The following is a 288,358-nucleotide window of genomic DNA, read 5'->3' as shown; positions in this document are numbered from 1 at the left end:
CAAAGACATGTCTAGCTAGAGTATTAGACAAGTTAACCTTACCTATGTCATAAGTATGTTGGAAAATCCATTTGTTGAATGCATTATTTTTCCAATGTAAAACATACTACAATGTTGGCAAATGGCGATATATACCAAACATTTTGTCATACAATTAATCCTTTGTGTAAGTTTTACATTTCCATACCCTTCAATGTGCACAACATTTGTTTCAAGAATATAACAACACTGGGGGCAGTATCCACATTTGCTCATATAACCACCCCCACTTTTTTGTGTATTCCTTTCCAAAATGTTTTTGATATTTGAACGTCTTTTATGGATTACCAATGGCCTATGTCCCATTTTCACTTTACTTTCTTTCATGTTAAATGGGGGGTGTGTTTTTATGAGCATGTGACTATCAATGAAGATATTTAAGTGTGTAATTTATTTAATTCAGTGTTTCTGATGAAGTCTGAAACTTAAGGCCGACGAAAGCGCTTAAATCAATAAAGCTTGCTGGTGAACTTCGTTTTGGATCCTGCTTCTGTTTTTGCAATTTATAAATCATACTTTAATTGAAGAAGGCATTTCAAAGACATGCATCTGGAGCATTTCTCCCCGGGCCTCCGCTGAAAACAGGCTCTGTGGAACCTAGTCGGACATTCCCGGTCAACAAATCTTAAATAAATAAATAAATAAAAATAAATTAGTCTCCATGACAGCATTTTTTTTTCAAAGCACTCTAATGTTAAGGCTATTATATCATTTGAGTCTGAACTCTGATGAATGGTACCTTGTTTAATTAGTTAATTAATTACTTAAATTATTATAAGTAAATTCAATGAAAAATGAACAAGATAAGTATTCACTGAGTTCAAGTAGGGGAACAGAAACGTATATGTTTGTATTATATGTTGCTTTGTTTGGCTTATATATAATGTAAATAGTAACCCATCTTCACCTACCTTTATTTGTGAATAATTAGTCTACTCTTTGAACATTCTGAATAAATCATTACTGTTTATCAGTTGTTTAAGAAACCCTCCTTTTTTAAAAATAAAAACAGATGACAAGTGATGTACTATATCAGTTGATACTTTGAGAGATGTAGTTGTAAGAGTTATTTATTTATTTATTTTTTTTTTGGGATAGCTATCTTGGAATCATTTTTTTTTTGTTTCTTCTTTCTAGCATCAGTCCAAGGATTTGTTTATTTTATTCTTTTAAGAGTAGGGGCCATCCATTCCAGGATAGACACTATGTTGTTGTTTTTGATGAATATAGTAGCTTCTTCTAAGTCATTAAATGTTCTCATCTAATTGGTAAAATGTATTTTTATCTTGGCAGGAAAGGCCAGCTGTGCTTTAATGTCATTTTGTTTCAACAGTTTTATTACTGGCCAGACGTTTTTCCTTTGTTCCAGTATTCTGGAAGAATAATCATTGTCAAACATTATCAGGCTTTGATTGTATTTTAAGGGTGATTTTCTTCAAGCAGATTTTAATATTAGCTCCTTGTCCAGAAATGAAAGAGATGTTATAACTATGGATCTAGGTGGAGTATTTGTTGAGTTAGAAGCAGGTTTCCTCAGAGCTCTATGCGCCCTTTCAATTCCAAATGAAAGTCCCTTTTTCAAGTCTAAAAATTCAGGAGTCCAGATTGTTAAGAATGAAATAATGTCTTCTCCTTCAGTGTTTTCGGGCAGACCAAAGATCCTTATGTTGTTTCTCCTTTCCCTGTTTTCTAAGTCATCTATTTTGTTAAGCAGCCATGTATTCTGTTTAAGCAGAAATTCTTTTGGGAATTCTTCCTCTTTGAGTCTCCCTTTAATGTCATTTAGATAAGTCTCTATATTTGTTATTTTTGTATGGTGTTGCTGTAATAGTTCATTAAGAGTGTTAGTCTGTTTTTGATAATTTAATTTGAGGTTTTCTAAGTTATTTTTAAAGCCATCCATCTTCAAAGATAGTTCCTGTAAGGTAGATGTCATCAATTGCAGTTCTTTTTTCAAAGCAGCATCTGGATGAGAATTCATTGAGTTGTTCATATTCAGTGACTCAACATATCTCCAAGTTACTTGACAGGAAATGTTTGTATATCTCCACCAAAATTGATATTTATGTAGTTTAGTAGTTTATCTATAGATTTCTGACATTTTAAACTTGAAAATAATACAATTTTCCTATATTATTATACTAGTTTATGGAGCTCCAAAATTCACTGCACTCAGTTGGCCATCTAGGCTCCACCCCCTGTTGAACATTTCTTGATGTTCTATGACTTTTTCTTGCAGACATGACTAAAAGAACCTCTATCTGCAACTCATGAATACCAGCAGTTCTTAACAGTGTCTATTTTCTTGAAACAATTTTGGCTGAGTTTCATCCTGAGCTGCAATATACACGGTCTTATAAAAATCTCTGCAATTCATCATACAGAGCTTTCCATCTCCCCATGAATAATACATCACCTTGGTTCAGCTGCTTGACAAACAGCATCATCTCCAGGCTGTAAACTTTCCCTTGACATTTGTATTCTTACTTCATTTCTAGCTTGCAAACCTGATAGACTTCTTTAATTTATGCCATAATAGTGTTTCTGTCTCAGCTGATTTTTTTTTATCCAGCAATTTGTTTTAATTGCATTCATATTATTAGTGATGTAGCTGAAACCATTAACCTGATTTTCAGCCTTCTTCCCCAAAAGAACTGTGTTAGTGAGACTGAAACCCTGAAATGGAGTTTTCCAATATTCTAAAACTGTGTGATGGCAGCCTTTGTAGTTATTGTTAAAGCTCTCTCTGTCATAAGGTTTTCATGGTTTAGATAGTTCTATCCATTTGACCATTAAATTAGATGTTATAGATTGATTTAATGTCTGAATATCCATTCACAACTCTTCTGAATTCTTTTTTTGCATTTTAAACCATTGACAGATGACAACATCATTCATACTCTACCACAATAATATAGCCTTTAATTCACTAATTACACCTACACTCTATCTATCCAGCTATCTATTTATCTATTATCTATTATCTATCTATCTATCTATCTATCTATCTATCTATCTATCTATCTATCTATCTATCTATCTATCTGTCTGTCTGTCTATCTATCTATCTATCTATCTATCTATCTATCTATCTATCTATCTATCTATCTATCTTTTTGTTAGCAGGGTTAGGCCCAGTAGGCAAGTGGCCTCTTTTCAGGGGAGGCCCAAAGTGGTACTTATACTTCTAGGGGAAATTTGGCCAGGGCATCAGGGAACTTCCCTTTCTCTTTTCACTGGGTGAAATGGTATCTTTTACATCTACCTAAGCAACCACCAACTCAAGCAGATTGACCATGATTTAACATCTCATCTGAAGGATGACACACTCAAAGGTATAGCAGGCCCATTATGCTGCAGTGTCAGCAGTCTACCTACCTTGTGTGGGAAGAGAACCCACAGGTTTCTGCACCAAAAATGAGCATGCTACCTATCGTACAACTGACACTGACATTTGTGGTATCTTAGCAGTTTGATCACTTCACAAACATGGAATAACACATATTTGCTAGTATCTCTTGAATTATGGCTTGGACTGCATACAGCACTAGTTTTCAGTACTTGTTTTATTTGAGTCAGTCATCCTCAGAATTCATGTATCCACACAAGCATTGATTTGATCATTTGATTTGAAAAAAGCATACTGTCATCTTCTAAACCTTAAACCTTGGACACAATTTATTTCTTCCCTGAAAAGAATGACTGGATTTCTTTCATTAGTGATTGCTCCTCCCAGACTAAACTCTTATTATAGCTTCTTTCAGTAACTGCATTTCTAAATCACTGTCAGTATAACTCTGAAACTCTAAAATTCAGCTCTTTTTCTTCTGTCATTGGTAACCAAAGTATTACCCAAAAAATCTTTAATAGTTTTCCCCTGCATCTTGTAACTATTCTCTGGTCAATACATCTGCTCTGTGCATTTCTGTGCTATTCTGCATTTCAACTTCATATGACTTTTCTGTAGGTTAAGTAACATCCTCTACAAAACCAGAGGTTCATTGTGCAATGAATTTTTGAAATATGCTTTGATATGCTTTGAAGTCTTTTTTTTTTTTAATTTGTTAAACAAGTAAGTGAACTGGTCCTGCAAGGACTCTATTTAGCCATGGCTTGAGCAGTAATAGCAGTAATGAATGCAGCACATATGCTAGCAACTTAATGTAGCCAATATTTTTATTTTTTTATTTATTTTATTTGCAATTTGTTAACTGGGAAAGTCCATTGGGCCAAAATGAGCCCTTATTCAATGGAGGGCCAGGGAGAAAAGCTACACAGTATATATGTACAAAAAAATCAGCAAGAATTGATACCAAGAGTTAATACAGTAACAGCTCCATTGTATGTACATACAAGATATCAACAAGAAGTAATACCAAGTGTTAATATAGTATGTTCCAAAAGCAAACAAACAGTAGTTAATACATAATGTTGTACAATAGAGCTGAGTTACACAAGTAGTATAGAACACTACAGAGAGAATAAACATTTTATCTTGTGTGGCAGGCAGATTGCCTACTTAAGCCGGGGTAAGGCAGTAGGAGTAGGGGTAGTAGGGAGGAAGTTAGGAGGGGTGGGAGCAGAAGCATTCCCAGGCAGTCGAGAGATATGAATGGAGCAAGGACTTAAAAGAGGAAAAATGTTGTGTAATACAGATGTGGGGAGGAAGTGAGTTCCATTTTCTTGCAAGGGAGAAAGATAGAAGAAGTTGTCAAGGGGTACGTGATGGCTTGTGTATCTGAAGGAGGTTTTGATTATTAGATCAGAGGGTTCGGTCAGGAAGTTGCACAGTAAGGATAGAGGAGAGGGAGGGGCATTGAGAAGGGTTGAAAATGAGTTTATGGGTAGTGGGGAGTTGAATATAGGAGATATAGTTTGGGAGTTCCAACCAGTTTGGGGAGTGTAGAGAGTCACGATGATGGGATGAGGATTTTGAACTGGCAGCAAATTTGGAAATTTTATTGTAACGAGATGCCAATTTAGCTTTGAGAGGTGCTTGTAGGTTGGTAAAGAAAGGGGCACCATATATGAGAGAGGGAAGGAGGTATTTCACAGAAAGGGTCAGCTTAGTTGAAGAAGTGAGGTAGCGATCGTGCCACTAAAGCATTCCTAGTTGATGGTGTTTTTTTTTTTTCATGTTGGTTTGGAAGTGAATGTCAGATTTTAATTCTTCTTCGATAATGACACCCATAAGCTTAGTTTGTGAGACTATTTCAATGGGAGTTGTATTTTGGCTTACTATATAGAAGGAGTTTGAGTCTATTTTGGTATTTTTAGAAGGGGTAAAGCTCATGAGTTTGATTTTGAATGCATTAAGAGCTAAGTGATTATTTTGCATCCAAATCTCAGTGCTGTTGAAGGCGGTTTGTGTTATTTGCATGAGTCTAGGAAGGGATTCCGCAGAACAAATAATGGTTGAGTCATCAGCATATTGGATGAGTTTGGCATTAGGGATGCATTGGTGGAAGCTTTTTATAAAGACATTAAATAGAAGTGGGCCCAGGACAGATTCTTTGTTGACACCAGTCAGAGTGTTAAGATAGGGGGAGGTGCAGTTATTCTATATGATGGCTTGCCATCTATCAGAGAGATAACTGGAAAACCAATTCAAGAAGGAGGGAGAAAGATTAAAATGGGAGAGCTTAGATAGAAGTAGGCTATGGGAAATTATATCAAAGGCCTTAAGATAAGTCTAAGAGAAGAGCAGATACAATATTTCCAGAATCATGGGGACAGTTAATGTTTTCAAGAAAGGATAGTAGGGCTGTGGTGGTACTATGTCCAAGTCTGACTCCATGTTGTGTTGGGGCAAGCAGGTGGTTGTCTAAAAGGTAGGGTAAAAGTTGAAAGTGAATACGTTTTTCAAGAATTTTTGAGATAGGGGAGAGGATAGCTATTAGGTGGAAGTTGGGGATGTCAGTGTTGTTGCCTCCTTTATGTAAGGGTAAGATAAAAGCTTTTTTCTAGAGGAGGGGTATGTAGGATTCTTGGATTGAACGGTTGATTAATATACATATGGGGAGTGCTATGCCATCTGCATTTAGCTTAAGGAAGTTAGTAGGAAGGTTGTCGGAGGTTGGAACATGGCTTTAGCTTTTGGAGGAGTTTTTTTATAGTAGAAACTGGGATAGGTTTGAAGGAGAAGAGAGAGTGGTGTGAAGCATGTGCGGTAAGGGGAGAGGAGTTATGTATATGAGGAGTGGAAGGAGAGATGGAGTTCTGAGGGAAAGTTTTGGTGAGCTTAGCAATAGAGCTTATGAAAAAGGAGCTAAATTTGGTGGCAATGATATGGTCTGGAGAGGTAGGGTCCGGGCAGGGATTGTCATTTCAGCCATGACTGAGGAGATACTATTCCAAAACTTTTTGAGATTGGATTTCTGGTTATTTTGTAGCTCAGAGTAGTAGGATTTGCAGTCAGAAGCAATTTGTTTTTTAACTCTATTACGAAGTTGTTTATATTCTGTAAGGGAGTTGGGTGTTTTGCATATTTGGTGCAGTTTCCATAATTTAACATGGGTATGCATGAGTGTTAATGTTTCTTTGGAAAGCCTTTGGGCAGTAATGGATTTTGTTCTTTTTGTTCTGGGAGGGGCAAAGTAGTTTAGTCGGTTAATAAAAGTGGTATTGAAGTAAGTAACAGCATTGTCAAGAGGAAGAGGTTTCAGAAGGTTCCAGTTCATCTGTTTTAAGCTATTTTGAGAAGGATCGTGGGTTGAAGTTTTTGGGGTTGTGGGTTAAGATATATTTGTGTTGTAAGTGTAGGGAGGAAGGAGTGCGATGAATGAAGGCAGGGAGGTGATCACTGAGGAAATTGGGCAAAGTGTCACTCTCAGAAATATTGCTTGGGTGGGAGACTTATATCCATTCAAGAATGCTGCCTGAAGAATTGTCTTTGTTAGGTCTAGTAGGAGAGTGGACTAATTGAGAGAAGTTGTATAGGTTGATGTTCTGGGAGGAGGTGGGTGAATGAATAAAAGTCCAGTTAATGTTAACATTTCCTAAGATGATTGTTTTGTTGGTAATATTAGCTCAGAACCAAGAAAGAATATCTCCCAGAAGGGGGATGTTATTTCCAGGTGGGATATACAGAGCAGCTATAGTTATGTTTTTGTGGTTGTTGATTTTTTAGGAGGGCTAGAGGTATTTCAGCTGCACCAAATTTAGGTATATGGTTGGTATAAGGATTTACTGTTAGAGAGGAGGAAAAAAGTAGAGCTACACCACCTCCTTTCTTTAGGGTTCTGATGTTTCTTATGATTCTGTAGTTGGGAGGGAGTGAATTTGGAGTCTTTCAGATGTGGTTTCAGCCATGTTTTGGTGACTGATACTATGTCACGGTGGTTATGGGTGATCCAGGCATGGAAGGTAGGTGGTTTATTACATTGGCTTTAGGCATTAATGGTAGTGGAAAGTAGAGATTTGTGGGGAGTAGGGATTGGAGGTTAATATGGATGCTGGTTTGCAGGGGGTCCTGCGTTGGGGTGGATGTCACCAGAAAGAAGGATAGAGATAAGTCTGAGGATGTGGCTCAGAAGTTTAGAGGCAAAAGTAGAGTTGGGGTTGAATGAAAGGATGCATAAGGCACAGGGATTGTGATGAATGGGGTAGATAGTTGGGTAGGTGAAAAGCTTTATGGTAAAGAGGATAGTGTCATTAGTTTGGTAGAGGTGAGGTGAAATGTAAGAAGTGTAGGAGGGTTCATTAGTAAAGTGTAGAGAGGTTGTGTGCAGGGGTGGGGTATAACGGAAGTTATGGAGACAGGTTAGGTGGAGTAGAAGGTAGAAGGAGAGGGGAAGGAGTATTTGGAGTAAAAAAGTTGCAGGTGTGATGTGCATGGTTATAATAATGTTGTGTGGAAGTGAGGAATGAGTAGTGATAGGTAAAGTAGGGTGAAGTATGGAAATGTAGGGATTCCTTAGGAGTAGAGTTAGCTTAGCAGTGGGTTAAGGAGAATAGATAAGTAGAGGGAGAGAAATTAGACAGTAAGAATTTAGATGATGTGGGGTATGATAGGCTGATTAAGTACGGGGAGTGGTTAGAAGGTGAGTAAGAAGGAATTAGTAAGTGAGGGGGAGGGGTGGTAGGTAATATGGGTGTGGATGGAGTATGCTATGATAGGCCCATCATTTACTTGGGAATGGTAGAATGAGCTATGGGGCAAACAAGTCCTTAACGGTCTGATGAAGCAATAGTGAAAGCGCTTACCATTTGTACACAAAATAAACATAGATTTTATTTTACGCCTATAGTTGCAACAAGTTGTTTACTTGGTGGATTTTATGGTGGAAACATTAAGATGCCTTGGTTATCTCTCAGCTTTTTTACTTGGAACTGCTGCTGCACTTTATTGGTATTGCTGATAAGTGTCTGAAATGTAACCACAATCATATCTGTTCATAACATGGGCTACCTCACCCATATACCTTTTGTTCCTGGAGTGGGAGAAAAAGACAGCATTATGTGACTGAATTTGTTTTGCATTCCAGAACTATTACAGTGGTATACTTGACTACAGTGACAGTAGAACACACATACATGGCATATGGCCATAATGCATGTATTAAATCAGATTTCTGTAGGAATTAACAATGCTGCTTAACACTCTATCGGTATTGTTAATAAATGTCTGTGAAGTCCACACAATATCTGCCCATAGACTGGGCTACCTCAGCCATATACTTTTATTACCTGAAGTAGGCAGAACAGAGAGCATTATGTGACTGATACTGGCCTGGAGACAGCCTTGGACCACATTTTGAGTTAAACAATACAGTTTGCAAGCCATCACTTTTGCATTCTACAGCTATTACAGTGTTACATTTGACTGTGGCAACCTTACCATAGACAAGCAAGGCATACATCTCTACTGCAATGGTTATGATAACATGATCCTGCTGTACACCATTTTGCTTACTGTTTTTGGTATTGTTTATTGTTTATTGCAATACAGTTGTTATTGTCCATTTATTGCGCTACAGCTCTAATTGCCCATTTATTGTACTACAGTTTTTCTTATATATACAATATTGCATTAAATGCTTTACTCTTTCTTGCTTATTGCAGCACAGTTAGCATAATAAATCCATACATACCACACTAATGGTGCAACCTGGCCAGGCGCCTGGCATGAGACTCGACATTTGGAGCTGTCTCAACTGCAGCTGTTGGGAGAGAAGTACACCATTATGCATACCAGTTTTGCAGACATTCAGCTTGCATACTGGAAAAACAGAGGAAAACTTACTTATATATTTCTGGGGCATTCCCAGCTCTAGCTTTTTGAACCCAGGTGTCCAAGGTTCCCCTCTTTCTCCTCTTCAGGTCATCATAATGGTGACAACACTACTCACCTGTGTGGGGATACCAGTAACATTGGTCAGTTCCCTAGCCAACCAGTCTCAGGCCTCCATCTTACACTCCAAGTTCTGGAAACCACCCTGCAGTAGCCTGCATTCATGACTTTTAACCAGAAGCACAACAAAGACCCTGGACTCCTGAACACCCCATCTCTGCCCCTAAAAGTTCGCACCTTCACCAGCACTGCGTGCTATATCCACAGTAGATTAGACTCCAAGGAATGATTTAGAATTGCCACCTATTGTGCTTAATATAGGCTGTTTTTCTGCCCTTACATGTCTTTGAGCAACATTCAGAAAAGTGGTGTTGCTTTATCAACAGACAAACCAGCTAAGTACAGCTAAGCAGTGCAAAAACTTGCGCAACAAGGGGCTTAGCTCAGCTTAGCACCGCACAAACAAAAATAGCCATTACCATGTTTAAGCAATGCTCAGCCCAGCAGAGCAGTGCCATATTTCACAAATTTGTCTTTAAAATTAAACATATATAATAAATTAATGTATAGACATCTTATCATTGGTATGGACTCAAACCCAGGATCTACTAAACATTAGGCTGTATGCCTACCCACTTAGCTACTTGGATATTATGAAAACTAGTATACCTTCACATATACTACTGGGCTACCTGCTAGCGTTGCTTACCATCGGTGGTGTGCCATGTAAATGCACTTATATAAACCCAGACATAAATAATTCCATCTGGTTACTATTTTAGATGTCTAGCAACTGTCAGCTATGCATGTATGAGCGCTGCTCAGCTCTGTGGCTCTCCATGATGTGCCATGGAAACAGCATTTATAAAAAAAAAAAAAAAGAGAAAGAGAAAAGATATTTTAAATTGCAAAAATACATAATTATGATAATTAATGACATTTGGTTTCTATTTTTAGATGCCTGGCAAGTGTCAGCTGTCTGTATGTGAGCATAGTTTGGCATTGCTGTCCTCCGTGCCATGCAAATGTAAAAACAGAAAAAAAATACAATTAAATATTATACATTTGATCCAATTCACAGTGTTTCAACAGTAGCAAGGAGCAGTACAGGCCATCCACAACCATGGGTAGCCTCTACACTTATCCCTACACCTATTCAATAACTCTGTTCCTATGATCTCCCTTGGAAGTGTGCCATTATTAACATGCATGGCACACTGGTGAGGGGCAACCGTGGCCATGTACATGGATATATTCTGTGTAGGCTCTGCACAGAGCCTACATGGATTTTATTAAATCCTGGAGACCATTTATAATGTGAAGTCACACAAAGTCATAGGATGTCATACATCATTCAATATATCATCGATATTAAAATTCAAACATAAAAATTGTAATTTTAGTGTTGTGTACTGATATAACTAATTAAATAATGTAAAATAAAATAAAGTAAAATAAAAACGTAATCACCTTAATAAATTATAATTTTGCTGCTTATAACTTGAATATTACTACTCGTCGCAATCTGCCCATTTAATCCCAAGGGTGTCAACATTTAGGCATAATTGTCATTGTAATTCCTTGACTTCAGTCTTTTCCTCATACCATCCACCCCTGGCAGTTCTTTCTCTCTTATCTAAAATTAAGAGTTTGTACTTGACAAAATTAATACAATTGACTGTAAGGCTACTTACCCTTTGCTCATATCTTTCTTACTAATGTCATAAAAATGTTCATATATGCACTACCTTAGACAGCTTTTCATTTTGTCCACATAATAAGAAGTTCATGGCTGGCATGCAGCAAGTTTACCTTATAAACACAAGGTGCAAGGTTTGATTCTCACTTGGGGAAAGTGAATCTTAGAAAACTGTATTTAGCACAGTAAACATTCTTTATTTGCTATCCATCCATAGACTTTATCAGAAATAAATAATAATGTTTATTTATTTCTGATGAAGTCTATGAACAAATATCAAATAAAGAACATTTACTGTACTAAATACAGTTTTCAAAGATTTTTTTCTCCTTCGCTTCCAGTGTTGTTTTTGTTTGTTTTAGTATTTAAACTGATTTGTTGGGATTTATTTATTTTTGTTTTGTGGTTCTTTCAAAACTTAATTCTTTCAATGAATCTGTTAAATGCCCCTTCTGAATAACCACACCAACTAAGTATTTTATCTCATTGTTAAAAATTAAAACTTGAAGGAAATGGTGTAACATTCTATATCTCACCTCTAAAAGAATTCTCTGGCATATAAGTGTATATATAATCACTCACATAAATATTGTGAACAGATTTCAATAATTTACCAACAAGTTCAATTTCTTGATGTGTGTTCCTCCATGATACTGGTTAGTGAGCACTTTCTTTTGCCATTCTTTTAAGATGTTTCTGTGCAGTAATATGCAATGTTACTGGCCCACTCCATACTGTATGCAACCAAACAGCTTTTTAATTGTTTACATCTCATTCTGTATGCATTTTTATGCAAGATGCTCTTTGGTTAATCAGCTCAGACAGCCACAATGAAGCTATTCTGAAAAATGTAGTACTCTGATTTATAAATATGATACACATGTATGACGATTTATTTGTTTTTTTTTTTTTTTTTTTTTTTTTTGCTTATGTATGATAGTATGTTTTGTCAGAGGGGTTGTCTAGATAAGTTGCGGCATATTCTCAGATGAGGCTTGAGGATGCTCCATATAGTAAAGCCACTTTTTATAGCTACAATATTAAATGTAGAAAAATACTCAACCAAACACAATTACAAAACTAAAATGCTGTAATGAGACACACTCAGCTCAACAGGCAAAGTGATTAATTCTTGACAATGCAATTTAAAAACAATCATTAAAAAGGATACTTTTTTTATAAACATGCAAAAGGAAGTTATTGCATATTAAATATTAAGTTTAATTTGTTGCAATAGAAGCCTAGCTGCCATAAACCATTAGTAATTTAAAATAATTCATCAAACTTGTATACAGAGCAATGCATGTAGTCTCTATCCAGGAGAGTCAGAGTTTAGCCTCAGATAACCAACACATATTATTTTAGCAACAACTGTAAGAGAATGTGACATGTCTGAAAAGAGTGATACATAGGTATTAGAGGAAGATAAAAGGACATCCTCGATTGGTTGTAACGCAAGAGGTAGAATACTCATTTGTGTGGGTATAAGGAAAAATAGAAACAATGCATAAACGAATGAATGCTCATTTGTAAGAATCTTAATATGGCAGAATTAAAGTTTTCTATAGTATTGGTACATAGAAGTATACAGGAAAATGAAAGTTTTGACTGAAAAGGTGGTAGTTGTAAAGATGTGCAAGTTTGTGTTATAGCAGTTAGTTTCTAAGTGTGAGTGTTAGTGTCACAGGTTAGGATTAGAGTAAGGGCTGTTTAGTGTGTGTGTGTGTGTGTCTGCACCCTGTGTCCTTTTCTTGTGTATTGATGCAGTTAGGGAATGGATTGTTGGTATGGCAATGTGTAGGATAGGGGCAGTGGTAAGGGACGAGTTAGGGATATTACAAATGAGTAAGGTGGTGTGGGTATGAAACTAAAATTAAAAGCCCTTTCCCTAATAGTAACACTATTCAAACAATCCAAGAACAAGCACAATGGGCTAGTCCTCTATCCTCCCAGCGCCAAAAAGCAACCAAAGAGCAGGACAGTCGCAAAACCACACTAGTTTATTAAAAACAACAAAAACAGGTTACAGGTTTCATTTACTCTATGTAAACTTCATCAGACAACTAAATAAAGCACACAGCACCAGCATGTTTAAATAATACTGAACTACTTTTAATTGGTCAACCTATTAAGACTAAGTTAATCCCTAGAGTGCCTTTCCTAAATGTGCTAAAATCATTATGCATAGAAACACAATAATAAACATTAATACATACCCCCCAAAAATTATAATAAATACACAAAAATATATTAACACATATTATATTAAAAGGAAGATCTGTAGAGAAAAATATAAAAATACACATGCATTTCTATTATTTCACTCTAAACTTTTCTTAATAATATAAAATCTAATTCAGAGCCCTTATCTAGAAAACAGAAGAACTCAATTATCTTCTATTATTTTCTTTCTTTTAAGGGCCTTCATTTCATTACAGGAATAATAGACATTCTATTGTTAATACTTGGCCACCTATTCTCTTGTAACAAAATTTGCCATTTTAATTCCTTGAATTCTAGCCAAGCCCCCCCCCCCATGGTGTCATTTCATTTATTTATACGTGTTCAATTATCATGAAATTAAATGTGTGGTTATTATTATAATGACTATCGTTGGCCAGGGCATTGTTCAAGTTTCCCTTTTTAATGGCATATTAATGTTCATACACTCTCTGACTGAATTTCCTTTCAGTTTTTCCTAAACAAAATGCTGAACATGAATCACAGATGACCAAGTACACTATTGCTTTCGAACTCCAATTGTAATTTGCTTTAATGTGAAACTTGATGTTTTTTCACTATAAAATTATTACCTGTTTTAATTTTGTGACACCAATGACATGCCCCACATTTAAACATCCCCTGATGGGCATATGGGAGCAAGGGAACTTGTTTATTTTTCAGTAAATCTTTTGAATTTCTAGCTTTCCTATATGTAATAGTAGGTCTGTCACCAAAATAGGTTCTAATGTTGGGGTCCTCCATCAAAATCTCCCAATTTTTATTAAACATCCACCTTAAACTGTGAAAGTCATGGTTAAACATAATGGTCAATAATTAATATACATTAATACCACAACTACCTTTTTGCGTTTTACTTAGGTGGTGAATTCTAATCACATGGATTATTTGAATATCCACCTTTTTAAAGATGAGATTCATGAGAGATATGCAACTACAATCTATAGGAAAGAAACTTATTCAAATTCGTTCTTGCACTACAGCAGATCACACCCAGAACATCAGAAGAGGTCAGTTGTCAAAAGGCAATTGGTGAGAGCTGCAGGAATGGTGTCTAGAAAAGATTTTTTTAGTTGAATGTGACATGTTGAGCTCTATGTTTGTAAAGGGAGCATATCCAGTAGATTTGATCAATGATTTAATAGAGGAATTAGTAAGAAAAAGGGAAAATGGCCATTTCAGTCCCATTATTACAAATGAGACTAAGGGACATAATTTATTATCCCCTTGTGACATGTTTATGAATCAAGGGCATAATACCCCAGGCAGTGTGCAGCCCAGCTATAACATCCAGGAGAAGGCGAGTATTGCTTTCTCAAACTCATTGACCATTATGTTTAACCATGACTTTCACAGTTTAAGGTAGATTTTTAATAAAAAATGGGATATTTTGATGGAGGACCCCAACATTAGAACCTGTTTTGATGACAAACCTGCTTTTACATATAGAAAAGGTAGAAATTCAAAAGAATTACTGAAAAATAGACAAGTTCCCTTGCTCCCATATGCCCGTCAGGGGATGTTTAAATATGGGGCATGTCATTGGTGTCACAAAATTAAAACAGGTAATAATTTTATAGTGAAAAACACCACGTTTTACATTAAAGCAAATTACAATTGCAGTTCAAAAGCAATAGTGTACCTGGCCATCTGTGATTCATGTTCAGCATTCTATATAGGAAAAACTGAAAGGAAATTCAGTCAGAGAGTGTATAAACATGAAGATGCCATTAAAAAGGGTAACTTGAAAAATGCCCTGGCCAACCATAGTCATTATAATAATAACCATACATTTAATTTCATGATAATTGACCATGTAGAAATAAATGAAAAGACACCATGGGGGGGCTTGGCTAGAATTCAAGGAATTAAAATGGCAAATTTTGTTACAAGCAGATAGGTGGCCAGGTATTAATAATAGAATATCCATTATTCCTGTATTGAAATTAAAAGCCCTTAAAAGAATGAAAATAATAGAAGATAATTGATTTCTTCTGTTTTCCAGTTAAGGGCTCTGAAATAAGTTTTATATTATTAAGAAAAGTTTAGAGCGAAATAATAGAAATGCACGTGTATTCTTAAATTTTTCTACACATCTTCCTTTTAATATAATATGTGTTAATATATTTTTGTGTATTAATTATTATTATTTTTGGGGTATGTATTAATGTTTATTATTGTGTTTCTATGCCTAGTGATTTTAACACATTTAGGAAAGGTACTCTAGGGGTTAACTTAGTCTTAATAGGTTGTCCAATGAAAAGCGGTTCAGTATTATTTAAACATGCTATGTGCTTTATTTAGTTGTTTGATGAAGTTTACATAGAGTAAATGAAACCAGTAATCTGTTTTTGTTGTTTTTAATAAACTAGTGTGGTTTTGTGACTGTCCTGCTGTTTGGTTGCTTTTTGGCGCTGGGAGGATAGAGGACTAGCCCATTGTGCTTGCTCTTGATTTGTCTCAGTCCTGTTTTGTTTCACTATTCAAACAATGCTTGATATGTGTTTTGTAGTCATGGCTTACTGTTTAGTAGGAGAGAAGTATTTAATGTTTTGCAATTTGTTCTTCGTAGTATTCTACGTTTTCTGCATTCTCTCTCTCTTTTCTATCACTTGAGGTTCTCTCTCTTTTGCGTTTTCTACTTTGCATGATAGAATCACTAGGTCATATACACACACTTTAAAGCCTATTACTATTTATTCATATTGACAGTATCTGAATATAGATAAGGGAGGTACTGGAAAAAAGTTGGATGAAGGAATATAAAGAGTGAGCTTGTAATTAAGTAAGGATATGTTAAAAAATAGAAAAGCACCACAACCTGTATAAATAACATGTATATACTATGTACCACACAAGTAAGAAGAAGGAATGGTAGTCTTCAAATGTGTCTAGCATTCAATAACAGCTCAAAGCTGAAATCTGTTAACTAAAAAACTAATGGTAGCTGGTCATTCCTGTGTGTGTGATACTGACTCATTTTTTATTTTGTTATATTTATTTGTCTAGTTTTATTTATATATTTAATTTTAATTTATCTACTTTATTTATTTATTTGTTTGGTGTTTGTATCTTAGTAAACTCTACAGACACAGTAGTTCTTTTTCAAGGATGACTTCTGGCTAAATGACTTATCCAGAGTACTATACTTGCAAATGTAAATTAAAGGAATCAAATCCAGGACTACAGGATAAAGGGCTGTCATAGCTCATAGCTATAACTCCCTGAGATAAAATATCATACAACCTACTTTTAGGCCTTGCAACAAGGCCACTAGGCAACTGATTCATTTTTGTTCACTGTTCATGATACAAAGTAATTTCTTAAAAGTAATAATAATATACCTTAGTCATTATTCTGAAATAAAGTCTTGCAATGACTTTAAAGAGGTTTGATTATTAGATTTCATCAGATTTTACTTTATAAGAAGAAAACAAGCTCTACTGAATTTTAATAAATGGGACAATTCATGAAATGCAGTATTTAGTCTTGAAACTCCACGCTGTAGATTTAAAAACTTTGTTCACTATCACAACAGTGTGTGTCCTTTAGTTTCTCTAAACACAGTTACTCATTATAGTATTTTTCTACACATAAAATTATCAGATTAGAATAAATGATACCAGTTAGCAAATAGCTGGGGGTGATTCTATCTTTTTTTTTTTTTTTTTTTTTTTTTTTTAGAAGAGGGGTTCAAGTTTTATGACTGTATGGGATCCATTTGATGAAATTATAAACAGTTCTGCATGAGCTAGTGTTACATCTGAACAGAGTAACACAAGAAGCTGTCCCTCTTTGGGCATTTGTAGCTTTTGGAATGCAGTTTGTCAGGTTTCAGGTTTGATTCATAGTACACATAGTCAGAAAGAAATTGTGTAACTAACACTGTTGTTTAGTGTCAAGGAGCAGTATGGCTTACAGGTTGTGCATTTTGTATGACTCACACAGTTATTCTTTGTTTTGCTGGTGCTAGGCGTTTCCTTCCTTTCATTAGTTTTATTAAATTTCGGTGGGTTAAATAAAAAAATTATGTATCAAGCTACAAGCGATAGCATGTCACTATAAGGGCATATAATTAGCTTTCAACCTGTTAGGCTTTTTTAAGGTCTCTGAGTTCAGTGTATCATTTGTTCTATAAGCTAACACTCTAACGTGCACCTGCAGCAAGGATTCACTGAGCTGCTTTTTGTTTGTTATACTGTGGAATAGTGCCAGATATGTGAGTGTTTCCTAGGGAATGGGTATAAAAATATATTTTCTTGGGATAATTCGGAGTATCACAGCCTTTACAGCACTATTTGAAAACAACAGATAATAGGAGAAATGTGTTGCTATTTTTGAAAATAAAATGTACAATATAACTTTTAAAAATATCACTGAAGGGATAAAACAATTCATTCTTTGTGACTTAGTTTTCAGGCACTGCATGGTTGCATGTTTTGATAATTATTTTACACAGTAGATGATGAAAACAAAAATATCCCTTTGTTTTTTTTTTTTTTTTTGCTGTTTTAATAGGCCATTCTTCATGTACTGCAAACTTTATCTACTTGCTTGCAAAAGGTAGTCACCGGTAATACATTAGTAACCTTTTAATTTTTATAATACGAACTCCAAACATTCTCTGAAATGTCTCTATACATGATCTGCATTTCTTTATTTTACTTATGATTTTGAGCAAGTATGTAAGTTGAATTTTATGGTTCCTTTTTCATACATGTACCTACCTGCAAACAGCCAAAGACAATAAAACATAAAGTAACTTAAATGAAGCATAAAACATATTCCCCCCACCCTATGATAATATAAGGATTAGGAATAAGTATAGTAGAGGGTCATCCCAGGTTGGACGGTTTGGAGAAAAGCCAAAGAGGTGAGATTGCATTGGTTTGGAGTTGTGCTGAGGAGGGATGCTGGGTATATTGGGAAAAGGATGCTAAGGATGGAACTGCCAGGTAAGAGGAAAAGAGGAAGGCCTAAGATAAGGTTTATGGATGTGGTGCAAGAGGACATGCAGGTGATTGGTGTGACAAAGCAAGATGCAGAGGACAGGTACAAATGGAAACAGATGATCCGCTGTGGTGACCCCTAATGGGAACAGCTGAAAGAAAAAGAAGATATATCTGAGATATTAATTCAAAATAGTTAAATGCAGCATCATTCCTAGCTATGCTAAATTAAGCAAAAACTAACAACTATAATGACATCAAATTATAAACAGTGAAAACAATAAGCTGTCATATTATTAACATAGTAAAGCAATTCTCTGGGAGATGTGAGGCCTAGACCTGGGGACCAACTTGGACCATATTCCAAAAGACCTGCATTGCAAGTCACTTACTACATTGTGAGGTCTATAAAGCAGGCTTACACTAGAGCAAGTTATTTACACTGAGACCACGTCTTTTAGAATCAGGCACCTGATCTACTGGAGCGTCAAACAACAAGGTAAACATTAAATATGTTGGTTAAAATGCTTACAGCTTCTAACTTAGTAAAAAGCAAATTGAAATTTGCATTCAATTTACTAAACAGCAGCATACTAAGATTCACTGGAAAAAACATAAAAATATTACTGCAGACAGGACAGTGTATGTGTGGGAGAGAAGGTGCACCTAGTTTGTGACTGCAAATGCTGTCTTTGAAATCTAACATTATTTTACTTTCTCCTGATTTGTAAGCCAACCTTTATGTCTATCTTATACCAACTGCAATGCCATCAATTTCTGAATCTGACATTCCTTCATGAAAGACTTTCCTGCAATAAAAACCTTCACCCCCCCTTTAGCCTGTATTGCCATGTTCCTAAAGAGTGAAGATGCTCACACTCTGAAGTTTGATTCCTTTATATTTTCACAAAGTCTTATGTTTCTATGAGTTTCAAAGTACACTTATCAAATTAAATTTCTGCCTTCTATTCTTACAGATCTTCCATCCCTACAGATTCAAGAACAAACTCTTACTCTTTTTGTATTACCCCAAAAGCAGAGTTACAGCCAGATCTATTGCTGTAAAATATGTTATTCAAACCTGCATGCCAAATATGAGATATATTATTTTCATTTTTTTTTTTGTGGGGAAGAAGTGACCATATTTATTGTGCATGACTTCTTTTACTAGTTTCTTGTATTGATTTTTTTATTTACTTGAAAATAAAGGCCACTTATTTGCTGAATGCATAAAAGTACCCACACAGCATCATCTCCATTTTATTTTTGATTGAACTTTATTAATACCTCTCAACCTCTGAGCATTAAAATTATAACATTGACCATTAATTTTATAGCAGAGGGTCAGAAAGAGGAGTGATTTCTTATTTCTCACAACAGAAAGTCATTATATACTACATCCAATAGCATTAGTGATCGAGAATCTTTGCATATGTTTAGTTTATTTATTTAATGAAGTATGTCCCCATAAAAAGGGCTGACTTTATGAGGAGCATCAGTAAATCTTGAAGGAACACAGCTAAACCTGAGAGCCAAAATCAGTGCTAGGCCTAAATCCTAGCAGTTAAGAGGAGTGATTTCATTCTAGTTCATAATTTAAGCTCCCAGTTTGCAACTGTGCACTCTTTTTCAGAGTTTAAAATTATATGGTGCTACTTTATATTTATTTGCATTAACCCTTAAATGAATAAAATTGAATAAAGCTGTTATACAAAATGCTTATCAAGAAATCTAAATATGTGGTGCGGAGCCTGAATGGCTAAGTGAAAGCAGCAGTATTTTAGAGTCCCATATAACTAGTTAAATAAGACAGGAAAAAATATTCTTTTTTTTCTTCAAAGTATAAAATCTTATAGATAAAGGACTAATTTAAATAGTTAGAAATTTTGGTGAAGTTTTACAAATAATTTTCTGTCAATAAGCTTGGAGATATATTCACTTGTTAAAATGAGCAACTCAAATAATTCTCACCAGGATGCTGCCTTAAAGAAGGAACTACAACAGATGGCATCTACCCTGCAGGAATTATCTTTGAAGATGGATGATTTTAAAGAGAACCTGGAACATCTTAAAACAAGCAGTAAAAAACAGGCTGACACCCTCAAGGAAATACTACAACACCAGACAAGGATAACAGGGATAGAGGTTTCTCTTAATGACTTAGAAAGCAGACTTAAGGAAGAGGAAACAAAGAAAGAACCACTTCTTTAACAAAACACTTGGTTGGTTAATAAAGTAGATGACTTGGAAAATAGGGAGAGGGGAAATAAGATCAGGATTAAATAACATCAGGATTTTCAGATTACCTGAAAACAGAGAAGGTGAGGATATTATTTCCTTTTATTAAGCTGGATCCCTGACTTTTTAAATTTAAATGAAGGATTTTCCTTTGGCATTGAAAGGGCACACAGAGCTCTTGGGAAACCTGCCATTAACTCAAACTCTCGTCCTAGGTCAGTAATTATCAAATTTCTTTGATCCTTGGACAAGGAACTGATTTTAAGATCTGCTTGTAGGAAGGCACCTCTAAAATATAAACATAGCCTGATACGATTTAATAATGACTATTCATCTAGAATAATAATAAAATCCTCCAAAGCTAGTTACGAAAACAAAATTGCCACTGACTCTAAAGACAACCACAAAGGTCAATACAGCTATGTCAAGAATCTCAATGGCAACACTCAGATCTGCTCTGAGTTACAGCACAATGGCACTAAATATACAGAACCAACTGATATTGCCAACATCCTGGCAGATAGGTTCAGTGCTATCTTTACCCCCCTCTCACCCCCTAGAGGGCGCATCTCTATACTGGAAGAATGCAAAGTTCCTGTAATCATGGCTGCACAGGTAAAAAACACACTATCCAAAGACGAGAACACAGCATCCATGGGACCTGACAATATCCCTGTCTGTGTTCTACACAAACTACAGAATGAACTGGCACCCCACCTAAGTACCATGTTCAGTCATAGCCTCACCTCAGGCTTTGTGCCCATTGAATGGCACACTGCGACGGTTATCCCACTCCACAAAGGGGGAGCCACCACGGACCCCAGGAACTACCGCCCCATTAGCCTGACGAGCTTGGTCTGCAAGGCCATGGAATGTATCATCATGGAACTCATAAACAAAGACATTGGAAATCTCCAAACTCTGGACATTACCCAGTTCAGGTTTGTAAAAGGCAGATCATGTCTCCTAAACCTGACTTGACTTCTTTGAAGCAGTCACCAAAGCCATAGATGAGGGTAAGGTGGTTCACACAGCTTATCTAGATCTTGCTAAGGCTTTTGACACCATCCCTCACTCTGGAATTATAGATACGCTCACTAAACTAAGTATAAATCCCTATGTCACAAGATGAGTTGCCAACTGGCTCATGGACAGAACCCACACTGTGAAAGTAGCAGACTCCAAATCCGACTTCAGACCAGTGACAATTGGAGTACCATAGGGTTCAGTCTTGGGTCCTCTACTGTTTGGTATCTACTTCTCTGAAGTACAGGCTAACACAGAAGGTCTTTGGCTAACAAAGGTTGCATATGACTGCAAACTAGGAGCCATAATCGAAACTCCTAATGATGTGGGCATACTACAAAAGGGCCTCACTGAGACAGATGCCTGTTGTCAAAGCCATGGCCTGAAGCTCAGTAACAAAAGGTGCATTGTCATCCCCTTTGGTAAAAACTCTGTACCCATGAACTACCACATAAGTGGTAGTCTACTTAATGCCGGAAGTGTGATAAGAGACCTTGGGACACAGGTGGACAGTAATCTCTCCTTTGATAATCACATCACCACAGTGGTCAAGAAATCCTTCTACGTGGCTCCCCTCATCACAAAAGGTTTCTCATCCAGAAAAAAAGAGGTTACTGTTCCCCTCTACTCATCACTCATTAGACCCATTATAGAGTACAACGCCCCTTTTGGTATGTACCTCACAAGACCTCTACAACAACTGAAAAGGCCACAGAAATACCTCACAAAGAGGATTACTGGCCTCAAACAGATGCCCTACACAGACCGTCTCAAAAAACTCCAGCTTTACTCCGTCACATATCGCCTACTCAGAGGCAATCTCTGCCTAACATACAAAGCTATGTCAAACCCAGAGCTGTTGGACATGCTCCACTTAAAGAAATCCCAGTCCCTCTGAGCTACATACTCTAGGGACCTAAACCTTGTCACCACAATAAACAGAACATGCTGGAGGGATAGATTCCTGTCCCAGATACTTCCCATACTCTGGAGCAGACTACCTATCTATGTCAAACAGAGCTCCTCATTAGCACTCTTCAAGAAAAATATTTATGATTGAATGGGAAATAGGAAATTCACCCCAGGGATCACTTCTGTGGCTCTGCTCGACAGGGGCACAGGAAAATAATTTTCTTTGGTGGCAAAAGCCAGGGTACCTTTTTGGCTAGGCTTATATAGGCCCTAGGGCTAAAAGCCTAGTACCTACCTATGAACCTATAATGGAACAAAGGAAAAAATTGTGGCCAATGATAAAGTTTCTGAAACAAAATAACATATAAAGAACGCAGGAATGGTTAAAAAACACCTAGATTTTTTTCCCAACAGTTATAAAGGAAATCTTATACTGAGAGGAGACTTTAATTGTACCTTAGAAGCTTCTGAAACCACCAAGAAGTATTTTCGCATAGCAACTATTTCAAAATCCTTAAAAAAATGGATTGATTCATTTCATTTAATTGACACTTTTAAAGTAAAAGATGATCGATCCTTATTATTTTCCCATAAAGGCCATAGAGTTGGAACACAAGCCAGAATAGACAAATTATTCATAGTTCAAGATTTACAAACAAAAATCCTCAACTTCTCAATAGTTCCATGCCCCTTCTCAGATCATGACTCTCTGATAATGAAGCTCCAAATAGAGTTTAAACCTTTAATCTTCTCAACTAGAATTCCTACATATATCATGAAAATTAAAGAATTCAGACCCTGGATGTTGTCAGAACTACAATTATTTCTTGAAATTAATAATACAGCAGAAATCAGTAGAGTCATGGCTTGGGACTCATTAAAAGCATATTTATTTGATAAGACCCTTAGCTGGTACAAAAACAAAGTTAGAGAGTGGGAATCTGAATCATTAGACTTGCAAACCAGACTCTTGACAGCAAAATCTAAAAAGAAAATCAGAATTGTCCATAGGTCACAAAAGAAATAGAGGAATTAAATAAAAAATATAATGATATGCTAACACACAAAACTTGTCTAGCCTTGGAAAAATTTAAAATAAACTCATTAGCCACCTCCCCCAGATATCTGCATAACTTATCTACAAGAATTAAAATACAATCTAAAGCAAATAACATTAGTAGTATATATCATGAAAAGAAAGTGAAAAAAGTAACAGATATAGGAGATATCCTTGAAGCATTTCGGTTCCATTATATGGAACACTTCAATAAAGAAGATTTAGATACCAACCAAATGAATTTAGATACAAACCTTATCAATATAAAAAAAATCCCGAAAACTTAAAACTAGACCTACAAAAACCTATATCCTACAAAGAAATTGTTGACAAGATACAAGAAAGTAAATCTAACAAAGCTCCAGGGATAGATGGCATAATTACAGAAATGTACAAACTCTTCCCTTCAACAGTAATCTCGCTTTTTCATAAAACTTTGCTAGAAGTCCAGTCAGAAGCAAAAAAAACACCCTCATTGAAATATTCTCCCATAACACCAATTCGAAAAGATAATAAACCATCAGACCTTTGCACCTCATACAGACCTATATCATTACTGAATAACAATTACAACATATTAATGTAAATACTAGCTAACAGAATGAAAATCTCACTTTCAAAAACAATTAATAATGATCAAACTGGATTTTTATATAACAGGCACACACATGATAATATTAAAAGGATACTTACTCTTATAGATAATGTGAATAAAGAAGACAGAGAAACACTTGTAATTGGATTAGACATAGGAAAACCTTTGATTCCCTCAACTGGGAATATCTATTTAAAACTTTAGCATTATTTGAATTTCCTCCTCCCTTCATCGTATTACTAAAAAACATATATATTAATAACTTAGCCTACATTAAATTAGGTCCTTTCACCTCAGAATCTATCCATATAACAAAAGGTTCTAAACAAGGATGCCCCCTTTCTCCTATTTTATTTGCTTTGGCTATAGAAAAACTTGCAGAAATAATATGCAATAATGCAAGAATAAAAGAAATAGAAGTCTATGACCATTACATATCTAAAATAATGCTTTTTGCTGATGATATTTTATTAACCCTATCAAACTCCAGAGAGTCATTAGCAGAGCTAGAAGAAGTAATAGAGACATTTTATAAGATTTCAGGTCTACACTTTAATAGATCAAAATCAAAATTTCTATTTTTAAATAAGAAAAAAAACCTACAAGTTACAGATAAATCCATCATAAGTAAACAAGAACTTACACAAAATTATTTAGGAACAGTGTTATGCAAAAATATAAACAAAACAATATTAATAAATTATAAAAAAAAAACATTATTAAAACAATAAAAAATATATAGAAAAGTAGAACAAAATTATATTAACTTTTGAAGACAGATTGCAATTAATAAAAATGGTCTTATTGCCAAAAATACTGTATGTAGCATTAACAATACAGTTAATTCCTGAAAGATGCATTCTTAAAGAAATAAACTCATGTTTAATAAAATTTTTATGGTATCCCAAAAAGAATAGAGTTGCTCTAACTCATCACATTAGACCCTGGAAACAAGGAGGATTGAACTTCCCAGAAAATAGAAACATATATAAAAGGCATCTGTGCTTAAAACTATAATAGACTGGATAAACCCAAATTATTTTGCCAACTGGAAAGAATTAACAACAGCTATATTAACAAATGAATTTAATCTGTTAAAAAAATGTTAATAGTAGACAAATCAAACAGACCCTGGTGCATACTATGCATAAGTATACAATATAATATAACAAAACCTTCTAAAACAACACTGATTAATCATTACATCAATTCCTTTAGGAAACTTATCAATGCAAAAATAGATCTAAAACTTTGGTTTGACCTTTTAACCCCATTTACCATCACTAAAAACTTTCCTCACAAAATATATAGGGAAACAATAACCTCCTGGGAACAAAATTGATTCTTATGCTGGTTTCAATGTGTAAATAAATTAAATGTTTTAGATATACATATGATAAAAACTGCTTACAATCTTCCAACACAGGACTGGTTAACCTTACAAAGCATTCTAATGTACACTCAAGATTTATGCAGATTAATTAATAATTCCTCATTTAAAGATATTCCAAATCTAATAAGTTTTCTGTATGAATTTATATATAAACAAAAACACATGAACTGTTTAAAAACAAAAAAGCGAGAGAAAGAGACGAAGCAGTAAGATACGAACTAACCATTTAATAAGCGCTTTCGGAGTGGACAATACCTCTCCTTCTTCAGACAATGTACACACCAATTAAACTTCATTTTATATAAAAAGTATATGAACAACCTAATTATTCAATTAAAACCATTCCAGAATGAATATATTTAAAAAACTATTACACAAAAATATTACACAAAAATAAAACCAAAAATCAAAAATATCAAATATTCAAAACAGTTCAAATAGAAATACAAATAACTTTTTTGAAGAAATTCCAAATAGAAATACAAGTGAACAGCTTTTTTTAAAAAAACTTTAAATCTTTAAACCCAGAGTGTAAAAATCTTGTCTAGTATTTATGCAATCGAGCCCAATATATAAAACCCTTCATTTAATTGTGTATTAAAGCAATAGTTATATTTATAAAGTTCCAAAAAAGGGGAGGGCAAAATTAAAATCCGTAGGGGAATAAACAACAAGAGTGTTAATATTGTGTAACCTAAGGTAATGTTTCAAACCTATGTGCTTAGACCACCTACACCAAGCATTAAGCAACAACTTCTAAAAGAACTAACTATTATATACCTAAAATGCTTTATTAGGTTAAATAAAGTAATACAATATACTGAAGGAATATATACCAATTTATATGTGTTGTAATAAAAGAAATTCACATACCAATAATGGAGAACATACCAATATTCATTGATGAGTAAGAGCTAAAAACCAGAACTTGTAAGTTAACATGCCAAGAACCTACCTCTTCAGGGCCAGGTATTTAAGTATGCATTTAACAGAGTCATACTCATTAAGCCCTGGAGGTGAAAAAGCTGCAGTTCTAATTTGCCAAAATAGTTCTTCCATTTCCAATTTAAGCTGCCAGGGACCACCCCTCTGGTCAACTAAAACCTGTTTTAAAATGGCAAATTTGAACTTACGTTCTGGAAACTCTATAGTATGCCTTGCAAGAGCATTTGTGGTGTCTTTCTTGCTAATGGCATACTGATGTTCGTAGATATGCTGCTTTATTTTTCTTTCTGTTTTTCCTATATAGAAAGCAGCGCATCCTTAACAACAAGCGGAGTAAACCACTCCTTTTGTTCCGCAGGTATACCTGCCATAAATTTTATAATTCCTATCTTTAATTTTTACCTGGCTTTTGGTACTTAAATGCCTACACTGTTGGCATGCCCCACATCTAAACATACCTTTAGTTCTACTTTGTGAAACCTTGTTTGGATATTCAAGAAGCACTTTAAGATTAGCACCTTGCCTGTAAGTTATTTTAGGTTTATCTCCAGGCACCTTTTTCAAATTACTATCTTCAATAATTAGGGCCCAGTTTTTATTTAGGATTTCCCTTATAAGAGAATGGTCAAGTCTATATGTGCACAAGAAGGTAATATGAAAACTTTGTGTTTGAGCCCTGATGGTGCTGTGACTTTGGCCGTCAACTCCATCATTACTGTCTAGAATGTTCCTACAAAGAAGGGGTTTAAAATGTCCTGTGTGATGCTTAGAAATAACTTCAGCAGAAATTCTTGCCACCAAAGATGAGGGGTAACCTCTATTAACGAACATAGATTCCAAATGTTTGCATTCATCCATGAAATCAGTCTCATCAGAGACCATCCTAGCTGCCCTCACCATCTGACCTTTAACTACAGCTCATTTTTGATGGTGAGGATGACAGCTAGTGAAATGCAGTAATGAATTGGAATAAGTAGGTTTCCTGTATATTGAACTTTTAAACCTAGAGTTGGACAGGTCTTTAGAGAGGTGGATGTCCAGAAAATTGGTGCTATTCTCTTGTAAGTTATAGGTGAATTCAAAAAAATCCGTCAAAGAAGAGATAGTAGTGATAAACTCCTGAACTAAATCACTGGGACCTTTCCAAACCAAGAACATGTCGTCTTGGTAGCGAGTGTACCAAGCAATATTGTTCTGGAACAAATTGTTATTAAATAGTAAGGTCTTCTCTCAGTGTGCCATGATACAATTGGCAAAGCTCCCTCCACAGGGTGACCCTATAGCCACCCTGGCTTTCTGGAGATATGTTTGCCCATAAAACAACATGTAGTTGTTGGTTAAAACTATCTCCAAAAGGGTTTCAACTACATAGATGGTGTTTTCACTTACTTGTCTCTGCACCATGAATTCCCTAATCCATTCCAAACCTAAACTTTGAGGTATGACCGTATAGAGGTCCCTAACATCTATTGTGAGAAACCAATATTCTTGATGGAAGGAAATTTAGCTTAAATCAGTTAGAAAACTCCAAGAGTCCTTGCAAATTTGGGGCTCTTGTTCTACTAAGGGTCTTAAAATATTGTCTACATATTTTGCACACCCATAAGTAATAGAGCCCCACCCGTCAACAATCGGTCAGAATGGGGGGTCTATGGTTTTCTTATGGATTTTGGGTGTGCCAAATAAAGCTGGTGTTCTAGGGGCTATCATAGTAAGGTAGTTATGTAAATCGATGTCAATAGAACCTTCCAAAAAGAGATTGTCAAGGGTGGACTTGATCTATATGCAATATTTACCTTGTTTGAACTAACTAGTTCGTAAGCTGTAGTGTTGAGGTGTTTCTTCATGTTTTCAACATAAATACTATGATCCATGAAGACCAGTCCACCCCCTTTATCAGGTTTCATAACTCATATTACATTCCCGTAATAACTTAATAAAGTCACATTGATTACTGTTAATGCTAATATTACCGTTCCTGTTGGTAACATTATTAGTGCCCATAGCTCTAAAGTCAATCTCACACACCTTTTCAAAAGAATGTAAATTGGAATGTAGTGGTGGATTGAACAAACTTGAGACCCTAAGTGTGTTAGTAAGAGTGGAACTTGCCCCCATTAAAGCATTCAAGTTAAGTTTCCGGACAAATAGTTTTAAATCTATTATGATTTTACAAGGTCCATGTTGGTGTCCGGAACAAACATCAAGCCCTTGGAGAAGAAATCAACCATTTCCTGGAGTATGTTCAAGACAGTATAATTATAAATATGAAAGTCCCCTCCTGAGCTTGAAATAATTTGCGGCTTCACTGAACTTGGTTGAGTTATCTCCTGGGCTGATTCCGTCTGTTCCACATACGACCCTGATTCCTGTTTGTCCTCGACTTCACTTGTTGGTTGTTCTGATTCATTGGAAAACCCTGTTGATAACTTGTGCCTTGCTGGTTATTATCATTACCCACTTGCTGATGATGGATATGAGAATTGCTATTGAAAATTTTGTTTTTATTAGAATTACTGTTAATTCTCTCGCTCTTACGGAGAATAGGTGCTTGCTCTATGCTTGTATTAGAGTTGCCATTTTTGGGAGTTGACATTAACTTTTTGAGTATTAGCAATAAGTTCTAAAGGGGATCCATTCTGATCAGCAGGCTGAGAAGTGAAGGATGGACGAAGGTATGCATTATTATTGGCATACTGATGTAAATCTGTTGCGATTTTTTTCTTCTTAATATTCAGCATTTTTGCCATAGTGGCTTCAATGCTGGTAAAGATCTGCATATAGTCATACTTATATCGAGGGAGGTCCACACTAGATTTAATTGCATGTTCAAGGACTTCTAACTCACTTTTAAGAGTCGCTATATCGGATTTATATTGATTTGTGAGTAAAATAATAAACTCGAACCCTTGTTTATCAAAAAGGTTCAAGAGTTCATGATGGAAATCAGACCCTTCCACCAAGCCAACTGGATACTGCCATTGGCGAAGCCCCTTTGAAATAAGTTTCTTCCCTAAACATTCTTCCAAGTACGCTATTTCTAGCTGTAGCTTCCTACAGCGAAATAATTTATGGTCAACATCATTAATGAGTACAGTGATGTTACTCACCATTGGTGCTTCATCATGAAGAGTACTATTAGGATAATTATCGTTGAAAAAGTTGTTGTTGCTTAAAAAGTTCCCGATAGAAGGAGGGGAGTTGTTTTCCACCTCTTGAATGTTGTTACCACTGTTGCAGTTATCATCCTGTTGGGCTCGTGGTTCCTGGTTAAATTGAATATCGCTGAGTGCTGTGCCTAAACCGGCTTGTGTATCCCTAGGTGCTTCGTTATTTGCTATGGCACCTATAAATCCTAGATAAGAATTTTACACTCTGGGTTTAAAGATTTAAAGTTTTTTTTAAAAAAAGCCGTTCACTTGTATTTCTATTTGGAATTTCTTCAAAAAAGTTATTTGTTTGTATTTCTATTTGAACTTTTTTGAATATTTGATATTTTTGATTTTTGGTTTTATTTTTGTGTAATATTTTTGTGTAATAGTTCTTTAAATATATTCATTCTGGAGTGGTTTTAATTAAATAATTAGGTTGTTTATCTACTTTTTATATAAAATGAAGTTTAATTGGTGTGTACTTTGTCTGAAGGAGGAGAGGTATTGTCCACACCGAAAGCGCTTATTAAACGGTTAGTTCGTATCTTACTGCTCCGTCTCTTTCTCTCGCTTTTTTGAATTTATATATAATAGTTGTGAAAAGAAAAAAATGATTTCAAATCTATATAAAGAATTAATAACATATAAAACAATTCCCAAACCATCATACTGGCAGTTTTTAACAAAAGGTCAGTCTTTGTAGTTAACAGAAGAAATTAAAACTAACATCTTACTGTCAGTTAATTACACCTCTAACACACAGTACTAGAAAATATTTAACTAAAAATACTTACATATTTTTAACACCAGATAGAATTAAAAAGATCAGTACTACTACTACAAATGTTTTTTGCTGGAGGTGTATAAAGTCAAATAAAGCAGACTAGATTCATATTTTTTATGAATGTAATAAAATTAAATCATATTGGAATGGAACCAATTATTTTTACAAGCTTTATTTAATGAATCCTTTACCTTAACTAAAGTATTGATAATTCTAAATGTAAATGAAGGTCCCTACCTGAATAAGACAAATATGTATTTGTTATGGACAATACTTGCTATATCTAGGAAGTACGTAACCAGAAAGTGGAATTCAAATACATCCTCAACCTTGGAATAATTCTACATTTTACTGAAGACAACTGCATTGATGGAAATAAAAATCAAAGAACTACGAATCTATCCCAGGCCATTGGTAAATAACCCTTGGAAGAAAGTTATATCTTTGTTGGACACTCTGCAATAATCAATATTGTATCTCTGATAACTGATCTGTTAATTTTATATTTAATAACGGGTCTACTTCATTTCACAGAAAACACATTTCACTGAAACTCATTTCATTGAAAACTCATTTCACTGAATATCAGTTGCCTGAACACAATTCACTGAAAGCTCATTTCACTGAAAACTCATTTGACTGAAACTCATTTTGTTGAAAGTTATATGCCCTGTTCCCCAGTGTAGTGTGATCCTGGAGTTAGTATATATAACAAGTGGGGTGTGGAAGACACAGCCCCCACATTTGGGGGTGTGGGGGACATTGCCCCCCCTCCACATAGTTTTGGTATATATTATCTTCTGGGAAAACTTATTCATTTAACTTGTAAGTATCCATGTCTACGGTTTCCGATGTTTAAAACAGGGGGTCTACACCCCCACACCCCCTAATATGGAGACCTGTGTCCCCACCCCCCCTTACTATATATACTAACTCCAGGATCGCACTACAGTGGGGAATAGGGCATATCCCTTTCAACAAAATGAGTTTCAGTCAAATGAGTTTTCAGTGAAGTGAGCTTTCAGTGAATTGTGCTCATGCAAATGATTTTCAGTGAAATGAGTTTTCAATGAGTTGAGTTTCAGTGAAGTGTGTTTCAAGTGAAACAAAGTAGACCCTTAATAACATGCAGTGTATATAATTAAAAGTCAGGCTACTGTAAATATTGGATATAGTTGTTTAAAATGATATTTAAAAATATTATGTAAATTTTATTTTAACTGAAAATAAAAAAAATATTTGAGGAAAAAAAAGAAATCTAAATACAAGACAATTCACGCAGTGCTGTCAAGTCATGCTTTATTCTTTTTCTGTGTTACCCTGCAATGCAGGCATTAGCTTTTTCTGTAAAGATATACATGTGTCTCAGAGTTTCCCAACTGCAGCTATGGTCCTAATAACAGCTGTGCATGTCCCTGATATAGTCCAGGTGAGGGGAAAGGCAGAGCAACTCTCAAACTAAAGGAAGGCTTTGATGGGAAATCATTAAAGTGAACAATGGCAATATGGTAGGGCCTGCACTCAAAGAGCAAGATGTACACATAATCTGTAATGTGTTAATCATTCTGACCACATTCATTACATGGTCTTACAGGCCACTTCAGATCTGAAGGTTTTCTTCAGCAAACAAAAACACATTTCAAGCTACTGACATGATCATTAAGCAGCAAACTATACTAGACTGTAATTTTGTGAATGGAATTTTTGTGCACAATTGGTTGTTTATGTGCTTCACTACCATTGATTCTAACCAGGGTCCACTCTGAAAATGGACCTTGTCCAAGAAGGCTAACCTTGTCAGCAAATTGTAAATAAATAAATAATGCATTTGAATAGAAAAGATCATAAAGCACAATGATGAGGACGTACAGAAACTTCAAAAACAAGTTTATAATTTGTAAGTGACACTCACATTTTAGAAAAAAGAGAAATGGATGAAGCAATTTACAAACACTAAGGATACCTCAAAGCGGGATGGTAGTTGACCTGTGGGGTTGTAAACAAAGCATTCCAGTTATTCTTCAGCACTACAAATTGAACTCTTTTATGATGAGTGCACAAAATGTTACTACAGGTTTAGTAAAATAACTTCCTAGGAAACACTGTTTATAGATTGCTCATTCATGACATTAAAGACGTATTTTTATAGAAAGTAAAGGCAGATCAAGAAACTATCTAGAATATAGGCCACTATATCAGAATTTCTCAAGACTATATTAACCCACCAGATTAAATAGATTTATTTATTTATGTATACAGTTTGTTAACTGGGCTAGGGCCCTAATCCCATTTCAGTCTCAGCCCAGAATGTGAACACACATCAAACAGAAAAAATAAAAATAATTAATACAATAGAAAACATGGCAAAAACAAAGAAATAGTTAATGTACAATAGAAAAAATAATTAGTCAGCAGAAACCCTTGTGTGCAATATTTACATCAGTTAGAGTAACAACGTTAGGAGTTAGAGAAAAAATGCTATAGTGAAAATGATAGGCAGTATGTGTAGGAAAACAGGGAGACTAGGTTATGTGACCTGAAGCAGAGCACTTACAAGCAGCATTTGCTGTGAGATGTTCTTCAAGTTTTCCCCCAAAGGAGGGGTAGTTAGAAAGGTCTATAAGATTTGGTGGAAAATCCCTCCAAAGCTTGGATCCAAGGGTAGAAATGGAGTGGTTAGAGCACCGACATCTGTTTTTAGGTGCATGCAAGAGAAGCCTTGAGTGGCTATGAGATCAAAGGTTACGTGACGTAGGCTCTCTAAGCAAGCTAGAGGAAGGAGAAAGGTAGACATTTTCTTTCAGGAGACAGAAAAGTTAGGAGCCAAACAGTAGATTGGTGGGGCTGTTTTTTCAGATTAAATTTCAGCAACATTTCTGGTAAAATTGTAGATGGGTCTCTGAACTATAATATTCCCCAAGAAGTGTAATGGCCCCACTCCACAAGTAAGAAATGTTTATATACTGTTAATAATAATGCAATTCAAGAACAAAAATGCTATAAACAGAAGTATGAGGAAAACAAAGATACTGTCCCTTTGAAATGGAGGGAACATTCCAGAAGAAATGAGGAACTCAACAAGGATGACAAGCCAAACAATAGCCAATTATAGAGGCCAGATAGGTGTAATCCGCTTTCTAGTTCCCTCTATCATTATTTAATGACTATTCCCCACAGAGAGAAACAGAAATGCCAAATGAACAGTCCTTGCATGCCTGTTTATTCAAGGATACTGAATAAATATAATATGTCCAGCAGTGTACTGATGTACTGAGAGCCCTCATAAAATCCTCCAAAGCTAGTTATGAAAATAAAATTGCCAAAGATTCCAAAGACAACCACAAGGCATTCTATAGCTATGTCAAGAATCTAAATGGCAATGTTCAGATCTGCTCTGAGCTACAACAGAATGGCATTAAATATACTGATCCCAAAGATATTGCCAATATCCTGGCAGATCAATTCATTGCAAACTTCACCCCCTCTCACCCCCTAAAGGGCCCATCTCAATACCTAAAGATTGCCAAATTCTGGTAATAACGGCCACACAGGTAAAAAACGCAGTCTCCAAAGCTAAGAATACAGCATCCATGGGATCAGACGACATCACAGGCTGTATACTACATGAACTACAAAATTAACTGGCACCTCACCTAAGTGTCATGTTCAATCATAGCCTCACCTCAGGCTTCGTGCCCACTGAGTGGCGCACAGCTACAGTTATTCCACTCCACAAGGGGGGATCCACCTTGGATCCTGGGAACTACCGCCCCGTCAGTTTGACGAGCCTGATCTGCAAGACCATGGAACGTATTAACATGGAACTTATAATCAAAGACATTAGCAACCTTCAAACACTGGACCCCACACAGTTTGGGTTTGTGAAGGGCCGATCGTGTCTCCTGAACCTGATTGACTTCTTCAAATCGGTCTCCAGAGCTGTGGACAAGGGTAAGGTTGTCCACACAGCCTATCTGGACCTCGCCAAGTCCTTTGACACCATCCCCCACTCTAGAATCATAGATAAGCTTACTAAAATTGGCATTAATCCCTACATCACTCGATGGGTTGCCAACTGGCTTACTGATAGAATCCACAATGTAAAAGTAGCCGACTCCAAATCCAGCTCCAGACAAGTGACAAGTGGAGTACATCAGGGTTCAGTCCTGGGACTGCTCTTGTTTGGCATCTACTTCTCTGAAGTGCAGGCCAATACTAAGGGATTCTGGCAAAAAAAAGTTCACCGATGACTGCAAACTGGGAGCCATTATTGAATCCCCAAATGATGTGGATATTCTACAAAAGGGCATTACAGAAACAGATGCTTGGTGCCAGAACCATGGGCTCAAGCTCAATACCAAGAAATGTATAGTCATCCCCTTTGGGAAAAAAACATGTACCCATGAATTACCACATAGGTGGCAGTACACTAAACACCGAAAGTGTGATAAGAGACTTAAGGACACAGGTGGACAGTGGTCTCACCTTCGATAACCACATCGGCACAACAGTCAGGAAAACCTTCTATGTGGCACACCTCATCACTAAGGGCTTTTCATCCAGAAAAAAGGAGGCCATTGCCCCACTGTACTCATCCTTAATTAGACCCATTATAGAATACAATGCCTCGTTTAGTATGTACCTCTCAAGACATCTGCAACAACTGGAAAGGCTGCAGAAATACCTCACTAAAAGAATCACAAGCCTAAAGCAGATGCCCTTTGCTGACCGTCTAAAAAAATCCAGCTATACTCTGTCGCATATCATCTACTCAGAGGCGAACTCTGCTTAACATTCAAAGCTATGTCAAACCCAGAGCTTTTGGACATGCTACATTTAAAGAAATCCCAATCCCTCAGAGACACATGCTCCAGGGATCTAAACCTTGTTATCACAATGAACAAAACATGCTGGAGGGATAGGTTCCTGACCCAGAGACTCCCCAGACTCTGGAATAGACTACCTATACATGTCAAGCAGAGTGCCTCTTTGGCCCACTTCAAAATGAACCTTGATGATTGGATGGGAGATAGGAAATTCACCCCAGGGATCACGTCAGTCACCCTGCTAGACTGGGGTCCAGGGAAGTAAATACTCTGGGAAGAAATAGCCAGGGAATTGTTATAGCTAGGCTTGTATAGGCCCTAGGGCCGATAGCATAGTACCAACCTATGAACCTATGTCATTAAGACAGATGATGGACCTTACAATAATCTTTAATAGAGCTGGCCATATAATTGATTACAACACTGTTCCACTATACAGTTTCTCCTGTGTCTGTACTTGGACATATGAATACCTTTTTCATATAGATTTTTTCCTGATATTTCCAGCTTGTTTACCCTCCCACCCCCAACAAAATCAATAAATAAATATATAAATAATAATAGTTAAAATATATTATCATACGGTTAATGGTCCTAGTTTCTGGAAGGGCTGCTAAAAGTCAGCTATCCGGTTTAGCAGTGCATACTGACATGATATTGAGTAATGATGGTGAATACAAACTGTCACAATGATTTGATAGCCAGATGTCACACCCTCGATATGATTTTTGGTGGAAGTACCTCTACTAGATGGTCTGCCTATTAATGTCTTCTGGTGTTTAAGACATTCTGTCTCTGTATGTGATTAGTTTACATGCTGTTGCATGCCTGCAAACATGTGAGAGATGGCATTGTTGGCAGACAGCATTCGCCATATTCTATCAGCAGCTTATAAAAGCAGGTGCTGTGCAGTGCTCTTGGTGGCTTATTTTGTTTTGTTCCTGCAGGTGTATCATTGATGAAAATAGCCCCCTCCCTAGAGAATAACTGTTTGTAGGTATGTTTCCAATGTAAGCCTGATTAATGACTTATTGTGAGTATTACCATAGGCCTTATTGTACTCCTTATCTTCAAGATCGCCATGGAGAACACAGTTTAGATGCTCTGAAATAAAAAAAGTTAGTGTTTAGCTCTCATCTTTACTGTTAATGGAAGTCAGACAGTAAAGCAACATTTTGGTTGTTGTTTTCTTTTGGCTTTTCCCGGTTAGGGGGGTCGTCACAGCGGAACTCCGGTCCGCTAATGATTGGCAGCTGATTTTTATGGTGCCGAGGTGCCAGCCCGACACCCAACCTTCAACAAAGGCACGCCCATTCACGCATGTCTTTCAAATGCTACTCGACCACAGGGAGGATGTGTAGACTCCACACAGAAGGCACTCCAGCCGAGAATCGAATGGGAGAACCTCTTGCTGTGAGGCGACAACGCTGCCGCTGCACCACCGCAGCTTCCTTGATGTTTAAAAATGGACACCTTTTTTTGGATACTAGCAAAAAAAATAAATAAATAAATAATTATCACAGAACTCCTATCCATCTCAGGTAGCTGATCCTTCTATTTAACGTTTCTTTCAATGTATGTTACCCTATGGAGTGTATATCTGAGTCTGTTACATTTTAGCCATCATCAACCACCTTTTCCTCATTTACTACATGGGGTCTGAGTGCCGTATCAACTATTGCCTTCTCTCTCTATTCATTGTCACTGTCCTTCTTCAACACTCATGCCTTATTGTCACAGGTCTTTTCTCACACAATCCCCCCACCTCTTTGATAGACACCCTCATTTCCTCTTCGTTTCTGTCCTACAGCTTCTTCACCCGAATGTCTCCTACTTTTCTGCACATATCCACAAACCACTGTAATCTGCTCTCTTTGACATTTTCTGCAATTGAAGCTAATTTGGCTTCTGCTCGTTTCTTTATTTTGACCACAGTGTGCATCCTACCACCCACCTCAGGCACTTTATCTCCATCACCTCTAGCTTTCTCAACTACTTGGTCTTTACTGCCCAGGTTTCTGTACCATACAGCAGTACTGATCACACCACTGTTTTGTACACCTTACTTTTCAGCTTCTTTGGCATTCTGTCATACACTACCTCTGACACTCTGTGCCAGTTACATGACATTATAACCAGAAGAAGAACAAAGCAAGTAAAACCACAAGGAAGCAGCCAGAAAACAAAGACAAAGTGTGTAAAATTCAAACTTCTTTAATAAATCCAAATTTCCAAGTTGAGCGCTTTCATCCCGACAATACTCTGGGACTTCTTCAGAACTAAAAAGCACAATGTAACCCCACATTAAAAAGTCTCACAACCAATAGAACAACAAACAAATAATCAAGCAATTAACACATAATTAAAAACAATTAAAAATAATTAAATGTCTTAACCCTCCATGTGTCTAAGCTTTAGCACACAGTTAATACTGGTATAATCATTCAAACCTGGATATATAAAAACATTAAGGTGTAACTGCCACTTTAGCTCACATAACTCTAAATGCTCAGGTAAAATCTTACACTGTACATCTGGTATAATCTGTTGTATAACAGAAAACCCAAAGCTATGATCTATACATTCTCTCACATGTTTGTACAAAGCATTTGTCAATTTTTCTTTTTAATATTTGACAAATGATCGCACATCCTTTTATACTTTTATATATCCAGGTTTGAATGATTATGCCAATATTAACTGTGTGTTAAAGCTTAGACACATAGAGGGTTAAAACATTTAATTATTTTAATTGTTTTAATTATGTGTTACTTACTTGATTATTTGCTTGTTATTCTATTGCTTGTGAGACTTTTTAATGTGGGGTTACATTGTGCCTTTTAGTTCTGAAGAAGTCCCAGAGTATTGTCGGGATGAAAGCATTCAACTTGGTAACTTGGATTTATTAAAGAAGTTTGAATTTTACAGAGTTTGTCTTCATTTCCTGGCTGCCTCCTTGTGGTTTTACTTACTCTGTGCCATTTAACTACAGTCCCTCTAATTCTAGCTTTTCTTTACTTCAAACACCTTTATTGAATTATCACTAGCTGGGTGGCCACGGTGGTGCAGTGGTTAGCATTGTCGCCTCACAGCAAGGGGTTCTCTGGTTCGATCCTCAGCTGGGGTGCCTTATGTGTGGAGTCTGCATGTCCTCCCTGTGGTCGCGTGGGTTTCCTCCGGGTGCTCCAGTTTCCTCCCAAAGACATGCTGCAGGTGGATTGGACACTCTAAATTGGCCCTAGGTGTTTGTGTGTGTGTGTGTGTGTGTGTGTGTGTGTGTGTGTGTGTGTGTGTGTGTGTGTATTTGCGTGCCTTCTGTGGAAGGTTGGGTACTGGGCTGGCAACTCGACACTGTCAAATTCCACTGCCAATCATGAGTGGACAGGTGATCCGCTGTGGTGACCCCTAACCAGGAAAAGCCGAAAGAAGATTGAATTATCACTAGCTATAGTCCCTCTGATTCTCGTTTTTTTTTCCTTTAAACACCTTCATTGAATTATCACTTGTGACACAGGCAAAGTTTCATTTATATAAAAATAAACCTTATTAATAGGTTCACATTTACAAACATTATACATCACATTTAGTGTTCTATACCATATAATCAAAGCAACATCACATAAATTATTCATTGGCTCCTTCTCTTAAACCTCATTCTTCCTCCAAAACATTTTTCTGCATGTTTTGTTCCCACAATTTCCATTTTTTCAATGTAATTTACTCCTACCCTTTTCAAAAGATCCTGCTTCCTGTTCTTTTATCTCTTTTACAGTATTCACTGCTTCAAGTATAGCTGATTTAGACTTTGATTTCTATTTTATAGTGATTGTTTTTTTTTTTTGCAACCACCAGAATTAAACTTAACAAGGCCTTACTATGTTTAGGCAAATCAAATCCTGTATCCCAGCTCAATAAAATTATTTCCTTATGCTCACTTGTTTGCCCAGTATTCCTGGAAGAGTACTCTATAGGGAATTTGTAAAGGCTGCCAACTCATTACACTCTGAAAACATATGCTTCCAGGGCATCTTTCTACCCTATTATACCACCATTTGCTATCTACATGATTAAAAATTATTTGGAGTCTGTTCAAGGTATAAAATTATCTGTGTAAAAACTTCCAGGCAAAAACTTTAAATTTTCTAGATTTTGTTGCATATTTGGGAGACATACATATGTCCCCCCATTGTTTTTTTTTTTTTTTTTTCATAAATTGTTTATCTAACCTCTTTTCCTAATCTTTTCTTACCTCCTCTGATCAATTCCTATAGTTATTGTACAATATTTTATATGCTCTACTAAGTATTCTTTTTTAACAGCAGCTTCTAGATTCAGTTAAAAACTCAGACAGTGCTGATCTTTCATTTAGGATTTCCACTATCCCTTTCTCTTTGTCTGTACTCTGAAAATAATCCCTGATATGGAAGGCAATCTGTAGCCTGCATTCCAAATGTCCTCTTGGCCTCTTACTATTCTTTTACCTTTGCCTCTTCAATTGTTTGTTCCCAATATCTCAGTTCCTTTGCCAGCTTCCTCCAGTAAATTCCAGCCTCCTCTTACCTATTCTCTTTACCCCTAATTGCAGTCATCCCTGTCAGCAGACTCTCCTTTCTCCATTCCTGTGTTGGCTTAGTTAAGCATAGTACACTTTCTGCTACTTTATGAATATAATAAGTATGACAACTGTTATTCTCCTTAAGGATCTGAGTCCAAAATGCCACTCTACCTTTATTTCTTGAATTACCCCATCAGCATCCCTTTTCGCTTTGAATTGTAGCTTTCTGCTTGTGACATGTCTAACAATCTTAACGGCATAGCTTTAAAATATCCCTTCAAATCAGGTAATCCTAAACTTCCTTGTTCAGTTGGGAGGATCAAATTATCCAACTTGACTCTTGATCTCTTCCCCTCTCAGATAAAATCCTTCAACTCTTTATCAATTACTATCCACAACTTATTTTCTGGTTGATCAAAATATGCCTGATCTGTGTATAAAACTAAAGGGACTAAAAACGCTTACTATTTGTATCTTGCTATCCATATCCATAGGCAAGAGCTTCCAGTTTCTCTGTTTTTGCATTATCTTTTGTTTAGTCTTTTCCCACATATCTGTAGCTGCCATAACATAATCCATTTTAATTCCTTCTCCTAAATACTTCATTTTATCATGTCCCCATAAACATGGATATTGAGGAACCAGTTCATGTGTGAGTACATTATTTACATCCATAGCCTGTTTTATCTTCATTAATTTTATATCCTGAAAAATCCTGCAACTGTATCAGAATATTCTACAGCACTAAGAAGTCCTTTTCTGGTTCCATCAGGTACCAACTAATATCATTTGCAAATAAAGCCAGGTTTTCTTGGAGACTATAGCAATAATATCCTTGAAATTCTGAGGCTCTTATTTTCTTTTCCAATGGTTCTAAATATAATGCAAATAACCAAGGGGAAAGAGGACACCCCAGCCTGGTTCCACTACTCAGACACAACTTTTCAGTGAAGAACCTTTCCACTTTGATTTTTGCCTCCAATATCTCATATATTGACCTCTTCATTCATACTTCCTTTCTCCTCAACCACTCCTCCCAGATACTTTAAGTTGTTAATCTGTTCCACTATTTTACTTCCATCTCAATTCTCAGCTTCTCCTGATTACCCCAGTTTGCTACCATTGCAACTGTTTTATCTATACTTAGTTTCATCCCATGAGCCTTTTGTTTTGCATTCCAATCTGATATCCTTTGCTGAAGTTCTTGCACAGTGTCTGCTTGTATTGCACATTCTCTGCATACAACTTTGTTACTGTGTCTCCTCCAACCTGTTTGATAATGTAGTCCATCACCAGTATGAACAGCAGTGGGCACAGGGCTGAACCATGATGCACACCCACTCCCACTGGGAACCCATCTGTGAGACCAAGTACTGTTTGTGCTTGAGTAATTGGGTCCTTGTACACAGCCTGCACTAATTCTACCAATGTTTCTGGGAATTTGACCCACCACAGTACTGTTCAAATCAGCTTTCTAGGGACCTTGTCATATACTTTCTCCAAGTCTAGGAATTCCCAGTTGGACTCTTTGCCCACCTCTAGCTTCTTTTCAACTATTCCACAGCAAACATTAGGTTAGTTGTGCTGCATCCTAATCTGAATTCAAACTGCTCATCTCGCATCTTACTTTCTACTACTCTGTCTATTTGCTAGTCAGTCACCCTCTCCAGAACTTGCATGCAGTTTGATTCGAGTTTGATACTTCGATACTGCACACAGTTGTGAAGGTCTCCTTTATTCTTGAACACTGGCACTAGTATGCCTATTCTCCATCATCATCATCATTATCATCAACTCCCTTTTTCCATTTTCTACATGGGGTCAAGGTGTTGTGTCAACTGTTGCCATCTGTCTCTAGTTAATGCCACTCTTCTGCCTTCTTCAACACTTGTGACTGAGTGTTGAAGGTCTTCTCTCACACAATCCATCCACCTCTTTGCTGGCTGCCCTGGTTTCCTCTTGCCTTCTTCATGTCTGTCCCAATTTTTCTTTACTAGATTGTCTTCTGCTTTTCTGTACATGTGCCCAACCACTACAATCTGTTCTCTTTGACCTTTTTTGCAATTGGAGCTACTTTAGCTTCTACTCTTATGTCATAATTTTTTTGGCTGTTCCACAATTTGCATCTTACCACCTATCTCAGGCACTTCATCTCCATCACCTCTAGCTTTCTCAACTGCTCTGCCTTTACTGCCCTGGTTTCTGTACTCTACAGTAGTACTGGTTGCAGCACTGTATTATACACCTTACTTTTCAGCTTCTTTGGCATTCTTCTGTCACATACTACACCTGACTCTCTGTATCAGTTGGCTGCAGCCAATGTGATTCTACCTCTGATCTTCTCATTCAGACTTCTGTTCTCCTCAAATAACCCTCCCAGATACTTGAAGCTTTTAACCTGGTTCACTGTTTCCTCTTTGGTCTCAATTCTCAGCTTCTTCTGAACTCCACCATTTGCTGCTATTACAACAGTCTTATCAGAACTCAGTTTCATCCCATGTGCCTTCAGATTTGCATTCTGTTCCCCTATCTTTGCTGAAGTTCTTGCTCAGATTCTGCTGGTAATGCCACATCCTCTGCATACAGCAAGTTTCTTGATCTGTCCCCTCTGACCTGTTTAATGTACTCCATCACCAGTATGAACAACAGTGGGCTCAGAGCTGAACCCTGGTGCAAACCCACTCCCACTGGGAACCCCTCTGTGAGACTGAACACTGTTTATTCTTGAGTCATTGAGTCCTTGTACATAGCCTACACTAATATGCCAGTGTTTCTGGGACTTTGAACTATGTCGACTGCCCAAATAAAATTTCTTGGGATCTCGTCATATGCTTTCTCAAAGTCTAGGAATGCCCAGTTGGACTGTTCCCTCATCACTAGCTTCTTCTCAACTATCTGTCTCACTGCAAAGATCAGGTCAGTTGTGCTGCATCCTGATCTGAATCTGATCTGCTCATTTCCCATTTTACTTTCTGCTACTCTACATATTCATTTATCAATCACCCTCTCCAGAACATTCATTCAGTGTGACACAAGTTTGATACCTCTGTACTGCCCACATTTGTGAATGTCCCCTTTCTTCTTGAACATTAACACTAGTATGCTTATTCTCCAGTCATCTGGGATATGTCTTTCTTTCCACACAGCAATGAGTACCCCCAGAAGCCATTTCTCCCTATGTCAGCCAGCATTGTTATCGCATCTGCTGTAACTTCATCTGAGCTTGCTGCTTAACCTGACTTCATTTTCCTTAATGCTGTTCTTACTTCTTCTATGCTGGGCTCCTCCTCTTTTCTCATCATAGGCTGTGATTGGGGCAGTACAGATTCTTTATTCTCAAGCTGCTCTTGCAAGTATTTCTTCCATCTTCCTTTGATGCACTGTGGACTGTTGAGCAGGTTGTTGCTGGCATCTCTTATGAAGGGCATCTATCTTCTTTATCTTTCTGCCTTTGTCTTGCAACCTGATATAGCTTTTTTCTGCCATTTACTGGCTTAATGTACAGAAGCAAGTAGAGTGCCTCTGAAGCCTTGTTCTTAGCAATTGCAACTGTTTTCTTAGCCTCTTTGTTTGCCAACCAGTATTAATTCCTAGCCTGCTCCATCCTTTCTTGCTCCCACTTTTTCCTGCACTCCTTCTTTCTTCTGATGACTTTCTAGACTTCTGCATTGCCTGAACAGCTTTCCATGTGTACCTTATTTCCATACCTAGCTCAGCCACATATCTGTTCTGTATTCCTCACACCTGTTTTGAGGTGCTGTCACCGTTCTTCATCTCCACCTATCTCCTCCTCTTCTTGAGGTGCTAGAGCCCTGAGTAATTCCTTGAACTATTGTGCAATTTCCAGGTCATCAGCCTGGTCTCTGTTGAAATAAGAGCCTTCTCTGACCACTGCTTGCAGCTGATTGTGATAACCAGTGGTTTATGCTGTAGGCCAACTGTTTCACTGGGGATGACTTTACAATCACTGATTTTATCCCAGTGCCCTTCCATTACTAGCAGGAAGTTAACTTGAGTTGCATACTGGCTATGTGATCTTGTGAATGTCTGTCTTTCTGAACCATGTGTTGGCTACTACCAAGCCATTTGCCAGACAGAAGTCTAAAATGGCCTCTCCTTCTTTATTCCTGTTGCCCCACCCATGTGGACCCAGGCAGTCCTCATATCCTATTCTGTCTGTCCCGATATGTGCATTCAAGTCATGCATTACTAACACCAGTTCATATTGTCCTGCTTTATCTAGTAGGTTCTGCAACTGCTGTGTGAATGCACTCTTTTCCTTGTTATCACAATCCTGCTGTATGGTATAGGCTACGATTATGAATATCGCCCTACCATTAAGCTGAAATCTGATAGCCAAGAATCTGTTATTAATTCTCGTGACATCCTTAACTGTCCTCTGAAGCCTCTCCTTCACCTCAGTCTCCACACCATTTTTAGCTTGTTCTCCTCCTCCTGAGTAGTAGACTCTGGATCCCAAGCCAAGTGGCTTTGCTGCACTTCCCTTTCATCTTGTCTCTTAAATACATAAGATGTCCAGGCTCCTCCTTATCATCATGTCATCCACGTCCAAGCTGGTTCTTATGCTGTTAGATTTTGGTGTCATTGCTGAATTACAAATCTATGCAGATTGCTGTAAGAATAAAACCCATAGCCCAACACTGACTTGCCTCTGTTACAGGAAAATGACTGGTGCCCTGACTGTACACAGTACCACTCAGCCACTGATCCAGTCCGTAGCACTAGTGACGGTTTATCTTAATGTGTGTGTGTGTGTGTGTGTGTGTGTGTGTGTGTGTGTGTGTGTATATATATATATATATATATATATATATATATATATATATATATATATATATATATATATACATATACACACATACATACACATCCTATCTTGAAGATGCTGTCCACCACAGTACATGCCTATTCTGCAGTCATCTGGGATATGCCTTTCTCTCCATACTGCTATGAGTACCCTCAGGATAAGGCTGAATGCCTGCAAAAGTACAATCACCCTGTTGGGTGAAGAAAGTAAATTTATTTTTTTTGTCTGTGAGTTACTTTTTTCTATTTTACATGCTCCATTTTGTCTTCTGTTTTAAGAAGTCTGCTTGGACTGGTGCTTCTTTTATATGTGACAGATAGACACTTAAATTACATAATCTGCACATTTCCCATGTTTTTTCATTGGTTAATTTGTTTCTTGAGTGATTCTTGATACACAGAGAATATCTGTTTCTTTGTCTTTTCTGATAAGACTCAAGACCTGCAAAAACTACAAGCACTGTTGGTGCCTCCCTGCTGGGTGAGCAAAGTAAAACTATTTAAACTTGTTGATTTTAAGCTGCCCACCCTTAGTGTAATTTGAACTTTATAAGCTCCTCCTTTTCTACAGTTCTGTTTGTATCTTGAATTATTTATTTGCCTTTCCTTGTGCTTACTTTGAAAAAAAAGTGTATTTTGCCTCCCATTGTCTGTTCTACTGATTTACTTGCTCTGAATTCATGATCTAGATAGCTGTTGGATAGCTAGTGTATTTTTATACTATAGCAAGCTCCTTTCTATGTTATCATATCAAGAGGACAGGGGATTTTTCCATCATGTGGCAGATGGCAGTTACTAGAATCACTCACCATCCAGCTCAATACCATACTTATGGGTGATTTTAACTACACATCCATTATTTGAGAGGCCTATATGACCATTAACATGCAGGCCCAAAGATTTTTTGACTTTGAAAATTCAAATGCCCTGGAGTACCTAATCTGCACTCCCACTAGGGGAACAAATATCCTAGATCTGGTACTCATAAATATTGGAGAGTGCTGCACCCCCCTAGTGTGATGTACTCACTATAAAATCAGATAATAAAGCGGTCTCCCTTGAAATAAAGGTAAAACTAGTCCACTCAACTCCACCTAAATTCAAACACTTTAAGAGCTTCTCTAAGGCAAATTGCTCCCTATTAAGGAATGGCATAGTTAGTTTCCAAGCTCCCCCAAATCCAGAAAATATAGAAACATATGCAGAGGTGTACACAAAAGTCCTGTATGACCATATAAATAATGGCATAGAAATGAGAGTACCAGACTGAAATAAACTCAGGTCAAACCACAAAAACAAGTCACCCTGGTAGACTCATGGTATTAATATGTTATACAATAAAAAAAGAAAATCTTGTCAAGAAGTAAGAGGAATGTGTACAACAGAGCAAAAAAAGTCCTTCATTAGTCTAAAAAAGCGAATCAGGGAACTTGCCAAGTCTCAGGAAGCAGACTTTCAAGTAAAAATAGCCTTCAAAGCTAAGGATAACCATATGGCATTTTTCAGTTATGTCCACAGTCTTAAGGGCAACACCCAACAATGTGCGCAATTAGTTGTAGATGCCACCACCTGTGCTCAGCTGGAAGATACAGCAAATCTGCTGGTCAGCAGATCAAGTTTTACCTCACCATCACCCCCCCCATTCTCCCTCAAGAAATACCATCCACCATTCCACTGCCAAATATCACCAAAGAACAAGTTGCCACTGCGCTCTCCAAAGCTAAAAACACAGCTTCAATAGGACCTGACGACATACCGGGTTGTCACTTAAACAGCTTAAATCAGGTCTTATAAGACCCATTAGGATGTATATTTAACCACAGCCTGAGGACTGGCTTTGTCCCAATAAAGTTGAGGACAGCAACAGTCATTCCTCTGCATAAACAGGGACCATCTGCTGATCTGGGGAATTACAAACCCATAAGTTTGAGTAGTCTTATATTTAAGGGCATGGAAAGTATAATCATGGACCTGATAAATAATGACATAGAAAAACTCCAATCACTGGACCTGACCCAGTTTGGCTTTGTCAAGGGTAGGTCATGCCTACTGAATCTGGTAGATTTCTTTGAGAAATTACTAAGGCCACGAATGAAGGTAGAACAGTACATACCCCCTACCTTGACCTGACCAAGGCATTTGACTCAATTCCCAAATCACGTATTATAAATAAACTCGCAAAATTGGGCATACATTCCTGTTACCAGATGGATAAGCAGTGGGCTCATGGACAGGACACATGGTTAAGTGGATGAATCCAGACCCAGCAAGTTGCTAATTACTAGTGGTGTGCCACAGGACTCAGTGCTGGGACCACTCCTGTTTGGAATATACCTCTCTGAAGTCAAGGCTAATGTAGAAGACTTCTGGATGGCAAAGTTTGCCAATGGCTGCAAGCTGGGGGCAATCACTGAATCCACCAATGATGTAGATGTCCTTCTGGAGAGTCTAAATCAGAAAAATGATTGGTACCAGAACTATGGCCTAAAAATAAAAGGTAAAAAATATATTTTATTTATTTTATTTTTATTTTACATTTGTTAACCGGGAAAGTCCGACTGGAACCAAGTCCATTTTCAGCGGAGGCCCGAGGAGATAAGCTCCAACAGAATACAAGAATAATAGCAGTTGAGTAAAAGAACATTGATTATACATTAAAGTTTTAGGTAATATTATAGTTAAGAAAAGGAAAACAGAAGTACATTCTGACAATCAGTGTTACAAATTTCCAATTTTTGAGGGTGGTATTAGATTACAAAAAGGAGAACACAAATTAGATAAGTAGAATTACATGCTTTATTTAAAGTTAGTCAGGTATGTCACAGTGCCATATCCATTTTTGTTCCAGGTGTTGTTTGACAGAGGCTTTGAATTGGTCTGGGGAGGAGAGCATGGTAATGGCGTCTGGAAGTTTGTTCCAGTTTCTACTTACAGAATTTGCAAATAGAGCTATGCCAGCCGCGTTGTTAATTTTAGTTGTTTGTATTTGTAGCTTATTGGATGAGCGGAGCAGTCTTGAATTATTATGGGGAAGATGTGGTGACTAAGGGCTGGAGTGTTATTTGGGTTCTTTAGGATTTTATTAGCCAATATTAGCAGGTTATACTTGACAAGATTGGGAAATTCCAACCATCCAAGTTGTTTGAGGTTAAAGCAGTGGTGGGTTCTGAAAGGAGAACCCGTAGCAAGCCTAGCAATGTGATTATAGCAGGCTGTAAGTTTGTAAGTTCAGATTTACTTACATTTTCTAGAAGTGGGGAAGCATATAGGAGGGTGGATAGTAGGTGCGAGTGTGCAATGGCTATTTTAGCTATGGGGGTGAGGAAGGTTTTTACTCTATAGAGTGAACCAAGTTATTTGTTAATGGTTTTGATTGTCTGGCTTACACGGAGGTCAAATTTTAAGTAATTATCTATGGTGACACCTAGCAATTTGGTATTGGGGTCAGGGGAGCTGACTGTCCCATCCTTAGCTTGAATGGTAAAGGAGAAGGGTATGGACCTTTGGGTTGGTGGAAATATGAGCATTTTGTTCATTTTTTAGGATTTAGTAGTAGGCGACGTTTGGATAGCCAGTTTTCTACCACATTAAAAGTAGCCTGGGTATCCCTTTTTAGATCATCTGGAGATGTAGCTGAGCAGATTAAAGTGGAATCATCAGCATATTGGATACAGCTGGTGTTTGGTATGATGGTAGGAAGATCATTAATAAAGATGAAAAACAATAGTGGTCCTAGTATGGAGCCTTGTGAACTCCGATAGTATTGGGTAAGAGATCTGAGAGCTTATTCTGCCAGATGACTGCTTGTTGCCTGTCACTGAGATATGATTTAAACCATAGAAGGGCACTGGGATGTAGTCTGAGATTCTGCAGGGTTGAAATCATAAGTTGATGGTCCACCATGTCAAAGGCCTTGGAAAGGTCTAGGAAGAGGGCAGACGAGGTGTGATTATTGTTGCGGTTATCATTAATAGTGTTTGTGAAGGATAATAGGGCTGAGGTAGTACTATGATGTGGTCGAAAGTCATGTTGGGACTCAGCCATCAGGTCATTCCGGATTAGATGTTGCATAAGTTGTTTGTATAAGCATTTCTCCATTATCTTAGCTAGTGTGGAGAGTATGGCTATGGGTCTGTAGTTGGAGTATTCAGTAGAGGGACCTCCTTTATGTAATGGAATAACATAATATGTTTTCCAGATATTGGGAATTTTGGCTTCGGAAATTGTTTGGTTGATTAGGATAGAGATTATCATTCCCTTTGGGAAATAAAATACCCTGCAAAGTACAACATCAACAGCACACCCCTAAGAGTAGACTCAGAGGTGAAAGAGCTAGGTACACAGATACATACATACATATGTACACACATACATAGATACATACCAATATTTCAAGCACGGGCATTAATGCTCTTCTAGCTTGCCAATATACCAAAACAATTGTTCCCATAATAAGTGTCCAGGCTGTTCTTAAAAATAAACAAAAAAACAAAAAGCAAAGACTACTTAAAAAGAAAAAATATGGCAAGAACCACAGGCGCACATTAAAACTGACTATAATTTAATATAGTTATCGCTTTCGTGAAGTACAATGAGTAAACTTCATCAGAAAAAAGTAAAGCACTGATGTAAGAACTTATATACACCCACAAAGCAGTCACATGATATTAATCAACTGATCATTAAACACTCAACATATAAAAAGTGATGACATAGCGACCTCTCCAACTTGAAAAAAGTATTAGTAGAAAATAGTAAAATAATAAAAATAAAATTTTTGATAAAAAATAGTAAAATTAGTGGAAAAAAATAAATAATACATAAATAAAACCCACCAGAGTAAGTTGACCATTTAAAGGGGTACCTCCTGAATATATGTTGTGAATAATTTCCTTACTAATGTTGTTGAATCAATATTATCCCAGTCTGTTTCAAGTAAATTTAAGTGCAGAGCATATATTATTCTTCCCTTATGTGTTTCATGCAAGAAATGTATGAATTCCTCTAGGTTATCTGCACTTGACTTTGGTGGTCTATACACTCCAGCAATTGTTATAAGTTCCAAGGTTGTCTTTATTGTCACAGTTACATAGTCTACAGTATTGGTGTTATCACTGAACATGTGATAATCATGTCTCATAACTATCTTTAATCCCTATCATAACACCTCCACCTGATTTTTTTTGTTAGAATGTCTGTTACAGTAAAAACATTTATACCCTAACAGAACTGGTTTCCAGTCATTGTTCTTTAACCATGTTTCACAAACAATAACAACATCAATCTTGTGGGAGCATAGCAAATTTTCCAATAAAGAAACATTATAATTAATGCTCCTAGCAGTTACAACCATCAGAGATGCGTCAAATGTTGCTGTCTGTGAACTGTTAAATTTTTGATCTGGCAAAAATCCTCCCTAGTGTTTGTCAAATATTGCAAAATATCTGCTGCAAAAATTCTCTTCCCTGATCTTGACAAATGCATGTCATCCTGTCTAAACATGTGTGCCCTAAACTAGGCTTGGATGCTCTACACATTTCCATTTTTTAAAACAGGACATTTTTTTCATGTAGGTATTTACCCGCAAAATATTTTCATTCACAGTAACCTGACTATCCTTTCTATAGGTGATTTTTGAAAAATATGTCCTAACACCATTATAAGCTACACTATCTAAGAAGGCTGTCAGTTCCCTACTAACAGTCAGAGAATCCTTGTGGATGACATCATTTGTACCAACAAAAATAAAACTGGATCAGTACTTCTTTAAATTAAGGCGTTCCGAGGTTTGTCTAACATCTTCTGTTTTTGCTCCTGGCAAGCATAACACTATTCAATGTTCATTATCTTCTCTGCAACTATAAGTTATCACTTCTTTTAATAATTGAATCTCCAGTTACAAAAACATCTTTGCTCACCAGTGTGATGCCTGCACACTGACCCAGTAAATCAAGGAGCCTCAATCCTCACCACTAGCACCAGTGAGGGGCATGCATATTGGGAAGGATAACAAGTACACACACAGTAAAGTACAATTTCCCTTAAGAGCACACAGACTTCACAGTTAGCCTGGGGCTAGTTTCTTCCTTTCTGTCTAGATCCCCAAAAAGACACACCACTGCCACAGCTGTAGAGTCCAGATCTCAGCCTAGTGGTCAAGCTAAAACCTGCAACACCCTCTCTGTCCAACCAGTGCTTTGTGCCCCTGCCCAAGTAGCTGACACACACACACACACACACACACACACACACACACACACACACACACACACACACACACACACACACACTTTAAGATCTGATTTATATACAAACACACAGACACTCCTGGGGAAGGCTGGCACTGGTTCTCCAGTTATGCCCCCTTTCTGCCCAGAGTATAAGGTAGTACCAACTTCCATCAATCACTAATATCAGCTACTATATGGCCCTTCCCAAAGGGTGATCAATTTCACTGTGTAATGTTACTGTTATCTAAATAGTAAGTGTGACTGAGCAGCAAGACTATTGGAGTGGCTTGAATAGTATCACCAAATACATGCAAGTACTCTCTAAGAGCTTAAATTATCTCTACACAAAACAGCCACAGTTGAAAGGTTTAAAATATTTAATAATAAATAATAAAAGCATAAGAGAAATCTCATCAGTTCAACACAGTGCTAATCAAAAGTTCAGAAATCACAGGAAATTTAAAATAATATTGTAGGATAGTCTGACATAAATATAGAAAACAGCTAGGCTAATCTGGCTATATTTCTATCTAACTCTAAGAGAAATACTAAGTTCTAAATAACTTTACTTACAAGGCAAAGTGCTGGTGAGTTCTCAGCTTCAGACAAAATCCAAAATGTTCAATCTTTCTCTCTGAGAAAGTCTGAAATTGATGATACCCAGTATTGCTGAGTCATTTCACATTACATCATTTTTATCACTTCTCCTTTAGTTCCCGGATTAACAGAAGCTCAACATTTACATTTCTTTGTAAACTGCACCTGGCCAGGAAGCCACGGCAGTACAAGACACTTTTATATGTAAAATCTAGCAATTATCTCTGTCTTAATAACAATAGGAATAATTTGCTAGCCCAGACAACCTGTCTCCAAGCTTGAGATCAAACACAGTTGTAATTGTTTACTTAGCTTTCTTCCAGCAGGGCGCACTGTGGTTACATTTTTGAAGTTCAACATATAAAACGTTTTCTTACATTAATTTTCTTTACATTTGTAAAACAATCCTGTGGATTATATTAGTATTTACAATCACATAGAATTATCTACAAAATTCTGTCTGGCTGGGCTGGAAGCCCCTCAGTTTTTCACAGCCAGCTCTGAAGAATCTTCAGCTTCTGATACAGTTATATCTGCTCTATCAATTGTTATGAAGGATAGATCTTCATCATCATTAGTCTTATTAATCCCATTGTTTTCAATGTGTATTAAATTCTCATCCAGCTGGTATTGTAAATTCACAGCTTGAGCCATATAGTCAATATCTGTCTTTCTCTTTTTCTTATAGTAATATTCTTCAATTCTTCTACATTCAATTTTCATTACTTACTTCTCACCTGTCCACTGCCTCTTTTTGCCTCACTGAGGTTAGAAAATTGACTTTTTCCACTGTTGTGCAATCTTGGAGTTGATATAGTTAATTTACAGGAGGTGTGGGGGGCAGAGCCCCCAACATGGGGGGGGGTGGTGCAGGGGGTCTTGCCCCCCTGAAGAAACGTGGTAAAAAGTGTGTTTGTTAGTTAGGTGTTGTTATAGGTGGAGAGGATGTTATTTACATATGCATTGTAGTTTTCAATGTTAAGAAGCACACTTTCAATGCTCTGAGTTTTCAGTGTCTTTGGGTTTTCAGTGTTTTGGGATTTTTGATGATTTGATCTCACTGTTATGAAATTCAGTGTTATGAAATTTCAATTGTATGAAATAAACCCCTTTTATCATGGGTATTCCAATGCTTCTTTCAATATCACATAAATCTCATTTTTAATGCCCAGTATGGTTACTAAACTAGCTGCCCTTGCAGGCCAATTTGCCTTCAGATATGATAATCAAACTGTGTACCTTGCATTTGTGAAGGAAACATCTTAACCATTATGCCAACCCACATTATTTACACCATGTAACTAAAAAATAAAATATACAATCTTATGCAGGAAAAAGGCATGAAAGTTGGAATTGTGTGGGGATACGAATGCAAACAGATGATGTGTGACAACCCCTTTAAGCAGGCTTTTTTATAGGATTGTAGGCTCATACTAAGCTAATAACCACCACAGTCTTTACAAGGTTAGCTGTGCAACCCAACCCAGTTTTGTCCCAGAGTTCCATGGACACCTATATATTGGGATATGTTAATAAAGATGTAGCTAAGGGTAATGTGGGGGGTATATTAGTTGGGGATTAATATACTTACGGTTGATTTCTGACCATCATGGGGGCCATACTGGGGGTGAAGTTGCAATTTTCCATACAATCATCAAGTTTTTTTTTTTTTTGAACATGGTCAGAGATGAACTCTTATTCCACTGAGTGGGGATCCTCTGAAACAAATGTTGGTCCCGCAAGCAGGTTCTATTTATGTCACAGGTAAAGTTCAGGTCCTTGGATCTGGTATTTCTGGTGCTGTGTTTCTTGTAGATGTCCAAAAGATCCATCAGTGTTGGATCCAAGAGCATCTTATATGCTAGGCATAGGTTGCCACTCAGTAACCTGCAAGTGACTAAGTATGGAGATAAGACTTTAAGGTGAACTGTATAGGACAGGGTATTCATACCCTGTATTCTCCTGGTGAGGAACCTTTGAGGGTGTTACTATTGCAAGTCCCTGGTTAGGTACATGCCAATGGAGGCATTGTGCTCATTGAAGGGTTTGATAAGGACTGAGTAGAGAGATACTATTACTTAATTGGACCTGAATGCCATACCCTTGCTTATATGTTGGACAATATAGGAAGATGTTTTTATAATTTTGGCTACATGTTGGTTGAAAGCCAGATTTCTGTCTTCATGTTTTCCCAAATCTCTAATTATCGGGTCAACTCTTAAGGGTGTTTTATCAATGAAATAATTAGTTTGGGTGGATGCTTTCCCGAAGGACACTATAATGCATTTCTTTGCATTGCATTGTAATCTGTGTCTTTCACACCAGTCATTTGCTTGTGTTAGACTCTTTTGTTGGATATTGGTGTCATGGGGGAAATCTATGATAGATCCCAGTATACAATTGTCTCTGAACTTGGTGAGCCAGAGGCCTTTTACATTATCCTTGACTTCCGAGAAGTAGATGTCAAAAAGAAGTGGGCCCAACATAGAGCTTGGGGTACTCCACTAGTGACTAGTCTCTTGGTGGAGGTGGTCTCACCGATCCTGACTTCTTTGGTCCTATCTGTCAGCCCAGTGGCAATCCAGCGAGCTATGAAGTGATTTGTGCCTAGTTCTAAGAACTTGTCAATAACACCTGAGTGAGATATTGTGTGAAATCCCTTGACCAGGTTAAGGTTTTAGCTCAATCTTGGTTTCCATCCACTGGATCCACACACACTGCAGCTGCATTACTACATTTAACCTGGTTAAAAAATCATGATTTCACCAGTTCATACCCCTATGTGAACAAGACAAAAAAGCATCTCATAGCTCACCTGCAGATTGTATATGACAATTTTGTATGTGTCATGCATTATTTTGGTCTTATTAAAGTCAAAGTCTATCCATAACTTTAGCTGTTTTTACCAGTTTTACCTGTTAGAATAGGTGATAAAAAAGAAGTTATGTACTCACCATAGTGTTCCATCTGTGTTGTCTATTTTCATTCTTCCTCAGCTGTTGGGTTCAGATCCAATCCTTGGATCCAACTCGGCAATTACTAAAGCTTGTGGTAACCAAGAAGCTCTCAAGGTTGTCCCTTACCCATAATGCGCCAACCCTAAGTTACCTCAGATCCTGTTTACTGATTTTTCCAGAAAGGGAAGGTTTAACATGCATAAGTCTAGAAGATGTAAAATCTCACATGTTCCATAAAGGAAAAACCTATATCTGGAGTTCAATAAAAGGGACAGTGATGACCCTCTAACAACTCATTCATCCAGAAGTTTGTGAACAGAAGTGCTGGGGACTAGTGGGCAGGATGTTGAGGAAGAATGAAATTGGACAACACAGATGGAATGTTATGGTGAATACATAACTTCTTTATCTGATGTTGTCAATTTTCATTCTATCCTCAACTATTGGGACAGAGTCCCCAGCTACCTACAATCCCAGGTAGGATATCTCTGAGCACACTTGAACCAAATGATGCTTTGCCCCTGAAGACCAGAACCAAATTGTAATGTGTAATAAAGATAATGGGGAGTAGCCCAAGTTGCTGCTGCACATATGCCATCTATGGAAGCTCTGGACAGAATGACTGAAGAATTTGCCATGGATCTCGTTGAATGAGCTTGTACTGCTTTTGGCAAGGTAATACCCAATTGTTTTATAGATAAATAAAATACAATCAGTTAGCCATCTGGTTAAAGTTACTTTCGCAACAGGTTTACCCAATTTCAGTTCTGCAAAGGAAACAAAAAATTGTTGTATTTTTCTGATCTCTTTTGTTCAATGCAGATAAAAAATGCAATTGCCTGTGAACATCCAATAAATGTAACGTGCATTTGCCCTTGTTTGCAAAATAAGAACAGAATACTGGTAAATTAACGGATTGATTGATATTAGATTCTGACACCACCTTGGGAAGGAAGGAGGCATTTGTTTGTAGCAATCACTCTATTCTTGTGAAAGATCAAGTATGAAGGTTTTGAAGACAAAGCTTCAATCTCTGAAATTCATCTAGCAGAAGTATTAGCTACTAGAGGAACAGTTTTCCGGGTAAGGTACTTAAGCTCACATTTGGCTGCTGGTTCAAAGAAGGAATGCATCAATGCCTGCAGTACCAGACTGAGATCCCATGGGGGAGTAAGGTCTTTAAACATAGGTCTCAACAGAAGAGTGCCTCTCAAGAAAGGTCTGCACAATTTATAAGAGGCTACTGAAGAACCTTCAAATCCAATGTGAACATTTGATATTGCTGCTAATGGAGCCTTAACTGTTGAGGAATTAGCCCCTTCTTTAAAAAGTAAAGCTAAAAAGTCAAGTATGCTATGTATCAGAGCTGCGAAGGGATCAACATATGTTTTCTATTTACTTGTATAGAGTTTTTGTGTCAAAGGTTTATGAGAAGGTAAAAGTATATGTCAGACAGGGGAAGAGAGCAGCTGTTGTCTGTCTGTTAATGGAAATGGAGAAACCAGGCCATCACCCTAAGGTTTGAAATGTCTGGATGGATCATGCCCATTGGGTGAGACAGGAGGTCTGGAATTGCATCCAGAATCCAAGGTAGGTGAAGTAAGTGAGGCCAAAGGAAGGGAAACCAAACCTGCTAAGGCTAGTAAGGAGCAATAAGAATGACTTTGCTCTTCGACTTAGCAGCTTTCTGCAAAAATTTCAGAATTAATGGGATTGGTGGGTAAATCCTGAATTAGAGCATCACTCGGTGACTCCCCCCTGTTTGGGATTAGGGCAAAGTCACTGCTGCATTTGTTGTTCAGGGGAAAAGCAAAAAGATTGCAGCAAGGCTGACCCCATACACAAACCATCATTTCTGTCACTTTCTTGTTGAGAGACCACTCATGAGGTAGAAGAATGTACCTGTTCAGTTTTCCTGCTATCACAATGGACTTCCCCAGAATATGCATTGCTATGAGAAAGTGGTTGGATGAGGTCTTCCATTGTCACACTCTGAGTGCTTCTTGACAAAAAGGTAATAATCTGGTCCTTCCTTGCTCGTTGATGTACCAAACGACTGACATATTGTCCGTTTGAATTGCAATCATTTCTGAAGGGAGAGCATCCTGGAAGGCCTGCAGCAATAAAAGCACTACTCTCATCTCTACTCTAGGACATTGATATGCAAGTTGGCTTCTTTGGGGACCAAGTGCATTGGACTGTTTTTCCCAGAAAATGCCCCCCCCCAACCCCAGCTGGAAAGCATACGTGGTCAGTATGGCCTTGGGCTGAAGAGAAATGAACAGACAGCCTTGTAGAATGTGATCTGATTGAATCCTCCACCTGAGATCTCTCTCTCTTGCATGCTTGAGTGATTTGCATCTGAGTTGACATGGGCTGGCAAAGTATCAACCATTGTGTTGCTAGCATCCATTAGAGAATCTTCATATAAAATATGGCTAGAGATACTAAGGTTATTACTGCTGACATTGATCGTAGAGCTTGAAGGACCAAGCGGGCTGAAAGTTTGGTACCGCAAATTATTTTTCTGACCTGTGATCTGATAGTGAAGCTACCATTGACTTTGTGTTGACAACTGCTCCTATAAATTCCAATTTTGAGTTAGTTGTAGTTGAGACTTGTAGTTTATGGTTATTAGAACAAGTTTGAAGAACCTGATCTCTTGCCCTTATCAACTGATGCCTGTTCAGGTTGGTAATGAGCCAGTCATCTAGAAATGGAAACACCTAGAATCCCTGCAGTCTCCAATGAGCTTCTACTATGCATTTGGTGAACACCATGGGGGCTGCAGTGAGACCAAAGGGCAAGAGCTATGAACTGGTATTGACTGGCTCCCAGATGGAAGAGTAGGCATCTTCTGGATCATCTGTTCATCTTTATGTGATAGTAAGCATCTTGAAGGTCTATTGAGCACATCCAGTCATCCTTGCCATTTTGAACTGACTTGTTCAAGTTGCTGAGCTACAAGATTGGGCTCCAGTCAGTCCTCTGTTTTCTCTTGCACTAAAAAAAAAACCTTGAGTAAGTTCCGGGTTCTATCTGGTCTGCTGGGACCTCTTGGATGGCTCTTTTTTCTAGCAGCTTTTGTATTTGAATTGCTGCTTCTTCCTTCTAACTGGGTGGAACATCAGGGATTTTCCTTGAGATTGGAGGAGAGAGGGAAAAGGGTATTGTATACCCTCTGGATATAATCTTCTGCACCCAAGTATCTTTTGTTATGTCTAGTCAGGCTCTCTGGTGCAGGGATAATTGACCCCCAATTCTCTCCAGAGGTGGGCAATTGGGCCTCCTTTTTGGAGTGCTAGTAGGATCTATCAGAGAAAGAATCTCTGGAACCCTGGTTTTGTGGGCCTCCTCTGCCATGGGGGCAGCATCAGCCATTAGCATTTCCCCCTCTGCCCCTAGGATAACTTTCTCCATGTGTGTCATGGAAAGGACCCTGGGACTTTCTCAACCACATATTCTGACCATCTCATTGATTCCTAGAAAAGGATCTTTGAGGTGTCAAAAAGTGTACACCCACTGCAGAGAGAGTCTTTCCATCCTTCCAACACCTGGATAATGTGTCTTTCCCTTTGGGGCCAAACAAAGACATGCCATAAAAAGGAGCATTGATAAACAAAGGCATGAAGGGCTCCACAAAATCACATAAGTGCATCCAGGCTTGTTTCCTGATAGAAATGCCTCAACCCACTGCTATGAGGTACCTTTGGCTGCATGTGAAACAATCTTCATAGATGAATTCGAAATAGACTGCAGGTAGCCAACTGATGACTGGACATCTGCAGAAATGGATATTTGAAGGTTCCTGAATCAAATCCCTCTGGAACCTAGTAAAATGTGGCAAATAATTCAGAAAACTTAGGACAAAGATCAGTGACGTATCATCATGCTTCCCAAACCTATCGATCATCGCAGACTCCCTGTTAGGGGGATGAACAGTGGAACTCTGTTTGGCAAGTTTGTTTTTGGTGACTGCTGTCACAACCAGGACATCAATGGGCACCCCTTTAACCCAAAACTTTTTCCTAAAGGTGGTGGGTGCCAGAATCTTGTCTGGTCTTCTGGGTATGGGTTCAATTGTGTCAGGTTCCTTCCATGCCCACTGAAAGATCAAATCAATAAGCTTATTGGCGAGTGGAGTAATCCAGTAGGTAAAAGGGCTAGTACCAAAAACTTCCAGGAATATTGACTCCTCTGATGAAAGATTGCTGGGCATCCAACCAACTCTCAGTTTTAGGATCTCGAGTATGTCTCCAAATGAGCTGTTTTCTAGAGGTGATTATGGTGACCCTTTGCCTTTATCGAAGTCCATATCATCTGTGACTGACTCTTGTGGAGAGTCCAAGTGCTTCTTCTTGCACTTCGTCTTCCTTGGGACCGCCTTAGTGGGTTGTTCTGGGGAGGAATCAGAAGAAACTGTAATACCCTATTGGGAATTTGGGAGATCTTAGACTGGTTGTCCCTGTGGTAAAGAATAATGAGGCTCTAAGCACAGAGACATCAGGGTATAAGGTTGAGGATCTGAGGGGGTTAGATCTGGCCAGCCTGTTAAAAAAGAGAACACCATCTTCAGAACCTTGAAGGCCGATTGCCCAGAGAGAGAGAAGACTCTGGCACTAAGAAGGCAAGCTTATGGACCACTGTCCTCCCCCACCTCAAAAGCAATCTCCAAGAGGAGGAATCCTGAGCTGAGCTATCCAGTGCCGAGACTCCGAGGGGCAGAGATGGCTCTGACAACTTCAGAGCTGACTCCAACACCTCAGACCTGACAGGAAAGCTTCAGCTGTGAGAGTCATCTAGATCCGAAGAAGTCTGAACTGGAGCACTCAGCATAAGCTTTGGATCCAGAGATAATGTTATCTTCAGATCTGAGACAGACGGATCTGGAAGGCTTGGATCCAGGGGCTCTGAAGCAACTGACTGAATCAGAGAAAGAGGCTGAAGTGGAGGCGTAGATGATGGATGGGCCTCCTGACCTGAGGTTGTAGGAGTCAGCAAGATAACCATTTCAATCTGTACTGAGATGAACTTCCGCATCATTCTTTCCATATATTCCTCCATCAGATTTGGACAGGTGTTGTTCTAAAAATGGTGAAGGCAACATAGAAAGTACAGGATCAATGGATGGCAATTATCTGGTACTAAGGAGAACTACAGGACTCAAGGCATTCAGATCGATTGCTATTTTGTTGGATCCATGATAGTTGGATCCATCACTTTTTTCTCCCCCGGATCTGAGGTTGAAGAATCTTGGGATCCTTTTGGATCCAATCTAGACTGTTTACTAGATGGCTCTGACACCAAAGTGGATGAGGTAGAAAGCCTCCGAGATGAAGACTTCTTTTGTTTTCTGTTTGGGAGACTGAGCCCCAGATATCACTTCTCCAAATGAGGAAGGTAATAATCCTTTTAAGATGAGTTTATTTTTCCTATCTGCTAGAGCCCTGAGATTATAATTATGGCATACCAAACAATCCTCTTGCAGATGTTATGTCCCTAGGCAATAAACACACAATGTGTGGACATCTGATAGTGGTAACTTGTGCTCACATTTGACACACTTCTTAAACCCAGAGGGGCCTTTTTCCACCATTACACCAATAGCTGCAAATCAAGAAAGTTAAGTAAGACAATTTTAGGCAGGAAAAAAAATACTGGCAATGGTAAGTAAAGCAGTACACAAGTGTGTAGAAAGATAGAAAGACAAATTACCAATGATGATAATTCAAGAAATACAAAACTGTATGATAGACCAAAGAAACAAAAAAGAAGAAATTACCAACTATGGTAATTGAAGAAATACAATACTGTATGAGGGTAGGGATGAGAAATACAAGGAAATATTAGAAAATATTAGAAGATATAAGAATTTAGAAGATAATTATCACAAAAAGCGGCAAACGAGATCTGAGGTAAGTTAGGGCTGATGCACTACTGGTAAGGAACAAGCTCAAAAGCTTATTGGTTATCATGAGCTTTAGTAATGGCCAAGTTGGATCCCAGGATCAGATCCAAACCCAACAGTTGAGGATAGAATGAAAATTGACAACATCAGATGTTATACTTACCTTATGCAGTACATGTGCTGAGACAACACAGCAAGTAGAACCGTATAGTCATATTGATGACCAGCATGCCCTAGCAGGTACACGGTACTCTGCAGAACTACATGTAACATTAGAGAGGGGGTATAAGGTGGCTGAAGTGTATGAAATATGACACTGTCATAATGCAGCAGACAATAATTTGTTAGAGTACATCAAATCACACCTCAAGGGAAACCAGGAAGCTTCACGGTATCCATTATGGTATACTAATGACAGTGAACATAAAGCTTATGTTGAGAATTGTTATTGGGGTTATTGTCCTAGATGCTGCAAACATAGGGCATAATCCACAAGGCAGATTTCAAACCCGTTTTTAAATCTACTATGGGGAAAGTTCAGGCAGCATCAAAATGTGTTGAATATATCCCTTATCATTGACCTAGAAGAACTGCAACAGTTTCTTTTTATAGACCATAATTATGCATACACTGTGTATTTCATTTATGACAACAGTGTTTCAGTACAGTGGCGGTATGGTGATAACCACAGTGTTGACATGATAAACACCAATATCACAACAACAGCTTTTCCAACTGCCTATACCTGCCTTCAGTGGCTCTATGTACGTGAGCACCTTTCGAGAATGCTGTTTCTGTCATGACACCATTTGATTCATTTTTGTTAGCAAACCTGATGACTGTAACCCTCCTCACTAGGCAATTACTTTCGGGATTTCACTTGTGAGCTCCCAGTAGTCACTGGGTGACTACATTGTTAAGTTTGTATCAAGTGGAGCAAAAATTCACAGTTACAAACTAAACAATAGAAAATATGACTGAAATATAAGGGGATTACCCTTTATGTTACAAACGTGAGAAGGCTTATTACAGCTGTAAATATGCACTTCTCTAGTTGAGCATTTTAGCCAGGAGAACAAACTGTACTACATACCTAAAAGTGTTTTTCATAGCCTTCATAAATAATGCTTATTGAACAGTTTTATCACACAAGAAATGACAGTCTCATAGGACACCTTACATAAGACTGTCATTTCTTGTAAAGTGTATAGGCAGGCAAAGGCTTCCATTGCAAAGGGATATAATTAAATGTTTTGGCCTTCAAAGAAGTAATTAAGTTTCTACTGCTTTTGCAAGCACTGAAAAATATGGGTAGTGTGGTCAGTTGTAGTTCAACATTTGATCCTCAGCCATTCATCAGACCTATCATTAAGTACAATGCCCCCTTTGGTATGTACCTAACAGGCATATCCAACAATTGTAACATCCACACAGGTTTTTCACTAAAAGAATACAGGGCTTAAGTAAAATGTCCTATGCAGACCGCTTCAAGGCTCAATCCCTGTATTCTGTCTCCTACAGGCTTTTGAAGGGAGATCTATGCCTGGCATACAGGGTGCTGTCAGACCCCACTCTAATGGACCTCCTGCATATCCACAAAACAAACAGCACCAGAATTACTCATTCTAAACACTTAAACCTTGCCTGTGATAGAAATAGGACCTGCCGAAGAGATAGGTATGTATCCCAGAGACTGTGTGTCTATGGAAAAAGCTATCCATGTGAAGCAGAGTTCCTCCCTAACCCAATTCAAGTGCAACTTGGAAAATTGGATTAAAAACCGGAAATTCATCCCTGGTTTGGTACCTACTGTATATCTCTAATGGACACAGGTAACCTGTAAATAGTTCATCTCTCAGGCCCATGCTTACACTTATCAAGGCTATCAAAACTTGTCAGAGATTTGGGATGCATGGCTAGGCTTAAAAAGACCCTTGTGGTCATTAGCCTAGTAAACACCTATGAGCATATGAAGCTATAAAGCCTTATTAAGTTTTCACATGAGAAAGTTGTTTGAGAACTGATATTTTCCCGTAACTAGTAGTCAACCCAGTTGTGCTGATAAACAACATGGAAGGGGTTCTGATTAGTATTTCTCCTTTTATTTTCAGACGTAGGCATGTACAATCAGGTAATGACCCATCACCATTAAGACTGTTTTTAAAAAGCAGAATGAGGCCTTTTAGTTGGAAGGTATCTTGGTACAGCCATAGACAGTCAACTGTAGCAGAAAGCCTCATGACAGTCATTCATCTGGATATATGAAGCCCTCCCCAGATCAGTACTGGATAAAAGATAATTTCTACTCTTTTTACATGTCTCTCCTTACCTTTTCATACTTGATTTGTGGCATCATACTGTTTATAAAAAAGTTGTTGCCAATAGTGAAGCTGTAAGCATTTGCTAAGATGTTATGTAAATATTGCATGAATTTCTATGATTTAGTTAATATGTATATATTTATTGTTGTTGTGTCTTTCGGCTTTTCTTGGTTAGGGGTCGCCACAGTGGAACTCCAGTCCACTAATGATTGGCAGTAGATTTTTCCGTACTGAGCTGCCGGCTCTGACGCACAACCTTCAACGAAGGTACGCCCATTCACGCATGTCTCCACACAGAAGATGCTCTAGCTGAGAACCAAACAGGACAACGTCTTACTATTAGGTGACAATGCTACCGCAGCACCACCACCGCAGGCAATATGTATATATTTATTAACTTTTACCATATAAGGTATTGTGAATTCATATGCTTATCCTGTCCATTTTCCCTTTGGGGGAGTGGTGTAATTGTTAAATCCTGCAGGTAGTCTCACAAAGATAGTGAGTAGGAAATAGGAATGAGTTAGGTGGACCACTACTTCTAGAAATCAGCAAAAGTACAAAATCATAAAATATTATGGTGGCATTTTGCCAGGATCAGATAAATGCTGCTTTAGACACAATTGGCCTTGACTGAAATGTTCAACTGCAGACTAGAAAAGTGTGTGTGTGTGTATGTGGGGGGGGGGGGGTAGCTATATTGCAGAGCTAATTAACAATGGTTATAGAGTACTGATATTCAAAACTGTCAGTCATTTGGTTAAAATGGGCTGAGCTGCAGGTTTTGTTTAAATTACATACTCCGAATATTACCACAGGTTATTTCAGTTTGTAAATAAAGAGGGAATTGTGGCTATTTATAGTAGAGAAGATGGGATGTGCTCCTCTAGCTGTGCCTCAGTTTTCTGACATTGGTTCGAGGGCATTATGGAAAGCAGACTGCTGGATTGAGCATGTTGGAAAAACAACTCTCCTTATTGATTTGAAACAAATTCTGATCATGCTTATAAATGCAAAAACAATTGCTGAGTTGAAGGGTTAGTCTATAGTTTGGGCAGTGCAGTGGTGAAGGTGAAGCGGTTAACATTGTTGCCTCATAGCAAGCGGTTCTTCTGTTCAATTCTCGGCTGGGATGCCTTCTGTGCAGAGTTTGCATGCTCTCCCTGCATTCGCATGGGTTTCTTCCAGGTACTCCAGTTTCCTCCCACATTCTTAAGACATCATGTGGAGCATTTCTTCCCAGGCCTCTGCTGAAAATAGGCTCCATCCTAGTCAGACTTTCCCAGTCAACAAATGTTAAATAAATAACATAAATAAATAGCTTTTCTGTTGAAAGTGAATGTCTGGCAACAGACCCAGATGACTGCCTCATAAACTGATTATCAGATATAATTATGTGAAATAAAAATAGATGAGGTTTTAAGTATTTTAATTTTAAAAATTCAAGGGTATGAATTATATATGATGTACCTCAGATTTTGTGTTATACAGTATAGCTACAAAATAGTATGATACTGAAAAAGCAAAATGTATGAAAATTTAAGAACTGGGTAATTTTTTAAATGCATGATCTTGAACATAGTTCCATTTGGTGGAAAATTTACATCAGGAAAGAAGTTATATTTCATGTTTTGTAAAACTAGTTTTGTAGGTTAAGATACGTTTGTTTGCTGAAATTTTTTTTTTTACTTGTTAAGCTCAACTGTGGTCTGTCTGTGAATGAAACAATTATAAATATTTCAGTGTTGTAATAGTGGAGGTTTAGGTATGAAGAATAACTTGAACACTGTATAAACCCTGGTAGGAATGCAATGTAAGGGTATAGACATAAAACCTGTTTCAGACGTACAGTGATGATAAAACTGCATTACATCACAAGATTAGAATTTCTATTTGAAATGGCTTAATGACCAGAAAGTAGAATTGATTTAATAATACTCAGAACAATTGACAGATAATAGAAACATTGTTACCAGGAATAATGCCTTTGAGTCAGAGCTGTCTCTGAAGTACAGTTAACAGATTTATAGGGCACTTGATACAAAGTTCTGACAAAAGGGTTTAAGAGTCAATCTGATCCATTCCCTGTATAGTTGATAGCTTTTTCAAGTTATCAGAGTACTGACAATTACATTTAAGTCTGAATCTAATTTGTTTCTTGTTTATTTCAGAGCTTTTATTCAGTAATAAGACACTAAAACATATGCAACAAAGTCTGGATACATTTTTGAAGTGCATATGTATGCAGAGTATCTGAGGCACATTTTACATTTAGTTTAAAAGAACTAATTGTGACAACTTGTGTAATTTATGCTGATAGGAATTAATGAAGCAAAGGGGACCCATTTTAAAATGACATATTTAGTAAAGGGTATTAGCGAACAATGTACAATGAGAGGACCTGGCCAAGGCATTTGCTATAATACCCCACTTGGGCACTGTAGACAAACTGACAAAATTAGGTTTAAACCCCTATGTATTCCACTGGGGAAGCCAGGTTGCTCTCAGTCAGGAGGATGCAAGATGTTAGGATAGTGGAATCTACCTCCACAAGGAGGCCAGTCACTAGCAGAGCCCCTCAAGGTTCTGTGCTGGGTCTTCTTCTTTTTAGCATCCACTTCACTGAAGTCAAGTCCAGAATTAAGGGCATCTGGATGACTATGTTTTGCAGATAATTGCAAACTAGATACAGTAATTGACTCACCCCTCCAAGACACCAGTAACCTCCAAGAAAGGTTAACTCACGCAAATAACTTTTGCCAGTGCCACAGTCAGTGGCTCAGTGTAAAGAAATGTATATAGTATCTCTTGGGAAGTTGGCTACCCTGCAAACTGGCTCATTGATAACACAACCCTAATAAGAGGCCCAGAAGTCTGGGATTTGGGATGCATGTAGACAGTAACCTGGTCTTCATTAATCGTGTATCTGTAATAGTAAGGAAATTGTCCTATGTTGAGCAACGTATAAGCAAGAGTATGGCATCCAGATCCAAGGGGTTCATCATTCCACTGTCATCAGACCAATCATTGAGTACAATGTCCTCTTTGGTATGTATCTGACCAGGCACATGCAACAAATGGAACATTTACAGAGGTTCTTCACAAAAAAAATAAATAAATAAATAAAACACAGGGCATAAACAACATGTTCTTCATGGATTGCCTCAAACCTCCATCCCTAATTCAGTCTTCTTCAGACTGTTGAAGGGCAAACTATGTCTGGCATACAAGGTATCTTTGGATCCTGCTCTGATGGACCTTCTACATTTCCACAAAACAAATAGTATCAGAATTCCCAGTTCAAGGGAATTAAACATTGTTTGAGACATAAATAGGACATATTGGAGGGACAGATATGTGTCTCAGGGATTACCCCTTCTCTGGAACAGGCTTCCCATCCATATGAAGCCAAGCTCTTCCCTAACCCAACTCAAGCATAACTTGGTCCAGTCAATGAGGAACTGGAAATTCATTCCTGGTCTGGTATTTATGTCTTTGAAGGACAGAGGCAGCCTGTAAATGCTTGACTACCAAGTGTGAGCCTACATATATCCCCTTTAGAATAATTTTAATGTTCCTAAAATGTGTCAGCTACATTTGGGATGCATAACTAGGCTTAAAAAGCCCCCTGTGTTTGTTAATCTAACATAAACATATGAAACCATAAATGTATGAACCTACAGTAGGCAAAGCATGAGGTGCACTAAGGAAAATGAAGACAGGGAAAGCGGCAGGCTCAGATGGCATCACAGTGCATACGATGTCAAATGCATTAGGGGAGAAATGTCTCCTGAGAGCAGTCATCATGTCCAGGATGTCTGTATAATGGGGCTTCTACTGAAAAAGGTGCTTTTTAGCCAGACTTCCCCAGTAAACAAATGACAGTAAATAAATAAATAATAGTAAGTCGAGAGAGGCATATCCCAGATGACTAGTGAATAAGCATTCTAGAGCAAATGCACAAAAATAAAGGGGATATTCACAACTGTGGACATCATACAGGTATCCAAGTCCTATGGCACTATGTGAAAGCACTGTTGAATCTGATAAAGGAATATGCAATGTGGCAGAAAGTAGGATGACAGATGAGCTGTTCTAGTATAGATCAGTTTGCAGCACAACTGACCTGATATTTCCAGTGGGGCAGATAGTAGAGACGAAACTGGAGATAATGAAAAAAGTCCAACTGGGCATTCCTAAACTTGGAGAAAGCATGCATGCCCCAAGAGAGATGATTTGGGCAGTCCTGTAATGGTTCAAAGTCCCATAAACATTGGCACATTCGAGATCCAATGACACAAGTACACACAGTGTTTGGACTCACAGAGGGGTCTCCAGTGGCAGTGGGTTTACATTAGAGTTCAAAAGTGATAGAGAATTGAATACAAAACTGACGGTACATGAGATGAAACTGAGTACAGAGCAGACAGTTGCCATGGCAACAAATAGGAAAATTAGAAGAAGCTGAAATTTAAGTTAGAAGGGGATGTAGTGGACTAGGTAAACAACATAACGTATGTGGTATTTATTACTGAGGAGAAGGGAACTCTAAATGAGAAGATGAAAGTTAGAACTGGATATGCTTCAGCCAACTAGCACAAAGTGTGAGGGGTAGTTGTGTGCCAGAAGAATGCCAAAGTTCCTGAAAAGTAAGGTGTACAAAACAGTATTATGACCAGTGCTTCTGTACAGCACAGAAAATTAGACAGAGAAGGTAGAGCTGCTGAAGAAGCTTCAGGTAATGGAAATGAATTGACAGAAGTGGGTAGCAGAATGCACATTGTGGGTCAGATGAAGAAATGTTTGCTTGGTGATCTTTCTGTGGAGTTGTTTAACTCACTGTGGAGTTCCAAAAAGCATAGTTCTGGTCTTGACGGGTTGAGAAGTAGTTTATGGTTTATGAGCCATTGTTGGAACTCATGTAAGTCTGACTGGAGTTTGCAATGAATGTTGATGTGAGAGTGGCCTGATCAGTAAATGACCATGTCATCAGCATAGGTTCATAGGTTGTTACTAGACTTATAACCATTAGGCCTTTATAAGACTAACCGTGCACCTGAGCCCAATTTGTCTCCAAGTAACTTGGGCAACTATTAGGAGGAGGGTATGGTAGTAAGGAGGTAGCCAAGAGATTTGTGGGGGGGGGGGTGCTAATTGGAGAACATTTTACTTACTGAAAGGCTCCATCCATCAGGTACATGCGATCTACACTGGGGGTAATTTTGTGATTGTCCATCTAATGGACAAGGTTTCTTTTGACTAGAATTAGGGATGAACTCTGCTTCACATGGGTAGTAAGCCTATTCCATAATACAGGGATCCTTTGAGTCACATATCTGTCCCTCAAGCATATTCTGTTTATGTCATTAGTGAAGTTAAAATCCTTGGATCTAGTGTTTCTAAGCCTGATTGTTTTGCAGATGTGCAAAAGATCCATTAGGGCTGGATCTGAGGATGCCTTATAAACCAGGCATAGATTGCCTCAAAGCAACCTGTAGGAAATGGAGTAAAGAGACAGAGGCTTTAGTTGATCCAAGTATGACAGGTATTCATGCCCTAGATTCTGCAGATGAGGAACTTTGGGGGCATTCCAACTGCTGCAAGTGTCTGACTAGGTATGTGGTAAAAGTGAGCATTGTACTCAATGATGGGTTTGAAAAGGTCTTAGTAGAGTGGTACTATAATTTCTTTGGACATGGATGCCATACCCTTGCATATAAGTTAGACTTCATAGAAGGATGCTCTTGCTATATTTGCTGCATGATGGTCAACGGCCAGACTACTGTCTACATATGTTGCCAGATCTCTATCTACTGGGTCATCTCATGGGGGTGTTTTATTGATGGAGAAATTCAGTTGGGGGTGGACAATTTCCCAAAGGGAATTATAATGCATTTCTTGGCATTGAGATTTAAATTGTGGCTTTAGCATCAGTCATTTGTCTGTGTTAGACCCTCCTGCAAGATGTTGCTGTTGTGGGGGGTATCTATGATAGTTTCCAGTTTACAATCATCTGTGAACTTGGTAATCCAAAGGCCTTTTGACATTAGTCTTGACTTCAAATAAGGAGATGTCAAACAGGAGTGGGCCCAGCATGGAACCCTGGGGTACTCCACTGGTGATGGGTCTCTTGGTGGAGGTGGTCTCACCAATCCTGACTTCTTGGATCATATCTGCGAGCCAGCCACAAATCCAGTGACTTATGTAGAGATCTATGCCTTGTTTGCAGAGTTTCTCAACGATGCTTGACTAGAGTTTTGTATCAAATACCTTGACGCGGTCAAGGTATGCGGCATGCACTGTATTACTGTTATACATTGCACTGGTGACCTTCTTGAAGAAATCATCCAGGTTAAGTAGGAAAACATTCCTTTAACGAAGTCAAACTGGGATAGGTCCAGTGTCTGTAGATTGCCAGTGTCTTTGTTGATAATTTTCATAATTTGTTTCAAGCTTTTGCATGTTAGACTTGTCAGATTGATGAGTTTGTAGTTCCCAGGGTTGGTTGATGGTCCACCCTTATGAAGAGGGATGATCATTGCAGTCGCTCCTCTTCATAAGGGTGGACCATCCTTATAAAGACAGATGACTTTTGCAGTTTTCCATTCAGTAGGTACACAACCTGTTTTGAAGCTGTAGATAAATAGTGCCTCAAGTGGTCCTGATAGATTGCATTTCAGACTATACAGGAGGTAACCAGGGATACTGTTGGGGCCTACTGAAGCAGTTTTTTTAGCCTTAGTGAGTGCTTAACGTTTGATATGTTCTGATTATTTTCTTTTGTATGATTGATTGGATTGACATGTATGAATCTATTTCTATTAAATATTATGTAATATGTTTTTTTAAAATAAGTTTTCAATAAAAATGTTTTGAGTAAAAGGAAGTTTCTTAATGAATATGGAGAAGAAGAGGGGGTTAATAATGGATCCTTGTGGTACACCCTTGGTAATAGGTGCAGAATCAGATTCTGATTGGAATGATCCTAGTTTAACTCTGAAATGTCTATTGGTGAGGAATTTTTAAAATAGGGAGCGGACTGATACCAATTTCAATTAGTCTGTTTTGGAGAAGACAGTGTTCAATGAGGTCAAATGCCTTTGTCAGGTCTATAAATAGGGCATCTGTAAGGATGTCACAATCAGAACCTAGATGAATGCCATCAGTTAGGGACCACAGTGTTGTCATAGTGCTTCATCCAGGCCAGAATCCATGTTGTTTGGAAGACAGCAGATGATACTGCTGGATATAGAGGGTGAGTTGAGTGCAGACTATCTTTTCAAGAGGTTTGCCCTGAATTAGGAGGATGGATACTGGGAGGAAGTGAGAGGTATCTTTAAGGTTGGTTTTCATTTTGATGGGTTTAATTACAATAGTTTTCTAAATCTGTGGCATGATGTTTTGTGTGAGACATAGATTATATATGTCAAAGGAATGAATAGGTATCTGCAGAGATATATGAACCAGGGGGTTATGTTCTCAGATCTGGGGGGGGGGGGGGGTCTGGCGCTGGAAATATTTTCAAATAAAATAGAGATTTATTTTGGATGTATGTATTTGAAGTGGAAGTGGGGAATGAATAGTGATGAGGCGGGCAATGTATAATCTGTGGGAGGTGGAGTTTATTGATGGGAGATTGCTAAATTCTTTAAGGAAATCTTCTGGAGAACATTTTGCGGTACCAGATTGAATGGTGTTTGTACACTGGGTATCATGAGGAGGTCTTCTTTCTGTAAACAGTTTGCTTTCTTTTCAAAAGTGTTTGGGGAATGCAAGAAGGTAATTTGTTTCTTTGTGTGGAGATTTCTTTTGTGCCTTCTGATGGACTTCTTGGCTAGGTTACAGAAGACTATAAAAGAGGAGTGATTATCAGTTTTATGGGGTCTGTTTCCATTTTTGCAATGTTTCATCCATTAGACTAAAAATTCATTTTTGAGTTTACTGGATAGCCATTCAGTTTTATTGGATTTATAAAGTCTGTGGGTAAATGGGAAGAATTTGTCTTGCAGCTGGAGTAGAACGTTGGTTAAGCATACAGTTGCTATATTAGGGTCATGTAAGGAGAGTAAATGGTTCCAGTTGTAATCTGTGAGAAAGATTCTGAGTTTGTCTGCCTTTGTGCTAATCTAGTTTCTCAAGGCTTTTAATAATGGTGCTAGTTTTATAGGATGGTTGACAATTGTATAGGTGATAGGGAAGTGGTCACTTAGTGATGGTGGAAGAATGTTTATGTTGGAGATAGAGTTTGGTATGTTTGTAATAAGTCATCGATTGTGGATTGTTTGGAGACCTAAGGTTAGGTCCAGTTAGATCTTTTATGAGTTAACGAAGTACTAGGTCTGCTAGGAAAATACCCATGTCAGATGAAAGAGGGCCAAGATAATTAAGATTGAAGTCACCTAAAATGATTATATTATTTTGGAACACTTAAGGATGTTAGTAGTGAGTGATGTGAACTTATTTAGGGAAGCAGGGAGTGGTAGAGAGGCTGTAGTGATCTGTAATGGTTTGCTTTTGGGAGCTGGACATTTTAGAAAAATCTATTTAGGACTGGAGTCAGAGGAGGAGCTTCCTTGAGCTTGGGTTTAGGTTATGTTTGTACAAAATTAGAGAACCTCCACCTGATCGTTTGCCTGGTGTAGCATAAATGATATACTTGTAGGAGGTTAGAAAGTGTTGGATGCTGGGATAGTCTTTTTTCACCAAGGATTCTGTGACTGCTAGAATGCCTGAGTTGTGCTGGGAAATAAAAGTATGTCTAGCTTGTTTCTGATGCTATGTGCATTGAGGAGCACACAGGCCAGAGTAGGAAGAGAGTAGTTTTGATGTTGAGGATAGGGAGTTGTTGGATATGGGTTGGGGTAAATTATACCCTTAAAAAGTACAAATATTATGGTGAATATTCTGAAAGAGGTCTTCTGTGTTTTTTGACAGAGATAAAAATGTCTCTGAGTCTTAATGATCATAGAGAAGAGTGATCCTGACAGTGGTGAGCAGGATAATTGGTTTGGTCTGATTATTGGGGTTTGCAGTGGTGGTTTGTTTGTGAAGTTATGGAAGTATATGTAATATATAATGATATGATGATTGGTTGTAGAAATATTTTATGAAGATGTTTATTATTGGTTGTAGGGGGTGAAGGAGGTGAAGACAAAAGAAGAAGGAGGTAGAACAGGGTGACTTCTGGAAAGATGAACATTTTACTGATTGGATGCTTGTTGTGTTTGTACAGGAAGCTGTAAGTGGAAGTTAAGACTTCCAGTAATACTGTAGTACTGACTATGATGGCAGGTAGAAAACAGGTGTGCCTGTGTTGTGAATAACAAATTACTGTGAATATGAAAAATAAATTGTATCACAGAATACAGCATTTTGTGACTAGTATGTTGTATTAAGTTTGCACTTGTTAGTTTCACTGTTTGTTAAATATTGACTGATAGTTTTCACAGTTTTTAAGGTATCTGTTCTGCTTGTTCTGGTTTTCCCCCCAAGAAGTGTTTAAATAACTGATCTGTTCACTGTTTAAAACATTCTTTAGAGTCTCCTTGCTGATTTTCTGCTGTTTTATTTTTTTTTTAGTTTCTCACTGCTATTTTTCTGCTATTTTAAACATTCTCTAGTGTTTCCCACTGAAACTAGGGTAGCTAGTATATGTAGCATAGTCCAGATATATATTTGCTGCTTTTGAAACTGTTTGTAGTGGTCTGTTTGTTCCGAGCAGGTTTTCCAGGCCATCTTGGATTGGAAGAGGCCTATCTGCACATTTGTGAGAGAATTGTGCTGATTGGGAACTGTCTGGTAAAGGGAGGCTGGTCTAGGGCTTGAAGTAAGCATCCTCATTAGTCCTTTTGAATCTTTTTAAATTTTTGTTCAAGTGTTTAGCTTCTGGTACTTAGGCCTTCCTTTTGAGCAGGTTTCTGCTTGTTTACACATCATACAGCACCGCGCACTGCCACACAGTTGTGCACCAAATTCAGATAGTTAAATTCAACAAATTTTCCCCAAAACCCAGGCAGAAATATCCATCCACTGAGCTCCATGATCGATTCTGAATAGCCACCCCTAGTGACAACAGTCTTCAACATAGCATTATGGACAGTTGGACAACCCTTGTTTCTTCTGCCAATTTTGTTGACTTCGGTCTTTTGAGGCAGTGTACCAATTGTCTCATATATACAGACAACCATCTACTAATAGCACACTCTAGTACAGAGTGCGAGAGTCAAATTTACACCAGGAATCTAGAATCCATGCTCTTTCTCTCTCAGTGAAAACAGTAACAGGGAGAAAGTTATCAATTCACCCACCACTGCATATGCTCATAGTACCACTACTCATGCACATAGTATGCATCAAACATGTAAATCCACATATGCAGAGGTTCTCTTGAAAAACTTACCAAAACACCAGAGACCTCAAAAATACAAGACTAATAAAAGTAACACAGTCCCGACAGTCCCCATGACACATAGCAACACCACCAAGACAGTAAGGCATAACACTCAAAAAATAAACTTTCTTGTCATTGAAGACTCAAAAGTGAGACACACAGGTGTCCCACTCACCAGGCTGGATAAGGTGAAAGTCACAGTCAGCTGCCTGTCCAGTGCCAGGATTCGTCAGATCACATTTATACTCAGGTCTCTCAGCAACAAGTACCATTATGAATCTGCCATAGTTCATGTTGGTGTGAATGACCGGAGATGTACCTCAATGGACTATATGAAGAGAGACATGGCTGTGCTCTCTGAGGTATGCCCTTAGAAGACATTCCAACACAAGAACCAAACAGTACACAAAGGAGATGAGGCAACAACACAGGGACCAGGACAAGTATAATTTAATCCAAGTTTAAGCACTTTCATCAGAGTATAGCCAAAGACTTCTTCAGAAACAGTTTCTAAAGAAGTCTTTGGCTATACTCTGACAAAAGCACTTAAACAAACACGCCACCCTCTCATACAGTTTAACTCAATCGTTATGTTTCTTTTCTCCCTACAATATGATTCCAGCATAGTATAGGTACCAGAAACCTGCTTGTACTTTTTTTAAACTTTTATTTCCTTGCATTGGAGTCAAAGGAAGGGAAAGCCCACCTACTTTTTTTTTAAACTCAACTTCTCACATACTTTGCAGACAAATTTGTCTCCAGCTGCATGACATATCATAGACACAGTTAAATCTGTAGTTTACCCTGTCAGGTACAGCTGTCAATCTTAGATTGGTAATTAATCTTGCTAATGTCAGGAACACAGCAGCTGATATAAAAGACAGAAAGCTGTGAAATTGTTTCCACTGTTTTTATTGCAGAGGGGAGGAGAACTTAACACTCCCTTTTCATAGCAAAACAAAACTATTAGATCAGTCAGGGATTTAAAGGAAATTGTCACCTCTTCTGACAAATTTACATAAGCAGCAACACAGTATTGAAAATCCAAGCTTTAAATGTTATTTATTAATAGTTTGTGCTAAGATAACTTAAGAGTAGTGGCAAAGATTTCTGTGACATTCAGAGAAAAGTCAGTAAATATTTTTTCTTGTAAAGTATAAATGCATTTACCATTTTCAAGCCCCCCCCCCCCACACACACACACACACACACAGGCCAGAACTGCAGAAAGAGAGTCAGGTGGCAACCCTATCAACTAGGTGCACTGATACTGTTCATAAAAAAAGGTCTTTTATGCTTTGTGTAACATCCTACCAGAGGGGGATGCATATCTGGTACATGGCAGATCCATTGTAAGAGATTCCCACTGACTTTGAGTCAGTCCCTGCATTGTCAGAGAGCAACTATAATACAAAGCTGATTTTACTTTAACATGTGTTTACTGTGTGCCCTTGCATTAAGAACACTAAGAAAAGGAAATCAGAAGTACTTAACTGTGTTTAAATGCATACACACACACACATCCTTAATGCATACACACACATCCTTTTGTACACATCTACTTTATATACATACACACTATATGTTTGTGTGTGTGTGTGTAATATGTGTGCATACAATGAATTTATAATAAACATAGTATAGTTAAGCATTATTAATGTATACATACATTCTGACGAGGATGGACAGGATTAGGAATAAGTATGTTAGAGGGTCAGCCCAAGTTGGAAGGTTTGGAGACAAAGCCAGAGGCAAGATTGCGCTGGTTTGGACATGTGCTGAGGAGGGATGCAGAGTATATTGGGAAAAAGATGCTAAGGATGAAGCTGCCAGGTAAAAGGAAAAGAGGAAGGTCTAAGATAAGGTTTAGGGATGTGGTGAGAGAGGATATGCAGGTGGTTGGTGTGACAGAGCAAGATGCAGAGGACAGGAAGAAATGGAAACAGTTGATCTGCTGTGGCGACCCCTAACGGGAGCAGCCGAAAGAAGAAGAAGAAGAAGAAGGCATACATTCTAGTAAATGTTGCTCAATGATTTACTTGGTCACACATTGGCTATGTGATCCACATACAATCTTGGTCAGTGTCTTTCTGTCAGTATTTTTTTTATTTGGATTGATAAGTATCTGCTTGTATCCTTTGTCTATATTTTTGATATGTTTCCTGAGTTTCTAACTCAATTATGTATGTATTGTCTCTTTTTTGTATGTGGAGCTTTTCTCCCCGGGCCACTGCTGAAAATGGACATGTATCCAGTTGGACTATCCAGGTCAACAAATGCAAAATAAATAAATAATTTAATAACTGTTATTATATTTGCCAGTGTAGCTTATGTTGTGGCTGAAAAGGATCCTGGAACCAGTTCACTTTCCTGGTTACCAAGTATAAATAAATAAGAAATAAAAAAAAGGAGGGGGAACATGACAGAAATAATTGAGGAACTAGTAAAGCATATTTTAAGTCTGCATCATTTATGAGAGAGAAAAATCCTCACACTGAAGGCATTGGGAAGTAGCAGGCAAACTAAGTTTAGAGTCCTACTACGTGTCACTTGTACATATACAGCAAAATCATTTACTGCATTGAGAGTTTTCACACCTCAGCATGAGAGTATGGGGGAGGGTTTATAAAGTTTGTTTGGACTGCAAAAGACTCCTCTTACAAAAAACTATTTTTTATATGCTTTCTTTTACTGCAAGTAGATAACAGTTATTTATAGCATAGAACAAGCTCTGTCAGAGAGATAAATGAGGCTCAGTCAGGTAAACAGAGAAGCAGCTCTTTTACAGAAGGTGTGTTTCGATGACAGTGCTTCACAGTCCTGCCATTATATTTTAATGGCAAGAGAAAATAGCACCCCTTCCTTATGCCTGGCATGAGTCATCTAAAGAGGACTTGAAATGTATTCTGGGAAAAAGGAAGGAAAGCAAGAAAATAAGATCACGTTAACAGGCCAGGCCCCTTCATTTGCCATTTTGAGAGAAACACTTTAAAATTGTAAAAGAAGCACTTGGAGTGATTTTGAAGCATTAAAATATATCAAAAATAAAGATGCAATGAAAAAATATGTTTTTTGAGGTCTAAGGTGGAGTTTTACTTTAAACCTGGATTAAATTTTACTTGTCCTGGTTCCTGTGTTGTTGCCTCATCTCCTTTTTGTACTGTCAGGCATGCCCCTAGCCTTGAGCAGCATACTACCCTCACCTAGAATGATGCCACAGTATAAACAAACAATGATTGATTTCAATAACTGGCTCAGTTTTTGGTATCATTCAAAGAGGATCCAGTTCCTGTCAGCCTGGGAAGCCATGGTCGACAAACCTCGCTGTTTTGCCAGAGACGGTTTGCACCTGGCACCTCTATTCTTTTGGCTGCTGGCAAAGGCTCTTGCCTCCCCTGTAGTGCCTTTTTAGGCAAGATATCAAAAACAACATTTCCAACATTAAATTAACCAATCAGAATAAAATAAGGGTTATACTGCTAAATGCTAGGAGCTTAAACCAAAAACTGCACTCCCTGGAATCACTTCTATCACTAGAAGATGTAGATGTCTGAGCAGTCACAGAAACTTGGTTCAAGGCCTCAGAAAGTACCCTGGCCTTGCAAGGCTACAATGTCTTCCACACCTTTAGACCACAAAGTTAATGTGTGAAAACCAATGAAGGTGGTGTTTCAATCTTTATTAGAGATAAATTCACCTCCTGTCTAGTTAGACTGGACAACTCCATGGAGTTACTCCAAGTCCAGATTACTGTGGGCAAGACCCCCATTCAAGTCATAGCCAGTTATAGAGCCCCGTACATGGGTGATAATGCTCATGAAGCCTACTTGACCAAATTGGAGACAATCCAAATTTTACCGAACACACTGGTTATGAGGAATTTCAATTATCCCACCAGCAACTGAGAAGCCTATGCTAGCACTAACTCGCTAGTGCAAAAGTTACTTGACTTTGTTAATTCAAATGCCCTGGAACAATTGTCCATACCGCAACAAAGGGAACAAACATTCTGGATCTGGTCCTCACCAATATGTCAAATAGATGCACTGTCGCAACTGTTGGACACTCATTAGTTAAAACTGACCACATATCAGTCAGCTTTGAGCTGGCAGTAATACCAGAACTCACAAAGGGTGAAATCAGACTAAAAACCTAAAAAGACAAGGCTCAAAATACCTGCACCAAAAAATGTACAATATATACAAAAATAATCAGCATACACTCACCTACACAACCACCCCACAACACAGAGGAAGGAGGGAGGATTGGAGCAATGTGGATCCCCAATGTCCACATTCATCCATCTACATTAGTGTGGCAAAAACATACTATGTTCTCTCATTCCACATTGCTGCAGTCCCAGAGCAGGTGAAGGGTGAATAAAGAAGTAAGGCAGGCAAGCTTTATCAAAGCTAAAAGAGAGCCAAAAACAACCCACCCTAGAAAATAGTAGTGTGATAAAACTTAGGAGACTTAGAGTAGAGAGAGAGGTATAATGCTTGAAAATCCTGCACTGAACTCCAAGTAGCGAAGTTAAATATCCTTAGTTGCCACCCCCCTTGAGGTGCTGAAGAAGTGGCAGTAGCCCTAGTGGAATGAGGCCAGGATCCCCAATCCTCCACCTAATAAATAGTTTTGAATGGAAAAGCAAAAAGCCCTGCCACACCCAACTCAAAGCAAACAATGACACACTTTTGCTGCCTGCTGACTCAAAAGCAAAAACAACAAACACTACTGATAACGCACTAATCCTTTACTCCTAAAGTTAAATAATACTAAATACTGTATGTGGTGTAAATCTTTTCCTTAAGTGTTTTCCCTTTATTTTTTGGGGTTGCATAAAAGGATTAACCAGAAGTCTGAGCAGGAGAACTCTGTTCTCTAGGCCTAAAAGCACCTTGAGCCCTGCTGCATCTACCACCCCTAGACTGGGAATCTGGGAATCAATCATAAGCAGGATATGTCTTAGTAGGCCAATTTCTACTAAACCCTACTCTGCAAAAAAAACCTGCAAAAATCTTTTTAACACAGCTTTTCTTCATTTTTTTTTTTTCTTTCTTTTCACAGGCAGAAAACCAACACAGACACTAAAGGAGCATATCAAAATCCAAAATCCTTGTCTTAACATGCTCAGCTAAATTCCCCAGTTCCTCAACCAGGCGCCAGATGCAAGAACAGAGCAAACAGCAGCCAGCCTCAGGCCTGGCAGCCACATTGGCAAGAGACAAAGACCTACTTAAAACTAAATTACTACTTCATGCAGCTCAATACCTTCCAGCCAGCATCCAACTCATCCAAGCCCTCACCCCAGATTGTGAGAATAAAGATAATTTTGATTTTAGAAGGGCCTCTGCAACATCTTCTACCACATTCAACACAGGAGGTATAGCTATGGGCCCCTATGCTGGGGTAAAAAGAAAATTCCCTAAGCCTTTCTAGAGATCAGAGTAATCTTGGCCCCTTCCCATTTAAAGTGCTCATGGAATGGTGAGTTCTTGAAAAACCTCAGGAGGAGAAGGGAGGAAGCTGTAGTGGAATCATCCACATCAGAATCAGAATAAGGAGGATACTCCCTGCAAGTCTTCCAGAGACTCAGACCTCAACCTGAACACTGTTCAAACTCTCAAACTCAGGTTAGGCCTCACCCCAGGGGGGCATGAGGGGCAGGGATCAGAGTAATCAAATCTTCTGCCATCTTCTGCCATTTTTTAAGCATGTTTTTCTTGGGCACAGAACCTGAAGTGCTAGGAGAAGCCCCACTGAGGGCTCTACCTCTCACCCTCTCAAAAGTTGAAGTTTTAGGGAGAGAGGAGAACTACCTGGGAAAGAGAGGAAGAAGAGTTACCTGGCTCAGCCCTCAGCCTGCTCTACTCTCTCAGAAGTGGCAGCAACAGTAAAGTAGGACTGCAGCAATGTGGAATGAAGAACATCTTCAACAAGGAAAACTATACCCTTTAGTGAAGGTCTAAATATATTCCAAGCCCCATCCCAAGCTGGAAGTAGTAACTACGTTGAAGCTTACACTAAAGCTCTGTACAATCATTTGCATAAGTGCATAAACTCGGCCAAACTAGAAAGAATCAAAGCCAGAGCCCAAAGTAAAAACAAGCCACCATGGTGTACATCCAACATCAACAAACTTTACAATAAAAGCAAAAAGTTGCTGTCCAAGAAAACAAATGCAATGCCCCAACAATGGAAAGGCACCCTCAACAGGCAAACAAGACAACTTGTCAAATCCTCAAAGGTCTCCTTTGAGGGAAACTTAGCAAGTACAGCCAAGGATAACCATGCGGCCTTTTACAGCTATGTATGTAATGTGCAGAACTAGTGGCCAATGGTATCACACACACTGACCCCACAGAGATAGTAAATCTACTAGTTGATAGGTCTGATGAAAATTTCACTCCCTTATACCCTCCTAACTTACAACAAGCTTCCCCCAAACACCCCCCCACCCTACATATCTGAAGAGCAGGTCCTCAAAGCCTTGTCCAAGGCAAAAAAAACAGCCTCTATGTGACCAGACAACATCCTAGGCCATCTTCTAAACATGCTAAAACATGAACTAGCATCACCACTAAGTATCCTTTTCAATCACAGCCTAACAACAGGCTTTGTACCTGCAGAATGGAGAACAGCAACAGTTATTCTCTTCCACAAAGGTGGCCTAGCAACAGACTCAGGGAATTACAGACACATAAGCCTGACCAGCCTCATCTGTAATGCCATTGAACATATATCATTATTGACCTCATAAATAAAGACAAAGCTGACCTAGCCAATTTAGCTTCATGAAGGGTAGATCTTGCCTGTTAAATCTAGTGGATTTCTTTGAAAATGTGACCAAGGCCATTAATGAGGAGAAATCTTTGCACACAGCATACCTTGACCTGGTGAAGACTTTCAACACAATCCCACATTTAGGCATTACCAATAAACTTAGCAAACTGATGTAAACCCCTTCATTGTAAGATGGATTGCCGACTGGCTCACAAACTGAACAAACACTATCACAGTAGTTGACTCCACATGCACCAGCAGACATGTTACCAGTGGGGTGCTACAGGGGTCAGTGCTGGGTCCCTTACTGTTTGGTATATATTTCCCGGAAGTTCAGGTCTAAAACAAGGGGTTGTGGCTGACCAAGTCTGCAGATGACTGCAAACTAGGTGCAATCAATTAGCCCTGATATTATGTCAGTATACACCAGGAGGGTCTCACACAGACCAATAACTGGTGTATTAGTCATGGTCTCAAACTGAATGCAAAGAAATGCAGCATCTTTCTCTTCAGCACAAACAATGTCCCCTCACACTATCAGATCAACAACAATACACTAAGTACCCATGAAGTGGTAAGAGACCTGGTATCTTAAGTTGACTGTGACCTTAACTTCAACCACCATGTGTCTACTGTAGTAAGGAAAGCTTTCTACATAGCACACTAAACTAGTAAATGCATTGCTTCCAGAGCAATTGAAGCTATAACCCCCCTATACTCTGCACTTATCCATTCCATAATTGAGTATAATGCCTTGTTTTGGCATGTACCATACTAAGAACCTGTAGCAATTAGAGAGACCTCAGAGGTTTCTGACAAAGAAGATCAAGGGACTCCAGCATGTGCCTTACACAGACCGACCAAAGTCCCTGTCACTATACTCCATATCATATAGAATTTTTAGGGGAGACTTATGCCTGGCCTACACAACAATCCAATACCCAGACCTAATGAACTTGCAGTATATCTGTAAATCAAACAGGATTAAGGCAACCATTTCCAGGGAGCTAAATATGGCCTGAGACTTAAATAGGACATGCTAGAGGGACAGATTTATCTACCAGTGACTGCTGCATCTTTGGAACAGGCTACCAATTCCTGTGAAACAGAGCACCTTTATGACACTGTTCAAGAGAAATGTGGACAAGTGGATGGAAAGGAACCTTGATGATTGGATGGGAGATAGGAAATTCACCCCGGGGATCATGTCAGTCGCCCTGCTAGACAGGGGTCCAGATAAGTAAATATTGTGGAAAGAAACATCCAGGGAATTGTTATGGCTAGGCTTGTATAGGGCCTAGGGCTAATAGCCTAGTACCAACCTATGAACCTATGGGGCATTGTAAATTCTTACAGGGCATAGATTCGACAACCCTCCTGTATATGGGTAGTCATCACTAAATGCAATTTTGGATATTGACTAGCATTTCTATGGTATTACATTGAGATGAAACAGCTAGGTTTAAAATGACCTCCAGGTCGATAGCCTAGTAATCTCCTATGACCCCTATGATCCTATAATCCTAATGCCTTGATGGAGTTACAAGACCCAGTCTCAGAAATGATGTGCCTGAAAATGATACATGTTGGCCTTGAGGGAGAAATACCTTAGTTATGATATCAATAAAGATATCTGAAGACCCAAGAGCTGGTTTAAAAGAAGGGGACTAGGTGATCATCTAACTGGTGGACTTTCATCGACTGTTTAAATTCAGTTTTACTTGTACTCACGTCTCTATTTCATTACTGATGACAGAAAAATGCTTGTGGTGGAAACGCATGAAGGCAATCTTTAAAGAAGTACTTTTGTGCTAACACGAGTTTAAGTGGTAACACACATAGTAGTATCCTAAGGACTATGCCAAATATGACAGATAAAAAGTGAAAAAAAAACTTTATACAAGTCACTAACAAACTGAGAGCAGTGACAGAAAATATTAGTACTATGTGGCCATATGATGGATCATATCTTTCAACTGTCCAGATTTTCGCAGAATGTCCAGATTTTTGCCTCATATTTTTAGTTTGTTGCTCATAAAATCTGTGGTTTTCTGGCAAAACACTGGGATGATCTGAAGATTGAAGTCACTAAATAATGACATATATTTGAGTTTCATAGGTTAGTACTAGGCTAACTACCCTTATGGGCCATTTTAAGCCTAGCCACTTACCCCATGTGAGAATCAAACCCTACACCTTGGGTTTCTAAGGTAAGCACCTTAACATTACGTCAACTTCCCACCCCAGATTCAGATTTTAAATCTTTCAGAAAATGCATATTAAAATAAACCCTGTCACTTTAGCAACTTTTTTAAGTTTATAAGAGCACTATTTAAAATATGTCCCTATTTCACAGCCTTTGTCCCCCCATTTTGTCGAGCTTTGTCTAGATTTTGTGCACTAAGAGATTGAGAGGTATGTGATGGATTTGTTAGTCCCTGTAAGGCAAAATGGGGAAGGCTAAATTAATTGTATTCATTTATCTATTTTTAGAAAGAATATGACATCTGAGGTACATATACCAAGCAGAAGTGGCAAAAAGATCCATTTAAAGATAAACTGACATCTGTAAAGTGGCAAACAGTAAAACATTCAAATATCTCCCTGCAAATAGAACTCAGGCAAATGGTGAATTACAAATGGTTGCAATATTATATTTTATTCTTAGTAACAGATCGCTCTGTGAGAACCCACAGAAATGTTTGAAACACTGGTCTGTTGAGAGAGGGAGAGAGAGAGACTGACAGTCTCTCAACTCATGGCATTAGATTACCTCAGGTAACATATTACTAAAATGTGGTAAGGAAGAATAAATTTAGGGTTGGTATCTACACATATTGTGATCTATACAAGAATTTCTAGTTCTTAGTAACACACACACACACACAGACACACACACACACACACACACACACACACACACACACAGACACACACACACACACACACACACACACACACACACACACACACACACACACACACACACACACACACACACACACCATGCAGTTATAGACTAGAATTATATAGTACTATATAAGACTAAGGGGTCCGTGTATACCACTAGATATATATACCATAGTACATTTTTTATTATTATAAATATTTAGCATCGGAAGACATTGATAAGATGCTGATTTGTATTTGAGGGATGGGCCTGGTTTAGATGTTATAAAGAATTGAATTGTCCTTTTTTTTTGTCCTTGTCCCAAGGTCCTTAACTCATTAACACATGTTGACAATCAGTTAATTAAATGTGACACTCATGCCTGCAATCAGGTTAGACTGCAACTGCCTAGAGCTGTGAGTCAGAAAGCAACTTAAATGCAAGAAAGTCTTTTCAGCTGAAGAAGAAAAGTAGCTTTTTTAATTCTTGTTCTGCTAAAGTGATTCTCTGACATTTAATGTGAAGCTTAATCACAGCAGTGAGTACTATACATTCAATACCATGATTAAGTTTAAACAAAACAAAAGTATCTGTGTGTGTGTGGTTTGTCATAATACCACTGAACCCTAGTGGATTTCTCCCTGTGGTTTTCTCCTGGGCACAGTACAGGCAACACAGGTTTGAGGACCTTAACAGATACCCTGCAACTCTAACTATTGGTCCGGAAGCCAGCATTTTAAGCTTAAAATAATACCACTGAACCCTAGTGGATGTTTCCCCTGTGGTTTTCTCCTGGCCACAGTACAGGCAACACAGGTTTGAGGACCTTAACAGATACCCTGTAACTCTATCGGTCCGGAAGCCACCACTTTAAGCTTAAAATAATAACACTGAACCCTAGTGGATTTTTCCCTGTGTTTTTCTCCTGGCCACAGTACAGGCAACACAGGTTTGAGGACCTTAACAGATACCCTGTAACTCTATCGGTCCGGAAGCCACCATTTTAAGCTTAAAATAATAACACTGTACCCTAGTGGATTTTTCCCTGTGGTTTTCTCCTTGCCACAGTACAGGCAACACAGGTTTGAGGACCTTAACAGATACCCTGCAACTCTAACTATCGGTCTGGAAGCCACCATTTTAAGCTTAAAATAATACCACTGAACCCTAGTGGATTTTTCCCTGTGGTTTTCTCCTGGCCACAGTACAGGCAACACAGGTTTGAGGACCTTAACAGATACCCTGCAACTCTATCGGTCTAGAAGCCACCATTTTAAGCTTAAAATAATACCACTGAACCATAATGGATTTTTCCCTGCGGTTTTCTCCTTGCCACAGTACAGGAAACTCAGGTTTGAGGATCTTTACAGATACCCTGCAACTCTATCGGTCCAGAAGCCACCATTTTAAGCTTAAAATAATACCACTAAACCCTAGTGGATTTTTCCCAGTTGTTTTTCTCCTGGCCACAGTACAGGCAACACAAGTTTGAGGACCTTAACAGATATCCTTCAACTCTAACTATCAGTCTGGAAGCCACCATTTTAAGCTTAAAATAATACCACTGAAGTATGTGCCCCAGTAAATAACTACTACATAAGCTAATCTTTTAATTAATGCTAGACTTTATAAGCACAAGAATTTACAGTGTTTTTTTTATTTTTTGCTAGTCGCCACGAAAAGCAAATGCCAGCAGCTCCTATCCTTTCTCTTTGGTTACCCACTATCCTCATACTGTTTCTGTGTATATTCTCCTGTTCTTTACTTTACCCTTCCCTGAATTAATTTCTAGCCTCACTCATAACTGCCTGTCCTAGTGCACCTGCCCTATTTTACTGTCTTCTGACTCTTACATATTAATGATTTTTTAACTTTTGGCCCTGATTTTAGCTGCTAGTAATACCTCTCTCTCCCCCTCCAAAGCCTTTCTCTATTGTAGCTTATTTTAACCATACAGCACTGCATTTGCTTCAAGTAAATCTACTTGTGTAGCTTGAGGCCAATGTCCTTTTGCTTACTTCTGCTCATACTTTATTTCTTTTTATTTTATTTCTGCTGACTATACCTTTAGAAACTTTATCTCCTTGTATCTCAAGCTAGTTTTTCACTATCTTTTTCTGATTGTTTCTATGACTTCATCTTGACCAGGGTGCTAGCCCCGCTCTGTTTGCTACCCTACTCTACCCTACCCCCATTCCCACACACCCCATTACAATTACCTTTATACCTAACTATCCCTCCCCTTCCTGTCCCACTAGCCACTACCATTCAACTTCCTGCCTGTTGTCACAACCACCTTACTAATCTGTCAATCTTGTCAACACCACGTCCTCTATACCACTGTCTCTACCTACTCTTTCTGACCATATTTTATTCCAACGTGTTATTTTCTAATATCTTCTACACTACTCCTTATTCTCTCTATCTCCACCTCTTACCACTCCAATCTCTCTGACCCACTCCTATATTCACCAACGTCAAACTCATACAACATATATCCAACTACTTCATCTTTTACTATCTCCCCTAATCTCTTTACTACCTCTACCTCGTCTATATAAACTATCCATAATACAGGTTTTTAAACCTTCCCACAAAGCTAAGTCAAAACTATACAAACTCCATCTAGCATCTACTACACACTCTCTCCTCACTAAAAACCTACTTTGTTCTGGAGATATCCATCTCAACCCTGGCCCCTCTTCTCTCCCCAAAACTACCTTTACACTGCCCCCATCTTACTCCTCTAACAGTCACCAACCTCAGTCACAACAATCATCTCCATCCAAATACTTAACTATTTACTCACTGAATATTCAAAGTCTAGCAAATAAAGTCACTGAGCTGCACTCATAGATAGCTCTCAATACCCCTCACATCCTCTCCCTATCTGAAACCTGGCTCAAGCCACAAATCTCAAATAGTGAAATACTCCCACCAGGTTATAATATCTTCCGATCTGATAGACCTGTAAAAAAGGTGGTGGTGTGGCCATCCTCTACTCAAACAACCTTAACCTCTCACCATACCCTTCCCCAATTCCTGACTTCCTCCCAGCTGAAATCATCATCCTTAACTACCATCTGAATTCCCACAAAATCTTGCAATTGCCTCTATCTACATTCCTCCTGGTAACAATCTGCCCATTCTTGAAAACATCCTATCCTGGTTCTCCCACAACATACCATATGAGACTATTATCCTTGGTGATGTCAACATTGATTGGTCCAAACTCACAAGTGACTCCCCCCAACTCAGTATCAACCTACACGGCTTCCACCAACATATAAATTTCACTTCCAGCTCCATCATAGACTGGATCCTTACCAATTCCCCCCACCAATACCACAATCCCACCCCCTTACCTGACTCTCTCAGTGATCATCTCCCTACCTCCATCTTAAGACACTACTCCCATATTCCTAAATCCCACCTTATCAAAGACTGTCAAAAACTATCGACTTTCAATTCATCCCAATTTAACTCCATTCTCCACAACATAGATTGGTCCATCCTAAAACACCTCCCCCTAAACGATGCTGTAAGCACTTTCAATAGCATCTTCATGAATACTCTAAACTCCTTAGCTCCCTCTAGGAAGATCAGAGTAAAATCAAACCATGCTCTCTGGCTCTCCAAAGAGACTAGGTCCCTTATGAAACAAAGAGATTGTGCTTGGAAAACCTGGACTAAAACTAAACAACCACCTTTTCTTCAGAAATACAGGCAACCGAGGAACCTTGCAAAAAACATACAGCTAATCACAAAAAGTTATACTATAGCTCTGCTCAGCTTAACAACAAATCCAATCCTTCAAAATTTTGGTCAACTCTCAACAACATCCTCTATCCTGGAAAGCCCTCTAATCCCTCCCCATACCCTAACTCTTCCTCTCAGGAAACAGCTACCCTCCTGAATAAACACTTTATCTCTTCCATCCAAAATCTGGTAACCTCTAAGCCAAACTCTACTTCGACACTCACCCCTCCAAGTCCCACTAACACAACTTTTTCTTTTGAGCCAGTTCCCATTACTTACATCAAATCTCTACTACTCAAGCTAAAACCTTGCTCTCCTTCCACTGACAATCTATCTCCTACATTCCTCAAACTTGCTGCTGACTCAATTGCCTATCCTATATCTATACTAATTAATTGATCTATTCTGAAATCAACTGTCCCCACCCTTTGGAAATCGTTCTTCACTATCCCTCTTCATAAAGGTGGAAACTCCACTGACCCCTCAAACTATCGACCCATTGCCATTCTGTCCCCCCTCTCCAAGATATTAGAAAAATGTTTTCACTCACAGCTTCTCAATCACCTCCTCACACACCACTTACTTAACCCTACCCAACAAGGATTTTGTCCTCACCACAGCACAACCACTGCCCTCCTCTCCTTCATTCATATCGTTGCAGAGGCCCTAGACAACAATACTCATTTCCTGTCTCTTCCTAGATCTCTCCAAAGCCTTCGATACTGTCTCTCATCCTCTACTACTATCCAAACTCTCAAATCTCCACCTATCCCCCTCTGCACTTGCCTGGTTTAATAGTTACCTATCTGGCAGGGAACAATCTGTCAAATAGCTCTCATCCTCCTCACCTTTCCTTCCCATCTCAACTGGTGTTCTCCAAGGCTCCATCTTGGGACCCCTTTTGTTTAACATCTTCACTAATGATCTTTACACCTCATGCAAAGAATCCTCCCTTATTCAGTATGCCAATGACTCCACACTTATATCCATCTCAAATAACATTCCTGACCTACACTCCCTGACCCAGCAGGCCCTACTATCCACTGAACAATGGCTCTCTCACAACTTATTGATCCTAAATCCCAAAAAGACCAAACTCCTACTTTTCCTTCCCCGTTCTCTTTCTCATCACAAAACCTCCTTTTTTATTACATCTTCTAACAATACAACTATCCAACCTGACACCCACACAAAACTCCTTGGGGTCATTATCGATGACGAACTAAAGTTCAACCTACACATACTCCAATGTATATAAAAAAAAAAAAAAACAGAAACTAGGTCTGCTATATCGCAACAAAAAATTCCTAACCCCTGAATCTAGACTTACCCTGGGCCAGGCACTCCTCCTCCCCTCCCTCTTATGCTCTGCCCCAGTTCTTACTAATATCCAGGCCTCCACTCTAAACAAACTCCAACAGACTTACCATAAAATAGCCAGATTCATTACTAACTCCCCATACAACTCACACCACTGCATTTCTTTAAACTCTCTTCAATGGCTTGAACTTCCCCCAATTTCTGCTATCTTATCAATTTCATATGCTACACTCTATTCTTTATAAACCCTCTTTCTGTCCATCTCTATCTTCCTTAGTCTCCAACTACATCCCATGCTGGACCCTCCGTACTTCTAACCAACAATTACTTGATATCTACCACCCAAAAAGGTCAGTAGGAAAGCTACTTGATAAACACTCCCTTGCCCATGCTTGGAACAAGCTTGACTTATGTTCAATCTTCAATGTTACAAAGACATGCATCTGGAGTGTTTCTCCCTGTGCCTCCTCTGAAAATTGTCTCGTTCCAAACTGGACTTTCTGGTAAACAAATGCTTAATAAATAAATAAAATGTATCTGAATATATATAACCTTCCTCCAACCCTACACAGTGTCTGGCTATACTCCACAGGTCCTCATATATGTGCAGCTCTGGATCACCTGATTGCTCCTTACTGTATATTATAGATGGGGATGTACCCCAAATTTCTCAGTTGGATGACCTCTTGGTGAGTTTTGGTTAGGCAAGTGAAGGATAGGATCCCTAACAGAGTTGGAAGTGTTGAACCACTAGCCATCATTCTCACAGCGGACAGTCATAATCCCCAGGTGGAGGAACAGCTAATGAAAGTATGTCCTGACATCATTGCTGCCCAAATGTATACAACATCAATCTCCTGTGAGGCTCCTGGTGTCCATCAGAGCCTCTCCAGGTATCAGGTCTCCCCAAACTTTCTCCCTGCTGGAAGACATTTAACCTTCAGCCAGTTCATTATATCTTTCCTATCCAATCCTACTAGTTTGTCTTTTCGGCTTTTCCCGGTTAGGGGTCGCCACAGCAGAACTCCGGTCTGCTAATGATTGGCAGTAGATTTTTTTATGGTGCTGAGTTGCCAGCCTGACGCCCAACCTTCAGCGAAGGCATGCCCATTCACGCATGTCTTTAAGAGGCCCCTCGACTGCGAGGAGGACATGCAGACTCCACACAGAAGGCACTCCAGCCATGAATTGAACAGGAGAATCTCTTGCTGTGAGGCAACATTGCTACCGCTGTACCACCACAGCTATCTAATCCTACTAATAGTTCCAATATATTCCTAAACTTGAGATGCTGGTGTAGCATATCAATTCCCTTCACCTGCACTGTCAAGTGGCCTAGCTGATTGTCCTTTTATGTATAAGTCTAGAGAAAGATGGCTGTCCCTCTCATCATAACTGAAACATAATTGAAACATTGACATGTACAACTATGGGCAAGAAATCATTACTTACAGAAAGAATAGCAGCTTTCTTTTGGAATAGACATATAGAATCATTTTTTATGCTTTATTAAACAGCTTAATCAAAACATGGTACACTGAATGAGACTGCCATTTTTGTGACAAAACCATTCAGTAAACATTCCTTTTAAAGCATGTATGACAAAATACAAGTCTGGGTATTTAGTACGCACAAAGATACCTTAGGATTGATTACTAAAGGCAGTCACGCTGTAGTTTAATGTTTCTGAACTTTGCTTAGTTTCTTACAAGCAAATATTTCAAATGAGTAATTATTTTTTTCTGCTTTTCTATGAAAAAAGCAGGTGGCCTGATCAATTGTATTTTGAGCTTTCATCCTAGCCAAACATTTTTACAAAGTTTCCCGGGGTATTTCAGAATCTGTACCAGAAAGCCTCAAGGCAAAGGGGCATCTGGATTATGGAAGGCATTCTCCATACCAGTGTAGAATGAAGGACAAAGTCTATACTTCTACATGTAATTAGCAAGTATCTGCAAACTTTATTTTCTTTCCCCTTTACCCATTAAAATGAATACTCAGTTTGTGGCATTGTACTTATTAGAATAAGTGTCTCTAATACCAGGTCTGCAAATGTTTAATGTTTATAAATACTGCAGAAATGTTAATGATCCAGTTAATGTGTTATATTTTCATTTTTTTTTTTACATTATTAAGTAATGAAACTTCACATGCATACACTGTGCACATTTCCTGAGTTGTATATATCAGTTTTGCTTTGGGTGAGAGGCATTGATGCTATTTTTTGGAAACTAATATCACAATATCAGCACGGTTAGGAGGTGGGTATTAATTAACTGGGCCAACATGACTAGATGACTAGAAAACAGAAATAGTAGTAAATCATAAAAAGGGGTGCTGAGAGCGTCTTGCCCCTTAAACAGCAGTTTAGTTTGTGCATGTTATAATTCTGTGAAATTTCATTCTCTTAGGATTACTCACATATAAATCAAACTTGTTCTAAAAAGAATAGCTTTGTGGAATTAAAGCATAGAGTCTGCGTTTCCTTGTTTAGTGTACCAGGGTATCATAGGAAAAGCATTCCTAGATTGTGTTACTGTGCTTTAACTGCTGTGTCCATATTTTCATTTCTATATTTTAAAGGAGATGCTAACATAGCGCTAGTCACTCATGGCTACACCTGTCAAAAGTCCATCCTACAGTTACAATGTTACAGTATCATATAGTGCTTGGGACACCTAAACAGTCATGTTTGGCCAGTTCCATCTTCCTGGCAAGTAGGATCTTTCTGATATCAAAAAGAAATAAAGTCTAACAATTTTTGTACTCATTTAAGCAATTATTTTTCCTTACTAGAAGTGCCAATTTCTTCTGTCAATCTGTTTTGGGAAAAAAGTCACCTTTAATCAATGTAAGACGTGTATGTACTATACACACACACACACACACACACATATATATATATATATATATATATATATATATATATATATATATATATATATATATATATATATATATATATATATATATACACACACACACATGGGTCTGATGACATACAGAAGCCACTCCCTTATTCAATTATAGGTTGTATCACAGATTTAAAAACCTTATTCCTTCAAACTGTTGTTCATAGGATAGTCCAGATTATAACACTTCTGAATAATTAAATTGGTACTCTCTTTAAAACATAAATACAATGTTACTAAGATTTCAACAGCCCCATATTCAGGTGTCTCTTTCAGTCCTCTAGATTCAGTTGTATATGGGTAATGCAAATTGTTAGTGCCAAGATGCATCACTATACATTTTGTCTTACATTAAAATTTATTTGGTTTGTTATTGTTCAGTCATACAATGTATCCAAATATTGGTGGAGATTGTAAATAATCTTCTAAGTTTGTCAGCTATGCAAACTTCTGCATCCTAACACACCCTACTTGCTGAAAATATTTTGATTGTGCATTCCTAATTTTCAGACATGACTATCATGCTTGTCAACATTTAGATATCCAATGAACAGTGTAAGGGTTAATATTTCATTCTATCCTCACCCATAAGATTTCTTGGTGTGGGGTGCTATTGAATGCTTTTGCCAAGTCCAAGTAAACTATATCTGTAACTAGCTGTCGGCATGCAGTTATCAACTGCTTCAATAATAAGAGTATAAAAAAGAGTTTACATTTGTACAGTGAGATTTGCACTGCCAAAATAATTTTGAATATGTCTTGCTCCTCTTGTGCTTCTTAGCAATACAAATGTAAGCAGGCCTTTCAAATATTTTGCGTCAGTTCTGTAACTAACACTGTTACTAAATGTGCAAGTAAAGTATTCCATTTTTAATTGGAACATGTCATAGAAGTGACAAACTAAAATTAGAACCAATCAATCCCACTCTATAACATCTCACTTCTCATGAAAAAATGGAAGAGGGGTTACAACAAAGAAGGTATCCTAAAAAAAAAAAAAAAAACGGACAAAGTTAAAATAAAGGTTCCACTCTCCACCCTCTCCCCTCATGTCAGGTATGCCCCAACATTCATCCTTTCACCTCTATTCTTTCTGTTTATTAATTTATTTTTTATTTATTTATTTATCTTACATTTGTTAACCGGGCTAGTCCAACTGGATACATGTCCATTTTCAGTGGAGGCCCGAGGAGAAAAGCTCCGCTATCTACTACATGGTAACAAAAAGTACATACAAAATACACAAGGCATTTAAACCACAACTAAACAAGGCATTTAAACCACAATTTCAGGAAGTTCAAAAAAGGGTGATAGAGAGACAAGGAAGTTACTTAAGTACAGTTAAGGAAAATATGTGACAGAAGTAATTAAATTGTTTAAAAGCTAACAATAGTGTTACTAGAAAAGTATAGTTTGTAGTTGAGAGTCCATTTCTCAAGTAGAAATGAAAAATAAATTGAAGAAATAGAGTTGGGAGAAAGTGTAAAGGATACAGGAGAAGGTAGGAGGTAAAAGATCAGCTAGGGTTATTGCAAGAGCAAAGCCAGTGATTAGTTAGAAAGTGTTTCAGTTTAGTTTTAAATAGTGTGATGGAAGTTTGGGCTATTAATGGGCTGTCACAAACCACACACACACACACACACACACACACACACACACACACACACACACACACACACACACACACACACACACACACACACACACACACACACACACACACACACACACACACACACACACACACACACACACACACACACACACACACACACACACACACACTCGTATATTCACTTCTATTCTGGGTATGGATAACATCCCATTACTGTCCCCCGAAAGCAGAGCAACCATTGACAAAGGAGTCCTACTAGCCTACTTAGAAAAATGAACTTCCACTCTTTGCACACACATCTTCCAAAAATCTGAACGTTCTTCAGACAGTGGTTAATAACATTTGCAGGCTCATTACTCTGGCACTGAAATAGGGACATGACTGTTCCATTCTACAAAAAGTACACTGGTTTGTCTTCACACAAAAAAGGATCCTGCTCCAAGTTTCACTATAACATAAACTAGTCAACCAGTACAGGTTTTCCACCTTTGCAAGCCGGCTCATGGAAAAGCTCTCCAACTATAAACCTCAGAGGAACCTTTCAAGATACCAACACTCTTACTACACCAAGAAACAAACTACATTTTGCTATCCATGACTTCTTGGTTTTAACATCACATGCCTGGCAATCCCTCCCTAAAACTCTTTAAGACGCCACCACTTTCTCTGGATTCAGGCAAGAATCGAGGCAGCTATTCTAACAAGCCAAGTGCAAATGTTTCAGTGAAAGTAATATAAATAAACATTAACTGATCCCACAACTGCACCTTATACCTCCTGTCTTTAAATTAATGTCACATCCCTATAGTACTGAACAGCGTTTGAACAGTCATGATGCCTAAGAATAATACCTTGCTTATCTGTGTACATATGATGTATTCTGTTTGAACAAATTTCTTCTATCAATGTTTGCTATTATTCAACCAAAATTTTTTGTATGTGTACCTGCTGTCTGATCCTCTGTGCTTAACTATTGCACTCATCTTCCTTAATTTTTGTTCAGTTCTCCTGGTCTGAGCATGAAAATTATCCTCTGTGATCAGTGCTCAACCCAAGGGGTTTGCAACCAGTGTGCCATGGCACACTGGTATGCCTTGAGAAGTTGACAGGTGTGCCACAATATTATTTAAAAAAATAGTTAGCGTTTTAAAACTTAAATATTACTTCACTCACCTGCTGTTGCTGCCACTGAAAATGTCCGTCCACAACCCAACAAAAGCCACTTTTCCTCCCTTTTACTTCAAATTAAGTAAACACAAGAATTATCACAGGTAAGATACTGTAACACAGATGCTCCGACTAGCCTGAATACACATGGGTACAAAACACAAAGCTGCCATCTTGGCTGTGCTCAAGGGTAATAAGCCCCTATTGGTGGAGGGACTAGCAATTGACATAACTTGTCTTGGGATTCCTACATCAGTATTTGCACGGATGTTGTCCGCTCTGTCATGAAGTGTAAAAGTATTTGTCACACTGGCTCAAAAAAAAAAAATCCTAGAACTATCTATAGTCATTGTTTTCTCCTTGAAGTACTAGCGTCAAAATCATTGGTACTCAAACTGAAAAAGTACTAAACAGAAATGTCACAACTGTCAGTTATATAAAAAGCAATCCGTTACAATCAAGATTGTTTGCAGCACTATGTTCCCCAATAGAATTTTCTCACACACAGTTGTTATTCCATACAGAAGTTAACAACATTCAATACAATTGAAAAACCACCACAAACAATATAAGTTGAAAAACCACAAACAGTACTCTGTTAAAGGCTTTTGGCCGAGGCGCTAGAGGTTTATTCTACTACTGCTTTTCGTAATAAATTCCTTCTGAGGAGTTGCTGGATTGCTGTTTGTGGTTTTTCAACATTCAATACAATATTAACAACAATGAAATAGCAGCCCCAGATTACAATACTACATGAAAAGACAGGAAATCTAGAAAGGGCAGAGGAGTAGTTATATTATTAAAAAATCACCTAATTCTAGACCACATAGACATAAATATTCCTGAATTTGACACCACTGAATTTATCTTTGCCAAATTAAAAATTAATCCCAAAAAAACACATTAATATTATTGGTGGTTATATCCCACCAGGAAACAGTAACGACTCTGGATATCCAATTCTCTCTGACAAGAAACAATTCTGATGGGAGACTTCAATATAGATTGGCTTAACTGCTCCTCAGAAAATCCCAGCTTCCCACATAAGCCTCCATGGGTTTACTCAACTCATCACCTCTCCCACAAGGACTGATAAATCTTACAAAAGATAGTCAATTCTTGACTGGATTTTAGTTAACAACCCCTCTCTGGCATCTCAGTCAGGTTGTCTGCCAGACAGTCTAAGTGACCATCAGCCAACCTCCCTTCTTAGGACTCGGACTCGCCAAGTCATCCAACCTACCATCTGCTTAATCAGAAACAAAAAAAAATCAACTTAAATAGCTTCATCACCACTCTAAATAGTTGTAACTGGGAATCTCTGAAACAGTTACCTCTTGACAACACAGTTAACTCATTCAACATCACATTCTTAGACATACTAAACTCCCATGCTCCCCCTAGAACTATCAGAGTAAAATCTAAGTATGCACCCTCACTAACTAAAGAATGTAGATCCCTACTCAAGGCTAGAAAGAAAGCCTGGCAACAATTTCAAAAAAAAAACAAAACACAAACAATTAAGCAAACATATCTAGAACGTTGGAATAAAAAAAAAAAAAAAAAAAAAAAAAACTAATAAAATTAGATAAAACCAACTATTACCAAAAACATCCAAAATAAAAATAGAAAAAACTCCCAAAATTCTGGGCAGCAGTTAATAACATACCTCAACCAGGTAAATCCACCACCCCTGCCCAAAAAAAACAACCAACAATTCTGATAACATTGCAACCCAATTTAATAAATTCTTCACATAAACTTTCCAATCCTTAGCAAACTCTCAAGGCTTTGACAGTAACTCTACCCCTCTTGCCCCCCAGAACAGCACCAAATCCCAAGAGTCCACTTCCCACTTCAACCTACACCCAGTATCTGTAATAACTATAAAAAACTACTTCAAAAACTTAAACCCAAATCTCTAGCCACTAACAACCTTCCAGCAGAATTTCTACAAAGTGCAGCTGAAGCAATAGCCAACCCAGTAGCCATACTCCTAAACCATTCAATATCTGAAAGCCAGGTACCCGTAATATGGAAAACCTCCCACATTCTACAACTATGCAAGGAAGGTAATTCCACTGAACTCACCAATTATCGCCCAATTGCCATTCTATCTTCCTTATCCAAAATACTAGATAGAGTCGTGCACACCCTACTAATGGACTAGCTTCTCACACACAAACTATCAGAACCCAACATGGCTTCCATCTCTTTCATAGCACTACCACAGCACTAACCTTTACTAACACTATTAACCACCACAGAAACAATGGAGCATTTGTATCAGGCACATTTTTAGACTTATCCAAGGCATTTGACATGGTCAATCACAATAAACTCATCAATATTCTCTCTACTCTAAACCTCAGCAATTCCACTATTACATGATTTGAAAGCTATCTAACAGGAAGACTGCAAGCCATCCAGTGGCAACACCAACTCTCTCCTCTTCTTTCCGTCTCCTTAGGGGTTGCACAAGGCTCGGTCCTTGGACCACTACTATTCTCTCTATTCACTAACCACCTCAGGAATTCAGTATCACAGGCCTATGTAGTACAATACACTGACAACTCCACCCTAACATGTGCTGCCCCCACACCGGAAGACCTCCACACCAAAACCCAAGATTCCTTTCTGTCAGTAGAAACCTGGCTTACTATCTTCCAGCTAATTCTAAATCTCAACAGAATGAAGCTCCTTCTTTTTAGCCCAACCAGATTCTACTCATCTTTCCAGTCCTTTAATATCTTCTCCAGCAACAAAGCTATGATCATCCCAGCACTCACACTAAACTGCTCAGGGTAGAAATTGATAACCGGAAATTCGATATTCACATAGCCCAAACCATCAAAAAGGTTGACAAGAAAATAGATATCCTATATAGACACAAACGATTTCTTACAAATAACACGAAAATTACCATAGCCCACACACACCTCTTATCAACCCTCCTCTATGCCGCCCCAATATTAACCAATCCCTGCAAAACTGACCTAAACCAACTGTAATCTTGCTATAATAAAATAGCAAAATTTGCCACTGGAGCTTAACATAGATCACTTCACTGTATAGCACTAAAACAGCTTAATTGACTCAAATTTCCACAACTTCTAAACTTTAATCAACTAACCTTTGCCCACAAAATTCTCCACCAACCCAATAAAACACCTTTTCTCCAAAAACTCATTCAACCATACACCTCAGCCTGATCTCTTCACTCCAGTAACCAACACCTTCTAGATACCACCAAAGCCAACAACTCAGTTGGGAAACCTCTCTTCCCTGACTATATTCCTAAAATTTGGAATAAACTGACAAACTCCAATAACTTTTAACAGATCTCTCTCACAATTCAAAAAGCTTCTCAAATCACACCTATTGGACACCTGGCTATGTTCTTGTATTTTCCAAACAATCTTGAGCTCTCTTTTTTCAAATAACAAGCTGTAGCAACCTCATCTGTTAAGTTTATAACCGCCTATCATTTCAGTCACACCTGTAGCAACTACATCTGTATGTGTATAACCCTCTTGATTACTTCAACTACAATTGTAACAATATGAGTTATGATGGGACTTTTTTCCATAACATGAAATTTATGTCTTCTACTTTTGTATTATTTGTCATTGATATAGTATCTTGTATGTTTGTTGAACTGCTGAATGACTGTAACTGGAACTCTATGTATGCTAGTATATGTTGAAATTATCCTTGTAACTGGAACTTTTCTCCCCGGGCCTCCACTGAAAAGGGACCTGTGTTCAGTCAGACTTTCCCAGTAAACAAATGTAAAATAAATAAATAAATAAAAGGAAGTTAGGTGGCTATCTTGCGGTCAAGTTCTACTAAGAGTTTATGAACTAAAAGAGGAAGTTCTAACTTTTTTTGACAACATAACAATCTCTGTTAGCTGATTTTTTTTCAGTGATGAGCTTTGATGCAATAAGGTTGCATTTCTTTCTGAATTGTTTCAATCTTTGAACAAACTTAATAATAGTATGCAAGAAGACTGTGAAAAGATTGTTACTTCCACCGACAAAATTAATGCTTTCAAGGAAAAAACTGCTTTGGGGAAAAAAGAATCAGAAGAGAAAATGTAGTAGAAATGTTTGAGCTAACAAAAAGGTGGAAACTAGATGGAAATCTTATATATCTAATTTTACAAACTTTAAGATTACTTAGTATAAATATTGAAAAATATTTTCCCTCATTTGACATATCATCTTTGGATTGGATAAGAAATCCATTTGTCTTAAATGCATGCAAACTGGCAAATATAAATGTTACAGAAGAGGACGAGCTGACAGAGAAGAAATGACAGAGGATTAAAACTTAAACAATTCAACAGATACTACTTCATTTTGGCTATCTCTTAAAAGTGAATTTCCCAATATTACAAAAAAAGCAACAGAAGCACTTTTTCCTTTCTACACGTCATATTTGTGCAAATCATGCTTTTCCACAATAAGTAATATTAAGAACAAAAAATAGATCGCGGCTGGAAACCATGGAAGAAGAGCCTGTGCAAAATTCAGTCTCGCACAAGACATTCTAAAACATCAAGCTTAGATATCTCATTAAATATTAAAATGCAAGTAAAAAAGAGGAAAAGATTTTCTAAATCAATCAAAATTATATTTATTTTATTGTCAGGCGAAAAATATATATTTTTGGTGTGCCGCAAGATTTTTGCAATTAGTTTATGTGTGCCATGAGATGAAAAAGGTTGAAAATCTCTACCCCATTCAAAAAATGGGAATAAAGTAATTCAATTTATAACACAGCAGCTCATACAGTTGATGCCATCATCTTCTTCAGACACCTACATTATACTGGAATAACAATGAACACAACACTCAGTCCTGGAAATATAAAGATTTATGCCTGATGTACTTCCCATTGCTGCACTCCCTGTCCCATTCTTAAATCCATGGCCATCAATGCAGCAGACTGAAGGATCATACCTCTAAGAAGCACCAAGTCAGACATGCAGGAGCAAAACCCAACCCTATCTCTCGCTACCTTACAAGATTAACATTGGAACACATTCACAACTTCAAGCAATCTCTGATAGTTTGTTAGCTTCTAAACTATAATATCAAAGTAGTACATATTTTGGAAGGGGGTGGATTAAGGTAGGAGGCAGACCCCCCCCTTACATGCATGTTCAAATTACAGCTGAAAAATAGTGAACTATACAAAAATGTAGTATTTATTAGCATGTATACTGCTTGTAAGATGGGAGACGGCTGTCCCTCCTAACGCCCACTTGGGTCATGCACATTTGAGTGAAATGCACAAAAATATGGAATTTCTCATCACTCACAATATCTGTAAAAGGGCTAGGCCCCTTTACAGGGCTAGGCCCCTTTACCTCCCTCTTTCCCCACTTGGTTTGAACACATTCCAGACAAAAATATATTAAAGTAGCTTCACTAGCTTCCTTCACAGGCTGGGTCACTATCTTCATTCAAGTGCTAGATATACTTCAATGATATGTGCCACCTTCCTTTCTCCAGTGCATCCAATGGCACATCAAACACAAAGCAGAAGTACTGCTGCGCTCAATAGAAACTCCCTAGCCAGCTAGGATTAGTTAGTCATAAAAGGAAAGATGTGTACTATGTAGGATATTAGGAGCTGAATGATAATTATAAGCTTTGCAGTAACCTAATTGCTGCTGTTTGTAGGTGAAGGTGGCCACTAAACTATATTCCATCCCTCCATTTCTTAATGTGTATAGGCACATTTCCCTTAACTTCCCCTCTTTTCTGCAATGCTACAGATATAAGTCACTCAGCTACACATTTTCAAATAAATTCATACAATGGTGAGGGGCTAGATCACACCCACCTTAAAGTATGAATTAAAGTGATATCTTTTCTTCTGTCAGTGGTAAGTCCTTCACTCCTCATCTGATGTAACCCACTCTACTCCCCTACCTCTCCTATTTTCCACCCACCCTTATATTACATTTAAACTAACCTGACCTTTTCCCTAACCATACTCAATCTAGCCACAGCTCACAGATTAAGCCCCTCTCATAAAACTCAACCTCTTCCTTTTGCATAACTTCCTCCGCAAACCCATCACTTTCTCCACTTCAATACATAACCTCAATTCTTCCACTCTTATTACCTCTATCCTCCCCCTCATACCACTGTCATTCACATCACTTGCCACACATCATAATTTCTAAAGCCTTAGTCTCCCTATCTCCACTCCCACAGTAACCACTTCTCACTATCTAACCACATTACATGTTAAGATGATCATCCCAGCTCTTTCCATAATCATTCACATTTGTACCTTGCTTATTGTCTATCAATGTACCTTTATTCTTCACGCTCGCAAACAAAAACTACATTTACACCTACTCACATTCTCACTAACTCATTTCTCCCATCTCTGTTATGTCACCTTCAATCACCCGATAAACCCTGCTTTCTTCCAATATTCTCACCTCTCCAAACTATATCTTATCTGTTCAGCTACAAAACAAAATAAATGTTTATTCTCCCTCAATATTACAATGTGTTTCTAATCTGGGAGACATTCACTCCAACCCAGGACCTACTCAAACAGCAGGGATCCTCACTAAAAGACAAGCATCAATGTTCTAAAAACATTTATATCTCAGTGTCTAGAGCATATAAAAAAAATCCCATCTCTGCAATCCTGGAATGAAACACACTCACCAGATAGACTATCAACTAAAAGAGACAGGGCTTAAGCCTACTATAACCTCTGAAGAAATAAAATCTAGCTAAAGTATAGTATGTCTTCCCTGCTCAGACAAAAAAAATGAAGATCTATCACTGCTCTGCCAAACTATCGGATAGTCATCTTGTATCAAAAATCAATCCCATCCTTCTCCAAAGCTAAAATCCAGGTATCTTTACTTCATTTGTATAGTAGTCCTCTATATTCCTTTTAAAAGTAGTTCCACTTTCTGAAAAAAGTATTCTCCCTTGGGTATCCTTCAAAATACCACCTGAAAAAGGTTTACTACCAAAATAAAGAAACACACCTTACCAGTTGTCAGAAGGTCAAAGGTAAGGGTGCAAAAAGACCAAACTGTTTTGAAATGGATCACACTACAGTGCGGATCAGGAAAATTACCCTTTTCCTCACTGTAGTGCGATCTTGGAGTTAGAATATATAATTAGCAGGGGGTGTGGGGGGTGCAGGGGGGCTTCCCCACTGAAAAACAGTAGAAAGGTATATGTTTTTTCCCAGTTTTTTTTCCAGATGGTGAGTTATCCATTACGTGTCAAATGTCGATTTTTTTCCTTCAAAAAAAATCGACATTCTAAGCAGTCATCTTGACGGTATTTGAGGTTCTGGTTTGGGATGTGAACATTTGATGTGACTGCTTTCTTTATTTTGATAGTAAATCCTTGAAAACATCATCTTAAGTGGTTTGAATATAAACTGGCTCACCACATCACTCCCTATCCAACACTCGTGTATGAATCCCTATAATTTCACTCAATTAATTAACTCTACCATCTGATGCAACAAATCAACAGGCTCTTCACCCAAACTAGACTGGATCCCAATTTCTAGTCCTAATAATATTACTTGCACAGGTGTCCAACCAGATTCCTTTAGTGACGACAAATCAACATTTGCCCTCTATTATTTACCTTGACATGGTAAGCCTGCAAGCTAAAAATGTGTCAGGAGTCTTTATAAATTCAACAAAGACTCCCTCCCTCTCATATCTTCAAGTATACAACTGTAACATTCTTAAGCTCCTCCCTCTCGATGAGACTGTTCTCTACTTCAAAAACACTTTCTTAAACATTTTAAACTCCCTTGTGCCAGTTAGGCACAAAAGTTTCAAAACTTCCCAAGCCCCTTGGTTCTCTCTGTCATCCAAGCAACTAGTGTATCAAAGAAAAAAAAACATGGGTCACATGAAAAAAGACAGGTTCACATACATTTCAAAGCACTATCACTTCTTCTACAACAACACAAAAACCCAAGTACACTCTGACAAAAAAAGGCCTACTTCACCTCAACAGAATGACAAATCCATATCCCCCAAACTATTCTGAGCCACTATTTCTAACATCACCTTAACCTAGGGTAAACATCTCAACTCAATGCCTTTCCTACAGACTCTGACTTTAACATAATTTTCACCTTTACCACTCATTTCATTAACAGTACCTCCTTTCCATCAAAGCTAGCCCTAGTACAGAACCCCTCTCCTACTACCTTATCATAAAATGGCAACTCTCTAGCCTTCCAGCCTGCGCCCACCAAAACAATCAAACAATACCTCAGGGAAAAAGTCACTACCACAACTCCAGACATCTCACCCACTGAGTATCTAAAGCTAGTAGCCAACACCCTGGTCTATTCCATTTCCATCTTGATCAACAGGTCCATCCAAAAATCCTATTCTCCATCACCCTGGGAAAAAATGTTTTAACTTGCCCATTCACAAAGAGGGCCCTTGCTTTGACAATACTAATTTCAGACCTATAGCAATACTATATCCCCCCTAAAAAAAAACAGAAATGCATCCACTCTCAAATGTGGACTTTTCTCCTCAATCAAAACATCATAACATTTGAACATTGTTTCTGGCCCTCTCACAATCCTTCTGTTGTTTTCTACCAGAATTCAATAAATTAAGCACAGACACAGGTTGGTATTCTTTGACCTCTCAAAAGATTATGAAATGGTCCCCTACTCTTTACTCTTACTATGACTTCCCAAAATATGTCTCTCAAACAAAGCTATCTTCTTGTTCAAGTCCTACCTGCAAAACAGAACACAAAGTGTAAAATGGAAACCAGCTTATCTACCATGGAAACAAGCTTCATCTGTCTTCCTTCCCATCCTTGTTGGTGTCCCACAAGGATCTATACTCGGCCCATTCCTTTTCATCATATTAAATTATCTGCTTAGCGTACTAACCATCCTTATCCAATATGCAGATGATTTAACTATCATATGCTCTCCTTTTCTATCTCTTTTCTTCTTCTTCTCCTTTCAGCTTTTCCCATTAGGGGTCACCACAGCAGAACAATGGTCCACAGAATGATTGTCAGTGGAGTTTTATAGTGCAGAGTTGTCAGCCTAGTGCCCAACTGTCTACAAAAGACACACACAGGCACACACAAAAATCCACAGAACACGCCTTATCAACTATTGAGTCCTGGCTGCAAAAAAAAAAAAAATTTGGTCCTAAACTCAAACAAAACAACAAAATGTATGCTTTTTGTTCCTATTTCTTACCAACTTTCCCTTCAATAAATTGACATCACAGCAAGTGAACTAGTTCACCACACTAAATCATCTGGAGTTACCATTAATAAGCTCCTAAAATTTCACCTACACCTTGAAGTAACACCCCAAACTACCCAAAAGTTAAGATTGCTCTATAATTCCAAGAGATTCTTGTCTAACCAAGAACAAGTAACTATTGATTCAGCCTATTTTCTACCTCCCTTTATATCCCTTCCCAATTTTCACCAACTTCCAATCAACCTGTTATAAATCTTGAGCAGTCATATTGCAAAGTTTGCCAACAATATTCCCAAAGAAAATACTTAACTGCATAGCTCTCAGGAAGCTAAGCAGGTTTAGTTAATCATTCTAAACACAAACATATTAAACACTTAGCCAGTTAAATTTGTGCATAAAATCCTCCACCAACTAAAGACACATTTATCCCTCAACAGTTTTTTTTTACTGTTATAACTCCACATGCACACACTGCTTATTTGACAGATTCCTGGCAAAATTAACTAACTCACATAATACTCGTGTTGACTCACTATACACCTGCTACATACCAAAAATTTGGAATTCCACCTCTCTAATCACCAGAAAGAAAATCCCCCTCAATTCTGAACCCAATATAAAACTGTCCCCTCTACAACTCCTGGCAATGCCTGATCAGAGCCACCTGATCAGTACTTATAATACACTGAAATACCTTATTCACCTCACTATTTTCCCTCTTTTTTATCATCCATTTTTCTTTTAATTATATATTAATCCCATCAAGAAGGTACTGGAATGAGCTATCATCAGTAAAGTACAGTTGCCTAAGTAAGCTTAACTTAACAGTAGATGTTCGAATGATCATTGCTTTAGTAGACTTAGTTACATGAGTTATATCCTGTTGATGATACAACAGTCGGCTTGCTTCCAAAGATTCTGAGCACCTTCCACCCATCCAAATTGTCAAACAGCTCAAGCTGAGCTGACAAACAGACAAGTTTGGGTGCCAAGTCCTTCAGAGTTTTCCTGCCAACAGAGAAAGTGAGGTCAAGCCCTGAAAGGACAAACAATAAATAGTTACCCCTAACATAAACAACACACTAGAAATAAGGGAGGAGTGAGGGAGCGGGTACTACAGCAGTGACCATTTGAACATCTACTGTTATGGTAAACTTAAACTGTATCATACTCATCATATTGATCACTGCTTCAGTAGCCTTAGCTATTTGGGTAGATTACCCTAGCTTATTACATTTGGGAAGTGGAAGAAGTGGGCCTTGACCCTGCCTGGAAAAAAATTGTTGTGGTGAGTATAACAATAAAATAATAGCCTTAGAAAAACAACTTTATTATTGAGTCAGGTTGTAAGATTTGAAGAGCTGAAAGATTTAGGTTTGTCAAGATACTACCTGATTTGTCAGTGGACAGCCAAGTTATGTTGTATCCATTCTCCCTCATTTTTAAGATCAGTAAAGAAAGTTGGGGAACAGATAGTTTGGCTTAAAGTAAACTCGATACCACTTTAGACATAAAAGACAAATTATTTCTCATAGAAACCCTGTTTCTGTGAAAAATGAGAAAGGTTGACTCACCATATGAGCTTGCAGCACAGATACTCTTCTTGCAGAGGTAAGACCAATCAGTAAAACTGTTTGCATGTTAAGAACCTCAAGTCATCTAGAAATCTGGTTCATATGGAACAAGTGCTACTTTCTCTAACACAAAATTAAAATCCCAATAAGGGGCCACTGGTTTTCTAGGAAACTCCTTAAGGAAAAATCATTTTAGTATGAGAATGTATTGAACAAGGAGTATCTCTAGGAAGACTTACTGAAATGGCCTATAAATGGACCTTAAATGAGGAAAGTACAGTTTTGTACCTACCATAAATGTAGATGTTCGAGTGCTAATACAGCTGCAGTCATAACAGATGGGTTCTCCTGCCATCAGGCGGGTCCTCGGTCGGCCGAATTCCAAAGTCTAGGTCCGGTGTCAGTTGTCGTCGCTTCTTCCCTGACATCAGTGTGACAGGGGTATAAAAGAACCAGCCGACGCCATTTTCTTCAGTTTTTCTTGCCCCAGATGTCAGGTGCCCCCAGAAGGAAGGCAATACATAAATTTATGCAATAATGCAATGGAGTATAATCACAAAACAGTAGTTGCAAGCAAATACACCATAAAAGAATACCCCAATCAGGTTGTATGAGGAGGTGTTAGCCATTAGGCCTGTTCCAGAGGGGAAGGAGGGAGGGAGAGAAACTTGGACTACAGCTGTATTAGCACTCGAACATCTACATTTATGGTAGGTACAAAACTGTACTATGTTCATCGTGCATACAGCTGCAGTCATAACAGATGGGTAGAATCCCAAAGCTAAAATAAGGGTGGTAGGCACTAGGTGGAACTAGGATGCCCTGCAAAACTGCAGTGGCAAAACCTGCTCCAGATTTGGAGTATAAAGGCAGGTGATAGTGCCTGGAGAAGGTATGCACAGAACTCCAAGTGGCAGCTTCCAAAATATCTTTGGTAGGAACCTCCCTGAGGAAAGCTGCAGAGGTAGCTGTGGCCCTAGTGGAGTGAGACCTATTGCCTGCAGGTACAGTTTTACCATGAAGAGAGTAACAAAAGCATATGCAGTGGGCTATCCACTTTGAGATTGTCTGTTTGGAAATAGGCTTCCCTTGAGCCCCTGTAGCATAGGACACAAAGAGTTGCTCAGATTTTCTGAAAGGCTTTGTTCTGTCCAAATAATAGCGTAGTTGCCTGTGAATGTCCAAAGAATGTAGTAGCCTCTCCCCTTTGTTTTGAGGATTGGGGTAAAAGGTAGGTAAGTAGATAGCCTGATTCAAGGCTACCCTGGATACTACCTTTGGCATAAAGGAAGGGTTGGTTTGTAAGGAAACTCTGTCCTGATGGAAAATGATGAAAGGTTGCACAGCCATGAGGGCTTGTAGTTCAGAAACCCTACGAGCTGAGGTGATAGCCAGCAGGAAGGCTGTTTTCCAGGACAAATATTGTAGTTCTGATGAGGTAGCCGGCTCGAAAGGAGGCAAAGTCAGTTTCTCTAGAATGAAATTGAGATCCCAAGCAGGCACTGGTTGTTTCCTTGGGGGTTTAATATTCTTAGCCCCTCTGAGGAACTGTCTTAAGAGGGGGTGAGAGAATAAAGGAGGATCAGTGTTGTATTCTGCAGAAATGGCTGAGGCATAGATTTTGATGGAAGAGAATGAAAGTCCACTGCTTAGCATCTCAGCTAGGTACTGTAATATTTGAGGTAAATTCAATATCCCAGGGTTCTGGCCCTTTTTCTCATTCCAAGCACAAAACTGTTTCCATTTGGCAGAGTAGGCTTTTCTAGTAGAAGGTCTTCTGGCCTCCAAAATGACATCCTGTACCTCCTTGGTGAGTAGGGTCTGTTGTGATTTTAAGGAATCTTCCATGCGGCTAGATTGAGTGTTTTCAGCTGACTGTGAAGAGTTTTGAAGTTGTGCTGAGTCAGTAGAAGAGGTATTAGAGGCAGGATCCATGGTGGGGAATGCGTCAGGCTCCTCAGGAGTGGGTACCAGTGTTGCCTTGGCCAGTGTGGAGTGATGAGAATCATCTGTGGTCTGTCTGCTCTGGTTTTTAATAGAACTTTGGGGAGCAGAGGAAGAGGTGGAAAGGCATAGACTGTCATTGTCCAACTGAAAGAGAGTGCGTCTACTTTCCAGGCCTGTGGATGAAAGGTCCTTGAGCAGAATTTTGCCAATTGGTGATTTCTGTGGGAGGCAAAGAGATCTATGCCTGGCCTTCCCCATGCTTGAATTATCTTTGAAAAAACTTGAGGATGCAACTTCCATTCGTGTGGATCTGTCATATTTCTGCTTAGGTTGTCTGCCAACGTGTTTTCCTTGCTTGGCAGGAACTGTGCTTGAAGCTCGATTTGTAATTCTAGAGCCATGTTCCAAAGAGACATGGCTAGCCTGCATAGGGGGTATGAATGAGTTCCTCCCTGTTTGTTTATGTACCACATTACTGTGGTGTTGTCTGTCCTTATCAATAGCTGGCCTGGATGCAGCAGGTCTTTGAAAGCTATAATAGCATTTATTACTGCTAGCATTTCCTTTTGATTGATGTGTAGGTGCTTTTCCTTTTGGGACCATCTGCCCTGAATGCACCGATTTGTCATGTGCACCCCCCAGGCGTAATCCGAGGCATCTGTTGTGATGATTTGGCTTGCTTGAGGCTTGCAGAATGGGAGACCTGTGTTTCTTTGGCATGCTTGAGCCCCACAGAAATTCCTTTTGAAGACATGGAATAAGTGGTATTATTGTTTCCAAGCTGTGGCTGTGCTGAGACCATAGGTTTTTTAGGTACCATTGAAGTTTCCTCATATGCAGCTTTGCACATGGGATTAGTAGGATGCAAGATGCCATGAATCCCAGAGCCTGCAGGATTTTCCTTGCAGTCAGCCTGGTGAAAGTTGCCATTTTTCTGAAGTATTGAGTTAGTTGCCCTTGTTTCTCTGGCGTGAGGTAGGCCATCTGGGTGTTTGTATCCAAGTTGGCACCCAGGAAAATTATTGTTTGAGATGGTAGTAGCCTTGATTTCTTTTTGTTGACTGTGTATCCCAGGGAATTCAACAACCTTATTACAAAAGCCAGATGTTTCAGAAGTATGTGCTTGCTGTCCACTTGGATCAGGCAGTCGTCCAGATATGGGTATATTTGTATCCCTTGTAGTCTGCAGTAGGCAATTACTGATGCCAGGCATTTCGTGAACACTCTGGGCGCAGTAGATAAGCCAAAGGGCAATGCAGAGAATTGATAATGTGTTGAACCTGCAAGAAATCTGAGGTATCTTCTGCAATCTTGTCTGATAGGGACATGCAGGTATGCCTCCTTGAGGTCCAATGTTACCAGCCAAGACTCCTTGCCCAGCATGGGAAGAAGCTACTGTAATGTGAGCATCTTGAATTTTGGCACGAGTAAGAAAGTGTTTAGGATGGATAGGTCCAAAATAGGTCTCCAATCTTTGCCCTTCCTTGGTACCAGGAATAGTCTGGAATAAAAACCTTGACCCTGTTCTTGCGCAGGTACCTCTTGAATAGCTTTCATGTCCATGACATCTGAAATTTGTTTTTGTGCCTCTGCCCTTTGATTGTGTGGCAGGTTTGGCATGCCTCTCATTTTTGGAAGGGTGTGAAAGTGGAATCTGTAGCCTCTGTCTATAATGTCCAGGATGCATTTGTCTTTTGTGACAATATGCCAATTTTTTGAAAATAGTGCTAGTTTCCCACCTAAAGGTGCTGCCATTTGAGCCTTGCTTGGCATGCAAAGAGGAAAGTCATTGGTTCTGCTTTCTGAATGGCTGTGAACTATCCTCACTACCTCTTTGGGTAGGTGCTTGCCAATGTCTGCCTCTAAACGATCCTTGAGATTGCCCTCAACCCCTAGGGCGCCTATATCTACCTATTTGGGGTCTGTCAGTGGCTGGAAAGGACCAATTTTTTGAAGGCCAATTTCTACTGAAACGTGGAGGTTGTACCTGTAAGAAATCTTTCACTGTTTGCATTGATTTTGCCTTTTCCTCCATTTTCTTTAATACCTCCTCAGCTTTAACACCAAACAATACATCTTTTTCCAGAGGTGCATCCAGTAATTTAGCTTTGACATGATCTGGTAAGGTTTGCTCTTTAAGCCAAGCATGTCTACATATGACTGATCCTGTAACAGCAGCTCTACATGAGGCTTCTAAAGCATCAAAACCACATTGCAAGGTATGTTTACCTACTTGCTCTGCACTATGTATCAAATCCTGCAACTCCTTCAAATTTGGTTGTTCAGGTTGTGACATTTTGTTTTTCAACTGTGATAACAGAAACTGTTGGCACTTTAACATATGGAACCGGCAGTTTAATGCCCTCATGGATAAGGTGGCCGAGGTGTATACCTTTTCCCCCCACCTTTCTAAAGCTCTGGAATCCCTCTCTGAAGGTAATGGAATTTTAGCAGTGGAGGCCTTAATTCCCTTGGGGCCCTGTGAGATAGTTTCTGGGTCAGCCACATGGCTTTTGTATAGGAATTGGTGTGAGTCAGGAACCCGGTAATACCTGTCAGGCGTGACTGGGGCTGGAGGCAAAGAATCTGGGTTGAGGCAGGACTCCGAATACACATCATCAAGGATATCTAAGACAGGAGGTATAGCCAGAGGCCTGTGCTGAGGGAGCAAAAGAAAATCCCTAAGCCTTTTCTTGGAGTCTGAGTACTCTTGGCCTTCCCAATGGAAGTGTTCCCTCAAGGTATGCAAGGTTTCCCCAAAAGAGTAATCCTCAGGGGGGGAGACAGAAGGAATGGACTCCTCTGCATCAGAATCTTCAAAAGGGGAGTATGAATGTTCCTGGTCATCAGAATGTTCTGAAATAATGGAAGCCTGGTCTGAGGAGGGGGATTCTTCCTCCACTCTGGGCCTTTTTTCCGGGGGGGGGGGGGGTTGAGAACCCCTGATAAGAGTAATTAAGTCCTAAACCATTTTGAGCATCTGCTTTTTAGGCATGGGGCCTTGAGAAGGACCCTGTGGGGGTTGTTTTTTAGGATACATGGCTGTCTTAGACTTAGTGAAAGCCTTGATGGAAAAAAAAGAGGAAGGCCTGAAGACACCTTGAGAGGAGGCAGACCTGTCTAAACTGAGTTTCACCGCCAAGAGTGGCTTCGGTATCTGTAGTCAGGGTGTGGGTCGAAGAGCCTGCGACCTCGGGTAAAGAAGACACTGCCAATGAAGTGTCGTCGGTAGTCAGGGGCTGCATAGGCACCTCGCTGAGAACCGGACCACCTGTAGTCGGCTTTGACGTGGTATCGGTAGAGGCCGCGGACCTCGTGTGTCAGTCCTTATCTTTGCGTTTTTTAGTCAAAACTAGAGTCGGAGTATCCGACGACATTATGTAGTTACATTTTTTGCCAAAAAAGTGCTGGGCGAACTCCGCCCGATGCTTAATGGTGCGTTTGTTGAATGTAGCACAAAAATGACAGGCCGAGACGTCGTGGTCTGGGCCTAAGCAAGGAATGCAGAGGGAATGAAAATTTATGCGGTATTTGCTTCCCACATGAAATACAATTATTAACTTTGTCTGACATCGGTCTGAGGCAAGAAAAGTTTCCCCAACGGGGTACTTAGCTTTCAAGAAGACTTCAGTTGTAGATATTCGTAATCTCAGGAGCTTGCGAACTGCTTCTGCTTCGGGCACCGCACGGTAAGAAAGACTGAAGAAAATGGCGTTGGCTGGTTCTTTTATACCCCTGTCGCACTGACGTCAGGGAAGAAGCGACGACAACCGACGCCGGACCTAGACTTTGGAATTCGGCCGACCGAGGACCCGCCTGACGGCAGTAAAACCCATCTGTTATGACTGCAGCTGTATGCACGATGAACATCAAGAAAGGTCATAGGATACTAGCTCACACAAATACTGTACAACCAGAGAACAACTCCAAATGGGTACTAGTTATGTTGCTGGCAACTATTATATGATTTTCTAACAGGAGGCTTTCTTGACTCCATTAGCACCAAAAGTACAGTTGTGTACCTACCATAAATGTAGATGTTCGAGTGTATTCACTGTTGCAGTCATTACTGTTTGGTTTTCCTGCTGGCAGGCTACCCGTAGTCGGCCCGATTCCAAAGTCTAGGTCCGGTGTCGGTTGCTGTCGCCTTTTCCCTGACGTCAGTGCGCCAGGGGTATAAAAGACTCAGCCGATGCCATTTTCTTCAGTTTTTCTTGCCCCAGATGTCAGGTGCCCCTAAATTGGAAGGCTGAAAGAATATGCCAATAAAAATACATGCACAAAAATAACATGTCCTTCATCTACAAGCAAATACACCAAAAAGGTAGTATAGAATAGAGAAGTGTAGATAATTTCCACAAAGGAAAGGGGGGAAGGTGGGTGGGTAACCTGGACTGCAACAGTGAATACACTCGAACATCTACATTTATGGTAGGTACACAACGGTACTATGTTCATCGTGTTTCACTGTTGCAGTCATTACTGTTAGGTTGAATCCCAAAGCTGAGGTAGGGTGGCTGGTCTAAATAGGATTTGGAGAGGCTATGAGGCCCTGCAGAACTGCAGTGGCAAAGCCTGCCCTGGACTTAGAATAGAGGGATAAACGGTAGTGCTTTGTGAAAGTGTGCACTGAACTCCAAGTTGCAGCCTCTAAGATATCTTTGGTTGGTACTCCTCTGAGGAAGGCTGCTGAAGTGGCTGCTGCTCTTGTGGAATGAGGCCTAATGTCTTTAGGCACTGATTTGCCATGTTGTATATAGCAGAAATGGATGCAATGGCCTATCCATTTAGAAATAGTCTGTTTTGAGATAGCCTTTCCCTGTGAACGTGCAGCCTGGCCTACTTCCTGAGAGGATACATCCTGTAACAGTAAAGTCTCTCCCTGAGACTCCAAAGAACTGGTAAAACCTCAGCTCCACTGAGCCTTCCAAAGAACCGACGTCTGGGACTGTGGGTTCCTCCTAGGCTTTGCTGCTTTATCTTTGGTTTTAGCGAAGCCGCGTCGAGACATCCGGCATTTTATAATTACAACGCTTAAACACTAACCTGGCACAATCTAACCTTCTCTTAATAGTGCGTTTGTTAAATCTAGCACAAGAGCGGCATCCAACAACGTCGTGCTCAGGCCCTAAACAAGGTATACACAAAGTATGGTAATCCCTATGAGGTATCTGTTTCCCACAAGAAATACAGTTATTCACTTTTTCTGACATCCGGTTAAATACTGAGGCAAGAAAAACCAAAATATTCTAGCTTAGCCAACTTTGATTCGGTCTGAAACTCTGACTTCAGAATCTTTCAGAACGCCAACCTGCACTCGCAAAATTGCTTCTGCATCGGACCATGCGGCAAAAGACTGAGATATGGCGTCGGTCATGCGCGTGAGTACCCTGGCGTACTGGCGTCAGTCTAATGCGCCCTGACCGGCGTCAGCCATATACTTTGGTATTCGGGCCGACTGGACAGCGGACTACCCAATAGTTAGGACTGCAGCAATGTGGAATGAAGAACATCATGGGAGGGCACAAAAGCAAACCCACACAAACACAGGGAGAAGATACAGACCCCACAAAGAAGGAACCCCAGCCAAGAATCAAACCCAAGAACCTGCAGCTGTGAGGCAACAATGCTACTACTACACCATCAAATATCAAGCATTGCAACATTTACAAACCACAGATATTATGAGGAACAGATCAGATCGAATATGAGGTAAAAATCTGAAATTTTTTTACAAATGGTGGTGGGTAGGGAACTCAAGTCTTTAACACCTGCATACAGGGTACAGGGTTCAAGCCTGAGGCATTCCCTACCACACCACCTCACACACACACACACACACACACACACCACACCAGTCCAGTAAAGACACCACACATACAGTACTCCAGTAAAGCCATACACAACACCTCTCAAAAAGCACAAAGCACCATACCATACAAACTCCACACACCATACACACACACAAATTAAAAGCACAAAAACAATAAAAATAAAAATAAAAGGCACAAAAAAGCACAAACTCAATAAAATAAAAGGCACCTTACCTGAATGAATACATCCAGAACGTCGTATACATCCTTCCGCAATACTGAAGACCGAGATCCCAATGCTCCTTCCCGACGCCTTGAGATCCCTAAGGCTCTGTCGAGGTCCTACTGCTCTGCTTGCAGTCCGCCGTCCTATACTACTTCCGCCTGGGGTCTGTGCACTGTAAGGCGTCTCATAATGTCCCTCTATCTATGGGGACGGACGGCCGTGAGCATCATGCGCATTAGACCGAGTCGTCGATCGGTCTATCATCTTAAATCGCGTAAATCTTGAGAAAAAAATTTTTTTTTCATTTTTCATTTGTTTTTCTTGCTTTTTTATTTTTGAGGGGGCTGCAGTCCGGCAGCCCTATGCCACGAGCCGCCCCTGGTTCTGAATGGTTACTTTATCCACCATGCTGCCAGATTTAAGGTCCTGAGTTGGCTGTGCAGGATCTGACTGTTTTGTTGGGTCAGCAATTGAGAGATTTGAGGCAATATCTATGCTGGACCTTGAGACAAGCTCTTCAGAATTGGGTACCAGTGCTGGCGTGGCCAGTCTGGTGCAATTAGTATCATGTTTGGCTTCTCTTGTCTGACCTTTAGGAGTACCATGGAAAGAAGAGGCAAAGGGGAGAAAGCATACAGTTAGATTTTTCCAGCTGAAGGATAGGGCGTCCACTTTCCATGCTTGTTTGTGATATATCCCTGTGCAAAACTTTTGCAACTGGCAGTTGTGAGGGGAGGCAAATAGATCTATGTCTGGGCGTCCCCATTTCCTTGTTATCATGTTGAAGACTTGTGGATCCAGCTTCCATTCGTGGGGATCCATGAGGTTTCTTAGTTCGTCTGCCAGAGTATTTGTTTTTCCTGGCAGGAATTGTGCTTGCAACTTGTAAAGCCAAAGCCGTGTCCCATAAGGTCATTGCTTGTCTGTAAAGGGGGTAGGAATGTGTACCTCCCTGCTTATGTACCACATGACCATAGTGTTATCTGTCTTTATTAGTAGTTGTCCTGGATGAAGCAGGTCCTTGAAAGCTGTCAGGGCACTTTGAACAGCTAGCATCTCTTTTTGATTGATGTGAAGATGCATTTGGTTTGCAGGCCATGTGCCCTGAATGCATTTTCCTGCCATATGTGTCCCCCAGGCATAGTCGGATGCATCTGTTGTCACTGTCTGTCTGGCTGTGGGTAACCTGAATTGCAGACCCTTGTTGTGGTGAGGCTTTTGCCCGCCATCGAAACTCCTGTTGCAGGCAGGGAATGAGTGCAATTACTGTCTCCAGGCTGTGACAATGTTGAGTCCAAACACTTTTTAGATACCATTGTAGTTTCCTCATATGCAGTTTGGCATATGGAATTAGTAGGATGCAGGATGCCATGAAACCCAAGGCCTGCAGGATTTTCCTTGCAGATAAGTGGGTTTGTGTTGCCAATGTCTTGAAGTAAGTAGTCAGATGCTTTTGTTTGTCTGGCGTGAGATAAGCCATCTGGGTAGTTGTGTTTAAGCTTGCACCCAGGAATATTATCTCTTGAGAGGGCACTAGTTTTGATTTATTTTCGTTTACTGTGTACCCTAGGCCAATTAGTAATCTCTTTACAAATGCCAGATGCTTTAGAAGAATGTCTTTGTTCTCTGCTTGAATTAGGCAGTCGTCCAAGTAGGGATATATTTGAATTCCCTTTTGTCTGCAAAATGCAATTACTGGTGCCAGGCATTTAGTGAAGACCCTGGGTACAGTAGATAAGCCAAAGGGCAGTGCAGAGAATTGGTAATGCATTGAGCCAGCTATGAATCTGAGGTATCTTCTGCAAGAATGTCTGATTGGGACATGCAGGTATGCCTCTTTTACGTCCAAGGTTACGAGCCAAGCCTTGTTGCCCAGCATGGGCAGTAGCTGCTGCAGAGTCAACATCTTGAATTTTGGAACTTCCAGAAATGTGTTTAGTATAGACAGGTCCAGTATTGGTCTTCAGGTTTTGTCCTTTCTGGGTACTAGAAAGAATCTGGAGTAAAATGCTTGCCTCTGTTCTTGTTGCGGTACTTGCTGAATGGCGCTCATGTCCATGAGGGCTGTAATTTGTTTTTGTGCCTCTGCCCATTGATTGTGTGGCAGGTCTGGCATACCTTTTGACCTTGGTAGAGTGTGGAAATGGAACCTGTAGCCTTGGGACACTATGTTCAGTACTCATTTGTCTTGGGTAATCCTTTGCCAATTTGAAGAAAAAAGTGCTAGTTTTCCCCCTAAGGGGGCTGCCAGTAGGGAAGTGCTTGGATTTGGTAGAGGAAAGTCATTGGGACTGTTTCCTGTAAGGTTGTGATTTGTCTTCTCCGCTCTTGGAGGTAGTAGCACCCCATTGTTTAGGTCTGTATAAACCTTGGGGCTGACCTCTGCCTCTGGGATGCCTGTATTTGCCTCTTTGTGGTCTGCCTGACACTGGAAAGGACCAGTTTTTTGAAGGCCAGTTTCTGATAAATCTGGGTGGCTGTACCTGTAAGAAATCCTTGACTGTCTGCATGGATTTTGCTTTATCCTCCATTTTTTTCAATATGTCTTCTGCTTTAGTACCAAACAAAGTATCATGCTGTAATGGTGCATCTAATAATTTTGCTTTAACATGATCAGGCAGATTTTGTTCCTTTAACCAAGCATGCCTTCTAATAACAGAACCTGAAACAGCAACCCTGCAGGAGGCCTCCAGTGAATTATAACCACATTGCAAAGTGTGCTTTCCCACTTGTTCAGCTGCATGCAATAAATCCTGTAATTCTTTGTTTTCTGAAGATTTTCTGTTTAAGCTGTGACATTAAATATTGCTGATATTTAAGCATATGAAACTGACAATTTAAGGCCCTTATAGCCAGGGTAGCAGAAGTGTAGACTTTCTTCCCCCATCTGTCTAGAGCCCTTGAATCCCTATCAGAGAGTACAGGTTTTTTTGCAGTGGAAGCTTTAACCCCCTTGGGGCCCTGAGATATAGTTTCTGGGTCAGCAGTGGGGTTTTTATACAGGAATTTATGAGAATCAGGAACCCTGTAATATCTGTCTGGCTTAGCAGGTGCAGGGGGGAGAGAGTCAGGGGACAGGCTGGACTCTGTGAATACATTGTCCACAATGTCTAGCACAGGTGGTATAGCTAGGGGTCTGTGCTGGGGAAGAAGCAGAAAATCTCTGAGCCTTTTCTTAGATTCAGAATAATCTTGGCTCTCCCAGTGGAAATGTTCTCTCATGGTGTGTAAGGTTTCCCCAAAAGAATAATCCTCAGGAGGACAGGCTGAAGGAATAGATTCTTCTGCATCAGAATCCTCATAGGGGCGCATGGAGTAATCTTGTTCAGAATAGGAATCAGAAGAAATGGAAACCTGATCAGAAGAATCATACTCTGTCTCTTGCCTAGGCCTCTTATCAGGAGGGGGATGGGTACCCCTGATCAAAGTAATTAGGTCTTCGGCCATTTTGAGCATTTGTTTCTTAGGCATGGTAGTCTGAGTGGGAGAATGCTGTACTTGTTTCTTTGTCTTTAATGATGCTTTAGTCTTTGTCTTTGAAGCTGAGGATGGCTTAATGTATAGCTGTGTAGGTCTGAAAACACCCTCAGAAGCCGATGCCTGCTCAGCGGCTCCGGACCCATCTGAGGGATTGATTTCTGAGGATCCAATACCTTGAGTATCCAGAGGCCCAGTCGGCTCCACGTGGGAGTTGGAAGTGGCCTGTGGCTCTGAGGTAACGGGCGCCAGGGGCTGCAAAAGTGCCTCACTGAGAACCGACGAACTGGCAACTGGCCTAGAAGAGGCTTTGTCGTTGGTTTTGGACCTCGGATGCCTATCCTTTTCCTTGTCCTTGCGTTTTTTGTAAACTGCGGTTGTCGGCTGATCCGAGGGCATTATATAGTTAAATCTTCGGCCAAAGTAATGGAAAGCAAAATCAAACCAACGCTTGATAGTGCGTTGGTTAAATCTAGCACAAAACCGACAACTAGCAACTTTGTGATCAGGGCCTAGGCAAGGAATACAGTAAGAGCGAAAATCCTTATGAGGTATTTGCTTTCCACAAGAAATACAATTGTTAACTTTTTCTGACATCGGTCTGGAGAAAGACAAAAGTTTCCCCAATGGGGTACTTAGCTTTAATGAAGCCTTCGGATCTGAAATTCTGATTTGAAAATCTCAGGAGTCGGCCGACCGGCACTTGCGAACTGCTTATGCTTCAGACACCGCGAGGCACGAAAGACTTAGGAAAATGGCGTCAGCTGCTTCTTTTATACCCCGGTGCACTGACGTCAGGGAAGAGGCGACAGCAACCGACGCTGGACCTAGACTTTGGATTCGGGCCAACTACAGGTAGCCTGCCAGCAGGAAAACCCAACAGTAATGACTGTAACAGTGAAACACGATGAACATCAGGTGCCTAAAAGAAAATTAAGAACCTATCATCCAGGCAGTCAGCTGAAGTTGACTGGGGTCAGGGTATATCAAAGACCCCTGATCTTGAGTGGGTAGATCCATTCTGTGAGGAAGCTTATGCTAATTGCACCTGTGGGTTCAAATGACCTGGGGTGTACCTACCTAGACTATATGAAGAAAGACATAATGGAGTTCTCAGAATATGTATCCCAGGCTGGTATGAGTTTAGCACTGAGCAGCATTTTACCTTCTCCAAGGATGATGGCACAATGCAAATGACTGACCTTAATAATTGACTTAAATTTTGGAGTCATTCTAAGGAGGTGTAACATTTATCAGCATGAAAGGAGATGGTTAACAGGCCGCAAAATACTTTGCCAGGGATAGTCTGCACTACTCCCCTCTAGACTTTCAAATATACTCTAAAATACATTTTTCCCACATAGTGCCTTTTTAAGTCAATGCCAAACTGAAAGTAAGTAAAAGAAAGGCATATCATTGCTGGAGCCTTCCTGTGTCCTGAAAGAGTGCTCTTCAAACTATCTGGAGATATACAGAGCTGAGTATATTTTTCTGGCACTTCAGAGTTGTGTACTGGTAATTGTTGTTTGACTAATTGTATATCATTGCTGGCTGACTTCAGAGTTGTGCACTGTTATTTTTGCTTCACTGTATAGTTTTTCAGATCTCTGCTGAAGGTGTTGGTTTTCCCATACCCACCCTCCCTATTCCTGGGTTGTTGTTTACATTTGGAGGTTTTTGCAGTTGCCCACCCCCAATGTAGATTTGATCTGGGACACTCCCCCCAGTCCCATCTCTTTACCTCATTCTACCGAATAGACTCCTTCTGCATTGTTTTTAGTCATTTTTAATTTAATTGCATTTTTTAAACTGTTTGGTCTAACATTGCTACACACTCAAGTATGCTAGCTTGCACTGCATTTGAATTGTTTTGACTGCTGTTTTAGCTACTTTTCTGTATATTTATAAAAAAAAAAAAAAAAAACTTTCCTGGAACTAGTGTAGTCCAGATTCAGATTTGCTGTATCCAGGACTGTATGTAAGCTTCTGAGCCCCTCCCCAAACTTTCTGTGTTGGAGGGAAGCCTTCTAGTTTATGAGTGGTAAGCACTAAGTAACCTATCTATCACATAAAGAGTGGTTCTGGCCCAGAAATTGTAGTTACTGGCCGTTTGGGCAGTTTTTCCATCTCTCTCAACTTTCTGATTTAAAAGCCCACATTTGCACTTGTTTCATAGGTTCATACTAGGCTATCTGCCCTAGGGCATTTATAAGCCTAGCCAGAGTGTGTATGGCTTTCGCCACCCATTTTAAATTAATTTTGCTATGCCCTTTTTCGAGGTTAGTATACTGTGCCTCTGTCTAAGAGTGACACAGAAGTGATACCCGGGGTAAACCTATGATCTCCCATCCACTCATCAAGATTCCTCTTGAAGAGAGTCAATGAGGGACTCTGCCTAACCTGGACTGGGATTTTATTCCAGAGTGAAGGGAGCCTCTGGGTTATGAATCTGTCCCTCCAGCATGTCCTATTTATTTCAGTGCTGAGGTTTAAGTCCCTCAAGCGCGTAGCTCGATGGGATTTGGATTTTCTGAGGTGCAGCATGTCCATTAATTCCGGGTTGGACATGGCTTTATACGTCAGGCACAGATCGCCTCTGAGCAGGCAGTATGCCACTGAGTAGAGCTGGAATTTCTTTAACCGGGCAGCATAAGGCATCTGTTTGAGCCCTTTGATCCTCTTGGTGAGGTACTTTTGGGGTCTTTCCAGTTGCTGCAGGTGTCTGGTAAGGTACATCCCAAAAGGGCATTGTACTCAATTATGGGCCTGATGAGGGATGAGTAAAGAGGCACGATGACCTCCCCTGATCTAGATGTGAATCCCTTCATGATTAGGTGGGCTATATAAAATGTTTTTCTAACCACTTTGGCCACGTGGTTGTCAAATGAGAGATTGCTATCAACTTGGGTCCCCAGGTCCCTAATTACTTCTTCTGTACTTAATGGATTACCACCTATGTGGTAATTTGTGGGCACTTTGTTTTTGCCAAAGGAGATGACTATGCACTTTTTGGCGTTTAGCTTGAGGCCATGGCTCTGGCACCAGTTGTCTGTTTCTATGAGGCCCTTTTGGAGGATGCTTGTGTTGGCTGGAGAGTCTATTATGGCACCCAGTTTGCAGTCATCTGCGAACTTGGTCAGCCACCGTCCTTCCATATTGGCCTGTATCTCCAAGAAATATATACCGAACAACAGAGGTCCCAAGACTGAGCCTTGTGGGACGCCACTTGTAACTGGTTTGGAGTCTGACATGGCTCCAGCTATTCTAACCATGTGGGTTCTGTCCTTGAGCCAGTTTGCAACCCATCTAGTGACATAGGGGTTTATATTTAAGCTGGTGAGCTTATCTATAATGCCCGAGTGGGGTATTGTATCGCAGGCTTTTGCAAGATCCAGGTAGGCTGTGTGGACCACCTTCCCCTTGTCAATGGCCTTGGTGACTGTTTCAAAGAAATCGACCAGGTTTAAGAGGCAGGATCTGCCCTTAACAAAGCCAAACTGGGTAGGATCCTGTGTCTGTAGGTCCCCAATATCTTTATTTATAAGGTCTATGATGATCATTTCCATAGCTTTTCAGACCAAGCTAGTGAGACTTATGGGGCGATAGTTTCCAGGATCCGTTGAGGCATCACCTTTGTGGAGAGGGACCACTGTTGCTGTACGCCACTCTTTGGGTACATATCCTGTAGTAAGGCTGAGATTGAACAGTAGTTTTAGGTTTAGGTTTAGCTCTTCTTGGAGTTCATGTAGGACGCAGCCCGGGACACCGTCTGGTCCCATTGATGCTGTGTTTCTTGCTTTGCAGAGGGCAGCTCTTACCTGAGCATCTGAGATGTCAGGGGGGCAGCACTCTGCTGGGATAGATATTAGCCCTTTTGATGGGGGGGGGGAGAAGTTTGTGCTGAACCTGTCAGCTAGGATGTTGGCAATGTCTGTGAGTTCGGTGTATTTTTTGTCATTTTGGACTAATTCTGAGCATATATGGGAATTCCCACCCAGGTTCCTAACATAACTAAAGAAAGCCTTGTGATTATCCTTAGTGTCCTGTGCAATTTTTCTCTCGAAGCTGGCCTTAGACGATTTTATGAGTGCACGTAGTTTTTTGCTAATACTGATCAGAGATGCCTTCCCTTTTTGGGATTTTGCTCTGTCGTGTAGTAGCTTCCTCCTTCTATTGTATAGTTTGTTTATGGCTGGGGTCCACCAGACAGGACGTCTGCCTTTGGAGGATTGGGTCTTGGTTTTATTTGGGATCGCATGATCCATGCATTCCTGAAGGTGTTCATAGAAAGTGTTTATAAAGGATTTTGTGGTTTGGGCCGTATTATCCACAGGCCCGGGGGCTTTGAAGGATTCCACCTCGGTTTTGAGGAGTGTGAAATTTGCTTTAGAGAAGTTTTTCACTGTGGTTTTCTGGGCATGGGGTGGGGTCGGGATGTGAATATGCAGTGAGATTAGTTTATGGTCTGATCTTACCAGTGAGGGATACACTTCTGGTCTGGAGCATAGAGTCCCCATGTTGGTGATGATCAGGTCCAGTATGTTTTCCCCTCTTGTGGGAGTGGTAACAAGTTGTTTCATAGCATTTGAGTTTATAAATTCTAGGAACCTTTGGGCTAGGGTGTTGGAGCTAGAGTAATGCTCCCAGTCTATGGTTGGGTAGTTGAAGTCACCCAATATAATGGTGTTTGGAGAGACCTTCATATTTTCCAGTGTTCTCAGGAAGGCCGAGTGGGGTTCCTGGGTTTGGGAGGGTGGTCTGTAGCAGGCTATAAACTGGAAGGCAGTTTTACCCACTGTTAGTTGCACATGGATAGTCTCTGATGCTTCGTGCTGTGCCACCAACCTGGAGGTGTGGGTATCTTTGACGAATATTGATACTCCCCCTCCTTTTGTGGTTCGGTCCAAGTTTTGGGGCCGAAAAGCATGGTATGCGGTATAACCTGGTAGTGCTGGGGTGCTCTAGAGAGCCTTGAACCAGGTTTCTGTTACTACACAGATATCGATGTTCTCCATGCTAAGGAGAGTTTCGAGTGCGTGTATCTTGAGGTTTAGCCTTCTGGCGTTGAGTAGCATTACTCTTAGTTTCTTATCCCTTGTGATACCTATGGCCGTGGGTTTGTATTTTGAGCCTTGCCTAAAAAAGGCACTATGGGGGTAGCAAGAGCCTTTGCCAATATCCGAAAGCCCAGGGGTGACAGGTGCAAGCCGTCCCTAGCGAAGCATCATGGCTTGTTGAGCATGTCATCCCAGGCTGACGGGCATTGGATCCCCTTTGAATGACACCAATACTTAAGCCAATTGTTGAAATTGATAATCTTGTCTTCATACTGTGGCATCATTCTTGGTGAGGGTAAGATGCTACTCAAGGTCAGGGTCATACCAGCCTGGGCTACATGCTCAGAGAGCTCCTCTATGTCTCTTTTCATGTAGTCCAGGGAGGTACATCTCAGGTCATTCACACCAGCATGGACAATGACTGAGTCATATTTGTACTTGCCTTGGAGTGACCTGAGTGCTTGTGTTATGTGGCGGATCCTAGCGCCCGATAGGCATCTCACCGTGACCTTCTCCTTGTTCAGCCTGGTGAGCGGGACGTCAGTGTGCCTGATGATAGAGTCACCTATTACAAGTGTATCAGGTGTGTTGTTTAGCCTTAAGGGCTGTGACTGTTCGGCACACTGGCTTTGTGAGCTATGTGTTGCACGTGTTTTGTTTTGGGGTAGCGGTTGCTTGGGTGTCTGCTTTGGAGGTCTCTGCTGCTTAGGCAGATTTTTATTTAGAGCCTCCAAGTATGTTTTTGTGTGTTTATGTGTTTGGTTTGCTGCCATGGTAGGTCTATGTGAGACTGGAATTGCAGTGAGTGTGGTTTCCTTCTCCTCCTGACTGGTTACGCCAGTACTGAGTTGAGAGAGCTTAGCCTCCAGTTTGGCTATATGGTTGCATTTCTCACATGTGTTGGAATTTGTTGGGAGGAGGGGGAGAGGGTTGTCTGTGTACATTGGCAGTTGTAACATTGCCTCAAGATTCCCAGGTTCACCAGCTGGACCGGAGAGGAGATTGACAACTTACCTTTGGGCATGCTAGAATAGTATTGGGAATTCCTTTATAATTGAAAAAAAAGGGCCAATGGGGAACAAGTTACTCAAGGGGAGTTTGTGAGGGTGTAGTGCTTTTAATTTTTTAGTGCTGACTTATATAATTGCTTTAGTGAGCAAGTGCTAGGCTTTAGCGTAGGAATAGGGTGTTTATTATGAGAACTAGATCAGTTCCAAGGCTCAAACCCAAATAAGTGGCGCTGCTTGATGCCGCGCTATGCACAAAATCACGTAAGGCCACGCTTCAGCGGGTTTTATACAGGCGGACTTGAAAGAGCTAGAAATTGGCCCAAAACAGCCAACAGACTACCAGATTCCTGCGCTGGGAACACTCCTCCAGGGACAGATACACTGCTCCAAGCTCCCCACTGCCACTGGTGAACAAAGAAGCCTCCCTCTATCCAAGAAAGGAAATGGCAACACAGGAACTTTCCAAAAGTCCAGAATACAGCAAAGCCTGTATTTGGACTACTCTAGGTCAGGAAAGATGGGAAACAAGGATAATTTTTTTTTTCTTTTTTGCAACAAACAGCAAGAAATTGCAATAAATATGTAACACAGGCTAGCGCACTTGATTGTGTAGCCTCAACAAGTAAATGCAACAAACAGGACAAACTTTAAAAGTGCATGTGCAAAAACAACTTTAGACAGTTTAAAACAGTTCAAGAAGCAGAAATATTTGCAGTTTAGCCAGATCGGACAGTTGCCCATGTAGCAGCAGGAAAAAACACTATTCCCCCCTTTCCTGTAACTAGTTTAGTCCAGATACAGATTCTTACTTTTAGCACTTTAATTTGCTTATTCGTGATCAGCACTTGTTCAGAACTTGTAAGCACTAAATAACCTACTAAAACTACAGCACTCAACCTTCCTCATTACCTAGAGGAAAACAGTTTTGGTACTTACTTTCCTCACTTGCTTAGAGAAAAACAGTTCTTGTACTCACTTTCCTCACTTATCTAGATGAAAACAGTTTTTTTATTCAGGCATGTCCAAGGGTCGGCTCCCAGTGTTCTCTTCTGTCTGTCTGATGAATCTGGGCATCTTGGGGCAATGTAGAAATTGCCTCATGTATACAGACAACCCTCTCCTCTACCACCCAACACTACACCTGTGAGAGATGCACTTATCTAGCCAAACTGGAGGTAAAGTCTCTCCAATCAAGACTGAACTTGACAGTCAAGAGGAGAAGGTAAATAATTGCACCACACCACACTCATCACATAGTCTCACTAAATCTACACCACCAAAATCCATACATAAAAACACAAAAACATTCGCGGAGGCTCTCAATAATAATCTGCTCAAGCAAGAGAGACCTCCAAAGCAGAAATGCAAGCAACCTCCACCCCCAATACAACCCAAATGACACATAGCCCATAGACTCAGTGTGCCACTCAAGCACAGCCAATAAGGCAAAACAACGTACCCAACACACTAGTCATAGGCGACTCTATAGTCAGGCACACTGATGTCCCACTTACCAGGCTAAACAAGGAGAAGGTTACTGTCAGCTGCCTGTCGGGTGCCAGGATCCGCCACATAACCCACGCACTCAGGTCACTCCACAACAAGTACAAATATGACTCTGTCATTGTCCATGCTGGTGTGAATGACCAGAGACGTATCTCCCTGGATTACATGAAAAGAGACATGGAAGAGCTCTCCGATCTTGTAGCCCAGGCAGCTTTAACCCTAGCCCTGAGTAGCATTCTGCCATCACCCAGAATGATGCCGCAGTACAAGGACAAAATGATTGACTTCTACAATTGGCTAAGCTTCTGGTGCCATTCTAAAGGGATCCAGTATCTGTCTACCTGGGATGACATGGTCGACAGACCACGATGCTTTGCCAGAGATGGTCTGCACCTGTCACCCCTGGGAATCTGGATACTGGTTAAGGTTCTTGCCACCACTATAGTGCCTTTTTTAGACAAGGTTCAAATGACAAATTCACCACCATAACAGGAACAGGCAAGCAAAAACTGAGGGTGATGCTACTCAATGCTAGAAATCTAAATCTCGAAATGCACTCACTCGAGGCACTCCTTAAAATGGAGAACATTGATATCTGTGCAGCGACTAAGACCTGGTTTGAGGCTCCAGACAGCACCCCTGCACTACCAGGCTATAACTCATACCACACTTTTCGGCCATGAAACCTGGACCGGAACACCAAAGGCGGAGGTGTGTCCATATTCATTAAGGATATCCACACCTCCAGGCTAGTTGCACAGCATAATGCAGCCAAGGTTATCCAAGTGCAACTAACTCTGCGCAAAACTGCAATCCAAATCGTAGCTTGCAACAGATCACCCACCATGCCCCAGGATTCTCACTCCTCTTTTTTTGATGTACTGGAAAATATTAGGGTTCAACCAAACACCCTAATAATGGGCGATTTCAAGTACCCCACCATTAACTGGGAAAACTACTCATGTACCAACTCCTTCACTCAACTCTTTCTGGAATTCATAAACTCCAATGCCCTGGATCAACTTATCCACACCCCCACCAGGGGCAACAATATCCTAGATCTAGTCATGACCAATATGAGTGACAGGTGTTCCACACCTGAAGTCAACGCCTCATTGGTCTGATCCGACCATAAGCTAATTGCCCTAGATATCCACATCTTGCCTCCACCCCCCATTAAGGAAACCATGGTAACAAATTTCTCCAAAGCTAACTTCATGCTTCTTAAAACAGAAGTGGTAAACTTCATGACACCCATGCAGATGGGCAATACAGTTACGACTACTGAATCCTACACAATTGCACTTTATAAGCACTTACATGAGTGCATGGATTGTGCTATCCCAAACAGAACCAAGACGCGATCCTCCAAAAAAAGGAAGCCAATCTGGTGGTCCCCTGCCATAAACAAACTATACAACAGAAAGAAGAAACTCTTGCAAAAGAGAGTAAAATCCTATGAGTGGAGGAGCTCCCTGGTCAGCCTCAGTAAGAAGCTGCGATCCCAGATAAAATCTTCCAAAGCTAGTTACAAAAACAAAATCACCACCGATTCTAAAGACAACCACAAAGCATTCTATAGCTATGTCAAGAATCTCAATGGCAACACTCAGATCTGCTCTGAGTTACAGCACAATGGCACTAAATATACAGACCCAACTGATATTGCCAACATCCTGGCAAATAGGTTCAGTGCTAACTTTACCCCCTCTCACCCCCTAAAGAGCCCATCTCTATACCAGAAGAATGCAATGTTCCTGTAATCATGGCTGCACAGGTAAAAAAAAACACACTTCCCAAAGCCAAGAACACAGCATCCATGGGAACAAACAACATCCCAGGCTGCGTTCTACACAAACTACAGAACGAACTGGCACCCCATCTAAGTACCATGTTCAATCATAGCCTCACCTCAGGCTTTGTGCCTGCTGAATTGTGCACAGCAACAGTTATCCCACTCCACAAGGGGGGTGCCACCACGGACCCCGGGAACTACTGCCCCATTAGCCTGACGAGCCTGGTCTGCAAGGCCATGGAACATATCATCATGGAACTTATAAAGACATTGGTAATCTCCGAAGTCTGGATCCCACCCAGTTTGGGTTTGTAAAAGGCAGATCATGTCTCCTAAACCTGATAGACTTCTTTGAAGCATTCACCAAAGCTGTAGACAAGGGTAAGGTGGTTCACGCAGCCTATCTAGATCTTGCCAAGGCTTTCAACACCATCTCCCACTCTGGAATTATTGATAAACTCACTAAACTAGGTATAAATCCCTATGTCACAAGATGGGTCGCCAACTGGCTCACTGAAAGAACCCACACTGTGAAAGTAGCAAACTCCAAATCCAACTTCAGACCAGTGACAAGTGGAGTCCCACAGGGTTCAGTCCTGGGTCCTCTCCTGTTTGGAATCTACTTCTCTGAAGTACAGGCTAACACAGAAGGTCTTTGGCTAATGAAGTTCGCAGATGACTGCAAACTAATAGCCATAATCGAAACTCCTAACGATGTGGACATCCTACAAAAGGGCCTCACTGGGACAGATGCCTGGTGTCAAAGCCATGGCCTCAAGCTCAATGCCAAAAAGTGCATTGTCATCCCCTTTAGTAAAAACTCTGTACCCATGAACTACAACATAGGCGGTAGTAAACATAACACCGAAAGAGTGATAAGAGACCTTGGGACACAGGTGGACAGTAGTCTCTCCTTTGATAATCACATCGCCAGAGTAGTCGGGAAATCTTTCTACATGGCACATCTCATCACAAAAGGCTTCTCATCCAGAAAAAAAGAGGTCATTGTTCCCCTCTACTCATCACTCAGACCCATTATAGAGTACAACGCCCCTTTTGGTATATACCTCACAAGACATCTACAACAACTGGAAAGGCAGCAGAAATACCTCACAAAGAGGATTACCAGCCTCAAACAGATGACCTACACAGACCGTCTCAAAAAACTCCAGCTTTACTCCGTCGCATATCGCCTACTCAGAGGTGATCTCTGCCTAACATACAAAGCTAGATCAAACCCAGAGCTTTTGGACATGCTCCACTTAAAGAAATCCCAATCCCTCTGAGCTACACGCTCTAGGGACCTAAACCTTGTCTCCACAATAAACAGAACAAGCCGGAGAGATAGATTCCTTTCCCTGAGACTTCCCATACTCTGGAATAAACTACCCAACTATATCAAACAAAGCTCCTCATTAGCACTCTTCAAGAAAAATCTTGATGATTGGATGGGAAATAGGAAATTCACCCCGGGATCACCTCTGTGGCTCTGCTCGACAGTGGCACAGGAAAATAATTTTCTTGGGTGGAAAAGGCCAGGGTACCTTTTTGGCTGGGCTTGTATAGGCCCCAGAGCAGATAGCCTAGTACCTACCTATGAACCTATAAGTAATTCTGACATAAATCAAATCCCAGAAAATTTAAAGGAGTCATTGTTCAATGCTAGGAGCCTAAACAAGAAACTCCACTACCTGTAAGCTCTCCTTCCTCACCCTAGAGAATGCTGATGGCTGTGCAGTCAGAAAGACATGGTTGCATTTAATCTGCTGTGTTTATTACTGCTTGTTAGTAGCCTGATCAAATTGTGGCTGTTATTCTGAGCCTCTTAGTTTTGATTCAAGTACTTGGGCTTCAAACTAGTTATCTTACATAAGGACGGTTTGTGGTCCACATTCTTCTGGCAGGATAGGTAGGCAGCTTATACCCTTCTGAGTTGGGAATTGCTGGTTGAAGGCTAATAGTGCATGTTATTCTAAAAGTGTCTTCATTTTGGTTTAAGCACTCGGGCTCTAAACCAGTTATTTTACATTAAGAAGTTTTGTGATCTATACTCTTGTGGGAGGAAATGGTAGCCTCCACCCTTGAGAGCTGGGAATTGCTGATGAAGGCTTATTGTGCCTGCTATTCTAAGTGTCTTTGTTGTGGTTTAAGCACTTGGGCTCCAAATCAGTTATTTTATATTAGGAAGGTTTGTGCTCTACACTCTTGTGCCATTACTGTCTAGACAGAATTTTTTAACTACTAATGCATTTAGTTTTTACATTGTTTCATGGACCTGTTCAATATTAGTTTTCCTCTCTCCTCACTAATAGATGTAGCTGTGAATATGCACCTCCTGACCGTCTGTGTTGCCTGTCTGGATGAGATGGGTATACTGAGGCAATGTACCAATTGCCTCATGTACACTGACAACCACTGACCACCCACTTATTCTTAATAAATAATAAAACAGATACAGTATGTGAGACGTGCAAACACACGTCAACACTGAAGGCAAAACTCTCTCAAACAACCAAAACTAATCCTACAGAGGTTGTGAGTGACATTTGCACCATGCCTACTGCACAAGTTAAAGACCCTACAGATAAAACTACTTATGCTGAGGCATAGAGGTAACCATCCTAAAACACTAAGACGTTCTGCACAGTACAATCAAAGAAAGGATTCTTCACCATCACATAAACACTCTGTTAAAACACCACCCACAGCTACACACAGTAACAGTGGATCCAATGCTTCCATTGTTAAGCCCTTAAGCCAAACCTGCACAGAGCCAAACTTCCTGGACACTGGTGTTTCGACAGCAAGGCACACCGATGTCCTTCTTACTAGACTGAGGAAGGAGAGAGTCACGGTTAGCTGCCTTTCCAGGACTAGGATCAGTCAAGTCACACAGACACTCGGGTGACTGAACAACATTCACCAGTATGACTCTGTCATAGTCAATGAGGGGGTTAATGACCAAAGATGTACCTCCCTTTATTATATGAAGTGAGACATGATCAAGCTGATTGTGTCTCGGGCAGGTATGAGCCTAGCACTGAGCAACATACTACCTTCCCAAAGGATGTTGCCACGTTACCAACAGAAAATAATTGATTTTAACAACTGGCTTAGCTTCTGGTGTCAGTCCAGGGGGGTACAATATTTAACAGCCTGGGGGTACATGGTTGACAGACCATGCTGCTTTACTGGGGAAAGTCTGCACTTATCCCCTCTAGGCTTTCAGATATTGGCAAAGACCTTTTCCACTCCATAGTACCTTTTTTAGACAAAGCCAAACTGATAACCCTACCAATGTAACTGAACCTATGAAGGAGCATCTGAAGTTGGTGCTGCTCAATGCTAAAAGTCTTAACAATTAACTCCGCTCCCTGCAAGCCTTCCTCTCCCTGGAGAGTGTAGATATCTGTATAGCAACACAGACATAGTTTAAAGTGGCTGAGAGTACCCCAGCAGTGGAAGTTTATAATACTTTTCACACCTTTAACCCAGCTACTGCACAGGAATGAACTAAAGGTGGAGAAGACTCAGTTTATATTAAAACCAATCTCACATCCAGACTAGTTAAAAGTATGACCCACTGGAACTCATACATGTGAAACTTGCCATAAACAAGTTATTGTACCATATACTTTCAACCTACAGCCCCCACCTCCCCCCATATCCCAGGAAACCCATACTATCTCTCTCAATGTACTGCAGTCCCTCACCATTCAACCCAATACAATATTCATTGGGGATCTCAACTACCTCTCTATAGATTGGGAATCCTACACCACTTCTAATGCAGAAGCCCAGTGATTCCTATTAACACCAACATCCTGGAACAGTTGGTCCATTCTCCTACTAGGGGTACAAACATCCTTGACCTTGTACTCATGAACATGGGGTGCTGATGTTCCATCTGATCTGTGCATAAGGCAGTATTACTTGAAATAAAAAATTAAATCCAGGGATCCAGTGAAACCAAAAACCTTTAGGAACTATTCCACGGCTAACCTCTTTCTACTAAGCAAGACTTTGGCTGAATTCCAAGCACCCCCAAACCCAGTGAACACCATACCATATACTGAACTATTTAAAAAATATCTGTACAGCCACATTAATAGTTGTACAGAGTGAGCTGTGACCATTCATATTAAGAATAAGACAAACCCCCCAAAAAACAAGCCACCCTGGTGGACTCACATTATCAATTGGTTATACAACAAAAGAAAACAATCTTGGCCAAGCATAGGAGGAACAAAGCCATACATACTAAAAGCATCCTGACCAATCTAAACGCACAGCTAAGAGGGTTAATTAATACTTCAAAGGCTAAATTTGAAATAATAAAATAGCTTCCCAGTAAAGGACAACCACAGAGTCTTCTACAGCTATATCTGTAACCTCAAGGGAAATGCACAACAATGTGCAGAACTGATTGTAAGTGACATCACCAACACTGAACCTGAGGCCATTGCCAACCATTTGGCTAACAGGATCATCTCAAATTTCTTCCCCCACTTCCACCCCCCAATAGTCCACAGGAAATACCACATAATACAATCCCCCTACCATTACTACAGAACAGGTAATCAATGTACTTTCCAAGGCCAAAAACACTGCATCGATAGGCCTGATAACATCCCAGGAATAGAAGGAAACATGAATCTCTGGTCCACTTAAATTAGAAGTTATGTACTCACCATAACGTTCCATCTGAGTAGGTGACTTCATTTGGATGCAACCTGTGGGTATCGGATCCGACCTCGGATCCGAGCCGGCATTTCAAAAGCTTAGGCTCCGAGCTCCTAGCTTCTCCCTCTTACCCATAACCCCTTGCCAAGCCCTGACTGACCTCAGATTGAGTTTGCCTATATAATACTGACTACAGTAACTGAACAAAGCATAATACTCGCTGAATAAAGGTCAGGGGGATGGAGGGGGGGGGATGGTTGCATCCAAATGAAGTCACCTACTCAGATGGAACGTTATGGTGAGTACATAACTTCTAAATCTGAAGTAGGCAGACTTCATTTGTCTGCAACCTGTGGGACAGAGTCCCCAGCTACCTGAATCTTGGGCAGCCGTTATGGAAGGATGTTCCGGAGCACCGCTGAGCCAAAGGATGCTCTTCCCCTGGAAACAACATCCACCTTATAATGAGAAATAAAGGTATGAGGCGAGGCCCAAGTGGCTGCAGCGCAGATATCATCCAATGACACACGGGACTTAAAGGCGGCTGACGTGGAGACTGCCCTAGTAGAATGAGCCGTAACCCTCTGAGGAGCAGGTCTACCTGAAGTGTCATAAGCCTGCAGAATACAATTAGCAATCCACCTAGATAGTGTGACTTTAGAAACTGCTTTACCCAAAGCAAATTTAGCAAAGGAGACGAACAGCTGATCTGATTGCCTGTGACCAGCTGTTCTGTGAATATAAAATCGTAATTGTCTATGAACATCCAAGGAATGCAATTTGTATTATCCTTTGTTTGAGTACTTGGGAAAAAACACAGGTAAGTTGATTGATTGGTTGATATTAGATTCTGAAGAGACCTTTGGAAGAAAAGATGGATTGGTCCTGAGGCACACCCTATCTGGAAGGAAAGAAAGAAAGGTAAGGCGGCTTGACGCATAGAGCCTGAAGTTCAGACACTCTTCTGGCTGAAGTGATAGCTACTAAGAAGGCAGTCTTCCAGGAAAGGTACTTTAGGTCTGTAGAAGCTGCAGGCTCGAAGGGAGGAGCAGTAAGGGCTTGCAGAACTAAAGATAGGTCCCAAGGTGGTACAATCTCTTTGACTGGAGGCCTCAACAAAAAAATTCCTTTAAGAAAGGTTTTGCACAATTTCGCCGTCATGAGGGGAGCTGTCTCATGACCAATGTGATAATGAGAGATGGCTGCCAATTGTACCTTAATCGTGGAAGAACTTGCCCCTTGATGAAAGAGGTCTGTTAAAAAATCCAGCACTGCTGACATAGGTGCTGAAAAAGGATCCAAACTTTTCTGAACCGCCCAAATAGAGAATCTCTTCCATTTACTCCAATAAACCTGCCTAGTGGAAGGTTTATGAGCTGCCACTAGGATGGCCTTGACCGGTGACGAGATACCGGGAGTCCTAATCAAGGATGGAACTGGAGCAGCCAAGCTGTCAATTTCAGGGTGCGTAGATTGGGAACCGAAATTCCCAGAGGGTGGGAGATGAGATCCGGAATCGGATCCAGAATCCAGGGTGGATTCACTTTGTGAGACCATACAAAGGGGAACCAGGGTTGACGAGGCCAGAACGGGGCAATGAGAATCATTCTGCTCCCCAAACTGTTGGCTTTCTGCAGAAGCCTCTGCATCAGAGGTAGTGGAGGGTAAGCATAAAGTAGACCGGGAGGCCAAGCATGCACCAGCGCATCTCTCGGGGATTCCCCTGGTGGGGGAAGAAGAGCGAAGAAATTGTCGCATTTGGCGTTTGAGTGAGAGGCAAAAAGATCGCAACAGGGTTGCCCCCAAACGGCAAAAATCTTCTTCACTACCTGAGGATTGAGAGACCACTCGTGAGGAGAAAGAATGGTGCGACTGAGTTTGTCCGCAAGGATGTTGGATTTTCCCGGAATGTGCGTTGCTACCAGAAAGCGTTTGGTGGAAATTGCCCATTCCCAGACTCTCATGGCCTCTCGACAAAGGGGATAGGACCTGGTTCCTCCCTGTTTGTTGATGTACCAGACTACCGACATGTTGTCTGTCTGAATCGCAATAGTCCCTGAAGGAAGAACGTGGTGAAGTGCTTGCAATGCTAGGAGCACAGCCCTCATTTCCAGGACATTTATATGCAAATAAGTCTCTGTGGAGTTCCACGTGCCTTGGACAATCTTCCCCGCAGAATGCCCCCCCCACCAGAGGCAAGAAGCGTCCGTGGTCACTGTGGCTCGGGGGAATGCTGCACAAAAGGGTCTCCCTGTCAGAGGTTCTGGAGATCGAAGCCACCAAAGAAGGGAATCCTTGCATGCTTTGCTGACCACTATCGGAGTGTTCAGAGAGGAACAGAGAGGGGACCACTGAACCTGAAGGGTGCATTGAAGAACCCGCATGCGTAAGCGTGCATGAATAAGAAGCGGGATAGCTGCCGCCATCGAACCTAGGGCCCTCAGGACCGAAGCTGCTGTCGGAAATGGTTGCAGGACCGCTGCGACATGACACTTCAGGTTGGAAATTCTGTCTGGGGTGAGGAAGGCTCGCATTGACCTGGTGTTTAACCTTCCTCCTATGAAATCTATAACTTGTGTGGGGTGTAGTAAAGATTTCTCCCAGTTGACAGTGATGCCCAGCCTTGGGGCTATATGAAGGAAGTAGTCCCTGGCTGAGCACAGAAGATGCCTTGATGAAGCCGTCAGGAGCCAGTCGTCCAGGTACGGAAAGACCTGTAATCCCTGGAGCCTCAGGTGGGCTGCTAGAACCTTAGTGAACACCCTGGGGGCTGAGGTGAGACCAAAGGGGAGGACCCTGAACTGATAATGACTGGCTCCCAGCCGGAAGCGAAGAAACCTCCTGGACCGTCTGTCCATGCGAATGTGGTAGTACGCGTCCTTGAGGTCGATGGAGCACATCCAGTCGTTCTCCCTCAAGAGGGGGAGTATAGATTGAAGGGTGACCATCCGGAACTTTTGCTTGGTTACTGACAGGTTCAGCAGGGAAAGATCTAAGATTGGTCTTAAGTCCCCTGTTTTCTTTGGCACTAAAAAGAACCTGGAGTAAAACCCTGACCCGGTTTGATCTGGGGGGACGCACTGGATAGCTCTTTTTTCTAGCAGCTGTCCGATTTCGATAGCTGCTGCCTCCCTTTGGTCGGGTGGAACATCTGGGAGGCTGCGAGATCTGGGAACTTTGTACAGGGGAATTGTTTAACCTCTGAATATCACGCGAAGCACCCAACGGTCTGATGTGATGGACTCCCAAGAAGTTAGGTGCCTCGAGAAACGCCCCCCGACTGCCTCCAGAGACGGACAGCCGGGCAACCCTTCAGGGCTGCTGCGTGGGTCTCTCAGAGAAAGGTTCTCTGGACCCAAAGTTTCTAGGAGCCCCCCTGCCTCTAGGACGGCGACCTCCCTGTCCTCCTCTGCCACGGGAGGACTGGTTATCCGGAGCAGGTTGGGACTGCTGCGATTTCCGGAACCACATCTTCTTCTGTCCCTTTTGGTTCTTCGAGAAGGACCTCTGGGGAGCTGAGAAGCGGACTCCGACGGCAGACAGCGTCTTCCCGTCCTTTTCGCTCTGGACCAATGTTTCGCGAACAGTTTTGCCAAACAAGGCAGAACCATCAAAGGGGGCATTCGCGAAAGTCGCCTTGAAGGGCTCTGCAAAATCACAGTTTTGGAGCCAGGCCTGCCGCCTCATGACTAGGCCTGCTCCGCTGGCTCTAGCGGCTCCCTCGGTAGCGTGAGAAAGTAGCCGCATAGATGTGTTAGAAACTGCTCTAAGAGTGGCCATTCGGGTGGAGTATACCTGCTTGTCCTCACCCAACATGGACTCTGGGGGAGATGCAGCGTATTCTTTAATCAAATCCCGCTGCATCCTGATGACGTGTGCCATGTAGTTCAGCGCTCTCAAAGAGAAGGTTGCTGAACTGAAAACTCGCTTCCCAATGCGATCCATCGAGCGGGACTCCTTGCCCGGAGGATGCATAGAGGGACTCTCCTGGGCCAATTCCCTCTTAGTGGCTGCAGCCATCATCATGGCATCTACTGGGGGGCCCTTGCTCCAGTGAGTGCGGTCCGCCGGAGAGGAAAGGATACGGTCAGGACGCTTGGGTACAGGCTCAACGGTGTCCGGATCCTTCCACGCTCTGATGGATATAAGGTCCACCAGAGGGTCGGCAGGAGGGGACACCCAAGAGGTAGATGGGCCCGCCTCGAATGCCTCCAAGAATACAGACTCGTCTGAGGAAGCCTTGGGGGCAGACCACCCCCCCGATCCTCAACATTTCCATAATGTCTCCAAATGAGACATCTTCAGGGGTGATCTTGGGAGCCTTCCCCTTCATCCAAGTCTGTGTCTTCGGTAACGGACTCGGGGGAGTCCATGTGCCTCCTTTTGCACTTACGCTTCCGAGGTACTTCATCGGGGGGGCTGTCCGAGGAGTACTCTTCCGCAGCTGGATGTTCCAAGGGAACTACTTGGGACATCGAGGCGGGCTGTCCCTGGGACCGGCTGGTGGGAGCCTGGCCCGACTGCAAGGGAGTGCGGGATGGAGCCGTGGCAGGGACCGGGGGTCCGGATGTCCTCAACAGTGCCCTTTCCACTACGTCGAAGGCCGAGGGGGAGCCAGCTTCTCTAAACCCCGAGAGCAGACCCCCACTCGGATCCGACGCACGGATCGGAGCTGGAGCCGAAACCGTCGGATCCGAGAGACCGGTGTGCTCCGACCTAGACAGAGCCGAAGACACACCAGCTCCCTCGGATCCGAGGCTCGGTCCTCGGCTCCGAGAGGTCGGGTCCGAAGCACTCAAGGGATGGGACGGATCCGAGGTGCGCCGACCTATCGGATCCGACCCACCCCCGGATCCAACTCTGCCCGGCGCCGACAGCTCCGAACCCATGGTGTGGGTCGGAGAAGGAGCCAAAGGGGCGAAAAAAGGGGTCGAAGCCCCTCCCGGATGGGGGGGGGCTAGGAGCACTCCCATTTGCATTTGGGCCTGGATGAATTTCCTCATCATCCGGTCCATGTCTGCTTCACTCATGGAGAAGGTAGATCTAGTCGAGGCCACCGAAGCGGACCTAGAAAGCCGCCTTGGAGACCTCGCTGAAGGGCTAGCCTCCTCCTCCTCGGGCCCAGGAGAGAACCGAGGGGAGTGGAGCCGAGGAGGAGGGAAGCTAGAAGGCACAGGGGAGGCCCGCTTGGACAGAGGAGCCGAACTAGAGGTTTCAGCTCTCCGTTTGTGGTGCCTCTCCCTGTGCCTCTCCTTCTTTTCTCTCTCCCTAGAAGACTCTCTCTCCTCCGGCATCTTAGAGGGAGGTTGAGTCCCAGCCGGTGGAGGAGAGCCCACAGCAACTGCTTGCTGTGTAGAAGGGGCAGAAGCCGAAGCGGTATCTGGAGGGAGAAGTCCCGCCAGAACCAGCTTCGACCTCCGCTCCCTCAAAGCTCGGGGGTTGAACCCTGCACAAATGGTACAACCAGATGACAGGTGTTCAACCCCAAGCATGACCGAGTGTGGCCATCCGCTGGGGACAGCTTATGGCCACACTCGGTACATTTAGAGAATACTGCCTTATGGGCTTCAGACATGTTAAGCCCTAACAGGCCTAAAACAAACACACACACACAAACTACGCAAAACCCGAGAAAAAATTAAAAAAAATAGAGAGAGGAAAGCCTAACACAAACACTTCTAACTAATTAAATTAAAAAAGTTAAAGTTTTTCAAAATTTTCCTGTCAGAAAACTTATCTGCACTAGGAGCTCAAGGAATCCGTCGCAACTTGAAAGCGGCAAACGAAATCTGAGGTCAGTCAGGGCTTGGCAAGGGGTTATGGGTAAGAGGGAGGAGCTAGGAGCTCGGAGCCTAAGCTTTTGAAATGCCGGCTCGGATCCGAGGTCGGATCCGATACCCACAGGTTGCAGACAAATGAAGTCTGCCTACTTCAGATTCACTTTTCAACTAAAGCCTTTAGTCAGGTTTTGTGCCCAAGGAATGGAAGATGGCTGCAGTTATTCCCCTGCACAAAGGAGGTCCAACCACTGATCCTTAACTACACTCTTATAAGTCTTACCAGCCTTATATGCAAGTCCACGGAAAGATCCATCACCAGTGTGATAAATGATGACATAGGTAACCTGCAAACACTTGTCCCATCACAGTTTTGCTTTGTTAATGGAACATGATGCCATGATGCCTATTAAATCAAGTGGACTTTGAGAGGGTCACCAAAACACTGGATGAAGGTAAGACTGTGAACACAGCTTACCTTGACCTTGTCAAAGCCTTTGATATAATACCCCACTCAGGCATTATAGACAAGCTCACTAATTTAGGGATAAACCATTTTATCACCTACTGGATAACCAACTGTCTCACTGACAGGACCCAGGAGGTCAAAATAGGAGGCCACCTCCACCAAATGGCCGGTCACTAGTGGAGTCCCAGGGCTCGTACTGGGCCTGCTCCTGTTTGGCACCTGTTTCTCTGAAATGGAAGGAAATGCTGAAGGCTTATGACTGACTATGTTTGCAGATGATTGCAAGTTGTGGGTTATCAGACTCCCCTGCAGACATCGGCATTCTTCCAGATGGTCTATCTCTCACTAACAAATGGTGCCAAAGCCATGGTTTTAAAACTCAATGCTAAGAAATGCATCATTGTACCCTTTAAGAAGTCAACCATCCTGGCTGAATACCATGTTGATAATACGGTCCTAAAATTTGACCCAGTGGTCAGGGATCTGGGTACACATGTACACAATATCACACGGCCATAGCGGTGAGGAAATCCTTTTACACTGTACAACTTATAAGTAAGGGCATGTTATCAAGGTCCAAAGAACTGATTATCCCACTTTCTTTTGACCTTATCAGACTATCATAGAGTACAATGCTCCCTTTGGTATGTACCTGACCAGGCATATGCAGCAACTAGAGTTACCTCAGAAGTTCCTTACAAATAGAATACAAGGTGCAACAAACCTGCCTTATGCATAGTGTTTTAAAGCCCTTTCCCTCTACTCAGACTCCTATAGATTGCTGAGGGGTGATCTATGCCTGGCTTAAAAGGCATCCATAAACCCCACAATTATATCTCCTACATATTCACAAGTTAAAGACTACCAAAAATACAAGGTCAATTTTGTCTGACAAACAGAATGTATTAGAGAAACACATGTATATGAGACTGCCTCTCCCATGGAACAGGTTTCCAATCCATGTGAAGTTGAGTTTATCTATTACCCAGTTTAAGAGCAACCAAGAACAGTGGATGGGGAATAGAAAATTTATACCAGGCCTGGCATCCATGTCCCTTTATGGACAGAGGTAACTTGCAAATGCCTGGCCCTCAGTGTCCTATTTGGATAGAGTATCTCATTATTCTTTCGGGAAAACTTGGCTAGGCTTAGAAATGCCCCCTGGGTAATTACCTAGTAACAGTCCATGAATCTATAAATCCAAGGATAAAAAGCCTGAACAAATCCCTGAGCCAGACCCAGTAAACTACTCTTGTATAAGGAAATTAGAGGAGGAGTAGATACCCATGTATTTGTTTATTTTTGGACAGAACAAAATGGAACCAACAGTGTTACAAATGGCAGCAGCAGCTCCACAGGGATGGGTAAAGCATTCTGAAAAAACAGGGACATCTCCGCTGTTCCCTCTCCCAGGGCCAAAAAGAATGTCTCTCCCTTGCCTGCTGAGGGGACCCTGACAGCCACAGAGGACATGGCTAACTCCAAGTCGATAGTGGCTATAGGTGTTACATTAGAGGAATATGGGGAAAAGATGAGTGGTTTGAGCTACAAGAAATGGCCACAGCAGAGTCACCCACCTTTGGCTGAGGCAAATAGCTAGCCTCTTGTGGTAGGAAAGGCTGTATACTAACTTTTTCTTTTTGTGGCTGGAAAGAAGATAGACCATGGGACTGATAGTTGATTCCATGGTCAGTTCAAAAATGGTGCCTCTTTCCCGGGAAAACAAGCAGGAAAAGCTATTAAATTTGAATATTTCGAATTCGCAGTTATGGCTTTAGGCTTCATTACGTCCGGTGGTTTCTGTGGATGGTATATGGTTGTCATGTCTGGATTTAGGTGCAATTTAAGAGTGTTTTGTAAGGGCTTGGGGTGGGAGTTTGAATGTATGAGAGCGTGTTTGTAAGTTGTACTTGTGGGTTAGGGTAGGCAGGTAAAAGTACGAGTGTGTAAGCGTTGGATGTATTGGTGTGTGTATATGTGTGATATGCGTGTCTGTGTGCGAGGGAATGTGTGGAATGTCTGGGTGTGAGTTTGCTGTCTTTTCCTGTATGTGCAATCTTGGAGTTAGTATATATAAGTGGGGGGGGGTGCAGCCCCCCCTGCTTATATGTAGTGTAGGTGTGTTGATTTGTGTTGTTGCTTTTGCCTATGCAGTGTGGGTAGGATAGTGTTATGTATCTGTATGTGTTGTGCGGTGTGTGTTCACGATTTTGTATTTCCTGGTTTTGGAGTTTCGGGATTTTGAACGGGGAAATATATATATATATATATATATATATATATATATATATATATATAAAATGGATCTAGGACGTTTGATTGAAAGATCAAATGTCCAAATACATTTAGGGTGAGCATATGTACACGAAAGTGCTTTTCACCGAAGCACTTTCACGTAAGTATGCCTGTTGCCGAGGCTGTACTATGGTGCGGATAAGGGAAAATTCCCTTTTCCACACTGTAGTGCTGTCTCGGAGGGAGAATATTAAAGTAGGGGGGTGGGGGTGCAGGGGGCAAAGGCCCCCTTGCAGAAATGTACATGTAGTTTTTTTTTTTTTTTTTTTTTTTTTTTAGTAACATGCTTTAACTAAAGTGCTTTTTCGATGAAAGCACTAAGTGTGTTCGGTGGTTATGGATTCGGACGTTTGATCTTTCAATCAAACATCCTATATCCATATATATATATATATATATATATATATATATATATATATATATATATATATATACACATGCGTGTGTGTGTGTGTGTGTGTTAGCACTGGCCTAAGCTTCAATATAGGTATAATCAAGGCATTCTCGTTCAATCCAGGGCAACAGTGGCATTCATCCCAAGTTGCCAATAAAGTTCCCTTTATTCAAGCAATGTCTCCCAATCGTCTCCCCTACGGGGTTTGTTAACTTTTTCTATTTCAAACTTAAACTTCTCAAAACCTACACATATTTTACCATATTTAAAAACGGCCTTGTTGGCACATTTAGTAGATATATCATAAATATGTTCATATATCCTTTTCTTAAAATTCTTCTCGGTTTCTAGATATGAAAACATGAACAAGTAGAACATTGTATTGTATATTCTATAGCTTTACTCAATTTCAATCTAGCAGTACATTTTCCTTGGCAGCCCCTACCTTCCTGCAATCCCCCTCATAAATATATGAGCAATAGTTGCAATGGCCACATTTTCTATTCCCTTTTACTTTACCATCCCTATTCAGATGAGTCACTGCAGCCTTTTCAAATATACTTTTTAGATTTCTAAAAGTTTTATAAACAAAACAATGGGTATCACCCATTGCTGGGGGAAAGGTGGGGTTAAGTTTTAAAATAGTCCAATTCAATTCTAGGTCACTTCCTCAGCTAAGACCTGAATACAGTTAGAGAAAGGCTCTGCTTCACATGGCTGGGAAGGTTAGTCTGGAGATTGGTAATTCCCCATTACATACCTGTCCCCTCCAGCATGTCCTATTTAAATCTCAAGCAAAATGCGGTTTGCTTTGCAGACATGCAAAAGATTCATAAGGCGTGAGATTCAGAATGTCTTGTATGACAAACATAAATCACCTCTCAGTGATGTGTAGGAAACATAGTATGGCTAAGGCCTTGAGGCAATCTGAACTGGGCATTGTGTTTATGCCCTGTATTCTTTTCATGAGGAACATCTATAAATGTTCTAGTTGTTGCATGTGCCTGGTCAGGCACCTACCAAATTGAGTGTTATACTCAATGATGGGCTTGTTAAGGGCAATGTATCATGGCACAAAGATTTTTCTGGACCTAGATGCCATTCCCATATTACTTAAAAGCTGAGAGAAATGGAATGATTTTCTTACTGTTTTGGACACGTTTGGTTGAAAGCCAACCCTACACAAGTCCCTAAATTCCTGACAAATGTGTCTACTTTCAGGGGTGATGTATTCATGAGGTAGTTGCCTAGGGTGGTTGACTTCCCAAGAGGTAATATTATGCATCTCTTGGCACCAGATTTTAAGCAGTGACTTTGGCATTAGTCATGTGCTTGTTTTAGACCTTCCAGTAAAATGTTAGTATCTTGGAGGGTTTCCAGGATTGCTCTTAGCTTGCCATAATCTGCAAACCTGGTAAGCCAGAGACCCCTTAACACTGGCCTGGACTTCCAAGAAACAGATGCCAAAGTGGAGCAGATGCAGCAGAAAAACCTAGGAGACTCCTCTGGTGACCAGCCTCTTTGTGGAGGTGGTCTCCCCAATCCCGACCTGCTGGATCCTGTCCAACAGGTTACATAGGGGTTTATACCCAATTCCATGCATTTGTTTACAATGCCCGGGTTGGGTATTTTGTCAAATTCCTTAAGCTAGGTTATGGTAGGCAGTCTGCACCATTTTGCCCTTATCCATTGCCTTGGTGGCTTTCTCAAAGAAGTCCATCAAGTTCAATAGGCATGGCCTGCCTTTGATGAAACCAAACTTTGTTGGGTCCAGTGTCTGAAGGTTTCTTATGTCATTGTTAGTCATCATTTCCATGACAATCTTTTCCATGGATTTGCATATGAAACTAGTCAGAGTAATGGGGACTGGAGTTCCTGGGATCCATTGATGGGTCACCCTTGTACACAGTGATGACCACTGGGATCCTCCATTACTGTAGCACAAAGCCTGTTGGGTGGCTATTGTTAAACAGTGACTGCAATGGCCCTCATAGGTCATATTCTAGGCCATTTAGGAAGCATCCTGGGATATTATGGGGGGGCATTGAAGCTGCATTCTTGGCTTTAAAGTGCACCTGCTCCCTACTGATAGTTGGATGGGTTATGCTGGATAGTATTTACTCTGGGCTGGTTGGGGGTAAAGTTGGAGCTGAATTTGTTAACCAGAATATTTGCTGTAATTTCTGGTTCCATGAATGTGGCTCCATTTACTAGCATTTCAGCACACTGCTGCCTGCTACATTTAAGGTTTTGGGCATAGCTAAAGAAGGCCTTATGGTTGTCTTTGGGTTGGGATACAATTTTATCTCAAAATTTGCTTTGTTGGACTTGATTACTCCTCTTGTTTTTTATTCATCTTGATGTGAGTTTCATCATTTTTGGTGTTACTCTTCCAAATTGGCTCTTTTGTAGTACATCAACGTTTGCATTCCATCAGGGTGGTTTGTTTTTTGAGGTACTTACTTTTGATAGGCACAGCCATTTCTTGGCAATCAGTGACATGGTTGTACAGAGCTTCTGTGAATATTTCTGCATAGGCTGTTGTGTTATCTGGGTTTTGAGGGGCTTGAAATTTTGACAGGTTATCACTTAACTTACTCAGGTTTATGATGCCTTTTTTGTATACTTCAGTTCATACCCATACCCCCTTTATGGCATCCAGAAGTTTTTTTTGGGGGGGGTGGTCTGGCTTCTATTAAGTGACTTGGCAGCTAATAATAGGCAGTATTAGAAAGGGAAGGAGTTAAGAAAATGACACTAGGATTGTTATTCTAGGATGTCCTGCAGTGGAGAAAATCTTTACTTGCTACTTCCTTTTCATACGTCTGTTCATATTTTCATAACTGCAAGACCTACATTTTATTGAGTTGTATGGTGTGAAAAATTAATGTGGATAAAGAAGAATTACCACACTCTATTGGAAATACTGCTTGTTGTTAGAAAATAAGCAATATTTCCACATGTATTTAATATTTCAAAAATAAAGTGACTTACTGTTGTATGACACTAAGTCAAACCTTGGAAGTTGTTGAACAAAACTGCCTTTGATATTTGCACTGTAATTTGCACATCTTGAAAGATATCCAGGATTATTTTTGCTTTTCATACAATTAAACATATGTTTTCATATTTCTGTAAATATCTCAAAAAAACATGCACTTTGGGGAATTTCTTTTGTCATGTGACAGCTTATGTCTGGTTAACAATAAAATGTTCTAACAGAGGTCTAGGTTGTATAGTTAAAGATATGAACGTTAGTGAAAGTATAACAGGGCTTGTGTGCATTATAACATATTACAGTATTTATGGAAAAGTCTATAAATGCACAGACTATCATCACTGTAAAGAATACTTCTTACTGAGAGCTTATTAGTATAGTTTTAATAGCTTTTATTCTTCATAAAATATTTACATTTGTTTATCTTATGCTTTGTAAAGTTTATTTTTCAGAAAATGATCCAGAATGCAACAGAAACTACTCCAAAGCAAATTAACTGGTACAGGGTTTACTAGAGTGACAAAATTCATTTTTCAAAGGAGACTACTTTGTTGTCTGACCTTACCAGACAAGACATGACACTGGGTGACAAAGTGTTCATCCATGTTTGAGAGTACTAGGTCCAATATGGTCCAGGGTGTTTGGGTTTACAAAGTCTAGGAATCTCAGAGTCTGTAAATTTGGATTCATGTTGGATTCTCAGATTATAGAGGTATAATTAACGTCCCCCATGCGTATGGCATTTGCTTGAATGATGAGTGCGTCCAATAGGTGTAAATATGCACAATGGGTTTCATGGGACACAGGATGAGCTGTAGCTTGCTACCATATAGTACAGGACTTTGTCCATGGTAATCTGGAGGTGGAGGAAATACAGTGCTTCACCCTGTTTAACCAACCTAGAGATGTGCTTATTATTGAGGTAAATCTAGACACTTCCAACTTTAGTCTCTGTCTGTGCACTTGCTGCTCTAAATGTATGGAAGGCACCGAAGCCTTGGAATGCCAGGATACTCTCTGTGGCTTTAAATATCTCAGTAACTGCACAGATGTCTGCAGTCTCCAGAGCGAGGACAGCTTGGAAGCAGTGCAGCTTCTTGTTTAGACTCCCGTCAATGAGCAGTAACAACTTTAAATTTCCTTGGATAGATTTTGCTATGTTGGAAGTCTTGTCGATTTGCCATTGCCTAAAAAAAGTTTTTAGGGAGGACAATGTTTTAGCCAACATTCAAAAGCCTAGAGAGGACATATCAGACCATCCCTGTGGTTGGTTAACCATGTCCTCCTGTGCTGACAAATACTGTAACTCCTAGAATGACAACAGAAACTAAGCCAATTATTAGTGTCAATCATCATTTGTTTATCATCCTTGGTGAACGTAGGCTACTGCTCAGTGCTAAGCACATACCAGGCTTCATCCCAAAGTTCGAGAGCTCCATAATTTCTCTTTTCATATAGTCTATGGATGCAAGTCAAGTCATTTACACCTTCATGGACTACGAATTATACTGGTACCAATGACTTTTGTGCTTGTGTAACTTGGCAGATTCTGTCCTAGATAGTCAACTGATCATTTTTTTTCCTTGTTCAACCTGGTGTGGCATCAATACGCTACAGAATGGAGTCCTATATGACTGGAGTTCTGGTTAGTGTATTAGCTTGCTTTATGGGCCTGATAGTTGAGGCTCCACTGGGTGTGGCTACTTGTGCAATAGTAGGCGTTCTTACTGTGGTCTTTCAGGTTTACTGAGAATAATTTTTGCATGTGGAATGTCTAGGATGTCTTTGGGGTTTGAGAAGATAAGTGCTTCATCATAAGTAGGTCTATATGTGGGTTGCATACTATGTGTGGTGGGTATAGCATGTGCGTTTATGCCAACAAGACTGTTACTCAGTGTTTGGGGGCAAAACTCTCACACAGAGATACTCTTACATACTGTGGTCATTTCTTTGAGGATTAAAGGATTGTCAGAGAGCATTAGACAATTGTTACACTGAGCGTAGATACATATCTACCAAACTATCTGCAGACAGATTGGAAACATGCATAGCCATGATATCAGGTCCTTTAATGGGTGTGCTACAACGGTGTTGTGTATGAGGGATTAAATAGTGGGTGGATTAAGGGTGCTTTTAGGGATGGAGACTGACTAGGCTATATAATATTAAATTCAAGATGCAATGCTCCTCAATATGCAAACCAGCTTCTCTGTGCTACTCAAACGCACAAAGAAGCTGCCCTACACTCAGTGTTTTACTAGTTTAGTTTCTTTCATAGTTTTATTGGGAAATTTTGGTTTCTAGGTAAGTCTAGAGGACACTACTAACCACCACTGTGCGATAAGTAGTGGCACACAAACACGCCAAATGTATACAGGCACTTAAACACAGGAAATTGACATCCAAGACCTCTGGCCAACAAAACGGCTACACGTACAGCTTTCTTTCGAGTTTCCCAACTCAGAAAGACCAGGCCACCATTTGATACTAGATAGACAATCACAGTTCTGTTAATATAAACACACAAAAAATATTGCTTGACAGTGTATGCTACCCCAAAAGTACTTCAAATTGACTTCTAACTAGTTATGCAAGGCAATCAACAGAGCCTAAAAGCTGCCCATCTCAAACAATTGATAATATGTTGCCATGTGCAAGATGGGCTTGTGGCACTCTCTGCTGATTTATCTTGATCAAAAGTCTACAAAGAAGACTTTTAAATCCATATCAGTGTGACCACTTCATGTGACATTTAATCTTGGGTCACTACTCTTACTTCTTGTTGAAGTGGTCAAGCAGAATTCCTTGGAAGGGACTGCACTATGACAATCTCAGTAATTTTAATAATATATTAATAACGAACTGTAGCTGATAAATGGTACCACTGCAGGAACTCTACTGGGTTACTCTACAGAGATACAAACCTTAAACAGGAAACCACTCATTGTAGAAAACAGCCAACTTAAAATATATACAATTTATTCAAGACTTCATGTAGCAGGTTTTCTAAAAATGAAATGACACACAGATCACAAGGTGCAATACTACAATTCTGACAATTAAATTTATTTAAAAATGCTTATCAGTTTATAAAATGCAACTACAACACTGCAAAGCAGATAAAAATATGGAAGTATTTTACACATTAAATAAAAAGGTTATGTCATATTAGGCTGATATCACAATAACTACAAAACTAGCATCCCAAAGAAATGAGTTAGATATACATGCAGCATACAAGAAATACAAAAATACTTTACTTATTAATGTTAAATACAAGTTGGGTGCCATTTCAAGAACATTTCAAAAGATTCAGATGTTCAGCTATACAACATTCAAGAAAAATGTGCTTAGACATGTACAGAAAATATTTCTTAAAAAAAAAAAAAAAAAAACTTTAAAGAACTTTGTTTTACTATATACAAAATCAATGCAACCCTAACATTGACTCATCATCTACTCATACAGAATTTCATGTCATCCTTGTGCCTACAGGAAGGAATAATGTTGCATCAGGAGGGTCACATTACTGCAACCTACACTGTCACATGACTGCTAGGGAACAAAGTGACGTTCATGGTGACACAAGTTGCACGTGTGGAAATGTTTGTTCTACACTCATTCATACATCTAGCTCAACAATGAAAACTCTACAACATACTTTTTTTTTAAATTACAGAAAAAGAAAGTGTCCGTCAGCAGGGATGGAGTGAGACAAAAGATACTGCATCTGTTAAGGACACACAAGCTACAGCCTGGAAAGCAACACCATTTCAAAAATCTTTTTAATCTTAGAATCTGTAGTATATCTATGGTTCTGCATAGTTTTTCCATGGTTTTCACAATTAATACTCAGCCCTCTGGATAGTTCTGAACCTCCCCTGCTTCCTGTCTCTGCAGTTTGTGCTGAGACGCTATTTCCCATGTTCAAAAGTAATTTGCTACTGCTGGTGCTAGCTTGGAATTAGGAATATTTATTAAAGTTTAAAAGTAATGGAGTTGGAAGTTGGAATCAGATACTCGCCATTTGGCACAATGTTTACTGGCAGTTTGTCATTCTTCAACACCAAGATAATTTAGGATTAAAACAAATGCATCCTTCATCTATTCATTAAAGTTGCAACTGAGAAGATAAACACTTGATATTTTACAGTACAGCAATACATCAATGCCTGAATTCCAACTGGATTACATGAATCAACTGTAGGCAGAATATGCATCAAAACATAACATCGCTCATTTCCTGTGTGGAATTAAAATTCTTTTGCATTAAATTGACTCTGAAAAAGCACACAGTAGTTTCACGACACAAAGTCTGTTTCACAGCCAAATTGTTGAAGGTTGTTGCTGTGTACTTCCTCCTGTAGGACTGTTCCAGTTCTAATGACTGAAAAAAATGTTACTTTTGTGCAGGGCAGTTAGCAAGGGAAGGGGGTTACCCAACAGTACTTCAATATTTTTTGAATAGCTTCCTCTCGAACATTATCTCCATCAGGAGATCATGAAAAAAACGAGGCCATACTAAACCATAATACACAACTTTTAGAGCAAGCACTTGAATAAACAGTGTTCTACATCAAATGACAAAGATCTACTAGTTGAAGCACGTATGGTGACTCCAAGCTTTGGATCCAGATGCATTTTCTTTAGCGGAATCATTCATTAAGCAATACAAAATTAACATACAGTCTACATTTCATTACAAATCATTTTATATAAAACACAACACTATATTAATGCATTTTCCTCATCCGATACACACTCACCTTAACTTTTTTTATATAGCTGTTTCACATAACCTTGAAGATTGTGTTAGAATTAACTCATTTAGGACTGTAGGCACTTGCACCAGGAGGGTTACAACTTACAACTGGGATTGCATGTCACTGAAAAAAAAGTTGTGAATGACATGCGTCCTCTAAATGTAGTCTTGCTCCCCAAGCTCTTGATACATGCAGGGAAGCAAGTCACTTAAAATGCTGGCTATCTTGGCCACTGAGGAACCCAAGATTCAACACTGAAAAAAAAGTTGTGAATGACATGCATCCTCTAAATGTAGTCTTGCTCCCCAGGCTCTTGATACATGCAGGGAAGCAAGTCATTTAAAATGCTGGCTGTCTTGGCCACTGAGGAACCCAAGATTTAACACACACACACACACACACACACACACACACACACACACACACACACACACACACACACACACACACACACACACAAAATACATGACTTGGTGAAGTGCAAGCCAATGAGTACAATGCACAGTCATTTAACTCGCCTTTACTGATTACAACATTTAGTCTTTTTTCCCTTTTACCATAATGTCACACTTTCAAAAATGCAATCCACACAAATAAATCCCACAGTCCATTTTACAAAAATGTATCCATAAAAGTAATCCTCTAAACGGAGATGGTACAGAATACTTAGTGCTTGGAATATTGTGCAAATCAAAGCAGTTTAATCTTATGGGAGCATTACTCAATACAGTCCAAAAGCCTTGAAATGGATATGGTTGTAAAAAGTCATCTTTCTGAGGTAGCAAAGTGAAAACATAGAATTGGCTCCTTTTATAATGATATTCACAATATAATTTTATACACATATTCATTGGTTTCTGTTGAATTACGACAGGTTACTGCTGCTTTGTGCCTTAGTCAATAACAAAACATAATTCAAAAATCTACATCAGAAAATGGTGGCACTTAAAATACGGATGACTTCAGATGAGACGAATTTAGTCCTCCTTCTTCTAGGTTGTGGTACAAAGAAACAAGGCGTTTTGGAATTCAGTACTATAATTCACTTAAAAGGAGAATGGCCATTACATCATCATTTTTCAGCTTCACAGTATTTACTGTAGCCATTCTTAAGTGTAAACAACGTGCACACATGAAGTTTAACAACTGGTTTGAGATGTCTGCTGTGAGCTAGATTTGGTTGAATTAAACTTTCTAGAGTATTTAAATGATTTATATGAAGCCTGCATGCTCTCCACTGTGCGTACACTACGACAAAGAAAAGTGTTTTTCACATGGTTTCTAAAATCCTCAGAAACAAAATAATAGACAAATGGATCAATGCAGCTATTAATGCTGGATAGACAGAGTACTGTGATATAAAGTGCATAAACATTGTTATTGCTTCTGAAGTGAATCAATGTATAATGCACTACCAAGACAACGTTGCTTGGAGTGAAACAGATCACATATATTAAAAGTACTACAATAATGAGATGAATGGCCCTTTTTCGTTTTTTACCGATGTTCTGCTCTGTTAATGACGCACTTAAAGTTTTGACGAGGGCTGTGTAAACAAAGACTGTCAAAACAGCTGGAAAAAAGAAAACTCCAATGGCAAGAGAAAGAAAATACACAAACATGTCTTTGACCAAAGTAGTATGAGACAAAACGTCATGACAAGTTGTTATGTTGAGGTTCGAAACATAGACGGTTTGATCAATAAGGTATAATGGCACTGTACTTAAAGCAACCACCACCCATACTGCAGCTGAAACTCCCAATGCAATGTTGCTGTTTTTTCTTGTTTGAGACATGGGATTAACAACAACCCAATACCTCTGTACACTCAAGCAGGTTATGAACAGTATGGAGCAATACATATTTCCAAAGAAGAATCCCACAAATACCTTGCACAGATTCTCTCCATAAATCCAGTTGTTGCCATTTATATGATAAGCAATTTTTAAAGGTAACCAAAGAGCAAACAAGAGATCAGCAAGTGCCAAACAAGCCATATAAATGACTGCAGGATGCTTTGTCTTTGTTCTGAAACAAAAGACCCACAATGCCATGGCATTAGCAGGTAAGCCAATGATGAACACTACAATGTATATTAGAGGCAGAAAAATGGTAGTCAATCCACTAGTAAGGACTATTATGGCAAACTCATCGACCACGTAGCTAGTCTTTCCAGACACATTAGCCGATTCATCTTCTCTTCCAATAAAACTTCTTCCCTGTTCTGAAATTAAAAGATGATAGAAAAACATAAGAACAGGATTGTGTACTGTGAAATAAATGCTGTACTAGCAAGTGTCAGGTTAGCTTCGCCATAAATTAATGCACAACACTTGTTTCATGGCTGATTATAGTTTCAAACATAGATCATGCTGTGAGCAGGAACACCAAGTAACAGTGTTGATTGCTGGCATACCACTCACCTGTCCTCATACATTTGCTCTGTTCCTCATAAAATGTGAGTTCTTGCAAATCAATGAGGATTGAAGTTATTAAGTAATGACATACATTTGACTATCAGACTTCATAATTCATAGCCTTCAGGAAATGCATGCTAATGCAAAGCCTATTATTCTATTGACTTTCTACACTTATAAAAGCAGTATTTAAAATGAGTCCCTAATTTTGGGCCTTCAGCTTTGTCTAGATCTATTATGCTTAGCAGTTGAGAGATGCGACTGCAGCTGAAAATGCTATGTTAAGTGACTGTTCTATGAACAGTGTCAGAACACTGGTACATTGCTTAGCATTGCTTCCTGAAAGCAGTTGGCAATTTTTGGTTTCTGGCTGGGGTACATTCTGTATGGAATCTGATCACCCTCCCTGTACCTGTGTAGGGTTTTGCTTTGTGATACGATTCCCTCCCACATTCAAAAGACATTGCAGTTAAACAGATGATCTTCCAAATTGTTAATAGGGTGTGTAACTGTATTTTCTTTTCTGTGCATGGCCTGTCCAAGACTTCTCACACATGAACCCAGCGCATGATGTGGTAGGATCCAGCTCCTTGTGTTCATACGTATTAAAATTCACAAGAATTTCTATACAATTTGTGATTTTTGCTGACTAAACACCATTATTATGTATTTTGACTGACTGCTTATCTTAAACAAAATAAGGCTTCTTCCTTAGCTACTTCTGTCAATGAACATGCCAAAATTATGAAAATGTGACTTTGACAACTTGCCTATGGACTGTTTCTGAATACTAAGCAACTGTTGCTGCTTTAACTCCAAACAGGGTCTGATTTCAATGAATTCAGTTCATTGTAGTATTCAGTCTGTCGGCTCAGCTAAAATAACCATAAATCTTAGAGAAAGTAGCTGTAAGTGCAAACATTGATAGAGGATTATTTTAACTACAGACCTTCTCTACTTATTTACTGCTAGTTGAGGCACCAGATGTAAGGCTAATCAACCCGCTTTGCTGAGAATTAAGGGAGTTAAGTAGAAAGAGGTAGTATTTGGTAGACAGGAAAGAAACAAAGACCAAGAGAAAAAGGAAACAAGCACAGACAACACTAGATAAGTGGGATCAACATAAAGGGATCCCACCCAAGAGAAAAATAGTCCACTCAAGACACTATCCAGTCTTGCCTCACTAAGTGGAACCTCTTGACATCACATCTGAAAAACATTAATTTCCATATATTTTAAATAAAACGAGCATAAACCCTCCTCATTTCTGACCTAGCAGCACACATAAAAAGCTGCTGTGACAAATACTTTTATTTCACATACAAATGCAAAACAATAACTAATGTTAAATTATTTTACTTCTATGCCTTTAAAAGTCATATTTTTCCATTTCATTACAGATGGTCACTGCTTTAAGTGACTGATCATCATGTAAAGAAGTTATTCACTGTTTAGGATGAAGTTGCTGGAATAAAATCAACATTTCCAGATTGGAAGACATAACTGCCTCCAGCAATGGATGCTCTAAACAGGTGATGTGGGTGTATCTACCTCACATGAAGGATTTCAAGTACCCTGGTTTTCTTCACGTGTCCCAAACCCCAATTTTCACCGACTTCATATCTTAACATCCAAGACCATTCTCTCTCTCTCTCTCTCTAGGGGAACCACAAAGTATGAGTGTACAGTGGACATTTCTCTTCAGTGGAAGGGTGTCAGCCTTCCAAAAGGAAAGCCACAGCTATGCAACCCAAATTCGATTACTGCCTTGGGTGTCTATGAGGCACTGGCAAGTTGGGATGGGTGTGAAAGTCCTGGGGGTGGCATTCATATATACACATTCCCTACAGGGACATATGGTCATTGAAGGGGAGTAGCCCTCATATGCAATAGGCAAATGCAACGGTGGGGGGGTGGACAGCAAGAAGTGGGTCATAAATGAAAAAAGTCAGTCAATGGCATGACCTTCAAGGAGAGCCCTAAGGTCTGTGTGGTCTCAGCCTTAGAACAGAGATAGTCTGCAGAAGCAGGAAAGGCTGACTGTATCCATCCCCATATCTGTCACTGCAGTGGCTGGAAAGAATGAAGTAGAATGGGATTAAAAAACCTGGTCAACCAAGCATGCTGCACTTGCATAAAGGAAGTCAACCCCATTTAAGTGGTGATACTCCTCTTCTGTCTGCACACCTTAGAAATCACAACCTTATGATACAGCACCAATATCATCACCGATGGTTGTGTCCTGAGCATGTGCCTCCAAGCAAGTCTCCTCAATCTTACCTCGGAGAAGGTTGAGCAGGCACTCTTTTTCATACTCTCCCTTCCCACTTCACTGTCAATTCTCAAGCCCGACAATAAAACCAAAGTAATATAGGCGGAAGTCAGGTGTTTAATTCCTCTTGCCAAAGAGCCAGTGCACCATTCATGACTGATGGAAAAGGAGACTGGAAGTACTGGTGCAATGGAATACTGGAACAATGGAAGATTGACTAGCGTATCAGTGCAATGTCTGCTTTATTACCACTGTTGTACTGGGAAACCTAATGAGGGATAATATTGCAACTCACTGCCAACACAACTCATCAAGATGATGACTTAAGTGATTTTTGCTATATTCTCTACTATGGTGTCACCTGGAGTTTAGTTATGTAATGGAGGGGGGGGGTGGAGCCCCACACACCACCCACATAATTGCTTTTTCTGAATGGAAAAAAATAATTTTTAAAAACCTAGTTGTTTTAATGAATTTCCTTATTCACATGCAAGATGATGAGACTATAGGAAGCTACTGTAGAGGACCACAATTGGGATGTGAGAACAGACTCTTAAGATTAAGTTTGTCATTTACTTATCAGTGTATACTGCAAGTCAACAGCTTTCTCTTAGTGACACAGTGGATACAGAAGATGTTCCTTGCAGGGCAGACAGGTTCACTCACTGGGACAGAGCGAAGATCCAAGCAATAAGAAGACATCTGGAATCCAGCACTCTGCATTGACAGGAATCAGATATTGTTTTGGCATTTACTACAAATGCTCCTGGATAACTCTAATAAAAAGCATATCAAAGAAAGCCAACTGTGGTATGCAGTGATGCAGGATGAAGGGATTATATTTCTCAGCTGGTATGGAAAAATCTAGAGACTCTACAAACAAAACACAGATTGTTGGTGAGGACAGAAGACATATCCTGTGCTCAGAGACTCTCATGGGGATAAATTAATAAAAAATAAAAGGCTGGGTGGCTGGGCATCTTATTAATCAGATGTTATGATAAAATAGCGTATATAGTAATTTGTTCCAAATGCTGCATAGAACATTCATTCTACAATTTCTGTTAGACTTTTTTTAAATAAAATGGTAACTTGCTTTAAAAGTACTAATTTCCTTGTCCCCGCTGCATGCTGACCAATATTCGAGATAACTTCATGAACAATATTTCCCTGATGTATAACAGCACAAAAAATATTCACTGAAAGTCTCCCTTGAAACTAGTGTGGTCTCTGGGCTTCATCACAGACTCGGCCACAAAAAAAAACATGCGCTGGGCACGCACTTCCACACAATCACCTCCACTAGCCATGTCACTTCTCCCCCACATCAGCTCTGACAGGCATCCATTCTGGTATCTGAACTTGTATCAGTTGAGTCACAGTCAGGGCTTGGTCTTACTACATCAATGGAGGTAAATATAACGAAATTCTGTCATGGCAAGACGGACATTTTTTTCTTGTGGAATCTTATTGCACATTTTCATTATGCTTTTTACTCTTAAGATAAGGTGACAGTGGTGTAGCAGTTTATTTACTGACATTTGATTATCAGGAAAGTATAACTGGGTAGAAGACCATTTTCAGTAGAAGATCAGGGAGAAAGGCTCCAAATTTTATCAACTGAAGAACAGCACAGTTTAAGAGTAGTTTTATATAGGATGTAGGCACAGGTTCGAAGGTGAAAATGGATGTGGTGGTATGTGGCTGTTGGGCAGGGTTGGGACTAGATGTTGAGGAATCCTTGTTTAGAGATGCTATACGATTTATAAAATAAGAGTTGAACGTTATTGCAGTTTCAAGTGGTGAGTTATTGGGAGAGTGGTTTGGGTTGAATTTTTGGCTGGGATGTAAGATTTCTTTAATGGATGTCCAAATTATTTAGTATTTAGTACTGTTCTGAAAATTATTATAATATATTTTCTCATCTTTATTTGTTTTTTTAGCACGAGTGGGAGGCAGTCATTTTGTGTTTTATATTTTTGCCATTCCTTCCATGCTTTGTCTCAATCCCACATTAGCATTCTACTCTTTTTGGATTGCCACATTACATTGTTTTTCACTTTCTTCCTTTTAGAAATGTTGCACTGAATTAATCGGTAGCACCGTCTAAGGGGAGGACTTTTAGGAAATTCCAGTTAACAGATGATAGTGTAGTAATGAACCTTTGTGGGTTAAACTTGGAAAGGTTGCATGTTGTTTTATAAATATGCCGTTTAACTGGATGTGTAAGATACCTGGTCATATGGATTAGGAGATGATCACTGACAGAGTCAGACACTGTACCTGTGGTGGAGTATTTGCTACGGTCTGATACTAGGATCCAGTCTAACAGGGAATTTGATGTCTTCCAGTGGTGCTATTAATTACTTGTGTGAAAACATACAAGTTAATGCTAGAAGTAGGGGAGTTAGACATTCATATTAACTAGTAGTATTTTTTTCTTGTGCAAATGTTATGGACATTCAATATAGGATATCTTCCAGTACAGCTGTATTGTCGCTAAGAGGGATATAAAGGACAGTAATACATATTTGTCAATGATTGCTTATTTTGAGGAAAGCAATAAGAATCTCCGCTGAACCTAATTTTAGTATTGGTTTGTTGTAAGGGAAAATGTGGTAAGTGTTGGGATATATTAAAGCCACCCTTTCACACAACCGCATGACCAAAGCTTGAGCAAATTGCTTGCATCTGGTGCATTACAAGTAGCACATTTTTCCTCTTTCAGACAACCTTATTTTGGTCCGCTGCTGGTGTCCATCACCCAACATAAAAGATTAAAAACTCTTCATATTGGGAGGACACCCTTGAAGTTGTATACTTTTCCTAAGTTCCTGTTATCTCTGGTGCACCCCCAAGTTGGCTTACTTATTCCCAAAATTATGTGATGTGCTTCTGGCATCTAATCCTTCCATCGGCAAATGTCATGTCTGCTTAATATGACAGTTCCCTGCGTGATCTGCATATCTATTTCTAGCTTTTAACTCTGTGGTGGTGGAGGAGGAATAGTAAACTAATATATATCTGTGGATTAACATACTGTATTAGACAAAGGGAAAATTTCAAATTGATATTTTTCCTCCCATCAGTAGCCATTTCTTCTCTAGGTACTGAATTCTCCACTGACCACCTGTGTCATATCTGTGAACCACTTTACTCTTTTGCTATTCCATACATCTTATGGGCATATCACAACTGCATGGAAGTGGACAACCCCACATTGGTATGGCTGCCCCTTATACACATGTTGAGGGACTAGCCTTACACAAGCACCTGACAGTTTGTTGTGTTTAGACTATAATTTGCCACTGCTTAGATACTTGACAGGATGGAGCTGTTATCAGTTTAAATCCAACAGATCTGCTGCACCCAATATACAAAGCTTCTAGTTTAGCCCGAACTGGGAATGTCTCTGGTTCCAGGGTCAGAAGACTGGTATGCCAAAGACTTAGATGGAAGTTAGGCTTATGTAATTAATTCAGACAAGTTCATGGTGCACCGTTTTATGTTTTAAACATCTAGCATCTTTAAAGCAGACATTCTTGTATGCTAGGTGTGTCTAGTTTCTTGTAAAACAGTGCTTTGGCCTAACAGCAAAGATACACTTCCAGCTTCACTGACTCCCATCATGAAACAACGGGCATGCTATCCAAGGGATTCCTCCATTGAAATAAATCAACACGGTCTTATCTGATGTACTAGTGCAAGATTCTTCAAATTAGAAGGTCATTTTGCAGGCTCCCTTACCTCCCACTTCATTTCAGGCTTTACATCACTTCTTAATGGTCTGTTAATGTCACTGGGAAATGTATTGTCTGGTTCAGGGTGTCAGTGCCTTGAAGGCCAGACAATAGTCAAGCCTCCTAGAGGTCAAAGCACCGGTGGCAGTAAACACAACTTTACCAGGGTGCTGTAGGCTCCACATATACTTCAACAAACTCCAATGTAGCTTGGGACATCACTGCTTGTGTGATAAAGGTGTCTTTCTAAACAAATGTCCATAGTCTCTAAAATCAGACTAAAATCACCCTCAATGGGATATGAGACCCCATTGATATTTAACCTGTCCATCTGCACCATAACGTTACTTAATTATTGTGGACCATCATAATTCATTTCACTGATGCATCCTACTTCCCTTTACTGTATAACTGATCTGCCATATAAGGATACACACACCCATTTGAAATCTCTTCCCTTGAGTAACATTAATATTTCTTTGAAGAATGTATATCCATAGAGAATTAAATAAAATCAAGCAAAGATATGCCACCACAAGGAGGCAAGGGAGAAGGTCCCCCATAACAATATTTCACGAGATGTTTAGCAGCACTTCTATCAACTGAAGAATGGCAAACTCTGAAGGATTATCACAGACAGAGGTAAAACAAAAGAATTAGTGGATCACTCGCCATTATAAGTTTTAAAATGACTATGTGACTGTCAAAGTGAGTTCATTAAAATGCAGGGATACTATCATTGCCTTACTTATTCTAGGGATTTGAAACAAAGTGCACATGTACAAAAAAAAAAAAAAAACGCACTCAACTGGCACATAAGGTATATTAAATGTATTGCTTACATAAGGAGACAAGTAAGGACAGCACAAATTTTAAAACGGACACATCCGCCATATAATCCTTGCCTTACATGACTCCCTAGAGAATGAACAAACAGTACAACATAGGAAGCATTTAAAGTTGCCAGGTATAAGAGTATAACTTATTCCCTTTTGACACGACTAACTCGAGTATAAAACAAGCATCATTTCCAAGTTGCTTATAATAAGTACAGATTAGTGTGTTTGTTATGGTTCAGTAGGTCCTAATCGGTGAGCAGGATGGGAAATTAAGACCTTATCATTGAAGAACTCAACTGAAGTTGACAGAGGTCACGGTACATCATACATCCCTGTTACTGTGAGAGTAGATCCAGTCTGACAGTAAGCTTGCGGTAATTGCCTCTGGCCTTTACTAAAGAAGGGAGAACCATGTTGTCCTGGACCAGAAGAGAGTTACCACAATAATCTTAGGGAATTTATTCTGAATCATCAGAAGTACTCTGGATATTAGTGGAAAGGTGAAAAAGCATACAGAAACATTCCTCCCCCCCCCCCCAAAAAAAAAAAAAAAAAGCATCTGTCTCCAAGCCTCCTTTCATGGAATTCTGATGCAGTCTTGCCAGCTGATTGTTCAGAGAACAGGCAGATATGTCTCGAGGAACTCTCTAGAGATGGGATCAAATATTGGAAGATCTCCTGATCTAGTTTCCATTCATGAGGATCTGCCCTTCCCCTGCTTAGCTTGTCAGACAAACAATTTTGCTCTGACGGAATGTAGGATGCCTGTAGAGTGAGACTGTTTTGTGAATCTATATCCTAAGCTCACATCGCTAGTTTGCAAAGGGGGTACAACCTGGTTCCCACTTGCTTGTTGATGTTACTGTGATATTATCGGTTACCACTTGAAAAGGTCCCAGGGACCAAAGATGATTCAGAAAAAGTTGACTGCCTTGACTGAGGCAAGCACCTATTTTATATTTATGTACTTGGGTCCAACACATCTTGTACTTTTAGCCATCCTGAAGCTGCTCTCCAAACAAAGTCTGAGGCATCTGTGGTGATTAACTGCTTTGGAGCAGAGGGGGAGAAGGGAAGATCCAGATTTAAAGACATTTGCTATCTCCACCAAGTGATTTATCTTCAGTTAAAACACAACACTAGGATTTGAAAAGACAATGGATGCTGGTGCTGGGACCAAACAGACTTCAGATTACATTGTATCTTTCTCATGTGAAGTCTTGCTGGAGTATCATGACAATCATAGATGCCAAAGTCTTTAGGTATTCCCCTCACACTGACCGAAGTCGGAGTGGAAAACCTTAGAAACAGATGTAGATAAAGGTCTATTTTTTCCTGTGGAAGAAAAACTCTTTAAACTGTGGTGTCTGGCTGATACCCCAGGAACACAATCATGTGTGAAGGAGTCAAAGACTTGAATGTTCTCTTAGAATTTCAGCTTGTGTAAGAGATCTCTCACTCAAAACAGAGATGACTGACACAAAGATAAGCAAGGCGTTTAAACATGGAAAAAAAATGTGAATAACCTGTAGCCTGCAATGAGGTATAACTGGAGCCAGACACTGCGTGAACACTCTTGGTGTATTGGATAGTCCAAAGGGTAAATAAATGTCATCCACACACACCAAACAAACACCCGAAGTCTGGATGAACAGGGATGTGATAAGCATCTTTCAAATCTAGCATTACCAGGAAATGTAACGAGGAAGAGCAGCTAACGGACTGTGAAGTGACATTTTGAATTTCGGCACTATCACAAAACAGGTTTTGAAAAAAAATTTCCAGAACCGGTCTTCAAGCACTTTCTCTTTGGCACTAAACATATCCTTAAATAAATACTCCTCCCCAGCTGGGAAGAAGGAATTGGTTCCATCATATCTTGGGACAGCATGGACAGGTGGAAATAAAGGCTGGTCTGGTGAATGAGGGATTACCCCCAGAAATAAGGAATTTCCTCCCACTACCATCTGCCACCTTTGATGAATGATCTTTAGAACCCATTTGTCTGAAAAGTACAGTTGTGTAAACTTACCATAAATGTAGTTGTTCAAGTGTATTCTTTCACTGTTGCAGTCATCACATTTGGGTTATCTGCCTGCAGGTAGCCCTCAGCCAGCCTGAATACTAGAGTCTTTGGATTCCTACATTGGATGCCATCTCCTCTTCCATGATGTCAGGTCGTCAGGGGTATAAAACATGCAGCCAATGCCATTACATCAGTTTTTCTTGCCCTAAATGCCAGGTGCCTCAACAATGGAAAGGATTAATATGTTAAGGTACACCAGAAAAAATTTAAACATACCAAACAAGAAGGAAAGGTAGAGCCAAGAAGTCAGGGGGCTTGAGGGAGGGTAACCAGGACTGCAACAGTGAATACACTCGAACATCTACATTTATGGTAAGTGTACACACTGTACTATGTTCTTCGTGTTTCACTGTTGCAGTCATCACATTTGGGAAGATTCCCAAAGCTAAGGAAGGGAGGAGTAAGTTAAGTAGCATTAGGGCCAGCTATTAAGCCCTGAAAGACTGCAGTGGCAAAACCATCTCTGGATTTAGAAAAAATTGGCATGTGGTAATGCTTGGTGATGGTATGTACAGAGCTCCTGGTAGCGGCATCTAGGATGCCCCTGGTAGGGACTCCTCTGAGAAATGCTGCAGAGGTAGATGCAGCCCTGGTGGAATGTGAGCTTATCCCCTGTAGGGTAGGTTGTCCATGGTGCTTGTAGCTGAAATTAATGCAATGGGCTATCCATTTGTAAATGGTTTTCTTTGAGATGGCCTTCCCCTCTGCCCCTGCAGCAAAGCCAACTAGCAGTTGTTAAGATTTTCTGTGAGGCTTAGACCTGTCCAAATAAAATCCAAGTTGTCTGTGCACATCCAGAGAGTGCAGTATTCGTTCCCCCTTTGTTTTGTGGATTAGGGAAAAGAGTAGGCAAATAAATGGACTGATTTAGGGCCACACTGGACACCACCTTGGGCATAAAGGAAGAATTTGTCCTGAGGGAAATCCTGTCTGCATGGAAGATAATGAAGGGTTCCACTGCCATGAGGGCCTGTAATTCAGACACTCTTCTTGCTGAAGTGATGGCTAGAAGAAAGGCTGTTTTCCAAGAAAGGAATTTCAACTCTACTGTTGCAGCTAGCTCAAAAGGGGGGATCGTGAGCTTTTCCAAGACAAAGGTCCAATACTGGAGTGGGGACTCTCCTGGGGGGGGGGGTCTTAAATTTTTGGCCCATCTAAGGAATTGCTTTAGCAGGGGTTGAGAGAAGAGGGATGGCTCAGTATTAATGTGCTGAAATGGCAGAGGCATGAATTTTAATTGAAGAGAAGGATAGGCCCTTGTGGAGCATTTCTGTTAAGTACTAAAGAATATGAGGTACGATGGGCACCGTTGTGCCCATCCCCTGAGTCTTGCTCCAAGAACAGTATATTTCCCACTTTTCAGCATAGGATATTCTAGTACTAGGCCTCCTTGCCTCCAGAATGACAATCTAGCACCTGCTTACTGAGGGATGCTATTGGAGAGCTCAAGGAATTAGCCAGGCTGCAAGATTCAGGGTTTGAAGCTGAGGATGCAGAATCTGGCCTGCTTGCTGGGACAGCAGGGAAGGGGTCTGAGGCAGGTGCCATGGTTCCAGCAGTGTCATACTGTGCAAGAGGGGGTACCAGTGCTGGCGCAATCAGAATTGTCCTTGGCTTGTCCTGTTTGATCTTTAGCAGAACCTTTGAGAGGAGAGGCAGAGGGGACAAAGGCATAAATGGAGAGGCTTTCCCAGGTAAAAGGACAGGGCAGCCACTTTCCAAGCTTGAGTGTGGGGAGTCCTTGTGCAGAATTTTCCCAATTGGTAGTTCTGAGGGGAGGCAAACAGGTCTACCTCTGGCGTCCCCCATTTGTTCCTCGAGAGGTTGAATATTTTTGGTTCTAGCTTCCATTCGTGTGGATCCATGAGATTTCTGCTTAAATCATTTGCCAGTGAATTTAGCTTGCCTGGCAGGAATTGAGCTTGTAGGTCCACTTGGTAGCTTAAGGCTGTGTTCCACAGAGCCATGGCTAGTCTGCAGAGAGGGTATGATTGGGTTCCCCCCTGCTTGCTTATGTACCACATAACTGTGGTATTGTCTGTCTTTACCAATAGTTGTCCTGGAAGAATGCTGTCTTTGAAGGCAGTCAGGGAATTCTGTACAGCTAACATTTATTTTTGATTGATATGCAGGTGCATCCGTCTCGAGTTCCATTTGCCCTGAATGCACTGCCCTGCCAAGTGAGCCCCCCATGCATAGTTTGATGCATCTGTTGTTAGGGTTTGGGCGGCAGGGGGTAGAGTGAAAGGTAGTCCCTTGTTGTGGTAGCAGGTCTCTGCTCACCAAAGCAACTCTGTCTTTATACAAGGAATGATAGGAATCATCGATTCCAGGTCCTGAGAATGTTGACACCGTAGGCTTTTAAGATACCACTGTAGTTTCCTCATATGCAGTCTTAAATATGGAATTAGGAGAATGCAAGATGCCATGAACCCCAGGGCCCATTAGAATTTTCCTTGCAGATAGCTGGGGTATTGTGGCCAAAAGTTTGAAGTAGGTTGCCAAATAAATTTGTTTCTCTGGAGTGAGGAAAGTCATCTGGGAAGTTGTGTTCAAGCTTGCTCCCAGGAATACAATCTGTTGGCAGGGTACTAGGTGAGATTTCTTTTCGTTTATGGAATACCCTAGTGATGTTAGAAGTTTCTTTACAAATGCCAGATGTTGTAATAGCTAGTCCTGGCTTTCTGCCTGAATCAAACAATAATCCAAGTATGGGTATATTTGAATGTATCTCTGCCTGCAAAATGCAATGGCTGGAGCTAGACACTTTGAGAATACCCTGGACGCAGTAGATAAGCCAAAGGGAAGTGGAGAGAACTGATAGTGCATGGAGCCTGTCCTAAAGTGTAGGTATTTCCTGCAAGATTCCCTTATTGGAATGTGCAGGTAGGCTTCCTTTAAGTCTAAAGTTGCCAGGCAGGCATATTTGCCTAGCATAGGAATAAGCTATTGAAGGGTTAGCATTTTGAATTTTGGAATTACCAGAAAGGTGTTTAGAATAGAGAGGTCCATGATAGGATGCCAGGAGCTGTCTTTTCTGGGTACCAGGAAAAGTCTTGAATAAAAACCTTGTCCCCTTTGTTCTGTTGGGACAGGTTGAATAGCCCTGACACTTAGAAGAGAAATAACCTGGTGTTGGGCCTCCGCCCACCGATTTGGGGGTAGGTCTAGCCAACTGTATTGGGTGTGTGGAAATGGAATCTGTATCCTTGGGAAACTATGTTCAAACCCATTTGTCCTGAGTAATGAGTTCCCAGTTTTTTGCATGCAGGGTGATCTTTCCTCCTAAGGGAGCAGGCAACTGAGCAGGGCTTGGAAGGGTTAAGGTTAAGTCATTGTGGCATTTTTCCATAGGGGGTTGACTTAAAAATCCCTGCTTTGGAAGTGGGAGCCCCCCGCTGCTTAGGTCTGTGCACAGCCTGAGACTGTAACCTAGGTGGTCTGCTGTTCCCGAGTTTGGACTGAGGCGGCCTGGAAGAGGCTGGAAAAGACCAAGTCTTTGAAGGCCAATACCTACTAAATCTGGGAGGCTGTACTTGTAGGAAATCTTTAACAGTTTGCATAGATTTAGCTTTTTCCTCCATCCTTTTGAGGACTTCTGCTTTGTTGCCAAAAAGGTGGTCTTGGTTTAAGGGAGCATCCAGTAATTTAGCTTTAACATGATCTGGCAAGTTTTGCTCCTTAAGCCAAGCATGCCTTCTAAGTACAGACCCAGTGACAGCAGCCCTGCACGATGCTTCTAAAGCATCAAAACCACATTGCAAAGTATGTTTACCAACTTGTTCTGCAGAATGCATTCAATCCTGTAATTCTGTGTGTTCAGCACAGTCAGGAGTTAACATCATTTTCTGTTTAAGTAGTCCCATAATATGCTGCTACTTTAACATATGAAACTGGCAATTTAAAGCCCTAATGGCCAAAGTAGCAGAAGTATATACATTCTTACCCGATCTGTCTAAGGCTCTAGGTCTAGAATCTCTATCAGAAGGGGTAGGATTATTAGCAGCAGTAGCCTTAATGCCTTTTGGTCCTTGGGAAATGGTTTCTGGATCCGCAGTAGGATTCTTAGAGAGGAACTTGTGAGAGTCAGGTACTCTATAATACCAGTCAGGTTTTCTGGGAGCTGGAGGTAGAGTGTCTGGGAAAAGGCTAGATTCCAAGAAAGCATCATCGACAATGTCAAGAACAGGAGGGATAGCTAAAGGCCTGTGTTGAGGAAGGAGTAAGAATTCCCCAAGTCTCTTTTTGGAGTCAGAGAAATCCTGGCTTTCCCAGCGGAAATGCTCCCCAAGAGTGTGCAAGGTTTCACCAAAAGAAAAATCTTCTGGAGGGGAAACAGAGGGAATGGAATCCTCTGCATCAGAATCCTCGTAGGTAGATAAGGGCAAATCCTGGTAATCAGAAGGAACAGAAATTTCAGATTCCTGATCAGAAGAATCGGAAGGAAAATTAGTTCTAGGTCTCTTAGAGGGAGAAGGCTGGCCTCCCCTAATTAAAGTAATAAGGTATTCAGCCATTCTAAGCAAATTTTTTTTTTTTTTTTTTTTTTTTTTTAGGCATATGGGCTTGAGCCTGCGGTTTGGACGTCAGTTTCCTAGGCGTGGTGTGAGTTTTAGGCCTGGAAGAAGAAGATGTAATTGGTTTAAAATGCAAGTCTGTAGGTCTGAATACACTCTCAGAAGCTGGTGCCTGCACAGCGGCTCTGGACCCATCTAAGGTAGAGACATCTGCAGGTTCCATAGTCGAAGAAGCATCTCACGGCATACCAGACTCCGAATGGGTCTCAGTAGGAGGCCTGCAAATCTGAAGTAGCAGGCATCAGGGGTTGCAAAAACACCTCATTGAGTACCTGCAGACTAGCGACTAGCTTAACGGAAGTGTTGGCAGATTTGGACCTATGCGGTCTGTCTTTATTCCTTACATTTTTTCAGAAGATCGGTAGTTGGATGGCCTAAAGAAGCCATTTTGGACTACTGAAACTGAGTACCAAAATAATTTGCTGCAAAAATAGCCCGACGACTAATAGTTCGGGGGTTGAACAAGGCACAAAACCGACAGCGAGGGATGCTGTGGTCTGGGCCTAAGCAGGGAAAGCAGTACAAATGAAAATCTTTGAGGTATTTGCTTTCCACAGGTAAGACAATTGTTAACTTTTACGGACATCGGTTGGAGCACTAAAAAAGATCCCCAATGGGGTACTTACAAAGACTTCGATTCTGAAACTCGAAAACGAAAATTTCAGGAGTCGGCCAACCAGCACTTGCAAACTGTTTCTGCTTCAGGCACTGCACGGCAAGAAAGATTGATGTAATGGTGTCAGCTGCATGTTTTATACTCCTGACAACCTGACATCATGGAAGAGGGGACAGCATGCAATGCAGGAATCCGAAGACTCTGGTATTCAGGCCGGCTGAAGACTACCTGCAGGCAGCTAACCCAAATGCGATGACTGCAACAGTGAAACACAAAGAACAACTATCTGTTGCCAAGATTCAGACTTTTTGGAAGGGAAATGGGGCAAGCCAGGGGACAAGGTCCCTTGAATAGCCATTCTGACTTTATGGACTATCCTTGGTTTTGGGAGGTTCCAGAATTCTTTATGGAACCCCCTTGCCATTTTTTCTTAAATGTCCACTTATCCACATTTTGTTTTTGCCAGAACTGGACAAAGGGTTAACAAACCCCTTAGAAAGTTAGGAAATGAAGGGCTGAAAATCTTAGAGAGTCCCTGTATCATCTTACCCCTATCATCACATTTTCTTTTTATCACCTCTGCAGTCCAGGGGCCAAAAATTAAATTTGTTATCCAAATTTAAAAACATCACTTTATCATCTGAGAGCTTTTGAGAATGCAATCAAGCAAACCTCCTCAAAAACATTAGTAACCACAGCCCTGGAAGAAGCATCAACAGAGTCGTACACAAACTGTAAACAATGAATAGTGGCTTGTACAATAGAAATAACTAAATTACTTAAAGCAGATTTTTCCATACAAGAAGAAATTGCAGAGAAAATATTCCCCATATTTTCAAATCTAATCAGAACACATTTTAACATTTGAGCCGACAACTCAAAATTCTGAAAGTAAAAGTTGCAGAAGCTTTCACATTTTCCCATACTTCCCACCCTTATTGGATGAAGCTGGACTGGAATTTATGTTGAGCAGCAGTAGGATCAACTAAAGCTATAGCTGCTGAGTCATTTTGGGAAGATAGTATAAAAACTTCAAAGACTGAGGAACTTTAATCATCCTACCTGTTTTTTTAAGGGGCAGCTAACAGACTTCCAGGAAAATTGCCAGGTAGTAACACACATCCTCCATAGCTAACAGAACTGGAGGAATAGAACAGCTCACAGTATTTTTTGAGGGACTGAAGGTTCTTCCATTGAAAAGACTGGCACATTCTGCAAATAATCTCAGAGAAAGAGGACCCTCCACAGGGAGATTCAGAAACAGAGCTACCCACAGAGTCTGAATTAGAATCTGAGGAAAAAATCCTATATCTGTCTCTTCGTTCGATTCAGAATCTTGAATATTTTCAGGATGACAAGTATCCCCCTTACTGTTACAAAAGAAAGATCAATAGCCTGAATCAAACCCTGAGCCAGATTCAGTAAACTACTCCTGTCTAGGAACATTGAGGAGGAGTAGATACAGGTTTAGTTTTCTGTTTGACAGGGGAAAAAATGAGGCCAATAGTGTTATTAATGGCTGTAATAGCTTTCCCAACAATGGGGTACAGCTTTCTGAGAAAACAGGGAAGTCTCCCCTGTTCCCCAAGACCAACAAGAATGGTCATCCTTTGCCCACTGTGGGTACCCAGATAGCCGCAGAGGATGAGACCCAGTCCACTCTAGCTGATGGTGCCACGCTAGAGGGATCCAGGGTAAAAGATGACTAGTCTAAGGTACAACTAATGTCTACAGCAGAGTCATCTTCCCATGGCTGAGGCAAATTGGTTGTCTGCTGGGGTGGTAAATTCTGTTTGCTATTTTTTTTCTTTCTGCTGCTGGAAAAATGACTTGGTTGTTGAACTGACAGCTTGTTTCATGATGAAGTTGAAAATGGTGCATCTTTCCTGGGGAAAACAAGCAGCAAAAGCAAAGTTTTTAAAATACACTTCTTTCACATAAAAACACAGTAAAACGTACACACTTTGCCAGCTCCAAAAAAAGTAAAATAAACACAATTTCTCCACATGAAAAAAAAAATTAACTGACAAAAAAGCACTCGTTTTAAAATTACAATACCGTCTTGTGATAGTTTGTTAGACACAAACTTCCAGCTTTAAAATGACTTTCCTGAACATGAGAGTGTTATAAAATAAATAATTTTTCAAAATCTAGGTTGTTCCCCCCAACGGGAACTTATCTGCACAATAAAAAACAGCACAAGTCAACTGTCGATCCTCAAAAGCGTTTTCATCGGCAGGAGAGCTCTGAAGAGATTGGCACCCAAACCTGTATTTTTTGTTAGCTCAGCTTCAGATGACTGATACTTTGAGCACCTGGATGATGTCCTGAAGCAATGGAAACTGGCCAGCTGTTATATCCTATGCATGATATAACTCAAACAGCTAAAGCTACTCAGCAGTGAATAGTATCAACCAGACAATGTACACAACACAAAAAAATACCCCACACCACCGCATTGTGTAATACAATTTGTGTGTGTAGCTCAGGTACTGCAGGAGTTTCCAGCAGCACTGAGCTCCAAATACCATGCTAAGGTAAAACAATAGTTACCAAGCCATACTCTGGCATGTATTGGGAATGCTCATGTTTCTGTTATCCTTCTACTGGACATTTGATGCCAGACACTGCTATAGACTCACAACAGTCTTTGACCTACACTAATCATGAAACTCCTGTAGCATACATTAGGTGAGGATCCTTAGCTTTCTGCTCAATCTCGCTATGTTATGGGGCAGCCCTATTTTCAGTGAAACACTGCTTTCGATGCAGATCAGAGAATGAGGCTTCAGCGTTTCTGCACACCCAGATGGTTAGCATACCATTAATTCCACAGATGAGCATACCTTGCATATGCACATCATCTTGTACATGCTGAGTTGTATCCGCTCTGACAGGGAAGATATTGTCCTTTGGTGCAATGGCAGTAGTACAAAGTGCTGACCTCAACAGTAGTCACTTCCTGACACTACATGATAATGTGGGATTACTTGTGCCTGCACCTCACATTTGTTTGAGCAAGTTTGCACATACTTATAGGTGCAGCTTCACCTGATAAAAGAAAATATAGCAATCCACATAAACTGAAAACATCTTCTGCAACCCTGAATGACGCTGTACTAAGGGCTGATCATGGCTATTTGTATAGATAGTAGCTCTTATTGTTAAGAGCAGTAGTCCTATGGAAAGGATGGTGTGTGTTGAATGATGAAATACTTTCTCGACTGCTCACCAGCCAATATACAGATTTTCTTTGCGCATAGCTGGAATGTTTGTGTGCCTTCATGTTGTATTCTCAAAGGTCTTCTGGACTAGATAAACACCTGTGCCTCTTGTACTCCAAAGCACTAGCTCAACACATTGCTCTAAATGCTTCTAAATCTGGTCCTCTGACATTTATAACCAGGGCAAAATTAAAGTTCAGCACAAATATTACAATTTCTTTCCATTACTGCAAGCAATCTGGGATGCAGTTGCCTACATGTCCTGTACTGATGCATGATTCTCCTATTCTGTACAGCCACAAAGTTCCCTTGAATCATTAGTCTCCTCAACACCATGGATTCACGTGAAAAATGAAGATAATGGCCAGAGTAGTACATTTCAGTTGCCCATCTCAGACACATGCAATGCACCTCTAAAAAGCTATACTGATAAACTATCATCTTGCTCTCTTAACAGAGACCAATTCCCCATCTACAGACTGGGACAACCTCTGTCTGTATAAACATACAATAATTTACTCTGATCAAACAGAAGTAAAAAGTATTTCAAGTTGAAGGCCTCAGACACATTCGGTGCTACTCCATCATAAGCCACACAAGTGACCACTTAACCATGATTAACAATCTTTGCACATTTCCCCAACAGAGTCCACTTCCTTACACCAAACTCACCACAACAGTTCTGTGTACACCTTGTTGTTCGATAATGACCATCTGGTCTTACTGTGCGATGTGCACTTGCTGCTCGTTACCGACACCCCCACACACCATACTTTTGATCGCACTTATAAAAAAAAAAAACATTTTTAAAGTATCATACTGTGGTTGGTATACTCAGGCAACACTGTCAAAAGCTTACATGGTGTACTGCCAGTACTTTTTTTGAAGGGGAGTTATTGTTGTAGAAACAAAAATTCCATTAAGATAACAGCCTCTGCATATAAAGTAATCGCTAGTGCAATGACAAGAAATGCGTAAGCACTGACATTAACAGGTGACCCAAAGGCTAGCCTCAAGCCAGAATCAGATAGCTGTGGCCTGTAATTCCTAGACAGACACTCAACACCAAACAATCCAGCGGATGGCTATGTATTTACGTGAAATGAAAACATGACCACAGGCAAATAAACATGAATAATGTCTTACTTCTGGGTCTAAATTTCATTAATTTTGTTAAAAATTCTAATGAAATGTTTCATGATTTTATTAAATGGTGTAATGGTAAGGTGTTAGATTCAGAGATGCAAGGTACAGGGTTTGATTCTGACCTCTATTTACTGGCTAGATTTGTAATAGTCTGCAGACTGATAGGTTCATAGGCAAATAACTAGGCTATGAATTGTACCAAATATCCTAGAAATTAACTGACTGTTGGCCAGTGTTTTATTGTAAAATCATATTTCCATTTTAATTTTGGAAAGTTGAAAAAAGTGGAGTAACACCACTTTGCTTAGCATATTCATTTCTGCCGATTTCTCTTGATGCCACATTAAATATGAGCCTGATGACAAAAAGGTTGAGACAGGTTTTTAAATTCAATTTCCTCTTCATACAACATTTGCTTTACCTTGTGGAGAGTACATCAACATCACAACATCTGTGCATAAACATTTTAAAGGAGTAAGATTACTCCTTTGTGTTTCTTTGGTTACATTCATTGTGATGCGCGTTAGCATAACAAAAATCAAGAACTACTAACCATTAACAACAAAATGAAGAAGCATAATCCGCTGTTTTTGTGGAGAAACAAAAGTACAGTTGTGTACACTTACCATAAATGTAGATGTTAAGAGTGTATTCACTGTTGCAGTCATTACATTTGGGTAATCCTGCTGGCAGGTTGCCCTCAGTCGGCCTGAATTCCAAAGTCCTGGGTCCGGCGTCGGCTGCTGTCGCCTCTTCCCTGACGTCCAGTCGTCAGGGGTATACAGTTTTGTACCTACCATAAATGTAGATGTCCGATAGATATTCAACTGCAGTCATAACATATGGGTTGTCCTGCCTCAGGCAGCCCTCGGTCGGCCGGATTCCAAAGTCTGGGTCCGACGTCGGCTGATGTCGCATTTCTCTCCGACGTCAGAGCGGCTGGAGTACATAAGCATCAGCCGATGCCATCTTCTTCAGTGTTTCTTGCCCCAGATGCCAGGTGCCCTCCAAGGAAGGCTGTAATCAAATTGGAAGATGAAACAGATTTCCAGACAAATAAATAAGCAATAAACAGATACACCATAACAGATATCCCCAGCTAAGGGTAACAGGGATAGGAGTGGACCCAAGGCATAGAGGGGAAGGAGGGAGGGAAAACCCGACTGCAGTTGCATATCTATCGGACATCTACATTTATGGTAGGTACAAAACTGTACTATGTTCTTCAAGAATGCAACTGCAGTCATAACATATGGGTTGAATACCATAGCTTAGGTGGGGGAGGTGGAATGCTCTAAGAAAGGGATGGTGTAGCTATCAATCCCTGCAGGACTGCAGAAGCAAAGCCTGCTCTGGACCTAGAATATAAAGGAAGGTTGTAGTGTTTGGAAAATGTATGCACGGAGCTCCATGTAGCAGCTTCTAGAATGTCTTTTGTAGGCACCTTTCTTAAGAATGCTGTAGAGGTGGCTGTAGCTCTGGTGGAGTGTGGTCTGACATTGGTTGGCACACACTTTCCATGGAAGGAATAACAGAATCTGATGCAATGTCCAATCCATTTAGAAATTGTCTGTTTTGAAATTGCTTTTCCTTGTACTCCAGGGGTGTAAGCTACAAAAAGCTGATCAGACTTCCTACTGGTCTTGGTTCTGTCCAGGTAGTAGCGAAGTTGTCTGTGAATGTCCAAGGTATGCAACAGTCTTTCCCCTTTGTTCTCAGGATTGGGAAATAAGGTAGGCAGGTGAATTGCCTGATTTAAAGAGACCCTAGAAACCACTTTTGGGAGAAAGGTAGGGTTGGTTCGTAAAGAGACCCTGTCTCTGTGAAAAATTATGAACGGTGGTATAGCCATTAGGGCCTGTAATTCCGAAACCCTCCTTGCTGAAGTAATGGCCAACAGGAATGCTGTCTTCCAGGAGAGAAATTGTAAATCCACAGAAGCTGCTGGCTCAAAGGGAGGTAAAGTCAATTTTTCTAGGACAAAGTTGAGATCCCAAGCTGGTACTGGTGCCTTTCTTGGGGGGCTTTATATTCTTGATTCCTCTAAGAAATTGCCTTAACAAAGGATGTGAAAACACAGGGGGATCAGTGTTGTATCTAGCTGAGATAGCTGAAGCATGTATTTTTTATAGAGGAGTATGAGAGTCCATTATGTAGCATATCTGCCAAATATTTCAGGATGAGCGGGATGCTCAAAAGTGATGCATCATGGCCCTTGGTGGTATTCCAAATGCCGAATCTCTTCCATTTGGCTGAGTAAACCTTTCTGGTGGATGGTCGGCGGGCTTCTGTCAGTATCCGCTGAACTTCTTTGGAAAGAGGTAGGTTGAGGTTATTCATGGGATCTCCCAAGCTGTTAGCTGTAGCGTCTGGATGTTGGGATGAACTGTCCTGAAGTTGTGTTGAGTCAAAAGTTGGGGCCATTGAGGAAGGGCCCATGTTTTGTTGTGACATATGCTCTGTAGTAGTGGGTACCAGTGCTGTCTTGGCCAGTCTGGAGCTATTAGGATCCCTTTGGGCTGCTCTGCTTTGATCTTTAGTAACACTGTGGTCATCAGTGGCAGAGGTGGAAATGCATAGATTTTTAGGGAGCTCCAGTTGAATGAGAGCGCATCTATTTTCCATGCTTTTGGATGATATGTCCTTGAACAAAACCTCTGTATTTGATGATTGAGGTGGGAGGCAAATAGGTCTATGTCCGGCCTGCCCCATGTCGAAGTGAGTCGTATAAAGATTTCTGGATGTAACCTCCATTCGTGGGGGTCTAGGAAATTCCTGCCGAGACTGTCCGCCAGAACATTGTCTTTGCCTGGAACAAACTGGGATTGCAACTGTATGTTTAGGCTCAGTGATTTTTCCCAAAGATTCATTGTCAGTCTGCAAAGAGGGTAAGAATGAGTGCCCCCTTGCTTGTTTATGTACCACATCACAGTGGTGTTGTCTGTCCATATTAGTAGGTGGCCTGGTTGTAGTTGCTGTCCGAAGGCCTCAATGGCATGCATTACTGCCAGCATTTCTTTTTGGTTGATGTGCAGATGTGTTTCTTTTGGAGACCATTGTCCTTGAATACATATGCCCTCCATGTGTGCCCCCCCATCCAAGGTCTGAGGCGTCTGTGGTCATGGTCTGTGTTATCTGAGGTTTTTTGAATGACATACCTGTGTTTGACTGGCTTACTGAGGCCCACCATAGAAATTCCTTTTGAAGACATGGAATGAGTGGTATGGTTGCTTCTAGGTTGTTGCTGTGTTGAGACCATTAGCTTTTTAGGTACCACTGTAGCTTTCTCATGTGTAGTCTTGCTAGTGGTACCAGGAGTATGCAGGATGCCATGTAACCCAGGGCCTGTAGGAATCTCCTTGCAGTCATCTGGGTGAGCTTTGCTAAAGTTTTGAAGTAAAGAGTTAGCTTCTTTTGCTTGTCTTCTGTCAGGTAAGCCATTTGAGAGGCTGTGTCTAGTTTTGCTCCTAAGAAGGTAATTTGCTGGGATGGCTGAAGTCTTGACTTTTGAAAGCTGACTGTGTATCCCAGAGCCTGTAGCAAATGTATGACATAATTCAAGTTTTTTGTCAAAGTTAGTCGTCCGCTTGTATGAGGCAATCGTCCAGGTATGGGTAGATTTGAATCCCCTGGAGCCTGCAATGAGCAATTACTGAAGCCAGGCATTTTGTGAATACTCTGGGCGCAGTAGATAAGCCAAATGGCAATGCTGAGAATTGATAATGCTCTGGCCCTGCAAGAAATCTGAGGTATCTTCTGCAGCTGTGTCTGATAGGGACATGCAGGTATGCCTCCTTGAGGTCCAGAGTAATCAGCCAAGACCCCTTGCCCAGCATGGGAAGGAGTTGCTGTAGAGTCAGCATTTTGAACTTTGGTAATATGAGAAAAGTGTTTAAAGCGGACAAGTCCAGTATTGGTCTCCATTGAGTTTCTTTTCTTGGAACAAGGAACAGTCTTGAGTAAAATCCCTGACCTTGTTCTTGTTGTGGAACTTTTTCTATTGCTTTGATCTGAGCAAGCAGAGAAATTTGCTTGATAGCCTCTGCCCTCTGGTTTTGTGGCAAGTTTGGCATACCCAGTTTTCTTGGCAAGGTATGAAAATGGAACCTGTAACCGTGGTCTATAATGTCCAAAATCCATTTGTCCTTTGTCAGTTTGTGCCAATTTCTTGTAAACAGAGATAATTTTCCGCCCAAAGGAGCTTCTGCTTGCTCCTTGGTCAGCAGAGCTAGAGGAAAGTCATTGAGAATGTCCCTGTGGGGCAGGAGAAACCCCTGTGTCACTTCTTTGGTTTCCTGGTTGCCATTGTCGTCCCCTGCAGGATCCCCTGTATTGGCCTCTTCCTCGGGCACGCCTGCTTTTGCCCCTTTGAAATCTTTCAGGGTTAGGAAAGGACCAGTTTTTAGAAGGCCAGTTCCTGCTGAATCTAGGTGGCTGAACCTGGAGGAAATCTTTGACCGTCTGAACTGACTTGGCTTTTTCCTCAATGGACTTTAACACATCTTTAGCATTAGCACCAAAAAGCTTGTTCTTTTCCAAGGGTGCATCAAGAAGTTTTGCCTTAACATGATCTGGTAAAGGTTAATCTTTTAACCATGCATGTCTACGAATGACCGCCCCGTCATAGCTGCCCTACATGAAGCTTCCAATGCATCATATCCACACTGTAGAAAGTGATTGCTAACTTGCTGAGAATTGTGTACAGCCTCCTGCAAAGACTTCCTATCTAAAGGTTCAGGGGAGGACAAACTTTTCTGTAAATCATCTAACAGGAAATCCTGATATTGAAACATGTGAAAGAGACAATTGAGAGCTCTCACAGATAATGTAGTGGAGGTGTAGACCTTCTTCCCCCATCTCTCTAAGGACCTTGCTTCCCTGTCGGAGAGCAAAGGGTTTTTGGAGGTGGTAGCTGAAACCCCTTTAGGCCCCTGGGAAATTGTTTCTAAATCAACAGCATGGGCCCTAAAGAAATGAGAATGGGTTTCTGGGACCCTATAGTACCTGTCAGGCTTGACAGGAGCAGGAGGAAGAGTATCAGGGGTAGCACTGGAGTCAGAGTATAAATCATTCAAGACATCAAGCACAGGAGGTATAGCTAAGGGTCTGTGTTGGGGCTTTTTAAGGAAGGTTCGAAGGCGCTTTCTGGAATCTGAATATTCCTGGCCTTGCCACTTAAAATGCTCCCTCATAGAATGCAGAACTTCCCCAAAAGACATATCCTCAGGAGGAGAAGCCGAGGGGATAGAGTCCTCTGCATCTGAATCCTCATAGGTCTGGAAGGGCTCTTCCTGGCTTTCGGAGTGAACAGAATCCTCAGAATCTTCATCTGAGGGGAGAGGGTCAGGGGGTTCAACCCTAGGCCTCTTATCAGGAGGAGTCTGGGATCCTCTCTCAGGATGGGCCTGTGAGCCTCTGATCAGGGAAATTAAATCTGCGGCCATAGCCATGATTTGAGTTTCGGGAGTAGGCTGAGGTAAGGTCTTAGCAGAAAGATGCTTGGACTTGCTGGCTGCCTTGGCCCGTGTGTAGGCCTTGATGGACATGGACATGGGAGGCCTAGCCGCTCCACGTGCAGGAGTGACCTTATCCACAGCAATGGTCTCGGGCATTTCCTCGGTTTCAGTATCTGGAGGAAAGTCAATAACTGGCGTTGGTGTGGCCTCCGGTGTCGGAGGTATCGGTAATGCGGTGTCTTCGGTTCGGAGCGGTGGAATAACCGCCTCAGAGGGAACCGGAGCACTCGCGGTTAATTTTGGCGTGGTGTCGGTGGAAGACGCGGGCCGAGGATGTCGGTCCCGGTCTTTTCGTTTCTTAGGAGTCTGCGTTGTCGGTTGTTCCGATGGCATCGTATACTCAAATTTATCGCCGAAATAGTCTTCAGCGAACTCCGCCCGGCACCTGAGAGTGCGCTTATTAAAGCGAGCACAGGCGGCACAGGCCGAGACGTCATGGTCTGGGCCTAGGCAAGGGAGGCAGTAAGAGTGGAAATCCTTATGAGGTATTTGTTTACCACAAGACAAACAATTATTTACTTTTTCAGTAATTTCTGACATCGGCTGAGGCAAGAAAAGGTCCCCAACGGGGTACTTAGCTTTTTTGATGACTTCGGATTCGAAGAATACAGGAGCTGACTGACCGGCACTTGCGAACTGCTTCTGCTTCGGGCACCGCGCGGCAAGAAAGACTGAAGAAGATGGCGTCGGCTGATGCTTATGTACTCCAGCCGCTCTGATGTCGGAGAGAAATGCGACATCAGCCGACGTCGGACCCAGACTTTGGAATCCGGCCGACCGAGGGCTGCCTGAGGCAGGACAACCCATATGTTATGACTGCAGTTGCATTCTTGAAGGACATCTTTACCTTCATCTACAAGCAAATGGAACATCAGAAGGGGGATGGCGGGTGGGTAACCTGGACTGCAACAGTAAAAACACTCGAACATCTACATTTATGGTAAGTGTACACAACTATACTATGTTCTTCGTGTTTCACTGTTGCAGTCATTGCATTTGGGTAGAGTTCCAAAGTTATGGATGGGAGGCTGGAGCTAAACAGCATTAGGAGTGGCTATGACGCCCTGAGAACTGCAGTGGCAAAGCCTGCCTTGGATTTAGAGTAGAATAGCAGATGATAGTGCTTTGTAAAAGGTGTGCACTGAACTCCAAGTAGCAGTCTCTAAAATGTCCTTGGTTGGTACTCCCCTGAGAAAGGCTGCTGAAGTGGCTGCAGCTCTGGTTGAATGAGGCCTAATACCCTTAGGCACTGGCTTGCCATGGTGTAAGTAGCAGAAACTAATGCAGTGGTCTATCCACTTTGAAATAGTCTTAGCCTTTCCACATATGCCACTAGTAATTGCTCTGTCTTTCTGAAAACTTTGGTTCTGTCCCAAGTAGAATCTAAGCTGTCTGTGTACGTCCAAAGAATTCAGAATTCTCTCCTCCTTGTTCTGTGGATATGGATAAAAAGTTGACATATGAATAGTTTGGTTAAGAGCCACACTGGACACCACCTTAGGCATAAATGTTGGGTTTGCCCTCAGAGAGACCCTGTCTGGATAAAAAAATGATAAAAGGTTCCACAGCTATGAGTGCCTGTAGCTCTGAAACTCATCTTGCAGAAGTTAGGAGCAGAGCTGTTTTCCAAGATAAAAACTTTATTTCAGCAGTAGCAGCTGGCTCAAAAGGAGGCAGGGTGAGTTTTTCCAAGACATAGTTGAGGTCCCATGCAGGCATTGGTGATCTCCTTGGAGGCCTTAAAATTTTGGCTCCTCTGAGGTACTGTTTTAATAAGGGATGAGAAAAGATTGGTGGCTCTATTGTAGTGAGCCGAATGGCAGAGGCATGAATTGTAATAGATGAAAAAGATAGGCCTTTGTCCAGCATCTCGGTTAAGTATTGCAAAATCTGAGGAATATTTGGCACAACTGTATCAGTTCCTTGTGCCTGGTTCCAAGCACAGAATCTCTTCCATTTTCCAGCATAAGATTTTCTAGTACTAGGCCTTCTGGCCTCCAAAATGACATCCAATCACAGCTTTACTGAGAGGTGCGTTTTGTATGCCTACATTATCCGCTATGCTGCCAGGTTTAAAGTCCTGAGTTGGCTGTGCAGGATCTGATTGTTTTGCTGGTACAGTAGATAAGGTATTTGAGGTAAGGTCCAAGCTGGGCATTGAGACAAGTTTTTTAGGATTGGAAACCAGTACTGGCAGGGCCAGTCTGGGACAAGCAGTATCATTCTTCTCCTGTCTGACCTTTAGGAGTACCTTGGGGAGGAGAGGCAGTGGGAGAAAGGCATATAATGATAGGGCGTCCACTTTCCATACTTGTCTGTGATAAGTCCTTGTGCAGAATCTTTTTAGTTGGTAGTTGTGAGGGGAGGCAAATAGATCTATGTCCGGGCATCACCATTTCCTTGTTATCATGCTGAAGACTTGTGGATCCAGCTACCACTCATGGGGATCCATGAGGTTTTTGCTTAGTTTGTCTGCTAGAGTATTTTTCCTTCCTGGCAGGAATTGTGCCTGCAGATGTACTTGGAAAGTTAATGCTGTGTCCCACAAAGTCATGGTTGTCTGCAAAGGGGGTAAGAATGTGTGCCCCCCTGCTTGTCGATATACCACATGACCTTGGTGTTGTCCGTCTTTATCAGTAGTTGTCCCGGATGAAGTAGGTCTTTGAAGGCAGTCAGGGCATTCTGAACAGCTAGCATCTCTTTTTGATTGACATGCAGATGCATTTGGTTTGAGGACCATGTGCACTGAATGCATCTTCCTGCCATGTGGGCCCCCCCAGGCATAATCTGATGCATCCGTTGTTAGTGTCTGCCTGGCTGGGGGTAATGTGAATGGCTGTCCCTTGTTTTGGTGACAAGCCTTTGTCCACCATCGAAACTCCTGTTGTAGGCAGGGAATGAGAGTAATCATAGTTTCTAGGTCGTGGCAATGTAGAGTCCAAACACTTTTTAGGTACCATTGAAGTTTCCTCATATGCAGTCTTGCATATGGAATTAGTAGGATGCAGGATGCCATGAAGCCAAAAGCCTGCAGAATTTTTCTTGCAGATAAGTGGGCCTTTGTTGCCAACATTTTGAAATAGGTAGTCAGTTGCCTTTGTTTGTCTGGCGTGAGATGAGCCATCTGGGCAGTTGTATTTAAGCTTGCACCCAGGAATATTATCTCTTGAGAGGGTACTAGTTTTGATTTATTTTCGTTAACTGTGTACCCTAGGCATGTTAGAAATCTTCTCTCAAATGCCAGATGCTGTAGAAAAATGTCCTTGTTCTCTGCTTGAATTAGACAGTCGTCCAAGTAAGGATATATTTGTATTCCTCTTTGTCTGCAGAATGCAATTACTGGTGCCAGGCACTTTGTAAATACCCTGGGCGCAGTAGATAAGCCAAAAGGCAGTGCAGAGAATTAATAATGCATTGAGCCAGCCTTGAATCTGATGTATCTTTTGCATAATTGTCTGATTGGGACATGCAGCACAGTAGATAAGCCAAAGGGCAGTGCAGAAAATTGATAATGCATTGAGCCAGCCTTGAATTTGAGGTATCTTTTGCATAATTTTCTGATTGGGACATGCAGGTATGCTTCTTAGGTCTAGAGTCACCAGCCATGCATTCTTGCCCAGCATGGGCAGAAGCTGCTGCAAAGTCATCATCTTGAATTTTGGTATATCCAGGAATGCGTTCAGAATAGATAGGTCCAGTACTGGTCTCCAGGTCTTATCCTTTCTGGGTACCAAGAACAGTCTTGAGTAAAATCCTTGTCCCTGCTCTTGCTGTGGTACTTGCTGAATGGCCCCCATGTCCATGAGGGATGAGACTTGTTTTTGTGCCTCTGCCCACTGATGTTTTGGCAGATCTGGCCAGCCGTTTGCCTTTGGCAGGGTATGGAACTGGAACTTGTACCCTTGTGACACTATATTTAGAGTCCACTTGTCCTGGGTTATAATATGCCAGTTTTGAGAAAAAAAGTGCTAATTTCCCCCTTAAGGGTGCTGCCAGGAGATAAGTGCTTGGTGCAGGCAGGGGGAAGTCATTGGGACTGTTTCCTGTATGGTTGTGATTTGTCTTCTCCAACTTTGGAGGTAGAAGCACCACATTGCTTTGACCTGTAGGAACCTTGCACCTGGGATCTGCCTCTAGGGCATCTGGATCTGCCCCTTTGAGGTCTGTCTGACACAGGAAAGGACCAATTCTTTGTAGGTCAGTGTCTACTAGACCTAGGTGGCTGTACTTGTAAAAAATCTTTGACAGACAGACATAGATTTAGCTTTGTCCTCCATTTTCTTTAATACCTCCTCTGCCTTAACACCAAACAAAGTATCATGCTGTAAAGGTGCATCTAATAATTTAACTTTGACATGATCAGGCAGATTTTGTTTCTTTAACCAAGCATGCCTACTAATTACAGAACCCATAACTGCGGCCCTGCAGGAGGCCTCCAAAGAATCAAAACCACATTGTAAAGTATGCTTTCCAACTTGTTCAGCTGCATGCAATAACTCCTGCATTTCCTTGGTTTCTGCACATTTAGAGTTTAATAACATTTTCTGTTTAAGCAATGCCATGACATGTTGCTGATATTTGAGCATATGAAACTGACAGTTTAAGGCCCTTATAGCCAAGGTAGCAGATGTGTAAACCTTTTTTCCCCATCTATCCAGTGCCCTAGAATCTCTGTCAGAGGGGGTAGGGTTTTTTGCAGCGGAAGCCTCAACTCCTTTGGGACCCTGTGAACTAGTTTCTGGGTCTGCAGCAGGGTTTTTAAAGAGGAATTTATGAGAGTCAGGAACCCTGTAATATCTCTCAGGCTTAACAGGAGCTGGAGGTAAGGAGTCAGGGGTAAGACTAGACTCCAAAAACACATCTACAATATCTAACACAGGTGGAATGGCTAGTGGCCTGTGTTGAGGTAGTAAAAGGAAATCCCCAAGTCTCTTTTTAGATTCTGAAAAATCTTGGCTCTCCCAGTGAAAATGCTCCCTCATGGTATGCAAGGTTTCCCCAAAAGAATAGTCCTCCGGAGGAGAAGCTGAAGGTATAGATTCTTCAGCATCAGAATCCTCATAGGGGGAAGAGAATATTCCTGATCAGAAGAGGAATCAGAAGAAATAGAAACCTGAAATCCTCATAGGGGGAAGAGAATATTCCTGATCAGAAGAGGAATCAGAAGAAATAGAAACCCGAGATCTGAAGATTCATAGTCAGTCTCTTGCCTAGGCTTCTTATCAGGAGGGGGATGGGAACCCCTGATCAAGGTAATTAAGTCTTCGGCTATTTTGAGCATCTGTTTTTTGGGCATAGAGGTCTGTCCACGTGAGTTTGCCTTTGAAGGTGAGGTTGGTTTAATGTAAAGATGTCTAGGTCTGAATACACCCTCAGAAGCCGGTGCCTACTCATCGGCTCCAGACCCATCTGAAGGAATAGTATCGGAGGCTCCAATACCTTGAGTTTCCAGCAGCATGGCGGACTCTATGTGGGAGTCGGTAGCGGCCTGCGACTCTAAAGTAGCGGGTGTCAGGGGCTGCGAAAGTGCCTCACTGAGAACCGGCGACTGGCTTAGGAGAAGCTTTGTCGTCGGTTTTGGGCCTCGGTTGTCTCTCTCTCTCCTTTTCTTTGCGTTTTTTGTGAACTCCGATAGTCGGACGGCTATCCGATGACATTTCTGGATAATTAAACCGGCATCCAAAATAGTTTAAAGCAAAATCATACCGACGCTTAATAGCGCGTTGGTTAAATCTAGCACAAAACCGACAACCAGAAATGTTGTGATCAGGGCCTAGGCAAGGAATACAGTAAGAATGAAAGTCCTTATGAGGTATTTGCTTTCCATAAGAAATACAATTACTTACTTTTTCTGACATCAGTCTGGAGCAAGAAAAAAGTTTCTCCAACAGGGTACATAGCTTTATTGAAGACTTCGGATCTGAAACTCGAACACGAAACTCTCATGAGTCGGCCGACCAGCACTTGCAAACTGCTTCTGCTTCTGGCACCGTGCGGCAAGAAAGACTAAAGAAAATGGCATCGGCCAAATCTTTTACACCCCTGACGATCTGACGTCAAGGAAGGGGCGACAGCAGCCGACGAGGGACCCAAGACTTTGGAATTCAGGCTGACTGAGGGCAACCTGCCAGCAGGATTAGCCAAATGTAATGACTGCAACAGTGAAACACGAAGAACATCCATAGTTAATATTCCCTTGAAATAAGAGTAACAAGATAGTTATATGAAATGCACGCACAAGTCACTGTGCTTGGCAGTCTATGTTTGTTCCATCATGTCAGCATCCTCCAAAACTGTAAAACCACAAGACTACTGTAATTTAGAACTTGATGAAGAAAGTGAATCCCAATAGCATCAAGTCAGCTTTCATCTTTAGGGGTTCACTAACACAAGTTCAACATATCAACAGGATATAACAAATCAAAAGGAAGCTGCATAATGTTATACGAATAGGACAGTACAAAACTGCAAACATGAAGCCAAATAGATAAAAATACAGCCACCAACAAGGTTACCTCAATTTTTTGTTTGCTGGGGGAGGGAGGGTGCTTCACTAAATTTAACTAATTTTAATTTCCCATTTCCCACAAGAGAAGGTGACATTGTAAACCCAGCACATTCATACAAACTGATGAACAAAGCAAAGGTACTGTCTCTGTACTGTAATCAACAGTCTACGCTATCAAGTACTAGGCTAGTTGCTCTTGCAGGCCATTTTAAGAGTAGTCACTTTCCCTTTTGATGCTCAAATTAGCCTATCCCATTTGGTGATGAATTAGCCTTACCCAACCCCTGTTTATAACTATACATTAACCCTAATAAGAACAACTGGGACCATGAAATAAATAATTCTAGGGGACCCAAGCATGGGATATAGCATTCAGGAGCTGTCTCTGTCCATTAATAGTACAGAGGGCAGTCCTGGGGTACATTTCCATTTCCCATCCACAGATCCATGCTGAGCTTAAATATGAACAGGGATGAGCTTTATTTTATGAGAATGGGAAGTCTGTTCCAGAGCTGTGGCATCCACTAGGGAGATGCACCTGTCCCTCTAATTCATTCTGGTGATGTTGCAGGAGAGGTTTAGATTCCTAGACAAAATATTCCAGATGCAATCTGACTTGCTGATGAGCAGTAAATCCATGAGCACTGGGTCAGAGGAAGCCTTTGTATGCCAGACACAAGCCACCTTTTAGAAATCTGTAGGATACAAAATATAGTGGCAGGGCTTTGAGTCAATCCATGTAGGACTTGTTTAGGCCTTGTATCCTTCTAGTATGGTATCTCTGTGGGAGTTTCCATATTTTGCATGAGTTTGGATAGACATATGCCAAAGGAGGAATTATACTAAATGACTGGCCTAATGAGGGCTTAGTAAAGGGGGACAATGACATCCCTAGACCTAGACACAATCTTTTTGTTTATAAGTAGTGCAATATAGAACTTTCTTATGGCAATGGGCACATGTTGTTTGAAAGTAAGGGCACTGTCCATACAAGTTCCCAAATCATGAACAACTGGGTCAGCACTTAGGGCATACTGTCAATGTGGTAGGTCAATGGGTAGACTTCCCAAAGAATACATTTTTTGGCATTTAGATTCAGTCCATAATTTTGATAACTGGTTAGTACCAAATAAATAATGGGTATTTATTTGGGACAAAACCTTCCTGCACGATGGCCAAATCATTTGGGGATTCAATGACTTCTCTCAGCTTGTAGTTATATGCAAACTTAGTCAGGCAGAGCTCTTTGATATTAGCTTTTACTTCAGATAAGTAAATGCCAAACAATAAATGTCCCAGCATAGAATCCTTGGGACTCCACTAGTGACTGGTCTCCGTGGATGTAACTTCCCCTGTTTTGATTTAATGCATCCTGCCAGCCAGCTAGAAATCCAGCGGGTGATGTAGGGGGTTAGTCCCAGTTAATTTAGCTTTTCTACTATGCCTGAGTAGGGGACTGTGTCAAAAGCTTTGGTCAACAGTTGAGATATCTGGTGTGTAATGTTTTACCTTCATTCATATCTTACAATCCCAATGTGCCACCAAGATATAAAAAGTACATGGGGGTAGGTAAGAGGGTCCTACTTTTTGGACCACACATAAAGGCAAAGAGAAGCAAAAAAAAATTACACATATTGTCTTATGAACAGCCTAAAATAAACTCTGGTGTACAAGTCACTTATTCAGTGCAAGTCTTTGGAATCCACCCCTGTGTAAACCTGTTTTACAGATAGGTCTTACAATGAAGTAAGTCACATACAGAGAACAAGTCTTTCAAAATCAAGGCAGGCTTAAAATAAAAGGAAGTCTTTTGGAATTTAACCCTGTGTTTCATCCATGTAAAACCCTAGGACAATCTCAGTTTTAAAAGTAGAAATGAAATCAATGCCGGATAACAATTCTTGTGTATGGTTAAATGTACATTTATCAGGTACTCTAAATGTTCTTCAAATAAACATATGTAACTTCAACTTATTTTCACTTTTAAATAATTAATAATCACAAAATTCTCTAAGTCTAGAGAAACAACTTACAACAGCTACTGGATATGAGGGAGTGCTGAAAAGTTCTAAGCCCAACCAACTTTCTAAATTCTGAGCGTTATTTTGCCTCTGTAGCTGAAGAGAGGATTATTCCATCTTGTAAAAGTGCTAATTTGCAGAATTGTAATGCTGTGTTTTGACACTGTTTCAGATCATTGATTGAACCATGTCAACGAAAAGTGTGGAATTTTCAAGTGTGGAACTCACCAGGGTTCAGCTCTGAGCCCACTGCTCCTTATATTGGTGATGGACTACATTGGCAAACAGGTTGGAGGGCATAAATCAACAAAGTTACTGTATTCAGATGATACAGCATTACAGGCAGACTCTGAGCAAGAACTTCAGCAATGGATAGTAGAATGGAATGCAAAACTGAAGGCACATGGGATGAAACGAAGCACAGATAAGACAGTGTTAATGATGGCAAATTGGGGAAATCAGAAGCTGAGAACTGAGATACAAGGGAAAGTAGTGGAACAGGTAAATAGCTTCAAGCATCTGGGAGGGGAGATTGAGGAGAAGGGAAGTCTGAATGAGGAGGTCAAAGCTAGAATCAGAGGGGCTGCAGCCAACTGGCATAGAGTCTCATGTGTAGTCTATGACAGAAGAATGCCAAAAGAAGGCTGAAACGTAAGGTGTGCAAGACAGTGATGTGACTAGTACTACTGTATGGTAGAGAATCATGGGCAGTAAGGGCAGAGAAGATGAAGAAGCTAGAGATGATGGAAATGAAGTGCCTGAGAAGGGTGGTAGGATGCACACTGTGGGACAGACGAAGAAATAAGGACATAAAAGCAGAAGCCAAAGTAGCGCCAGTTGCAAAAAAGATCAAAAAAACAGATTACAGTGGCTCATACATGTGCAGATAAGCAGAAGACAATCTGCTGAAGAAGGTTTGAGACAGACAGGAAGAAGGAAAGAGGGCATACAGCAAAGAGGTGGGATGGCTTGTGTAAAAGTCAGGCATGAGTGTTAAAGAAGGCAGGAGTGTGGCACTGAATCGAGAGAGAGATGGTGACAATTAACATGATATTCTGACCCCATTTAAAAAGGGGGCCGATGATGAACTCTGAGCTGTCATAAAGTTCCTATTTCTGCAGAAGAAAACTCCAAAGGAAATCCATGAATGTATGATGCAAACACCAAGTGAAAAGTGCCCTTCTTACTCAACTGTGAAGAAGTGGTGTGCAAATTTTCAGCATGGAGATTGAGACTGAAGATGCAGCAATATCTGGGAGGCCTCAAACAGGGTCAACTCCTGAAATTGTTGATTATGTCCATGACCCAATTTTGGCAGATTAGGTGAATATTGGCTAAAACAATTGCTGCGACACTACTGATATCCAGGGAATGTGTTTGGTTTAGAATTCGTGAGCAGCTGGGCATGCAGAAGTTGTCAGCCAAGTGGGTGCCCATTTTCGTTGAGCTTGTGTCAACTTTTTGGAACTACTAGTTACTGTTGATGAAACATGGGTTCACCACTATGACCCGAAACAAAACAACAGTCCATGCAATGGTGGTAGTCAGGTTCACCAAGGCCAAAGAAGTTCAAGACCCAAAATTCAGCAGGAAAGTTCATGGCTACAGTGTTTTGGGATCAGGAAGGTGTTGTAATGACTATCTTCCAAGCATCCAAACAGTTAATGCAGAATGCTGCTGACTAAAGGAGGCATTGAAAGAAAAAGGGAAGTTGTGGAAAGGAGTTTTCTTTTTGCAAGACTATGGACCTGTTCACAAGGCTAGCAAAACAATGGATGTTTTGAAATACTGGGATTTGAGTGCATACATCATTCACTCTATTCACCGGATCTTGCGCCATTTGACTATTTCCTGTTTCCATACCCTAAAAAAAAAAGAGTTTGAAAGGGTGGCAATTTTCAAGTGCTTCAGAGGTGATTGTAGCAGCGGAACAGTATTTCAGTGACCAGATTTTTTTGGCAGGGTTACAGAAACTCCAGACACTGTGTGAGAGCTGTGTTGAATTTCGGTGAATATGTTGAATAACTTGTAAGTTCATGTCTCCATATCATTCCCTTCTCAGTTGAGCTTAGAATATTTCAGCAACTCCTCGTACACAGACTACAGTTACACACACACACACACACACGACTCAAGATAGGCTCTATCCAATATTAGGATATCTTCTCTGCAGTTAAGAGTGTGCCAGCAAAGGCTCCTGCTATCCAGTGACCCTGAACTAGATAAAGAATGTAAATAACAAATTAATGAACTGAAATGTTTATACAACAGTCAAAACATGATTTCAGATTCTCAACTGAAATTTACTCAAAATACTTGCTCTCTGCACAACTTCCCATAGCATACCACATCCATAAAGTGCCCATGCTCTGTTAATGAGGTTTGCTCTGTGCGGACCCCAAATATCTGGATCCTGTGTTAACTTAACCATACGAGTTAATCATCACTTAAAGCACTGAAAATTCCTTGAATTATGCATTACATAATAAATAGCTTCCAGCAGGAATACCATTCTCAGAACCTGGTTCCTACAAAGTAAAAGTACAAAGCTTTCAAGTACTTTGATGTGGACAGGACATCCAGATTAAAGTACAAGTAGGATTGTCTTTCGGCTTTTCCTGGTTAGGGTTTGGCACAACAGATCATCGGACCACAGATTAATTGGCAGTGGAGTTTTTACGGTATCAAGTTGCCAGCCCGAAGGCACACATACACACACTCTCACCTACCTGCATGTCTTTTAAAGCTCACTCGCCTGCAAGGAGGGCATGCAGACTCCGCACAGAAGGTGCTCCAGCCAAGAATCGAACCGAGGAACCTCTTGCTGTGAGGCGACAACGCTAACCCCTGCACCACCACAGCTGATGGATGCAAAGTACAAGTCAGCATCAGCATATCATCCTAGAATCCTAATTTACACGCTGACAGTGCTAAACCTAGGACTTTGCGCCTGGCCCAGCAGCAAGCTTGACGGCAGTATGCTGGCATACAATGCCTGTCACGTTTTGAGACTGTACCACAGATAATTTTCAGTGGAGGAGAAATGTGATAAAGAAACTGATTTTTTTGCACTGCAGATTGCATTTTTTGTGTTACAGTACTTCAAAGTAAAGTCAGGTTAAAGACTTCCACTGGATAAAGTCTGACTCAGGAATGACATGGCCTCACTTGTGGTATGTAACAGAGTAATGACCACACAAGAGGTTTGCTATTTGTAGATATGAATTCTTGTCAGCACTGATTAATTACAGGTACTGTTTTTTTTCCTTTTAGTTATAAGCACACTGGCTCTACTGATAAAACACTATTTCTATAAATGAACACCGAAGTAGAGTAACACAAAAAAGACTAACTCAAGGTCCGCTTTCAGTACTAAAGCAATGGCAGGTGAGGTGAATGTACTCTTTTTATATTTTACTTTGTTTTATTTAGAATAGAAGTGTTATGTGAAATCTGCTTTTAATCTCAATACAGCCAACATCTAAAGTGTTACATTCTCATAACCAACACATTATGATTCAAGAAGAAAGCACCTCAAATGTGCGCGTTTCACCCCCCCCCCCACTGTGCCATCTTCACACATCAACAAAATGAAAAGTCCTTGCATAAAACAATTTACTTTTGTATACAAATGGAATTTGTGAGTGTAACACATTTAAATTAGTGGATACATCTCTTTCCTCCATGTTGATCTAACAAATGTTTAATTTGACAGATGATGTTGGGAAATTTAAATGAAGTTAAGAGCAGGCAGACCAACAGATAAGTATCCATAAACGAAGAGAAGCAAACTAACATGCATGGAATACAATATCCAGTTAAATCTGCATTACTTTGAAACTAAACTTACAGTGCTCTGAGAACAGCCATCACCATCCATGTTGTTTTCTAGGCAAACAGAGAATGGAAGTAGATTGCCAGGCCCCTCTCCAGCATCAGATGCACAAACACCCCCCCGGTGGGCAATTCGGATTCATCAATCTGCTTATTGCAGGTCTTTGGATGGAAAACAGACTGGTCTACTATATCATATGAGCGAATCACACAAATTGTGAATGCTCATAATATCGAACGTACCGGACCTCAAACTTCCTATTGTGAGGGGGCTGCACCCCTGCACCCCCACACCCCCTGCTAAATATATATTCCAACTCCGAAATCACACTACAGTGAGGAAAGGGAAAATATCCAAATTTTCACTGTACTGCGATCTCAGAAAAAGCACTTTGAGGTCCAGTACATTCGATATTATGAGCGTTCGCAATTTGTGCGATTCGCTCATATGGTATAGACCCAAACAGACTACCCAGAGAAAGCCAAAGGAAGGACATGCAAATTCAGCACAGAAGGCAACCAAGTGGAGAAGTGGACCATGGAACCTTTTGCTGTTGTGTGACAGTGTCTACTCAATTCACCTAGGTGCTGTCTGAAACAAGCCATGATTACAGCAAAATTACAAAAATGTGGCAAAGTAATGCAACCACAAAAAATCATCAAAAGCGGAAAAAGTAAATGCTGTGGTGCTCAGATCAGTCTTTATATTTCACCACAGAAACCATTAAAAAAGTCTATCCATCATAACACACTGATTAGATCATGAAACTTTCCCCCACAGAAAGCACAGGTAAACCACCCACTCTAGATGTGCCTGAATGAAAGATTAGCTGAAAGGTTAAAGTTCTTCCACAAACAAAACATCACAGACACACACACAGACGCACACCAGTTAGCAATGTAATAAAACAACAAGCTCAATTTCAGACATCTTACAATGGATTAAGGCAGCCAGACTGGCTTGAAGGGAGAATCAGCAGTACATGCAATATGAATTTAAAACAAAGACAGCACATCCAACAGCTGACTACGAGGGGGTAGTAAATTGGCAATTCAGTTCGCCACATAACCAGGGGCTAAGGAAAGCTACGGTGAAGTCTTACGCACATCTGACTTACTGTCCAGAAACTCGAGCACTAAAAAAAAAAAAAAAAAAAAAAAAAAAATCAAGATATGCTTACAAGGTTGCATAATCTAACAGAAAAGGTGTGCAAGGACTGCCCATTAATCCCAGGGACAGGCTCAGACATAGTTAGTAGTCTACTGCTCAGAGAGGATCTTCAGAACCCTAGCCATATATTCCTATGAAGTTTATAATCTTTATATTTAAGTGTGAATAACTCGGAAATGGACAGGGCATACACGTTGCTCTTATCCACGAAGGACATGGGTGATAAAACAAAGGTAATTTGGGGTTACCTATCCATTCATCCAGACTACATCTTTCTAGAGTAAGAGAAATATTCTGTTTTATGTAGACAGGGAAACTATTTCAAATAAGAGGTTATCTTCTGTGATACATATCCGTTCCTCAAACTTGTTGCGAAATAGACCAAGATCGCTTAAGTGGAAGTTTATGCCACAACTGGACTTGTGAATGTACAACAGATCTAATGGGACAGGGTCTGTTGAAGCTCTGTATGCAAGCTAGTGATTACCCTACCAGTATCCTGTGCGATACAGAGAATATGGACAAGGCATTGAAATGGTCTGCTTAGATTTTATGCCCTTTTCTTATTGAGAAAGCATTGTGACTACTTAAGTGGTATCAAATATTTAGAGAGGTAAATACTGAAAGGAAATTATACTCGATGGTCAGCCTGGTGAGTGCAAAATACAGTGGAATAATCATACCCCTGGACCTAAATGCTATACTCTTAATAATATGTTGTACATGAAAGAGGTCTCCCTTACAACAGAAGATATGTGGTGATTGATGGACAGTTCATAGTCTACATTGGCTCCTAGGCCCCTAACTACTGGATTACTTTTTAAGAGCGTGTTGTCATACTTACGGAAGGATACCATTACAAAGTTCTTGGCACTTAGTATTAGTCCATGGTTCTGACACCTGTTATTTGTTTGATAAAGGCCCTCTTGGAGGATCTGTGTATGCTCTGAAGAGTTTGCAACCCATAACCACTGAAAATTACAGCACAACTAAAAGTCATGACTAAACACTCCTCAATGAACTGGAGCTATATTTACAAAATGTACCAGATTATAGGCTTTTTTTCCTTTTGTACCCCCCATTACTGTTGGGTTTGTTCAGAAATCTTGAAAAAAAGAGTGAGTGCTGTTCATAGAGAACAAATTATTTTATTTAACCTTGTGGACTTTACAGTAGGGGATTAACAGCAGACTTCACCTTGAACTCTAGATAGTCTGAGTGCAAGAAAAGGACAAAAGAGCTATGAAAACTACTTAGATGCGTTGACTCAGCCATAGAAAAAGAAAGAAAAAGCCTGGCTGGTGGACATCTGCCATTAACAGGTTATACAATAAGAGAAAGAAATTGCTGTCCAAAAGAAGGACGGAACGGTCTCTGAATTGGAAGCATTCCCTCCTCGAATTAAACAAGCAAATAAGGCACCTTGTAAGGCATTCTAAAGCCAACTATGAATCCAAATTAGCCTCTTTAGCGAGGGATAACCATAAGACCTTCTTTAGCTAAGTCAGAAACCTTAAAGGAAAAACCCAGATCTGAGCAGAACTGGTTGTTAATGTTACCACGTACACCGAACCTGCAGAACTAGCCAACCTGCAAGTTGACAGGTTCAGTGAAAATGTCTCCCCCTTGTCCCCACCACATACTCCCCAAAGCATCCATACCATCTTCCCTCTACCTAGTATTTCCAAGGAGCAGGTCGTAAATGCCCTTTCCAAAGCCAAAAACACAGCCTCTATGGGACCTGATAATATCCCAGGCTGTCTTCTAAATGGTTTAAAACAGGAACTAGCGGCACCACTAGGCATACTTTTAACCACGGTCTAAGCACTGGTTTTGTACCAGCTGAACGGAAAACAGCAAGTGTCATTCGGTTACATAAAGGAGGTGCCTCCACACACCCTGAGAACTATAGATCTATAACCCTGACCGGTCTAATCTGCAAGGCTACGGAAAGAATAATAATGGACCTTATCAACAAAGATATAAGAGACCGCCAAATGTTCATTCTGACCCAGTCTGGCTAAATTAAAGAGAGGTCCTACCTGTTGAACTTGGTGGATTTCTTTGGGATGGTCACCAAAGTCCCAGACAAAGTCAAATCCATCCATATAGCCTAACTGGACCTGGCCAAGGCCTCTTGACACTATTCCCCACTCAGGTATCATTGATGACCTCAGCCAGCTGGAGATCAACCCATATACTGTCAGGTGGGTTGCAAACTGGCTCACCTATAGAACGTACACAGTCAAAATAGGTGACTATACTCCACCAGTGGTGTTCCACAGAGATCCGTGTTGGATCCCTATTGTTTGGAATCTACTTTTTGGATGTACAAGCTAAAACAAGGCCTATGGCTGACAAAGTTTGCAGAGGACTGCAAACTGGGAGCAGTCATCAAGTCCCCAAACTATGTTAACGCCCTAGAAGAAGGACTTAATCAGTGGCGAGAGATTTGGGCACAAGAGCTGACAGCAACCTTTGACCACCACTGTCTCCACAGTGGTAAAAAAGCATTTCTACATTGCCCACCTCATAAGTATGGGCATTGCATCCAGAACAAAAGAGGTTATCACCCCTCTGTACTCCTCACTCATCAGGCCAATAATACAGTACAATGCTATCTTTGGTCTGTAGCTTACCAGGCACCTGCAACAACTGGAAAGACCTCAAATGTTTCTTAAAAAGAAAATTAAAGGGTCTTCAGCATATGTCATACATTGACAGACTGAAATCACTGTCACTACACTCTGTTTCTTACAGACTACTCAGATATGGCCTCTGTCTTGCATATAAAGCAATCTCAGATCCTGCTCTAATGGAAATGCTGCATATCCATAAATCAAATCGTATAAGACGCACCCACTCTATGGAACTCAACCTAGTATGCGCCATCAACAGGACTTCCTGGAGAGACAGATATGTCTCAGAGGTTACTTCTCCTCAGGAATAAACTTCCAATTCAGCTGACCCTATTTAAGCGTAATTTACAAAAGACATGCGTCTGGAGCATTTCTCCCTGGGCCTCCACTGAAAACTGGCTTTGTTCCAAATCGGACTTTCCCGGTAAACAAATGTTAAATAAATAATTAAAAAAAAAAAAGTGGATGACTGAATGGGAAAGCGCAAATTAATCCCAAGAGTTTCACCCGTGTCCCTCTTGAACAGGGAACATGGGTTGTACTTGGCTAGTCTTGCAAGGGCCCTAGTGTCATTAGCCTAGTAACCCTCCTATGTTCCTTTGGGTTACATTATCAAATTAAAAAATTATTAGGACAAAGTTATACAGAAGCATCTCTCACATTAAGTGGGAAACATTATACAATGAAAAAACACTTTTGGGGATTACTTCAGGTCTTTCAACACTGAAAACCTGGGCAGTCTGGAATCAAATTCCAGTACAACATTTTCTACTCCTCTACCGGTCAATCTCTACCACTCCCATTACACAAAGCTATTAGCTGGTGTGTGGGGAGGGGGGTGTACACAAGAAAGAAGAAAAAAAGAGACATTAAAGAAACAAGCATATAATTAGAAGTTATGTACTCACCATAACGTTCCATCTGAGTAGGTGACTTCATTTGGATGCAACCTGTGGGTATCGGATCCGACCTCGGATCCGAGCCGGCATTTCAAAAGCTTAGGCTCCGAGCTCCTAGCTCCTCCCTCTACCCATAACCCCTTGCCAAGCCCTGACTGACCTCAGATTGAGTTTGCCTATATAATACTGACTACAGTACCTGAACAAAGCAAAAACTACTCGCTGTATAAAGGTCAGGGGGATGGAGGGGATGGTTGCATCAAATTGAATTCACCTACTCAGATGGAACGTTATGGTGAGTACATAACTTCTAAATCTGAAGTAGGCAGACTTCATTTGTCTGCAACCTGTGGGACAGAGTCCCCAGCTACCTGAATCTTGGGCGGCCATCATGGAAGGATGTTTGAGCACCGCTGAGCCAAAGGATGCTCTTCCTCTGGAAACAACATCCACCTTATAATGAGAAATAAAGGTATGAGGTGAGGCCCAAGTGGCTGCCGCGCAGATATCATCCAATGACACACGGGACTTAAAGGCGGCTGGCGTGGAGACTGCCCTAGTAGAATGAGCCGTAACCCTCTGAGGAGCAGGTCTACCTGAAGTGTCATAAGCCTGCAGAATACAATTAGCAATCCACCTCGATAGTGTGACTTTAGAAACTGCTTTACCCAAAGCAAATTTAGCAAAGGAGACGAACAGCTGATCTGATTGCCTGTGACCAGCTGTTCTGTGAATATAAAATCGTAATTGTCTATGAACATCCAAGGAATGCAGTTTGTATTCTCCTTTGTTTGAGTACTTGGGAAAAAACACAGGTAAGTTGATCGATTGGTTGATATTAGATTCTGAAAAGACCTTTGGAAGAAAAGATGGATTGGTCCTGAGGCACACCCTATCTGGAAAGAAGGAAAGGTAAGGCGGCTTGACGCATAGAGCCTGAAGTTCAGACACTCTTCTGGCTGAAGTGATAGCTACTAAGAAGGCAGTCTTCCAGGAAAGGTACTTCAGGTCTGTAGACGCTGCAGGCTCGAAGGGAGGAGCAGTAAGGGCTTCCAGAACTAAAGATAGGTCCCAAGGTGGTACAATCTCTTTGACTGGAGGCCTCAACAAAAAAATCCCTTTAAGAAAGGTTTTGCACAATTTCGCCGTCATGAGGGGAGCTGTCTCATGACCAATGTGATAATGAGAGATGGCTGCCAATTGTACCTTAATCGTGGAAGAACTTGCCCCTTGATGAAAGAGGTCTGTTAAAAAATCCAGCACTGCCGACATAGGTGCTGAAAAAGGATCCAAACTTTTCTGGACCGCCCAAATAGAGAATCTCTTCCATTTACTCCGATAAACCTGCCTAGTGGAAGGTTTATGAGCTGCCACTAGGATGGCCTTGACCGGTGACGAGATACCGGGAGTCCTAATCAAGAATGGAACTGGAGCAGCCAAGCTGTCAATTTCAGGGTGCGTAGATTGGGGACCGAAATTCCCAGAGGATGGGAGAGGAGATCCGGAATCGGATCCAGAATCCAGGGTGGATTCACTTTGTGAGACCATACAAAGGGGAACCAGGGTTGACGAGGCCAGAACGGGGCAATGAGAATCATTCTGCTCCCCAAACTGTTGGCTTTCTGCAGAAGCCTCTGCATTAGAGGTAGTGGAGGGTAGGCATAAAGGAGACCGGGAGGCCAAGCATGCACCAGCGCATCTCTCGGGATTCCCCTGGTGGGGGAAGCAGAGCGAAGAAATTGTCGCATTTGGCGTTTGAGTGAGAGGCAAAAAGATCGCAACAGGGTTGCCCCCAAACGGCAAAAATCTTCTTCACTACCTGAGGATTGAGAGACCACTCGTGAGGGGAAAGAATGGTGTGACTGAGTTTGTCCGCAAGGACGTTGGATTTTCCCGGAATGTGCGTTGGTACAAGAAAGCGTTTGGTGGAAATTGCCCATTCCCAGACTCTCATGGCCTCTCGACAAAGGGGATAGGACCTGGTTCCTCCCTGTTTGTTGATGTACCAGACTACCGACATGTTGTCTGTCTGAATCGCAATAGTCCCTGAAGGAAGAACGTGGTGAAGTGCTTGCAACGCTAGGAGCACCGCCCTCATTTCCAGGACATTTATATGCAACGAAGTCTCTGTGGAGTTCCACGTGCCTTGGACAATCTTCCCCGCAGAATGCCCCCCCACCCGAGGCAAGAAGCATCCGTGGTCACTGTGGCTCGGGGAAATGCTGCACAAAAAGGTCTCCCTGTCAGAGGCTCCGGAGATCGAAGCCACCAAAGAAGGGAATCCTTGCATGCTTTGCTGACCGCTATCGGAGTGTTGAGAGAGGAACAGAGAGGGGACCACTGAACTTGAAGGGTCCATTGAAGAACCCGCATGCGTAAGCGCGCATGAATAAGAAGCGGGATAGCTGCCGCCATCGAACCTAGGGCCCTCAGAACCGAAGCTGCTGTCGGAAATGGTTGCAGGACCGCTGCGACATGACACTTCAGGTTGGAATTCTGTCTGGGGTGAGGAAGGCTCGCATTGACCTGGTGTTTAGTCTTCCTCCTGTGAAATCTATAACTTGTGTGGGGTGCAGTAAAGATTTCTCCCAGTTGACAGTGATGCCCAGCCTTGGGGCTATACGAAGTAAGTAGTCCCTGGCTGAGCACAGAAGATGCCTTGATGATGCCGTCAGGAGCCAGTCATCCAGGTACGGAAAGACCTGTAATCCCTGGAGCCTCAGGTGGGCCGCTACAACAGCTAGAACCTTGGTGAACACCCTGGGGGCTGAGGTGAGACCAAAGGGAAGGACCCTGAACTGATAATGACTGGCTCCCAGCCGGAAGCGAAGAAACCTCCTGGACCGTCTGTCCATGCGAATGTGGTAGTACGCGTCCTTGAGGTCGATGGAGCACATCCAGTCGTTCTCCCTCAAGAGGGGAGTATAGATTGAAGGGTGACCATCCGGAACTTTTGCTTGGTTACTGACAGGTTCAGCAGGGAAAGATCTAAGATCGGTCTTAAGTCCCCTGTTTTCTTTGGCACTAAAAAGAACCTGGAGTAAAACCCTGACCTGGTTTGATCTGGGGGGATGCACTGGATAGCTCTTTTTTCTAGCAGCTGTCCGATTTCGATAGCTGCTGCCTCCCTTTGGTCAGGTGGAACATCTGGGAGGCTGCGAGATCTGGGAACTTTGTACAGGGGAATTGTATAACCTCTGGATATCACGCGAAGCACCCAACGGTCTGTTGTGATGGACTCCCAAGAAGTTAGGTGCCTCGAAAAACGCCCCCCGACTGCCTCCAGAGACGGACAGCCGGGCAACCATTCAGGGCTGCTGCGTGGGTCTATCAGAGAAAGGTTCTCTGGACCCAAAGTTTCTAGGAGCCCCCCTGCCTCTAGGACGGCGACCTCCCTGTCCTCCTCTGCCACGGGAGGACTGGTTATCCGGAGCAGGTTGGGACTGCTGCGACTTCCGGAACCACATCTTCTTCTGTCCCTTTTGGTTCTTCGAGAAGGACCTCTGGGGAGCTGAGAAGCAGACTCAGACGGCAGACCGCGTCTTCCCGTCCTTCTCGCTCTGGACTAATGTTTCGCGAACAGTTTTGCCAAACAAGGCAGAACCATCAAAGGGGGCATTCGTGAAAGTCGCCTTGAAGGGCTCTGCGAAATCACAGTGGCGGAGCCAGGCCTGCCGCCTCATGACTAGGCCTGCTCCGCTGGCTCTAGCGGCTCCCTCGGTAGCGTGAGAAAGCAGCCGCATAGATGTGTTAGAAACTGCTCTAAGAGTGGCCATTCGGGTGGAGTATACCTGCTTGTCCTCACCCGACATGGACTCTGGGAGAGATGCAGCGTATTCTTTAATCAAATCCCGCTGCATCCTGATGACGTGTGCCATGTAGTTCAGCGCTCTCAAAGAGAAGGTTGCTGAACTGAAAACTCGCTTCCCAATGCGATCCATCGAGCGGGACTCCTTGCCCGGCGGATGCATAGAGGGACTCTCCTGGGCCAATTCCCTCTTAGTGGCTGCAGCCATCATCATGGCATCTACTGGGGGGCCTTTGCTCCAGTGAGTGCGGTCCGCGGAGGAAAGGATACAGTCAGGACGCTTGGGTACAGGCTCAACGGTGTCCGGATCCTTCCATGCTCTGATGGATATAAGGTCCACCAGAGGATCGGCAGGAGGGGACACCCAAGAGGTAGATGGGCCCGCCTCGAATGCCTCCAAGAACACAGACTCGTCTGAGGAGGCCTTAGGGGCAGACCACCCCCCCCTGATCCTCAACATTTCCATAATGTCTCCAAATGAGACGTCTTCAGGGGGTGACCTTGGGGAGCCTTCCCCTTCATCCAAGTCTGTGTCTTGATAGCGGACTCGGGGAGTCCATGTGCCTCCTTTTGCACTTACGCTTCCGAGGTACTTCTTCGGGGGGGCTGTCCGAGGAGTACTCTTCCGCAGCTGGATGTTCCAAGGGAACTACTTGGGACATCGAGGCGGGCTGTCCCTGGGACCGGCTGGTGGGAGCCTGGCCCAACTGCAAGGGAGTGCGTGATGGAGCCGTGGCAGGGACCGGGGGTCCGGAAGTCCTCAACAGTGCCCTTTCCACTACGTCAAAGGCAGAGGGGGAGCCAGCTTCTCTAAACCCCGAGAGCCGACCTCCACTCGGATCCGACGCACGGATCGGAGCCGGAGCCGAGACAGTCGGATCCGAAGACACACCAGCTCCCTCGGATCCGAGGCTCGGTCCTCGGCTCCGAGAGGTCGGGTCCGAAGTACCCGAAGCACTCAAGGGATGGGACGGATCCGAGGTGCGCCGACCTATCGGATCCGACCCACCCCCGGATCCAACTCTGCCCGGCGCCGACAGCTCCGAACCCATGGTGTGGGTCGGAGAAGGAGCCAAAGGGGCGAAAAAAGGGGTCGAAGCCCCTCCCGGATGGGGGGGGGGCTAGGAGCACTCCCATTTGCATTTGGGCCTGGATGAATTTCCTCATCATCCGGTCCATGTCTGCTTCACTCATGGAGAAGGTAGATCTAGTCGAGGCCACCAAAGCGGATCTAGAGAGCCGCCTTGGGGACCTCGCTGAAGGGCTAGCCTCCTCCTCCTCCGGCCCAGGAGAGAACCGAGGGGAGTGGAGCCGAGGAGGAGGGAAGCTAGAAGGCACAGGAGAGGCCCGCTTGGATGGAGGAGCCGAACTAGAGGTTTCAGCTCTCCGTTTGTGGTGCCTCTCCCTGTGCCTCAACTTCTCTTCTATCTCCCTAGAAGACTCTCTTTCCTCCGGCATCTTAGAGGGAGGTTGAGTCCCAGCCAGTGGAGGAGAGCCCACAGCAACTGTTTGCTGTGTAGAAGGGGCAGAAGCCGAAGCGGTATCTGGAGGGAGAAGTCCCGCCAGAACCAGCTTCGACCTCCGCTCCCTCAAAGCTCGGGGGTTGAACCCTGCACAAATGGTACAACCAGATGACAGGTGTTCAACCCCCAAGCATTTAACTCACCGAGTGTGGCCATCCGCTGGGGACAGCTTATGGCCACACTCGGTACATTTAGAGAATACTGCCTTATGGGCTTCAGACATGTTAAGCCCTAACAGGCCTAAAACACACACACACACACACACAAACTACGCAAAACCCGAGAAAAAATTAAAAGATAGAGAGAGGAAAGCCTAACACAAACACTTCTAACTAATTAAATTAAAAAAGTTAAAGTTTTTCAAAATTTTCCTGTCAGAAAACTTATCTGCACTAGGAGCTCAAGGAATCCGTCGCAACTTGAAAGCGGCAAACGAAATCTGGGGTCAGTCAGGGCTTGGCAATGGGGTTATGGGTAGAGGGAGGAGCTAGGAGCTCGGAGCCTAAGCTTTTGAAATGCCGGCTCGGATCCGAGGTCGGATCCGATACCCACAGGTTGCAGACAAATGAAGTCTGCCTACTTCAGATCAATAGTTAATGATTAATGCCCCCAAAGAAAAAGAAATATTAAAAAAAAAAAAAAAAAAAACAACCACACCCATGCGCCATTCTCCAGGAATTAGTGTTTTCATCAAAGCAATGTGTTCAGCTACCACTCAGTCTGCTGATTGCTTGTTGCTGAACAGATGATGCTTTGAAGCTTTAGTATACTGAATTAGATTTTTTTACGTTGTCCAGCTCTAGATAAAGTACAGTTTTGTACCTACCATAAATGTAGATGTCCGATAGGTATGCATCTGCAGTCATCACATATGGGTTGTCCTGCCTCAGGCAGCCCTTCGGTCGGCCGGATTCCAAAGTCTGGGTCCGGCGTCGGCTGATGTTGCACTTTCCCCGACGTCAGAGCGCCTGGGGTATAAAAGCATCAGCTGACGCCATCTTCCTCAGTTTTTCTTGCCCCAGATGCCAGGTGCCCTCTAAGGAAGGCTAAATTTGGAGAGATGCATTTAAAAATCCAAACATGCACAGTAATATAAAACAAATACACCATAATAGATCACCCCAGCTAGCTATAAGAGGGGTAAGTACCCAAGAAATGCCACAGAGGGGAAGGAGGGAGGGTAAACCTGACTGCAGATGCATACCTATCGGACATCTACATTTATGGTAGGTACAAAACTGTACTATGTCCTTCAAGGATGCATCTGCAGTCATCACATATGGGTAGAATACCATAGCCAATCTGGGGGTGGAGGAACTATGTGAAGGATGGTGTAGCTAAAATTCCCTGCAGGACTGCCGTTGCAAAGCCTGCTCTGGATATGGAATATAAAGGTAAATTGTAATGCTTGGCAAATGTATGCACGGAGCTCCATGTAGCAGCTTCTAAAATGTCCTTGGCAGCCACCCCTCTTAAGAAGGCTGTGGCTCTCGTGGAATGAGGCCTAATGTTAGCTGGCACAGTTTTTCCATGAAAAGAGTAACAAAAACAAATGCAATTCCCTATCCATTTTGAAATTGTCTGTTTGGAAATTGCTTTTCCTTGTGTACCAGCAGCATATGCTGCCAACAGCTGGTCAGTTTTTCTGCAACCTCTAGTTCTGTCCAAGTAGTAGCGCAACACCGCAACTGTCTGTGTATGTCCAGGGTGTGCAGAAGTTTCTCCCCTTTGTTTTGTGGATTTGGAAAGAAGGTAGGCAAATGAATAGCTTGGTTTAATGAAACCCTGGATACCACCTTTGGCATAAATGTAGGATTGGTTCTCAATGAAACTCTGTCCTGATGAAAAATAAGAAATGGCTGTACTGCCATAAGGGCCTGTAACTCAGATACTCTTCTTGCTGAGGTTATGGCCAGAAGGAAAGCAGTCTTCCAAGACAGGAACTGTAGTTCTGCAGACACTGCTGGTTCAAAGGGAGGCAGTGTTAGTTTTTCCAACACGAAGTTAAGATCCCAAGTAGGTAGAGATGGTTTCCTTGGAGGATTGATGTTTTTGATTCCTCTTAGAAACGGTCTTAGGAGAGGATGAGAGAAGACAGGTAGATCAGTATTGTACTCTGCTGAAATTGCTGAAGCATGAATTTTAATGGAAGAGTAAGAGAGACCATTGTGGAACATTTCTGCCAAGTATTCCAGGATATGTGCCATGTTCATCACTGTCGCATCTAGGCCCTTTGTGGTGTTCCAAATGTGAAACCTTTTCCATTTTGCTGAATATGCCTTTCTTGTGGAAGGCCGGCGAACTTCCATAATAATATCTTTCACTCTCTGGGATAGCTTATCCTGAGGAGGAGGAGTCAAGGTATCTTCCAGGCTGTTAGTTGCAAGGTTTTCAGGTTGGAATGCAGAGTTTTGTAATTGTGCTGAGTCAGTAGAGTGGCCATAGAGGAAGAGGCCATGGTTTCGTGCGTGACATGCTCTTTAACAATGGGTACCAGTGCTGTCTTGGCCAGTCCGGAGCTATCAGAATCACTTTTGGCTGCTCTGTCCTAATCTTCAGTAAAACCTTGGTCATTAATGGGAGAGGTGGAAATGCATACACTGTTAGAGTTCTCCAGCTGAAAGAGAGGGCGTCCACTTTCCATGCTTGTGGGTGGTATGTCCTTGAGCAGAATTTCTTCAGTTGATGATTGTGTGGGGAGGCAAAAAGATCTATGTCCGGCCTCCCCCATGATTGTGTTATCTGTCGAAAGATGTCTGGGTGCAGCATCCATTCGTGTGCATCCCTGGTATTTCTGCTTAAGCTGTCCGCCAGTATATTGTCTTTCCCTGGCACAAACTGGGATAGTAGCTGTATATTGAGTTTCAAGGAGAGTTCCCATAGATTCATTGCCAGCCTGCAAAGAGGACAGGAATGGGTGCCTCCTTGCTTGTTTATGTACCACATAACCGTGGTGTTGTCTGTCCTTATTAGCAGATGGCCTTGATGCAGAAAGAGTTTGAAGGCTTCGACTGCATGTATCACTGCCAGCATTTATGTGCATGCGTAGCTCTTTTTGTGACCATAGACCTTGAATGCATCTGCCCTCCACGTGCACTCCCCATCCGTGGTCTGAAGCGTCTGTTGTAATGGTTTGGCTGGCTGTTGGTTGGTTTGCTGAAAGGCAGACCCCTGTTTGACTGGCTTGCTTGAGCCCACCACAGAAATTCCTTTTGAAGGCATGGAATGAGTGGTATCAAAGTTTCCAGGCTGTGACTGTGCTGAGTCCATAAACTCCTTAGGTACCATTGTAGTTTCCTCATATGCAGTCTTGCTTGTGGAATCAGAAGGATGCAAGAAGCCATGTAACCCAGGGCCTGCAGGATTTTCCTTGCAGTCAACTGGGTTTGTCTTGTCAGATTTTTGAAGTAATCTGGTAGTTGACTTTGTTTTTCTTCTGTGAGGAAGGCCATTTGGGTGGTTGTATCTAGATTTGCACCCAGAAAGGTTATTCTTTGGGATGGAACAAGTCTTGATTTGTGAAAGTTGACTGTATATCCCAAGGCCTGAAGTAAGTGGATGGCATAATTCAAGTGTTTTACCAAAGTTTGTTGGCTGTCCGCTTGTATAAGGCAGTCGTCCAGATATGGGTATATTTGAATCCCCTGAAGTCTGCAGTGTGCAATTACTGATGCCAGGCATTTCGTGAATACTCTGGGCGCAGTAGATAAGCCAAAGGGCAATGCTGAGAATTGATGATGCTCTGACCCTGCAAGAAATCTGAGGTGTCTTCTGCAACTTTGTCTGATAGGGACATGCAGGTATGCCTCCTTGAGGTCTAGAGTTACCAGCCAAGACCCCTTGCCCAGCATGGGAAGGAGCTGCTGTAGAGTCAGCATTTTGAACTTTGGCACAATGAGATAAGTATTCAGTGCGGACAAGTCGAGAATAGGCCTCCATTGTTTTTCTTTTCTTGGAACAAGGAATAGTCTGGAATAAAATCCTTGGCCTTGTTCTGAGAGAGGAACCTTTTCTATAGCTTTCTTTTGCATTAAGCTGGAAATTTGTTTCAAAGCCTCTGCCCTTTGATTCGGTGGCAGGTCTGGCATGCCTTTTCTTTTTGGTAATGTGTGGAAATGGAACCTGTATCCTTTGTCTATTATTTGTAGTGTCCATTTGTCCCTTGTAATACTGTGCCAATTCTCTGAGAATAAAGAAAACTTTCCGCCCAAAGATGCTTCCAATTGAGCCCTGGTTGGCGGTGTCAAAGTAAAGTCATTGAGCCTGTCCTTGTGCAGCAGTTGAAGGTCCTGCATTACCTCTCTGGTTGGGAGGTTGCCATTGACGTCCTCTGTAGGAGCCTCTAGCTTGCCCTCTACCTCTGGCACGCCTGTTCTTGCCTCTCTGAAACCTCTCTGTGTCTGGAAAGGACCAATTCTTGGAAGGCCAAATCCTGCTGAATCTTGGTGGTTGTACTTGGAGAAAATCTTTGACTGTTTGTACGGATTTTGCCTTTTCTTCAAATTTCTTTAGGACCTCCTGAGCCGTGGAGCCAAATAACTTTTGCTTTTCCAGTGGAGCATCCAGCAGCTTTGCTTTAACATGGTCTGGCAGAGATTGTTCCTTCAGCCAGGCATGCCTACGTATGACTGCGCCAGTCATAGCTGACCTACATGAAGCTTCCAATGCATCATAACCACATTGCAAGAAATGGTTGCTAACCTGTTGTGAGTTATGTACCAGATCCTGAAGTGACTTGCGGTCTAGGGGGTCAGGTGAAGACAGTTTTTTATGCAATTCATCTAACAAATACTCTTGGTACTGTATCATATGAAATTGACAATATAATGCCCTCATAGAAAGAGTTGCAGAAGTATACACTTTTTTACCCCATCTCTCTAAAGCTCTGGACTCCCTTTCAGAGGGGAGAGGATTTTTGGCAGTGGCAGCTGCAACCCCTTTAGGGCCCTGGGAAATAGTTTCTGGATCAGCAGAGTGGGCCTTGTAAAGGTAAAGATGTGAGTCCGGGACCCTGTAGTACCTATCGGGTTTGGCAGGAGCCGGAGGGAGAGAATCAGGGGTTGTGCTAGAGTCAGAGTACACATCATCAATGACATTCAAAACAGGAGGAATAGCTAAAGGTCTATGCTGAGGCAAATGTAAAAAGGTCCTTAATCTTTTCCTGGAATCAGAGAATTCCTGGCCCTGCCATTGGAAATGCTCTCTCATAGTGTGTAGCATCTCCCCAAAGGAAAACTCTTCAGGAGGGGAGGCCGAGGGAATAGATTCCTCTGCATCAGAATCCTCGTAGGCCGAAAAAGCCTCCTCCTGGTGGTCCGAGAGAGTAGAGCCATCAGAGGCCTCATCTGAGGAGTGGGGATCAGAGGCCTCAACCCTGGGCCTTTTGTCTGGAGGAGGTTGAGAGCCCCTGTCCGGATGAGGTTGAGAGCCCCTAATTAAGGAGATAAGATCCTCTGCTAAGCTTAGAATCTGTGAACCAGTAGAGGGTCCCTGAGGGATAACCTTGGGAGGCAAAGCTTTTGAGAGTTTAGCAGCTTTAGCCCTGGAGAATGCCTTAATGGACATGGATGCAGGAGGCCTGGCTGCACCACGTGCTGGTGTAGATTTGTCTAAAGGAATGGTGTCGGAAGGTTCCAGGGCACCAGTTTCTGTTGGAAATTCAATAACAGACTCAGCCGGGGCCTCCGGGGCCGAGGTAGACGGTTGAGCGGTTTCGGTAATCGGAAGTACCAAGGACTCGGTTTCAGCCGAGACCGAGACACTCGCGGTAGGTCTGGCCGTGGTTTCAGCCGAAACCGCGGCCCGTGTGTGTCGGTCCTTGTCCTTCCGTTTAATTAAATGTGAAGTCAGAGTCTCCGATGGCATCTTATACGAAAAACTAGCCCCAAATATTTCCTCTGCGAACTCCGCCCGACGTCTAAGAGTGCATCGGTTGAAGGAAGCACAGGCTGAACAGGCCAAGACGTCGTGGTCTGGGCCTAGGCAGGGGAGGCAGTAAGAGTGGAAATCCTTATGAGGTATTTGTTTCCCACAAGTTAAACAATTATTAACTTTATCTGACATCGGCTGAGGCAAGAAAGAGTCCCCAACGGGGTACTTAGCTTTTGAAGTCTTCGGTAGCTGAATTACAGGAGCTGGCCAACCGGCACTTGCGAACTACTTCTGCTTCGGGCACCACGCGGCAAAAGAGACTGGGAAAGATGGCGTCGGCTGATGCTTTTATACCCCAGGTGCTCTGACGTTGGGGAAAGTGCGACATCAGCTGACGCCGGACCCAGACTTTGGAATCCGGCCGACCGAAGTGCTGCCTGAGGCAGGACAACCCATATGTGATGACTGCAGATGCATCCTTGAAGGACATCGTGGCCTTTCTGAAATAGTTACGTGGATTTAATAGCCTTTAATTGTGGGAGTCAGTTATTTAGGCAATAAGTTGCAGTTCCAAAGAATCCTAGAAGGTGAACTCAATGTCCCATTTTTCCAAAATTACTTTCATTAAAAAAATCTACCAGCTACCCCAAAACAAATACCCTCACCTGCAGTCCCAGTAAAATTATGGCGTCTCCTGAATGAACCCCCCCCCCCTTTTCTTTTTTTTTTTATAACTTCAAAGCAATAACATTCAAAAAGATTGGATCAATGATACATAGAAAGCCCATCTGGATCTTACTGCCTCAAGCCATGATTAAAGTGACCCAAGAGTATATAATGCTGCCATTACACCACAAGTTCAGTCTGCCTTAGACCTAGCACAATACCTAATATAACAAAGCAAGCATTAGTTCATAGTCTTCTACAAATCTTCAGACTAGCCTCTATCTCAGACTTTAGATAAAATTTCAATGCATTCTACTTTAAGAAAAAAAAATGTAAAACAGCTCATTCACAAATTACTAGCCTCATATAATCAACAATAAAACTCATTCTCCCCTCAGCAACACAGGAATATGAGGAGGCAGAAGTATTACTAGGACACAGTTGTCATTTGAGGAATAGATAAGTGCAACATTTCCTTTCCTCAGAGGACATTTTTGTCCCTCTAGTGTGACCCACACATTTCCACATTTTAGAAGAGTATGACTAGCAGTGCCTCTCTTCAGATATTTCTAACAGTCAGCTACTTTACTGCACACCATGTCAGGAATGAATGAAATCTCAGAATACTTTTTTCTAGGAATTGTGTTTGTTGTTCCATACAGAAGCTGTGAAGCAAGTTATCTGAATATCATTTTGGTATTCACACTCACTAGGGTCAAAAGGTTATTCAGACCCAAACAGCTACATTCTTTTCCTCTCCCTGGGCCATAAGCTTATTAAGTCTTTGCCAAGTTCTGAATGTTATGCATACCTCTGAATAATTTAAGTATCTTGGAATGTGTGCAAAGTAAACCAATGGTTATAGACTGCAGAGGAGCAGGTCATAAGTCACTGGGATAGTCACAGCTGAGAAGCCCATGAAGTTTTTATATTAGGCACACATGTAAATTACATAAACCTCTGTATGAAATTAAGACTGTTAATGTTCAGTTGATGTTAAAGGACTATTATTGTGCAAAGATTTGTGTGAGGTATAAATTTCATTTTTTTTTGTATTTTACTGAAGATTTGATAGTTTACCAATACATGTAACCCCATACAAATTGCAGAAGGAGTCATTACTAGCCGCATTGCAGGTGCTGTGAAGGGCACTTCTGCCTGACATTAAAGACTGAAACAATACTAATTTCAGGAACTTCAATCGTACTTTGACTTAGGGGTGGGGTCCATTCCCATCATGGTGTTAGAAACCCAAAAGATCTGGAAAAATTAAAAAGATTCATAAATGCATTATCTAATTTAATGTGAAAACTGCTGAAAAAAAACACAAGTAAGATTAGAAATGGACAATTTACTGTTACAACGAAGAACAAATGCATATTGCTATTTATGTGGCTAATTACCAGAGGTTTATAAGACTGGAAATACAAGACTCTGTCTGACAGATGGATGTGAGGTGGAGAAGGAGTACTGAAACAGGACCTGCAACTCAAATTCTATTTTTAAAAGGCTCAGTAAGTCACCTATTTGCTCTCAAATCACCAAGTACTGATATACACAGGAAAAACTAATCTGAAAGAGAATTTCAGCAATTGGTCACTTGCACTCCAATTGCAGATCCTCAAACTTGGCATTATTTCATCCTTCATCCATTCTAACCAAATGTCACCTGACAGTAGAGACTAGGGTATTATAAATCTCATTAACTGTGCCCTCATACTGCATTATGGACAAGTAGCAGCTTTTCAACAAAGCAAGATCAGCATGCCTGTTGCCATGAACGCATTCTGGGTTAGGAAACCATACAATTAGCAATATACAGCTATTATGCTGCTGGCAGGTTTAGACTGTGCATAACTTTATGACAAAATAAAATAAATATATTTTCAGTTTCTTCCCATAATAGTCCTTTTGTGCAGAATGCTCTTCAAAATATGGATAAAGGCAATTTTATAGGCACAATTTTAACAGATCTTACTAAAAGCGTTTGTCTTGCAATCAAGCAAGAGAACTTGGTACAAATACTTTCAAATGATTCAACTATTATTTTGTAAAAATAAAACAAGACTTTTCCAATTGGTCATTATTATCAAAAGATGCTCAACAAGGATCTATCAGCATTTCTTTTTTTTTTAGTATTGTTCAACGGGTACCTCATACTTAATGCTGATGGCATGGTAGACTATACATGTAGCTTACCCCTGCTTTAATTAAAACAAAATATGCTCTGCTCTTATAAACCCAATACAGACTAATCACAGTTCAATGATCATGAAGAAGTCTTCATAAAAGCAATACTTGTATTAGCAATCCATTTCTAATACTTACATCTTTTGATTGACCAACTTTTAATTCCATATTATCAAAACCAGGACTAAAAACACTAAAATCTCCTCTTCTATTGAAGAAAAATTTCTCAGTATCCCTCTCTAAGGCAGAGCTGTACTGGGAAAGATTCTTCCTTCTCAGTCAGAATATGGGCTACAAATAATCACAGCCACTCTACTTACTACTCTCCAAATCAAAGGTGATCAAATGTGTAAACTTACTATTCTACTAATCAAAGGTGATCAAATGTGTAAAAGTACAGTTTTGTACCTACCATAAATGTAGATGTTAGAGTGCTCATACAGCTGCAGTCATTACAGATGGGGTTATCCTGCCGTTAGGCGGGTCCTCAGTCGGCCGAATTCCAAAGTCTAGGTCCGGCGTCGGTTGTCGTTGCTCTTCCCGGATGTCAGTGCGGCAGGGGTACAAAAGAGGTAGCCAACGCCATTTTCTTCAGTTTTTCTTGCCCCAGATGTCAGGTGCCCCCAGAAGGAAGGCAAAACATAATGTTATGCAAACATGCAATGTAGAAAAATCAAAAAACAGTTGCAAGCAAATACACCATAAAAGAATACCCCAAATAGGTTGTATGATGAGATGTTTGTCATAAGGCCTGTCCTAAGAGGGGACGGAGGGGGGGTAACCTGGACTGCAACTGTATGAGCACTCTAACATCTACATTTATGGTAGGTACAAAACTGTACTATGTTCATCGTGCATACAGCTGCAGTCATTACAGATGGGAAGAATCCCAAAGCTAAGTAAGGGTGGTAGGCACTAAGTGGAACTAGGAGGAGCGAGGGTGCCCTGCAAGACTGCTGTGGCAAAACCCGCTCTAGATTTAGAGTATAGAGGAAGGCGATAGTGCTTGGAGAAAGTGTGCACTGAACTCTGTGGCTGCTTCCAAAATGTCCTTGGTAGGGACCCCCCGGAGGAAAGCTGGTGGAGTGGGATCTGATGCATGCAGGCACAGTTTTTCCATGAAATGAGTAACAAAAGTGTATGCAGTGGGCTATCCATTTTGAAATTGTCTGTTTGGAAACAGCCTTTCTGTGAGCACCTGTAGCATAGGACACAGAGTTGCTCGGATTTCCTGAATGGCTTTGTCCTGTCCAAATAATAACGAAGTTGTCTGTGAATGTCCAAGGAATGTAGTAGTCTTTCCCCTTTGTTTTGTGGATTTGGATAAAAGGTAGGTAAGTGGGTAGTCTGATTCAAAGCTACACTGGATACTACCTTTGGCATAAAGGTAGGGTTGGTTCGTAAGGAAACTCTGTCCTGATGGAAAATGATGAATGGTTGCACAGCCATGAGGGCCTGTAGCTCCGAAATCCTGCGTGCTGAGGTGATAGCCAGAAGAAAGGCTTGTTTTCCATGACAAGTATTGTAGTTCTGTTGAAGAAGCTGGCTCAAAGGGGGGGGGGGGGGGTCAGCTTTTCCAATATGAAGTTGAGGTCCCAAGCAGGGACTGGTGGTTTCCTTGGGGGTTTTATATTTTTTGCCCCTCTGAGGAACTGCCTTAAGAGAGGATGTGAGAATAAAGGAGAATCTTGTGTTGTATTGTGCAGAAATGGCTGAAGCGTGGATCTTGATGGAGGAGAAGGAAAGTCCACTATTTAACATCTCTGCTTGGTACTGTACAACTTGAGGTATATTTATTACCCAAGGATTCTGGCCCTTTTCTTGATTCCAGGCACAAAATCGTTTCCATTTGGCGGAGTAGGCTTTTCTAGTACAAGGTCTTCTGGCCTCCAAGATGACATCCTGCACCTCCTTGGAGAGGAGAGTCTGTTGGGAAATTAAGGAATTCTCCATGCAGCTAGATTTACGGTTTTGAGATGGCTGTGAAGGGTTTTGTAGTTGTGCTGGGACAACAGAAGAGGGACTAGAGGTAGGATCCATGGTGGGGAATGTGTCAGGCTCTTCAGGAGCGGATACCAGTGTTGTCTTGGCCAGTCTGGAGCAATGAGAATCATTTGCGGCCTCTCTGCTCTGGCTTTTAATAGAACTTTGGTCAGTACAGGAAGAGGCGGGAAGACATAAACTGTCAATGTTGTCCAATTGAAAGAGTGCGTCCACTTTCCAGGCCTGTGGATAATAGGTCCTTGAACAAAATTTTTTCAACTGGTAATCTCTGTGGATAGCAAATAGATCTATGTCTGGCTGTCCCCACGCCTGAGTTATCTTTGTGAAAACTTGAGGATGCAACTTCCATTCGTGTGGATCTGTCATATTTCTGCTTAGGTTGTCTGCCAGTGTGTTTTCCTTCCCTGGCAGGAACTGTGCCTGTAGTTGAATTTGCAATTCCAGTGCTGTGTTCCATAGGGTCATGGCTTGCCTGCACAGGGGGTATGAATGAGTTCCCCCCTGTCTATGTACCACATCACTGTGGTGTTGTCTGTCCTTATCAATAGCCGACCTGGAAGCAGTAGTTTCTTTGAAGGTCATAAGAGCATTTTGCATGGCTAGCATCTCCTTTTGGTTGATGTGTAGGTGCTTCTCTTTTTGGGACCATTTTCCCTGAATGCACTGATCTGCCATGTGTGCTCCCCAACGTGTAGTCTGAGGCGTCTGTTGTGATGATTTGAGTTGCTTGAGGTACACAGAAAGGGAGACCTGTGTTTCTTTGGCATGCTTGAGCCCACCACAAAAATTCCTTTTGAAGGCATGGAATGAGTGGTATAATTGTTTCCAAGCTGCGGCTGTGTTGAGACCATAAGTTTTTTAGGTACCATTGAAGTCCTCATATTCAGCTTTGCACATGGGATTAGTAGGATGCAAGATGCCATGAATCCCAGAGCCTGCAAGACTTTCCTTGCAGTTAGCCTGGTGAAAGTTGCCATTTTGCTGAAGTATTGAGACAGTTGCCCTCGTTTGTCTGGCGTGAGGTAGGCCATCTGGGTGGTTGTATTCAAGCTGGCACCCAGGAAAATTATTTGTTGAGAGGGTATTAGTTTTGATTTCTTTTTGTTGACTGTGTATCCCAGGAAGTTTAACAGTTTTATTACAAATGCCAGATGCTGCAATAGTATGTCCTTGCTGTCCGCTTGGATCAGGCAGTCGTCCAGATATGGATAGATTTGTATTCCTTGTAGTCAGCAGAAGGCGATTACTGATGCCAGGCATTTCGTAAACACTCTGGGCACAGTAGATACGCCAAAGGGCAATGCAGATAATTGGTAATGGGTTGAACCTGCAAGAAATCTGAGGTATCTTCTGCAATCTTGTCTGATAGGGACATGCAGGTATGCCTCCTTGAGGTACAATGTTACCAGCCAAGACTCCTTGCCCAGCATGGGAAGAAGCTGCTGTAATGTGAGCATCTTGAATTTTGGCACCTGTAGATATGTGTTTAGGATGGATAGGTCTAAGCTAGGTCTCCAATCTTTGTCTTTCCTTGGTACCAGGAATAGTCTGGAATAAAAACCTCGACCTTGTTCTTTTGCAGGTACCTCTTGAATCGCTTTCATGTCCATGAGAGCGGAAATTTGTCTTTGTGCCTCTGCCCTTTGATTTTGTGGCAGGTTTGGCATGCCTCTCATTTTTGGAAGGGTGTGAAAGTGGAACCTGTAGCCTCTGTCTATAATGTCCAGAATCCATTTGTCTTTTGTAACAATATGCCAATTTTTTGAGAATAATGCCAGTTTTCCGCCCAAAGGTGCTGCCATTAAAGCTTTGCTTGGCAGGTATAGGGGAAAGTCATTGTGTCTGTTCTAAATGACTGTGATCTATCTTCTCCACCTCTTGGGGTTGGTGCTTGCCACCGTCTTGCTCTGTAAGATCCTTGAGGTTGCCCTCTACCCCTTGGGCACCTGTATCTGCCCCTCTGAGGTCTGTCCATGGCAGGAAAGGACCAATTTTTTGAAGGCCAGTTTCTGCTGAAACGTGGAGGTTGTACCTGCAGGAAATCTTTCACCGTTTGCATTGATTTTGCTTTTTCCTCCATTTTCTTTAGTACCTCCTCAGCTTTAACCCCAAACAATACATCTTTTTGAAGTGGTGCATCTAATAATTTTGCTTTGACATGATCTGGTAAGGTTTGCTCTTTGAGCCAAGCATGTCTACGTATAACAGACCCCGTAACAGCAGCTCTACATGAGGCCTCTAAAGCATCAAAACCACACTGCAAGGTACGTTTACCCACTTGCTCTGCACCATGCAACAAATCCTGCAACTCTTTCAAATCTGATTGTTCTGGTTGTGTCATTTTGCTTTTCAACTGAGATAACAAAAACTGTTGATACTTTAACATATGGAATTGACAGTTTAATGCCCTCATGGTTAAAGTGGCTGAGGTATACACCTTTTTCCCCCACCTTTCTAATGCTCTGGAATCTCTCTCTGAAGATAATGGGTTTTTAGCAGTAGAGGCCTTAATTCCCTTGGGACTCTGTGAAATAGTTTCTGGGTCAGCAGTATGGCTTTTATATAGGAACTGGTGAGAATAAGGAACCCAGTAATACCTGTCTGGTTTAACAGGAGCTGGAGGTAAAGAATCTGGATTAAGGCTGGCTTCTGTGTACACATCATCCAAAATATCTAAAACAGGAGGGATAGCCAGGGGCCTATGCCGGGGGAGCAGTAGAAATTCCCCGAGCCTTTTCTTGGAATCATAGTAATCTTGGCCTTCCCAATGAAAGTGTTCCCTCAATGTATGCAGGGTTTCCCCACAAGAGTAGTCCTCGGGGGGGGGGGGGGGGACTGAGGGAATAGACTCTTCAGCATCAGAGTCTTCGAAAGGGGAATAGGTGTAATCCTGGTCCTCAGAGTGTTCTGAGGTAATAGAAGCTTGATCTGAGGAAGGGTAGTCTTCCTCCAATCTGGGTCTTTTGTCAGACGGGGGTTGAGAACCCCTGATAAGAGTAATCAAATCCATTTTAAGCATCTGCTTTTTAGGCATGGGGCCTTGAGAGGAGGACTGAAGACCCTGTTTTTTGGTTTTCATGGCTGCTTTAGATTTAGTGAAAGATTTAATAGAGAAGGAGGAAGGCCTGAAGATGCCTTCAGAAATGGCAGGCCTGTCTAAATTCTGAGTTTCCCCGCCAAGAGTGGCATCGATATTTGCAGTAGGAATGGGGACAGAGGAGCCTGCGACCTCGGGTACTGAAGTCACCAGTAATGTAGTTTCATCGGTACTCAGGGGCTGCGTAGGTGCCTCGCTGAGAACCGGGGAACCGGTAGTCGGCCTAAGTGTGGTCTCAGTAGTCAGTGCGGACCTCGGATGTCGGTCCTTATCTTTGAGTCTTTTGCTCAAAACTTGAGTCGGAGTATCCGACGACATGATATAATTAAATTTTTTGCCAAAATAATGAAGGGCGAACTCCACCCGGCGCTTAATAGTGCGCTTGTTGAATCTAGCACAAAAACGGCAGGCCGAGACGTCGTGGTCTGGGCCTAAGCAAGGTATACAGAAAGAGTGGAAATCCTTATGCGGTATTTGCTTCCCACATGAAATGCAATTATTAACTTTGTCTGACATCGGTCTGACGTAAGAAAAGTTTCCCCAACGGGGTACTTAGCTTTAAAGAAGACTTCGGCTAAAATACTATTGTAAATCTCAGGAGCTGGCTGACTGTCACTTGCGAACTGCTTCTGCTTCGGGCACCGCGCGGCAAGAAAGACTGAAGAAAATGGCGTCGGCTGCCTCTTTTGTACCCCTGCCGTACTGACGTCAGGGAAGAAGCGACGACAACCGACGCCGGACCTAGACTTTGGAATTCAGCCGACTGAGGACCCGCCTGATGGCAGGATAACCCCATCTGTAATGACTGCAGCTGTATGCACGATGAACATCTTACTATTCTACAAATCAAAGGTGATCCAATGTGTAAACTTACTATTCTACAAATCAAAGGTGATCAAATGTGCAAACTTACTATTCTACAAATCAAAGGTGATCAAAAGTGTAAAGTCATTTCCTCGTGCAAAGACCTGATAATGCTGTCAAACACTACCAAAAGAAAAATGCTACCAAAGCAACAATTGTCAAACTATTACTCAGATCAATTCTTTCAAATTATATATACACTAAATTCATTTTCCATTCCTCTCATCACCTGTAAGAACTTTTACACAGCCTCATCTCCCATCCTTCCGCTGGTCTAGCCCTTGTTACCCTAGAACAAATCTACACCTCACGTATTATAGTTCTCTTCACTTTGCTCCTCATTGATGTATCCTTCCTTGCCTACTACAACTCCAGGCTTAAAAATGCTTCAAAGCTAACAACAGTCCAAGTGATCTTGGTGGAGTAAGGATTTTAACTGATACTGAAGTGGGAATCTCTACTGTTCACCTTCTTGCACATAATGAATTCTTTGCTTCTAAAATTACCCTCCTCTAATTCTCTTACTTTTACATCTTGTCTTAGACCTTTACCCCCTATTCTCATCCTCCAGACACCCACTTCTCTCCCAAAAGATTTGTATCTTAACTACTCAATTTCTTTCATCCTGTCTTTCCTTTAACTCTAACCTCATCTCCTAACATGCTAGTCTTCCTTGCATGTTATATATTATCCCAATTCAGAGTTAATTTTGAACGTATGGAGACAGAATTTTCTACTGTACTGTTTTCAAATTAACATTTAATTGTACTTTGTTGAACTGTTATTTGTGGCTAGCTTTAAGTAAATACTTTGTTTTTTCCCCTTTCATTAACCTTTAGCTGTATCTATTGCACTTTTATTTGACTCTAACTGTACTATTCTGCTTTTGGCTATTTGTTCTGAAATGAATCGTCTGGCTGTAGTTCCATTTGGATAAATACCCTAACCAATTAAAGTCAAATAAATCAAATACATACTTGCAAGCTTTACTACACATTCAAGAAGCTCCGATTTGTAAGAGATGCGACATTCCTTACCCACATATTTTACACTCTGTCCTAATTTTATATGAAGGCAATCTTGCTGGTTCATTGTAGAGAAGCATTTGCACATTTTTGTGTGTTTTTATCTGTGCCCTTTGCTTGGCACTATTATCCAGACAAAATTTACATCAATATATAGTGCATAAACTTTGCCAGGGGACAAGTCAATTCCCACCAGTATATCCTGTCTATGGACAATCTGAGGACAATTTTCATTCCATGCAGTCTGTTTTAGGTCTTCCTCGTGGCCTTAAATCTTTGATCTGAAGTTGTACCAATTACACAGGGCTTTGTGAATAGTGTCTTTGTGTTCAGCTACAATAAATTCTTTGCTTGCAGCATGTCTTACCCAGAGCACTCAAATGTAGTCATCTCAAGAGCAGAGAATTCTCAATTAACATTCAAAGACAGCATTAGAAGTGGAGTTCTTACCCATGAATTCAAACCAGCATAGTTTTGCAGTCAAAATGTACCACTTTGTTGCATCTAACAAAATCTTACTGAAAATTTGGTTATGCTTTTTAACATTAGAGTACATCATGGGTTACAAGCAAATTGGTTAGTATTTTAATAAAGTTGACTCTCAAAATTAACTTCTTTTCATTGTGGAGCTCCAATATACTATGACTGCAAGACCTTGAGGGAGACCCATGAAAACTATGTGATTCACATTTTTTTTGAGGTCACTATATTTTCTGCATACAAATGAGTATAAATGATGAATAATGTGATTGCACCATACACATGATGCCAACTCATGTAAATCCCTGAAGATAGGATTCACAGGTTCGTTTACCAAATTGTACAGTTAGCGGTAGTCCCATATCTCATGATGCCAACTCATGTAAATCCCTGGGGATAGGATTCAGGTCTATGCATTACACAACCTGATCTTTTTCAAACCAAAGCAGCTGTACTGGGTACTAATGTCTGGGCCTAAATCAGTCATTTTTGCTATTAGCCAGCAGAAGCATTTCCAGATTTATAATGGCATTTATCATTGCATTACACTTTTCTACTTTTGCAATGATGTCTGTGGCAATCATAACCCTCTTCTCCGTTAACTGTCTTAATTTTCTTTATTAATGATGTTAAGCAAAAACATAAAGTTGTTAATTCATGTCTTAATGGATGTGCTATCATTTTTAAATGCAGCCCTGTCCAATGTTTTCTAGATATACCATTGTCCACTGGAAACACTCATTTTAGTCTGTCATTTTGTTTGCCTAAATTCTGCAGATGGTTATTCACTTCTGCCCTGAATAATATAACTTTTGGTTAGTGGGTTACGTTACAGCATACCTCTCAACCTGCTCAACCTGGAAACATCAAAAATCTGGACAAAGGCCCATGAAAAATAGGTACAAATCTGTACGCTGATTAAGATAACATTTGCATGTATAATCAAGTAACCCCGCTCACTTCAGTGGAATTGTGAGATACCAACTTTTAAACGCAAACTGAAAAACAGACAGACAAAATATGATCATGAAACACAAAATAAGCAGAACAACAGTGTTTTATTTATATTAATATTTGAACTTGTGTAAAACTACAACACATTAAAATTAACTGAGGTTGCACTTAAGAATTCTTCATTAAATAACACAAAATATACTGTTCTATTTATATTATAAACATCTGCCCTACCTCTCAATTTCTTACAGCAAGAAACCTGGACAAAGCCACAAATAATGGTGGACTGGGACCAAACAAAGGCACAAGTGTTTAAAATAGTGCTCTTCCAAACTTAGACTGTTGACAGAATAACAGATTTTGCACAGCATGAATTTTCTGAAGGATGAAGTCTGAAAATCAAATGTAATGTCTGCTGCCTGCCATAATATTTTCTCACTTCAGTGACTTCCATAATAATAAACAACATGTCAATCTTAAAATAATGTACTTTTGAAGCAATGAAAATAAAACTATTATAAAACACAATTGTTCTCAGATCATTTTCCTTTTTTAGTACACATTTAAAATTGACTGTAGCATTTAGTTCCGACTAGGGGTATTCAAGGTATAGTTTACAAGGACTAAGAGTAGTCAGGGTACAGTTTAGGAGTATTATTAGAGTAAGCAGGGTGCAGTTTACGAATTCTGTCACAGTAAATCAGGGTACATTTTATGAGTACTATAAGGGTAATCAGTGTACTGTTTAGGAGCACTGTCAGGCTAATCAGTGCACAGTATAGCAGCTTTATCAATACTTAGTTCCATCCCAGTTCCATCCCAGTCCCACGCGCAAATACTTACGGATATATAACAAAACTTAATCCCCTCCTGGTGATGCATGTTCCTAATGTCAGATGTACAAATGGAAGTATCTATTATGGTGCGCTGCAACTTGTCACCAGCTACGACAAAAGTACAGTTTTGTACCTACCATAAATGTAGATGTTAGAGTGTTCACACTGCTACAGTCATCACACTTTGGTTATCCTGCCGTCAGGCGGTCCCGCAGTCGGCCAGAGTTCCAAAGTCTTGGTCCGGCGTCAGTTGCTGTCGCTTCTTCCCTGACGTCAGTGCGGCAGGGGTATACAAGATGCATCCAACGCCATTTTCTTCAGTTTTTCTTGCCCCAGATGTCAGGTGCCCCCAAGTAGGTAGCCAATACATATTGCTAATAACAGTATAACAATACCTTCAGTTACAAGCAAATACACCACAAAGGTTGTATAGGATACAAAGGTATAGAGAAGGCCAGTCAGTCCAGAGGGGATGGAGGGAGGTTAACCAGGACTGCAGCAGTGTGAACACTCTAACATCTACATTTATGGTAGGTACAAAACTGTACTATGTTCATAGTGTTACACTGCTGCAGTCATCACACTTGGGTAGAATCCCAAAGCTAAGGTTGGGTGGCTTGTCTAGAAGGAGTTAGATTGGCTATGAGACCCTGCAGAACTGCAGTGGCAAATCCTGCTCTGAATTTAGAGTAAAGAGGCAGGTGGCAATGCTTGGTAAAAGTGTGCACTGAACTTCAAGTTGCAGCCTCCAAAATTTCCTCGGTAGGTACTCCTCTGAGAAAGGCTCTTGAAGTGGCTGTAGCCCTGGTGGAATGTGGCCTAATGTGTTTTGGGACTGATTTTCCATGCTGTGTGTAGCAGTAATGAATACAGTGTCCTATCCATTTGGATATAGTCTGCTTTGAGATAGCCTTGCCCTGTGATCCTGCAGCATATGCTACAAACAGTTGCTGAGTTTTCCTGACAGCTTTTGTTTTGTCCAAGTAGAAGCGTAGCTGCCTGTGTATGTCCAAGGAATGCAGAAGTTTCTCCCCTTTATTCTGGGGGTTTGGATAAAAAGTTGGCAAATGGACGGTTTGGTTAAGAGCCACACTAGATACCACCTTTGGCATAAAGGCAGGGTTTGTCCTTAGAGAAACCCTGTCCTGATGAAAAATTATAAAAGGTTCCACTGCCATTAATGCCTGTAGCTCTGAGACTCTTTGTGCTGAAGTTACTGCTAGGAGCAGAGCTGTTTTCCATAATAAAAATTTTAGATCGGCTGTATTTGCTGGCTGAAAAGGTGGCAGGGTTAGTTTTTCCAAAACGAAATTGAGGTCCCAAGTTGGTGTTGGTGCTCTCCAGGGCGGTCTTATGTTTTTAGCCCCTCTGAGGTACTGCTTTAGCAAGGGATGACAGAATAAAGGAGGATCTGTGTTGTAATGTGCTGAAATGGCAGAGGTGTGGATCTTAACTGATGAGAAGGATAGGCCTCTGTAAGGATAGGCCTCTGTCCAGCATCTCATTAAGTATTGTAAAATCTGAGGAATGTTTGGAATTAGAGGGTCAGGGCTTTGAGACTGGTTCCAGGCGCAGAATCTCTTCCATTTTTCTGAGTAAGCTTTCCTTGTGCTAGGCCTCCTGGCCTCCAAAATGACATCCATAACTGCTTTAGAGAGAGGTGCGAGGTGCTGCCTGTTTGACTAATGTATCTGCCATGCAGCCAGGTTTAGGGTTTTGAGCTGCCCGTGCAGGATCTGATTGTTTTGTTCATAGGTTCATAGGTTCATACTAGGCTATCTGCCCAAGGGCATTTATAAGCCTAGCCCATAGTTATGTGGCTTTCGCCACCCCTTTAGTTTGAATAAAAACTATGCCTATCATTTTTCTGTGCCTCTGTCAAGCAGTGACACTGAAGTAATCCCTGGGGTATATCTGCGATCTCCCATCCATTGGTCAAGATTCCTCTTGAACAAGGCCAGCGAGGTGCTCTGCCTCACATGTACCGGGATTTTGTTCCACAGCATAGGGAGTCTCTGGGTGATGAATCTGTCCCTCCAGCACGTTCCATTTATAACCGTGTCAAGGTTTAAGTCTCCCGCCCTTGTGGTTCTGAGGGATCTAGATTTTTTGAGGTGAAGCATATTCATCAAATCTGGGTTTGACATGGCCTTATATGTCAGGCACAGGTCACCTCTGAGCAAGCGGTATGAGACTGAATAGAGCTGGAGTTCTTTCAGTCGGGCAGCATAAGACATATTTTTGAGACCCGTTATCCTTTTGGTGAGGAACTTTGGGGCCTTTCAAGCTGCAGCAGGTGTCTGGTCAGATACATTCGAACGGGCATTGTACTCAATCATAGGTCTAATGAGTGATGAGTACAGGGGACGATGACCTCCCTTGATCTAGATGTGAATCCTTCATGATCAGGTGGGCGATATAGAAGATTTTCCTAACTACTTTAGCAACATGAGTGTCAAACGAAGGCTACTGTCAACTTGGGTCCCCAGATCCCTGATGACTTTTCTGTGCTCAGTGGATTGCCACCTATATGGTAGCTAGGGGTAACCTTGTTTTTCACAAAGGGTATGACTATGCATTTTTTGGCGTTTAACTTCAGGCCATGGCTCTGGCACCAGTTATCCGTTTCTGTGAGGCCCTTCTGGAGGATATCTGTGTCAGATGTGTTTTCGACTATGGCCCAGTTTGCAGTCATCTGCAAACTTTGTCAGCCATAACCCTCCTGTGTTTGCTTGTACTTCAGAAAAGTAGATGCCGAACAAGAGTGGACCCAGGACTGAGCCCTGTGGGACACCACTTGTGACAGGCTTTGAGTCTGACATGGCTCCAGCAACTCTGACCCTGTGGGTTCTGTCACTTAGCCAGTTTGCAACCCATCTTGTGATGTATGGGTTTACATTCAAGCTGATGAGTTTTTCGATGATACCTGAGTGGGGTATTGTGTCGAAGGCCTTTGCCAGGTCGAGGTAGGCTGTATGAACTGCCTTTCCCTCATCAATGGCCTTGGTGACCGTCTCGAAAAAGTCAACCAAGTTTAAGAGGCAGGATCTGCCTTTGACAAAGCCAAACTGGGTTGGATCCAAAGTCTGCAAGTTCCCTATGTCTTTATTTATGAGTTCCATTATGATCCTCTCCATGGCTTTGCAGATAAGGCTTGTCAAGCTAATGGGGCGGTAATTTCCAGGGTCTGTGGAGGCACCATCCTTATGAAGTGGGACCACAGTCGCCGTGCGCCACTCCTTGGGTACGTATCCTGAGGTGAGGCTAAGATTAAACAGCTGTCCTAACTGTGGGTTTAATTCCTCGTTGAGTTCATGAAGCACACAGCCGGGGACACCATCCGGTCCCATGGATGCTGTGTTTTCGCCTTAGTGCTGGCAGTTATCACCTGGGCGTTGGAGTTGTTTGGGGGCTACAATCCTCTGGAATAGATATCTCTCCTTTTGGGGAGGAAAGGGCTGAGAAGTTTGCACTGAACCTGTCAGCCAGTATGTTAGTAATGTGTGTAGGTTCAGTAATTTTCACATCATTTTGAACTAATTCTGAGCATATCTGGGAGTTTCCTCCTAGGTTTCTAACATAGCTAAAGAAGGCCTTATGATTGTCTTTAGAGTCCTTGGCGATTTTCTCTCAAAATTTGCCTTGGATGATTTTATGAGAGCTCTTAGTTTTTTACTTATAATGATCAAAGGTGTCTTACCTTTCAAGGATTTTGCTCTATCTTGTAGTAGCTTCCTCCTTTTGTTGTAGAGCTTGTTTATGGCTGGGGTCCACCAGACTGGATGCTTGCCTTTGGTACAGAGAGTCTTAGTTTTGTTTGGGATTGCCTGATCCATGCAGTCCTGTAGGTGCTGGTAGAAGGCATTTGTAAGTGATTCAGCGGTTTGAGTAATGTTTACCACTGGCTCAGGGGCCTTAAAGGAGATCACACTAGTTTTTAGAAGTGTGAAATCGGCTGAGTCAGAAGGTGTGGAATTTGAGGCAAAATCCCATGGTGGGCCTTGAGCAAGGTTCCTTAAGATAGGGTACCAGTGCTGGCGTGGCCAGTCTGGAGCAATCAGGATCATCTGTTGTTTCTCTTGTCTGGCTTTAGGAGTACCTTTGAAAGGAGAGGCAGAGGTGGGAATGCATAAATGTTTAGGTTTTTCCAACTGAACAAAAGAGCATCCACTTTCCATGCTTGTTTGTGACAAGTCCTTGTGGAGAATTTTTGTAGTTGGCAATTCAGTGGGGAGGCAAAAAGATCTATGTCTGGGCATCTCCATTTTTGGGTTACCATGCTGAATATTTGTGGATTCAATTTCCATTCGTGAGGGTCCATGATATTTCTGCTTAGATAGTCTGCCAGAGTATCTCTCTTTCCTGGCAGGAATTGTGCTTGCAGGTGGACTAGTTACGTTAGAGCTGTGTCCCACAAGGTCATGGCTTGCCTGCATAGGGGGTAAGAATGAGTGCCCCTTTGCTTGTTTATGTACCACATTACTGTGGTGCTGTCCGTCTTTAATAGTAATTGTCCTGGCTGCAGAAGGTCCTTGAAAGCTGTTAGGGCATTTTGAACAGCCAACATCTCTTTTTGATTAATGTATGCATCTGGTCTGTGGTCCACTTGCCCTGAATGCATTTTCCTGCCATGTGTGCTCCCCAGGCGTAATCCGAAGCATCTGTTGTTAGTGTCTGCCTGGCTGTGGGTAGGGTAAAAGGCTGACCCTTGTTTAGGTGACATGCCTGTGCCCACCATCGAAACTCCTGTTGTAGGCAGGGAATCATCGGTATTACTGCTTCTAGACTGTGAGAGTGTTGAGTCCAAACACTTTTTAGGTACCATTGTATTTTCCTCATATGCAGTCTGGCATATGGTATTAGTAGTATGCAGGATGCCATGAATCCCAGGGCCTGCAGAATTTTTCTTGCAGGGAGATGGGACTTTCTTGCCAGTATCCATTTTGTGTGGCCAGAGGTAGTTTCTTTACTCACCAGTGGGAGTGGGGAGTACTGAGCTGCTTGTTTGTCCTCAGAGGAGTGGTTAGAAGCAACAACTAGTAATTCGTTGGCCATTTTGGGTCATTTCCTGTTTTTTCCAGCCCCCTCCTATAAAGCACGCTTTGGCAGGCTTTTCTGGCATTAGAGAACTTGGCATAGCTCCTCGTGGTCCCCTGCAGAGTTCCTAAGCCAGCAGAGAGCAGAAAAAGCAACTTTCTTGATCATAAGTATTTCTTAAACTTTTTAGTTTGCATTTTCCGATCTTTGGAGCTTTTCGACTACTGTTTGTGCCTATATTACTGTTTTATTACCTTATTTTCCTGTTTTTGTGTGCTTAAATTGTTGATTGCACTTGTTGGCTAAAGTATTGCTTAAAAGTAACAAACAGGCTAATACACTCAAGTGTACCAGCCTTTGATAGCAATTTAGTCGAAAACACAGCATTTACTGCATTTTTTCTGTCTGTTTGAAAAAAAAACAAAAAACCAAAATGATACTTCTCCTTTCCTAAACTTTCCTAGCTAGTTGTTCCAGTGATCAGATTTTGCTGATCCCTGGGCTTTGTATTTGGTTTCTGTGTTCCTCCATTTTCTTGTGTGGCCAGAGGTAGTTTCTTTACTCACCAGTGGGAGTGGGGAGTACTGAGCTGCTTGTTTGTCCTCAGAGGAGTGGTTAGAAGCAGCAACTAGTAATTCGTTGGCCATTTTGGGTCATTTCCTGTTTTTTCCAGCCCCCTGCTATAAAGCACGCTTTAGCGCGGAGCTGCTACCGTTGCACACTAGGGCAGCGCCGGTTAATCAGATTTAAACTATTAGGGCTACCTAAAGTCCACTCTTCAAATTTTCCCTTAAAACTACCTTCCTCAAAGTATACTACTGTCCTATTTAGTTTATCCTACAACTATAAATTATCTCTACTTGACTCCCAAGTAGACTATTCTCTATCTGTATAGCCAAGCACTTGCTCCTACAGTACTTATCACCTCGATACAGCACTCTTGTTATAGAAAGTACCCCAAAAAAGCAAACCCCGTTTCTCGGTCATCCACATCCCCCAAAACCTTTTTTTAAGTTTTTCTGTCTATTCCCTTTAGCATGTCGAGGGATCAGTTGCTAATCTCCTCTCCTGCTCAGCTGGTGAACCTGGGAATATTGAGGCAATGTTACAATTGCCTCATGTACACAGACAACCCTCTCCTCCTCCCACAAAACACAAATACATGCGAGAGATGCAACTATACGGCCAAACTGGAGGCTGAGCTCTCTCAACATAGGACTGGCAAGACCAGACAGGAGGAGAAGGTAACCACACACACTATAGACCCAGTCTCACATAATACCATCACAACCTCAAATCATACACAAACACACAAAGACATACTCGGAGGCTCTGATCAAAAATCTACCAAAACTGCAGAGACCACCAAAGCAGACACCCAAAAGTACAGTTTTGTACCTACCATAAATGTAGATGTCCGAACAGGATAGCATCTGCAGTCCTAACAAATGGGTTGTCCTGTCGTCAGGCAGCCCTTCGGTCGGCCGGATTCCAAAGTCTGGGTCTGGCCTCGGCTGGTGTCGCACTTCACCCGTCATCTCTGCTGGTCTTCGGGTATAAAGGCATCAGCCGACGCCATTTTCCCTCAGTGTTTCTTGCCCCAGATGCCAGTTGCCCTCTTGGAAAACTAAATTTTGGGTAAATGCCAATGTTTCCAAAAAAAAGGTAGGCAAACACAAAAAATAAGCATGTATGTACATATATACAAACAAATACACCATAAGAGATCCCCCCCCCCCAGCTAGCTATTAGGAGGGTAAATACCCTAGGAATACCACAGAGGGGAAGGAGGGTGGGTAATCCTGACTGCAGATGCTATCCTGTTCGGACATCTACATTTATGGTAGGTACAAAACTGTACTATGTCCTTCAAGGATGCATCTGCAGTCCTAACAAATGGGTAGAATACCATAGCCAAACTAGGGGAGGAGGAAATAGAATTATGGTGTAGTTAGATCCCGAGCAGGGTTTGCCACTGCTGTATTGCAAGGGATCCTACAGTATAGAGGTAAGTTATAATGCTTGGCAAATGTATGCATGGAGGTCCAAGTAGCCGCCTCAATAATGTCCTTGGTAGCCACTCCTCGTAAGAAAGCTGTGGTAGTGGCTGTAGCCCTTGTAGAGTGAGGTCTTATGTTCTGTGGAATTGGCTTTCCATGGTAGGAGTAACAGAATCTTATGCAGTTTCCTATCCACTTGGAGATTGTCTGTTTGGAAATTGCTTTTCCTTCCCTTCCTGTTGCATAGGCTACTAGAAGCTGGTCAGTTTTTCTATTGCCCTTGGTTCTGTCCAGGTAGTAGCGCAACTGTCTATGTACATCCAAGGTATGCAGCAGTCTTTTCCCTCTGTTCTGTGGATTGGGAAAGAAGGTAGGTAGGTGGATTGCCTGGTTTAGAGACACTCTGGATACCACCTTAGGCATAAATGTAGGATTAGTTCTCATGGATACTCTATCTTGATGGAAGATTAGGAAGGGTTGTACTGCCATTAAGGCCTGTAGTTCCGAAACCCTTCTTGCTGAAGTAATTGCCAGTAGGAAAGCAGTTTTCCAGGATAGGTGTTGAAGATCTGCTGTTGCTGCTGGTTCGAATGGAGGGAGTGTCAATTTTTCTAGCACAAAGTTCAAGTCCCATGCTGGTAATGGTGGTTTCCTAGGAGGTTTTACATTCTTGATTCCTCTGAGGAACTGCCTGAGTAGAGGATGTGAGAAGACAGGGGGATCGAAGCTGTATTCTGCAGAAATAGCTGATGCATGTATCTTGATGGAGGAATAGGACAGGCCTGTATGGAGAAGCTCTGCCAAATACTCCAGGATGTTGGCAATATCTATCTTTGACACATCTTTTCCTCTTTCAGTGCTCCAAATGACAAACCTTTTCCATTTCCCTGCATAGTTCCTTCTTGTAGAAGGTCTGCGGGCCTCCAGGATAATGTCTTTAACCCTTTGGGATAAATCTGGGTTAGTTGCTGTTATGTAATGTTCCAGGCAGTCAGTTGCAGAGTTTTTAGATTTGGATGCATGATGTTGTAGTCGTTCTGAGTTAACATCAAAGGCATCAGGGGTAGTGTCCACGTTCTCCCCCAAGACATGCTCCTCGGCAATGGATACCAGTGTTGTCTTGGCCAATTTGGAGCTATCAGAATGATCCTTGGACGCTCCTCTTTGATTTTCAGTAGTACCTTGTGCATCAAAGGAAGAGGTGGAAATGCATATGCTGTCAGGCCTTTCCAGCTGAAGGATAGAGAGTCCACCTTTCATGCAAGTGGGTGGTATGTCCTTGTGCAGAATTTCTTGAGCTGGTGATTGAGTGGGGATGCGAATAGGTCTATTTGTGGCATTCCCCATTTCTGTGTGATGGCCTTGAAGATGTCTGGGTGTAGCATCCATTCGTGAGCATCCGAGGTTGTTCTGCTTAACATGTCTGCTAGGATGTTTTCTTTTCCCGGTACAAATATTGCCTGTAACTGAATGTTGTAGCTCAGAGCCATATTCCATAGGTCCAGAGTCATTCGGCATAGGGGGTATGAATGAGTGCCTCCCTGTTTGTTGATGTACCACATGACTGTGGTGTTGTCTGTCCTTATCATCAAATGGCCTTCTTTGAGGAATGGTCTGAAATTCTGGATTGCTAGTTTTACTGCCAGCATTTCTTTTTGATTTATGTGCAGGTGCAGTTGATCTGGGGTCCATAATCCTTGTATGCATTTGTCCAGCATGTGGGCCCCCCAACCTAGGTCCGAGGCATCCGTTGTGATGGTTTGGCTTGCTTGAAAGTTGTGGAAGGGCAAGCCTGGGTTTGACTGGCATGCTTGAGCCCACCATAGGAACTCTTGTTTCAGGCATGGGATTAGTGGTATTTCGGTTTCTAAGCTGTGCCTGTGTTGAGACCATAAATTCTTTAGGTACCACTGTAGTTTTCTCATATGCAGCCTGGCATGGGGGACCAGGATTATGCATGATGCCATGAAGCCCAAGGCCTGAAGTACTTTCCTTGCTGTTAGTTTGTTCTGCTTTGTTAATGCCAAGAAGTAAAGAGGGAGTTGTTCTTGTTTTTCTGCAGTTAGGAATGCCATCTGTTTTACTGTGTCCAATTCTGCACCCAAGAATGTTCTTGTTTGGGATGGTATTAGTCTTGACTTTTTTAAATTGACTGTGTATCCCAGGGCTTAGTCTTTTGTCAGCTTGCTTTTGTTGTCCGCTTGTATCAGGCAGTCGTCCAGGTATGGATAAATTTGGATTCCCTGTAGCCTGCAATGAGCGATTACTGATGCCAGGCATTTTGTGAATACTCTGGGCGCAGTAGATAAGCCAAAGGGCAATGCTGAGAATTGATAATGCTCTGATCATGCAAGAAATCTGAGGTATCTTCTGCAATTTGGTCGTATGGGGACGTGCAGGTATGCCTCCTTGAGATCTAGAGTTACCAGCCAACACTCCTTGCCCAGCATGGGAAGAAGTTGCTGTAAGGTCAGCATTTTGAATTTTGGAACAATGATGAATGTGTTTAAGGCGGACAGGTCGAGAATAGGTCTCCAACTTTTCTCTTTTCTTGGTACTAGGAAGAGTCTGGAGTAGAATCCTTTGCCCTGTTCTGTTGGTGGTACTCTTTCCACAGCTCTCATCTTTGTTAATTGAGCTATCTGTTTTAGAGCTTCTGTTTTCTGATTTGGAGGTAGGTTTGGCATTCCTCTTTTTACTGGTAAGGTGTGGAAATGAAACCTGTAGCCTTGGTCTATAGTCTGCAAAATCCATTTGTCTTTTGTGATATAGTGCAAATTTTTTGAAAATAAGGCTAACTTTCCGCCTAGGATGGTCTGTAATGTCTGAATCATCAGAAGAATCATCTGAGGACACTGGCTCTAGGGGCTCTGCTCTAGGTCTCTTTTCAGGAGGCTGAGAGGCCCTGTCTGGGTGAGATTGGGATCCCCTTATTAAAGAGATGAGATCCTCTGCCAGAGTAAGCATTTGAGAACTGGAACTGGGCCTGTGTGAGGGGGGTGAGATTGGGATCCCCTTATTAAAGAGATGAGATCCTCTGCCAGAGTAAGCATTTGAGAACTGGAACTGGGCCTGTGTGAGGGGGGCTTAACAGGCACTGATTTAGCAGTTTTGGCTGCTTTAGCCCTGGCAAAGGCCTTAATAGACATGGCTGCAGGAGGCCTAGCAGCACCACGTGCTGGGGTAGAGACATCCAAAGGGATGGTGTCCGATAATTCTAAAGGCACCACATTAGTAGGCAAAACTTCAGAGGCCGATTCAACTAGGGTAGCAGGGGCCTCGGTCGTAGTCATGGATTCGGCTAAAGATTGACCCGTTTGCTCGGTTTCGGCCGTTCGGGCGCCACGCGGCAAGAAAGACGGAGGAAAATGGCGTCGGCTGATGCCTTTATACCCGAAGACCAGCAGAGATGACGTCGGGTGAAGTGCGATACCAGCCGAGGCCAGACCCAGACTTTGGAATCCGACCGACCGAAGGGCTGCCTGACGACAGGACAACCCATTTGTTAGGACTGCAGATGCATCCTTGAAGGATATCAACTACCACCTCAGAACACACCTGCAACACATAGACCACACAGTCAGAGTGCCAAGCAGTCACAGCCCTTAAGGCCAAACACAATGCCAGACACACTAGTCATTGGTGACTCCATAGTCAGACACTGACGTCCCGCTCACCAGACTGAGTAAGGAGAAGGTCACAGTAAGCTGCCTGTCGGGTGCTAGAATCCGCCACATAATGCATGCACTCAGGTCTCTCAACAGCAGGTACAAGTACGACTCAATCATTGTCCACACTGGTGTTAACGACCTGAGACGTACCTCCTTGGACTACATGAAAAGAGACATAGAGGAGCTCTCTGATTATGTAGCCCAAGCAGGTATGACCCTGACCTTGAGCAGTATCCTACCTTCACCAAGAATGATGCCACAATACAGAGATAAGATGATCAGCTTTAACAACTGGCTTAAACTCTGGTGTCATTCAAAGGGGATCCAATATCTGTCTGCCTGGGATGACATGCTGGACAAGCCACGCTGCTTCGCAAGGGACGACTTGCACTTGTCACCCCTGGGATTCCGGATTTTGGCAAAGGCTCTTGCCACCCCCATAGTGCCTTTTTTAGGCAAGGCTCAAATTCTAAACTTACCACCCTAGAACACAACAAAGAAAAAAAACTAAGGGTAATGCTGCTCAATGCCAGAAGTCTCAACCTCAAGATGCACGCACTCGAGGCCCTTCTCAGTATGGAGAACATCGATGTCTGTGCTGTGACAGAAACCTGGTTCAAGGCTCCTGAGAGCACCCCAGCACTATCAGGTTTTACCTCATATCATGCGTTCCGGCCCCAAAACCCGGACAATACCAAGAAAGGAGGAGGGGTATCCATATTCATCAAGGACACCCATACCTCTAGATTGGTGGCAACGCACGATGCATCGGAAACCATCCAGGTGCAATTAACCATAGGCAAGACTGCTCTGCAATTTGTAGCATGTTACAGGCCCACCCTCACAAACTCAGGAACCTCATATGGCCTTCCTGAAAACACTGGAGGGGATAAATGCATCTCCGAACACCATCATACTAGGTGACTTCAACTACCCTAATATAGACTGGGAACACTACTCAAGCCCAAACACTCTAGCCCAAAAGTTCCTGGAATTCATAAACTCAAATGCCATGGAACAACTAGTCACCATCCCCACAAGGGGAGAAAACATACTTGATCTCATCATCACGAACATGGGAGCACAACGTTCAACGCCGGAAGTATACCCCTCACTGGTGAGATCAGATCACAAACTAATCTCGCTGGAGGTCCTCATCCCGCCCCCACCCGAAATAAAAAAGATCTTGAAAGCAGACTTCACACTTCTAAAGACTAGTGTGGTCTCCTTTAAGGCCCCTGAGCCTGCAGTAAACATTACTCAAACCGCTGAATCACTTCCAAATGCCTTCTACCAGCACCTGCAGGGCTGCATGGATCAGGCAATCCCAAGCAAAACAAAGACTCTTTGTACCAAAGGCAAGCGTCCAGTCTGGTGGACCCCAGCCATAAACAAACACTACAACAAAAGGAGAAAGCTACTACAAGATAGAGCAAAATCCTTAAAAGGTAAGACACCGCTGATCAAAACGTTAAGAGCTCTCATAAAATCATCCAAAGCTAATTTTGAGAAAAAAATAGCCAAGGACTCTAAAGACAACCATAAGGCATTCTTCAGCTATGTCAGAAACCTAGGAGGAAACTCCCAGATATGCTCAGAATTAGTTCAAAATGATGTAAAGATTACTGATCCTACAGACATTGCCAACATACTGGCTGACAGGTTCAGTGCAAACTTCTCCCCCCTAAAGGAGAGATATCTATACCAAATGATTGTAGCCCCAAACATCTCTAACGCCCAGGTGAGAACTGCTCTCTCCAAGGCAAAGAACACAGCATCCATGGGACCTGATGGTGTCCCCGGCTGTGTGCTCCATGAACTCAACGAGGAATTAAACCCACAGTTAGGACAGCTGTTTAATCTTAGTCTCACCTCCGGATACGCACTCCAGGAGTGGCGCAGCGACTGTGGTCCCACTCCACAAAGGCGGTGCCTCCACCGACCCTGGAAATTACCGTCCCATTAGCTTGACAAGCCTTATCTGCAAAGCCATGGAGAGGATCATAATGGATCTCATAAATAAAGACATAGGGAATTTGCAGACTTTGGATCCAACCCAGTTTGGCTTTGTCAAAGGCAGATCATGCCTCTTAAACTTGGTGGACTTTTTCGAAACAGTCACCAAGGCCATTGACGAAGGAAAGGCAGTCCATACAGCCTACCTAGACCTGGCGAAGGCTTTCGATACAATACCCCACTGGGCATCATTGATAAACTCATCAACTTAAATGTAAACCCATACATTACAAGATGGGTTGCAAACTGGCTGAGTGACAGAACCCACAGGGTCAGAGTTGCTGGCGCTATGTCAGACTCGAAGCCTGTCACAAGTGGTGTCCCACAGGGCTCAGTCCTGGGCCCACTCTTGTTTGGCATCTACTTCTCTGAAGTACAAGCAAACACAGGAGGGTTATGGCTGACAAAGTTTGCAGATGACTGCAAACTGGGCGCCGTAGTTGAAAACACATCCGACACAGATATCCTTCAGAAGGGTCTCACAGAAATGGATAACTGGTGCCAGAGCCATGGCCTAAAGTTAAATGCCAAGAAATGCATAGTCATACCCTTCGGAAAAATAAGGTTACCCTAGCTACCATATAGGAGGCAATCCCTGATCACAGAAGAAGTTATCAGGGACCTGGGAACCCAGGTGGACAGTAGCCTTTCATTCGACACCCATATTGCTAAAGTAGTTAGGAAGACCTTCTACATTGCCCACCTTATCATGAAGGGATTCACATCTAGATCAAGGGAAGTCATAGTCTCCCTATACTCATCACTCATCGGACCAATGATAGAGTACAATGCCCCATTCGGAATGTATCTGACCCGACACTTGCAGCAGCTGGAGAGGCCACAAAAGTTCCTCACCAAAAGGATAAAGGGTCTCAAAAATCTGTCTTATGCTGCCCGACTAAAAGAACTCCAGTTATATTCAGTTGCTTACCGCTTGCTCAGAGGTGACCTATGCCTGACATACAAGGCCATGTCAAACCCAGATTTGATGAACATGCTTCATCTCAAAAAATCTAGATCCCTCAGAGCCACAAGGGCGGGAGACTTAAACCTCGACACGGTTATTAATAGGACGTGCTGGAGGGATAGATTCATCACCCAAAGACTCCCTATGCTGTGTAACAAAATCCCGGTTTATGTGAGGCAGAGCACCTCGCTGGCCTTGTTCAAGAGGAATCTTGACCAATGGATGGGGGATCGCAGATATACCCCAGGGGTTACCTCAGTGTCACTGCTTGACAGAGGCACAGCAAAATAATGGGCATAGTCTCCAAACTAAAGGGGTGGCGTAAGCCACAAAACTATGGGCTAGGCTTATAAATGCCCTCGGGCAGATAGCCTAGTATGAACCTATGAATATTGAGTTAATTGCACTTGTTTGTCTGGCGTGAGGTAAGCCATCTGGGCCATTGTATTTAAGCTGGCACCCAGGAATGTAATCCGTTATGAGGGCACTAGTTTTTTCATTTACTGTGTACCCCAGAGAAGTTAGAAACCTCTTTACAAACACCAGATGCTGTAGAAGGATGTCCTTTGTCTCTGCTTGAATGAGGCAGTCGTCCAGGTATGAATATATCTGAATTCCTTTTTGTCTGCAAAAAGCAACTATTGGTGCCAGGCACTTTGGCTTATCTACTGTGCCCAGGGTCTTCACAAAGGGCAGTGCAGAGAATTGGTAGTGCATTGAACCAGCTTTGAATCTGAGGTATCTTCTGCAATTTTGTCTGATAGGGACATGCAGGTATGCCTCTTTGAGGTCCAGAGTAACAAGCCAAGTGTTCTTTGCCCAGCATGGGTAGAAGCTGCTGTAAAGTCAACATTTTGAATTTTGGAATATCCAGGTAAGTATTTAGAATTGAAAGGTCTAGTATGGGCCTCCAGGCCTTGTCTTTTCTGGGGACCACGAAGAGTCGAGTAAAATCCTTGTCATTGTTCTTGCTGTGGTACTTTTTGAATAGCTCTCATGTCCATGAGGGCTGAAATGTGTCTTTGTGCCTCTGCCCATTGATTTTGTGGCAGCTCTGTCATTCCTTTTAGCCTTGGTAAAGTATGAAAGTGGAACCTGCAACCTTGAGACACAATATTCAGAACCCATTTGTCTTGGGTTATTGTTTGACAGTTTTGAGAAAAAAAGTGCTAGTTTCCCCCCCAAGGGGGCTTCCAAAAGGGAAGTGCTTGGTGTACGAAAGGGAAAGTCATTGTGACCGTTTCCTGTAAGGTTGAGACTTGACTTGTCCTCACCTCCTTTTTGGGTTGAGTTGCCCCACTGTCTGTCTGTTTGAGCCTTGGGGTTGAGATCTGCCTCTTAGGCGTCTGTATCTGCCTCTCTGTGGCCTGTCTGACACTGGAAAGGACCAATTTTATGTAGGCCAATTTCTGTTAAATCGAGGTGGCTGTACCTGTAAGAAATCCTTGACTGTTTGCATAGATTTAGCTTTATCCTCCATTTTCTTTAACACCTCTTCTGCCTTAACACCAAACAAGGTATCATGCTGTAATGGAGCATCCAATAAATTTGCCTTAACATGATCAGTTAAACTCTGTTCTTTTAACCAAGCATGCCTTCGAATCACTGAACCTGTAACTGCGGCCCTACAAGAGGCCTCTAGAGAATCAAAACCAGATTGCAGAGTATGTTTTCCCACCTGTTCAACTGCATGCAACAAATCCTGCATTTCTTTACAATCAGGAGCTTCTGACCTTGCAAGCATTTTCTGTTTTAATTGAGCCATTAAATATTGTTGGTACTTAAGCATGTGAAGCTGGGAATTTAAATCTCTTACTGCTAGAGTTGCAGAGTATGTTTTCCCACCTGTTCAACTGCATGCAATAAATCCTGCATTTCTTTACAATCAGGAGCTTCTGAGCTTGCAAGCATTTTCTGTTTTAATTGAGCCATTAAATATTGTTGGTACTTAAGCATGTGAAGCTGGGAATTTAAAGCTCTTACTGCTAGAGTTGCAGAAGTGTATACTTTCTTCCCCCATCTATCCAAAGCTCTGGAATCTCTGTCAGAGGGTACTGGATTTTTTGCAATGGAAGCCTTAACCCCTTTTGGACCCTGGGAAATAGTTTCTGGATCTGCAGAAGGGTTTTTATAAAGAAACGTGTGAGAGTCAGGGACTCTGTAGTACCTATCTGGCTTGGCTGGTGCAGGGGGTAAAGAATCAGGAGATAAGCTGGATTCAGATAACACATCATGCACAATATCTAGCACAGTCGGAATAGCCAGGGGCCTGTGCTGAGGCAGTAAAAGGAAATCTCTGAGCCTTTTCTTAGATTCAGAGTATTCCTGACTTTCCCAATGGAAATGCTCCCTCATGGTATGTAAAGTTTCCCCAAAAGAATAATCCTCAGGAGGAGAGGCTGAAGGGATAGATTCTTCAGCATCAGAGTCCTCATATGGAGGTATAGGGTACCCCTGGTCAGAAGAGGAATCAGAGGAAATGGAAATCTGATCTGAGGAATCATTGTCTGTATCCTGCCTAGGCCTTTTCTCAGGAGGGGGATGGGAACCCCTGATTAGAGTAATGAGGTAGAGTAATGAGGTCTTCAACCATTTTAAACATCTGTTTCTTAGGCATGGTGGTTTGTCCAGGAGAATGCTGTACTTGTTTCTTTGTCTTTAGTGGTACTTATTGTCTTGGCTGTTGATTTAATGGTAAGTTGTGAAGGTCTGAAAACACCCTCAGAAGCCGATGCCTGTTCAGCAGTTCCGGACCCATCTGAGGGGTTAGTTTCCGTAGGCCCAATACCTTTGAGTTTCCAGAGGCCTAGTTGTCTCCACGTGGGAGTCGGAGGCGGCCTGTGGCTCTGAGGTAGCGGGTGTTAGGGGCTGCGAAAGTGCCTCACTGAGAACCGGCAACTGGCCTAGAAGAGGTTTCGTCGTCGGTTTTGGACCTTGGATGTCTGTCTTTATCCTTGTCCTTGCTTTTCTTCAGTAATGCGTTCGTCGGTTGATCCGACGGCATAGTATATTTGATCCGATCCTTCGGCCAAAGTAGTGCAAAGCAAAAATCAAAACGCCTCTTTATAGTACGTTTGTTAAATCTAGCACAAAACTGACAACTAGTGACGTCGTGATCAGGGCCTAGGCATGGAATACAGTAAGAGTGGAAGTCCTTATGAGGTATTTGCTTTCCACAAGAAATACAATTTTTCTGACATCGGTCTGAGGCAAGAAAAAAAAAAGTTTCCCCAACGGGATACTTAGCTTTATTGAAGACTTTGGATCTGAAATTCGACTTCAAAAATCTCAGGAGTCGGCCAACCGGCACTTGCGAACTGCTTCTGCTTGCGAACTGCTTCTGCTTCGGGCACCGCGTGGCAAGAAAGACTGAAGAAAATGGCGTCGGATGCATCTTATATACCCCTGGCGCACTGACGTCAGAGAAGAAGCGACAGCAACCGACGCCGGACCAAGACTTTGGAACTCTGGCCAACTGCGGGACCGCCTGACGGCAGGATAACCCAAGTGTGTTGACTGCAGCAGTGTAACACTATGAATATCTAGAACAGTAATGATATATTAATTCGTATTGCACTGCATTTGTGTTCATGAGCACAATTAACTTTTTCTACATGTAACAGTACAGCAGGTAAAGTTTAGACCAAAATCCTAGAAACAACACCTTGTGACATTGAAATGTTACCATCCCCTCCTCCAGCCACATGACTTGCCCAGTGGTCCACCTACCAGTAAGCATTTGGTGCATTTGTTCCTACTATAGGGTGAGAATCAGGCTCATTTACTCCCAAAACAGTGAGAGCCATATAGTCCATTCATACCCCAATCAGAGCAAGAGTCCAGCCAGCTTATTTGTTCATCTTGGAGGTGAGAGCCAGTAGTTAGACTGTGGCCCAGTATGTAGTTGTGCTGACAGAAAATATAACACCCCCACCATGTAGCTGTGGCTTCCACAAGCGATTGCTTACTGGATGCACTTATACCTGCTGCAACACATGCTGCTGCCACTCCCAGTGGGCAAGGAACCCACTGATGCAAGTGCAGTTATCCAGTCTTGATAAGGAAACTAGCCACAGTCTCCTGCCCCAGGCTGGGCACAGCATTCTGTCTTCAACAGACCCCCAAGGAGGTCATTGAAACTGGGCCATGTGGATCATAGTTAGGACTTTATTTTTCTGCACCAGCAAAGCTGGCATTTTGGTGGCATTTAAAAAAGTGTCTGTGGTAGTGTACATCAAGGCTAAGGAGATCACTAGTGAGACCAGGCTCTAGGTATAGTGTACATCCAAAGATTAAGAGGCTCACTAGTGAAGCCATACTCTAGGTACAGTGTATAATCCTAAAACTAAGAGGCTCAATAGTGAGGCCACACTCTAGGTACAGTGCATCATCCCAAAACTAAGAGGCTCGACAGTGAGGCCACACTCTAGGTACACAGTACCAGGTATCAAATTTTTTTTTTTTTTTTTTTTTTAACCAAGCTTAAGTCTAGATTTTTGATGACTACAATAAGTCTAGATTTTTGATGACTACAATCAAGACAATAACACAGCAAGAAAAGGCAGCTCAGCAGCTCATATAAGAAAAGGCAGGTCGATAGCTCATACAATGAAAAGCAGCTCGGCCGGCAGACACACACAATGAAAGGCAGCTCAGCAGATGCATACAATAAAAGGCATCTCGGCAGACACAATAAAAAGTAAAATGGCAGCACGGCAGGCACACAATAAAAGGTAAACAGGCAGCTTTGGGGGACTCTAATAGTCTTCTTTCTTTCTTTCTTTTTTTCCGTATAGTAGAGCTAGAAGGAAGGGGAATTGCTGCATGGACAAACACAACATCAATATGTAGAATATGATTGCTGTCCTATAAAATAAATAAAAAAGAAGAAATAATGCCGAAAACACTCAAGACTCCAAAACAAATCAAAAGATATGGCACTAGGAAGGTGGAAATACAGCCTTCGGCTTCACAAAATAATCCACTCAACTGACAGATGAAAACGCAGTGATTTTATTAAGTGTTTCAGTGTGGAATTTTATGTTGACTACAGCTGAGTGGATTATTTTGCTAAGCAGAAATCTTTATTTCCAATTTCCTAGAGCTGTATCTTTTGATTTGTCCTATAAAATACTCTTTCAAAATCAGCATGCAATACAGTTATGCTAGCTGCATGAATGTTGGTTTAAGTTAAAATAAATTTACACACACACAAGGCAGCAGAATATATATACTAAGTGAAGCAGCTGCAGTTTCTCTGCAGTGTAAGCAGTTCTAAGTTACCTCGAGTCCTCGGCAGTGTAACCATTCCACTCCACCACCATTAACAGCCACAGCCTCGTGGCTTGCCAGAAATGCATGTTATTGAGCCCTTGAGCTCAATTCCGACAGGCTGGCAGGCTGTTCACGGAGCGGTCATCATCGTGCACGTGATGACATCAGCTCAAAACAGCAAAAACAAAATTAAAAAAAAAAAAAAAAAAGCTGGGAAATTAAGGGGTGCTAACGGGTGCCACTCTGGAATCATGGCGCCCCATTATTTGGACCTCAAAACCGGTAAAAACCGAGAAATTAGGTATAGTTTAGAGGTGAAAATACCAATTAGACTGTTTCACAGTTCTCTACTAACCTCATCCCCCCAATTAATGTGTTCATTGGGGTATGCTTTGGCAAACAGCATACTTAGAGCTCCTTCCAAAGTGGTCCAAGGGACTGAAAATAGCAATGTTCCTTTGGCATACTAATGTAAAGACATTCTGTGCTTTTTTTTTTTTAAATTAAGAAAATTATACTTCACATGACACTTTCTGCAGCTGCTATGGCCTCACATTTTTCTTATCAAATACAGTTTTACAGAAGAGTTCACTCTGCCAAATATGATGCCTAAACATAAAGCTAAACAAAGTTACAGTAGTTTCCCTTGCCCCCCACCCTCCAAAATATCCTGCAACTTAACTTCAAATAATGCAAAAGACAACTTTTTTCAATCTTTTTCATAATGCTACTTTATATCTCAGACACAGCAAACCCTTCCTTGGAACAGTCTACAGAAACACTGGCAATCAAAGTTTGTATGTCAATCTCTGTCATTCTGAACCTTTCAGAGCAAACAGTTTTTCCATACATGTGCTTTGGTTAAATTCTTCAACAATGTTTTCAAAGCAACATCCTTTATTATAGCCACAAGGTGAGAGGGTAAACTGACTAACTTTTTTCCCAACTTTCAGGTATTTCTTATGAAAAAGAAACCATCCTAACATTTTACACAGATACAAGAAGAAAAATATAATATAAACAAAGTGTTTTTGATTAGAAAAAGCTCAGACCATAGAATGCAAACACTACAAACCAGTGCAAAACTGGGAAGAAAAACTCCCGCAAAACCATCTTTTATGCCCCCAGTGCAATCTCCACACTTATAAAATCTCCACACTTATAAAATTTTAAGAAGTGATTATTCCCACTTTTCAGCTAATGACATGGAATGCATAGCTAGATCTGCATTCCAAAACAGTGGCAAAAAAAACATGTACCAAGAAGCAGATCTAGCCATTTTAGCCACATTCCATGACACTAGTTAAGGCTCACAGTAATTACAACCTCCTATAAGTGCGAAGACTCCCACAAACTGCCTGTGCAATAAAAATTTCTACAACACAGTCTTTAAATCATCTAGAGATAAAAGCATGTTACTAAACTCAGTCTACTGCAAGTTCTCTCATTTTCTCAGTACAGCAGAATTTCACTGCTGTTATTTCTTCATAATCCAGATGAGGCCCCTCCTACACTGTATACTCTCAAAACACTGGGCATATTTCTTCTGTAATGTAATTAGGGTGGGGTGAAGGGTGCAGCCTGCAGGTGCAAAGTGCTAAGGGGCACAAGTGGCATATACTGATCAGTCTTCAGTGCAATACTTTGTATTCAGAAATGCTATGTATTCCATCTGTGGTCAGACGTGAAGCACTATATGTAGCATATATTGAAGCCTCTACATGCTTCAATTTAAAGGAAAGAGACTGCCCCCCCCCCCGGAAATCCTTCAGAATTGAAGCACTGTAGCACTCTGGGTGTGACTGTAACAACTGATTGCTACATTTATAGCAACCAGTTACTACAACTTCAAATATTTTTCCCACCTCAAAGAGAGTTTGGGAGGGTGGTCAGAGTCTGAATATCTAGCTACACTTGTGATGAATATTTACATAACAGGACAGGAAATGTGAGCAGGACCATCACAATGACCAGTTATAGTATAAAAACATTACAAAGCAATTGTTAAAAATTTCATGCTAAAGTATGGCTACCCTGTTGAAGCACTGCCTGAAGCAAATGTCCTACATCTTATATTATAACGACAAAGACTAGCACAAAAAGTACAGTTTTGTACCTACCATAAATGTAGATGTTCGAAGATCCACATTGCTACAGTCCTTACACTTGGGTAGTCCGCTGTCCTCGGTCGGCCCGAATATCAAAGTATAAGGCTGACGTCGGTCAAGGCGCATTTGACTGACATCAGGACGTCAGGGTACAAATGCGCATGACCGACGTCATATCCTCAGTCTTTTCTTGCCCCAGATGTCAGAAGACCCTAAAAATAAAGGTCAAAACCAAAAGACAGCAAACAAACAACCAACCATCCTAGCACTAAAAATATGTACAATATATACAATATACACCCTATTGACAACCCAACCCACACAACTGCCTCTAACTACAGAGGGGAAGGAGGGAGGGTAAATTGGACTGCAGCAATGTGGATCTTCGAACATCTACATTTATGGTAGGTACAAAACTGTACTATGTTCTTCATCTCACATTGCTGCAGTCCTTACACTTGGGTAGAATCCCAAAGCAGAGGTAAGGGAGGATGGCCAAACTATAAGGAAGCAGGAGCTGCCAAAATGCCCTGCAAAACAGCAGTGGAAAAACCAGCCCTGGATTTAGAGTAAAGTGGTAGGTGATAATGCCTAGAGAAAGTATGCACTGAACTCCAAGTAGCTGCCTCCAAAATATCCTTAGTTGCCACCCCCCTCAAAAAAGCTGTCAAAGTGGCAGTAGCCCTAGTGGAATGAGGCCTAATCCCAGCTGGAATCTCCTTGCCATGATGGGAATAACAGAAAGCAATGCAAAACCCAATCCACTTAGAAATAGTTTGTTTTGACACAGGCTTGCCCTGAGAACTCAAAGCAAAAGAAACAAATAACTGCTGAGACTGCCTGAACCCTTTAGTTCTGTCCAAATAATACCGCAACTGCCTGTGTGTATCTAAAGTGTGCAAAATCTTTTCCCCTTTATTTTGGGGATTTGCATAAAAAGTAGGCAAATGAATAGTTTGGTTTAAAGCCACACTAGAAACCACTTTAGGCATAAAGGAAGGATTAGTACGTAAAGATACCCTATCCTTATGGAAAATTAAGAAAGGCTCAACCGCCATAAGGGCCTGCAACTCAGAAACCCTTCTTGCAGAGGTAATAGCCAACAAAAAAGCAGTCTTCCATGATAAAAACTTTAATTCAGTAGTAGCTGCAGGCTCAAAAGTTGTAGAGTGAGTTTCTCCAACACAAAATTGAGATCCCAAGCAGGAGTAGGAGCTCTTCGTGGAGGTCTTATATTCTTTGCCCCTCTAAGAAATTGCTTGAACAAAAGATGAGAAAACAATGGTGGGTCACAATCATAGTGAGCCGAAATTGCTGCAGCATGAACCTTAATAGAAGAGAAGGACAAACCTTCGTCCAGTAACTCAGTAAGATATTGAAGAGCCACACTTAAATTAGGCTCAGAAACATCAAAATCCTTTGCTGCACTCCAAAATAAAAATCTCTTCCATTTATCTGCGTACACTTTCCTTGTACTAGGCCTTCTAGCTTCCAAAATAACATTCAAAACTTGCTGTGGAAGTGGAGGCCCACTATGGTTCAAAACAGAATATGCCAGGCTGTTAGGTGCAGAGAGTGAAGCTTGACATTGAGCAAATGACTGTCCTCCTGAGACAACAGGTGTGGAATCGAAGGCAAAGGCCATGGAGGCTTCCGTACCAGGCTTCTCAGTAATGGGTACCAATGCTGTCGAGGCCAATCTGGAGCTATCAAAATCATCCTTGGCTTGTCTTGTCTGGCCTTTAGTAGTACCTTTGGGAGGAGAGGCAGAGGCGGAAAGGCATACACATGAAGATTGCTCCAATTGAAAGAAAGAGCATCCACTTTCCAAGCTGTGGGATAATTGTGCAAAACTTTGGCAGCTGGTGGTTTAGTGGAGAAGCGAACAGATCTATGTCTGGAGTTCCCCATGACACTGTCAATTCCTGAAATACATGAGGATCCAATTTCCACTCGTGGGGATCCATAATTTGTCTGCTCAACACATCTGCTAAGGAGTTCTGTGCTCCCGGCAGAAACCTTGCCTGAAGATTTAGCTGTAAACTGAGAGCAGTCTCCCACAAAATCATTGCTTGCCTGCATAGAGGATAAGAATGTGTTCCGCCCTTGCTTGTTGATGTACCACATGACAGTTGTGTTGTCTGTTAGAATCAACACCTGCCCTGGAAGAAGTAAATCCTTGAAAGCTATTAATGCAAACTGGACTGCTAACATCTCTTTCAAGTTGATATGTAGATGTTGTAGTCTGGCAGGCCACTTGTCTTGTATCCACTTTCCATTCAGATGAGCTCCCCAAGCTTTGTCTGAGGCATCTGTCGTTAGAATCTGACTCGCCTCTGGCCGGGTCACAGAGAGTCCCTTGTTTAGGTGACATTCCTGAGCCCACCACAACAATTCCTTTTGAATGCAAGGTATTATTTGAATGACAGTGTCCAAATCCTGGCAGTGCTGTGTCCATACATTTTGAGATACCATTGTAGCTTCTTCATATGCAGTTTGGCATTGGGAAGCACCAGAATACAAGATGCCATGAACCCCAAGGCTTGAAGGACTGTCCTTGCAGTCAGCCTGGACTGATGAGACAACTGATGAAAGTAAAGGGAAAGATTCTTTTGTTTGTCCGGGGTCAAAAAGGCCATCTGGGATGCTGTATTCAGTCTCACACCCAGAAAGCACATGTCCTGAGAGGGTACTAGACTGGACTTTATTTCGTTCACAGAATACCCTAGGCATCTTAGCACTGCTATCACATAATCCAAATGATGAAGAAGCTCGTCCCTTCCTTGAGACAGAATCAGGCAATCGTCCAAATAAGGATAGATCTGTATTCCTTTTAACCTGAGGAAAGCTATCACTGGAGCCAGAACTTTCGTGAACACTCTGGGCGCAGTAGATAAGCCAAAGGGCAATGCAGAGAACTGATAATGAGAAGTCCCAGCTCGAAAACGCAGATACTTCCTGCAACTCAGTCTGATAGGAACATGAAGATAAGCCTCCTTGAGATCCAAAGTTACCATCCAATGATCTTTGCCCAGCAGAGGTAAAAGCTGCTGTAACGTCAACATTTTGAACTTGGGAATGTCCAGATAAGTGTTGAGGATAGATAAGTCCAAAATTGGTCTCCACGTGTTCCCTTTCTTTGGTACTAGGAACAGGCGAGAATAAAATCCTAGGCCCACTTCTGGCATAGGGACCGGCTGTATGGCCCCTATTTGGAGTAACAGAGAAATTTGCTTGTGAGCCTCTATTCTTTGTTGAGGAGGAACGTCTGGCATGCCTTTGAAAGGAGGCAAGGTATGGAAATAAAACCTGTAACCGTGGTGTATGATATCCAATACCCATCTGTCTTGGGTAATTAAACTCCAATTTTCTTTGAAAAGTGCCAACCTTCCTCCCAAAGGTGCTGCCAGACGAGAAGGCTCTGGCAGCTGAAAAGGTAGGTCATTGGGTCTGTTTACGAAAGGACTGACCCCTGCCCTCACCGAAGACTGTGCAGGAGAACTCCCTGTTCTAGGCCTGAAAGAGCCCTGAGCTCTGCCCCTACCACGTCTAGATCTACCCCTAGACTGGGAATCATAAGAAGGATACGTCCACCCCTTAGTAGGCCAATTTCTACTAAACTTTGGAGGCTGAACCTGCAAAAAATCTTTAACAGTCTGCATAGACTTAGCCTTGTCTTCCATTTTCTTTAAAACTGCCTCAACAGGAGAACCAAACACCACATCAGATTGTAAAGGAGCATCTAAAATCCTTGTTTTAACATGGTCAGATAAATTCTGATCCCTCAGCCAGGCGTGCCTGCGAAGAACTGACCCAGTGGCAGCCACCCTAGACGAGGCCTGTACAGCATCAAAACCACATTGCAAAGAATGCTTACCCACTTGTTCAGAAACATGTACTAAATCTTGTAACTCTTTACAATCAATACCTTCCGCCAGAGCATCAACCTTAGACTTCAATTGTGAAAGGAGATAGTTTTGGTATTTCAACATGTGAAACTGGCAATTCAAAGCCCTCATAGCTAGAGCGGAAGAAGTATAAACTTTCTTTCCCCATCTATCCAAAGCCCTGGCCTCTTTATCTGTAGGAACCGGATTCTTGACAACAGAAGCCTTAACACCTTTAGGCCCCTGACTAACAGTTTCTGGGTCTGCCCTAGGACTCTTAAAAAGATATTTATGAGCTTCAGGCACCCTGTAATACCTATCTGGTTTAACAGGAGCAGGAGGCAAAGAATCAGGATTAAGAGAAGCCTCTGTAAAAACATCTTCCACCACATCCAAAACAGGAGGTATATAGCCAAAGGCCTATGCTGGGGTAAAAACAAAAATTCCCTAAGCCTTTTCCTGGAATCAGAGAAGTCCTGACCTTCCCACTTAAAATGCTCCCTCATGGAATGAAGAGTTTCTGAAAAAGAAAAATCCTCAGGAGGAGAAGCAGAAGGAGTAGAATCATCCACATCAGAATCAGAATAAGGAGAATACTCCTGCAAGTCTTCAGCCGAAGACTCTGAAACATCCGAAGCCTGCTCAAAACTCCCTAGCTCAGGCTCCACCCTAGGTCTCTTATCAGGAGGGGGTAAAGAACCCCTAATCAAAGTAATCAAATCTTCTGCCATTTTAAGCATATGCTTCTTGGGCACAGTTCCTGAAGAACTAGGGGTGACACCAACTGAAGCTAAACCTGGCCTGCCTCTGGGAGAAGCCTTGGAAACAGAAGGAGAGGGCCTAACCACCCTAGGAAGGGAGGGGGGTATAGTAACCTGAGAAACCCCTTCGGCCTGACCTGCCTCCTGAGAGGCCACATCCTGCAATAACAAAGTCTCTCCCTGGGATCCCAAAGAAACCTCCGGTGGAACCACCGGCTCCACCGACACCTCTAAAGAACCGGCGTCCGGTACGGACGGTTCTTCTAGCCTAAGCTTAACTGCTTTGTCCTTGCGCTTCTTCGAAGAAGCGGGCGTCGGAGCATCCAACGGCATTTTATAATTGCACCGCTTCCCGAAGACTAACCTGGCACAATCTAACCTTCTCTTTATAGTGCGCTTATTGAATCTAGCACAAGAGCGACACCCAACAACGTCGTGCTCAGGCCCTAAACAAGGAATACACAAAGTATGATAGTCTCTATGCGGTATCTGTTTCCCACAAGAAATACAATTATTCACTTTTTCTGACATCCGGTAAACCACTGAGGCAAGAAAAAACTAAAATATTCCCCAACGGGGTACTTAGCCAACTTTGACTCGGTCTGAAACTCTGAAATCGAAAAATTTCAGAACGCCAACCGGCACTTGCAATGCTGCTTCTGCATCGGACCATGCGGCAAAAAAGACTGAGGATATGACGTCGGTCATGCGCATTTGTACCCTGACGTCCTGATGTCAGTCAAATGCACCTTGACCGACGTCAGCCTTATACTTTGATATTCGGGCCGACCGAGGACAGCGGACTACCCAAGTGTAAGGACTGCAGCAATGTGAGATGAAGAACATCCAATCTTTGGTGTTTTTAGAATGCATTACTTTCATGCTAACATTGCAAGCAATTGGGAGGGCAGAGCCCAGCACATACTCAAAAATACATTAACTCCACAGAGATCAGCAAACAACCCCAGCTCGTACAGAACACGACTTCCTGCCAGCTTGGGGACTTCCCTTCATTCACCTTTGCAAACTTCTGGATAAACCATTATTAATTTTTGGACTAATCAATCCAAAGTTTTATGAATAATTGCTGTCACTTGTCTGTGGACTATGTAATCAAACAATGTTGACACTTCTGCACCACACAACAAATACTTGTCACAAATATACTCTCCTAGCCATCAGCCAAATTGGAAATCCAGACAGATAAGCATTACAACTTTTACAGAAGGCTTTCTATAAAAAGGCCTAGCTCATCATAACTGAAAGGAAAACAAACATGAAACAGGTGCTAATGGAGGCTTTCATTCTGATGGTGCCAACAAAAGATTTATTGACTTATCAACCCACTACAACAGGCTGCAGGATATCACCAAACCACAACGCAACCTTATCTCCTGAAGTGTAAACTCGGGTGAGAACTCCTGCTCTTGTTTTTGTCTCAAATGCAGTGACTTAAAACAGGAAATGTATATAAAATCATGACTTACTGGAAACCCTGAGTTGTACTACAGAAGAAATGTTTGTGGTGCTCCCATCATACAGCCTCACTCTGTACCTTCCAGCATCGCTCAGTTCTGTGCTGTCCATCCTCAGGGTTCCATTTTCTTGGAACAGCCACACCCTCTGTTGATATGCCTCACTGTATTGTGGTCTAGAGCCTGACTTCAAAGAGACAATTTCCTGGCCATTTCCCTCAAAGTGCCATGAAAGGATGTAGAAAGTTTCTGGATACAAGACATTCACTAGTAGGAAGGCAGACTGTCCTTTTGTCACATTTGTGAAGCTCTTGAGGATATTTATAGTAGGTGAAGAAGCAGCACCTAGAAAACAAACACACACACTACAGTATTATTGAGTTACAGGTTTAGGCCATTCATTCAATGAATTAAACAGGTCTTAAGCATGCAAGAATACATATGAAATTATTAATTTTTCTAAGATTCACAAATGTGCAGCACCAGCGAGTGTTACTTCCTGGCATTTTAGTTAGACATATTTCACAAACTAATAAGTTGCCCAGCTCTAAAATGTATGGCACTGCTACAACCACCTAGATCTACCCAACCAAGAAACACAAATGTGTGCAACTTCAGTCATTTACTTTCCAAGTACTGAGGGGCATTGCAACAAAAATATCTTCAACAGTTCACTAAAACAATTCTTAGTATTTCTCAAGTCTGATGGTTACAACGGGGAGATGAGAGAGAGAGACTGCATCACTTTTTAATGATAAATACATATATGTACATTGCGACGACAGTGTCCCCTATTATAAGAATATCACTACACTACAGAAAGTATCCATTCTCCACTGTTGTTAACTATACTCCAGAGGTGAGTGGTTGCCTTTATGCCATTTAACTAAAAGGCAGTACCGAAAACTACAGGCAGCTGTCATACACCTTGCTAGCTCTTTAAAGGGACAAATGTTTGAATGAACAAATCCAACAACTGTACCCTTTGCTTACAAGTTGCAAAAGATGTTTTAGGTCTAGGAGCTTTGACTATTTAATATTGTCCCTCTCTGCGTTTTCTCTGCTGTCTTGCGAGAGCATAATAGAATTGCAGAGAGACAGCCACAAATCCAATTTCAATAAAAAGCATTCTAAAACAAATGGCCGTTAGCTGGTGGTGTTAGGGGTGATACCCAGTGCTGTCACTGGCTCAGCCACTGGAAAGCACAAGAACCGTGTCATTACTTATAGAAACCAACTGCCACCACATCTCCTATTCAGTCGGCATGAAGGTTGTCGCCAACGTTTTCTGGAAGTTTTCCATTAACCCCGTGTAAAACTGGAAGACATGGGATATCCTCCATCTTTGCACACCAAGTCCTGTAATTTTAACATAAAGCAACATATGCTATGAATTATATCATTCTCTTACCTTAATTCTTTGTGAGACAACAATTATACTTAATCAGAAAGTGTTACGGTAGCTTGCATCTTAGGAAATGGGTGCAAGTAACCCTTGGGTATCATTTTTTGTGGGCTTTCCCTGTACCTAGTAAGTAACAGATCTGTGTTTGCATTTTACATTTTTGCTGCATGATTAATACTGCTCATTGGCTTTTACTTTACACTGTGGTGTTACAAACAGGTTGGATGGTGAGGAATACCAGATGCTTTGTGCAGTGGCATGAATGGATATCTGTGAGGGTGTTGCACAGCATGACTTCAAGTCTAAGCCCTTGCTAGTAATGTTTGTGGGTTTACTATCAGTTGTGCGATTGCACCTTGTGCGAGTTATCATATTCCCAAACTAAACAAAAGGACTGCAAAACATATTGAATGCGGAAGTGGAGAATGTTGAATTTGACAGTTTTTGAACAATAAAAAGCATTCTAAAACAAATGGCCATTAGCAAAGTGCAGTGTTCTGCAAAGCACACTAAAAAACGTCTTTGCAGGGGGACAAACCCCCTTGCGCTCCCCACACCCCCCCTACTTATATATACAAACTCCTAGATCGCACTACTGAGAGGGAAAGGGTACAGTACCCGATCCCCACTATAGTGCAATTGGCATTAAAATGTTGAAATGCACAACAGCAAATGCTGTAGTGCATTCGCTGTTGTGCATTTCAACATTTTTTTTTCGTTCTTTCAATGCTAATGAATTGGGAGTTCAGATTAACGTAAAATCGAACAAAGTCTGATCGACCTTTTGACAGTAAACCATGTTTATGTCTTATGTACAATGGCAGTTTTTATTTTAGTCCACACTTTCCTATATCCAGAAGTGGTACTAAAGAATCAAAACTGGAGGATGAACCGTGTCAGGCAGCCCTGTATTTCAGTTTTAAAGAGCATGCGGATTCATTAATGCTGCTAAATTGTTTTTTTTTTGTTTTTTTTTAACACTCGAAGTAAAGCCAATGCCTTTGCATCTATAATGTCTTTGTTTAATTTCACATTGTGCATGTGTGAGTATGCATGTATGTGGGGGGGGGGGGTCCTGTTACTGTAGTGACTGCCCTTGGATGTGCCAATATACAGGAATCTAAACTCCAATCCAGGAGAGGGACAAAACAAAATCATGTCAACATGGCAATCACTATGATGGCCATTTGGGGTTACAGGAAATTAAAACACACGACAAAATAGCAGTAGTAGTGTAAACAATTCTAAAAAAAAAAAAAAATTTCACAAAAGTATTTAATCACCAGTGCTTCTTTTCAGACTATATTACACCCAAGGCACCACACTCCCCCAACCATTCCACATATTATCTCCACCTGATATTTCTTACACAAAACAGGAAAAATCAACCTTAAAACTCACTTTCTCCACCTATTTACTGTAGGTCTTCAAGTTGGACTATTCCTTATCTGGCTTTCTTTGCATACTGTGTTAAGTCTAACGTTGGTCCACATGAATTAGCTTGGATGGCAAGCTGAAAACAGCAGAGTTATTGAGCTCTGCAGTCTTCTTGACAGGATTTTTTACTTATTTTCACCAACAAATACCTGAAACTACTAAAATCAGGTTCTGGAAGTCATAAACTAAACATTGGTGTAATTTAAGCTAACATTTTCATATTTTCCTGTCAAACTTTCAAATAAAAGGGAAATTGAAATCACATTCACAAAGGAAGATGAGCAGCTCCAACATTTCTCAGCAAGAAACTCCAGTGAAGAAAGAAATAAAGACAATCCTTACTACACTACAAAACCTGGCGGGTAAAAGACAAATTAAACTTAAAAGTGGACAATACAAAAGAAGATACCACCAAACAAACAACCTTATTAAATGAAGTCCTTAAACAACAAACTGCCCAGATTGCTGCTTTGGAAAATTCTGTAAGAGGTATAGACTACAGGTTAACAGAAAGAGAGAAAAACAACTTTCTTCAAGAAAACACCAGGCTCATTGAAAAGATAGACAAGGAGAACAGAACCAGGGGAAACATAAGAATCTATGGCATCCCAGAGCAGATGGAGTGGGACAACATGATTAATTTCCTGACTTCTTGAATTACTAAAATCCTAAACCTACCTGAAGCACTATCCTTTGGGATAGAAAGGGCACACGGGTCTTTAACTACAACTTATGTATCCAGTAAAAACAACCATCCAAGATCTATTATAGTAAGATTCATCTCCACTCAAGACAAAGACCTTGTTTTAAAAACTGCCTGGTCCCTTATTCCATTAAAAATCAGTGACCAAACTATCAGGTTTTGACAATGTAATTTCACAAATGACCAAGAGCATGTGCCCCTCTAATAAAATCATTAAAAAAGGAAGGAATCAAAGCACAACTCATATTCCCAGCAGGAATAGGACTATCCCTGCCAGAATGAATGAAAAATTTTGACTCTCTCGAAAAAGCAACCACATTTGTCCAAAAAACAGAACCCTACATCAACCTGAACCAGTGGATTCTTTAATGAACATAAATAGACAAGCTTCAAATAATGAGTGAAGTATTAAAGCAAAAAAGAAACCCAGAGACAAACCATACATAATTTCACGTCATGCAAGTTTTTGTTTTCTCCCTTCTAAATGTGGAATCACACACAGAAGGTAATGTAACATTTCTTCTCCCCTATTATCTCACAACAATGCTAACTTTATAAATAATATGAATTACTCAAAGTAAATCAAATTCTTATCCAACTATTATTTTATACTTTTTATCTCTTTATATACATGGCATAGCAGTAGTGAAATGGTATAAAATCACTTACTCATTTCATATATTTCTTTTATATTTCTTTTATATTTCTTTTATATTTCTTTTATATCCTATACTTCTTTGTGCGTGTGCCTTCCCTTTCTGTTTTAGTCATAGTATTTAATCACTGCAGGAGAGAACTGTACTGTTGTGCAATAAAAAAAAAAAAAAGTATTGACATTTTATTATTCTATATACACATTTACTACTTAACTGAACTTCTGCAACATGCTCCATTTAGCTAATATATCTTACAGCTGTGTATGGTTAGTAATTTTGAGCCTTTATTTTAAATATTCATCATGTTACAAGTTATGCTTAAAGCTTCATTTCACTAGAAATTTTCCGCCTACTTACCTTTTTGATGGAATTATGACAATTTTTATGACAAGCTCAAGCTTCTAAAGGCTTCAGTTAGTTCACAGACTCATGAGAAACAATCTGTGCTGTCTTCTAGGAAGTAGGCGTGACTTCTGAACCGGTTTCTCTTCAATGAACTAGCCAGTCAGATTCAAGAATGATAGTTTGAACTGTGTTTTCATTCATTCAGTAATTAATTTTATCTAAAAAGTCTTCTAAGCATGTTTTACTGTAAATAGTGATTTAATCTGAATTACATTTATATTTAAATAAGAATTACAAACATGTTTCTGACAGTGACCATTTTAAATGCATTTTTTTCCTGTCTGCTTTAATGACATTACAGTCCTATATTTACTCATAGCAACAAATAATTATTAGGATCAATTTATCCTAGTCTGTTTAGATAAAAAGAATTTTAAGAAATTGTATGCAGCTTTATGTTCTTAGTTCATACATACATAGTATATTAAATTGAATTTTTCCTTTTGTTTTTAATGTACATGCAGTTTCTCTTCTGCTTGCTATTAACCTGCAGCAGCTAGGCCATTCCCACTAGATGTCAAGAGAGGGCTAGTTTGTGGCTTCTTTGAGAGAGACAGTAAGCCTGGATATACTTTGTCCATGCAGTAGGTTATTAAAATATACAGTTTTATTTTCAAATTTAGAGTTTTTAAATTGTCCATAACAGTTTTTAAAAAGTGTATTTGTCATAATGAATCAAGGAAAGTACTTTTCAATTTTACTTATAACAGCAGTCTCCATCAAATGATAATATTTAGCATTATATCTATTAATGTCAATGGGTTGAGCAACCCTGTGAAAAGTAGTGTCAACAAATATTTAAAAACTACATAAAGCAGATTTTGCATTCATTCAGGAATCCCACTTAGTAACAGAAGATAAACAAATTAACCTTTAAGGATTATATGACTTTGGTAAGTTCAAACTACAACCACAAAAGAAAAGGTCCTAATTTTACACAGAAAATTAATGAGAATTCCAGAAATAGTTGACTCTTACTCAAGCAATGACGGTATGCTTGCTTTGTCATACTAAAACTAGATGAAAAGATGTACACTTTTGCAAAACACCTACTGAATACCAGGTATTGGGTCTAAAACTGAAAAAAACATTTAGACACCATAACATTAAAGTCTAAAGGTGAGTTACTATTAGCAGGTGATTTTAATTGTATCTTGTCCTCCACTGATACCACAAGCTCTAAACCCTTCAAGATGTCTCCTGTTGCCAAGCACTAACAACTACATAAAAGACAGAAACCTAATTGACAATGACGGTATAAAATATTATCCTCCCTGAAGTATTCACTACTCTTACAGATTTGGCACACAAACCAAAATAGATAAAGTCTTTGTAACCAGTTCTTTACTGGCCAAAACTGACAATGTAATGCTGACATCATGCCCCATGTCTGACCACAATGCTATCGCCTTCAATGTAACACTTAATACTGACCCCTTAAACTTCTACCAAAGACTACCTGCTTATTTAGTAACAGTACAAGGACTTAAAGAATGGTTCTAGATGAAATAAAGCTTTACCTAGATGCCAATAATAATGGAGAGATTTTAGATATCTTATGGAACACTTCAAAGGTGGTCTTATATGGTAAAGTCAAAAGTTGGTGTACAAGTAAAAGGGTGGGATAAAAAAACTAACAGACATTCAAAAAGAAACTGATGAAATAAAACTTACATCAAATGACAAATCTGCAATAGCTCACATATATAAACTGATCAAGGAGAATCAGGATATCATGCAACATAAAATATCAAATCTGGAAAAAAAAGCAGGTTACAGTTTTACTCAATTAATCCCAAGAGTATGCATAGGATTGAGATTAGATCTAAATATTTAAATGAAAAAAGTCACATAAAAGAAATAATACACACTAGAAATAATCAGACTATTAAAGTTAAAGATCTAAAAATATCTTATGTTTTAAAAACTATTACAAGAATATTAATAACTCATCTACAAGTATAGACATCTTTCTTGCTAATAATATTCAAAAGAACCTATCCAAACACAATATTAACATAGACAAGCCATTTTCCTTTAAAGAACTAAAGGAACAAATAAAAAATCTTAAGACAAAAAAGGTATCAGGGCTGGATGGTCCAATTCCAGAATTTTACAAACTCTTACCTGATAACACCTTGAAAATCTTATTCAAATTCAATGCATTCCAAGAAGTTAAAACTATGGCAAACATTCCTCTCGCATGGAAACATTCCATCATCTCTCCCATCTTAATACTAAATAAAGAGCCCAACATTTGCACATCATACAGGCCAATTTATTTGCTTAACATTGATAAGATATTCATGTCTATCTTACTAAGGAATATTCTTTCAATATTCATTCATGAATACCAAACCGGGTTCATCAAAAACAGAAAGGCACAAGACAATGATTAGATTACTGTCCTTAACAGACTTGGCAAAAAAAAAAAAAAATAGCTTTCTATTTTAGGCTTTGACATAGATAAAGCTAAAGCTCTGCATAAATACAATTTCTCCCCACACTTTATAGGACTAATTATAAAACTTATATGAAAAGTCCAAAGCCTATGTAAAGATTGGATCTCATCTATCTAGCTCATTGAAAATATTAAGAGGCATTAAATAGGGGTGCCCCCCTGCTCGTTACTTTTTGCCCTGGTTATTGAGCCTCTTGCAAATTATATTAGAAATAATGACAGTACTAAATGATATAAAAAGTGTCAGACAAATTATCCCCAAGCTACAGCTGTTTATGACCTACTAATAACTTCTAATGATATTGAAAATTCAATAGATCACCTATTACATAACAGACTTCTTTGCAAACATCTCTGGTCTAAAATTCAATCACAACAAAACCCAGGCACTTCTAGTGAATAAAAATGTTACTATAAAACTTGGATCAAAAAGAGACAAACTGGGAGGGCACACATATTAAATATCTAGGTACCATTATTGAATCTAATTGTACAAATCACTCATCTAATTACCAACTAAGTATAAACTCACTTACTAGTCTGACAGTTGGAACAGACACTTTTTCACATCTGAAGAATGATTATCATTTTGATTAAAGTTAGTTACCTAAAATCTTATTCATTGGCCAAGCTCCAATAATTGCCCCACCTGTCAAAATTAAAAAGAAAATGAACTTAATTTCTCAACTTCCTTTGGTATCCCAAATTAAAAAAAAAAAAAAAAAAAAAAAAAATGAATTTCACTTCTTGCACACCACATGGTGGGATGAAGGTGGTACAGGGTTTCCAAATATTTTTATTTAAACTCCGCATTTATTAATATAGTGTTGTTTTGTAATAATACTTCTTATACATCATATTGGAAATCAATACATGAAATCTTACTTCTTAATAGTAATAGGACATTGCTTGAACCATACTCAAATACATACAAACATCTTTATATGCATTTTAAAAATATAATAAAATGAAAGGTCAAAACTTGTTCTCATACCTCTAATAAACCAAATATTGCTGTTTAAAAAGCTCATGTTTTCTAATCAATTAATTAAGAATGTTTCCTATTGCTTACACAAATGAATGTTTGATATCTTTTGATACTCAGAAAATGTTAGCATAAGAAGGGTGACCTATTATATTGGAATCAATTTCTCTCAGCTAATAAAATAAGTTCTGCAGACTACTTGATCAGCAGATATAATTTGCAAAACTGCAATTGGCTGGACATCCAAACTAAGGATTTTATACATACTAAACTTGTACCCTCATTAAAGGCATACAATAAGAGTAACTTGAAAATCTTGGATTTTATCTCAAAAATTATTAATAGCTCACCCAAGAACACTTCATACATACCTGTTATTTATAAAATAACAAATGATTTTAGCAAAACACATTTCTTTTTGGAATTATTCAAGTGAAGTTAATAGACAAATATTCTCAGAAGAAAATAAAACATCTTTGTTTACAGTTGGTGAAGGAATCCATATCTTCCCAGTTCTGGGATGTATACATATGGAAATTTTTACATAGATGTTTTTTCACCTCACACAGACTAGCAATAATTTACAAGAAAGAAAATGCTGGAGATGGGGACACCCTGATGGTGACTGGATACATATGGTTGTTAATTTTGGTTAGACTTTAAATATCTTGTAAAGCTCTATGGAGTGACAACTGTATAACTTCTGACTCCCTTATCCTTTTCAATGTTCCTGAAGTCATTTGTAAAAAAAAACAAACATTTTTACTATGGTCTATCCTCTCTATAGTAAGGAAAATGGTTCCTAAAAATTGAAAATCCCAATCTACTCCCATCTTTAAAGTAGAGTTTATTCATCTTATAAAAATACATTTGTAAGAATAAGATTTCTACTATAAAAGCAAGGACTAACTACACAACTCATCATTTAATCACTTGGACAAAACTGTTTAATCTGTTAGAGAAATATTAAGGTTCTCCTATGTATATTGCATTTTAGTTGTTATGGACATTGTATATAGTTTTTTTTCTTACTACATTGTTAAGTTATTGTGTTATAAAGTGAATAAAAACATTTTGGAAAAAAAGATTTTAATTTTAGAGTGGATTTTTCACCAAAACTTTGAATATACTTCAAAATCTCCGAGCAATGTTTATCATATGCATCTAACAAATTTATGTAAAAATATACATAAAAGTGAAATGTGCATTTGACAACGTTTAGCAATTCTAATGATAGCATTCTGATCACTCTCCTGTTACTGTGGAATGCTTAATGGGACAGAAAGTTCTCCATCATTTCTGCTCTGTCTTCAGCTGCTCTTATTCTTCTAGTATTCTATGCTGAACTCTCATCTCCCCTTATACTGCACTGTCAATTTCAGGTCCACATTTTCCTTGACATCACACATTTGGCAGATACCCTTCAATAAAATACATTTGCAAATGAAGGCCTTCCAATGTCCTGCCTTTGGATTAAGCTTAATCTCATTCATTCAGAATAGGAAGAAAGTTCCATCAGCAAAGAAAGTCAGCATTTTCTCTACATGAGACAACGAACCACCACTGCCTTTTTGTGATGCATCATGTTTTACCTCCCAAAACAGTTCAATGTTGATGTGACTTCTCTCACTTGGGCTTTCCTTCAGACTGATTTGTGAGAGGAAAACAAATTTTACCTCTTCATACATGCAGGCCATTATGCAGAGGAAAAAAACATTTGAGAAGGTACAATGTATTTAGCACAAGGGTCTGAGACATGCTCTCTGGAAAAGTTTTAAGGAAATTTGAACTGAAATTAAACATGTTAATGCTAAAGCACATTACATTTCAAAGAAAGGGAATTTGTCCTAGCAAATACTTTTTTTTACAGTTTTACAGCTCTCTGTATAGAAAAATACATAGCATACATGTACTTTCCATGAAATTTGAGATTTGGGAGAATAAGAAGGATTAACAGGGCAAAAGACTGACGGAGTAAAGAAGAAAGGGGGAAAAGCAGAGTTGGAGTGATATGATAGGATGGAAGAATTCTATCTTGGATTTGTACAATACTGTAATATACCTATCCATTACTTAATTTAGACAAAAGATAGCAGACAAATACTTCTCCAAAACCACAAAAATATCGGTAGGGTAACCAAAGCACGAAGTTGTTATTCAAACACAGTCAAAACATTAATGAATATATAAATGAGGAGTGCCACCATCCAAAGGTTTCCACAAGAAGGCAAAAGTCCAATAAGAGAATAAACCAAGTAGAAACCACCACAATGTAAAAGCAAAATCTGTTTATTAAAACTGAAGCGCTTTCACATGTATCCAAAAACACGCCTCATCAGGTTTAACTAGAACTTTCAACTGAGGCATTTTATACAAATCCCAAAAACTATCAAATTACATAATTGGCAATCAAAAAACAATCCAATTAAACAATTAAAATAATAATTGAAAGGTTGGATTAACCCTTATAGCACAAGATAAAAATTGAATACTTGAAACAAATAGCAGTACAATCTATATAATGTTGACATAAAAGTAGAATTACAAATATATTAATGAATGAATAAAGAGTCACCTCATACTTGTACTATGTAATGTAGAAGTATTTAACAATAAATGTATAAAATAATAAAATAATGAATATTTAAGAACCTAATGAATAAAGAACATGAATCGGTAGTACCATTTGGTCTATGCTAATCAATGTTCACGTGCCTTTAGGACAGGCTTGATGCTAACAGACTGATTCAAGACAGGCTCGAGATGGGCTTTCAACCTTAAGATCCATCTCAATTCAATCTTTTCTAAATAATTCATTGCATCACCTCCTCTGTTGTTCATGCCTATAGTTTGTAAAACCCTAGAAGTGAAACTATGATCAGGACACATGGCTACATGTTTAGCCAAAGCATTGAATGTATTCATCTTCCTAATATCGTATATATGATTGTACATTCTGTCTCTCAACCTACGAGATGTCATACCTACATAAAATGCTGTACATGCTGTGCAGGTGGCCAAATATATGAGATTAGTACTATCACAAGTAGCATAAAAACGCGGTTTAAAAATATAACTAGACTGGGGGTGGTAAAAGCAACCTTCGTCATTTATTGCATGGAAAAGTACCGTGCCTTAGCGTTTGCCTATCTGTACTACCAATAGAAAAATTAATTTTGTCAGCACATAATAATCTCTTCAAATTTTTGCTGTTCCTATACCTGAAAGAAGGCATCGTCCCTAATAATTGGGAACACTTATCTGTGAATAGTATGCTCCAATTCTTTCTTATAATGTCAGTGATGAATCTAATATCACTTGTATATCTCGTAGTAAAGAATACCCTATTATGTCTATGATAGGTAGTATAATTAGACCTAGTACCAGATGGCTCTAAAAAATCAAGATGTTCCGTATCGCTGGCCGTAATGGCTAATGCTGTACAGCCCAAACCACGTAGTGTAGATGTTGTATAACCTCTATCACGAAACAATCCTTCCATGTAATCTAGCTGTAACTTTCTGTCATGGGGACTCATACATAGTCTAGAGATTCTTTTTAAACTGGCTCTTGACAATGTTCGGAAACACAGAACGTGGGTGCATACTATTAAAATGCAGTATAGCATTCCTCCAAGAAGGTTTCCTATAGAGATTAGTAGAAAGGGAGCCTCCAATATCTTTAGAAATTGTTATGTCAAGAAAATGCAACTGATGTTGAGACACTTCTATTGTGTACCTTAAAAAAATCAGTAGTAGATTCTAAATAACTGACCATATCGTATAACAAATCTTGGCTACCTTCCCAAACAATCAGAACATCATCAACAAAACGTCTGTAAAGTAAAACATGTTGAAAAAAGGCACTGTTAAATGTGTACGCTCCCAATAATGCATAACCAAGTTCGCATACGAATTAGCACATGGGGTGCCCATAGCTACACCCCATGTTTGCGCATAAATGTCATTATGGTACATGAACACATTGTTATTCAAAACAAAGTCAAGAAGAGTGCAAATAACCAGCTGTGTATTACTGTCAAGGGTACCTGAAACAAGTAGGCTCTCTCTTTATAGCCTCTATCCCATAATCATTGGGGATAATAGTGAATAAACTCTTAAACATCAAGAGAAACTATAATGACAGATGAAGACAGATTTTGATTGTCCACTAGACAACCTAAGTCATTCAATAACTGATATGTATCCTTCAAAATTGTAGGAACACTCCTAGCTAAAGGCCCTAGAATGGAATCTAAATAATGTGAGATGTGTTCGGTAACCCATCCAGCCCCTGACACTATTGGTCGTAGAGGTGGTGGAGGGATGATACCTTTGTGTATTTTAGGAAGGCCCTTAATCAGTGGTATCTTTTGGGAAATTCAATCAAGAGGTAATCATAGAGTTCACTATTGATCTGTCTACACATTAAAAGATCATATGAGTCGTGGACATTTCTTATGATGCTGTCAACCATGTGCTGTGATATTATTCTATATGTATAATCTTCCTTCAACATATCTAGCATCATTCCATTGTACATAAGGGTATCCAAAACCACTACCTCTCCACCTTTATCAGCTGACTGTACGGTTATGTTAGCATTACAAGATAATTCATGGAGAGTGCCATTCATCAACATTCAAATTGTGATATCAATATTTTTCTAACATTGCTCCGAGGAGAGTATAAGTCAAAACATTGATAGAATCCAGTATACTTTTATTATAAGTAGGTAAGCGCTTTCATGATAAACATATCACTCCTTCAGACCTTTAGAGAGAACATGCTGCCATCTCCATTTAAATATACTTGAACATATTAAAACATAGCAATTAAATCACTTGGGTAATCATCCTAAATAATTATATATTTTTATATGCAAAGACATGCTTTATTTAAAACTACATTTAAGACCATATTTGAAAACATTTCAAAATACTATGATTAAAAATACTTTGATTAAAAACATATATGTAAAAAACATTTAATATATATCTAACATTCATAAATAAATAATGGCTTCATTTAAATAACCTCCTATTCTTCAAAACTGGCTTAAGTGGTATCCTGTCATTAAGGCCCTTCCCTTTGTTAGCTCTTAACCTAATGGATCCATCTGGTTTCAGAGGTCTCAGTTTGATTTCTTATATTGCCACCCCTATCACTAGGATTAATTTTTTCAACAACCAGCAAAACAAATTTATGGTCATTCCCTTCAGAAGATATAGGTTTGGCTAATGCATTTGTTAAAACACCATTCCTAATGTTGAGTAAATGTTCTCTGATCCTAAACCTTAGCTGTCTGTCAGTTTTGCCTACACAGAAGGCAGAGCATAGTTCACAGATAGCTAAATAATCCACATGGTTCGTATTACAATTTGCCACCACATTGAATCTATATGTACGCTTAGTATCTGGATGTATGAATTTTAAAGATGAAGTGGGTGGCCTAGTCACTAGGCTTTTTAGGAAAAAATGTTATAGGAATACCCTACTCCATAGAAGTAGCATGCACCCTGAACATATTTTTAGGAATATTGTAAAAGGGTAAACCCTTGGAACTTCAAGGTTAACAGCTAGAGATGATGAATTTGAGAAAGAATTAGTTAAAATTCAGATTCAATGAAAGGGGTTAATGCGGATAGCACAACCACAGAAGTCCTGGATGCAGCTACTTCATGGAGGGACAATATAGGGAAACCACATTTCTCATAATTTGGTGGGAAAAGAAGTTTAGTCCAAAAGAAAGGATTTGTTGGATTTTCAACTTATTATACCAGTGATGTGAACACAGTAACCAGTGTTATTAAAAAGAACTGGAACATACTTACTCAGAATCCAGAAATTAAGCAAGTTGTAGGGGAAAATCCAAATTTTATATTTAAAAACAAAAAGGAATTGAACAGGATGTTATGCTACCCACAAGAAATGACAGTAGTGAAGGGGACGATGCCTTGTGGTGAATGTAACCAATGTATATACATTAAAAAGAATAATACATTCAAACATCCAGATACTAAGGCGTACATATAGATTCAATGTGGCGGCAAATTGCAATACGAACCATGTGGTTTATTTAGCTGTCTGTGAACTATGCTCTGCCTTCTATATAGGCAAAACTGAAAGACAGCTAAGGTTTAGGATCAGCTAACATTTACTCAACATTAGGAATGGTGTTTTAACAAATGCATTAGCCAAACATATATCTTCCGAAGGGAATGACCATAAATTTATTTTTCTGGTTGTTGAAAAAATTAATCCTAGTGATAGGGGTGGAGATATAAGAAATCAAACAGACCTCTGAAACCAGATGGATCATGTTAAGAGCTAACAAAGAGAAGGGCCTTAACGACAGGATACCACTTAAGCCAGTTTTAAAGAATAGAAGGTTATTTAAATGAAACCATCATGTATTTATGTTTGTTATATATATATATATTTATTTATATTAAATGTTTTTATATATATATATATATATATATATATATATATATATATATATGTTTTTAATCAAAGTATTTTGAAATGTTTTCAAATATGGTCTTAAATGTAGTTTTAAATAAAGCATGTCTTTGCATGTATAATTATATAATTATTTAGGATGATTACCCAAGTAATTAATTGCTATGTTTTAATTGGTTCAAGTATATATAAATGCAGATGGCAGCATGTTCTCTCTAAAGGTCGGAAGAAGTGATATGCTTATCATGAAAGCGCTTACCTACTTATAATAAAAGCATACTGGATTCTATTGATGTTTTGACTCATAACAACTTCGTGCCTTTGTTACCCTACCGATATTTTTGTGGATTTTTCATGAGCTTTTTGTATATTGGTGGAGTACTTATCCTAGCTGCTTCCTTTCTGGCGTTTTGTGGATTATTACTTCTCCAAGACAGTTTGTTTCCCTGCCAGCTGGTACCCATTTGCAAATTGTATTACAGGCAGTGGCTTGACGTTTACACTTTGGGTGCTGCATGTATTGGGTAGCTCTTTTAAAAACTCAGATCTATAATGTTCATTACACATGTTTAGTAAGGCCAATTGTAATCCCATATAAATTCATCTGTTCTCTTAGGTAACATGAATCATTATGTGCTGATATTTTGCTTTATTTTTGCTCAAAGACAAACCACGTGACCTTTAGTTCCTCTCCACCACCCCACACGCTGCCCAGTGATATGGTAAAACGATCTTTCTAAGACAAAGAGCTTTATAGTCAAGGAAATGACTTTGCCATTTTATCTATTGCCTAATGTCATCTCCTTCTAAATGTTTCATGGATTATCCTTGTGTGGCTGCATTTACTAATAACCTTGTTCAAGGACAAGACACATACTTAATTCCACTCACCACTTCCAATTTTAGTGTCCAGTTAAATTATGGTAAAATGAAGGAATGGTATCAAAGCTTCTGGAGATCAACACTACCAATTACCTTCATCGCTGAAGCATTCTTCTTTAACTCACACCTCTGACATGCTTACTTTTACACCTCTGTTTATATCATTCATGCCATATTCATCTCACACTTCCTCATCTTTCCATCTATTCTTCTCCTATTTTTTCCTTTTAATTTCTCCAAGACTTCTGGGTTTCTAATAAGACAGGAATGGACACCATTCCCAAGTCAAAGTATAATCAACGTTAATGAAATTTGTATTGCTTCAATCTTTGATGTTAACCAAAAGTGCTCTTTGCAGCACTCACAATGTGCCCAGAACTGACTCTTGCTGCAATTCATACATAGTTACATGTATCAGTAATGCATCTAAACAAAACTGTAAATTCTTTTTTTTTTATGAGACTCCTTCCACACTGCCCTTGTTTTTGCCTTCAAATTCTAGTATTTTATGACTCTGTTTCTCTGTACACAAGTCACTGGGTGTAGTAATTTCAACAATCAATGCTACTTTTGTCTTCTTTTCCTGGACTACTATATCTGGTTTTCTTGCATCTTTTTTGAATTGCCGGTAAAAGGTGATCTCATGTGATATAAACCAACACTTTCTATATTGCTTTGTGGCTCATGTTTACAATGCTTCTCTGCAAATTATTTTACAGCTTGGACTTTGTTCCTAGAAATCAGAGCTGTAGTATTCTAAAAAATTCCATACAAAAATTTGCATTTGTTCATGTTTTATTGTTGATCCTTCATCAAATTCCCAAATATCTACACGCACTCTTACTCAAGTTCTTTTATATCACATTCCTGTCCCAAGACTGATATTTTCTTGGTGCTACAGCTTTCCTGCTTTAAAAGCTGCTTTTGCACACTTACAAAAATCAAGACATTCTTACATCATCTGAAAAAGTTTTGACCAGTTGCAGTTGTGCTTTCAGGTCCTTGCCTGATGAACTACACAGTTTAAATTGTCCCCAAAGAAAGGGTAAGACGTCTTTATAATTTAGTTTCTGGGAGTCAAACTGTAGCCATGACCTAATCTATTAAGTAGCAGCTTAATGGGTCAAGGCCAAGACAAAAGAAAAGCAGTAACACAGTAACTCTGGAATATCCCTCCTTTGAATTTTTATCATTGAGATAATTTGTCCTTTATCATGGCTGAGCTGCAAATTGGTTTGCCACTGTTTCCTGGTCATCATAATGTGATCAGTCAACGAACAGCATCTTATACATTTGTAAGCATGCTTATCCATGAACGTGGGATGCCAGCAAATGCTTTTTTGTAGTCTAGCCACACCATATTTAAGATTCTTCCCCTTTTTTACAATTCTCTACTACGACTTTAACAACAATGATTCTTTGTGCCATACGATTTTCTTTTACTCTTTCATTTTGCTGCCATACATAATGCTGGTTTCTTCTAAATGACTATAAACTCTGTCAGCATCATTTCAGTGTATAGAATATATGGGTCTTTGTTCAGTCCTCAAATGACAAATACATCAAACCTCTGTTTAGCAAATGTAAAACACCGAACATTCAATCATCGAATATTTTTCCCAGAGAAAACAGACAGTAGATCAACATGCATAAAAAAAAAAAAAAAAAAAAAAAAAACAGCGCGGTATATCAAATCCACCCAAGTGGGGGGGTTATGCCACCCACATGCCCCAATGTGGTGGCCTGGGTTGCTCATGCCCTTACTTATAGATTGATCCGTTTAAAACTTTCATTTAGTGGCTACAGCTAGGAACTGTAATAGTGTGCATTCTATAATTGCTTTTTTTATTTAAATTACTAAATTGTAAACTGCTTTTTCATACTGAGACTTGGATTTTCTCTTTTGTGGGTGTTCTTTCTATGCTTTTAAAGTGAGGTTTCTGTGTTTGCTCAGGTGGCATAGTCTTGACAGAGGCCTGTTATGTAGGCTGGAAGTATTGTTTGTGTTTCTGGCAGCCATTTTCTGCTGATTGTCTTCATTATTATTGAGAGTAACAAGGCCTCCTGACCTTCTGCAGTACGAGTGATTGGGTAATAGCAGGGGCTGAATAGTAATATGATCTTCCAACTCTTCCATTCTTACTGCTATATAAACCCTGTGTCTTATAAAGGTTCTGCTTGTATTGTCTAGGCTCTAGTGGAAATTCCTTAAGATTCCAAGAGCAGGCTAAGTTATTTCTTACACTTATTTCACCGAATTGCACTTCTGAAACACTTATAATTGTGCTATACAATTGATCTACTATATTTTTGCACTGTTATGCTCCTTGATCTGTTTAAAACTTTCATTTAGTGGCTACAGCTAGGAACTGTAATTTAATTTTTTCCACCCACCCTCCCTAGTGTTGTGTGTACTTGGTGGCTTTGCAGTTGCCCGCCCATACTGTATATTTGATCTGTGACACTCCTCCCAGTCTAGTGTCATTAGTTCACTCACTCTAATAGAGAACATTTGTATAGGCCAACCCACTCAGATTCTTAACGTTGAATTAACTTCTGTTCCAGCTTTCTCCATTTCCAGGGTACATTTTTGGCTAGGCTTGTATCGGTAGTACCTACCTATGAACCTATATGCCAATTCAGAGATCTCACTAGTGGGGAAAAAGGGCAAGTTTCCTGAAGATGGACAACCAGCTCTATTCCCGGAGTAAAATATTTTATGACTGGACATTACCAGAATTAAACATTTGATGTTTTAAGTTTGAACAGAGGTTCAATGTATTTGTTATTCGATGACTGAACATAGACCCAACTATATTGGTCTACAGTTTTTAGGATATCTTGCTGGTTCACCTAAGGAGCATCTTTTTTTTTTTCCTGTACGGGGTGTGCCTATAAATAGTTTACTCGTCGCTAATCTTGAACTGCATCTGGACTTGGGATTTTCCACTTAGGTTAGAAAAGTTTCTTAATTTTGTTTCAATTTCTCTGGCCATTACTTCTTTAACTTCTTATTCTTTTACTTCTTCTATCCATTCAGCATATTTGTTATGTTCCACATGATCTTCATAGACATTTCTCCAAAATCTCTTATTGGGGGGGGGGGGCGCGCTCCATTCCTTTTGCCTTGCTTCCCCATCCATCCAGCCATCCATCCACAACCCTTTTTCCCCATTTTTGCGCATGGGCTTAAGGTGTCACTTCAACAGATTCTCTAGAAAACGTTCTTGGGTCATCAATAAATTGCTTATCTTTGTACTTTTATCTGTATGCCCTCGTTTTTCTGCCTTTGCTGACATCTTTATAATTTGCAATACAGATCCAGGTCTGTTCTGATACTGCTCATTGCTTTTATCACACCTATTTTTGCCGATTTGTGCCCTCTTCTGTACAAAGGCACTTCTAAAAATTGCTTTAGAGTTTTCCCTATTTGCTGCTTCCATGACGGCACTTGATTTCCCCCTTTCCTATCCAATACTGCCCTGTGTTCCTATCCAATACTGCCCTGTGTTTTTGTGGTAAGACATTATCGGTTATTAATTTAGCTGCACAGTAATACATCCTATTTACTTCTGTCATATTGCATGGATTTCTAACGGTCTTGATTACTACCTTCACTTGTTTTATCAAACATCCCACATTTTGGGCGTTATTGACTTTCTGTAGTCTACTTCTTTCATTGATTTTAATACGACTATGCATATCTATTAAAATCAAGCTAATCTTCCCTTAGATTTTCTTCTAAACTAAGGGCACATTCTTTGCTCTCATGTTTCCTTTAGGCAATATAACTAAAATTTCAGAAAATCTTCCTGTCCCACAGTCTCTTCAACTTCTCTCCCTTTCATCCATTGCTCTTTCATACGGGAACTCACTGGCCTATCATACTACAGTACTGACTGCTTCAGAGCTGCCAGTGTCTTGTTCCTTTCCTTGCTGTGCAACTCCAACTGAACTTTTGTATTGGCTTCCTACTGAAGACTCAAAAGTATCTTTATACGGCAACAGATCAGATGCTTCCCACTCCACTGGTTTCTCCTTAATTGGAGATTCATTTTTCTATCATGTTGTGATGTTATCAGTTAGATTTTTCTACTCTAAATCCCTTACCTCAAATGTAATCCATAACTTCAGTTTCTATGTCTTTAGCTTTTCCATTATTAATCCTATTTTTTACTTCCCCCTTTGTTTTCTTATTTTTTTTTTGTATTATAAATTTTCCATACCTGGATGGCTTTGTTTATTTCTCTTCAAATATCTCTGGTGCTGCTTTTTTGTATTAATTAGGTTTACTTTCTGCTTTGCATAAATATTGCGCCACATTGAATCTCCTTTTCTTTCCCATGTCCATATTTCTTCTTTGGATCTCTCCAGCTCCTCCTGTCTCTCATTACCTGTGGGACTCACTGTTCCATCTTGCTGTGACATAATCTTTGTTAGATTTTCTACATTAAATCCTTCACTTTGCAGGTCTCATAACTTTATCTTCTATATTTTCAACTTTACTTAACTAATCTTCTGTTCTACATTCCCCTTTGTCATCTTATTTTTTTGTACTGTGAAATGTTCCGTATCTGGGTGCCCTAGTCTGTATTTTTCTTTGAATATCTTTGCCTTAGCCAAATTACTACCAAAAAAAAAAAAAAGCAGTTGCATTCTCTTTTGATTAATATTTCAACATATCAGAGCTCTTGCTCTTTCCCATATCCATATTTCTTTTTTATACCTTTCAAAAATCTCTAGGATGTTGTTCTTTATATTATTTTCGCATTTTTTCAGTTACTTTTTTTTCCAATGGTCCAAGGTTTCTTGGTCTATATAATCTTTTTTCTTGCTTCTATTAGAAGATAAACTTGCATTTAAAGCTTTTATGTTTTCTTTCCTCTAAATTTCTTTGAATCTTTTTATATATCCTGCCCAGAAATTCTGGGGCTTCTTGCATTAATAGTAACAATACATAATTTTTTCATATCCTCAATAATCCATTTGGCTTTCTGGCCCATCAGTTTTTGTGAACTACTAATTACTTCTACAACGAGGGACCATCTACCCAGAGGCTGGCCTAACCCCACTGTAGGAATGTTTCAGTGTCTTGAGGATTCTACACTGTCATTTTTTTCCAGTCCTGGCACCAATGCACCTACCAGGATGGAGCACTTTTTTTTTTTTTTTTTATCTTGAGACTTGTGCACCCAGCTGTCTTTTTTAACTCACTTCTGTCCATGACATACACTATATCAAATACAGTCTATATCAGTCTCGTCTTGGTGAATTTTGTAAAAACAGGGTCCATCTTGTGAAGTTACTCATCAAGACTTGAGGATGAATTCAATTCCATCAATACTACTGTTACTGATTTTATCATCCCACCATTCGGACCTCCTCTCCTCTCTATACAGTGGATGATCTCCTCCTCTCGGGTGCATCTACGTTTGCTTTTTTAATTGGCTATTTCTGACACCCTTGTACGTATACTGTACACGTTTTGTCTTAGTCTTATTTTTTCTCCCAGATCCACAATATAAACATGTAGGGTTTACACAGTCAGCACAAAATACAGAAGTAGAACCATACTTGCATTCTATTAACAGCTAAACAGCTATTTAAAATTAAAAAAAGAAGCTTATCTGGTTTGAGCTTGCCTAAAGTTTAGTCTACCATTTTCCCACTGCTCTGTTACAGAGCACCGTACTGTCTGGACTGTATTTGTAGAACTTTGTATATCATTTTCTCCCAACTATGTCTGCAAGTAAATTCTTAATATACTTGTTCCAACAAAAATGATTTTACAGCTGAAGCTAAACACGAAATTTCATTTCACAGACTACCTTTAACTTTTTTTTACCATTCTCACTTAACTGGTTCAATCGTTGCTTGCATACCAAGCGGTCACTGCAATACTGTTCCACACTGGGGGAATTTCACACAGCAATGAATGGGAGGGAAGATTAAACTTTCCGTTGACTGTTTTAAGAAAAACTTGAACAAATATTTAGTAAACATGTTCCTGTATGAAATGAGGACATACAGTGATAAATAGGTTTGCAGGGATTTGTGCTGTATGCTATACAAACAAGAGTGGGTTGCAAGAGAAAAAAAAACGGTTGAAAAAGCAGTCCACCTACACAATGAAGCAAAGACATAAATCATTTTAAACTTTAAATCAGTTAATACGCAATTGCAAAAAATAAATGCAAAACAAAAATAAATTGTGCCAAAATGTAAATTAAAGATATTACAACACTAGATTATATACCCAACCAATTAAAACAAACCAAGCTGAAAACTAGTCTACATATACATTGAAATTCACAACAGCAAGTCTCTATCTCACAGCTTATAGGTTCGGTTGAGCTCTTGGCAATGGAGTCTACAGACACAAAGAGGGCTTGACTGGTTCCAGATTCCTCCAACACACCAAAGACTTTATGTAAATGAGTCGGCATTCCTCCAATTTATATGTCGGAAAGTGTCTGTATACATATATAATGTATGTATATTTTATAGAAACACCTGTGCAACTCAACAGACCGGCTTCTCAAGGTTAGTGTCAGTATGTGTGTAACCAAGTGAAAACTCAGTATAGCCTGTGACAGATCTGTCTTTCAGGGGAACCAAAGCATGTGCATTTATGTCTAAAATAAGAAATAAAATCATAGATGCTTATCTGTGGACAAACACAATACTAAGCTTATTGGGTCATTAGAAATGTGAACAAAGTCAGTGTAGCTTGTGAAATAGCTGTGGACAGTGGGGGGGGGGGTTAAAGAAATATAAAAAAACCAAATAGGTGCACACAGAAGATCACTATAGCTTGTCTAGTTGCAGTTTACTATTTGAATACATTTCTGTGATTGTGAAGGAAGTGAAAATAATAAACAGACACATGAAGTAGGAGTAAGTAGTCATGTTGTTATATACAGCCAACAGCAATAACGTGAACCAAGTTAGTGTGTTCCATTTCTACTTTTGTCTTTTGGAAGACCTAGCTCATTAGGCAGAAGTGTTAAATGTTAGAAGAAATTGTTTTGGACGTTATAATATTAGAAGAGAAAATAACTATTCGGCTGTAAAATGAATGCAGCTTTTGTTAGAAAAAAACATTATTAGGCTACAACATGAATGAGGCATTGTCAAGATAGTGACATTATAAACAACATGTGTTTATTGCGGTCAGAATGTCCTTCTATACTGCACAGCTTTATAAACAAAAGGGGCTGTGTCTAGGTCTAGGGATGTCATTGCCCCCTTTGCTCAGCTCTTATCAAGCCAAATTGTTGAATATAATGCCACCTTTTGGCGTGTATCTGTCCAGACACATGCAACTGGAATGCCCATAGAGAAAATGTCCTACACGGACCGACTCAAAGCCCAGTCACTGTACTTTACTGCCAGGAGATGACCTGTTTCTGGCATACAAGGCATCCTCCTACCCAGTACTGATGGATTTACTGTACATCATCAAGTCAAGAGACATCAGAAATGCTCAGTCTAGGGATTTAAACCTCTTCTAAAAACAGACAAGACATGTATACATCCCAGAGGAGTTCAACTAACTTACCTTTACTCTACCAACTGTAAAGTTTCTCTAAATATTAAAATGACTTGTCATATACCTTGTATCAATGTTTAACCAATGTTTTTAATATGTCTAATTTGCAAATGTTTTTTTTAAAGACTATACAGTCATTGTTCTTAAAAATGTTTTGTAATAATTCGGAGCTTTTCTCTCTAGGCCTCCACTGAAAATGGGCTTCTACCAAGTCAGACTGATCAATTAATAAATATGACTCTCCATACACATAATAGAAAGTTTCTCTGTCCGTATTCAAATACAACTTAGATCTCTGGATGGGAAACTGAAAATTTACCCCAAGTCTGCCCCCTGTACTACTAATGGTCAGAGGCAGCTCCTAAATGCTTTATCCCATGCATGGGTGCCCTCAAATCCCAGTTATTCTCATTAAGAGAAATATATAATTAATCAACCATGAGACGGGCAAGGCCAATCTATATCCAAATAGGGAAGGTTATTTTGGGCATAAAAAGGGAAGCTGAAAACACTTAAAATGGTCTGCAAGGGCAGCTAGTCTTGTACCTACCTACGAACCTAGAATAAAATTGTAAATGAATATGCAAGCAAAATAGGTTAGGCATATTTGTCATGATGCAGTGTAAATCATGAGACTGAAACCCCCCCAATTAGAAAATATATACAAAGTTTCCAAAATGATAGTGGGCTTTGAACCATCATCTAGATGGAGAAAAGGTTTATTGAATAGTATAGCAATCAGTAAAGAAGTTAACTGCCATCCATACGAGGAAAGGAATTTTACTGGATATTAGATAAGAAAAGCCATATACTGCGAGACTAACAAAGCTTTACTAGGTCTAAAAGGACTAAGAGTCTACCTCTCAAATGAAAAAAAGTGTATACTGGTCAGTTATGTACAAAAATAGTTAAATGGTTTTGGCTTTTTATTGTCTAGCTATGCTTTTGACACACTCAAGCACCTGATGTTTCCCGTTTGAAAAATAAGCCTGCTGCAATGTTCCGCTGAACTCCAGAAAAAAAAAAGAACTTTCAGATTTACAGTTGTTGCGGTGGGGGTGCTGCGGTAGCGTTGTTGCCATACAGTAAGACGTCCTGTTCGATACTCAGCTAAAGCGTCTTCTGTGTGGAGACTTGCGTGAGTGGGCGTACCCTTGTTGAAGGTTGTGCATCAGGGCTGGCAACTCGGTATATAAAAATCTACTGCCAATCATTAGCGTACCGGAGTTCCTCTGTGGTGACCCCCAATTGGGAAAAGCCAAAAGATATATTTATTATAGTCAGAGAGGAGCATGATACACAAAAAGAAGGTGGCTTTTGGGAGGGAAGGGTGAAAATGCATGCTATCTACAAGTTAAGCAACCACCTGAACTAAGACTGCAGCAGATGTGCCTTCATCCCAGTCTAGCAACAGAGAGAGAGACAGAAGGCAATTGTTTTTCTTTTTTTTTTTTTTTTTTTGGGGGGGGGGGGGCATTTTTACCAGATACAAGCATTTTACTTTGAGTTGTTATTTTGTCAGAAGCAATGTAACCTTCCTAGCCTAGAAAAAAAAGAAAATAAGGACTAAACTAAACCAAACTTATTTCTCAGCTCACATTCAGGCCACTATACTGCTCAGACAAGCTCCATGTGGGTTTACAGAGTGGTCCTAGCAGCAGGGAACTCAGAAAAGCGACTACCTTCTGGATTTAAGTATCTTTGCTTTTTTTTCACTTGGAATAGCTTCTGTAGCTTACCTTAAACTAGCCTGAACTGTTTAACTGATTGCTGCATTATTTTAAAATCTGCACTTAGTTACATTTTAGTCTAATTTGATCGAAAGTTTGCTTGTTTGTTTGTTTAATTTATCTGTGGAGGCTGCCCACTAAAGTGTGCTAGCCTGTGTAACTAATTTATCACTGTTTCTGCATTTTGTGTGCATTTCTACCAAAAAAACAAAAAAATAATCCTTGTTTTCCCGCCTTCCTCGACTAGTTTAGACCAGTTTACAGGCATTGCTGTATTCTGGGCTGTGGTGTAGTTCCTGTGTTGTCCATTACCTTACTTGGATAGAAGGAAGTTTCTTTGCTCACCAGTGGGAGTGGGGAGCCTTGAGCAGCCTACCTGTCCTTGGGGGAAGTGACCTCAGCACAAGAAGCTGTAGTAATTGGTTGTTTTGGACCATTTCTAGCTCTTTTGTAGTTCACTGCTTAAAATCCGCGTTTGCACGGCTTTGCGCGGTCGTGCACATAGTGCAGCGCCGGTTAAACTGTTTCTGGCTCCGCCAAGTCTGCTCTTCAAATTTTCCCTTAAGGAAGCTCTACTCTTAGTATAACCAGACTACTCACTGTATTATACGCCTAGCACTTGTTCTCAATACTTCTCTACTAAGTAAGCACTCTCGTACTAAGTAAAGCACTACATCTACTTATCACCCCTGTGAATATCAACTTCCCTTAAAGGTATACCACTCCCTTATACTGTTCTAGCATGTTGAGTGGTAGATTACTGGCGTCGTCTCCAGTTCAGCTGGTCAATCTGGGTATCTTGAGACAATGCTACAATTATCTCATGTACACAGACAACCCTCTCCTCCTCCCAACAAACACAAATACATGTGAGAGATGCAACTATATAGCCAAACTGGAGGCTGAACTCTCTCAACTCAGGGCTGGCATGACCAGACAGGAGGAGATGGCAACCACACACACAACAATCCCAGTCCCACATAGACCTACCACAACTGCAAACCAAACACATAAAAACACAAAGACATACTCGGAGGCTCTAATAAAAAACTTACCAAAACAACAGAGGCTCCCAAAGCAGACATCCAAAATTCCACCACCTCAAAACAAAACACATGCAACACATACTTCAATAAATCAGTGTGTCGACCAATCGCAGCCCTTAAGGCCAAACACCTTGCCTGATACACTAGTAATAGGTGACTCCATAGTCAGACACATGTCCCACTGACCAGGCTGAACAAGGAGAAGGTGACTGTGAGCTGTCTATCGGGAGCTAGGATCCGCCACATAACACACGCACTCAGGTCACTCCAAAGCAAGTACAAATATGACTCCGTCATTGTCCATGCTGGTGTGAATGACCCGAGACGTACCTCCCTGGACTACATGAAAAAAAAAGAGACATAGAGGAGCTCTCCAATTATGTAGCCCAGGCTGGTATGACCCTGACCCTGAGCAGCATCTTGCCCTCACCAAGAATGATACCACAATACAAAGACAAGATGATCAGCTTTAACAATTGGCTCAAGTACTGGTGTCATTCTAAGGGGATCCAATGTCTGTCTGCCTGGGATGATAGGTTAGACAAGCCACGCTGCTTCGCAAGGGATGGCTTACACCTGTCACCACTGGGCTTCCGGATATTGGCCAAGGCTCTTGCCACCCCCATAGTGCCTTTTTTAGGCAAGGCTCAAAAGACAAACCCACCTCCTTAGAAAAGGGATGATATGTTAGACAAGCCACGCTGCTTCGCAATGGATGGCTTACACCTGTCACCACTGAGCTTCCGGATATTGGCTAAGGCTCTTGCCACCCCCATAGTGCCTTTTTTAGGCAAGGCTTAAAAGACAAACCCACCTCCTTAGAAAACAAAAATTGAAAAAAACTAAGAGTAATGCTGCTCAACGCCAGAAATCTAAATCTCAAAATGCAGGCACTTGATGCACTCCTCAGCATGGAGAACATCGACGTCTGTGCAGTAACTGAAAGCTGGTTCAAGGCTCCTGAGAGCACCCCAGCGCTACCAGGCTATACCTCGTATCATGCTTTTCGGCCCCAAAACCCAGGCCGAACCACAAAGGGAGGGGGAGTGTCCATATTCATAAAGGACACCCACACCTCCAGGTTAGTAGCAACACATGAAGCATCAGAGACCATACAGGTGCAACTAACCATAGGCAAAACACTGCTATACAACTGGTAGCATGTTACAGACCACCCTCCCAAATCTCAAGAACCCCACTCAGCCTTCCTGAAGACATTAGAGGATATGAATGTATCACAAAATACCATCATACTGGGAGACTTCAACTACCCCAACATAGATTGGGTACATTATTCTAGCCCTAATACCCTAGCCCAAAGGTTCCTGGAATTCATAAATTCAAATGCACTGGAACAACTAGTCACCTCTCCCACTAGGGGAGATAATATACTAGACCTGATCATACAAACATGGGGACAAAATGCTCCACACCGAAGTATACCCCTCACTAGTGAGATCTGACCACAAACTAATCACCCTGGATATACATATCCCACATCCACCCCCAGCACAAAAGACCACAGTGAAAAACTTATCAAAAGCAGACTTCACTCTTCTTAAGACTGAGATGGTATCCTTTAAGCCCACTGTGCCAGTGGATACCACATCCCACAATGCCGAATCCTTCACAAATGCTTTCTATGGACATCTCCAAGAATGCATGGATGATGCAATCCCAAACAAATCCAAGTCCCTCTCCACCAAATGTAAGCATCCTGTCTGGTGGACCTCAGCCATAAACAAATTGTATAACGAAAGAAGCTACTGCACATCGGAGCGAAATCCCATGAAGGGAAGACATCTCTGATCAACATTAGCAGAAAACTACGTTCTCTCATAAAAACATCCAAGGCAAACTTTGAGAGAAAAATCGCTAAGGACACTAAAGATAACCACAAAGCCTTCTTCAGCTATGTTAGAAACCCGGGCGGAAACCCTCAGATATGCTCAGAGTTGGTTCACAACAACAAAAAAATACACTGAACCCACAGATATTGCTAACATTCTGGCTGACAGGTTCCGTGCAAATTTCTCCCCTCCTTCACCCCCAAAAGAAGAAATACTTATCCCAGCTGAATGTAATCTCCCTGTCATCTCAGATGTCCAAGTGAGAACTGCCCTAAACAAAGCAAAAACACAGCATCAATGGGACCTGACGGTATCCCGGGTGCGTGTTACGTGAACTCCAAGAGGAGCTAAACCCACACATAAAAATGCTATTTAACCTTAGCCTTACTTCAGGATATGTACCTGAACACTGGCGTACAGCAACAGTGGTCCCACTCCACAACGGGGGTGCCTCTACAGACCCTGGAAACTACCGCCCCATAAGCTTAACTAGCCTGGTCTGCAAAGCTATGGAAAGAATCATTATGGAACTCATAAACAGAGACATAGGGGACCTACAGACACTTGACCCCACCCAGTTCGGCTTTGTAAAGGGCAGATCCTGCCTTTTAAACCTGGTTGACTTTTTCGAAACAGTCACTAGAGCCATTGATGAGGGCAAAGCAGTCCATACAGCATACCTGGACTTGGCTAAGGCCTTCGACACAATACCCCACTCAGGCATCATAGATAAGCTAAACAGCTTAAAAGTAAACCCTTATGTCACTAGATGGGTTGCAAACTGGCTAAAGGACAGAACCCATAAAGTTAAAATCGCTGGAGCAATGTCAGACTCAAAGCCAGTCACAAGTGGTGTCCCACAGGGATCTGCCCTGGGACCCCTCTTGTTCGGCATTTATTTCTCAGGATGTTAAAGCAAACATGGGAGGGCTGTGGCTGACAAAGTTAGCAGATGACTGCAAACTAGGCGCCATAGTCGATACACCAGCAGACACACACATCCTACAAAAAGGCCTCACTGAAATGGACAACTGGTGCCGTAGTCACGGCCTTAAACTAAATGCCAAAAAATGTATAGTCATCCCTTTTGGAAAAAATAAAGTACCCACAAATTATCACATAGACAGCAACCCACTGAGTACGGAAAAAGTAATCAGAGACTTAGGGACCCAAGTAGACAGCGACCTCTCATTTGACACCCATGTTGCCAAAGTGGTTAGAAAAACATTCTACCTTGCACACCTCATCATGAAGGGATTCACATCCAGATCCAAGGATGTCATTGTACCCCTATATTCCTCCCTCATCAGACCCATGATTGAGTACAATGCCCCATTTGTTATGTACCTCACCCAACATTTGCAACAGCTGGAGAGACCACAAAAGTACCTCACCAAAAGGATCAAGGGTCTCCCAACATATGTCTTATTCTGCCAGACTATTCAGTAGCATACCGCCTGCTCAGAGGTGATCGCTGCCTGATGTACAAGGCCATGTCCAATCAGGATCTGATGGACATGCTCCACCTCAAAAAATCCAAATCCATCAGGACCACGAGAGCTAAAGACTTAAACCTCGGCACAAGTATGAATAGGACATGCTGGAGGGATAGATTCATAACCCATGCTTTGGAACAGGATCCCAGTTCATATTAGGCAGAGCCCCTCACTGACTCTCTTCAAGAGAAATCTTGATGAGTGGATGGGAGATCGCAAGTTTACCCCAGGGGTCACATCTGTGTCACTACTAGACAGAGGCACAGTATTCTAGATTTATTCTGTACATTTTTGTACCATTTCATGGGGTGGCAAAAGCCACATCACTATGGCTAGGCTTACAAATGCCCCAGGGCAGATAGCCTAGTACTATACTATGAAAGCATCAAAGATAGGAAATTGCTCCAAAATGCACCTCAAACATCTATAACCCCAAAGCTTCGGAGACCCTCAGATCAATTAGGTTATTTATTTTACAGTTATTACATTACACTTGAGCAGTTGGGGTATACTGTAAGGACAAGGGGAAAGAAAAGTTGAAGAGTAAGTCTAAATTTCCTTCTTTAGTCATGACGCTTTGCTTAGGTCATTACTGGACCAAAAAGTCCAAAAATTAACTAAAATGCACCTCAGAACATCTACAGGCCCAGTGGCTCAATTTAGTTACTTGTTCTACAGCTGTCAGTGTGTCATCTGGCCCAGTTAAGGTGTATTAAGAAGATCCCTGAAAAAGCTGAAGTCAAAGTCTGGATAAGGTACAGAATGATATCTAGACAATGTGACTTAAAGCTGGAGTAGTGAATTGGGGGGGGGGGGGGGCACCACAAAACCCTTTACTGTGGCACCATTTCACCCAAGGCTAGCCCTGATAATGGATTCCTCTCAAGTGTTATACAGCAACGGACACACTTCACATTACGTTATAACCTGCCTGTAGTGCACTCCACATGCATCCTTTCCTTGCCTGGTTACCATATTCTCCAGTTTTAGGACTTATTTCATGAAATGCGAGCACAGTAAAATCAGCACAGCACAAACACATGCAACATGTTCCAAAACAGAAGATACAACAGGCCAAGGCCACCTTAATTACACTCCTTAATCAGTTTCTCAATGTCCTTCCCTTGCGTCTTTCACTTATTTTTACACTGCTAGACCATGTTTTCATGACTGGTCAAAAGTGCAGAAAATCAGGGCTCGAAATCCTACCACCATTGTCAACTGAAAACATTTTGCTGCAAACAAACATCAAGGATGTGATAACAGTTTCCACCAGCAAAATAAACTGTAGTGCACGTTGTAGATAAAGCATATTATGAGGGGAAAAAAGAAGAAACACTAAGAAGCGTCAGAAAAAAATGGATAATTAAACCCTTAAAGTTTTTATATAGAGCTTTAATATGCAAGGATATTAAATTATGGATTACATGTGAATATTGCTGTGATTTAGTTCCACAACTCTACGCTACATATTTTCTTTTCCAACAATACAAAATAAACAGATACTACTACAGACTTTAGTGCCTTGAACACTAATAAGGGGAACATGTACCATGTAACTCTCAGGACTGCAAGTAGTCTACTTTTCATCTTTACATCTGTGACCTAGCTATAGCATTGTATGTTAAAATAAGCAGTTATATACTCCGTAAATTTGCAGAGGATTCTGTTCATAAAATTTAGGCCAAGATGTTTGTCATACTTTTCTAGGTGTGACTCCCTCAACCTTATCTGCTTAGTGACTGAGCAGTCACATCAACTGACAGGTGTTCCATATCTGACCTTAAATAATAGGAGTGCTTTTGTCTTGTATATTTACAGTCTTACATATGCACGAACTTCCTGTACATTTTTTTTTTTTGGCGCTATGGCTGAAAAGTGTTTCACTGCTTAACACATTTACCTTTTTACTATTAAACTAAACATTGGGGATCTAGGGATGTGCCCTGTCCACATTTTACAAAGAAGACGACTGACAAGATGTGGTAATGCTACTTAGAATCCACAGTAAAGATACATGTGCTGGAAAGCAATATTGTGTACTACAGCATTAATTTCTGGGTCTATTGACTTTTTGAAGAGTGGCACTTGGTCATTTATCAAAGGATATAGCTAAATAAAATAAATTACATATAAAAAAATAATTTGATCTAGACATTCACAGACCAACCAGCATAATCCGCAGGCCAAGAGCAGTAAGACAGAGCACATACGGTGCAAAAGCTAGGGGAAAAACATAAGAGGTGCACTACTGATGACAACAAAATGCAGAGAGACTTAGATATGAACAAATTACTTAAATAATTATGAGGACAATAACTAAAGACTGCAAGAAAAGCACAGGATAGTCTAGATTTCCTCACCCAGATGAACTGAAAAAAAGAGCAATTTTTCCCCCAGCACATCAGCACAAAGAGCTGCTAAGGTCGCATCTCATGGATGCCTGGAAATCCAATTTCTGGTAGGTTATCAGGTAAAACTTTACCAAGTAAGGGTAGTAAAAATGATACAAGACCTAAACAAATTACCACAGTAAAGAATGGGAATATTAAAGACCTGAAGAATGGTGACAGGTTATATCCTGGCAGGGAGTGCTGGCCTTAACAACTGTAGGACCCAATCTGGCCAGGGGTGGGGGGTAGTAGTATATAAAAAAAAAAAAAAAAAACACACACACACATATATATATATATATATATATGTTCCCAGATGAAGCTAGCATTATATTTTCACCCTCCTCCAGTATCTACTTCAAGGCTGCACCTGTTCCAAGGGTACAAACAAAAACCAACAGCTAAGCAAAAGTAATCCAAAAGAACCCTTGTTGCTAACTGTATGTTGCCTAGTATTTGAAGATCTTTTTCTAAGTTTAGATGGTGAAGGCCTTGCAGGGGGGGATGAAATGCACTATGATTTTAATGCACAGAAGTTGACCGGTAGGTATCCAATTGTTTTGCCACATAAGTTAAAAGTGGCAGCTGACACAGCAGCCTCATCTGCTGCATGGTCATTTTAAAATTTCATCAGAATGTTTCATACACAATACAAAAAATACATACATAACACAGGAATTAAAGTTACAGTAAATTAGAAAAAAAATTATGTTAGGCGGCAAAGGAAGAAGGGTCTGAATTAAGTCGGCATTTTATTTATTCTACAAAAGCTGTGAATGCATGGACCACCCTCCCCAAAAGTTGTTCAATCACATGGCTTATGAAAGTGCACAAAATCAGTTATAACAGAAATCACATTTGTTAGCAAAGAGTTGCAATTAGTCTATGCCATGGGAAAAATAGACAACCTGAGCAGGACAAATACTCTACATTTTCCAAGTGTTTCTGGCTTTATAGATAAGCCATTTATTTTTGCATAACTCAGCATGAATGCCAGCTTTAGTGGCAGTAACATTGTTAGCAACACATCAATGCACTCCACACACACACACACACACCACACACACACACACACACGCATGCATACTTTTACATTCATATTTGTATGCATTAAAAAAAAAAGAGATTCATACAAAAAAAATTAAAATACAGCAGATTTCTTCAAATGAATTATCAAAGCAGTAAACAAACTCACAAACACATCAATAAAGTAAATTATTCCACGTCGTACATGAATGAGAAATCATTTTAGGTGTGGTCCCAGGAGAGCTACATGGAAAGAAGGTCACAATTATTCATAAAAAGAACCTTGTGTTTAGTAGATTATTCCACATAATACCTCAAAACATACAAAAATGACAACCAAGTCATTTTAAGTGCAGTCCCAGGAAATCTATATGAATATAAAGGTAGAGTAGAGACAAAGTGGAATATTACAAAACAGACAGAGCAAAAGAATTACATGCAGGGTGACAAGGCTGTGTTCTCAAACTTTTCTTTTCCTATTCTTTGCAGGAGCAAGAAAGCACAAGGAGTCTGGAGAGATGTGCACTAAACAGCTCAATGGGGCTGGAGAGAATTTGTTTTTGCAGAAACCAAGATCTACAAAGAAGTTGACTCACTAGTGTGATGGGTGGAAAATGATAAGGAACTGCATCACTGCAAATATGGCAAAGTACACTAAAATAAACAACTAAGAATACATCTTCGGAGACAGAAACTATACAACATGACCCAAGCATACTAGACCAGGCTAGTAGTAAGGCAGGCTAGTGAATACTGGAATACACCAAAAGTATTAAATGACAGAAAATGTGCACTACTATTCTTCTGAAAGTTCAAATGAACTCCTTTCTGCAATGACAAATAGACACACAACACAAGCAGAGTACCAGTGGTCATAAGCAGAGTACCAGTGGTCATAACTGTTAATATTATATGAAAACAAACTATTTATACATTTTTGTGGAGAATATGTTCTCTTTGCACACAACTTCCTCAACTAAGGAGTCACAGACAGGATCACATCGGTAGAATGCTTTGTGTTAAAAAGAGAAATACATCCTGCAAACTAAGTAAGGATTTTTACTACATTAAATAATTCAAGACTGTAAGACACAAAAACACCTCATGTGGATGTGGACAAAAAGAAGACAGGCTGCTAGATTTAACTAGACCCTGAAGCTACTAAAACAAATAAAAACATGCGTGTCACAACTGTCCTTTTGTCATTAGATCATTAGTCAACGTTTCATGAAAACATCTGCCTAATGGAAATCATCACAAAAGCATACGGATTGCTTTACAGACTAAAACAACACAAAGCACTGACCATATACTTCAAGTTCACATTACTTTGAAATTTCTAATAAGAAATCGTTTCTTACAACACTGTTTCAGTGGCTTTTGCATCAAACACTCATCACAAGATGTTAGTATTTAACTGCCTAACCAGTGTTATTGTCCAAGTGCTGCAAAGTTTCAGGGGGTAGGGCAGGGTCCCTTTTTCCAACATGGTGAAATCAATTTACTATAGTCTATGGTAGAGGGTACAGAGGGCCCTTTCCCCTACCTGAGATGTAGTACCTTTGACCCTGCCCCCCCCCCCCCCCCACACACACACAATCACTCACGCAAGTTTTTGTTTCAGAAACTGTTGATAAAGATACTTATTTGAATTGTTGTCTACCTTAAGTCGCCTTGATTCTGATGACATAAACTGATTCTTGTTCATAGTACCTTACTTAAAGTATTGGTAGGTCAGCAATGTGCTATTTTAGAGTTGTCATCCATGGTGAACAGCACTGTATCCCCGTGTGCCATGGTAGTCAAATACACACCTCCCTATCCAAAACATACGGTGGGATTGCTATTCCCCATGGATGATGACTAAAATAGCACATTGCTGACCTACCAATACTTTTGACTACGTAAGGCAGTAGTTCAGTGCACTCAAACTGTGGGCAATACACCCATCCTTCAGGGTCGCACCATTAGCGAGGATGGGGGGTGTCAATCTTCACAACCAGCGTGCACGTAATAGTTACATGGCAAAGACCGTAAACTTAGTACAAAGTTTCTTTTCACCCCAATATGTTTACCGGTCCATTTTACATACCACCCCCGAAAAAAAATCTTAAAAAGAACAACATTCGCGTTCCTGAGGCAGTGGTTGCGACAGAACGGCAAGAAGCAAATACTGACGATTTGGATGTCCCGAGGTTCACATACCAAAGCAGCTGGAATGTGGAAAGAAACTACTGGAGCCCACAGAAAACTACCGGTGACTACACACACTGCAGAACCCGGCCATCTCCTAGATGTGCAACACCGCTTCTGGTAAAGGGAGCAAATAAGCAAACTGTGGAACACTTACTGAGGTGAGTGTTTACTAACAACTTCAACCATATGTAACTTGAATTAATATGAGTCCGTGTTACCATAAAAAAGTAACAGGAAAAAAAACATGCAATACAGTCCCAGATGAAAAATAACAGTCTGCACACTAAATATATCAGGGGTGTTTATTACTAACTAGTAATGCTCTCAGTAGCTTCAAACTGAAAGTTTCTACGCTGAGAAGATCCCAGCAATATTAACCGAATGAAACTAACAAAAGGTTGCAACTGTGACCAATCTAACTCCTACAGTAAATCTAACTAAAACTAGATAAGGCTGTATTAAAAGCAGTTACTACTACTACTATACTAAAAAATACAATAATGAACATACTAACCAATTAAAGGCTGAAAGCCGATGACAAGAGCAAAAATTAGGACAAACCATATATAATCCATTTCAAGAGAACAAGTGCACCTGCTCCTTTGGAAACGACCCTTTTTATTTATTACAAAACAAAATCTAGATCAACTGCATATCACCCTCCAGCGACTGTTGCTGCTCAGTACGTTGTAAGTATCGCAGTCCAGTTTCAGCGATACCAGCTAGGAAATGCGCTACCTGAGGGGTGTGACCTGCAGCACTTTCGTAGTTTGAGAAAAGTCAGCGGTGAGCAGTAACACTTCAATTAGGCGTCTGAGAATTACTCTGAGTTACTGGAGTTCAAAGGTCCAACTAAGTCTACGTTTAGAACGACAGGGACAATTATACCACTGGCTCATGTTACTGTTTTGACGTTGGTCTGATCATTTAATGTAAGTTGCACATAATTCACAGCCGAAGAGGTTCTTTTGTCTAGTTTACCATCCCGAACAAGTAAAAAGAACTGGGCCAGGGAGGAGCTTTTTTGTAGTAACTTGATACCTAGTAGAAAACGTAATAGTTTTCTAGTATCCTCTCTTTATTGTCTAAAAGTACAGACAAAATTAGTTTTATGTTTACCTTCGTATGCTTAAAGACTATTTATTTGCAACTATGCCGGCATTTCTTTCAACCCCAAAATCATTCTGTGTCTTATAATTCTAAAGCTTAAAAATAAGCAAGCCCTCCCCCATACCTTTCAATTCACCATCTGGAGAATTCTGGACAAAAAATGATGGTGCCATACCTATCAACTGTCCAGATATTTGAATTAGTTTTGGTCTCTTTCTCATAAAATCGTCGTTTTCAGGCAAACCGTTGGTGAATCATTGAGGACTGAAATCAGAAAATAAGACTTTGAATTTTTATTCCAGTTTGATGACCGGGGAGGTCCACTGGGCTCAGGGAGCCCGTTTTCAGTGGAGGCCCGAGGAGAAAAGCTCCGCAATACATAGTTTAGTTACAAGAATTATTACAAAGAATAATTGCTTTACAAACTTTAAAACAGGTAGAATTCAGAAGAAGAAAGTTACAATTTCATTTAGGCAAGAAAGGCAGGCACACAGCATCAGGGCTACATATTACAGAATTGTAATTTATAATATCCACATTTGAGTGTAAGGTTAGTTTGATGTGATAGTTAGCCAGGAGTATCAGACAGACTTCATATCCTTCAGAAAATTCATGCAAATACAAAACCTGCTATCCTATCAGTTTTCTAAGTTTGTAAGAGCAATTATTTGAAAAATGCCCCTATTTTTGGGACTTTTGTCATACCCTTTATTTTTATCTTTGTCCAGATTTCTTACTCCAAGAGGTTGAGTTATGGAGGACAAATGCTCCTAATCTGGGGTATTAAAAAAGTATTCTAATTCACTTAAAAAAAAAAAAAGTTAATACAACAGCAAGTTTTGCATCAACATGTATTTTTTGACCAATATGAAGTATAACTCCTTGACATCTAGCACTATTTATTGATTGTAATTGTCAGTAATTTACCACAAATTATAACATTTACAAAGGACAGAGCAAAAACATCAGGCAAAATCAGAGACAGGTAAGATGTATGCATCCTCAAAAAACATTTCACTGTACCCTGTACTACTGACTTGCACTAAGCCTGATTTCTATAAAAAAGCATATACACGGACATATGTGCATCATGTATGCGCAATTTGTAAAATAAACAAACAGTGGAAGATAGTGGTTTGAATCCCACTACTGCTAACCAGAGCGAGGGTAAACATGGTGGACAGTGGCTGTTGTGCTTAGATCTGCACCGCTGCTCACAACTAAATTAAATATTTTAAGGCTTAAAAAAAATCTTTCTTGAGTGATACTACTGGTACCAAGCATATTAAGTATGGGAAAGACACACAAATATGAATCACTAAGTAATTCACTATGTGTCCATTATTGCTCTGGGTATGGGCCTTCACTATCTACCCTTGAATAGATCTCACTCAGTACACCCCCTAGACCCAAGTTCATAGGTTCATTGCTGATTAATAGGCCAATGTCCGAAAAGCCCTTATAAGCCTATCCTTGTTTATCTCAAGTCTCCCAATTTACTAATAGCTAGGTGAACTAAGATCACAGAGGTATGGGCATATGTTATGTTATCTAATACCGACTGCCTCTGTCCGTGAGGGACAATGTTGCCACCCCAGGAGTAAATTTACAATTACCCATCCATTTATCCAGGGTGCACTTGAAGAGGGTTAGGGAAGGGCTTTGTTTTATGTGAAAGGGAAGCTTGTTCCAGAGAAGCGGTAGCCTGTGAGACACGTAGCTATCTCTCCAACATGATTTTTTCATGTCAGAGGCCAGATTAAGGTCCTTGGAGCCAGTGACTCTCATGCAGTTAGATTTACAAATGTGCAGCATTTCCATTAGGGCATCATCAGAGACAGCCTTGTAAGCCAGACAACGACTGACCTTAAGTAGTCTGTATGAGACAGAATACAGTGACAGGACTTTCAGTCTTTCCGCATAGGATTTATCTTTCATACCCTATATCTTCTTGGTGAGAAAACTCTGGGTCACTACAACTGTTGCAGATGTCTGGTAAGGTACATGTAAAAAGGTGCATTGTACTCAATTATTGGTCTGATGAGGACAGAGTACAATGGAATTGTAGCATCTTTTGATCTAGAAGGCATGCCTTTACTTATCAGTTGTGTCATATAGAAGGATTTTCTTACTGCAGGGATACATGGAGGTTGAAGTTCAGATTACTGTCAACCTGTGTACCCAGATCACGTACCACTGGGTCCTCTCTTAAGGGGGGTACTATCTAAATAATAATTAACTGGGGTATTTGCTTTCCCAAAGTACACAATTATATATATTTTTTTTTGCATTTACTTTCAATCCATGGCTTTGGCGCTACTCTTTTATCTGCATGAATCCTTTCTGCAGTATACCAGCTTCATTCAGCGATTTAATGATTACCCTTAATTTGTAGTCATCCACAAACTTGGTCAGCCAAAGGCCATCTACTTCTTACTTGATTTCTGAGAAATATATTCCAAACAGGAGAGAGCCAAGCACAGTTCCATGTGGTGCACCGCTGATGACTGGCCTCTTGTTAGAGGAGGAGTCACCTACTTTGACAGTATGTGTTTTGTCGGTGAGCCAGTTGGCTAGCCATCTAGTGACATAAGGGTTTAGTTTAGAGAGTTTCTGTGTAATACCTGACTGGGGCATTGTTTCAAATGCCTTGGCCAGGTCACAGTAGGTGGTGCGCACAGTCTTTCCCTCATGTTTGGCCTTGGTGACCCTCTCAATGAAGTCAACCAGATTCAACATGCACAGACTACTCTTAATGAATCTGAACTGAGTAGGGTCCAGTGTCTGGGGATTATCTTTGTCTATGTTTATAAGGTCCATGATGATTATTTCCATGGCTTTGGGCCTATAGTTCCCTGGGTTGGCTGATGGACCACTTTTATGTGAGGAATGACTATTGCTGTCTTCTGTTTTGATGAAACATAGTGTCTGGAGGTAGTGGTTAAATAAGGATGTATGTGGGTCTGTTAGGTCATGTTTTAAGTTATTTAAAAAGCAACCTTGGATGTTGTCTGGGCCCAGAGCTGCCACGTTTTTAGGCTTAAACAATGAAGAGATGACCTGCTGAGGAATGGTAGTAGGTATACTTTGGGAGGAACTGGTGGGGACAAGGGGGATAAAGTCTGATCCAAATCTGTCAGCTAGCAGGTTGGCTGTTTCCTCCATTTAAGTATACATGGTGTCATCCACTACTAGCTCTGTGCATAGATGGGTATTCCCCTTAAGGTTTCAGCCATAGTTAAAAAAAATGCTTTGTGATTATCCTTAGCTAATGTGGCTGTTTTTTCTTCATAATTTGCTTTTCAGGTCTTGACTAGATTTCTTGTGTTTTTTTTTTTTTTTTAGATTAGTGAGGGAGTTCTTCTGGTAGGCCTGCTCCCATTTATTCATGGATATTAGTTTATTTTGTTGTATAGCCTGTTTATATTAGTGGTCCACCAGTGTGGCTTGTTTTTCCTGGCAAGACCTGGGTTTAATCCGATCTGGTGCTGCCAATTCTATACAACTGTTTAAGTGGCTATGCAGGGCATTGGTGTACACCTCTGTAGAGGATTCTATGTTTTCTGGGCTTGGGGGAGCTTAGAATTTTCTTATCTCATCACTTAATAAGAGGTAGTGTTTTTTGAGCTTGATGGAGTGTCTGGTCTTATATTCATTTTAAAGGAGACCATTTTGTGGTCTGATCTTACCAATGAAGACATTACTCAGGGTGGGGGTGTAGTACTCCCCCATGTTGGTAAGTACTATTTCTAGAATATTAGAGTCTCTTGTGGGTGTGCTGACCAACCATTCCAGAACATTTGCATTGACAAAGTCTAAGAACCTCTAAGTCTGCATGTTAGTGGTCATGTATGTTCCCCAGTCAATGGGATGATAGCTAAAATTACTCATGAGTAAGGTATTCGGTTTTATGGTGAATGATGTTAGTGGTCATGTATGTTCCCCAGTCAATGGTATGATGGCTAAAATTACCCATGAGTAAGGTATTGGGTTTTATGGTGAATGATTCTAGTAGTTTTAGGTATTTGGTGTGTCTTTCTTGGTTCATGGTGGAGGATCTATAGCTGACAAGGACATGGTGGGTGATTTTGCCCATGGTTAGTTGAACATGTAGTATCAAGAGAGTCTTACTGTGTGACCAGTCTTGAGGTGTACTTATCCATTATGCAGATGGATACACCTCCTACTTTTGTTCTTTCTTGCTCAGATGGTAGTATCCATAGCTTTGAAGCATGTCTTGGTGACTGCATAGACATCAGCATTTTCCAGGGTGAGGAGTGCTTCTAGGTAGTGCAGTTTCTTGTTTAGACTCCCTAGCATTTAGCAACTGCACTTTGATATTATCAAGAGAGGAATTTGTTACGTTGGGAGGTTGGTTATTTTGACACTGCCTAAAAAAGGCACTATAGGGGTGGCTAATGCCTTTGCCAATGTCCAAAAGCGTGGAGGAGACAGGTGCTGACCATCTCCGGCAAAGCAGTTTGGCCTTTTAATCATATCCACCCAGGATGACAAATATTGGATCCCCTTGGACTGACATCAAAAGTTAAGCCAGTTGTTAAAGTCAATCATTTTTTTTTTTGTATTGTGGCATCATGGTAAGGGTAGAATGCTGCTCAAGGCAAGGCTCATAACCTCCTGTGACACGTAATCTGAGAGCTTAATCAAGTCTCTCTTCATATAGTCCAGGGAGGTATGCCACAGGTCATTTACACTCGCATGGACTATGACAGGGGCATACTGGTATCTGGTGCTGAGAGACCTGAGTTCTTGTGTGATCTGTTGGATCCTGGCATCTGAAAGGCAGCTAACCATAGCCCTGTCCTTACCCAACCTGGTAAGGGAGACAGCTGTTTGTTTCACCATGGAGTCTCTTATGAGAAGTATGTTCAGTTTTGTGGTGCTTTGCTTTATGGGCTTGTTCTCTGAGACACTGTTGTGTTTATTTTTATGTTTTGTCGTTTGTATATAAGGTTTCTGGAGGCAGTGTTTAGAAGGCTTCTGAGGTTTTGGGTTTATGTGTCACATCCTTATTTGGCTCATAGGTAGGAGGCTATCAGCCCAAGGACCTATGTTTATTTTATTTTATTTTATTTTATTTTACATTTGTTGACCGGGCTAGTCTAGCTGGATATATGTCCATTTTCAGTAGAGGCCCGGGGAGAAAAGCTCCACACATAACATAAGCAAGACAGATAGACAAATTGTTAGCCAACAAGGTTCCCTGGCTTACGCCACCCAAGAAAGTTATTTTCCTGTGCCACTATCGAGCAGAGATACAGAAGTGATCCCCGGGGTGTATTTCCTATTTCCCATCCACTCATCAAGATTTTTCTTGAAGAGTGCTAATGAAGAACTTTGTTTGACATAGATGGGTAGCCTGTTCCAGAGTATGGGAAGTCTCTGGGACAGGAATCTATCCCTCCAGCATATCCTGTTTATTGTGGTGACAAGGTTTAGGTCCCTAGAACATGTAGCTCAGAGGGATTGGGATTCCTTTACGTGTAGCATGTCCAGCAGTTGTGGGTTTGACATATCTTTATATGTTAGGCAGCGAGCACCTCGGAGTAGGCGATATGCTACGGAGTTAAGCTGGAGTTTTTTGAGGTGGTCAGTGTAGGGCATTTGTTTGAGGCCAATAATTATCTTTGTGAGGTACTTCTTTGGCCTTTCCAACTGCTGCAGATGTCTTGTGAGGTACATTCCAAAAGGAGCGTTGTACTGTATAATGGGTCTAATGAATGTCGAGTAGAGGGGAACAATGACCTCTTCTTTCCTGGATGAGAACCCTTTTATGATGAGGTGTGCCACATAGAAGGACTTCTGACTACTGTGGCGATGTGACTATCAAAGGAGAGACTACTGTCCACCTGGGTCTCAAGGTCTCTTATCACACATTCGGTGTTAAGTAGATTGCTGCCTATGTGGTAGTTCATGGGTACAGAGTTTTTACCAAAGGGGATGACTCTGCACTTTTTGCCATTGAGCTTGAAGCCATGGCTCTGACACCAGGCATCTGTCTCAGCGAGGCCCTTCTGTAGGATGTCCACATCATTTGGGGACTTGACTATGGCTCCTAGTTTGCAGTCATTTGTGAACTTCGTTAGCCATAGGCCTTCTGTGTTAGCCTGTACTTCAGAGAAGTAGATACCAAACAGGAGAGGTCCCAGGACGGAACCCTGCAGTACTCCACTTGTCACTGCTTTGAGTCAGATTTGGAGTCTGCAACTTTTACAGTGTGGGTTCTGTCAGTGAGCCAGTTGGCAACCCATCTTGTGATGTAGGGTTTTATACCTAGTTTAGTGAGTTTAGCTATAATTCCAGAATGCGGGATGGTGTTGAAATCCTTGGCGAGGTCAAGATAGGCTGTGTGAACCACCTTACCCTCATCTATGGCTTAGGTGACTGCCTCATAGAAGTCGTTCAGGATCAGGAGGCATGATCTGCCTTTCACAAACCTGAACTGGGTGGGATCCAGAGTTTGGAGGTTACCAGTGTCTTTGTTTATGAGTTCCATGATGATACATTCCATGGCCTTGCAGACCAGGCTCGTCAGGCTAATAGGTCGATAGTTCCCGGGATCGGTGGTGGCTCTCCCTTTGTGGAGTGGCATAACTGTTGCTGTGCGCCATTCAGTGGGCACAAAGCCTGATGTGAGGCTGTTACTGAACATGGTGCTTAAGTGGGGAGCCAGTTCGTTCTGAAGTTTGTGTAAAACACAGCCTGAGATATTGTCCGATCCCATGGATGCTGTGTTTTTGGCTTTAGAGAGTGCAGCTTTTACCTGCGTAGTTGTGATTACAGGGACTCTGCATTCTTCATGTACAGATATGGGCCCTTTAGGGGGTGGGGGGGGGGGGTAAAGTTAGCACTGAACCTATCTGCCAGAATGTTGGCAATATCAGTTGGTTCTGTAATTTTCGTGCCTTTGTGCTGTAACTCAGAGCAGATCTGGGTGTTGCCATTGAGATTCTTGACATAGCTAAAGAATGCTTTGTGGTTGTCCTTAGAATGAGTGGCAATTTTGTTTTCGTAGCTAGCTTTGGAGGATCTTATAAGGGATCTCAGCTTCTTACTGAGGCTGACCAGGGAGCTCCTCCACTCATGGGATTTTACTCTTTTTTGCAACAGTTTCTTCCTTCTGTTGTACAGTTTGTTGATGGTAGGGAACCACCAGATTTGCTTCCTGTTTTTGGAGGATAGCGTCTTGGTTCTGTTTGGGATAGCACGATCCATGCACTCGTGTAAGTGCTTATAAAGTGCATTTGTGTAGGATTCAGCAGTTGTAACTGTATTGCCCATCTGCTTGGGTGTCATGAAGTTCACCACTTCTGTCTTAAGAAGCATGAAGTTGGCTTTGGAGACATTTTTTACCATGGTTTCCTTAATGGGGGGTGAGGGCGGGATATGGATATCAAGGGTGATTAGCTTATGTTCGGATCAGACCAACAAGGAGTTGATTTCAGGTGTGGAACACCAGTCACTCATGTTGGTAATGACTAGGTATAGGATAGTGTTGCCCCTGGTGGGGGTGTAGATATGTTGATCCAGGTCGTTGAAGTTTATGAATTCCAGAAAGCGTTGAGCTAAGGAGTTGGTACACGTAGTTTTCCCAGTTAATGGTGGGGTAGTTGAAGTCGTCCATTATTAGGGTGTTTGGTTGAATCCTAATATTTGTCAGTACATCAAGAAAAGAGGAGTGGGAATCCTGGGGGGATCTGTAGCAAGCTACAATTTGGATTGCAGTTTTGCCCAGAGTTGGTTGCACTTTGATAACCTTAGATGCATTATGCTGAGCAACTAGCCTGGAGGTGTGGATATCCTTAATGAATATGGACACACCTCCGCCTTTGGTGTTTCAGCCCAGGTTACATGGCCGAAATGTGTGGTTATGAGTTATAGCCTGGTAGTGCAGGGGTGCTCTCTGGAGCCTCCAACCAGGTCTCAGTCACTGCACAGATATCAATGTTCTCCATTTTAAGGAGTGCCTCGAGTGAGTGCATTTTGAGATTTAGACTTCTAGCATTGAGTAGCATTACCCTCAGTTTTTGCTTGCCTGTTCCTGTTATTGTGGTGAATTTGTTATTTGAACCTTGCCTGAAAATGGCACTATAGGGGCCGCAAGAGCCTTAGCCAGTATCCGGAATCCCAGGGGCGACAGGTGCAGGCCATCTGTGGCAAAGCATCGTGGTCTGTCGACCATGTCATCCCAAGCAGACAGATACTGGATCCCCTTAGAATGACAACAGAAGCTTAGCCAATTGTACTGCGGTACCATTCGGGGAGATGGCAGAATGATACTCAGGACTAGGGTCATACCTGCCTGGGCTACAAGATCGGAGACTTCTTCCATGTCTCTCTTCATGTAGTCCAGGGAGGTACGGCTCAGGTCATTTACACCAACATGGACAATGACAGAGTCATATTTGTACTTGTTGTGGAGTGACCTGAGTGCGTGGGTTACGTGGCGGATCCTGGCACCCGACAGGCAGCTGACAGTAACCTTCTCCTTGTTTAGCCTAGTGAGTGGGACATCAGTGTGCCTGACTATAGAGTCACCTATGACTAGTGTGTTGGGTACGTTGTTTTGCCTTATTGGCTGTGGTTGAGTGGCACACTGAGTCTGTGGGCTATGTGTCATTTGGGTTGTGTTGGGGGATGGAGGTTGCTTGCATTTCTGCTTTGGAGGTCTCTGTTGCTTAGACAGATTATTATTGAGAGCCTCCGCGAATGTTTTTGTGTTACTGTGTGTGGATTTTGGTGGTGTAGATTTAGTGAGACTATGTGATGAGTGTGGTGTGGTGCAAATGTTTACTTTCTCCTCATGACTGTCAAGTTCATTCTTGGTTGGAGAGAGCTTTACCTCCAATTTGGCTAGATAAGTGCATCTCTCACAGGTTGTAGTGTTGGGTGGTAGGATGAGAGGGTTGTCTGTGTACATGAGGCAATTTCTACATTGCCTCAAGATGCCCAGATTCATCAGATAGACAGGAGAGAACACTGGGAGCTGACCCTTGGACATGCCTGAATAAAAAACTATTTTCCTCTAGATAAGTGAGGAAAGTGAGTACAAGAGCTGTTTTTCTCTAAGCAAATGAGAGAAGTAAGTACAAGAACTGTTTTCCTCTAGGTAATGAGGAAGATTGAGTGCTATAGTGATTAGTAGCTTATTTAGTGCTTACAAGTGCTGAGCATGAATAAGCAAATGTAAGTGCTAAAATTAAGAATCTGTATCTGCGCTAGACGAGCTACAAGACAGAAACAAGTGCAAATGCAGGCTTTCAAATCAATAAGTTGAGAGAGATGGAATTGATTGCTCAAACGGCCAATAACTACAATGTCTGGGCCAGAACCGCTCCTTATGTGGTAGACAGGTTATCTAGTGCTTACCACTCCCACTGGCAAGCTAGAAGACTTCCCTCCAACACTGAAAGGCTTGGGGGGCTCAGGAGCTTACATACAGTCCTGGATATAGCAAATCTGTATCTGGAACACTAGTTACAGGAAAGGTAGGAAACAGGCTTACAGTTTTTTTTTTTGTACAGAAAAGAAGCAAAAACAGTAGTAAAAACAATTCACATGTAGTGCAAGCTTAGCACATGAGTATGCAGCAATATTAGACCAAACACAGTTTAAAAAATGCAATTAAATTAAAAAGGACTAAAAGCAAGTGCAGAAAGAGTTTATTAGGTAGAATGTGGTAAAGAGATGGGACTGGGAGAGTATCCCAGATCAAATCTACAGTGGGGCGGGCAACTGCAAAAGCCACCAAATTTAAACTACAAACCAAAAATAGGGAGGGTGGGTGAGACAAAACAGTTTCAACAGAGATCTAAGCAACAACTAAAAGTACCAACTCTAAACCCAAAAAAATATACTCAGCTCTGCATATTTGCAGATCAGTCTCTCAGAACAGAGAGTCAGCAGTTTCAACAGAGATCTGAGCAACAATTAACAAACTCTATAACCAAAAAAAAAAAACATACTTGGCTCTGTATATTTGCAGGTAGTCTGGAAGGCATTCTCTCAGAACACAGGTTCCAGCAATTAAATGGAGGGTGTGTGTGTGTGTGTGTGTGTGTGTGTGTGTGTGTGTGTGTGTGTGTGTGTGTACTGACAACCTGTTTGACATTTGATATGTCTGTATGTAAGAGTCATGCCTCTAATTTCATAGCATAACTACATCTCTCACATATAGTATTTGTTAGTTTCAAGATTAAGTGGTGATCAGTATACATGAGGCAATTGCTGCATTGCCTCAGGATGCCCATGTTCATCAGGCTGGTCACAGAGATGTTAGGAAACTCCCCATACATGATCCTTACTGCAGGTTTAGTCAGGGAAGGGAATGGTTAAATTAGACTGTACTGTACTAGTGGCACACAAGAGTGTCAATGGGGACTATATTTTGTGTAGTCAAAAGCAACCACACAAAGCAATGCTACTTGATGCACAACTTATTTGCTCCTAGAGCAGCAAGAGGCTAGGTATAGTATTGTTAGTATTTATTCCAGTGGAATTTCAATATGAAGGTGTTTGATTCTGCTCTTCTACTTACACACACAAACATTAATTTCCATGGAAGGTTGGTAATATTCTTCAGCACTACAGCCTTTGCTTCTGCTAATGATCGTAAACTGCCACCACCCAAGAATACCAGGCGGAGGCACAGCTAACTACCGCTGCATGGCTGGTTAATGATCGTAAACTGCCACCATCCAAGAATATCAGGCGGGAGGCACTGCTAACTACCGCTGCATGGACAGCAAATGGAAGGCTTAAAAATGAGCAAAGAGGAACAAGTTTTAAGCTAACTACCAATCAGGAAAGCACACGATAATCCTTCTACCATCAATCCCCAATTCAGATAAGTCAGATCAGCACACTTCTGCCACAAGAGTGCAGAAGAAACCTTCTTAATTAGAATGGCTGGTTTGGAGTCCAAGTTTAAGAGGACCACACAAACTAGCTACAACTGCCTTAGAACTATCAGATACAATGTAATACAGTGCAATTAATCAGCAGTAGACAGTACAATTATTTTTTTTATGTAAAGTACAGAAAAAAAACAACAAATAACTTAAGAAACTGCTAAAATATAGTCACAATAAACAAGAGAAGTGCAACAACATACTTATTTTCATCTTCTGAGCAGTAAATTGCTCCAGGTGAAAACAGATTTTTAGCACTCTCTAGCAAAGTCGGCAAACTGTGGGCAGCTCTGAGTAATTATGCCAAAGGCCACGCAAATCTGAGGCTTAAAAAATGAGCAAAGAGGAACAAGTTTTACGCTATCTCTTCGGCCTACCTTCACTGACTTCTTTCTGAGTACTCTTTCTCAGTTTCGGTGCTTTCTGGTGCGTAATTGACTGTAGTAACTGTATTTAGAATAAGCTATTGTACTTACACACAGAAACATTAATTTCAATGAAAGTTTGTTGTTTTCTTCAGCACTACAGCCCTTGCTATTGGCTAATGATAGTAAACTGCCACCACTCAAAAATACCAGATGGAGGACCTCATAATTACTGTTCACTCATAATAATAAGCCAAATAAAAATAAACGCAACCGACAGTGTGCAGAGTAGCCTGTCCAAAGGAGATGGATTCCAGCAGTGAATCGCCAGTTAGACATGTGATGATGTGAGGTATTGCCAGCTATGCCAGGAGAAGTAAGGCAGTGGATGGGTAACATATGCCAGCATAGCTAGTTGGAGTTCTGTAAAGAATTATATGTCATCTGTATATCAAACTGATTTGGACAGGTGCTTGTGTTGAAAATGTATTTGTAAAGTTGCTTGTGTTAAAAAAAAATGTACCAACAGTGGGTCCTGCTGGATTGAAAAAGAAATGCACCTGTATGTCAGACAGCACTGTAACTGTGGAAATTAATATATTGTAGCAGAGGATCCTGGAGGATCAGAGGTTAACTTCAGTCCAGATAGCCTCTTGAAAAATCATTTGAAATTAAATTACTTGGTAGGCCATAAAGATTGTATCCTACAGTTCTTATTGCAGCCAAATACAAAATTCTGTGAAAACAAGGACTAGGAATCCTTGTTATATTGTCCTTAGCAGTGAACTAATTGCTACCCTGGAAGGGTGGAAGTGT

The 288,358-nt window shown here is 40.8% G+C and overlaps 1 protein-coding gene across 1 annotated transcript; it reads right to left on the bottom strand.

Annotated features, from left to right (window-relative positions):
• Positions 1–144,720: 144,720 nt before the first annotated feature.
• LOC122795603 (proteinase-activated receptor 2-like) lies at positions 144,721–276,116 on the bottom strand. Its single transcript, XM_044063866.1, has 3 exons — positions 275,651–276,116; positions 240,462–240,794; positions 144,721–148,654 (listed from the first exon to the last, which is right to left on the bottom strand). The coding sequence occupies exons 1-3, from the start codon at positions 275,709–275,711 to the stop codon at positions 147,570–147,572; spliced, it is 1,479 nt and encodes a 492-aa protein (XP_043919801.1). The 5' UTR covers positions 275,712–276,116; the 3' UTR covers positions 144,721–147,569.
• Between the last annotated feature and the right edge of the window lie 12,242 nt (positions 276,117–288,358).

Source organism: Protopterus annectens, chromosome 2.part2, assembly GCF_019279795.1.
Source record: "Protopterus annectens isolate FY-2018-M chromosome 2.part2, PAN1.0, whole genome shotgun sequence".
Taxonomy (NCBI): Eukaryota; Metazoa; Chordata; order Ceratodontiformes; family Protopteridae; genus Protopterus; species Protopterus annectens.
The sequence above is the reverse complement of the archived record's forward strand: the minus strand, read 5'-3'. Positions and strand labels throughout refer to the sequence as shown.

Bases quoted from the DNA above. Each gene is read 5' to 3' on its own strand.
- LOC122795603 (XM_044063866.1), bottom strand. From the start codon at position 275,711: ATGGATTATATATGGTTTGTCCTAATTTTTGCTCTTGTCATCGGCTTT. The intron at 240,795-275,650 runs GTTAGTATGTTC...TTTGTTTTCTAG, and splicing joins CGGCTTTCAGCCTTTAATTG to GTGCTGCTTCTTCACCTACT. The intron at 148,655-240,461 runs GTAAGTCATGAT...TTTTAATTTCAG, and splicing joins AGTACAACTCAGGGTTTCCA to AACAGGGAAGAAGTTTTATT.